This window comes from Impatiens glandulifera, chromosome 9, assembly GCF_907164915.1.
Source record: "Impatiens glandulifera chromosome 9, dImpGla2.1, whole genome shotgun sequence".
Lineage (NCBI taxonomy): Eukaryota > Viridiplantae > Streptophyta > Magnoliopsida > Ericales > Balsaminaceae > Impatiens > Impatiens glandulifera.
Window position 1 is genome coordinate 35576969 of NC_061870.1, and position 282863 is coordinate 35859831.

Here is a 282863-nt window from a genome sequence, read left to right on the forward strand (position 1 = left end):
AACGGCGTTAAGTTTTTATCCACGTGGATATTTATTTTTTTATATTTTTTTAACCTATTTTTTACATTTCAAACAGACCTTCTTTTTCTATTTAATATATAAAATTAAATAAATAAAATTTTCCTTTTACCTACCATCATCTTCATCCCCTCTCTTCACTAGCAGGCAGCCCACCATCATCTTCATCCTCTCTCTCTTTCACAGCCTCCGCAACCAATCTATTCACATTCAAGAACTCAACAAATCGAATCTCAATCTCCAAAGGATGTCGCAAGCTGTTTTTGCTATTCCTTTTTTAACTAGATCATTCATAGACTTTGATATTACTGTTAGGCCTGATAATACAGACTTGTTTCGCGATCTAATCATCGAATGGACCAGTTTCGATCAAACAATATAATATCTGTAATAAACCTTGTTTATTTGCGATTGAACTCTGTGATTGAGGATCTAACTAAATGAGTTTAAAAACCCTAGCTGAAGCGATCTTGGAACTAGTTTTTCCTTCACGAAAAACAATCAGAAACAATGACAAACAAGTGACATATCACATTTAACTTATCAAAATCTCAATTTTATTTTTCAAAATTCTAACCATCCGCCAAAAACTTATTGTTCTAATCCCCAGTTGCAGGCAAATTATTCAAATGAAATCCAGGATTTCTAGTTTCATGTTTCGCATTAAATATATATAACCTATTACTTTAACATCAATTGAGAAGAACATAGGGTGAAATTAGGAGAGAGAAGACAAAGTGGATTTTAGAAATGGTGGATGAGATTTTGGAGATTAAGATTTAAATGAGAAGAATATGAATCGGGTGAAGGATGAGAGAGAATGAAATTATTATTTATTTATTTATTAAATGTAATGAAAAAGTCTATTTGAAATAAAAAAAAATAAGTTAAAACAAAATATAAAATAAATATGCACATGGATAAAAAATTAACTCCGTTTGAAACATTCCGTTATGTCAAATAATTTTGACACATTTTGACAAATTTGTATACATAAATAGAATTTTACAACTTTTTAAATAAATTTGACACCTCCCTCCAATTTTATAAATAAAATTGACATTCTTTCCATAATTTAATCTAATTTGTCTGGAATGAATAAATATATATACTTTTTTAAACTTAATTTTTTCTCCGTCACTTTACAGTTAATTTTTTTTCTCTCTCTCTATTTGATAGATTATTTTAAATTAACATTAAAATACAAATCTTAAATAAAAATATATAAGTTTTATTATAGTTATATATAATTATTAAAATTTTATTTTAATTTACTAAATATATTGAAATTGGGATTGAGTATATTAAAGAATGTATTGAATTTTAAGAAATGTACACATATATAGATAAGATATTTTTATTGATAATTTAAATTATATTATTGCTGAATTATTTATTATTTAATAAAAAAATATTAAAAAATTGTAATGGTCAATATTTTTAAATTCTATAAATATATTATTAAGCATATCTCTATATATAATAATGATATTTAATTTTTAAAGTGTCCGGATTGTCGGATCGAGAGCTGTGGTTAATTTGGATATATGTGAGAGTAAATAGATATTTGGGTCGGATTGTGGGTTGACGCGCCCATAAAATTTTTATGGTAATATTTTTTTTACGATTTTTTATATTATTGGAGATACATACTAGTTAAACTAAGTTCACTAATATCAAAAACATTCACAAATGTTTACTTTATTTCTCTTTATATATTTATTTTTTATTTATAATTTAATATATATATATATATATATTGAATATAAATTATTTTATTTTTTTAATAATAATTCATATATTAAAAATGGTAAAAATTATTTAAGCACAACAACTAAACATGACATGAAAAAAAAAGAAAAAAAAATTAATTATTCATAGTTTAGCGAACTCGTACGTTATAAAAAAGGACGAGTAAATTCCCGAACGACTCTAAAGTCTTTTCAGAATGAATTTCAAAAATAATAAATGATAAACATAGAACGACTAAATAATTAAAAATTAGATGATTTATTTATAGCCAAATAATACAAATTAAAAATAATCATGTGATAACTCAAGTATATATGTGTCCTATTATTATATTATGTACATCAAATTCAAATTTCTCAATAATTATAAACAACAATTATAAACAATTCATAGGAAATATTAATATACTCCACAAAAAGACACTCATAAATAATATAAAAAAAATTTGTTACGATTCAACTTTCTATATTATATATTATTTGTCGTTAATTAATTATGTTTAGATTTTTCTTGAAAGAAAAATGTCGTCAGTCAACCCCGCGAGTCAACCGATACATCAGCATCAGCCAGCCAGCAGGACGAAAAAGAAAAGTGATGGTCCTGAATTTGAGAACTAAAAATGATGACCATGCTTTCAGAAAGAAATTCAGACGGTAACAAATAGGACTTCGATTATCGAAGTGTGAAAAAATATATATGAAAGTGAATAGAAAATTTGAGAATGAAAAACAAACTGAAATGATAATCTGTCTATTGAAATTGATGTAAATAAAAACACGATTACAATCCTTAAATAAAATAAAGCATAACTAAGACATTAAACAAAAGACATGAAGAGTCTCGTTACTAGATAAGATCGAGAGTTTTGGACAATCCAAGAGTCTCTCTTTAATAACTAAAGACTCCTTAATTATTATTATTATTATTACTTTAATTTTAACACAGACTTCCTACGAAAAGAGTAGTAAGAAGAATTTGGTTGGCTTTTGAAATTTCAAAGTTCAAACGGAGAAAATCCAAAATTCGCACCCAATTCTTTATTTATAGTTTTAGGATAAGAATGAGCAGTGACAGCCATTTTAGAGAATGAAACTAGCGAGCTATTTTAAGCTTAGTGGACACTCAATATATAAAGAAGAATTAGCTGGCAACACAACAACATGAAGAAAATATGCAGCAGTCTCATGATCACGATCACCTCTCTGATGGCGGCAGTGATTCTCCACCACCTCATTATAATTTCTTCATTTTCTAATTCTATTTCTATGGCCGCAGCAGCAGCCGCCATACCCAATTTTAATAATAATAATAATAATAATATTGGCGCCGACCAGTCCGCTCTCCTCGCCCTGAAATCCCACGTCACTTCCGACCCCTTTCACATCCTCGAAAATAACTGGACGGGTGGCACTACTCATGACGTGGTCTGCAGTTGGGTCGGAGTTACCTGCGGCCTCCGCCATCGACGAGTCACCTCCCTGGACCTCAATAGCATGGGTCTCGTCGGCACCATCCCCCCGCAAATGGGTAATCTGACGTTCCTCCTACGCCTCGATCTCTCCAACAATAGCTTCCACGGGACCCTGCCCGAGGAGATGGCCCGGCTCCGGCGACTGAAGTATGTCAGCGTCGCCTATAATGGTTTTGCCGAGAAAGTACCGCTGTGGCTGGGAAACTGTACGGATATTGAACAAGTCTTATTTCAGAATAATAGCTTCTCAGGTAAATAAAAGGAAATTTCATATTTCCGATCGATCGATCGATCGATCTTCAAGAATGATAAGAAGAATAATTATAAATATTTTGACTTGAGTTGAACTTGTGGTGAAAGTTAATAGCAAAATAAAAATTGCAATGAGTTTTTAATTAAATTAAATGAAGTAATTAAAAGTTGTATACTTACTTACTTACTTACTGGGTACTAATTGTGGTCTGCTCGTGAACAGGATTAATTCCGCAAGAGATTGGGAAATTGCAGAAGCTGAAGGTGTTGAATATAGGGCATAATCAACTGACGGGTTCAATTCCGTTGTCTCTCTTCAACGTCTCGACCTTACAAGCTATTATACTGAATGATAATGACCTGTCTGGCGAGCTTCCTGCAGATTTCTGCCACTATCTTCCCGACCTGGAAAACCTCTTCTTGTCTTTGAACCAGTTAGAGGGACCAATCCCGTCCTCCATAGGCAGTTGCTCCAAGCTTTTGCTACTTCGTCTCTCGCGCAATTTATTCGTCGGCCAGATTCCCGACACAATAGGAAACTTGACCAACCTTCAGGTTATCAGTATTAGCTCTAATAGTTTGACAGGTACTACTCATCTTACTGTTTCTTCTTTTTCATCCTAATAATTATTATTATTTAAATTAATTATCTTAAATAATTTCCATAGGTCCAATTCCACATGAGATGAGACAACTTGTCAATTTGGAACAACTGAATCTTTGGCGCAATGGTCTCACTGGACCTATTCCAAATGATATTTGGAATTCTTACTCTCTCTATTATGTAGATCTTAGTGAGAATAACTTGACCGGTACAAACAAATTATATCCCCCATTTAGTTTTGTTATTTTTACTTTCAAGTCTTAACAAACAAACAAACACTGCAGGTGCTATCCCGGAGGAACTTGGCAGGCTTCATAATTTAGAGACATTGCAAATGGATACTAATAAACTAACTGGTTCTATTCCTCAATCAATATTCAACTCCTCCAAATTGCTTACACTTTCATTTGCCAGCAACCAACTTTCTGGTGGCAATCTGCCACCAAATTTAGGCCTTTCTGCCCCCAATCTTGAAGAGATATATTTGGGCGGAAATCAGTTCAATGGTGTCATCCCAAACTCCATCTCCAATGCTTCAAATCTGATGATTCTAGATCTATCTGAAAATCAGTTCAGCGGTCCAATTCCTAGCTCACTTGGAGATTTGAGGCTACTTCAACTTTTACTCTTGCATGATAACAACTTTACTGGAGACCCTTCTTCTCCCGGGTTAAAATTCCTAGTGTCTTTGACAAACTGTAGGAATTTAATTACTCTATCGATAGGCATAAATCCTCTCAATGGAATCCTCCCATCTTCCATTGGCAACCTCTCCACGTCTCTCAAAACCTTTTATTTCTATGATTCGGGAATTATGGGCAAGATCCCTCCAGAAATTGGTAACTTAACCAGATTAGAGTCTTTATCTTTTTCCAACAACAAGCTTACAGGTTCACTTCCGGAGACTCTACAGGAACTAAGAAACCTCCAAGGCTTGAGAGCCGATAAAAACAGGTTACAAGGATCCATCCCCAATTGGATTTGTGATTTATGGCAGTTAAGTTTACTACAGTTAGCTGACAACGACTTTTCTGGCCCGTTGCCGGCTTGTTTGGCAAATATTAGCTCTCTTAGGCAATTCTATGTATATTCAAATAGACTAGTTTCCGACATTCCTTCAGACATTTTTAGTCTTGCCGACCTTTTGGTGCTTGATCTCTCAAACAATTCATTTAATGGGCATCTGTCCCCTGATATTGGGAACCTAAAAGCTGCTATAACTATAGACTTATCCTATAACAAACTTTCGGGCGAATTGCCGGACACAATTGAAGGCCTAACGAACTTGATTAATCTTTATTTATCATATAACAAATTCCAAGGACTTATTCCGGAGTCACTTGGTAAGATGCTGAGTTTGGAAAACCTAGATCTATCCGAAAACGAACTTTCAGGTGCTATTCCCAAATCTGTGGAGGCGCTTGTTTATCTCAAGTCCTTTAATGTTTCTTTCAATCACTTGAGAGGAGAAATTCCTTCAAAAGGGCCTTTCCTAAACTTCAGTAATGCGTCGTTTATGGGAAATGAAGCATTATGCGGATCTTCCATCCTGCAACTTCAATACCCTCCATGCCCGACCAGTTCTCCTCGGAAGAAAAAACACACACATCTTATTATTCTATACATTCTATTGCCAATTGGGGTGGTGGTGGTGTTGTTTATCGTTTTCTTAGTAGTGCTTAGAACACGGTCTCAATGGTCAAAGAAAAAGACTGATCAGCAAGGTGGTCTCCCATCACCTCTAAAGCCTTTCGAAAGGATATCGTACGATAACCTGTTTCGTGCCACCGAAGGATTCAGTCACAGCAACTTGATCGGAGTTGGCGGGTATTCTTCTGTGTATAAAGGGCTGCACAGGGACGGAACCACTATAGCTGTAAAGGTATTCGACCTGAAGGTGGAAGGGGGTTTTAAGAGCTTTGATACCGAATGCGAGGTGTTGAAAAGCATTCAACACCGAAATATTGTGGGAGTGTTGACTAGTTGTTCTAGACCCGATTTCAAGGCACTTGTGTTGGAATACATGCCTAATGGGAGTCTTGATAAGTGGCTGTACTCTCACAACTATTTCTTGGATACGTTGAAGAGACTTGATATAATGATCGATGTGGCTTGTGCTTTGGAATATCTGCATTACGGGTTTATAAGTCCTTTGGCACACTGTGATTTGAAGCCGGGGAATGTTCTTCTCGACCAAGACATGGTTGGTCATGTGAGCGACTTTGGCATTTCTAAGCTTTTAAGTGGGGATGATAGTATTGCTCAAACCAGGACACTGGCTACAATCGGATATATTGCTCCAGGTAGGTAATATGACTAATCTTTTGGTAATGTGATTTGAATGTTTTAGCTTATTATATTTGGTTTGATTGTGTGTAGAATATGGGAGGGAAGGTTTGGTTTCCATAAAATGCGATGTGTACAGCTATGGAATCATGCTAATGGAAACATTCACAAGAACCAGGCCAACAGATGAGAGGTTTGATGAGGATGAAAGGGAGGGAGGGTTAAGTTTGAAGAAGTGGGTGAAGGATTCTTCGGTAGAGGAGATAATAGATGCCAATTTGGTGAGGATGGAGGAAAAGAACATAAATGGTAATCTCAAATGTGTATCAGCCATCATGGATTTGGCTTTGGCTTGCTCTGCTGAATCTCCCGGAGAGAGGGTCGACATCAAATTGGTCCTGACGACTCTGAGGAAGATCAGGCTGATGTTTCTTGGCTAAATCTGAACATTAAACTTTGATGAGAGATTGATGGATGTGTGAGTTCAATTAATAACACTATTTAAGTCATGTTTCAATATTTCCTTCTTTTTTTTCGTGTAAAATGTCTTCTAAGATTTATTATGAATATTGTATTGTATGTTTTTATTAAAAATCGTAATTATACAAAATTACTATCAACTTGAAAACAAAGACACGGAATATATATTCGGCCTAATATAACCTATGCACAATTCATAAACCAAAATTCCTATATTACAAGGCCATCTCCAAATGGACACAAATGCAAATTCTGTTGCCATTTTAAAAAAATGACCTTTAAACTTATTTTTTTTAACAACTTTTAATTTCTATTTATATAAATTAATTCTTAAACTTATATTTTTTATTTTTAAGATAGAAAATTATAATATTTTTTAAATGTATAATTAAATTATTAAATTTATTATACTTGAAATTTTATCTAATTTATTTTATATTTTTATGTTATATTTGATAACTTAAATTTTATAAATTATAAATTTCTAATTATGAATGATACAAATAAACATAGAAAATACTTAATATGTTTGTTTTAATATAATATTTTGTTTATTTAAATGTATTATCGAATTATTTTGTTGTTTATGAATTATTGATATATATACTTAATTTTATTTTAATATTTTTAAATGAATTGAAAAGATTGAGATTAAATATATAAAATTGATAAATATATATATATATATATATATATAATATTAATAAGGTTAAAAAGTTAGTTTAAGAAATGAATATTCTAATAATATTCTTTTGGGCTTGAAAATGAATTTTTAGGTTGGAGATAAATTATTATTTAATATGACGTTTACTGCATTTTGGGTTTAAAAATGAGTTTGTATTCTTCTGTAAAATATAAGTACTTATTATTTGAGCCTATTACCAAGTTCAGTTTTTATTAATCCTCTCAAATAAATATTAGCCTCATTTGAAAATTGGTATTTTATCAAGTATATGATTTAATTGAACAATTACCTTTATAAAATTAAAGCAGTGTTTTCTTATTATATGAGGTTATTTTTTGAATAATATTTTAGATTAATTTAATAGGTAAAAATAATGATATAAGTGATAAAAAAATTACACTTAAACAATAACAAAAATCTTTTAATTCAATTAACTTAAATAATAAATCCACTTAATTCAAATAAGGGAATGAGAATAGGAATGAGATTCATACGTATAATTGATTGAAGTGTGACTATTTAGTGTTTGATTAGGAGTATTAATAATTTTTACAATAACCGTGCCCGTATGATTAGCGGTAGGAGACAGTCTCGAAGACAAGACGACATTTTACAAACCAATAGTATCATTTTGACCAGGTTTATTGAGCGTGAGACATTTTTCGAATTTGACAAATTATTTGATTATTTTGTCAAATTTCCCAATATAAATGGTAACAAGTGAGGTCAAATTAAATTATTTTGTAAATTAAATTTTTCTACAACATAATAATTAAAAATGCCGGAGGTATTTGAAAGAAGATGGAAAAACAGATGACCGGTGGTAGGAGACAAAGATTTATGATAACCATTACAAGAATCTTGATTAGCTACGGCCGGCGTCTGCGTTCTCGTCTCACAAAAATGGCGATTCATGATTTTCATTTTCTGGGTTGTGTTAAATCATCGCGGGTTTCTCAGTTTCCTTTCTCTAAAACCAGAATAAGGAATTCCCAGAGATGAACGAATTCGTTCGGTCGGGGGAGCAGTTGTTGGGATGGTGATCTTTCTCCAGCATCAAACATATATTTAGGTAGTCAGCTTTAATTTGGAACCCTATTCTTTATTAGCTGCTGTTGATAAGATAAATTTATATACATATTTTCTAACTTGTGTTTCACTCATTTTATCATATATATAGTTTCCTGCATAATTCGCATATATATATCACTGTCTGTCACTGTCTTTGGTTTCTTTATCTTCGCTTCCAATCCAGTGTTAAGATGTTTACATTCCATCTTATTTGGAGAAACTAACTAACTAACAGGGTAGAGTAGTTCAGAATATATATATATATATATTCTGGTGATGTTTGCCTATCAACTTTAGGAAACTCACCAATTAAACCTACTACTCAATTTTAACATATTAAGGTTTCAAACATTAAATTGAGAGCTGTAGAATTTTACTTCCATGGGAAAGCAAGGCTCCACTAGAAGTCCACATGCTACTTCTAACGAAGATCGTCAGTATAGATCTGTTTTCGAAACACAAACACAACAAAGTGGGGATCCTAATTCTTCCTTACTAGGAAGGAGATCACTGTCTGCAGGTGGAGGAGACAAGCAATGGATTATACCTCCTCCTCATGATCATCATCATCATGGAATATTGAAGAATTATGATTCTTCTGCAAAGTTTAGTTCTTGCAAAGGATTTTTTTATGTGGGCAAGAGGCAATTATGGTTTGGGAAACATGTCAGATCAATTCTTTACACATTTGCCTTAATGGCTTTTCTTTTTCTCTTGGATTCTTTTATGTTCTCCTTTCTTGATTCTTCTTCACCAAAGAAACCAATCAGTAGCAGTAATCTAGAGGTATGATTTTGTTCTTCATATATACAAATTGTAGGTCCATTTAATTTGATGATGCCTGATCTTGAAAATTAAACAAAAGGCAGCTAGAACACCTTATGCTGTTAACCAAGGTGCACCGGTGAAAATGTACAACCGCCTTCATGGTCTAGCTTCCATCGCTTTAGAAGAGGTTTTGTTCCACTTTGCTCAATCTGTCAAAAGTTAAAAAAAGGTTTCTTTTAGTAATTTCAGTGTTTTTTTTACTGCAGAAAGAGTTAGCTGGTGATCCATTAGATTTGTGGGAAGAGCCATATCCCCAGGCTTCTAGATGGAAACCTTGTGTAGATATGACAACTTCAAAAGATACAAGTAATTGTCCTAAATCTGCATTGTTTTGTGAACTCAGTTGAAATATATATATTTAAGTCCATTTTGCTTAATTTCCATAGGGAAACCGAAGGAAAGCAGCAATGGCTTCATTTTAGTGAGTGCAAATGGAGGTCTAAATCAACAAAGAGTTGCAGTATGTATAAAATAATAATACTTCATCAATTCATAACAAAAAAAATTCTTTTAAACATTTATCCCCTTTATAGGTTTGCAATGCAGTTGCTGTAACAGCTTTACTCAATGCGACTTTAGTGATTCCGAAATTTCTTTTCAGCAATGTATGGAAGGATCCCAGGTGCGAAAACAATATAACCATTGTGTTTGGAATAAAATCAAACTTAATTATTTGCTGGTATTAATATGGGATGGATGATGCATTACAGCCAGTTTGGTGACATTTATCAGGAGCAACATTTTATCAACATTCTCAAGAATGAAGTGAACATTGTAAAAGAACTCCCTCCACATCTAAAATCATTGGATTTTGAAGCAATTGGCAGTCTTGTATGTTCAATTTTCAATATCTTCATAATTTCAAAAAACTTGGTGAAGATTATGTCTGTTCACATTCCACCCATCGCCTCTTAAAGGTAACCGATGCAGATCTAGTGAAGGAAGCTAAACCTGGATTATATATCGATAGAGTTCTTCCTATACTAAAGCGAAACGGGGTTGTCCATTTACTTGGATTTGCAAACCGCCTCGGTTTTGATCCATTGCCATTTGAATTGCAGGTGATCCATTACCATTTGTGTTTTCTTGAAGTTGCTTTGATCCACTAACTTTTTTAAACTTTTTTTTGTGCGTAGAGATTGCGATGTAAATGTAATTTCCATTCGTTAAAGTTTGTACCGAAGATTCAACAACTTGGGACATTGTTGATCAGGAGAATACGAAAACATAATTCTGCAAGAAACGCGTTGGACAAGAAACTTCTAGGAAAGTTCATCTCAAATACTACTTCACAAGAAGAGGCAGCGGAAGATCCTTCAAAGTATCTTGCACTTCACTTGAGATTCGAGATCGATATGATATCCTACTCGATGTGTGAGTTTGGAGGTGGTGAAAAGGAGAGAAAGGAGCTTCAAGCTTACAGAAACAGCCATTTTCCTCTGCTCAACCAACGATTGAAGAAATCAAACTACGTTCCATCCTCTAAAGAACTAAGGAAGTTGGGGAAATGTCCATTGACACCCGAAGAAGCTGCACTTGTTCTTGCTGGTATTGGATTTAAGCGAAGAACATTCATCTATCTTGCAGGGTCTCGAATATACGGAGGAGAATCGAGGATGAATCCTTTGACTAGCCTTTATCCAAATATGGTGACAAAGGAAGATCTTTTAACACCAACTGAACTTGCACCTTTTAGAAACTTTTCTTCTCAGGTTTACTTTCACTAACAACTCTAATACTATTGTTTATATTTGAAAATGGACAGTTTGATGCAGATTTTTTGAAAATGTAGATGGCAGCATTGGACTTCATGGCATGTGCAACTGCTGATGTATTTGCAATAACTGATTCGGGTAGTCAATTATCATCTCTAGTTTCGGGTTTACGCAAATATTATGGCGGTGGTGGGCGTGCTCCCATTTTGAGACCTGACAAGAGGAGGCTTGCGGAGATTTTGGCAAAGAATGGAACGATTAGTTGGCGTGGTTTTGAAGATAGGATAAGGAAGATGATGACTGACGATGGAAGAAGAGAAAGGTTCTTTGGAGAAAGCATTTATCGCGAACCTAGATGCCAAGAATGCATGTGCAAGAAGAAATGAATGAAATGTAACAGAAATCAGATGTGAATCATTTGTTGTAAAAAAATCCAAAAATGAATGAATAAATGGATTAAACCTGAATAACCCCCCTATTCCAGAAGTCCAGACACAGATGAAGAACTAACTCCAAAAGAAAAAAATGCAATTCAACATATTATATATTATCTATCTCCACTTTATGATGATGATCACAGTAGTTCATCATGATGGTGGAAAGAAACGGTCTAGATTGAAGGGTAGATTGTAGAACTCTTCATTTCGGGTGTCGCCTTTAAAAGTCCTGAATTTCGCCCACCATGGCATTCCCCTGTCTTTTGCGCTGTTCTTGACCTCGAGTGTGTTGTCCAAGAAAACAGCTACCATCAACGCCACAGTTGGGGATGACAGGAATATCGTATTTAGCCAATCATTGAACTGCACCAACCCAAATTCCAGAAACAAAAATTGTTCATTGATCAATTATTATCAATCAGAAGTGTTCATGTATGAAAAATAAAACATACCCATCCAGCATGAGTATGAGAAGGACCATGAAGAGCTGCAGCTGTATATTCTCTAAAATACTGAGGAATCGATAATCCAAGAAACATAGACACCCCAGTAATGAAAAGGCTCCTCATTGAGTTCATGTTTGTAAATTGCAGAAAAGACAACCCCACCGAAGCTGAAACCCAGATAAAGAAAACATTAATATTCATCAAAGACAGCCAAAAACTAACCAACAAAACAAATCACCCACCAACAAGACCGAAGAAGACACAATACACGGCTGCAAATATAGTGAATGGTATCGAAGCAAACAGAGCTCCAAATTTCCCTGTCAAATTAGACCAATTCTTTCATTAACAACAACCAAACAAACTGTCTCTTTATTTCTCCTCCTCTTTCGAATTTACTCCTACCTAATATGGAGAAGAAAATCATAAATCCAGCTGAGATTTGGATAACTCTACGGCTTCCAACCCGGGTTGTTCCAAGCAATCCAATATTTTCTCTGTTCTTCCCCAAAAGATTAATATTTTTTAAGATCCATTTGTAGAAAACAAAACAATGGCAAACAAACAAACAAAAAACTTACACAGAAACAGTAGAGCCAGTGACAGTCCCAAACAAGCCACCAAGAAGAATACCAAGCCCCTGCATAACAACAAAAATTAAAAATCAAGCTTAATTAACGAATTCATTCATTCAACAACAATCTTAACTATAAATGGGGTCTTACCTGCCAACCAATTCCGCGGCTGAGAACATGAGCCGGCGGAGGAGTAGCACTGGCGAGACGAGATGCAGCCTTGAATGCTCCGGTTGACTGCACAACAAAAACAAAAAACAACTTATTAAACAAATCCAACTATGTTATGACCCAATTTAATTAACTTAAGAATGTTCTTATTAACCTCAATCATGGAGACAAAGACAGCAGCCATCATCCCAAAGGCATGACCAGCATTAAAAGTCGGAGCACCCCACATTAGAGGATATGGAATCTTTATCCATGGTGCAGAAGAAATTAAGTAAGCTTTATCAGTTCGGCAATTGAATTGGGTTAATTCCGGACGATGCTTGTAAGCTCCACTAGCTGTTAGAAGATGAGCGTATGCCCATATAACTGCTATCGATATCAGCAGAGCAAATCTCTCTATCAATGGAATATTTCTCGTTTGAAGATGCTTCAGATACTGCATATACATTCATATTATTATTATTCACCAATTCAATCAATCACCCAAACTCATTCAATAGACGAAAAGAAAACTACAAACAAACCTGGGAGAAACCAACAAACAGAATAAACATGGGAATGCCAATTTCCACGCATCTTCCCACCTGAAAAAACAAATCTAGTGAGAAATTATGAAGATGTCAGAAAAAGGTTTCAGCTTTATTTACATACCACTGGAAATCCTCTATCGAACAGACCGAATCCTACAAGGGATATCACTGGAACCATTCCAAGAGGACTGAAAAACCTGTAATTGAGAATAAACATTAATTTTAATTTCTTATGTTTTTTTTGTTAATTGAATAATGTTGTTGTCTTCTTACCTGGAACAAATTGCCCATAGTTGGCTGAATCCTAATATAATCTGCACACTTGATGCTACTATTAAAGCCCCTTGAATTGCTCTCATGGTGCTAAGAAATCTCTGTAAAAACACAAGTCAAAATTTACATTTTCTTCAAGAAATCCTAACAAAACATGAAATCATTGCTTGACAATATACCAAATGTGGGTCTTCAATCACCATCAGGGATGAATCATGAATGATAGAAAATATAGGAACTATGAAAGCCCATGATCCTCCAATTACAGTCGGTAATCGCGTTCCAAATAATGATTGCAGAAGTGTATTAATTCCTTGAATGAAAAGCAGAGTCTGAACTACTCTCACCTTATCATGCTGATGATCCATATCAATCCAAAACAAATTATGAAATTTATTCATTTCGATTCTTTTATTTTTTTAATGAAATTAATCAGACTTACGTTAGATCCCCCCATCAAAGGAACAAGAAATGTAGGAATCATCACTGCTGTACCCAGTGACAAGATATAATGCTGAAACCCAAGAGCTATTGCCTCTCCTGTTAATTTTTCAGATTAAACAAAAAAACAAATAAAAAACCAATCTTTACAAATGAACTAACAAATGGGTTCAAAGAAATAAAGAAAAAAGATCATACCCCATGATGGATTAGAATCAATACAGTATTCTAGACCTTGAAGCTGGTCCATAGGAGGATGACTTATCTCCTCTGGTTTAGTTTCCGCCATTACTCTGAAACCAAGTTCAGATCGATCACTTGAGAAAGATTCAGCTGTTCCTGGCTATGGCTGAGTTTGGACACGTTGAGTGAAACAAGGAGATATAAAGACAAAGGGCACGACTCAAGAAAATGGTGAGAAAAAAGCAGAAAAAAAGTCGGACTTGATGGACGAGAAAAAAGCAAAAGACAGTGACTTTATGAGTGATAGAGATTGCAAATTTATACAGACAGAGATATATATATAGAGAGAGAGAGAGAAAGAAGAACACGAGAGAAACGCAAATGGAACTGAACTGATAGAAAGAAAGAAAGAAATGCATTTGATACCCACAAACAAGTAGTTGAGAATTTTAGATTATTATTATTATTATTTTTTACCTGTCTTTCTTTATTTACTGTTTTTTTTTTTAACTTTGATTCCTCCAAAGTTTTCCGTTAGTTACCACTAATTCCCATTCTACCCTTCTCAATAGGGTAAATTCCAAAACAAAATGTTACCGTTGCTGCTCGATGTCTGAACACATGACACATCAAAAATTGAATATAAGTTAACGTTAACCTTCTTTTTGGTCATTAGATTTCTATTTCATTTAATGCTATTAAATACACCTCAAACAATATTAGTCCCTTATTAAACAAATTTATAAATAAAGTGTTTTTCCATCATATTTTATTGTTATTTTTAACCAAGGCTTAGAAGACTATAATTTATCACTTCTATCTCTAGCTTACAATTGATAACTAACGGTAACAAACTGTTTTATTTGAATTTATCTCTAATAATATATTTATTTTTTTATTAGTAACTTTAGAGATTATCATCTTATCCCTTTAAATTACATTTTTAAAATTCTTTTTTTTTTTAATTTCTTTATGATTATTTTGAATTTTAAAATTATTTTAAGATTGCATGAATTATGTTCTAGATTATGTAAATATGAAAGTTCTGGAATTTAAGAAATCAAACCAAATTTATCTAATAGGCTTTTTATGTGGAGTTATTTACATTTTTTTTTTATAAAATGGCATAATGTCATTAAATAAATAAAAAATGTAAAAGTTTACCATTTGTCAAAAATAATACCAACAAGATACAAAAATATTAAAAAAAAAAATAGGCTTTATTTTTTGAATAGTTTTTAGGCTAGCTAGGCTTGACTTATAATGGAAGTTGGAAATATAATTTCTATTTTTTGTATTAAACTGCTAAAGGTTCTTTATTTATTAAATTTGATGTCTTTAATATAGTACTACAACAATAACCAGTTAAATGTCTTCTTCTTATTTAAACTATTATTTTTTTAAATATAGAATCTAATACTATAATTTATTTCAAATCTTTACTACTATTTCTTTCTTTTATTAGTTTAGTGAGTAAAAATATTAAAAATTCAACTTTTTATAACAGATATCAAAAAAAGAAAACTTTCCAAATAGATAATTAGATCTTATTACTTTTTGTTGATGATAAATAGTAAAAAAAAAAAATCTGTATTTCCTTTTCTATCAATTAACAAAATCTTTAATGAATTCGGTCAAACAAATTAAAAAATTTATGGTTTGAATAATTTTTTTTTAATTCAATTTATTTTCAAAATGACTAACATAACCCTACACTCATAACTCCTCTTTAAACCAGAATATTTTTAATAAGAATCAAACTGAGTCGGTGATGATTTTTCTCTTTTATTTATGTCTGCTAAAATATTGATTTGTGAGCCATATATCTATTTCAATGTTAGTATGATTAAGTCATTTTGTTTTTTCAAGATTGATATAACCCAAAAGATCTCTAAAGATCACGTGTTATTTTGCCAATATTTTTTAATAAAAACTCTATAACCCAGTTACAATATTAATTTATAATTTGTATATACTAACCTAAAGAAGAATAATTTAAATCTAAATGTATATTTTGTTAAAATAAATAAATTTATTGAATTGGATATAAACTGATTTGTAATTCAAATTTTTTTATGAATTTGAATTGTAAGTTATGTGATGGGTATTGTAATTATTTGAATTTGAATTTTGATCAGAAAAATTACCTGATCTAATAGGTTACGTAAATCTGGAGCTGAGGTTATGTATTACGAGGGTATTTGTAGAAACAAAAATTCAATATATTACATTTATAACTAATATAAACAAAATCATTCTAATTTTAGGTTGTTTGATATGGAGTTTTTTGGAAACATGTATTTCAAAATAATATTGGTTGATTTTTTAATTGATGATAACTTTATTTTGTTAATTTTAAGTTTTCAAAATAAAACATAGAAAACCAAAATAAAAATATGTTTTCATTGGAAGGTCTATATTTGGATTAAGTAAGTTGATTGATCCGATATAAGGTATATTTTTTTGTGTGGAATATAGTTTTTTAAATGTTTATTACAATACTATCATTTTAGTTATGAGATTACTTAATATTCATCCACTAAAATATCAAAAAAACTAGCTTGTTTGATGTTAGTTATTATAATATATTTTTTTAAATCAAATAATTCATATTTTAAAATAAAACAATCTCCAAATTACTTTTAACTTGATATTTTAAAATTTTACCATTTGTATTTTATTTATCTTTTGAGATTATTTAATAGTGTGAATTACCACTGGCTACTTTGTTGGGATAAAAAAAAAACTAATTAACTTGTGCATTATTAATTAAATAAACTAATTATTTGAGGAAACAAATCAGACAGCCTAGTCTTCACCTTCATATAGAAATACTCTATTTGAAAATTTTCTAAATACACCATTAATGTGTGCTATTTAGTTATAGTTAATATTATGTTTTTTAAATAAGATTTTAAATATGATTGGTTGAGATTTGTAATTAATTAGTAGGAGGTGAAATGATATATGATAGGTACGAAAGAAGGAAAAGAGGACGTTGAATTTGATATACGGTTGGGATGGTAAGAAGAAGGGTACGGATAAAAAATAATTAAAAAATACAAAAATAGAAAATCTGACTAGGATCCAGACGTGTGCATGCTGGAAACAGCGTACGGATGATTGTCTTCTTCTTCTTCCTCTCAGTCAATCAACCAACGACTCTATTTTCATGCTTCAGTTAATATGAATATTATTATTATTATTATTAGATTCTTTTGCTTTATTAGATTTTAAATCAATAATTGCTATAGATTCTGCTTTACTAGTTCTTTCGCTTTCCATGCTCTCTCTCAGGTTCAGGTGCCAGCGAAATTCATGCTTCTATCTTATTAATTATTATCTTGTGCGATTCTACTCTTTACCAATTCAAATTTATATATTAATGCAGATGAACTTTATTTGATTTGGAACTCCAATTAATTAAGTACTCACCATCCAAACAACAATTATCAGTACTAGATCACTTGTTGTAATTAATAAAAAAGGAACTCATAATAACAAAGTATCTACAAATAATCAGTAGATGAATGAAAGCCTTGTATCTTTCTATGCTTTTGAGTACCATACAACCCACCCATAAGTAAGGAAGGAAGGAGGCTAGAACCCTACGATTTTGTGATGATTTTGGAAAAATTGGGCGCCATGAAAACAAGATTTCGTGATAATATAAAACAAAACAAATTTGAGGGTATGGAATTGTGCTATTCATCTAGCAGCTACAAGAAGAAGGGAGGTGGTTTGGTCACTCAATCATCACTAGTTGCTAAAGAAAGATCATCATCATCATGAGGCTGCTGCTGCTGCTGCTTGTATTGAATCAAAACCTGGATCTATCTAATCTTAGGTTCTTCTCTCCCTCCTATCACTGGATCTTTTCTCCTCTGCCTCTTTTCTTCTTTGTTGCCTGCATCATCATCATCAAAATCTTAAGTTATATTTATTTATTTATTTATTCCTAATCGATAAAAGGGATACTTACGCAAATGCAGTATATCCAGATCCAGCATTAGCATTAGCATTAGCTGAAGACAAAAATGTAGCAGCATGTGCACCAGCTCCTGCAGCAAAGGGATCTCCTCCTCCTCCTCCAGGTGGCAATGGATTTCTTTTCTCACTGTCAACCTTAAAATACCACATTTTTATTACATGCAGCACCTCTATATATTAAACAATCAAACACAAGTGTTATTACCCACCTTGTCCCACTTTGACTTCTTGCTTTGTCTTCCTCCTTCCCGTCCCCCCACAGCAGCATCAGTACTGGAAGCAGGAACCGTAGGCAACCCACTGCCAGCCCCAACTGGAATGGAAAACAAAAATAGGTCAGGCCCCCCTTCAATGTGTGGGTGAAGAAGTAGACAATTCTAATATTATTATTCTAGCCTAGGGGAGGAGAGTCTGGTTTATTTATGGACCTGCAATTGTCAATTTGGGAGATGGCATCACTATTACAGGTTGCTGCACTCCACCAGAAACATATTCAATCTTCTGACTCTTCTTTCTTTCTTGTTCTTTCCTCTCCATTTCACGTTTCATATCCGCTTCTGCTTTTCCAAAAACAAAATTCAGCCCACAACTAGTTTATACATATATAATAAATGCATTCTCAAGTACCTATTTCATCATAGAAGTCACTTTTATCATATCCATGAGGGTCAAATACATCTTTACTGAAGCAAGAACCAATTTGATCAATGTCTTGATATGTCACAGCATGCACCAAGAAGTCCGGATTCCTGTATTCCTTCTTGTTTCGAACTTCTGCATTGTAGCTTTTTCCACCTCTCTTAAGATCTAGGAATTTGTTGATTCTCTTCTGCATTAACAAGATTCAAGTGGAAGATTTCTGAATTTGTAGATGGACTTTATGATTCATTATGCATAGGATGCTATAAACCAGCACTACCTTTTCGATAACAATCATAATACAAAAGGCACAGAGTTATAAAAATAGTTCTACATATCAAGCAACAAACAGAAGTAGCAACGTAATGATAAAGTTAACAAACAGTTATACTCATAATCGAATGCAGTATACAGTAAATAATAAATCACTTGCCGTCAGATAAAAATACTATGGACTCCAAATAAGGCCCCACTTATGTTGTACAACTTTCGGCTACATGTGGAGAATTAAAGCATGAGAAAATTCAGTAACAGAAATAACATCATAATTTTAAAAGTGACTTACTTGCAGTTCCTCAGAACATTTTGTTGGCGGTGGGGGAGGTAGAAATGTGTTCAAGGGATCAACTTCAGCTTGATCTTCTTCAACTATAGTAACTACTTCCACATGAACACTAAATTCTGCTTCACATACAGCATTGCTCAAATTGTCAGAAAGTGATGGATTGAGTTGGGCGGATAATTGACCATTTTCATGAGTGCTAACTGTGAGGACCTGAGAAGTCTCTGAAACAAAGCTTCCTTGGATTTCACCTACAAATGTGAAATACCTTAAGACAATTGTATACAATGTTGAATGTTCTTCATAAATTGTTTCCAACAAATTGATTACAATTCATCATTATAAAATATAACAAATTTTGTGCTGTGACTCATTTTAGAAGAAAATGCAGACAAAATATATTTCAAGAATATGAGAAAATATCAAGCAGCAAAAAAACATGAATAAAGAATATGAAATCTAGAATACTGCTTAAAAAGTAGTTCAAAAAATCAAAACTGTAAACCATTTATTCAACATCATTTTTCATGAAACACGATCTATTAGTATACTCCTCTTAAAGGGGCCCAGAAGAGGAACAGTACCTCTGGAGCAGTTCATTGTAATGAAACATCACATAGTTCCAAGCACACGCGATTGACTAAGAATATCATGTTTTACATATCAGGAGAAGTAATTGAATAAACAGAATAATATTTAACCATGAATCTCTCTTCTGCAGGAGCAAATTTAGCAAATACAAAATAACAGTAGTAACATTATTCAGTCATCCTTCAATGGGATAGCAAATTAACTATCCATTTAAACATCTAGTAATTACATCAGAGCCTGTTACCTAGCAGTAAATATCGCTTGGTTTACACTATTTGAGGCAGTGAGTAAGCCATGACAAAAGTACTAGATTGAAATTGGTTAATTTGTATCCAGTTAAAGTGTTCAAAGGTTAATATTTCTGGTTGAATTTCCAATCAACGTGAATTGATGATTGAGTATACGTTGTTTGTATTGTAGAACACACTTAACGGTTGAGTGTCCATTGTTAGTATTGTAAGGCACAACATTAACATTTCAAACAATAATATATATTAACTGTTGAATTGTACGTTGCTAAATTTGCTTTGATTGGAAAAGTTCATTGATAAATAAGGTCTTTCTTACTTGAATAAATTGGCGTCGACCTAACTTCTGAGTTCAATTTCAGTCCTTACAAGATCCCATGTCCAAACTCATAGATATAGAATACATTCTAGATTGATCCACTAACAAAACATTATAGAATGAGTATGTATATCAACAAACAGACATAGATGGAAAACATGTAACATTCGTAAGAATAAGTATGAAAACTAGCATTTGTCAGACTAAATGATCCTAAACTTACTGTTTTCCGTTTGAAGCTCTTCACTACCAACCACACCAGCAGTCACCATGATCTCACCGTCCTACAATCAATGAGGACCAAAAAGGCATAGTTCAGTGGGGATTCTAATAGTTACAAGCTATAATTAACAATGAATAACCAATCCATTTTCACACAATACCAGGAATCTAAAGATTAACAGGAATACCTCGGCTTCAGGAGACATAGCAACTTCATCCTGTCCGTATTCGACGATCGCTAGCCTTGCCTTCTTACTCCGATAATCTACTGGAACAGCTTCTTCTTGAGAAGGAGAAAGAGTCTGCTGAGGTGTCAATCGCTGTGACTTGGATTGCGTTACAGGAATCGCAGCGCTACTGGCTAACGGCGTCGCATCGCGTTCCCTACCTGAATCGACCATCTCTTCATCATTTAACATTGTTAAATCTTCTTTTGCGGTAGGCAGCGGCTCCGTATATTTGTCGGCTTCCTCGAGTGATGTTGACGGATCCGGAACGTCTTCCATTTCGTCATCTTCGTCGTCTGAGTACATGGAAGAAATCAAGGTCATACCGGTGGATTCTCTCTCTCTGGATGCCATTTCTAGGGCTTGTGAACAACAGCCAACGTCGTTAGTCAATTATCAACTTCAGGTTATAGCAAGAACTAAAGAAGTTATCCACCAGTTGTGAAAGAAAAGTATAGCTGAGAGAGTAACAAATTCAAGTTTTTGGAAGAAATTCCGTGGAGGGAGATCAGAAGCGAAAGCTGATTTCTCAAGGCATAGTCGGAGGAGAGAGAAGAGGATGATTACTTCTAGACCCAATCTTTTAGGCCCATATCATATGTTGATAAAGCCCACATATATTTTTTCGTACTTAAGCCTTCATTTGAAAAAAAAAATATATGACTAGCCTTGTTCTAATTTGGATTATTTTATATAATCTAAATATTTTCATTAAAAATTGAATTATTTGAGTATATGAAAAATATAAATATATAAAACATAATGATAATTTTAAAATATATATATTTTAATTGATAATTTAAATTAAATAACTGTGAGTTAATTAATTATTGTGAAATAATTAGAAAAGGGAACAGGGAAGTGAATAATGTGACGCAACCGAAAAAATAACAATTTTTTTCTCTTTTTTCTCTCCTCACTCTTTATCGTTTTTCCAATTAGTGATATGCTGACAAATTATTTTCTCCCAAACTCCATCTTAATCATTGAATGTGATGCTAAACGCAATTAGCTAAAATATAACAAAATCTTAATCTATTCTTTTTAAGTTTTATTAAATAAAAAATAAAAAATATAGTTTAAGTATAACTACATATCATTTCATGAAAAGAAAAAAAATAAAAAATAAAATAAAAAATATTACTCAATTAGTTATCGAACTCGTAAATTCTAAAAAAACGATTAACTTTATGACAAACTCTACTGACTTTCCTAAACGAATTTTAGAAAGCGTCATAATAATAGTATTATGAATGATATGCATCAGACGACTACGATCATTGAAAGTTTGACAAATTTTCTTTAACCAGATAGTCCTCACAAAATAATGGGATGTAATCTAAATTTGTAGGTCATATCAGACACATCAATCTAAATTTCTCAGCAACTATTCAAAGATTCAGGTATCACCCAATGATTCTCATTAATACTCTACAAAAGACTTCAAATACTAGTCACCTCTCGACAATACAAAAGTAAGTGAGTTATCGATTAAATCTATTCGTGACACATACGATTAGTCATAATACAACTTTTTGTATGCACATATTATATATTAGAATTTTACCATGAATAACGCTTCATCTAAAAAAACTAAATCTGAATGAATTTTTGACACAAGACATTGGCAAGCCATCAACCATTGACAAATCATGAGTTCAACTAAAATAAATTATGTTTATATACTGTAGTAACTAGGAAGAAAAGAAAATTACTTAATTTTGATACTAAAAGAGACCATATATATATATACACTGTAAAAACTTTTAAAATACATAAATGTTGATGATAAAGTAGGGTAAAATCTTCCAAAGAGAATAAAGCAAAAAAAATAATAATAATAAATAAAGAAAAAGAAAATTCAACTAAACTAAAGAAGAAGATTCCATTCGTAAAGAAAGAAATACTACTACTAATTCATTAAACTTTTTAAGAAGACTCCCTTTTTTTTCTCATTGCTATAGATTGTTCAACCAAACACACACTAATCATCAGTCCCCAATTCCCACCAAGTCTCTGACCGTGTCAAACTCATCCAAACCACTGAGTTGAGTTAACTCAGTCCTGGTCCACACACACGTGACTGAAATTATGGATACTGTATGTCGTTTAGCATACCAACCACTTGTTGCATTGTCGGTCTCTTCTCCGCCGTCTCCGCCGTACACAAATACCCAACCCTAAGAAACTCAACCATCTTACTAACCGAATTCTCTCCTCTTCTCATCAGCCTCGGGTCAACCGCTTTCTCTCCAACTCCTTCCTTCACCATCCTCCTAACCAACCCCACTCTCTCATCCGAACCTGGTTTACCAGTCACCAACTCAACCAACACCGCCCCAAAGCTATACACGTCAGCCTCGGTGGAACCCACATCGTTGAACCCAAAATCCGATATTCGAGGCTCGGAGTTGTCTGCCAGCAGGATGTTCGAAGGAATCAAGTGACCATGGATGACGGGTCGTGACCCGGCATGGTGGAGAAAAGCGAGCCCACGGGCAACTCCGACGGCTATACGGTGGCGCGTCAGCCAGTCCATCTTTTCAGGGGAGTGGAAGTCTGGACCGGCTTTATCCCATGTGTCCATACTCCAATCCTCGACGTCGGGTGGAGGTCCGGCCGGGAGATCGTGAAGCCACCGGCGAAGGTCGCCGTTCGGCATGAACTCGTATAACACTAGCTTCTCCTTTCCTGCATGCATGTTTCAAACAAGGACTCGTTTGGTTAACTACTTTAATTACCCACAGTAAATTAACTAAATGTTTCATGTAGACCCACGATTATACAGTTTATACTACCAACAAACAAACATGCAGTCAGTCAAGTAGATTTCATGTTTTTTGAATTTAAAATCTTAGTGGGAAATGAGTGGCAGAGGACAAAACACGAGATCTGACCACATAAAAACCATAAATGCTGGTTCTGCAATCTCGTATTTAAAAACAATTAACTAATCTCGTAAGATGGCGGGGGCAGTAAGATCCAAATTATCACGAAAACCAATCTCATGCGAGCATTAAAACCTGAATAATAGGACAGTATATCAGAAATCAGAAACTCAGGTCTATCACGTGAAGGCCATTTAATCAAATCATCAACACTCGCCCCTACCCCACTTTCTTTTGTTGCCTAGGATTTATTTGTATTCATCAAGAAATTAAACAAACTATTATCTTAATTACCTTCTTTAATCTGTTTTAGTTATTTTTAAAAGTGGTTTGGCAATTTGGAAAAGAAGATTAGAGTAGACCGCACCTGCAATGCAGTAGCCAGAGATGGGCAGGAGATTGGGGTGTCTGAGCTTTGTGAGCCGTTCAAACATTGCCATGGTCTGGTCTGAATCAACGGCTCTCTTTTGTTCCAGGACCTTGATCGCTACATGGAGATCGCCTGGCAGTACTGCTCTGTACACGGGTCCACATCTTCCCTCCGCCAGCAACGATTCCCTGCTGAATCCCGCCGTTGCAGAGATCAAGTCTCTGAAAGTCAAACTCATCAATGGCTTCTCGAACATCACCACCGCAGCTGAGGACGGTTCTTTGATTTCCGCCACCCAGGAATTTCCCGATTCTGTCTCGAATGAGAACGGCCCTGACTTATCGAACTTGAAAGGAATTTGAATCGGCTGAGAGATCGACCATTTGTTCCTTCTAGCTTTCTCCCGTTTGTACATGCAACATCCGCAGGAAAGTATACCAATGGCGGCGAAGCCAGATGATGCAATTATGATCGCGAGGATTAAAGTCTTCTTCTTTGATCTGGGTTTTTGTTTTCTGGCGCTACTGTGAATGGGTTTTTGAAAATGAGGGGTTTTGTGAGGCGGGAGAGTACTGGAATTACTCTTTAATTGAGGTTTTTGTTTTTCTTGGTTTAAAACTACCGTTCTATTCGGCGGGTTTAAGAGATTTCCAGCAAGACTAAACGAAGAGTTACCGAATTTTCTTTCAAAATCGGGACTTAAGATTCCTGAGAAATTATTGAATGAGATGTTCAAATATTTCAAGGTGGAAATTGGAGGGAAATCATTTGGAAAAGAGCCATTCATTTTGTTATTGGATAAATCCAAGTGTTGGAGCAATTGAAGACCAGAAATGGGTTTAGGGCTCCCTGAAATATTACAATTGGAGACGTCAAGATATTGAAGCTTGGTCAAATTAGAAACCCCAGAAGGCAATTGCCTAAGATCATTATGAGAGAGGTCAATCACTGTCAAGTTAGAAAACATAGAGAATGATGCCAAATTGGTGAACCTGTTGGAGGAAATGTTGATAGTCTGAATTGATGATAAAAATGGAAACTTTTTAGAAATGGGTTGAATACCGATGGTCCCTCCGAACCTATTTTTAGAGAGATTAACATGGAGTAATGTCTGAAGAGACCAGAACCAACCTGGAACAGAGCCTTGAAGAGAATTGTTAGAGATGTCAATGGTTTGAAGATGTGATATGTTTCTGAGGAACCTCCATGAGATAAGTCCGGTGAGGTTTCTGGAGGAGAGATTGAGGGATGTGATTGGAGGATTTGGGCAGCTGAGGTTAACAGTCGACGAAGGAGATGAGGGTGGTCGGAGCCAGGAAGAGTTGAAACCGGAAACAGAGCTGAATGCCTTGGAGAGAAATGCATGGTCGGTGCTGGTGTTACAGGTAAGGGAAGAAGACTGTACTACTAATACTACTGGTGCGAAAAGTAGTGAAATGATGATAATGAAGATCTCCATCATTCTATGAGGTTTTTCAACTTTAACTTCTTCTTCTGGTTGTGCCTGCTAATTCCATGCTATAGTTTGAAAGAGAAAAGAGAGAGAGAGATGCTTTTTAAGTTGAGGGCACTTTTTAAGATTTGTCTGCAATGATGTAGTGGGAAAGAACCTGTTGTGTGTGAGTGCGTGAGAGAGAAAGAAAGAGGAATTTAACTAAGGCTAGTTTGATGCAACTTATTTGTTATTTTTTATATCAAAATTGATTATTATTATTATTATTTTAATACTCTGGTTCCGTTCTTTTTGTAGTGCGCTAATCTCCGCGGGTTAAACATATAGTCCGCCAAATATTTAATCATTTAGTTAGGCACAAAACTTGTAGTCATACGAGTTCGAACCTAAGATTTCAAGAAGTTCGGGTTAGGCCAGAAGAGATGATAAAATTGAGAAAACTCATTATTAGATATTTGTAAAGCTTTATTCTCATACTCATTATTATTATTTTTAAATATTAATATATAAAATGAAAAAATAACAATTAAAGAATCTAACCAGTTAAAAAGCAAAAGTTTACTGAATTTAAAACTATATATAAATTATTTCAATATAAAATTCTAAGTAACCTAATTATTTAAATGTTAGTTAAGTCACAAGAGTTTGATGTTTAAAAATAAAAGGTTATAAGTTCGGTTTTCACTCTTTAACGCCTTAAGTTTTATTGTTGAGGTTTGTGATAACCTTTTTTATTAAAAAGAATACTAAATCGGATAAATGTAAAAACTTATGTAAAATCATAAATTGCAATATTTTGAATGTTAAATTTATTTATTATTAAATTAAGATAAAATGTTATAAGACTTAAGTGAAACATTCATTTTAAGCTGAAGTGTTTTAAGTAAGAAACTATTCATTTATGTCAGGTTGAGTTTCACTTTGATTTTGGTCTGAATAATATATATTAGTGAACCGCTTAATCCTCTCCCAAGTTAAGAGGATTCTAAAAGTTAACCAATCAATTTGTACAATAATTTATTATAAAAATCTTAAATTTAAATTATAATAAGATTAAAAAGTGAATGAAGACTGGCAATATAGACAACAATAAAATTAAAATAAAGTAGAAAGTGACTAGTCTCTGAACAACATGGGGATAAATAGAATTTTATAGACTATAACCAATCCTTCAATTTCATAACAAAACAAAAACATTTAAAAAGTCTGAAAATTAAATTAACAATTTTGAAACTTAATTTCTCCATGATATTTTATATTCTTGCGCCTGGATATATGAATAAATGATTTGTTACATATTTATTGAATTTAAATAATGTTTAAAAATTGGAATGAAAATGTGGACACGAGAAATTGGGGGAATAATCACTTGGGTGGAGTCTAAAGAAATAGTTGACAATTATTTACACCATTTGTCGCCATAGACTGATCTTGAGTGTTGACTAGCCCCATCTCATTATAATTTATATACACAATATAAATAAATAAATTCAAATATTGACATTATTAAAACTTAATATTAAATAAAATATAATAAGTAGTGGGTAGAAATGCTTGCATTCATTTATTTAAAAGAAAAGGAAATAGTTACTTTAATACTATAAATAGGAAAAAGAAAAGGATAAAAAGAGTTATTCAACTTTGACTAAAGTGTAAATTAGAAAACTCTGTGAACATTGGAAATGTATAATAAATATTAAATACACCTTGAGAAACAAGTAGTTCATTAAATAACGTTACCGCAAGTCTCAACTAAAAAACATACATAAGGAATGAAAACATTGAATGTTAAAATTAAAAATGAAAATGATAGAGATTGTTAAATTAAATATGACGATCATTATTCTCACGGACTCTTCTTCACTCTCACATACATACACACACAGAGACATGACATAACATATTTTGTTAAGGAGTTTTGTTCACCTGCCCCTCACGTGTGCCTTTTTTTTTCCTTTTCTTTTTGTGGGTTTTCTTTTATTTTCTATAATAATAATAAAACTTTTGCAAAAGTGTATAAAAAAAAATATATATTAATGTTTAACGGCTTGGAGAAGAGATGCATGTGAAATAATGGAATAGGTTGAATTGGATTGGATTGGGCAGTGATCAGCTTATACCTAATTCCCACAATAGTCCAAACACCAAAATTCCAATGGGAATGACAACTAACATTGCAACCAATTCCATACCTACTACCACTTTCCATTATTCTACTCTATTTATTCTTTTATCTTTAATTCAATTTAAAAGGGATAATGTTATTCATGGTGAAAATAAACTCTGATAAAAAAGAGTTAGAAGGGAATAATATTTGAGTTCACACAAGTGGTCCAATACAATTCCATTTGAATTTGTGTTTAAACAACTAGTAAGAAAATGTTGTTGAATGTATCTACAATTTTAAATAAACTATATATATATATATATATATACTAAGCCAGTTAGACTCATTTACTAATTAAATTGAGTTGAAGTGGGCTTGAAAAATATTATGGTGACTTAAGAGAATAATAGGAAAATTATAAATAAAAATAATAGATAAAAGTAGGTTTTGTCCCATTTTATATAAATTAAATAAAAAATATTGAATTAAATTTTAAAAATTAAGAAGTTATATTACATTTTTAAGGTAAAATAAAAATTAAGGTAAACTTCATCTCATCGAGCCCATGTACTATCCTTCATTTTAGGCCACTTTAGTTACTAAATAATAAAAATATTTAGCAGTAAATGTCAAGACGGTTAAAATCTTGGGTTGACTCTTATAATTTTAAGATTTTATGAAATGTTAACGAGTCTGATTTTAAGTAACTCTTAAATATGTAAACTCTTACGATTTTAAATTTATAATAATAAGATTTTACGAGTTTATAAATAATTTAGATTTTACGATTTTACAAGTTTACTAGTTTATAAATTATTTTGATTTTACGTTTAAAAAATAATTTTATATTTAAAAATTAATACTAAATTTATTATTTATTCAAATAAATTAATTAATATAATTAATTTTGTAAGCATAATTTTTTTTATAGTGTTATTTATTTATTATTAATTTTATATTTAAATATATAAAATTTTAAAATTAGCTAAGTATAAAATACTTAACTATATATATAAATAATAATAATAATATAACTATTATTTTTTCAAATTAAACTTTTACGATTTCAAATAAACTCTAGATTTTACGAGTTTACAAACTCTCAACGATTTTACGTAAATTTTCGATTTTCACCGCTTGATCAATGTTCACTTGGTTTAAATTATTGAACTCAAATAATTTGCATCTAATTAATTAATTAATTAATTAATTAATTAATTAGCAAATGGGTGGAGTATTGGGCCATCACCAAAAGCAAAAAGCTATAACCTTTAAAAGATCTAATTGTTAGCTTGATTAATTTGTTCTCCAATTAGAACAGATTAAGAGCTAGATGGGCTATCACTTACTCTTATGAATTGGTATGGTCATTCGCTTTAGAGGGCCATCATAAGAGAAAAAATATTAAAATAAATCATTAAAATCACTAACTAACCAACTAAGTTAAATTATTTTGCATAGCCCATATCTAACTTTTGGCCCAGACATAACATCCAAATAGGATACAACTACATCATAAGTTGCATCACCCTAAGATAGCATGCATGTTCTTCTGTTTCTTTACAACATTAGTGTTATAAAGCTAGTTTTGAATTAGATTCCCATTGCATATGAGAAAGGACTCTCTATACTCACTATTATGGAATATAATTAAGTATGTCATTAGCCAATATATATAATATAATTTGTCTATTTAAAGCTAATTTTATATATAGGGAGCAAAACTTTTTGGCACACACACATTGAGGAGAAAAAATATATACTTTATTTAGATGCTCCTAACTAAGGCCCTACATATAGTATAAGATTTCATTCTTGAACAATAAAAACATTGTTTTGGCCACTGAAAACTTACATAAAGATTCTAATATCAAGAATTATAATTATACAAGATTGACATTTAATGACGTGTAAATCTTACCATTCATGTAGCTCAAGTCATAAGTCTAATATTCAATTATCACTTAGAACATATTAAGTTAAAAGTAATTTCATTATTTTGAGTATTATTAACTTTATAAATTCAATATATATATAATTAAATTATTAATTACAAATTAAACAAACAAAATTATAGTTACAACTTTTTTTTTTTGTAAGAAATTATTTATTGAATTAAATAATCAATAAAAAAATATAACTGATCATTACTTTAACCATAGAGGATAAAGCAGAGCTATACCTTAATTTAAAAGACCCTTCCAAGTATTGTAAATTTGTAATACATCTATAAATGTTCAATGTTGTTTTCTTAGCCGAACTAAGATTATTATTTATATTTATTTTTCCATATATATGGATAAGATTAGATGACATGTCCTAATTTTCTTAGATTGAATAAAAACAGTATACGTGGCTGCCCATTTCTCATTTAATTGTATTAAACAATTTCATATAATATTAGGTTTATCATTTTATTAGATATAATTCCCTATCTATCCATTATAATTAATTATTATATATAAATTAATTATTGTTTGACATTTTGTGCAGCTGGCCCTGTCGCCTATATGAAGACGTGAAAAATGAATAAACCCCATTGATATCATTCCCCATTCTTCATATCATTAGTACTCATAATTATCTATTTTTAAATTTTCCAATTAAATAATTCAAAAGCACGCTTACATTAAAAAAAATTAAATAAACTATTGTTCAAAGGAGGCTATTTATAATTTCTATTACTAACTTAATCTACCTCTTGAATCCAAATCTACAATGTGCTTACATGATATATCCACTAATTAATGTAGATATATATATGTATTATTGTATAATATTTTATTTGTACATTCACTTCTTTAAAAATTATTTTTATTATTACTACAAAAAAAAATTGATTTTTAAAAATAAATCTTAATATTATTTTTAAGTATATTAAGCTAATCAACATGATTTATCGAATGTTAATATAATTTCATTTTATTGTCAGACTTACGTGTCATCTAATAAGCAGCGAACCGGTCCAATTAACATATAAAGAAAACCGCGTCCTAACTAATTTGAATGGTATTCTTTATTTTTTCAAGTAAATATTTTATTGGGAAAATTTTGCCTTATAAATCTCGCCCACATTACTCCCAATTCCATCTGATCTTAATTACAGGTACCGGAAAATGGCGAACGTCAACTTAGCGACGGCGACGGCAATTAAGACGAAGGAATCGTCAAAAAGCTTGCTTCTTGGCAGATACGAACTGGGCAAACTCCTCGGACATGGAACCTTTGCTAAGGTTTACTATGCCCGCAACGTTAACACGAATGAGAGTGTTGCCATTAAGATAATCGACAAAGACAAGATTTTGAAAGGCGGTCTCACCGCCCATATCAAACGCGAGATCTCAATCCTACGGAAAGTCCGACATCCCAACATCGTCCAATTGTACGAAGTAATGGCGACCAAGACTAAGATTTTCTTCGTTATGGAATACGTTAAAGGCGGCGAGCTTCTAGACAAGATTGCCAAGGGACGATTATCCGGCGATGAAGCTCGCAAATATTTCCAGCAGCTAATCTCCGCCGTCGCCTTCTGCCATAATCGCGGTGTTTACCACCGCGATTTGAAACCAGAGAATATACTTCTGGACGAAAATGGCGATCTTAAAGTCTCAGACTTTGGATTAGGCTGTGTGGCTGACGAGACTCGAAATGATTGTTTGTTTCATACATTTTGTGGGACGCCGGCGTACATTGCGCCGGAGGTTCTCGCCAGAAAAGGGTATGATCCTGCTAAGGCAGATATATGGTCTTGTGGGGTTATTCTCTTCATACTCATGGCTGGCTATTTACCATTTCGTGATGATAATATCATGGGGATGTATAAGAAAATCTTCAAAGGTGATTTTCGATGTCCGAAATGGTTTTCGCCTCGATTGACTCGATTGCTTTCTAGATTTCTAGATACAAACCCACAAACTAGAATCACAATCCCTGAAATTATGACAAGAAAGTGGTTTATCAAGGGTTTCAATCACATTCAATTTTACATTGAGGACGATAAACTGTGTAGTCTGAAAGACGAATCAATTGATGTTGGACTTGGATCAGATTCTGATCAGTCATTATCTGAAAATGAACCAGATTCATTTGAGAGATCAGGGGTTGGAAGCTTTGTAAAGCCGCAGAGCTTGAATGCTTTCGATATTATATCGTTCTCACGTGGATTCGATCTGTCTGGTTTGTTTGAGGAAGGAGGGGAAGAGGGCGATGGATTTAGGTTCTTGACAGGAGCTTCAGTGACAATGATCATAACAAAATTGGAGGAAATTGCTAAAATGGTGAGCCTTAATGTGAGGAAGAAGGAATGCAGAGTTAGTTTGGAAGGATGTAGGCATGGGGCAAAAGGGTCATTGACTATTGTTGCAGAGATATTCGAGTTAACATCTGAATTGAGAGTAGTGGAAGTGAAGAAGAAGGGAGGGGATATGAGAGAATACGAGGATTTGTGTAAAAGACAACTCAAGCCTGTTTTACAGACCCTTGTTTGAGAAGAATATGAATAAATAACCAGATTTATATTGGCAACAATGCCAAGTCAGCGACACCTCAGCGACACCTCAGCGCCATAAAAGCGGACCAATGATACACATCAGGCTTCATATGGAAGCAATTTTTGTGAATGATGAGAAACCACAACAATATTTTTGAATCTTTGTCTTATTGAGTTCAATTTTCAAATGTGATTGAGAAAGATTCAAATATGTAACGAGATATACTATTATTATTATTATTATTGAATGAAACGCGTGGGTTGGTTGAATTGCTTATAGTTCTAATTTTCTTAGATTCCACTTTGATTACACCTCATCATGTTTGGACATGATTATGTGAAATTTTGTCTAGTCTTTTTATTATGAGAAACCAATATTAAACTAGTGACATGTTTTAGAATTGTAATTGGGAGAGTTCTAATTCCAATTCCAATTTATTGTTTATTTGATTAAACTAAGTAATTAGAATTGGTACACTGGAATTAAGTTATATATGATTCATTGATTCCAATTTTCAGTTCATATTTTGATTTGTACATCGATGACAATCTCAAGTTGCGGGTTCACCAATGTACTTGTAAAGAAAATGCACTATAAGAATTTCAAATGAAATTAGCAAACTTTGGTTTAGGTTCGCCAGTTAATTTGGTCTCGATAAATAAGAAAAATACATACAAATTAATATTAGAGTTTATTTTTTAATAAGTTCTGTATTTTGTGACATTATAAAGAATCAGAATATTTTATCTTTTGTGTCTATTTTTAAACTGCCTATTAATACGTCTGAATTATGTCAAGAAATGAACATTTTCAAATAGTTCCAAGTAACTCAAGATCATTATAGATATAGACTCTTCCATGTATGAAGATGTTTGGGTTGTTATCTCTTCATAGATAAAAGAATAACATTAGTTTTAGAGTCTATAAATTTAAATAGCATCTAAAACTTTTAATAGTTCTAATTTTATTTTTTAAAGTAAGGAAGAATTAACCTAACGTTATATCGTCATTAACTCTAATCTTATCTAATGCATTTTTGTAATAAGATGTCTAAACTTAACAGAAGTAATAAGTCAATTGAATTCAATTCTTTTTAACTAGTTTTATTGATTTTTTTTTTTTTTTTTTGTTTTTTCAAATATTATTATTATTATTATTTTATCTTTTTGTTGATTCTTAAAAACAATAGGCTGAACTTAAATTGGGCTTGAGCCCAGCTTAAGATGGATTTCGCCATATTTTACTGATGGTTTGAAGTTTTATTAATTATTACAGGAATTCTTAATAACAAATTCTAAAACAAGTTAGAATCAATTAAAACCCTAATCATAAATCACACACAGCCTTAGTAATTTATAACCGCAATGCATAGTTTATTTTATTTTCTGACATTTTAAATAAAAAATTGATTTAATTGATCGATACAATGTAAATGACAACTTAACTATTAATTTATAATCTCATGTAATATGTAATGAGTACGTATACAAAATATTTAATATTTAATAATTAATTTTATTAGTTCATACTTCATAATTAAAAAAAAGTATAAACAAAGGATTAAAATAAGTGTATTCAAATTTTATTTATTTATTTATTTACCTCACGGTTATAAGTTAAATCATAATTTCAATATTATTGCAGCGGCTGGTTAGGGAACTATATGTTTTTGGTAGCCAAAAGCTAATACTTAGAAAGTAAAAAAATAAAAAAATAAAAAAAAAATTGTATGGTTTTGAAAGATGTAGGCTACACTTTAAATGAGAAGGTATTAGTAAATAAGGGTTTGTTAAGTAATTAATTTTATAATATGTTTGTCATTACTTTAACATTTATTTATTGTGTGTCTCATCTATTTTGTTATGTTTATTATAGATATCAATGCAATGATGAAAAATGAAAACATATTACAGAAATAACAATATACATGTCATGTTTCATAACATTTTTATATTAGATATAAATCAACATTAGAATGAAATATCTAAAAAAAAAAAGTTGTTTTTAAATACGTTTACTCATATAGATCCAGTTTCAAATTGATATATATTATAAAAAAAAATATACATTTAAAAAAATAATCTTGTATTTAACTAGATGTATTATAAATTGTACACAAATTATAAATGCTGAATATATATGTATATTTTTATTAAAAATTCAATCTTGCCGATAAAGAACATTAAAGACAATTATATATAATTGTTAATGACTTTTATTTATCATAAAAGAGCAATGACACTGCATTTAACCACGACTAACTAACGACATGATCCATGTGGTTGTGTGCTTGAAAGTTGTTTATGTTTATAGTTACGACGGCGACAACAGATGTGTGGAAAAAACTTTAAGTCCGAATGACTTCTCTATCTTTTTTTAACAAATTGAAAAAAATTCTTAATAATTATATTAACAATAAAAAATAAATAAAATCTAGTAATTTTAAATGAAATATTGATCAGAATAGTTAAAAATATATATATATTTTTTTTCTGGGTCAAATTAATGAATTGAGTTCTAGCCACAAGATTGCAGACGTCCGAAAATTAATTTTCATAGTTATGTGATGGACAATTTAAAAAGAAACAAATAGAAGAGTTTTTGAAAATAAAAGTTATGAATACGAACGTCTTAAAAAATTTATGTTACACGTGTTCGTCTCCATCAAAAAAAAGTGGGGCTTATACGAGATAAAAAAAATTCGATCTTATTGACATTTAAAATCATTACGTTATTTTCTTATTTCTTATTTGTCTTTTCCCTTGTTTTTTAAGGTTTGAACGCATATTACGTTTTTTTAATAAAGTTAATATTTTATAAAAAAATTTATCACAATTCACTATTACACCAATATCAAAATAATGTAATCAGTAACTACATGTTTAATAGATAATTTTATTATAATTCGATAAGCATTATTTGTATAACATTCAGTTAGTGAAGTTGTTCAAACTTGTTTGAACACTCGTTTATAATAAATACACTTGAATGATTTATTTTCGAGTTTTTTTAAGTAAGTGTTTAATATTTTTGTTCTTGCCTTATAGTATTTATGTTGTTTTAAGAAGTTAGGTAGTTTTAATACAAATAAATTATTTTAAAAAATACAAACAAATTAATTCAATATAAGATTAATATTATTATATTTGATTCTTGTCAATGTATATGGATAAGATTATAAATATATGACTTATCCTACTTGGATAAAATGTACAACAAGTATATGTTGGTGCCCATTTCCTCATTTAATTCAATTAAAAAATATCATATGATATTGTATTTATTGGCTATAATTCCCTACCTTAATATTGCATATATAAATAATCTGGGTTGACATTTTAGCCAGCCTGTAACCTACGCCTATATCAAATTAAGACGTGAAAATGCATAAACCCAAACGAACGAAAACTCATTCTTCATATCATTCCTAATTATCTATTATTAATATTATTTTAATTCTAATATGGATAGATCCCACGCGTACTAAAAATATTAATTATGAGTATTTTCAAATAAATAAAACAAGTGCTGTCTGTCACACAGTCAAAATGACGGTTGTCAACTTGCCTTTTGGATGCTCATTAGTTAAGTGAATCAACCTGATCATATATTAATAATACAATGTGCTTACATGATCATTCAGATTTATAATGTGGCTATTATTTTTTATATTACAATAAATCTGATATTAATACTATTCTAAGATGAAATACAGATAACTGAATGTATCTTATAAAAATAAACATTAATACGAATATATATATATATATATATATATATATATATATATATATATATATATATATATATATATATAATTAAAAAAAAATGAAAATCAGTCTGATTGATATTAAGCTAAAAATAAACATTATCATTAATTAAATATGAAATTATCTGATTGTTATTGATTTTCATTAAAATATTGTCAGATTTACGTGTAATCTAATAAGCAGCGAACGTATCCAACAAACAGGTACAGGTAGGATATGAACCCGGTCCATTCAATGAAACTATTTTTTATTTTGTTTAGACCTCCTAACTAATTTGGATAAATGTCAAATATTTTAGATTAATTAATTGATTTAATTATTTTAATTTTAAGAAGATATATATAACTTAGAAAGTGTTATTTATCTGTAAAGTAAAATTGATTTAACATATGAATGTGATTGAAATAAATATAATTTTTTAAGATAAAAAAGTGGACAAAAAATAGATAAAGTTAATGAGAAAGTGTTTTTTTTAAACTAAATATCAAATTATAAGGTCTTAATTAATAAATAAAATGAAATTAATTAATTAGAAATAGAAATAGAAAGGTCGGCCATTATAACTTAAAAGAGAGTTAAAGGGAGAAAGAAAGTAATATTAAAATGATTTAAAACCCGAGATCCACGTTTCCGTTTGAATTCTGTTCAAACCCGCCGCTACCTTTATTATTATAAATTTACCTTCATTATTCTCTTCTCATTCTCCTCCTCTTCCCCTTCTCCTTTACTTCATTCTTCTAGCGGCCGGAAAAATTCTGCACCGCCGCACCGCCGCCGTCTGTATTTGTTCTCAGCCATGACGTCGACGAAGAGGAAGGAATCGTCAAAAAGCTTGCTTCTTGGCAGATACGAACTGGGTAAGCTCCTCGGACATGGAACCTTTGCTAAGGTCTACTATGCCCGCAATGTCAACACCAATCAGAGCGTTGCTATTAAGATTATCGACAAAGCAATGATCTTGAAGGGCGGCCTTAACGCTCATATCAAACGCGAGATCGCGATGCTCCGCAAAGTTCGCCATCCCAACATCGTTCAGTTGTACGAGGTCATGGCGACCAGGACTAAGATCTTTTTCGTAATGGAATACGTTACAGGCGGTGAACTTCAAAATAAGCTTTCCAATGGCCGACTGCCCAGCGATCTCGCTCGCAAGTATTTCCAGCAGCTAATCTCCGCCGTCGCTTTCTGCCACAGTCGCGGTGTCTATCACCGCGATCTTAAGCCAGAGAATATACTTATCGACGAGAATGGCGATCTTAAAATCTCAGATTTTGGACTCGGTTGCCTCGCCGACGAGAATCGGAAGGACAGTTTGTTCCACACTTTTTGTGGGACGCCGGCGTACATCGCGCCGGAGGTTCTTACCAGAAAAGGGTATGACCCAGCTAAGGCAGATATATGGTCTTGTGGGGTTATCCTCTTCGTACTCATGGCTGGTTACTTACCATTCCACGATGACAACATCATGGAGATGTATAAGAAAATTTATAGAGGTGTATTTCAATGTCCAGAATGGTTCTCGCCTAGATTGACGCGATTACTTGCTGGATTACTTGATAGAAACCCGGAAACAAGAATGAAAATCCCTGAAATTATGACCAAAAAGTGGTTTCAGAAGGATTTCAATCGTGTAGAATTCTACATTGAGGACGATAAACTTTGCAGTGTAAAAGACGAATTAGTTGAATTTGAATCAAATTCAGAAACAAAACTTGAGAATAAGTGGATTGGAAGCTTGGGAAAGCCTCTAATCTTGAACGCCTTCGATATCATATCATTCTCAAGTGGATTTGATCTGTCTGGTTTGTTTGAGGAAGGACGAGAAGAGGGTGATGGATTTAGGTTCGTGACAGGCGCTCCAGTCCCAAAGATCATATCCAAATTAGAAGAAATTGCTAAAGTGGTGAGCTTTACAGTGAGGAAAAAGGATTACAGACTTAGTTTGGAGGGATCTAGGAATGGGCCAAAAGAGCCATTAACGATTGGCGCAGAGATATTCGAGCTAACCCCCAAATTGAGAGTGGTGGAAGTGAAGAAGAAGGGAGGGGATAAGATTGAATACGAGGAGTTCTGTAACAGACAACTCAAGCCTGCTTTACAGATCCTTATTGCAGAAGAAGACTCTGTCTGTTGAATCATGTTCTAGATTAGATTTTTTGTATTTTTTTGTTCGGATCATGATCCAGATTAAGTTTGACATATATATATTTTTTTCTGGATCATTTTCAAATGCATATATATTACATACCATATAATATATAATACTACAAGGCAAAATTGAATGATATATTTTTATTATAGATGAAAAATAGATTGTGTAAGAAATCCAAATAGAATGAAATGAATGAATAAAACAGAGGAGAGGCAGCACTGATCGTGCCATGGGTTGTTGTTAAATTTCTTAGTTTTGCAATGAAACTGAAAGAGAGAACCTCAAGTTGATTCTGCGGATAATATCTCGAGTTCAGCCCACCAGAGCGGTGAAGTCCTAGGAGTGGCCTGCTCCGGCGTTATGGGAATAACTTCACTCAGTTTGAGGGTGATCTCCTTCATAGTCGGCCTCTTCTTTGGTTCCTGCTGCAGACATTCTCTGATAACCTCCCCTATCACTTCCGCTTCCTTGTCCTTAAACGACTTCAACTCCGTGTCAATCACAGTGCTCGTGCTTTGATTCCCGCCACCAAATTCCATAGCCTGTTTTTTTTTTCAAAAAAACAGGTCAGGCATGATGATTCAAGCTATTAAAAATACTGCTCTTAAAAGGACTTACCCAGTTCGAAATTGAATTCTGTCCCTCGGAATAAGGAACTTTTCCAGAGATGATCTCGAGCAAAGTCAATCCAAAGCTGAGAACGTTCGCCTCTGGATCAACACTGCCTGATTGCAGATCATGATGGCTGGAGTCATCTTCGTTACCTGAATTGGGTGAAGCTTGATGGAAACATCTTTCTAAAATCTGATAACAACCAAAAAAGATGTTGAAAACCGCATACATACAAACAACAACAAAAAAACAGAACAGAACAAGCTCACTTTAGCGGCATAGTCATCCGTTAACAGTATAGATTTTGTGCTAAGATAGGAGAGAGTCACGGGAGGTTTCAAATCATGCATATGTTGTAGACAATACGACATTCCCATTATGACCCTTATCCTCGCATTCCAGTCGAGTTGTTCTACTTCCTTGACTGAAGAACAATAAGTCATCGAAAAGTTTATAATTGATCTAGCCAAACACAGACAGTCTAATCATTAAATAAATGAATTACCATGCAGATGTTCGTATAAGTGCCCGTTTGGTGCATACTCAAACACCATCATTCTAGTAAAAGGTTCTTCTTCTTCACAGTAGCCGATCAGATTCACAAAATTCTTGTGATTAACTCGAGTTAGCACCTCGATCTGGACAAAATACATAAGAAAAATAAATTAGGCTCAAGTAAGAGCACCATAGGAAATGAGGGGTTGGTTAAAATATGGTCAACCTTTTTCCTGTAGGCACGTTGAGAGCGTCTTGACCATTCTTTGACGGAGATTATTGTAGTTGAAATTACAGCAATTTCAACCCCACTAGACAACGTTCCTTTATATACATTGAAAGTTTCGTTAGTTGAGACAACATTGCTAAAATCCTCGCATGCATCTACAAGCTCTCCCCTATTGAGTTTTGGCACTCCTGCATTTGTTACAATTCAGATTTTTTCATCTTCAAAACCGGGACACATGTAAAAGTAATTATTACCCGTAACAAAAGCTTTCTGTAATTGTCCACTCAATCCATTTTTCCATGGAACTAAAGCAGGCACTGCCTTGTTCCTACACAAGCAGAATATCACCAATGCAATGAGAAGCAGTATGCCAACGGCTGAACCTGCAATGATGAATCTCCATCCGATGTATTCAGTGAATCTCTCCATAGTCGAATTATTGTCTTCTGGTGCATCAGCAGGAGAAGGAGCAAGATCAAGAACTGGAGAAGAAAGTCCACCCTTTGCACTTGGTACAGAATAATAGGATCCACTGCTGTGGCTGATTGGAACAGTTAAGATCTGCTTAGGTAAACCGCCATTGACTGGTGCAGCCGCAATGTTAGACAGCTCCGAAAGTCGTCTACGAAGTGCAACACTACTAACTTGTATATTTTGATTTATTACCAAACCAACAATGTTATTGTCACAGCAATTGTATTCTAGCATGTCAGAGGCATATCTACCAATCCTGAACAAATATAATAATTTTTGTAATAAGAACTATTTAAATATTTCATCTTTTCAAATAAAGATGAAAAAGCTTGTGGCATCTTACGCTCGAAGCAAATTGGAGTAATTTATAAGTGTGTGTTTGAGGGGAATTATGAAAGATCCAACTTTCTTCAGTTGTTTCAAGCTGCTCTGCCAGATGCTGCATAAAATAGTGTATAAAGTAGATGCCTGGCATGTTATTAAGGAATATTATAAAGAGAAATAATATCTTACCAATGGCGAAGCTTTCTGTGTGTACAAGATGTAAGGTTTTTAGGGAATTCTAAATCGGAAATCGAGTTGAGTTCTTGAATCTCCCTCAGAACATCTTCTTCAAATTTATTGTCACGGATCAACCTTGACCAAAAGGAATGAGAAAAACTCATAGCCAACTATTTAAATCAGTTATTACCAACAAAGGCAGCCCAACTTACAAGTGTTTCAAAGACATCAAGTTTCTTAATTCTGTAGGAATAGTTCCAGTCAAGTTGTTCTCTCTTAAATCCAACATTTCCAACATTGTCAATTTTCCAATTTCTCTTGGAATGGTCCCATAAAATTGGTTTTTGCGGAGAATCCTGTAAACAAAATGAAAACAAAGTTTACAACCTAGATCATAGCCCACTATTTCAATTATCACCCACCCTATGGAGGCTAATGTAGATCATGTAATCCTGAGATTTACAGAAGAAGTGTATGTACACACATTGAATAGCCAAGAAACAGACCCATCTTTACAAAGTAATGCAGAATTCTAGTCAATTTTTAAGATGGCTATTACATAGAAAGTTGTCTGGTTATGAATTTGAATAGTAAAACTACTCACAAAGATCTAAGGTGGGGGAGTTCACCAAGATGCGAAGATATTATGCCTTTGAAAGAGCATTCTCGAAGATCCCTGCCCATAAATTGAAGAACAATTGTTGTTTGAATAATCTACTAAAACAACAATTTGTTAATGTCTGTATTTTGAATGAAAAGAAAAAGGGGATGCCTACAGCTTTTCCACTCTAGTATTGAAACATTGAACTCCTGACCACTTGCATGGTTCATCATCAGTAGCATCCCAATTCGTGAAAACACCAAGAGGATCATACTCAACTCCAGCTCGGAATCCTAATAATGCCAATCCTGAATTCAGAATGACAATGCCAGCCAGGCAGCCAGCCAGCCTCAGGATATAAAAAAAAATAAAAAATAAAATGTGTTAACTGGGGTGGGGGTTTGAAGAGAGAAATATACCTTCGGAATTGAGAGAGAAGCATCCTTGAATTTCTAAGAGAAGAATCAGTATAGTACAATACGATGAACGGAGTCCTCCTCTACCGTCCCATCTGACCTCCATTTCTCCATAAACCATATGTAGAAGAAAAAACGCAACGCAACGAAGGATAAGAAGCGATAAAAATTACCTAAATCGAACGTGTGTGGAGGAAGGAAAGCACCTGAAGATGATAATTAAATGATGATGATGATGATCAGGAGGAAGAAGAAGAACAAGAGGGATAAGGACGACGATGGGCATTACGTAGATTCGTCGCCTAGGCTGATAATCAATTGAAAAAACGACAGAGAATTAAACGAAGAACAAGAACAACAACGTAATCCCAAAAACAAAGAAAAAAAAATTGTAGTTTTGTGAATTACCCGTTTTCAGGGGTCTGTCTCTGTTATTTTTCTTCTTTCTTATTCTCTATCTACATACCATTTGTATTTTCTATATAATTATATGTTCTTATATATATATTAATTTCAATTCTAAAATTAAGTAAAATTTATTGTCAAGAGCAAAAAATATCACGTTTTTCACAATTAAGAATTATGCATCTAAACAAATTTATGTATTTTTTTAAATGCAACATTCTTATTATGACTAGAGACAAATTGAAATAATTTTTTTTTTTGTTTTTTTTTTCTTAGGATTTTTTTGGGAGTGAGTTATTTAAAAATCAAGAAAGAAAAAATATAATATTGAGTGATGATTTTGAAAAAGTAATGATGTTTTTGATAAAAATATTGATATATATAAATAAAATATAATAATTTAAAATATAGAGTATTTTAATATTTTGATTAATGAATTAAGTAATGTGATCGATGAAAGATGAGTGAAATAGTGTTCGATTTGGTTCGCGTTGTTTTAATAACCCGAACCGAACAAGTCCTTATTGTCTTTTTTTCCCTAAAAAACAAATTTGAGAGAAATTGATATGTCAATTTTTTTTAATGATTTTTTTAGTATCGGAGTGTGCCTTGTTTTTCTTTTCATCACTCGAATTTGAGTTAATGTTGCGTTTTGTTTGGTACGACATCCTATCTAGTCAGATCGGTTTTTTTGTTTCGGATTTTTTTAGTCTGAATAATACTCTCAATCGTTGATAGGTTATTTGTTATTCATATACTCCGATTGTAATTGTAATAATTTTTCGAGTCTGTGTTCATTCTCTTTCTTAGTAGCAAAGGAGACAAAACAATAGATCTAGAGTTATTTTTATTTTTCAAATAAAAATTACTCGATTTGATTTTCCCCTCAGTTAAAAATAATTTTAACTACAGTTTAAAATGTTTGATATATATTTTTCGACACCGTTTCATGATTTGTTCGATTTGTTCGACTTACTCTATTAGAATAATCATCATGGACGAATCCTAAAATAAATTGTTGGATAATTTTGAATGAAAATTTTATTTTTATAAATTATTTATGCAATTTAATATATAGATATTTTTAATTTAATAAGAATCAATCTTTTATAAAATAAATAATAATAATAATAAGAGATTATTAAGGCAAACTTATCAAATTAAAGTATTCAAAAATTATATTATTATTTGTAGTTTTTTTTTTCTGTATTTTAATTATCTATTTATTTTCATTAGGCAAATTTATCAAATTTAATAACCTGGAAACGAGGGTGTGATATTCTTCCTCCGGTTCGTTCTTCTTCTGCGCGTGGCTCTTCTTCTTCTTCTTCTTCTTCTCTTGTTAGGTGAATCGGATTTACGCAGTGGTGAGAGTGACCGATTCCTCGTGAAAGTAGCTGTTTATCGACTCATTTACCTAAGCTAAAGGTTCTCCAGAGAAATAGTGTGTTATTTTGCCCTAATTGTCTCCCAAACGGAAGTTAGTATCGCACTCTCTCTCTGATTCTAAACATGCTTATGCTTAATTCCACGATTCAGAATACCTTAATGTTTGAGTTGTGGCAATGACATAAACCTTTTCTTTGAAAACCCTAGCTAAGTTAATTACCCTGCATTGGCGCTAGCCTGTGTTAGTTTCAATCAAGAGGTGATATAATCTTTACTTTCTTCTTGTGTGTGTTGCTTGTTTTGATACTCAATTCCAGGTAACCTAGCAAAGTTGTTTCATTTGTACCAATCTTTGTCAGCAGATGAAGGTTTATTTGTCTCTTGTATTGCTTGTTTTGATATATTAAGGATCCTTTGGATGATGATGATTACTTTTCTTACTGCGTCTGCATTCATCGTTACACGCAAACTTAATGAATTTCATTTCAAAGACTATTTATCTCCTTAAATGAAAGGTGGATGTTGAAATAAGGAGGTTTGTCTCAAGAATGTCACAATTTTTACTATGATCTCTACTTTGTTCAAATGTCACTCAATCCTTTTATCTGTATTATGTGCATAGCTTGATTGATTTGGAACTGGGCAATATTATGTTTGATTAACCCACAACTGCTATAATCTGCTGACAAAGATTGGTACAAATGAATCTGAAACAGCCTTTGTTTTCTTAATTGGTTGCACAGGAGGCTCAAAACTGCTACTTTGAAATGACGACATCTGAAAATGCTTACGGCGTATTTCTGGAAAAGGTCAAACGAACTGTTTACATTGACAACCTTTCGCCCCAAGTGACTGAAGCTGTCCTGAAAGCTTCTCTAAATCAATTTGGAGATGTCGAAAATGTTGAGTTCATCCCCAACTACACATTCCCAAGCGAACTACCTCGATGTGCATTGGTAGAGATGAAAACCTCAAGGCAGGCTCAGAAAATCATGGGAGATCTCTCCGATTTCCCTTTCTTGATATCTGGGATGCCAAGGCCAGTTCGTGTACGCAAGGCTGAGGTAGAGATGTTCGATGATCGTCCGGAGAAGCCAGGAAGTAAGGTAGAATGTAGTTGGTTAACTCCAGAAGACCCCAATTTTCAAGTGGCTATAAAGCTCAAGAAGCTTTCAAAACAACATGTCGCCGAGACAGCTTTCTTACTAAAGGTAGTAAGTAAACCAAAGATGCTATGTTTTCGCCCTTACTTTGTTAAAAACAAAACAATAAATTGACGTTTCTTCCAAAAATGTATTTTTCAGCATCAACTTGAAGAGGAGAAGAAGCTGGCAAGCCAGCAATGGGAGACACTGAAGGCAAACTATAAGAAGTTTGAGATGATTGACAGCGTGATAAATGACGGAACTTCACGCCTGCTATCAGAAAGATACAATATCCAGCCTTTTGGATGTTAAGATATCGAGCCTATCGGATGTTAAGGGCAATCGCTAGTATTTTTTTAATGCATAGATATTTTTAAGATTGATGGCATCCCATATCTGAATTATGGTTTGTCATTTGCATGTGCTTGTAAAGATAACAAAACTATAATGTTTTTGAAACGGAATCGAGAGTTTATTCTATTCTCTCGAGTAAACAAACACGACCCCCAGTTAGGCCGTCATAATTATTCAACATGAACAAATTCTAATATATTTTGGACATCATCAAAGTTAGATAATGAGTGACAAAATACACACACTTACAAAAGTACCTATAAGAATCAAAATGAAGAAAATTTAATTTCTAAAAGAATCTCTGTTGCTTCTTCCTCTAAGTTCTAAGCTTTGGAGTGTTGAGAAATGCGAGGAATCAACTCCTGTAATCAGTCAATATGAAACAACTATTAATAACAGCTATAGACAAATAATTTTTTTAAGTTAAATTGAGAAAACAAATGATCAACTTTACCTCGGAATAGCGGACATGATCACGGTGTTTGTTGGAGGTTTTGACAATGGTTTCCCAATTGGGACTGCTGGTTGACAATCTACCGTTCTGTTTTTTTGTATGGTGCTGAAAGGGGCTCTTCAATGAAATGGAAGGAATCGCCCGCCAAAGCCAAGATTCAGATGGCGATTTTGGTAATGGAGGTGTCAATGGCGAACAATTCATTATAGTCTCGTCTTGCAAAACTTCTTTTGACGACGATTTCCGACCTTCATCATGATCAACTTTCCCACCCGAAGAACCTAATTGGTTCTGGCTTTTCCCATTATCGTCGTTTCCAACTGCAACTGCAACTGAATCTTTAATGTTTATGTTATAATCTTGACCAAACATTTCTTCTTCAATTTCATCTGTGGGGTAACACACATTGCTCTTTTTCTTCTTCTCCAATTCATGCGATGAGCGCATCATCGAGAGAGAGTGGTGGTCTAAGCCATACATTTTCTCAAACGAGGAGGGAGTTGTTGTTGATGTTTTACGAACAATCTTAGGCACGCCACGAAACATTGATTGATTTCTCAACAATTCACCAGAGAAACTCATTCTATTTCCAGATGCTGGCAGTTTAGAACCAAGAGGATTATTCAACCGAGGCAAAGGTCCACTGTATGAGCTTCTAGACATCCTGCTAACAACTTCTTTAGCGGGAGCTGGAGAAGAAGAAGTAGGTACATGTTTCTTCTTCGATTTCATGCCCGAGGATGGATTCAACAGGCATAGAGAATTCCTCAAACAAAACTTAGCGAATAAGCCGCGAATTTTGGCTGGCTTCTTGATGGCATCAACACAATCATCCCCATCCTCATCCTCATCATCCTCATCCTCTTCAACAGTTTCTGAATCTTTCACTTGTTGATTTTGTTTGATTAGAGATATTCTTTCTTCATCAATCTTGTTCTGTTGGTCGAGTGAATGCTTTTGAGAAACGTATTGAGGGGGAGCATCGATAACCATAGCCTTTGCAGCCGGTAAGAATCTTCTCATCATGAAATCCCGAGTTTGTGAATCAGTTAAAGAAGTCTTGGTTGATCGAACAAATCTACAATCAAACGAAAGAGACTCTGTTTGTGACAATGTCTCGAGTGCATCACAGTAAATATCTTGAATCGATTCATTCTCCATCTCCAACGCAGATAAATCATATGAAAGAGACGCCGATACTTGAGATTTCAATAATCTCCTTTCTTCGAACAATTCTCCCGATCTTCTAATTCTCCCCGGCGGTAGTCTTGGCGGCGTACACCTCCAAGACTCAACAGGACATTCAGATTTGGCATATGGTTCTTCTTTAGGCCTTCCCGGAATCTGCTCCCATAGAAATGGAACTGCGGCTGGTTTGGAAAATTGCGTTAAATCACTTTCAGGTGTGTACAAATTCGATAGAGAACTTTGCCCTGTACTGCTCCGAGGATTTGAAGATGATTTCCGTTCATCTGATGATGATGACGATGACAGCTTCGAAGGTAACCGCCTTACTGATAACAATGGCATATCTAAATTCAATTGTTTTTTCGCCATTGCCAATCGCGCTGAACTGCCGCATAACAAAAGAACAAGATCAAGAAAACGAAATATTGTTTAAAAAACGACAAACACAAGAACTAGAAACAACGTAACAATCGAAAGAATCCAAACAATTATGCAATGTAATTAGAAACAAACAAACAATATGAGAATTCACTAACCTAAGTGAAGAAAAAGCTTCCGTTTATGAAAATGGCGGAAACAGAGAAGAAGATGGCGATGGGCGCTTGTTGTACTTTCTTGAAGAGAGACTTTTTGTCTTAAATAATATAAATATCCAGTTCGTTTTTTATTTCATAAATTTATTATAAATTATTTAATCTGAAAGTCAATTTTGGTTCACATGTTTTCAAAAAAATTGTGTAAATCATATTCATTAATAAATTTTTAATATGGAAAGATTTTTTTCTTATTTCGATTTGAGTATTAATGTTACAAAATTAATATAATTACCAAACATAGGTCAACTGGTTTTGGGAATTATTAATTTTGAAATTTAAATAATTTAATGTTTTATTAACCGTTGTTATGTCTTAAAATACAAATATTATAAAAGTGTTTTAATAATTTAATTCAAATAAAATTAATTTAAATAACTTTAAGTCAAACCAACCCTTGTTTTTCAATTTAATTTAAATTAAGTCAACTAAGATAAACATAATGTTTATTTTAATTACACTTAAAAAAATGATTTCAAACATATTTTACACTAATAATTGAATATAAATAATATTTAAATTTAAAGGACTGCAATTTTTTATGTTATCAAACAAATCTCTAATTAATTATATTTTTCATTGACTCCGGTCCGGCCCATAAAATACGTTAAATAATTTAATCACATTATTTTTTATTTTATTTAAAATAAACAAAAGTTAAACATGCTGAAGATGAGAGAGAGCGGACGGGTCACGGATATACCGTTGGAAAATGACGGTTAATATCAACCGTCATAAATTCGTTTTGGCCCCACATAACCGCCTAATTATTCAATTGGACATTTACAGTTTTTACACGACAAAATAATTACCGGTGGTTAAGCGTGAAAACTAACAGCTTCTTTGTTGTAGATTATTTGTAATTATTTGTATAATATTGTTAAATAGGGTCCGGTTAGGTATAGTTTTTTTTAAAAAAAACTGGACCACTTTCAAATTATTTATTCTCTTAATTATATAATTAATTCACTCAATTAATTAACTAAAATATTTTTTATTTTTATTTTTTAAAATATTAATACCTAAATTCTTTTATCCAACAAAAACACTTTAAAAAAAATCCTAGGTGTGTGCCTTTATATTCTTATTATATTTAAATTATTTATCTAAATATACCATATTTAATAGTTGCATTTGTTTTGAGAATTCTCTAGTCAATTAATATTGAAAAGAGATAATTGATAAATTTATTAGGTGGAGACCGGTAGAAGTTAATTAACCAATTAGAAAGAAAAAAACATTTATGTTAGCTACTTGGAATCAGTCAACAAAAAGTGAGTAAAGATTAAGTTAGTTATGATTTTTTGATTTATGATTATGTTCCTGATGGTTTGGTTTGGTTTGGTTTATGATTGAGTTTTTTTTAAGTTTTTTTATTTTATTTTTTAATAAATGTTTATTTATTACTTTTTTTTAATATAATGTTTTTAATGAGGATTATTAAACTTGATATTTTTTGGTTTTTAAATAAGAATTTTAAATTATTATAGCATACTTATACATTTGAGCTTGAATTCTTCAATTATTTCAAAATTTATTATTTAGTAACTCAATAAGTAAACAAAAGAATCAACTGATTTAGGGTTTTTGAATATATAAAGAAAAGGAACCTGACAAATGATGTCATGTTCATGTTAAATTTGTATAAGGTGATGAGTACTGATAATGCATGATATCTTGTCCTATATTTGTATTACCCATCATCATTATATGGGCCGGGCCTAAATATTTAGTATGGAAGCCATGAGGTGGATTTCCCATAGAAAATATACTACTCAAGGTTACCCAATCTATAAGAAGTTTGTGGGCTACAAAGTTAAATATTGATACTTAGGCCCAATAGCTTTTGTCAAACGGAATGTATTTGAATAGTATATGATTAGCAGAGAAAATTTAAAAGAGAATTATGTGGTGGCGTATAAAAATTAATAAAAAAAAAAATTCTCATATTATTTTCCAGTTAGTCCTAAATTCTCTTCCAGTCACCTCTCATGTTTTAATATTATATTTATTAGGTTTTACTATTACATAAGATTTCTGATTGAGGTTATTCTAATTATTAAAAAAAAAAAAAACCATTTTATTCCACTCTTACTCAATTATAATTCATTAAAATATTTATTATTTTAAATTATTATTTTTTATTTTATTTATATATATCAATACCTTTAAAAAAATTAATTTTGTTGATTGAAAGTTTAATTAAAATATTTATTTTGTTGTTTAAATGTAAGAGAAAAAAAAATCTCACAATTATATCATTATTTTTATATATTAAATTAATCTAAATTATTATTCAAAAAATAACAACATACAATAATTATATTAATAAAAAAACACTACTTTAATTTTATAAAGGTAATTGTTCAATTAAATCGTATGCTTGATAAAATACCAATTTTCAAATGAGGCTAATATTTATTTTAGAGGATTAATAAAAACTGAACTTTTGGCAATAGGCTCAAATAATATAATGTAAGAAATTTTGGTTTGGATTATGAATTGTGCGTAGGTTATATTAGGGTGATGTCAATCAATGTAGGCCGAATGTATATTCCGTATCTTTGTTTTTAAGTTGATAGTAATTGTATAAATACGATTTTTAATAAAAAAAAAAAGAAACATACAATACAATATTCATAATAAATCTTAGAACACATTTCCACGGAGAAAAAAGAGAAGGAAATATTGAAACATGACTTAAATAGTTATTAATTGAACTCACACATCCATCAATCTTTTATCAAAGTTTCATGTGCACAATCTTGGTTAAGATTTAGCCAAGAAACATCAGCCTGATCTTCCTCAGAGTTGTCAGGACCAGTTTGATGTCGACCCTCTCTCCGGGAGATTCAGCAGAGCAAGCCAAAGCCAAATCCATGATGGCTGATACACATTCCAGATTACCATTTATGTTCTTTTCCTCCATCCTCACCAAATTGGCATCTATTATCTCCTCTACTGAAGAAGAATCCTTCACCCATTTCTTCAAACTTAATCCTCCCCCTTCCTCCTCATCAAACCTCTCATCTGTTGGCCTGGTTCTCGTAAATATTTCCATTAGCATGATTCCATAGCTGTACACATCACATTTTATGGAAACCAAACCTTCCCTCCCATATTCTACACACAATCAAACCAAATATAATAAGCTAAACCATTCAAATCACATTACCAAAAGATGAGTCATTACCTACCTGGGGCAATATATCCAATTGTAGCAAGTGTCCTGGTTTGAGCAATACTATCATCCACACTTAAAAGCTTAGAAATGCCAAAGTCACTTAGATGACCTACCATGTCTTGGTGGAGAAGAACATTCCCCGGCTTCAAATCACAGTGTACCAACGGACTTATAAACCCGTAATGCAGATATTCCAAAGCACAAGCCACGTCGATCATTATATCAAGTCTCTTCAACAAGTCCAAGAAATAGTTGTGCGAGTACAACCACTTATCAAGACTCCCATTAGGCATGTATTCCATCACAAGTGCCTTGAAATCCGGTCTAGAACAACTAGTCAACACTCCCGCAATATTACGGTATTGAATGCTTTTCAACACCTCACATTCGGTATCAAAGCTCTTAAAACCTCCTTCCACCTTTAGGTCGAATACCTTTACTGCTATGGTGGTTCCGTCTCTGTGCAGCCCTTTATACACAGAAGAATACCCGCCAACTCCGATCAAGTTGCTGTGACTGAATCCTTCGGTGGCACGAAACAGGTTATCGTAAGATATCCTTTCAAGAGGCTTTAAAGGTGAGGGGAGACCGCCTTGCTGATCAATCATTTTCTTTGACCGTGTTCTAAGCATTACTAAGAAAACGATAAACAACAACAACACCACCACGCCAATTGGTGTCCACTAAGCTTAAAATAGCTAGCTTGTTTCACTCTCTAAAATTGCTGTCCCTGCTCTTATCCTATAACTAACTATAAATAAAGAATTTTGCAATTCCTAAGGGAGGAGTTTTACGTTTGAACTTTGAAATTTCAAAAGCCAACCAAATTCTTCCTACTACTCTTTTCGTAGAAAGTCTGAATTTCTTTCTGAAAGCATGGCATAGTATCCCATTTTTTGGGTTTTGAATTTTTAGTTCTCAAAATCAGGAATTACCATAACTTTTTTTTTTTTCATCTTGGAGCTGGCTGTTGACTCGCGGGTTGACCGACTACGTTTTTTCAGGTTTTATTTTCAACTAAACCTAAACATAATTAATTAATAAGAAATAACATAGCAAATGAATCGGCAACTCACATCATTTATATTGTCTGAGTGACTAGTATTTTAAATCTTTTGTGAACTACACTGTTGACATTCACTTAGTGATCTGAATTATTGATAAATTTGGTTTGGAATGATGTACTATTTAATTAAAGAGAATTGTGGAACTTTTTTAATTATCGTTTGATGCGTATTATTTATAATAATATTATTATTATTATTTCTAAATTCGTTCTAAAAATTCTTTAGAGTCGTTCGGGGAGTTAATTGTCCTTCTCGATGACGTACCAGCTCGATAAACTATGACTAATTAGTTTTTTCCTGTTTTATTTTTATGTCATTAGTCGTTTTGCTTAAACAATTTTTATTATTTTTAATATAAGTGAAGTATTTAAAAAAAAATAAAAAAATTATATTATATTAAATAATTTGTTTTATATATATATATATTAATTAAGGTAGCGTTTGGTATGTGGTACAAATTATATATGGTATAAGTTGTATAGAGGTATAAATTGTAATGAGGTATAAATAATATAGGGTAGTATGAATTGTATAGGTTATTGATGTTTGGTAGAATTATAAGAAATTGTATAAGTTATATATGGTTTATAATTTTTTGTTTGGTATATATTATAAGAATGTAGTATAAGTTGTATAAATATTAATTTAAAATTTTAATTATTATTATTATTATTATTTTATATTTATTTATATTATAAATAATATTGTTTATTATTATAAATTATTGTATTATTATTTAATAATTAATATAAATTTAATTAATATATAAAACATTAATTATAATATAAACAATAAATTATATTTAATTAATTTAAATACTATTAATAATTATAATAAAATAAAATTATTATTTATAATACAAGTAAATATATAAATTAATAATTAATAAAATTATCATTATAAAATAAATAAATATTTTTTAATTAAAATTTTGAATTATTTAAATATATATATATATATATATATTTAAAATAATTAATTATAATAATAATATTAAAACTAAATAAAATATATTTAATATATTATATAATAATAAGTTATATATAATACTAATAAAGATTATAATGATAAATTAAAAATTAAGTGATATAAAAAAATGTTGTACCTAGGAGTAGGGGGGACTAGTTACAATTTTATACCGAATATGAGGTATAAATTATATGAGAAATGATTAGGTGAAGGAATTTGGTAAGGGAATTTGGTGAGAGAATGACGTGGCATAATTTTATTCGCTGAAAAAATCAAATAATTTCTCTTTTTTCTCTCTTTCCTCCCACTTTTACCTTTTCCAATGAAAGTGATGCCACGTCATTCTCTCACCAAATTCCCTCACTAAATTCTCTCCCTCTATCACTCCTCAAATTATATATAGGTATAACTTATACCAATAGTAAAATCCTAACAAAACACCATATTAAAACACTATTGTATAGTTTATACTATACCAATAGTGTTATACCCTTTAATACATGCAACCAAACGGGTCCTAAATATATATATATATAAAGAGAAATAAAATAAAATTTTATGACTGTTTTTGATATTAGTGAGCTTAGTTTAATAAGCTTAATTGTGTAATGTATTTTAATTTTAATTATAATAATATTTAATAATTAATATTATATATATATATATATATATGATGGTATATATAAATATTAATATATTTATAATATTTAAAATATATGTGAAAGAGAAAAAAATTAACTTTAAAGCGACAGAAAAAAATAAGTTTATATATATATATAGCACTTTATAGAGCACCTTTCTATAGCATCATCATCAGATGGGGCAGTTTAGTTGGCAAAATTTTCTCTCTCTTGTATTTATTTCAAGATATTTTTTTTTTCTTTTATTTATTTTAAGATATATTTTTTCTCTCTTTTATCTTTTTTAATATATAATTTTAGGGTCTTCTTTATTTTATTTAGGTTGTGATAATATTTAAGATTCTCTAATATTTTTTCTCCTTTTTAGGTTATGATAATATATTTTTTTAAGTTATGTGATATAAAAGAGATAAAATATATATCTCAAAATATAATAGGTTGTTTAGAGTTTAGAGTTCAGGGTTTAAGGTTTATTACAAATTATTGAACAAAAAGGCCTACATTTCACATTTAGTGAGTTTAAACTTTATTTCTCATGTCTTGCAGATATGAAGATTGAGGTGTCAATGTATTTATTGTGGAACAATCTTAAACTTTATTTCTCATGTCTTGCAGATATGAAAATTGAGGTGTCAATGTATTTATTGTGGAACAATCGTGAAAGACAATAATGATTTTTTATAAGGTTGTAAGGCATTCATATAACTTGTATTAGAGATTTAAACTATAATTTTTTGATTGGTTAATTATGCAATGCTAGTTGTTGTCAACAAATTTAGTTGTTTTGACATTAATTTGTTTTTATGGTAGTGAATTAATATAAGGAGATTATAAATTAATATATAGAGAAGCTACATGACTGTTTAGATATTAATTTAATTTTTTTATGACGTGCATAACCACGTAACCTTCCACCTCATGGTGCTGTATAAGGTTATCCACGTAAACTTCTACCTCAGTGTGCTATATATAAGGGTGCTGTATCTATAGGCTCTCATATATATATATACATATATATTTAATACAAATTAGATTAAATTATCAACCAATTTTTGTAATCTAAACTCAGTTAAAAAATCTCAAACAAATAAAATGAAACAAATTTCAAATGTAGGGTCTATTTTATTTTTTTTTGTAAGTACATGATGCAGTTTTCTTTCTTCCTTCCCCGGTCAACACTCCAAAGTCATTAAAATTCTTTCGTTTATTTGATGTCCCACTCAATCTCTAATAGTTCATATAATGGCCACATATGTTTAATGTTTTTTTTTTTCCATAAATTATGTCAAAACTTAATTGAAAATGTTTTTTTTATGAATTTTAACCATTTTGTTGCAACTTCAGATACAAAATAAATCAATAAAATAAGTTTTATCTTAAAAAAAAATTAACATCAAACCAACTTTAAGTGAATTATATATATCCATTAGATGTTAGATGTAATATCATAAATTTGTAAGAGTTTAAGTTAGATTTGAAGTCAAATGATTAACAATACTTAACAATATAGAATTAAAGAAGTAATTAATTAGTCGAGGTTGAAACCATTACTTATTGCATTTAGAATAATTGAATAGACACTAATTTTTTATACCAAAAAATTAAATAAATATTACAAATAAATAAGGCAAGGTAGGCATTAATAATAAAATAAAGTATTACTAAATAAATAATAATAATAATAATAATAATAATAATTTCTAATAATAAAATATTCTGTTTAGTTTTAATAATTTGTTTAATTAAATGAATCATGAAAACTCAAGGAAAACAAACAAGGCCTTAAGTTCATTTGCTAGTAATCTAATGTGGCACAAGCGCGCAATATTAAAAGGGTTGCAGCATACACGAGGATCATTGAATCAGCATCGTCCAGATAATCCGAGAACTAAATTGAAATTTGTTTGAAGCTATTCAAGTTCATAACTATTTTAATTCACCATCATTTTGCTTCTCGTTTTCGTTTGATGATCAAGAATAGTCCTAATTAAGATGATTTAAAAACTATTTGTTGAGTTGAAATCTAACGAATCAACATAATACAGATCTTTCTAATTTTGAATTTGTGTAAATAATTAATTATTACTAATAAATAATTTAAATAATAACGCAAGGAGAATAAGTAATTATAATTTGTACTAATTTAAGCGGCCGGTTATGGGATGCCCTTTCCAAACGTAACCAAGTATCGAACATTTTACTTTGGGTCAATGATGGTAATTGTAGTCGACCAAACCAAAGCTATTTTAAATTTCTACATTTCTATTTTATTAATATATCTTTGGGTTCAAGGAGGTGACTCGTCGATGGCGGATGCCGCAGACGACGTCATGAGTAGTGCCCCCGTCCAGTTATTTTTGAGGATGTGAAATGGGTCGGAAGTAACGTGGGATTTCAGGGATAGATAGGAGAACGGACTGGACGTCGGCGCTAATATTATTATTAAAATTGGGTAAATCTGCCGCCATAGCCATATAGGATTAGAAGAAGAAGAAGAAAATACTATTAGTTGTTAAGTTTATTTATTTAATATATTATATTAGACTTAGCTAGTCAATTTATTTAATTTTTTATTAGTTGTTAATTGGCTACGGTATAAAACCCAAGTTTCATTCTATTATAAAATTATTTAAGTTTTTAGATATTTTGTGTTCACCCCCTACACGAAGCGATCGATAACTTCAAGATTTGAGAGAAACGAAGTCAAAACTTCGAAGAGACGTTGAATATAGCAAATGAGACCGTTAACAATTTCATTACACTAGACATTCTCAAACTCGATGGGCATTATCACATTAGTGTATTGTTGTAACGGAATGCGATAGATGACGTAAGCAATAAAGAATGACATCGATTTTAACGTGGTTCACCAAGATAAAACTTGACTACGTCCACCAGAAATAGAGAGAATATTATTAGGAGATCAGAACAGAAATTACAACAGTACAGAGTAGGGTTATGACACGAGTTTATATAACACTTAGTCCACCAAAATTCTAACAGATACATAATTGAAACTGGAAACGATGCTCTCAAGGCAAAGACTTCAACTTTCTGAAATGCCCGACTACACCTTTAAATAGGCTTCAACTAGGTCAACAAAATATTTTGACAAATAATATTCAAAATATTATCACAATACTTTCCTATTTATATTACCATAACAAAAGATCACATTTTTTTGTGTTAATCTTATTTCCTTAAATCAATATTACACTCCAAAAAGATATACTTTCTTTTTGTTCAATATTATATTTCCTTGCATCATCAATTCAAGACATTTCAACATGTATGCTCATGGAGACCTGTAATCGAGGGAGTACTAGACTCTGGTGGAGGATGAATTTCCCGTATATAATATATTTGTAAGATATTATAACAACTAGCATTTAGCCCGTGCATTTGCACGAGTAATAATATAAAAAAACGTGAAAAAAATTACGGATAACATTTTTAATTTTATTTTTAACCGTTTTAAATTTATGGGTGGGTCAACACATAATCCGACCCAAGTATCCATTTACTCAACATTATTATATATTAGTTAGTTAAAAAGTTGAACTTATATTAATATTAAAACGTCCCGCATTTATCAAATTTGGTGTTTGAATTTAATATATAAAGTCTTTGTACCCTAGTTGGTTAAAGAGTTGTACTTGTTTTGTTAGGTTGCAAGTTCGAAACATACCTCTAGCATTTTTAATTTTATTTTTAACCGTTTTAAATTTAAAAACGGGTAACCCACAATCGACCCAAGTATCCAAATTAACCACAGCTCTCGACCCGGCAATCCGGACACTTTAAAAATTAAGCATCATTATATATATAGATATGATCATTATGATAATATCAATATTATTATATTATATTAGTTTTTTTACAAGTCTAATTTAATGTCTATATAAGAGACATACTTTATGTAATTCAGACATCATTCAAGACAATCTCATACTATATTCTTACAGAAAGAAGTCACTTTGATCTAGGATTAGATGAAGAAGATAAACGAGAAAAAAAACGAAACAATTCCCTAACTAATCTTGTTTGTCGTTCAACTTCTCAAACATACTTTTTTTTCATTTATTCCCAAATTAACCTAAATTATTCAAACTCAATTTTTATAATTTATTTTATTATATTTAAATTCATTATTATTATATATATATATTATATATATATTTCAATTATTATTTTTATTGAAATATTAAAATTATTATTTTTATAAATTAGATTATTTATATTTTGATATATATATTATTAATTTACTTATTATTATATTTTGATATATATATTATTATAGTTACATTATTATTTATATTTGATATATATTTTAATTAATATTTTATAAATTTAATAATTTTAATTTTAATATATAGATATAGATATATTTACATTTTAATTATTATTTATATAATATAATAAATATTTATTTTACCATCCCATCAATAATTAATAAATACTAATAATTTAAAGTATTTTAACCATATATAATAAATTTACATAATACATCTTTTTTACTACATCTCGTATAACTTTTTGACTACACTTTCTACAAATTAATAAATTATAATTTTTTATTAGTTATCCATCTCAATTCCAGATTATTCCTTAGTTATGTGACGATTGAATAAATTATTTGACAAGATGGAAGAAAATGAATTAGTTAATTATTATTATTATTAAGTTTAAATACATGAACCACAAATAAATAAAGACAGTAGTAAATTAATCAATCACATCAACAACCGAAAGAAGGAAAGGAAGAAAGCGATCTTTTTCCCACACCCCAAAAGGACTAATATTGGTTATCCATCATCATCATCATCATCATCCATGTGCAGTTCTGTCATGTATCTGGCTCATGATCAAAGGCTCTGTCTGTCTGCAGGCTATTTAATTTCCAGAAAGAAATATATATATATATAGTCCATCCAAATAATTTCCAAAGAAAACCCACATGATGATCTTGCTTGGGGCTGAACTCGAAATTCACCAATATTTAGGCTACACAATTAGCCTCTACTCAATCAGATTCCACCACGTATACACTCTCTCCCACTGGCTGACAAGTGTTAACAATCTGTGGGTGTTAAACTTCCCTATTAAAAACATTTCAATTTCTAATAAATTATTAATAAATGGTAACAAATCACACCGACATCTATCTAGGTTATAATCCCCAGGACATCTTAAATCTAAATCTAGCTTGTTCAATATCCTAGTTAAGAATTATACATACATTTAAATCTAAATATGTATGCTACACTTGACATTAATTAATCCAAATGGTGATTGATTCCAAAATTAAAATGCCTAATCATTAAATTACAAGTCTAAAAAAAAGGGGTCAAATTAAGACATGTGAATGAAATTTAGAAGTAGACATATGCATGCATGATGATATATAAGTCACCTAGTACCATAAATTAAATTGTTTACTTAATCAATTTAAGTAAACCCCTATCTCCGTATCTAGGACTGATTTGTCTTGATTCCAAACAAGCACTTAAAGCTTGTTTGAATTTTTTTTTTCCAAATATTATTTTGATAAAATAAAAGTAAGTTAAATGAGATTTTTTATGAGAACGATTAAAATGTGTTTTGTATATATTTAAATTATTAACTAAATTATTTGATATTAAAATGATAGAGACCAAGTCATAGATTTCTCAATTCCCTAATTTAAAAAAAACTTAAATTAAATGGAATATAACTTTGTATAATATAGTGCCATCTTTATCAATAAAATAAAATATATATCAAATAAACAATTATCCTATTAAAACAGGTTGAGTGGAATTGGAGCTGATAAATTAAACGAACAACTTTTTAAATGTGTATATATATACATAATTAAAATATATTTTAGAATATAATTTAATCTAAATTAACACCTTAATAAAATAACTAAAATAATTATTTTTAAGTAAATTTAAAAATATAGCCAAAATCCAGCTACAGCTTCGGAGCTAGACGATTCGAAAGAGGCAATATTTTTTAAAATCATAAAACAAAAAAATCAAAGGATCTCTTGTAAGGCTGGCTACTGGCTATGGCGCCATAGAGGGGTCCTAACTCCTAAGATGATACATCCAAAAGGTAAAGTACATGAGACTTTGAGAGGGATCAGTATTATTTAACTTCTTGCACTAAACAAAATAAATCACAATTTGTTTAATACTTAGGAAAATTGGTTTTAAAATTTGAAAATTAATTTATATTTTGACTTTAAGAATAGAGTGTAGGTGAAATAATAGTGGTTTTAAAGTTCATTTATGAAGGATTTTAGTGATAAACTTAATTTTTATCTTAAAATTTAAACATCTTATCAATCATCAAATTAAATAATTTTATCATTTAATACCAAACTACCATATAATTTTATTCTCTATCTTTAAACCATCATTCTCTAACCTACACCATATCCTCTAAAAGTCAAAGGTTAAATTAGTTGTCAAATTTTAAAAACCAATTTTTTCTTAATTTTACCAAACAATGATTTTTAGGATAAAACCAACAAAAACTCTTTCCTCATCCAAGTCATTATGATAATTAATTTGAATAAAATTTAATTCTCAAAATACTCTCACTTTCCTCTTATAAATCACCTAAATCCAATTTATTATTTAAAATATTAAAATAACATCTATTTTAAATTATTATTCTTTAAGTTATAATTATATATTAATAATTTTTAATTTTTAATTTTTAATTTTTTTTTATAAAAAAATCATCACTTTCTCATTACCAGTCATTATTTTTTAAAATAATCATCATTTTTAAAAAATAAACCACAGTTCAAACAATACCCAAGTTTACATGATATTAGTAAGTTCCTCGTATTTCCTTGAGAAAAGAAAATAAAAAAGAAGGAAACTGAATACATATTAAAATAAAGCAAGCTTTTTACATATCATCATCATCTTCTTCTTCCTGATTATGAGAGTTTCTCACTCTACTGTAATTCCTCCTCCCATCAAATCAAAGAGAAAATGAAGAACAGCATAAGATGCTGCATCTCTTGCATTCTCCCATGCGGATCCCTCGATGTCATCCGTATAGTCCACGCCAACGGCCGGGTTCAGGAAATTAACCGGACGTCGGTCCAAGCTGCCGATATCATCAACGCCTATCCAAACCATGTCCTAAAATACTACGTCCCTTCTTCCAAGATCATCCTTATCCTACCGCCTCAAGCTCATCTCCAGCGTGGAAAGATTTACTTTCTCATGCCGGCTACACCACCATTGCTCACCAGAAAGAAGAAGAAAAAGATTAATAAATCAGACAGAGTCGACTACAGTACCGCCGGCCCCGGCGCCGGTAGAAGTGATAATATTATAAATTCTATGTTGTCGTCGTCGTCGGATCGGTACCTAACCGAGATTCTCTCGACGGAGAAGATTCTAATATCCACGGGCCCGGGGAAGGAATATCGCCGCCGTGGCCGGACCGGAGTTTGGAGGCCTCATCTTGAGAGCATATTGGAATAACTTTAAACACAAAAACTCATTTTAATTTCATAAACTCTAGCAAAATTATAAATTGTTGGAAATTTTTAGCGCCAATGTAATTTTATCTTTTCCCAAAGTGTTGGTAATGACTGAAACTTTTTTTTATAAAATGATTAGGAACAGAAGATCCTATCCACATATGAACAATATTAATGTGAGATAGGATATTACAAAACGGCTGCCTCCTTAATCCTTTGGATCGAAATTATTATTATTTTTTAATAAAATAAAAAATAAATATAATATTATATAAGATTAAAAATTTTCAAATGATAGGACTAATACTGACAAACCTACATATTTGAGTTATAATTATTTTTTTTAACTATGATTTAAGAGAAATCGTCGAATTTATTTGTTAAGATTAACCAATATAATTAATTGTTACCTAACAAAATTGATATATAATAATTTTAATGTTTGCTTTATTTGTAAAGTGAAATTGAAATCGAGAGAATTAGAGCATCAACAACACACAAGACCTTTGCCCTCTTATTTTGTCAAATCAATATTCCACCTCATCAGAAAGTGGACACATGTTGTACTTGGGCAAAACACTCCAATGCTTTCGCCGAGCCCTCTTATCTAAATAATTTAAATTTGAATTTTATTTATACTATTTTAATAAATAACTATTTATAACTATTCAATAACTAATATTTCTATATTATAGTAAATTTGAAAATTTAAACCCTTAAAAAGATAAAAAAGGTGTTAATATAATTAATAGAAAAAATATATTTAAATAAATTAAAATATAAAATATTTTATATTTAAATTATTATAATATTAAAAACATTACAAAAATAAATTTGAGAATATATAACTAATATTCCTATATTACGAAGAAGTATTAACTAATATTTGTATATTATAATAAAATATAAAATTTTTATAATTTAAAATATATTAAAATAGTTTTATAATTAAATATATAATTAATATTTCTATATTATAGTAAAATTTCAGATATATATTTATTTAATGGTATTATAACGTTATTATATGTTATTAATATAGTAGAAAAAATATTATAATTAAATATATACTAATTTTAGTATAATATAAAAATATTAATTATATAATAATGAAATGTCAGAGTTGGGCATGACCGGCATAGAGGGCACCTGCCCTTCTTTTGCTTTCACCTACAGTGCAAAAAATGAAAAAAAAAAAGCAATGACCTGCCCTTTTTCCACGCTGATGCGGGCATAGGTCATCGGTGGAGATGCTCTAGATCAGATTTTTTAAAACGAGAAATGATTAGGTGAGAGAATTTGGTGGGAAATGACTTGACATAATTTAAAAAAAAATCAAATAATTTCTCTTTTTTCTCTTTTTCCTTCCACACTTTTACATTTTCCAAATTCCCTTTCTCTATCACCTCCTCTTTAAAAAATCTAGAGAAAGAAAATAATAATGATTGTGATAATTTTTGAAGAGTTAATAATTATTTTTGATAAAAATACTTAAAATTAAAATGTATTATATATATAAATAAAATAAAAAATAATAATTTAAAATAAAATATATTTAATATTTTGTTAATAAATGAGTGAGGGTAATGGTTAAGAAGTTATTTATTTAAAAATTAATTTTAATTAATTGTTTTTTTAAATCCAAAGACAACCATGTTATATAGAAAATGACCGCATTCAAGTAGTCCAGGAAATGTTGGCATAATGATGGGAATCTAATTCAACAGATAGACCGATATTCAGACAGACCATGGCATGAGATCATCGTCCTCTCTATACAATTTGATTTTATTTGTTTCAATAACTCAAAATTAAATAATATATAATTTCACTTCTCTATTATTTCAATCAATTTATTAATAAATATTAAAATATATTTTATTTTAAACTATTATTCTTATATATTAATATCTTTCAAATTTTTATTAAAAATATTCACTAATATTATTTTTCAAATAATCAGATTTTTTAAAAACCCCTTAAGGTATCATTCTATATTTTCTACATTATATCATTCAATTCATTAATATAAATATTAAAATATCTCTATTCTAAATTATATTTTTATTTATAATTATATATTAATACCTTGAAGTATTTTTTTATTAGAAAAAAATTATTATTTTCTCAAAATTATCACAAAATAATTATTTTCTAAACAACCCAAACTAATGTTTATAAATATAGACCTCTATTTAAAAACCTTTCTTATATTATAAATTCATTTCCGAATTGATCTTTATCTGAATTACAAATTATATAAAATATTTTTGAATAGGTCAATTATAACCATAAAAGATGAGTAATATTAATTTTTTTTCCCAAATATTAACATATTTTTAATAAATGATTTAATTTAATTTAATTTAATTTTAGAGAAGAGGAGGCATTGGGGTTTTGATCGGTTTGTTGAGAAATAAAAATAAAAAATTCCGATAAACATCAAGCAACAAACAAACAACAGCGACGTAAGGAAGGGAAACTGGGTCCAAGTCGACGCTAGCCAGCCAGCCAGCATCAATCCGGACAATCCACCCCCACACACGCGTGATCGTCGGTACAACCGCGCCCATCGTCGGCGGCCAGTTCTTCTCTCTCTGTCTGTCTGACCGTACTTTACACGCATCATGCCTCTCACCGCAATCTCTCGACAACGGCGCTCATCGCGCTCTTTTCTCTTTCCTCCTCTATACACGCATATCATCATCATCAATCTTCTCCGTCATTCACCACAAACCCTCCCCACCTTTCCTTTTCCCATGGCCGCCGACGATTCCTCGTTCCCAAATCTAGATACCGCCTTCTCGCACAGTCCCTTTCCGGGAAGATTGCTGGAGCGATGAAGCTACATCGACCCTCGTCGACACATGGGGCCGTCGTTTCATGGAACTCAACAGGGGAAATCTCAGGCAAAAGGATTGGCAGAGGTAGCCGATGCCGTCAATGCTCTTCATGGTCATACAAAGAAAACTCACAGGACAGATGTTCAGTGTAAGAACGGATAGATACCTCTCAAGAAGAAGTACAAGATTGAGAAAGCTAGGTGTCTTACGGCCCCGTAACAACAAGTTCCTGGCTTTTCTATTCAAGACTCGATTATTTGATCGGATCGGCAGTCGCCCATAAGACAGGCCCTCCTTCCAAATCGCCGGCGTCGCCTCCCATGGCTTGTTCCTTTGGCTCACCGGAAGCCGATCGCAGCGATTGTTCAGCCCTTGTCGATTCTGCCATCAGAAGAGATCATCGCCGGCCGTGAATGATTCTTACTTCCGGAGAAATTACTCCGACCGTGGCTGCTGCTGCTGCTGCGGTTGCGGTGGAGGATGAGGAAGAAGAAGAATCAGAGGAGGAGGAGGAGATTAATGCATCGCATGGTTGGATTGGAGAGAGCAGAGTGGGGAAGGAGATAGGGGGGAAGGAGACGGCATAAGGCTTCTAGCTAGAGCTATAGTGAGGATGGGGGAGATGTATGAGAGGGTCGAGAGAGAGAAGCAGAAGCAGATTATGATTTAGAACAAACAGAGAATGCAATTCTCCAAGGACGTAGAGGTTCAAAGGATGCAACTTTTCATGAATATGCAGGTTCAGGTTGAGAAGTTGAAGCAACCAACAAACAGTCGGGCTCAAATGGTGAGAACTTTTAATTGATATGAACTTTTTCACAAGTTGTAAATCTGGTGGGTTCATTTGCTGTTGTTAATCTAGCTAGCCCACATTCTATTTATTGAATATGCATATTGCTTCATCGCAAGAGGATTGAAATAGTTCTTGATTTCCTATATATACACTCTGAACCTTTCTTTTCATTAGTATTGTTGGATCTTTAATTTAATCTGCAACCTTTTTGGATCATAAGAATGGAGATTAATCAATTTTATTCTTCTGGGTCGCAGATAATAAAGTTAGAAGGGCTATCGGGAAGGATAGGATGCCTCAAAGTAGTAGAGATCAATATAGACGGAAGGGACAATGCTTTAGTGGATGGATGATGAAGATGGTGTTCTGTTTTGGGTATTCAATAGGGGATTAATCTTCTTCTCTCTTCTTCTTCTTAATCTTCATCTACCTTTTGTTTACACTTTGAACTGCTTTAATTTGCTTGCAAAACAAATACATATTGCTGATATTGATTAGTTGAAATGATCTATTCTCAATTTTCCTGTCTTGATCTCTTCTTTCTTCAAATTCTATACAAGTTTCGTAGGGAACAAACACTTGGAAGAAAATCAAGATATGTCTTCTTCTGTTTTACATGTTGTAGGAAGGTATCTTCTTCCTCTTTTTGACTCCACCTTCTAAAATGGAATGGAAAATCTAGAAGGCCATATATGAATTCTTCAATAACAAAAAAATATAACATTTTTTTCTTGTTTGAGCAAAGAAGATCTGAATATGGAGTGAGCAATGATAGATGATTTACCATAATTTATAGTGAAAATGATGTCTTAGGTGGATGATTAACTATATATAGATATATATATATGATGCTACTACACAAACATACATATAATGTATTAAGCTTGCTTATATTTTGTGGATCTTCCTTCTTAACCAACACAAGAGATCTTGTTATGTGCTCCTCCTGCAATAATATCAAACACTAGGAGGCTATTAATATACCCTATTTCTACAATCTTCACCCAAGCTAAGGAAACAAAAACTAAGATAATCAACTAAAATATTAAATAAAAATATAAATTATATTATAATAACTTAAACCAATTAAGAACTCACATAACTTGCTTTTTTTTAAAAAAAAAAAAAAAAAAAACTCTCAACAAAAATCTTAATAACTCACATTAAACCACTCTAAGAGACTCAATAATATATTGTATAGATATATTGGGTAATATATACCACTTACATATTAACTAATTATATCACAAGTAATTTCCTTATGTCCCTAGAATGAATTAGAAATGGAATATGTATGGGTCTGTCTAACACTGAGAAATGTCAGACATCATTGTTTGTTTAAGGTCCAACTCTCATGACTATTGCATGAAACCAAAAATCAAATAATACAAAACAATCATCAAATCTGGTTATAAATCAATGATAAAAATAGTCTCACCAAATTATAGCCCAAATCAATAAAATGTTCCTAGAAATAGGATATCAGAATGAGACCAAAGAACATTTCATTGAAAAATAGAATAAAAAAAATCATAGAACGAAGCTCACATAATCTGTAGGGAAATAAAGATACAAATGAGTTAATTATGAAGTCATGCCATGAATGGCTAGAATTAATCCGGACAAAAAATATAAATCGGAAGAATATACTGCAGGAATATTTCATGCTACTGAAAGAAAGGTATTTTTTTTGTTTTGTATTGAAAGGACATATCATATTTCCTTAAGTCATACTTTTACAAGAGAGATTAGGATTAAGAATATACTATTTCTTATATTATTTTATTTAATACTATTACAATGAACGAGGTACTAAGGTTACATTCTTCTTTATCTCATACTCCTAGTTTTCTAGAACTTATTTAAAGTTTCATATCCAATTATAATATTTAGAAATTTGTAGAATTATATGAAATCTTCTAAAGTGTTCTAGATAAGAATTTTCTAAAATTTCTAGAAACTATATATTAGGATATTAGATTATATAATACTAATGAGCCAAAAACTATATTAACTCAAACATCAAAATCCAAATTAAGTTATATTTCAACACGCATAAGTATGGAAATTTACACTTGTTTAGAGATCTATTGCATTGCAGGATGAGACCCTCCCTAGAGACAATTGAATACTATGTTTTTTTCCCTATCATGAGTCAGCTACTGAATGGTGCATGTCAAAATTCACTAGCTCTTCCTTGAATGGTGCGGATCATTCAAAATGAAATCCAACTCTTCGAATCTTCAAGAAAGTGCATGATTTGAAAGGGATAATTCATACAATGAACCGAAATATAGAGGAAGCTTTGAGTCGCTATAGAAGAAACTCTTCGGCTATAATTTGAGTCGAAGAAATTGCAATTAACAAAATCGATAACTCTATGGAGCAAGATCACAACACCTTTAGATTCAAGAAATTAAGGCAACTAACTCATAACTAGATAGGTGAATTAAAACGGATAGTTGTGAGTGACAAATGTCCGGCCTACAACGACTTCCTTTCATCTAATGTGAAGGCATAATCAATATGAGGTTAGGATATATAGAAGTAGACAAAATTTGGGCATGTTTATATTTCGGTATATGGTAGAAGAATATTGTGGGAATAGAAAAACAATTCCCAGAGTAAATTATAATGGTTGGTTAATCTAAAGTTGTTCCCATTTGATATTTCCCATCTGGTACAATTTATAACCGAGGCAGAAGATGAGAGTTTTTTTTCAAGAAGCCTCCAAAATCGGTACTAAAGGTGCAACTAGACATATATATACTGATGATGTATCATCGATGCTGCATATTTAAGTTGGACTAGGGAGGGAGAGCATGATATTATTGTTTTTGATGATGTTTCTCTTCAATTCAGTAGGTTCCATTTAAAGGTAAGAGCATAATGATAAAACAATGGAGAGACGATTGAATAAAGATACCAATGATTAGCAAAACGTGTCGTATATTGAGTGAAGAAGAGACTTATGCACAGTTTAACAAGCTAGTTTTAGTTAGAAGTTTGGTTCTTAAACACAAGAATGGTGAGAAAATCATAAGAATAGTTGAAAATACTCTATTTGAGTATTATCAAAGAGGTCAAAAGAAGGATTTGAAGATCTATTAGCAATGTTTTATCATATTGGTGTTCACATTTATTTTTGAAAATGTGCATGCATGAAATTCATACTGACGACTTTGCATGGTAATGTCTATCATAACAGAAAAATATAAAACGATTCAACTTGTTAGTGATCATGACAACACCGCCATTGTTGAGGAAATATGTCTTCAAGAAAATTTCAAGAAGAGAACCTTAAGTTGCACCATTAAGCAATCAAGAAGAAAATTTGGCATTAATTTTGGAACATTTGGGAAGATAGGATGATTGGGGTTTTTGGAACATATATATGGCATTATTTTCCTTTCTAGAACTTATTGTAGGATGTAGCAACTAGTGACATATATGATATATAGACATTGTTTGTGATGTTTGTCATGTCAATTTTTGTTTGAACTGTTTTGATTTCTCATACTGCCAAATTAGTGAGTGTTCATCTTAGATTACATACTATATGCATGCATGTCTCAACCAAACCTACCATGAATGCATCACATGTGAATGCTATAACATTATTAAGAAGAAAAAAAAGTTCATAAAACTAAAATGCTCATGTTTTTTGTGTGTGTGTGTGTTTGAAATACCCATAATGCCTTTGGGCGAGCTAGCTAGGTAGGTAACTTAATGTCACATGCAGAAATGCGGTCACCGAATAACTCCTTCGTTCTCCGAAAAAATAACACTTTAAGAGCGAAAGAGCATAAAAAAATATGAAGTTGTATATGCTTGGTATTACAAGTGTGAGATCGTAGGTGTGAGGTGTAGTGTACTTGTTTATGGACCAGACGTGTTTATATACAAGGAGATGGATCTTTCTAGATCTTCCTTAACTTAGAATTTTTTTAAATAGTTCTATTATCTTGCTTAAACTTTAAGAATTATAGTGAGTTCAACCAAAGGAAAAAAATACAAAAAACCTAGGAACTTTCGAAAGAATCGGGGCATCTTGGGCTTGACATCTATACAAGTGTGGAGACATTAAGTATGGCCTCCAAATGAGAATAAAAGTCTTATAGTGAGTTAGTTCAAATTTGAAACATTGATTTGACCCAAGTTAATAATAATAATTGAGTGAGTTGAGTTAGTACATTTAAAGTGTAGTATTATGAATAGTGTATGAAACCTTACCATGGACCGGGGGCAGGGCAAAGAAATCCTTCTATAGCTCCCAAGGGGCCAGTAAAAAAAGGGCACCTATTGTAAGCAACAGAATATTAAAAATCCGTTAATAAACAGTATTTTTTTGTTGTTGTTTGCATATTGATTTGAGAAGACACCTGATTGAAAGAGCAGTACTACATGGATCCCTATATAACCACTAGCGGGTTTCTCAAGAGAATAAAGTTCTAGGGATGTGATTTTAAAGGTATGCAGATTAGGGTTTCGATCTGAAGCATCAAATCATTATTAGGGTTTAGTGTTTTCTTTAGATCGATGATCATTGATTGATCTATTTAGAGCTAGCTAGGGCTAGCTATATATCTCATTATATATATAGCTAGAAATTAGACATTATTAATTGAATGTATATTTATGTTGCTTTTAATATTAAAAATTAAAGTAATTATTACCATATATGTTTTGATGCATATTTTTAGGTACCCAATTTGAAGGGTTGCACTGCTTCTGCATGATCCTTGAACTTGGTGATCGGATTGTTGTTGTTCTTCTTCTTCTTTTTCTTCTTGTAAGGAATTCCCCTTGCCTTTGCTTGACACTCTTTGACCTCCCTCAAGTAAACCCGGATCGCCCCGTTTCCAAAAGGGTTCAAGTCGGGGGATCCACCGTTCTCCTCGTAAGCTGCCCGGAGACGTCCGATCAAGGCATCGAGGCTTCCCCAAGCCTGACGGAGAGGGCAGGTGCAAGGTGCAGGCGGGTCGGGTTGCCCGAAGAAGACACAAACAGGGTGGTGAACCTTAGTCTTTCCAAACTGATCTAAGTATCGGAGAAATTCAAGGACATGGTTGAAGCTGAAATGGGATAGGGAAACAGGAGGACGTTGGTTCTTGAGGTACTGACAGAAGGTGTTCCAATCACGGCGTTTCTGAGATTCGTAACGGCTTGGATGCGATGGAGGGGCGGTGGAGGAGGAGGATCTAGACTGTTCGATCGCGGTCAACGACTCAGTTGTTGTTGGTCTTTGGCTTGTCATGGACATGATGGGTAACCTTAGCTAGGAAGAAGCTATAGTATGTCTGTGGTTTGGGGGAAAAGAAAGAGAGTGAAAAAGGAAAATGGTAATGGGGTTTCTTCAATATATATATTAACAATATATAGTATTATTCATGAAAAGAGAGAAATTCAGATCAATTCTTCTAGTCTATACAGAGGGAGACAATGGTAGATATGGGCCCAATATTATGCAAGTGCTATTGTTCATCCTCTTCCAATATATATGCAACTTGATTTTGCCTCCTCTCTATATAATTTATATATGTAGTTAAGAATCTTGTTCTTTGGTTATAATTTTTTTTTGACAGAGGAAGTGATAGTAATTTATGTGACAAAAGTCGGTGCTTGATCGAACAAATACCCTAAATTCGATTCTCTAAATTGAAGTAAAATTATGATGGTGGGGATCATGTTAACTTATTAAATAAAAAAAATGCAATATCTAACATTTATGTAAAAAATAGTAAAAGTAATATGTAAATTAACCTGACATCCATTTTTATTTAGCTAGTCAAAAGAAGATTCATTAATCTGACTTTTGTGCCACAATATATATATTATTGAAACTTTTGTCACCAACTTATTTCATGTTATTAATTTGAATATATTTATATTATTTATTAGAAGAGGGAGTAATTACAAGATAAGTGTGTCAATCATGCACAAATTGTATGTTGGCATAACAAAAAATATTTAAGTAGACATGTTTTTAATAATTAAAATTTATTTTTTTCTTTGTCAAAGAAAATGTTTTATTGTATTATTTTATAAGTATTGAGTTTGAAATTTTTATTTGATAGAAAAAATATAGTGATATTTTTATATTTTTTGTGGCCATGTTATGAGGTGGAATTATATACAAGGCAACGGTATCAATACCATAGCTTAAAAAAAAATTATCTTCTAAAATAGAAAGATCTAACATTAAACTGAGAAAATTAATTAGATCACCTATATATATATACACTACTTAGGCCTTGTTTTATCTTGAGACCTTTTTTTTTATTTTTTTAAAGGAGTTGTTTGGTCTTTGAGTGAATTGTTTAGATGTAAAAAAGAATTAATTATTTGAATAAATTTGTCAAAATATTTAAATATGTATAAACAATAAATAAAGTCAAACAACCACTTCCAAGTCATACATTATATGGTTTGGAAGTTATTTTAATTAAAGAACATATAGTACTGTTAGGATCTAGGTCGCAGCTGGAGGACCGGGGTTGGGCCAGTTAGCGCGTCTCACTCAAAGGGTAGTGATTAATCCGGTTAGAGATTAATACCGGGGTTTCAATACTACACAAACTGTCACAAACCCTTGAACCAGGTTCAAGCGCGGAAGAGGTTTGTTTCAGGTTGAAGCAGAACACTCACGAGATAGGCATAACCGGTTTTGGATAAGACAGTTTTGGAAGTTGCTGGGTCGGTTTTGGATCTTAGTGATTCGGTTTAGGCAATGTAGAGTCGGTCAAAGCGGTGTAAGTAGGTTAGTACAGATCGGTTAGAATGTAGAGCCGGCAGAAAGTAAATAACAAGACAGGTTTTTATGGATGTTCGGAGATGAAACTCCTACGTCACCCCTTCCTCTCGAAACCGCGAGAAGGATATTCACTAAGGAATACAAACACAATCCGATCGAGACTTATTTGTTGCTCGATAACACGCGTACAATTTTAACCGAAATTGTAAATACACACTTCAACTTAGCACTTAAGCTTTCTAGAGATAGAACACAATCTTATCACTTGTAAATTAATTGTCCACTGTGTCCCACATTTACTCCTCTTCGCTCCTCCTTTTATAGGTGAAATGTGCCAACGGTGACATTTCATTTCCTTAAATTGATTGTTGAGCAGAGGTTCAGTGATTCAGACCTGACGGTCAACTTTTCAGACTGGCGGTCTGTTCTTCCAGTATGTAGGTCAAACCGGCTAGGTTTGTCTTTTACTCAATGTGGCAATTGTCGGTTAGACAGTTGTCTGTACCTGGGAGATTGTCTTTCTGATTTATCCTTAAGTAGAAAGATCTTGTAGGACTGTCTTCTGCAGGCCTACAGACTGTCCTCAGACTTGTATGGATATGGCAATGTTCAGTCTGTTCCTTTGGTATCATTCTCAACAATACCTGAAGTATCTTCTTATGCGTGGTCGGTTATTGTGTTAACCGCGATGGCTTCCGGTTATTCCTTTGACTTCTATATGACGCGAGCTGCTGGTGTTTCCGGCCTTCAGTTTTGACCGATCCTGTCTTCTTTGTGCGGTCATGTTTCTGGTTGGTTTTGATAACTTGACCGGTGGAGCTTCTTAATCCGGTTGAGTACTTTGACCCGGTTGCGGTTCTTTGTCTGTTCTTGCATAGGAGATTTGTTTGTGTTAAGTTCTATTAACCGGTCTAATTTTATCTAACAAGTACTGCAAGTTTTTTTTATTGAGGTTAAGTTTTTATTTTTATTTTTCGTTTTGTGATATTTTATATCACGAAATATGCTATATGTTGTTGGAATTTTACTATGATAGTTGTGTAAAAATGAAATCATAAACGAGTGATGAGATGCCGCCCTCTTCAAAAGTAAACAAGAGTATAAATTAAAAAGAAATGATTTTCTTTTGTCTGTCCATCTCTAACATGTTGATTTGTGTCCACCACCAAGTGTATCATTTTGATGACATTCCTTACTATATTTCCGAGTAGGTTTTTTTTTTAAGATTTATATATGTATTTGTGAAAACAAATTACTAGATATGGTGGAAATGAAATGATATACACTTTGTTAATGAAATATGTTAACTTAATTTACGAAATGGGTACGGTGCAAAGAATGAATGAAAATAAAATTCTAATAAAATATTATACACAGCCCATATAAATAATAGTGTGGCTAATTAAGCTAGCTATATTGTATACTTTTGTATTCAATTGATTAAGTTTATAATATATTTTTATTTTAAAAAATGAGAACTGACTTGTTAAAAATTATGTAATTTTTTTCTTTATTATCATAAAGAATTTTCTTTCTCCTCAATGAATGGAGAAGACAAAGAGGCCGTACAACAACTTGCTTAAAGATTCCACTCATTCCTATCTTTTCAAAGAAATTAATTGATTAATTTATATTCTAAGTATGAAAATTACACAAAAACATTAAAAAAAATAAAAAAAAATTGTATAATGGATAGATTTGAACTAGGAACTACAAATCTAGAAAGAAATAGTTGAAGTGATTAAAAAGATATGGGAAGAATGTCAATTTTATCCACCAAATTGTAAAAGGTGTTAAATTTACTTATTAAGTATCAAAATTCTATTTATATGTATAAACTTGTCAATATGTTTAAAATAACAGAAATATTAAACGGCGTTAAAAATTTGGCCACATTTAATATTAACCTATTTTATTTTTAAATTGACATTATTTTTAATTATTTTTCCATTCAAACAAAACTTATTTTTACTTTCTCTCTCATCCCTCCATAACTCTTTATTTTTTTCTAACTTTTCTCTCTTTGATTAACCCAAGTTCTTTCGAATTTTTACATTTTTCTAACTTCCAAGTGCTGTCTAACTGAACTTTAAACAGTTATCGTCGTTGGTGGAAGTTTTTGTTGGCCGATTCCTAAATCATAGACGTTGTGGCCAAAATCTTCATTAGTCGAACCCTAAATCATTGTCGCCATTAGCGGACAATACCGAATCAAGGTAAAATCTCCCTTAACCGACTTGTTTTAATTTTAGTTTTTATAATACTCACTCTGTTAAACTTTATCAGCTCCCAGACGTAACCCCCAAATCCAAGTCTTTCTCAGTTAAACCTTACACTATCATCGTCATTGGTTGAAACATTCATTGATCGAATCCTAAATTGTCAATGTTGTGGTGAAATCTTTGTTGACCGAATCCTAATTGTCAGCGCTGTGGCGAAGTCCTAATAACTCGTTACTTTTTAGAACAATTTTTATAATTAATCAATTAAATATTATTATTAATAATAAATTACTCATAGATGGAGAAATGAAGAGAGAATATTTAAAGAAAATGGTAAGATGTGAGAGTAAAGAGAGAGAGAAAAAATAAATAAGAAAAGATTTTAATGTTTTGTTTGAAATAAAAATAATTAAAGTAATGTCAATTTAAGAAAATAAAAAATATGTGGATATTACATGTGGCAAAAATTTTAATGCTGTTTAACATTTCTGTTATTTTAAATATATTTGACACTTTTTGACAACTTCATACATATAAAGAATTTTGATACTTAATAAGTAAATTTGACACTTTCTTACAACTTGGAGTGTAAAATTGACATTTTTCCCAAAAATATATCTATAAGATAAAAAAAAAAAAAAAAAATCAAGAGTTTGATTTCATTTGTAAATAATTTAAATTGACTCTTTAAATTAAAAGACAAAATCATAGACAATTACACCAAGAAAAAAAAAGATTTTGTAGCATAATAAAGCACTTCAATTTCTTTTTATATGAGATACAAAGTGGACTTAAAATTTATTATAATACAAATTGAAAATTATTCTTATATTATATATTATTAAAAATAAAATTAAATTAAATTTTTACGCGTTTGTTAGAATTGCAATATAAGTGGGGGAAGCGCAAAATTCAAGTGAAGTGACGAGAGGAGGGCCCAAATATCATTTCCTAAAAAATGGACATATTCGTTTATATAATATAATAAAATCAATACATTAAATGCACACCTAATTATATACTGCTAACTACTTTCTTTCTTTTATTTTATTTTGTCTGCTTCTAATTTCTTTTTATTGTGACGGTGTTATTATATACTTTGCCAATGAAAATTATATACTGATGTAACCTTTTCTTATCAAACAGTTTTTATTTTGTTTTTGATAAAACTCATTAATTATACATTAAAAAAAAAACAATAGCTATGAAATATATATGAAGTAAAAAACAGTTATAATATGATTTAACAAAGATATGAAATAAAATACAACTCAAATATAAATGATGTGAATGGATCTAAATCTTCAACTCATAAATTCTCATAAGAACTCCTAGTCTAGCTACTTAATCTGAATCGTCTTAAAATGTAATAAGCTAATGTTCATGCTCGGTAATCTCCTTTTTATTTTATTTTTTTGTTTTAGAACACATCAATTTTTTCCCCTTAATTCTTCTTATATTCATCAAAATTTTCTTCTAATAATTCATTTTGTCGGTCATTTCCAGTTCTTCTTGTTAAAAATTAAAGTAATAATAATAATAATAATTAAGGAGTTTTTAGTTGTTAGTTGTTAGAAAGAGCCTCTTTGATTGTCCAAGACTCTTGATCTTATCTAGTAATGAGACTCTTCATGTCTTTTATTTAATGTCTTAGTTATGCTTTATTTTATTTTTAAGGATTATAATCGTGTTCTTATTTACATCAAGTTCAATAAACAGAATCTCATTTCAGTTTGTTTTCATTATCTAGAGTTTCTATTCACTTTCCAATATAATTCTTCACTTTTCGATCATCAAGGTCCTGGTCGTGACTTCGTTACCCTTCTCCCTCTCTAATTCATATATGTATATCATTATGAGCTTGTTTGATCTGGATTATTTGAAAAGCACCGGGTATTGTAGAAGAAAAAGATCAGTTGATACACTTTCTCCAATATTCAGCGTGTTGTTTGTAAAGATTTTTTATTTAAATTGTTTGATTAAAAACATATTTGAGTTTTTAATTATTGAATTATTATAATACTTTTTATCCTTAAAATTTTAATTTTATAAAAATAAAATAAATATTTTGGTTGATAAAGTAAATTATTAAATATATGCACAGAAAGATAAATATTCCAAAAAAATAACTTATATGTTAAAGGTGTTTAGGGAAATGGGGAATGTCCGTACACATGTTAACTATTTGATCGATCAATTAATTAATATGTAGTAATTTGGTGGGTTTGTTGCAGTAAATGATGATACCTTGAGTATGACTATGATTGATTGCTTTTTTCGAGACCCCATTTCATTGACATTATCGAATTATATATGATATAGATGATAGATATATAATAATTATATATTAATTTCTTCAAGTTATCTTAATTAATTTCGACCAATTCCAATTCTTGGTTGTTTTTAGTTACTTCAGTTTAAGCACAAAGTTAAATCGGTGGAGCCTTGGAGGTAACCGATAAGGTTGATAAATTTAACTCACACAAAATTAAATAGGGGTGATCTATATATAGATTCATATAATTTATTTCAGCGTAAGGTTTATTTCAAAAAATCATTCAGTTACTATGTTCAATTAGTCAATTATTTATAAATATGTGCTCTACAAAATAAAATGAAAAATAGTTTTAAGAAATCATAATAATTTTTCTTTATTAATTTGCTATGTTTTTGTATACTTTTGTATCTTTATTTGATTATTTTCTTTGAAAATGTATGTCAAAAGTTTTGAATAGTTATATGATTTTTCATATTAGTTAGGTTGAAAATTTATTTCATTCATGAATGAAAAAAAAAATATAAGTAATAAAATTCAAAGAGGGAATTAAAAGAAGAGTTAGAAGTGTTATGAGTAAATTTGAATTAATTTAAATCTGTTAATTGTGTAATCAACACTTAATGACTTAAAATTGTCATTGTATATATATAATTACGAGTTTAGAAAAAATGTAAAGGATGAAGAGGTAAAGAATGTTAAATGTTGAATCAAATAATAGTTTTATTACACCTCTTTTAATACATTTTACACCCTATATAATTTATATATCATTCTCTCTAAAATTTTAAAATTTTAAGAGATTATTTTTTCTAACTCTTTATTATTTAAGTCGGTGATCGATTCAGGTACTTTATTAAGTTCGTTGTATAGTGATTTCAATGCTGAATAAAAAAAATGAAAGATTTTCATAAAAATCCTCAGTAGAACTGAGAATGAAGTTTTATTATGCCTAATAGACAATTATCTGCGATAAGCTCCAATACAAGGGTATACGATGAAATCGTTTTAAAGGAAATAGGTGTAAAAATGCCTCGAATCAAATTCTAATTTCGGAGATTTCGTTCTTCATATGTATTCTATTTTATTTAATTTATTTGTATCATTGTATATGTTTTCTATTATTTAAAGATGAGATACTTAACAAAAAAAATATTTATAAGAGAGACAAATAATGTTATATAAGAGAATCTAAATACATAAATTAACTATGTTAATCGTTCTTGAATCGAAATGTGTTCAAAATGCTTTTTGATAATGAAAAGCAGAAATAGCCCCTTTTAAGTTTTAATGTTTGGTATAAGTTCACCCTTTTTTCATTTCCCTTCTCTCTCACTCTGGTGGAAAAAAATTAGTATTCTTTAGTGTGAGCAAGATATATACATTTAGAAATTAATTTTATTCAGAGATATATTACAAAATATTTATATAAGATTAATTAACACCAATATTTTTTTTATTTAGCTCAAGAAAACGAGAAGGTAGTCTCCAAATCACATTCAGACCAAACAAAAAATTAATATTATTAATAGAATACATGCTTTTTTCGAAAATTATATTTTATCTCAAAGTCTCATCATCATTATCATAATATAACATATTATCTATCAAAATCAATATAATTTTATAATAATAATAATTTTTTATTTTGTTTTGAACAAAGGAAGTTAGCATAACTCTTACCCTTTCCACTTCAACTTAATACTATCTAATTTTTCATAATTTTTTTTTTAAATATAAATATTTAAATAACTATTATCATATTTAAGGGTAAACAATTATATAACTATAGTGCACAAATAAAACCAAACTAAGGAATAATAGAAAGAGAGGGAGGACCCTTATTATTGATGTAACCAATCAAAACACGTGGGTTGTGGGACCAAATGTTTTCTTTAATAGTGTCAAAAAGGCAATAATACGAGTGCCCTAATTTTAGCCCAAAAAATATTCAAAGAAAAATGGAATTTCCAAATTTTGTTGTTGCTTTGTTTAATTTTTCCTATTACTATTATTGAACCGACAACAATTTAATTTGATTTGAAAAGGTAGTATCGATATGCTGGAAGGGTTTTGTGTTTAAGACCTGACACTAACATACTCTTTTAATTCAAAATATTTGATATTTTAAGTTAAATTTTATTTTTTAGATAAATTTTTTTATTTTTTTATAGTACAAATGAAATTTAAGCATACAAAATTTTGTGAAGCATATATTTAAATGATTTTTATTTTATTAAGATTCATATTATAAAAACACCATTTAAATACATAAAATTTATGTTTTATAATTACAAAGAGTTTCAAATATATAAATAATGAATAGTTCGGATTGAGATTATTTGAATAACCTGCAAAAAGACAAAATAACCGATAATTTTGTTTAATATAAAACTTAAAAAATATTATTATATAAATAAAATAATTTAAAATTTAAAATATTTTAATATTTTAATTAATGAATGAAATGATCAAATGGATACAAAAAAGAACAAATGATTTGAATTATTTAAATAATCTAAATCGAAAAATAACAAATGAGTTTATGTTAATATCCTTCCTTTGTGTGTGTGTTAAGTTTGGATTTTATTTGAGATGATTTGTTATAAATTTAACATTACAAAATACTGAGTGTTTTATTTATCATTATTATATTGAAAACTTTCTTTCATGAAACTTCATAATTCTCATAAATTCTTATAATAATGAAATAAGGGATGTAGTTTTTTTTTGTGCTTGGGACCTAGGGCTCTACTTTATTTGTTTGCTAACTGGACAAGAGCCCCACCTTTCTCTTAGGTTTAGGTTTGTCCTAATTGGGTGACTGTGATTGAGACCCATCAGTTCTTTCTCACTTTTCAAGCTCGTGATTCGTGACACCTGAAATTATTATCTAAAAAAAATATTACAAAAAAAACTAATACCCGTCAATTATAAATGAAAAAAATGTGAGAATTAAAAATTAAATGTCATTTACAATCCAATTGCAGATGCTCTTTTAAAGAAAAATTACTATAAATTTTAAGATTGGGCTAGTTGAATGAATTTATTATAGTTAATCTTTTAGCTATATTTAAATATATTTATCTTTTCCAGAAGACAGACTCTAGCTTAGAGCTTGTTTTACAATATTATTTAGAACTTTTATTGAGTTTTTTGAAAAACAATTAATTGATTATAAATTATATTGTTTGTATTTTTAATTAATTAAATTACTATAATTTCTTTTTCTATTTAAAATTTATGAAAATAAAATAAGGATATTTTGATGGATAAATTGAATGAATGCAAAAGAATGTGAGAATGACTTTTGTTAAATAATTAGTTAGATTAAAATTGTTAATTGGTTTTAATATTTGTTAATTAGTTTGTTAATTGTAATTACTTAATTAGTAATGAATTTCTATATAAATGAGACGTAATTGTTTGTAGTAAATAATTTGAATAATTCAATTTTAATTTATATTTATTATTTTTCAATTTTAACAATTTTTGATAAAAGAAAAATAATACAACATCATACAAGCCCTTATTGTTAGAGCATCTCCAATAGAGCTGCAAACGCATACCCAAAATGGGTTTTCTCCTCCAACCGAACTGCAAAACCAAACTCAAAATGAGATTTCTCATTTTCCCTCTTCAAAAAACGCAAATATGCGTTGCTACTGTTCACAAACGCATATATATTTTTTTCTTTTCATTTTAGCCTTTAACTTTTACTTAATTAATTATAATATTAAACTTACTTATATAATTTATTTATATTTTAATTTATTTATATTTTAATTTGTTTATATGTTTTATTTATTTATATTTTATTTTTATCTTATATTTTATATTAAGTTTATTTATATAATTATTAATTTAATTTATATAATTTTTTTATATAACATAAATTTATAATATAATTAAAAAAATTATAATAATATTAAAAAAATTATTTTAATATATATATTTATATATTATTTTAATAAATTTTTATAATTAATTTATATTTAAGTTTAAAATATTTTGATGATATTATAATATTGTGGTGTAATTTATAAGTTTGTAAAAGATATGGATGATATTAAAAAGTTATAAAAGTTGATGTAAAAAAGAATATTATAAGAATATTCTTTTGGGTTTGAGAATGAGTTTTTCGGTTGGAGTAGAATTACTGTTTGATGTGATATTTACACCAAAATGAGTAAAAATGAGTTTTTCGGTTGAAGATGGTCTTAGTATTTTTTAGGGAAAATAAATAAGAAAAAAAAAAGAAACAAAATGATTAGGTCTGTTTGAATCAGCTTATTTTTTCAAATTAGTACAACAATTTATTGGCAGTATCAAGTGTATAGTCAATTTTGATGTGTTTATAGTTTATCACTTGATTTATTTATTATTTATTTTTCTTTTTTCAATGTTCCTAATCTTTTTTTTTGTTATTGTCAAAAAAAAAATGTAATGTTATCACGTGAATCCCCATTACCTTCTAAATGGTCTCCAATATCTCTAGCTATTAGCTAACCTAGCCTAAGCTTCACTAATCAATATTAAATTAATTTAATTGATCACCTCTAAATCAATGATGATTACACTCTAGAATTAATTACTTAAAGTGATACTTTTTCTCCTAATTAATTAATTTTACTCATGAATAGTGTTATTTGATTTTCCATAAAATTTGAACTATGAAACATATGCCTTCTCAATAATATTATTAAAACTTTATTTAACTCAACACAACAACACATTATTTAGTTTGTCATAGATAGTTTATATTTATATTTAAAAACGAAGACAATTCTTGAAATTGAAACATAAATAATAAGATCGAAATCAACTTCATTCGGCTTGCTTGATGTAGGCAACATGAGCCGAGTTGGAGACTTGAACCAAGGTGCCCAAGTCGGGAACCAACAAACATTTGGATGAATCTTCTCGGTAGAAAAATCCCAAACACTTGCAGTCTCGACTACACTTGTCTCTACAATCGGCTAACTTAACCGGCCCAGCTCCATCCTTGTACGCACTCGTGAAATGCTCCACACCCACCACCTTGTAGTACCCAACCTTGGCACCTCCTTGCACGACGGTGCCGTGGGAGGGCTGCAAGCCTTGTTCCAGCCCAACGGGCCTGACGGGCTTGGGCAAGCACGCATTGGCTTTCTTCACACACACCAATAGCCCCACATCGTCTTGGCAATTGACACTCGCTTGTAGATATCCCCCACCTCTCGTCCTTATCGAATAGTTGAAACGTGACCTCCCATGCCCCCCAGGATACGTCGGGCTCGAACGTGTATATCCTCAGATTGCCATCTATGTCAACTCTCAACATCGAGTAAGTTGTGTTGTACTTGGGCCTTGATAGTATCAGGGTCATATTAGCTCGCGGAAATGTCCGTGCTCACGCCGAACTGAAGCTTGTGAGCGTTGGACTCTCCCCTCTCGGGCTCGGACTGGAAATCCAGGATGGCCAGTGAGTCCTTTATGACGGCCCCAAAAGGTCGAACTTGTAATAGGTTAATGGTTTATTTTTTGTATTTGTAGTTTGATAGAGCATGGTTAAGAATCTCCCTTCCGTACCAAAGCTAGAAGGTCCATCAGAAGGGTCATTGGCTGACATCGGCTTACTAGTTTACTTGGGCCGGTGGTGGGTCGTATGGACTGGCCCACTAAAAGTGTATCTGTTGGGTGATCAAAACTTTGCCATACAAATTCTCCTTTGCATTAAACAGAACCAAATTCCCATTCGGAAGCAAATCAAGCCCAACACCACCTTTGTTAGCCGTATCGGTATGCCATGCCAGCATGCCATCCACGTCAGCAAGAACGAGATTCCCGTCACTTGAAAACGTAAGGGATGCATTTCGCGTACGGGCTTAGCCCGATTAGCGTCCCAACCCCATCTCATGAGGGACTCGGAATGGCGGTTGCCCATTCGTAGGCCCAATATGAAGGCATCGGGGGTTGTATTGTAGAAACAAAGAAGGAAAGGAAAAATTTCCGATATTAAGGGTACGATAATCGGAGAGTACTCGACAATATATCAAATATTTGACATTATGGTTTCTCCTAGTGACTTTTTATTGAATAATGTGACATTATGGTTTGAGCCGCAACAAAGAGTGCGACGATGAACAAGGGAAGTATTGAATTATGAACAAACATCATGGGCTTAATTTGGTTAGTTATAGACGAGCTCACTTGTAACTCTTCTTCCTCCAATGAAATGAAAGATTACTAGATTTTGCTGCAATTTATAAGCAGTGTATGTAATGGGGGATATAAAAAACATTAGCTTTTAATTTTATCGAACATATAAAACCAGTGACTTTTTATCAAATATTTGACATTATGGTTTCTCCTAGTGACTTTTATTGAATAATGTGACATTATGGTTTTCTCCTATCTCTATTTATTTATTTAATACTGTCTGGCGCGGCCTATTTTTGTTTTTCTGCATAATATATTTTGAAGGTAAATTGATAGTTTTTTAAACAAAAAAGCGCGAGATTCCAAGTGGCAATGGATAATTTTAATCCAACAATAATGAGGTGAGGTTAGATGAGAGGTTTAATTTAATTATGAGAATAAATGATACATATCTCTACTCTGAAATCGCGATTTGCACAACGAAATATCTCTACTCTGAAATCGCGACTTGCACAACGAAAGAGAACTCGTTGTTATACAAAATGGATCTGATTGTTATACAAAAGGGACCTGACTGTTATACAAGAGAGACCCTGAGTCGGCGAAGTCCCTTTTTCTATAACTGTAAGGTCCCTTTTGTATAAGAGCGAGGTATCTTCAGTGTGCGAGCCACGAATTACTCTTTCTTAAAGTTGTAAATGTTGCAGGGCCGGGCATGTGGACACATGCACTAATATACATAAAGGCAGATGATAGGTGGGTTTAATTATTCTTTTTAGATCTATTTTATTTAAAAGAAAAAAAGGGTTAAAATTTTTATTTATAAAATATTCTTGAATTGCAACACGTTTCAAATTCCAAGGTATTAGTTTGATGAGGATCAAATTAACATGTTCCATTTTTATTTAATGCAACCAATGAGCAACACTTTGTAGTTTTGGCACAAGAAATATACGACTTCTTCTTATACTATACAAGAGATAAATTAAGGGTGAAAGTTATTACAGCGATTACTCAGTAGTCAGTACTGAGAATAAAAGACACTAGAGAATAAAAAGACACTAGATGAGAAATTTGACGAAATCTATATATATATATATATATATATATAATGATGTTTAATTTTTAAAGTGTCCGGATTGCCGGGTCGAGAGCTGTGGTTAATTTGGATACTTGGGTCGGATTGTGGGTTGACCTGTTTTTAAATTAAAACGGTTAAAAATAAAATGTAAAAATGTTAGAGGTATGTTTCGAACTTGCAACCTAACAAAACAAGTACAACTCTTAACAAACTAGGCTACAAAGACTTTATATTTTAAATTCAACATCAAATTTGATAACGCGGGACGTTTTAATATTAATATAAGTTCAACTTTTTTAACTAACTAAATCTATATATAATATAATGATGCTTATTTTTAAAGTGTCCGGATGCCGGGTCGAGAGCTGTGGTTAATTTGGATACTTGGGTCGGATTGTGGGTTGACCCGTTTTAAATTTAAAACTGTTAAAAATAAATTAAAAATGCTAGATGTATGTTTCGAACTGCAACCTAACAAACAAGTATAACTTTTTAACCAACTAAGTTATAAGACTTTATCTTTAAATTCAACACCAAATTTGATAAACGCGGGACGTTTTAATATTAATATAAGTTCAACTTTTTAACTAACTAATATATATAATGTTGAGTAAATGGATAATTGGGTCGGATTGTGGGTTGACTCACCCATAAACTTAAAACGGTTAAAAATAAAATAAAAAATGTTATCCGTAATTTTTTTTCACTGTTTTTATATTATTTTTCGTGCAAATTGCACGGGCTAAATGCTAGTAACCCTTAATATGATTATTTCCAAATTTATCATAGGCCAAATAATAGTTTCAAATCTAACATTTTGTCTATGGAAAAAGACCATTTTGTCCTTAAATTAAAAAAATAAAAAAATTCAGTTTCTTCTCCCTCTCCTCTTTCATATTTCCTAAACGGCCAAACCCCACTCTTCTTCCCCCGAAACCACACTCTTCTTCTCCTCTCACTCGACGACGATCCAAGCCCGCGACTATTCGAGCCAGCCAATAATTCTGCTAACAGACTCACTTACAGACCCACCACCGCTTCAAACATCATTTCTCTTACCTCACCCAGTTCTTCTTCGTCTCTTACTTCCTTCAATATCCCGATTTTTGCTACTTCAACCTTACCCAACTGGCCTGCTTCTCCAACTTACAGTGATGACTTCGATTGAGAGTATATTGATGTAATTGAAGACGAAAGAGCACGTGGGTATTTTGATGATTCAATTCTTGCTTCTGTTCCAACAAGAGATGAAGTTCAACTTGCAATATCTTCACATCACCAGTAAATTTCTTAATTTTATCTTCAATTGATTCTATATTAGTCCCAGATGCATCGTCGCCTGCAACGCCTTCGACAGATGCATTTAAAACCCAAAACGATTCAGTCAGTCCATAAACCTAAACACTAAAACACTAATTCATTCTTCCTAAACCTAAACGATTCACATGCATGGAAGATAAACGACAGAGAAAACGGGAAAAACTCACATATTTGTCTGCTTTTTTTCCGTCTTCGGGGGCTTGGATCGTCGTCGGGGGAAGATGAAGAGGCAGTTTTGGAAAGGGACCGGTTGAAAATATGAAAAAGAAGAGGAGAGGGAGGGAAGAAACGAATTTTTTTATTTTTTAATTTGAGGACAAAAATAGTATATTTCCAAAGTCAAAATGTTAAATTAAAAAAAAAAGTATTTACATATGCTAAGTGTGGAAATAACCCTTTCCTCTTCGTCAAATTGCCTAATAGATTGACACTAAAGTAATGACTACAAACTACTGTGGCTGAGTGTTTCCTATTATGCTAAATGATTTTGGTTTATTGTATATATGGTTTTAATTTTTAAAAATGACAACCCTATAAAATTAGAGATGCCTCTTGGGTCAGAGTGTTTTAAGGGTTTTAATAATATTATAAGCAAAAACTACCTATCAAACCTTTTAATTAAACAATTAGAATGTTTATATTATTTAATTTATTTGATGGATCAGCTTGATCATGTGAACAATTTCAAGTGGAATAAAATATTTCCAAAAAATGTGAAATAAAGAAAAAATCACCCGCATCAAGTACCCAACTTTACACCTTATATAAACTAACAACCATTAAAGTCAATACCAAAACATAGAAACGCACTAAGTCCTTGTTTGGTGTGAGATTATATATATATATATATATATATATATAGTATATATATATATATAGATATATATATATATATATATATATATATAATAAATATAAGATGATATATAATATCAATATTATATTATATTAATTTCTTAGAAATCTAATATATGTTTAGAAGTATCGTTTTGAGTTACAAAATTTAGTCTAACGATAGTTATTTTAGTCATTGATGAGGGCTCAAATAAAAACTCTATTAATTATTATTATATTTTTTAATAATATTTTTTTTTCTTTCAAATAATTATGTTAATATTTTTATTTTTTCGAAAATCATATTTTCTGAGTTTTGTTTTAAATGTTGTTTTATTTTAACCGTCAATGCCTATATTTTTGTAGGTTTTAATTTAATCATATGTGATGCTTTACTGGTTATCTAGTCAATAACTGTCATTGTTTCTTTAGGATTAGCTTTTTAGAAGTTGTTTCACCCATCATTTTATGTCCATGGGATTCTACCTTATTCGTTTTTTTTATGTAACACACTGTCATTCAATCGTTAGATGAATTTCGAGACTCACGAGTAACTTTAGAGTTCATTTGGTTCTTGTTTCACCACAAACATTCAATGCGTATGCGGTTATACCTCTTCATTGGTTTATCAGTTAACACAATGTCATCCTGTAAACTTGATGGACCTCAGAGTTTCTGAAACTTAAAAAATACATCATCTACATTTTAACATTCCGTTTGCAACCTTAAATTGTTCAAATCCTTTTCATCTAAAGTGTGATAATAGAGTTGATAATGGATGTTATATATAAAGATATTATATCTGTAAAATATTATCACAATATGATAAATTGTGATAATATTATTATTATATTAATTTTCTTTAAAATCTAATATAATGTCTATATATTAAATATAACTTATATAACTCTAAATATAATTATTCAATACATTTTTTCTTTATTCTAATAAATATGATCCTTAACTTTTTAAGCACTCTTAAATAGAATTCATGAGTTAACTTTCGAAACTTTAAAAACTGTTATTTTGTAAAAAAAAAATTAAAAATAAAATAAGAATAAAATAAATGAAGGTGTTACTTTCTAGGAGCCATAGGCCCACAAAAGAAATTAAGTGGACTACAGACGAGGGGTGATATGCTGAAAGTTTGGGTCAGGTATGAGCTCACAAACCGAATCATGGCCGTTTGCATGAACCCGACAAGGTAGGGCTAGAATGTCATAAATGTATGGCCCAAATCCACTCTATTTCTTTTAAAGATTCCAATTTCATTGTCCATTATGCAAATGACAAATCATATATTTATTTGAAAAATGATACATATCTGTACTAGGCTAGCTATCGTGTATGTGGCAAACAGGGTGAAATTAAAAAAATAAATTAATTTATCTCTCTTTCTCTCTCATTTCTCTCTCATTTTGATTAATTAATTTATCTCTCTTATCTCTAACTAATTAATTTATTTAAACACTAAATTTTAAACCCTAAACCCTAAATCTTAAACATAACTAGTTATGGTTTAGGATTTAGAGTTATGTTTTATTTAAACATATTATTAAAATATTTAATGTGAGAGTTTTATTAAAATATTTAATGTGAGAGTTTGTTGTAAATTATTGAGTTATTTTACCCGTTAGATGAGAGATAATAAATATCAAAGAAAGAAATGAGTAAAATAATAATTGTGAGAATAGGGATAAATGAGATAAATTAATTTATAGAGATATAAGAGAAATTATTTAATAAGAAGAGAGAGAAATTAATTAATAAATAAAAATATAATAATAATTAGACACATGTAGAAATTATTTAATAAGAAGAGAGAGAAATTAATTAATAAGAGGAAAAAGAATATTATTTATTTATTTATCTACTTGTTCGCCACTTATAATCGCTCTCTCCAGTGGGGGTCTACGAGTAGAGATATGTATTAGAGGAAGTGATAGAGAGAGGGAATTTGATGGGGAATGATGACATCACCTTCATTGGTTGGAAAAGGTAAAAGTGGGAGGAAAGAGAGAAATTATTTTGATTTTTTCATCGAATAAGATTATGCAAGTCATTCCCTTACCAAATTTCTTCACCTAATCATTTCTCTATGTATATTCCTCTATTTATTTTTACTCAGACTTACTTAAGACCGTACCACGTTTTTTTTTTATTTTCATACAAACAAAAATTACAACATACATGCAGATGAATTATGATAATGACTCATTTCAGTTTATTAGTGAAATTTTAAAGATACTCAAAAATTTTTTTTATTAGTGAAATTTTAAAGATACTCAAATTTTTTATACTTAATTCATGATATGAGTTATACCTAGAGAATGATATGAGTTGCTTGCATATACTTAATTCATGATATGAGTTTATACCTAATTTCATTTATATTGCAAAACATCAGAATATCGACATTTAAGTCGATTTTTAGTTAAAAACATATTAAAATAAAAAATATTCAAAATAAGAAATCATAAAGAAATTATGTATCAATTAAATTTTTATCTTATCTACCTATAACCTCTTTTTATTACAATCATAAATATATATAAAAAAATCCTTTCACAATGATTAAATGTGTACGTACTCATCACTGTATCAACAATTCTTGTCAACTAAACTTTATAACTCATTTTTTCAATAATACTCATCTTTTTTCATTCACTTTTCAAAATATCCACCACTGGACTCTTTAAACTTCTTAATTACCTTACTAATAACTGTTTCTCTTTCTCTAATCTTATAATTATACCTTTCTATTTAAATCTATTAATTACTCTATTTTATAAATATAAAAATATATAATTAAAATAAATAATAATTAATTAAATAAAATAAAATATATTAAAATAATACACATATTTTACTTTTACTTTTACTTAATCGTTATTAATACAATATATATAATTAAAACTAATTATATTAAATTAAATAATTCAACTAAATATTATAAATTAAAATAAAATATTATACACTAAAATAACAATAAATGACATATCTATAAAATAAAATATATTAAAATAAAATTAACAAAATACTTATTTAAAAAATAATATATGTAATAAATATAAATAAAAATATATAAAATTAAAACAAAATATTATATAAGAAAATAAAAATATAAGAGAGAAGATTTTTGTTTGATATTTTTACATAAATTAGAACAATATATTGAATCATGCCAAATTTATCAAATAATTTGTGAAATACGAGTTAACCCGATTTTTAAACATATTGATGTTTTAAACTCGGAACTAATTGAGAAGTGAATGGTGATTAAGAAAGGAAAAAAAAATATGATAAAAAAGGGAAAAGTTTGTGTATTTAAGAATGTAAGAATTTGTAACAAATAATACATTTTATTTTATATAATATTATATCATATATATTTATTTTCTATATAACATATTTGTTTTAATGTTTATGTAATATATTTTATTTTAATGTTTATGTAATTTATTTTTAGGTTATCTTATTTTATTTTAGTTTATAATATTTATTTGAATAATAATTGAGTATGTGTAAGTTTAATTATACATATTATGATAAATTAAGTAAATATGTATATTATTTTAATATATTTATTTTAATATTTATATAATGTATTTATTTAAATATTTAAATTTTATTTTATTTAATTGTATTTTTAAAATTTAGTAATTAATTGGTTAAAATGAGAGAGAAGGAAGTATAATTAATAAGATTAGAGAAAAATAAGTGTAATTAGTTGGTTATTAATAAGTTTAGAGCAAAGGTGAGTATTTTGGATTAATTCAATGTTACCTATATCAGTAGTATATGTATCTACTAAGATCATCTCCAACCCTCAACACCATTTTCAACTCCAAAATGCAGTAAACATCACTTCAAACAGTAATCCATCTCAACTCAAAAACCCATTTCCAAACTCAAAAGAATATTCTCATAATATTTTTTTTATATCAACTTTTTAACTTTACTTATTATCTATATATTTATTAACTTTATAAATTTAATCCCAATTTTTCTTATTTAATTATAATTAACAATTCATACACATAAATATAATTTAAATAAATAAATTATTAAATAATTAAATAAATTATATATAAATATAAAAAAATTATATATTAAAGATTATAAATATAAAACTTAGAGAAATATTTAATATAAAAATAAATAAAGAAATCCTTAATTAAAAGAAACACAAAAATTGGAGTACATGATTACATTTTATGCCTAATTGCAGTGATGAATAGTAGTACGCCAAATTTGTCGGCTTCTCTCCATATCTGCCGGATCTGCAAAATGCCGCTGGAAATGCAGTAGGGTTGGAGCAAAATGGGCTACTGCAAACCCATTTTGCAATAGGGTTGGAGATGCCCTAAGGCAGCTATTGGTATAAAGAGAAAAAATCAATAAATGAGATAATGAGGTAGTGATGTTTTAAGTACTTTTATGTATACAGGTAGAGTAATATATCTATTAACCTAAGCCTTCACTAATCATATTAAATTAATTTAATTGACCCACTTCTAAATCAATGATGAGATACACTATTGAATTAATTACTTAAAGTGGTACTTTTTCTCCTAATTAATAAGTGTGCTTTGATCAAATTTTGAACTACTAAACATATGACCTTCTACAATAATATTATTAAAACTTTATGTTAATTAAACACAACCACACATTATTTAGTTTGTGTCATAGATAGTTTATACTTAGAAGGCGAAGACATGAATTGAAACATAAATAGTAAAATCCAATCAACTTCATTCGCGCTTGCTTGCATGTAGGCAACATGAAGCCGAGTTGGTGACTTGAACCAAGGGTGCCCAAGTCGGGAACCAACAAACATTTGGATGAATCTTCTCGGTATAGAAAAATCCCCAAACACTTGCAGTCCTCGACTACACTTGTGCTCTACAATCGGCTATACTTAACCGGCCCCAGCTCCATCCTTGATACGCACTCGTGAAATGCTCCACACCCACCACCTTGTAGTACCCAACCTTGGCACCTCCTTTGCACGACGGTGCCGTGGGAGGGCTGCAAGCCTTGTTCCAGCCCAACGGGCCTGACGGACTTGGGCAAGCCACGCATTGCTTTCTTCACACACACCAAGAGCCCCACATCGTCTTGGCAACTGACACTCGCTTGTAGATATGGCCCACCTCTCGTCCTTATCGAATAGTTGAAACGTGACCTCCCATGCCCCCCAGAACACGTTGGGCTCGTACGTGTATATCCTCAGATTGCCATCTATGTCAACTCTCAGCATCGAGTAAGTTGTGTTGTACTTGGGCCTTGATAGTATCAGGGTCCCTGAGCTCTCGGAAATGTCCATGCTCACGCCGAACCGAAGCTCGTGAGCGTTGGACTCTCCCCACTCGGTCGGACTGGAATCCAGGATGGCCAGTGAGCCCTTTGTGGCGGGCCCAAAGACGTCGAACTTGTAATAGGTTAATGGTTTATTTTTTGTAGTTGTAGTTTGAATAGACCATGGTTAAGAATCTCCTCTCCGTACCAAAGCTATAAGGTCCATCAGAAGGGTCATTGGCTGACAATCGACTTACTAGTTTACTTGGGCCGGTGGCTGGGTCGTATGGACTGGCCCACTAAAAGTGTATCTGTTGGGTGATCAAAACTTTGCCATACAAATTCTCCTTTTGCATTTAAATAGAACCAAATTCCCATTCGGAAGCCAAATCAGCCCGACAACACCTTTGTTAGCCGCTATCGGTATGCCATGCCAGCCGTGCCAATCCACGGTCAGCAAGAACTAGATTCCCGTCACTTGAAACGTAAGGGACGCATTTTCGCGTACGGGCTTAGCCCCGATTAGCGTCCCAAACCCATCTCTGAGGGACTCGGAATGGCGATTGCCCATTCGTAGGCCCAATATGAAGGCATCGGGGGTTGTATTGTAGAAACAAAGAAGGAAAGCGAAATTGTTCCAATATCAAGGGTACGATAGTTCGGCCGAGTACTCGACAATGTATTCGCCGAACGAGCCTTCGTTTATGTATTGAAGGTGGCATTGGGCGGAACTATGGCTTGAGCAGCAACAAAGAGTGCGACGATGAACAAGGGAAGTATTGAATTAGGAACAAACATCTGGCTTAATTTGGTTTAGCTATAGACGAGCTCACTTATAACTCCTCTTCCACCAATGAAATGAAAGATTACTAGATTATGCTTCCATTTATAAGCAATTAAGTATGTAATACAAATGGGATATAAAAACCATTGGCCTATAATTTTATTGAATATATGAAACGTGGCTTTTTATTGAATAATGTGACATTATGGTTTCTATCTAAAAAATAAATAAATAAATATTCTGTCTGGCGCCGCCTGCTTTTTGTTTTTCTGGATAATATTTATGAGAGGGGAATTGTTAGTTTTTTAAACAAAAAAGGCAAGATTCCAAGTGGCAATGACCTGGCAATGGATAATTTATATTCAAGATTGAGGTCAGATTAAATTAGAGGATTAATTTAATTATATTTCCCACTCGTAAGGTTAAAGTTTTAAGTGTTGCGGGGGCAAGTGGACACATGCACTTAATATACAAGAAGCCAGATGGTGGGTGGGTTTAATTATTTTTTTCAGATCTATTTTATTTTTTATTTAAAAGAAAAGAAGGTTAAAATTATGTTTATAAAGTATTCTTGAATTACAACATGTTTCAAATTATATAATAGATAGGTACCTGTAAAGATAGTTTGATCAAGATCAATAATTGGGTTTTATTTAGCAAACGATCTCTTTTGTTTTAATGAATGTTTTTTTTTCTTCAAAAAGTACTTACATGCCTTGTTTAAGTTTTAATTCCCTACAATCAAGCAAATTTGTTTTTTTTTTATTAAAATTTTATTTTTCCAAATAATTCCTTGCTGCATAGATACTTTTTATTTGTATAACTAAACCATTATTATGTTTAAATATTTAATTGTAATTGTTTATTATATATATAAATAATATTTTGTTAAACAATTTGTAATTTTAATGTATTTTTTTAAGTGAATTTTGATTATATTTGACAATGAAAATAGGACCAAAACAATTACATAAAAATTTATGCAAATAGAGAAATAAAAAAAATTACTAAAATAAAAATTAAAAATTGTCATGTTTGAGATATTTTTATTTTATTTAAAAAAATGTCATATATGTTAAAAATGATGAATAATGCGTTTATATTCTGGACCTATTAACCGAGTGACCCATTCCCCCTCCCAAAAAAATTAATTATTATTTTTTTCTTTCTTCCCAACATTGTCATTTTTTCGGAAAATAAAATTAATATTTTTTTTTTATCCTACACAAAAATCTCCCCGAACATTATTATTATTAATCGTCGGAATTCGTAGTCTGGTTTTCTTATAACTTCGTTGCACAAATATTTTTTTAATTATTAATATGTTTGATTATATTGATTTAATTATTATCCGAAAAAAAAAATTTATCAACCTTTTATTTAAACAATTAGAAAGTTTCTATTATTTAATCTATTTGTATAGGTTAACTTGATCATTAAACCGTAAGTGAACAATTTAAGATTGAATAAAAATTGTTGTAAATAAATTTATTTTTTTCAAGAAATGTCAATATTTATTCTTTTATTTATTTATAAAAAAATCATCCGCATGATTTTTTATTTGGAGAAAAACCATCAAACCCAAGTACCCAACTTAGACCTAAATATAAACTGACAACCATTAAAGTCAAGGAAACGCCTCAAGTCCTTGTTTGGTGTAAGGTTATCTGAGATTATTTGGATGATTAAAATGTGGGTTATTTATTTTGGTAAATTATAAAATGATCAAAATATTATAAAAAATAAATTAATATAGTTTAACTTAACCAGTCCTGGTTCGGTTTGAGGTTATTCAAATAACTATAACTCAAAAATATTATCACTCTCTCCTCTATTATATTACTTAATTCATTATTTAAAATACAAAATTATTATTTTTATTTTATCATTAACTATTTTAAAAAAATAATAATGATAATAATAATAAAATAAAAATAAAATCATTATCCATGTTATTTTCCAAATATTCAGAATATCTGAACCACCCATAATGCTTACAATTTAACTTTTGAAACTTTAATATTTTGATTTTGTAAAATAATAAAATTTAAAAAGATAATAATAAATTAAGGAGTCTTACTTTCTAGGAGCCATAGGCCCACAAAAGAAATTTAAGTGGGCTACAAACGAGGGGTGATATGCTGAAAATCTTGGGTCAGGTATGAGCCCACAAACCGAATCATGGCCGTTTGCATGAACCCGACAAGGTAGGGCTAGAATGTCAAAAATGTATGGCCCAAATCCACTCTATTTCTTTTAAAGATTCCAATTTCATCGTCCATAATGCAAATGACAAATCATATATTTATTTTTACTCAGACTTGACTTAAGACCATACCACGAATGGTCCCTTTCTCTTGCTTTAATTCATACCAAACAAAAATTACCAGATGCATATGAATTATGATAATGACTCATTTCATTTATTATTTAAATAAAAAAGTACTCAATTTTTTTACCCTTGCTTACATATACTTAATTCATGAATAATCATGATATGAGTTATACCTAATTTTATCTTATTGCAAAACATATGACTATCCACTTATAAAATCAAGATTTAAGTCAATTTTTACTTTAAAAACATCTAAAATTAAAATAAAACTATGATAATCATGTTTCAATTAAAATTTTATCTCATTTATATATAATTTTTTTTTATTACAATCATAAATATTTAAACAAATAAAATACTTTCCAAATGATTAAATGTGTACTCATCATCACTGCGATATATGAGTAGGCACACATGCATCAGACTGCTATACTGATACTTTCTCTCTCTAGGCAGTTAAGCTGCTTCCTATCCTCTCTCACCTATTTCTCTCTCTACAAACAAACGCCATTATCTCTTACTACGTTTCTTCATTTTGCTATGTACATTTCTTCCGTTATTAATCTGCCCTACCATCTCTCATCTTGGGTGCTGTTTTTCCGAATCTAGAGAGAGAGAAGTGAGAGCCGATTGAGAAGGACGTGGACGGTGGACGGTGGACGGTGGACAGTGAGCTTGGCGACAGAGATGCCTCTGGTTCGTTTCCAGGTGAGGAATGAGTACGGCTTGGGGAAGCAGGAGCTGTACAAGGATGTAGATAGAGACGATCCAAAATATGTGCTCGAAGGCGTTACGGTGGCTGGACTTGTGGGGATCTTGCGCCAATTAGGCGATCTTGCTAAGTACTCTTTCATTTCCTTCTGTTAATATAGATTATTATTGAGTATTCAATCTTCCAATTTTTGCTGCTGTGTTTTCTTAATCAAGTTTAGTTGTATGTTAAATTCATTTGGCGCAATAGTGTAATTAGGAAGATGGAGTAATATAGACTATGATAATCTATGTAATTAGGAACGGAATTTATTTTGCTTTACATCAGCGTAGTTAAGGAACAGTGTAGGCTAAGAAATTATAAATTTCTCAACAATAAGCATTGACGTGAAGTAGCAAGAATGAGAACAGTGTGAAGATTGTTTAGAGTTTTGTCTATCTACGAAGAATTTTTAGGTCTAGAAGAGAAGTCAAGATATGACAATATAAAAGTGAAAAGGATGTGTAACCTTCTAGAAGTAGATAAGTTTCCAAATTGTAGAATAGACTAAGAACTTTTCTCAATCTTGCTATCGAAGAGCGCAAGGTGCATAAGTTTCTCCGTAAGTAGATTGCAAAAGGATATTTGAGTTGGAGTATTGAGAGAAAGTTCCGTTGAATCCAATTGGACTCTTGTAGATGCTATAGAAACTAGTTATGCCAGGATAACATACAGTTGCATTTTACTGAACATAGAGAATCTTGTTTGTGATTTTCAAGCAAGTGCCGCGAAGGAATTTACTGGTGTTCTTTTCAGACACTTATGTCTAATGCACTCTAATTATTCAATACTTAACTTCTGTCTTGGTGACATAATCTATCTTTCCTAGTTGGCAATATGCATATTTCACTATCAGTATCATACTCATTGGCTGGAGATGATAAAATTGTAGGTATTTTTTTATAGAACATCAGCACAGCTGAGTTTTGTAACCAAGCTTAACAAATTTGAAAATTTTCTGAACTGAGTTACTAGGAACTTTCTTCTGGAAGAGAAATTGACTAAGAGTGAAGAGAGGTAAATCTAATACACAAATAAGTTGAGCATCCAAGATAGAGGCAAGATTCTGAATTACATTATTTTGGATGCTGAGTTTTATGGATCTGGCTCATTTTGATTCACAAATAAACTTTAGACAGTTCCTTATTTGAATTCCATCAAGCAAAATATTACTTGTTTTCCATAGCAAGTTAACTCACGTGTAGTTTGGAATCTAAACTTTGTTGCATTTTCTAATATTTTTATGGCACCTGAAAATTCATATTTAGTCTCTATTAGTTTGTGTTATGTATGTTTAATAGTGGCTTTTATAATTTTGAGGCAGCTATCAATGTTCTGTTAATTAATTAAGTATTGAGGAATTTATTATAGTAGTGAAGTCTGACAATTAACTCCATTTTACCATGCATCCTAACATTTTAGTCAACTAAAAGTTGCAACTTTTTCCATTTTAGATTTGCTGCAGAAGTCTTTCATGGACTACAAGAACAGGTGATGGTCACTGCCTCTAGGAACAAGCAGTTAATGACTCGTGCACAGCGCGTTGAAGCTGCACTTTCTCCACCTGAGAAGGCAATATGGTCCCAAAAGAAACACTTGCATTTTGCTTACACCTCTGGTATGGCTCATACTTGGGGATGTGTTATCTGTTTTGTATTCAGTCGGTATTATTAAGGTCTGATGTTTATGCGTCTAGAAGCATATATTGAGAGTAGATGCTTAAGTTCTAAATTTCTCTGCCAGCTTACTCGTGTTACCGATAGCATTTGTCCGTTGAATGAGTTGTAAAGTTGTACCTTTGTGTTCCGTTGAATTAGTAATAAGGCAACATAGCTCTGCAGTAATGAACCAGATGAGTTTTCAAAACCTGACTCTTGAATTTTACCAATAGAATCCTTAGGAACAATAATAGGAAGTTATACAGTCCCTCACTTCTCATTTTGACTTGTTTTGCTGCAAACAGAAGCCAGAATATTAAGATGAAAATAACTGTGCTATAGTCTAAAAGGTGAATACCATTTTAGAATTGAACACTATACATGTGGCATGACTTGGTATACTTTTGCTTTTGTCCATAACTGCTTGTTGAAGATTATGAATAACTAATCCTGCATATTTACAGTACTAATTCTATGCTGAGAGAAGTGCAATGTATTCTTTTCATTCCTTGTGTTAGAGATTCTTTATAGGTGTATATATAGATGATTTTCTCCAAAATATGTGACAAATGAGAAAATTGCGAGACTGATAGTACTCAGCTTTTGACTTCCTTTGCATTTTACTTATGCTTTTAAATATGATGCTTATTCCTCAACATATTTATTTGGAGTAAATGTTCAATCTAACAAAATAAATAATAATGAGGCTGCTAAATGTTGTCCTAATATGCAAAGTGTTTTTTCCTTTGTGTTACTTGTGCTTTTTCCAAGTCTTTCATGTAAAGCAGTTATTCTGCAGGTTCTCAATGGCATACTCGTGTAAAAAATGAGCAAAATCTCTTAATATATGATGACTTGCCGCAATTCGTCACCGATTCTTATGAAGAATGTCGTGAGCCTCCATGCCTGCAGTTGCTTGATAGGTGAATTTCAAAATTGAGGTTATTCTCCTGTAAAATAAATGATGTATTCGTAATAGCACATCTTCACTCCCAGATTTGATCCTGGAGGCACAGGGTCTTGCTTAAAGAGGTATTCAGATCCTACCTTCTTTCAGAGAGCATCGGGTATTTCTTTTGAAACAAGTGTCGGGAAAGCTTCAAAGGATAGGAAAGCCCGAAGGAGGAAGGTATTTCCCATTTAAATATTGAACCTTGTTTTCTCATATTTACCAGTCCAAATACAATTTGATGACCTGTTGCTTCATAATCAAATAAAATTGTCCTGCTCTTTCTTGCTGTTAACATCAAACTGGCTATAAAAAACAAAATTAGTATTGTAATGTTTCCCTTACTGACATTATCAATAATGATTTCTGTTTGATAAACTCGATTATTTATGTCCTTTATTTTGGTGTTATAGTGTAAGGAGTCCATATTAAACCTACAGAAAGAGAGGGCATGTCAGAATAATGGGGAAGCCTCTAACAGCTGCCCATCAATACCTGATCAATATCCCAGGTGCTTTCATCACTTCCTATCTTGTAGGCTAATGTATGATCTGATATTTTAGTTTCTTGTTTTCCTTCCCTTTTCTTAGTTGTTTCCTTATGGTGCAGAAGTAAATTTGCTTCCCTAGATGTTGATGATCAAGATATCTCTACATTTAGTTTAGTGAAGAGCTCCGAGTTGGAAGACCGGTCCAATTCTTTTGATTCAGGACTTGGGTCGGGATACATTGAATGTGATCTTCATCCAACCTTCACCATTAACCCCCAAGAACATGGTCCTGTTGAGCTCTCTATATCCGGTGTAGAAATGCAACATAATGACATGTTTGATTCAAATTCTCTCGATGAACAAACCTTGGCTGCAGATGGTGATTTTGCAGAACATAACTCGTCTGCGGGAAGTTCTGGTCTCCGATCATCATGTGTTACTTGGGATGAAAAAACAGAAATAACAGCGCACAAAGCAGAAACTCAGGATTCAGAACCTTCACATTTGAGGAGTAAATATAATACCGACTTTCAGTTTCATAATGGAGAAGATAGAAAGGGGCTAACCTTCGCTCATGTCAACGAACCTCGCGACATTGAAATTCAACTAGATAACAACGTGGATGCGCTTAACACTGTTGAATGCGAGTCTGAATCTGATTTAGATTGTCAATCAAAAAGAGAATTGGAACATTCTTCTACTCAGTGTCTTCATGACAAAGTAGCAGGTGAAATGCATGAAGTATCAGCACCTAATCGGTTGAACTCTGAATCTGGTTCCACATCCTATCAACCAAAATCTAATTCACCTGACACTGACATTTTCGAGTTGCCTCGCGTAAAAGAGTCGCCTCAAGTGGATGAACAATCTCAGATAATAGATTTGAGCAAAAATAGTATCCTCCATGATCGAGATGTCGAAGTTCATGACAAGGACAAATCATTTGTTGAATGTAAAGAGAAAAGTGTCCATATATTGGAAAGCTCCTGTGAGATTGTCAATCCTCAAGGTGATTATTCCAGTGTTCAATTTAGATCTGGTAGCTTGGATTTATCATGCTCTAACACTAGAGATGATCTGCTAACCCCGATAAACGATAAGATCTTGAGCACTTCTAACGAGCCTCAGCAAGTTCCGGCAAGAGTTTCTAGCTCACAGTCTGTTCAGTTTTGGACAAATGGGGGCTTGCTGGGACTGGAACCATCTAAACCTCCAGTTTTCAGTAAGGATAATTCACTTGGTCAAGATGTTGTTGGTCCATTAAACCAGGATATAATCTGTATGAATGATGGAGATATGGCAAAGTCTCAGAGATTCGCACCAACTGCTTTGGACATTAATAGGAGAATTTCCAGATTCTCGACCGAGGAACATGGACATGAAAATAACAATGGGCATGAACAGATCGGGAGTAAACTGTTGAATACTACTGATGCTGGAGCTTTACCTACTGATTCCAGTCAGGGGAATGGTGAAAATGCTCAGCAGGTGGTTGGACTTGCTAATATATTGCTTTCAAATAGTTTCCAGCAGAAAGTATTAGCTTTGCATCATGAGAAGTCTAAAACCTCAACTACCGCTAATATTGGACTTCCAGTGTTCGCCGAACACTGTACGAAGAAGATCTCTGGTCAAAATATCAATGACTTATTTGGAGACGGGTCACAAGAAAATAATTCACCTCCCTCTTCCCCTCCAATTCAACATATGAAGAAGATATCTTTTCAGACTTCAATTGGTTCTGAGATTTCAAAGCTAAAACTGAAACTTCCTGATGGGAATCAGTTTCATGACAATGGAAGTGGTGATATGTTGTTGCCTATTTTTCAGTTGGTCCCAGAGCCTGGAACTTCTCATAATGACAACAGTTTGGACTCTGATGATGACACATTCTGTAGATCATCTCCTAACGATTCAGATGATTGCAACAATCATCGCTATGAGTCAAATTCTGAGCAGTGGGGATCTGACACTGCTAGTCAAAACAAGGACAATGAGTTATATGATGTTTTAGGAAGAATCTCCTTAACAGAAGAATCCATATCAATTTCTCTGGATTCTGATCAAAATCCAAATATTGAAATTTGTGAGGAACATTTGGGGTTCATGCATTCACTCGATCTTCCACGCTTCAACACATTGAATCCTTTATTTGAGCAAGATACAGAGTCTAGTAAAGAGCCTACGCCAATACATCCCCTCGTGGTAGCTGCATGCGATGAAACCTAACATGAGCATCGAAAAAGAAGATGATGTATGTATCCGAAGCCATCCATTGTGAACATCAAAAGGTACAATCTGTCTCCAAACTTAACAGAATTCCTATTTCAACAAAACCTAGATGATCCCACTATGAAGAATTCATGGTGAATACAAATGAAAAGGATGACAGTTTCTGTACTGTATTATATTTCATAAGTAACAGTTTTGTTCTGCAGGATATTGGATTTATTTATAGTTTAAATATGGTTGTAGAGAATGTATCTGAATTATGTTTAGACTACTTACTACTTGTGATCTTGGTGGTTAGAATGAAGCAATCAGTTTCCTTGTCAGTAGTTTGTTGAACTGGACAAAGGTTGAATTAATAAGATGGATTTGGTCTTCCTTGACCCTGAGTGACTTTTAGAGTCTTTACTGAAATAAATATTCAAATTCCAAAGCATACACTTTGTTTCTTTGCAATTCACAGGACTTTCTGAAGTTGGTGTTATTAATCTGTGACCTCTTTTTGGTGAGAAGAAAGACATTTGAACATAAATTTGTTTCTAAGTCGTCTCTTCTTTCTTTATTTAACAAAACTTTGAAAAGTAGTATTGGACTAACTTATTTCAAGTTAAGACTACTAGTTTACTAATTAATTAATTATACATATTGTACTAATTTCAATATGTAATTTTAAAAGTTTATACTACTAACTTTAAACACACTGAATAACAGTGTGCGTTTCAATAATTCATCTTACACGGGTTTGCTTTAATCCGAAAAAAGAGATTTTTATGGGATGAAAAATTTTCGATCTTATTAACCTTTAAAATTCTTATTTATTGTTTTGTTTTTAATAAAAATTAACAATTTGATCATTTAATTATTCCAAAGCTTTTAGCAAAAGGAGGTATTAATTATATAGATAGCAAGACATCAACCTATATAGACCAAAGTTAATAACCTCAAATATGAATGATATATCAGTTAGGTTATCTTATAATTTTATTGTATCACATATACAATCTGTAGAATTTGACCATGCAAATAGAGGCATTTTAAGGCAATACATATCTGCCACATGAGTGGCATAAACAAATATAGTTATTTGTTTGGTTAAGGAAAGGTTACAAAGGCACGTCCAAATATGCAGTGATTTTACTTACATTTCTGGACATCTATTGGATACTGTTATTTTTTGTTGTCAAAGAATATATATATTTTATATTTATGTCTGAACTATTTTATAATACATTGTATTTGTTACTTATAATTTGTTTTAGGTATTGATTTATGTAATGATGAAACAAAATTGGTTGAATATTGTTGTGACTATAGAATTATGGAAAAATAAATTATTTAAACATCTACAATATGACTTGGAGAAAGTTTCGGAGATGATATACATTAAAAAAAAAAAAAAAAAAAAAAAACTCTTGATGACACCTAGACAATAAACAAGCATAAATAATATCATGTGGCGAAAACCCACGAAATTGAATAATAATTACAAAATATGTACGACACAACGTATATGAATAATAATGAAAGACTAATAATATATATATATATATATATATATATATATATATATATATATATATATATTATTATAGTCATCCTCATTATCATAACAAAGAATCACAATCAATCACAAAATAGACCAGACGGCCATTGCCTCTCTCTAATATATCATCATTGCTGTCTATTATTATTATTATTATTATTATTATTATTATTATTATTATTATTATTATTATTATTTGTTTTCATTTATCAAAATTAAATGTAACTACAACCTATATTTATATATAATAAATTAGATGAATCGTACCATTTTGGTGTGAAATGTAATACAAGGAGTGAAGGAATGAGTAGCATAGTTTAGTTGAAAAAAAAATAAAAAATACGAGAAAAAAGAGAATAAATAACTTATTTTAATTTTTTAGTCAGATTGCATAATTAATTTTTTAGTCAGATTGCATAACTATTTTTTTAGTCAATTAAATTTTATTCTATTATTTTTTTATCTAAATTTTCTCTTTCAATTATTTCTCTTTAATAATATATATTAAAATAAATTATTAAAAGTTAACAAGGTGTGAATGTATATTACCACACTGCCCACTAGTAAATTGCTAAGTTGTTTATAAAAATGTATATAAATTGATTCCAATAAGAATTTTTAAAAGTAAAATACAATTATAATGTAAAAGTAAACAAAACAAACAAAAAAAAATAAAGAAAAGTTATGGGGCTAATTTTTTTATTCAATTTATAAGGGAAGATAAAGTCTCATTTTAGTTAATATCAAATCCATAACGAATAAGCTAATCTAATTTGACATTGTGGTCCAATTTAGAAACGTTTCTTTATTTTATTTTATTAATTTATTTTATTATTAAAAAGTGAAACGTGCAAAGTAAAGTCGAAGTCTCGACAATAAAAGACTCTAAACCTACACTATATTAGCAAATCTGAATATAAAAACACAAACATTTGAAAATGAATCCAATAAGGTCACTAATACATACTTTTTTGCTTTTGTATTATTTTAAAGTTGAATGGATGAAAAAAACAACTTGAATTGGAGCCACAAAGAAGAAGCAATGTACCTAACTAATTGGAGCCCCAAAGAAGAAGCAACCTAATTGGCTAGACCCATTTTAGTACTTTTTTTCCAGATCCATCTAATCTATTTCTTAATTCATACTTATCTCCTTTAATCCATTCCATTATCAGTACAAGGTATTAATTCTTTTTTGGGTAAAAGACCATATTACCCCTCCATAAAAAAAAAATCATAACTTATACATACCACCAATTCACCTTAAACAACTTCAATGCTCTAATTTGTTCCATTTTTGTAATTCCCATTATCAATCAAGAGAATTGTATATTTTTTTTTCTTAAAGGACATTTTGGTACAAAATCATTTCATATAGTCCCAAAAGAAAAAGGTTTTGATGGATTTAAAAGTAGAAAAAAAAAAAAGTTCACAACTTTCCAACTAAAGAGAAGAAAAAAAAAGACTTGGCTGTCAAGATCATACATACTGTTTATAAAGGTGGTGGAAATGAGGGTGCTTTAGAGCATATATATTATATATATACATTTATGAAAATTATTCCTTTATTAAAGTAAACCCCACTTTTAGCCATTGAAATTACAAGCCAAACATGACCTAAGCCAAAAGCTAAAACTGATCCCCAAAATTAAAGAAAAAGTCACATCATATCCAAAAGGTACCTAAAATATAAAAGGGAAAAAAGCATTACCAAAACAGGCATCCAGATTTTGAGATAATGCTACCCATATCACTAATTAATTATTCTTCCTTTTTACTTTTTTTAAAAATCTTTATTTTATTTTCTCTTGTTTCTATATTTATTATTAAACTTAAATTTAACACTCTGTTATATATTTATTTACCACTCCTTGACTAAAAGCATTAATTCCATATCTTTTTTTTATTATTTCAGGTAGATTATGTCAGATTTTTTTCTTATTTAAACATTATTATTTTTACTTTAACGGCTGATTTCATTGATTTACTGTTACAGGTCTAGTCAAGGATTTTATAAATTTCTAGTTTACTTTTATAAAAGTATATATATATATATATAATATAATATAATTAATTAGATTAAATTAAACACAAGAAAATATCTTCATAATCTTTGAAGCATATAAAAAAATAAATAAATGCCACTTGATTAGCTTTCTCACTTTATGCTTCCCATTTTCCTATCTCCTTTTTAAGCAATCCACCTGGACTGGGCCCCACACCCTCCCTCTTATTTAATGACGTGGCAAGATGATGATGTGGACTGGAAAAGCTCTGCACCAACTTTTTTTTTTTTTTTAATCAATCTCACCTGTCTGTCTCTCGGCTCGGCGGCTTCAATACTTTTATTTTTATATATATATTTAAAGTCACGATCTTTTAATTATTTAATTATTGGCTTTATAAAGTAATTTAATATTTAATCTTATTTCCAATTGCGTTAGATAATTGGTCTATTTTAATATATCATTTTTATAGAATAGTATAAATTAGATTTGGATTTTTTACCAAAATAATTATGGATTTAAATGTTATTTGAGGATAATGAGAATATTTTTATAGAATATTATTAAAAAAAAAAAAAGTGTTTTAAGGGAATAAAATAAATTAAAATTTTATCCCCAACCATATTTTATATGAATGCATAGTTGAATAATATAATAGATTATATAAGAGTACACGCTATCATGACATTTTTTCATATACCAAGCATCATCAACAATTTCTCTCTCTAAAATTTTCTTTGCCAGTTTGTGAATTTGGATCGATCGATCTCTGACAATGATGAAGATGGATTGCCATGAATCCCAAGGAATCAAGCTATTTGGTGCAACTATTGCCATCCAAATAGTCGAGAAACAAGAGCAAAAACAAGAAATGATCAAATCTTCATCCTCCTCCGATGATCATGAATCGCCGGCGGCGGCGGCGGCGGTTGCGGTGGATGAAAAGAACAGCCGGCCAGAGAAAGTGATAGCTTGTCCTAGATGCAAAAGTATGGAGACTAAATTCTGTTACTTCAACAATTACAACGTTAATCAACCAAGACACTTTTGCAAAGGATGCCAACGTTATTGGACTGCCGGCGGTGCACTTCGTAACGTACCCATCGGAGCCGGTCGTCGGAAATTGAAACCCAACCCACCTGATTCCGCCGCCGGATTCTCCGAAAACTGTCTTTACGTGGATGCTTCCAAAATACAAGCTCTCGACTTTAATCAAGGGATGGCGTTGCAAGACCAGTGGCGGTCCATGGCGGCGACGCATGGCGGTTTTCAGCATGGTTTTCCGGCCAAGAGGCGGAGGAACACTTTGGATGGTCAAAATTGCTGATCTTTTTTTCCTTATTTTGGGTTTTGGGGTAGAAGAGTAAATATATTATTATTATTATTATTATAAAAAATTGGCTGATCATGGCTAAGTGCTGACTGCCGTTCGATCACAGCCATCTGTTTTAATTAATTTAGTACTTTAATTAAATAGTTATTATCCTAAAAGTGTTGGTTGAATCCCAATTTATCATAAAATGACATAAACATACTTTTTATTTTAGCTTTTAATTAATTATTATTATTTATATTCTAGTAATTATATTATTTCCTTATTTAATAAAATCAGTTCATTAATGCTGATTTTCTAAATTATATGACTTTTTTTAACTTTCAATTAAAATAATAAAATAGTATAATACCTTTATTTTTAGCATTTACTGTGGATAATTAATCTTTTTCATTTGACAAGAAATTAATGTAAAGAAAAAATGACGGATGGTGATGAGATTGATAATTACCAACCACTCTTGATTAAATTCAATCACTTTCCTTACTTTTATATTTATAATATATATTATGTATATAGCATGGATGGTTAATTCCTCATATTTGTCCACATTTTATTTATTTATTTATTAAATAATAGGATTTTGAATTTCAGTCCAAAATTTATATTCAATCTAAGTTACAGTCAATATACTATTTCTTAAAACTAATTTTCAAATATGCTACTTGGTGTGGCCTTTTGGTGCCAAGACTTGAAAGTTGAGAAGACTTGGAGAGTGTGGTATTATATTGAATAAATACTTGGTCAAGAAGGAAATAAATAATTAACTATTATTCCTCAGTAAATTTAACTTATTACTGGGTTTTCATCTTAGTAATAAATCATATATAGGGTCCATTACACTTTTAACCAAATTTATAGAAAAACCAAGATGAAATAAAACTTAGCTAACAAGGTACAACAATTAATTGAATGCTTAAAATCACACGATAGATGTAAGTCATAATAAAACGTCCCGATCTTGGGATACTTTACAAATAAGTGTAATTTTCAGCGGTTCTAACTATGATCAAGGTAACAAAGATATAGTTAAAAAAACAATTGATCCGGCCAAGCCTTCTAAGCAAAGTAACAAATCTTAAAGAACATAACTGACACACTTTCAGGTGAAAAATCATTGGAATGGATCTGCAGACTATTTCCTTTAGGTTTATTATATATATATATATATATATATATATATATATATATATATATATATATATATATATATATATATATATATATATATATATATATATATATATATATATATATATATTGTATAATCGAAAAGAGAACAAGTACTTAATTCAAAAGAGAAAAAAAGCATAAAGCTAACATAATACAGGAGGAAAGAAAAAAGGTTTTCCTTTATACATGCAAAGGCTCTTTATTTATTATATAAAATTATTTATATAAGAAACAAGTCAGCCTCATATATTTATTTATTTAAAAAATTAAAAATGGGATTAAATATATTTATTTAAAAAATTATTAAACTTGTAACCCACTATCACACTTAATCATTTATTAAACTTTAAAAAATTTGAAAAATAATAATAATAGATATTTATAATTTTGTTATTAGTGAAATTTCAGATTTCCATATGTTAACTTTAAGAGATTAATTGAGATAAATAGAAATAATATAATCATAATTTTATAAGAAACAAACAGTTATTAAAAGATTATGTAGTCTTTACACAACAAGGCACACAAAAGAAACCCCTCGAATATCAGTTCAAACCTAAAAGTTGAGCTTTATTAGCCTCTAATTAAATTAAAGGAAACACAAATGATGGGGAATGTTAAACATAAATCATAATATTGTATTTGGCCAATATCAAGGTCCGAGATAAATGTCACAGTGACCGTGATTAAAATAGTTTGATCGAAATGGAAAACAAATTTTACACGAATTGGAAGTTCCTCCTCAGAATAAGGAAAAGACAGACCTGCAGGCGTTTGCTTTCATCACTGTAAAAATTTTGAACAAGTCAATGAATGTTTCATTGGATAAGCTGCTGCAAAGGGTGGTAATTAATAAGCACCTTCTATTAATCTTCTTCATCTGGTTTAGAGTTGCCATTACCCTTGTGCCCTTCTTCTGCAGTAAGAAAGTGAGGAATATTAATCGATATACATGGAATGAAGGAATTACAATACTGATCACCAACATATATTCATTATTTGTACCTGGAGAAGTCTTGAAAGGTTTATCTCTAACACTAACATTTTCATTATGTGAAAGTGTAAAGCAGAAAACAAGAAGAGGAAGTTTTGAATAATAGAAACATGCACTAGATTCATGACTGGTAAAAAAGAACTTTGTGAATGATAGAAAACACGGTTATATGAAATAATAGAGAAATCTGCATTTATTTACCATATGACTTGGTCAAATCGCAAACCAAATTCTTAAATACTCAAAGATTTGTCCTGTTAGTAAGTAAGCACATCTAGAAACAGAACACAAAGAAGATTTGTACTAAACTAGTTAAAAATAAATACAATGCACCTACCTCCATCCTCTGTGATGTCGGAGTTCCATAGCGTAAGATTATCTCGCAAGAGTTGCATGATTAGTGTACTATCTTTGTAAGATTCCTCGCTCAGAGTATCCAATTCAGCAATAGCTTCATCAAAAGCTTGTTTTGCCAGGTGACAGGCTCTGCAAAATGAAAACAAAAACCCATTCTTCATTTAGAATATGTATAACTAAGATAATTTTTTGTTTTTACTCCATTTGCTGAACTAAATAAAATGCATACCTTTCAGGAGAATTCATGATCTCATAGTAGAAAACAGAGAAATTCAAAGCCAAACCCAATCGTATAGGATGAGTAGGAGACAGATCAGACTCGGCTGCTGTGGTAGCAGACTGCAAACAAGTTACAACGAACAAATTAAAACGTTGAACAACACAAAACGTTATGAAGAAGAAATCAAGTCATTAAGAAGCTCATATACAGAGCATCCAAACTTCTAATTTGAATTTGAATAGCATCCAAATTTTCTATCTAAAACATCACTCAAGTATCCTTATGTAAAAATAGTCAGTCCCAAACTGCAGAAATCTGTAAGAAATCCAGAAAACATTTCTAAGAATGTACAAAATGTAGATAGATAACCAGATACAGAAAGATCAATGTCTTCTTGCTATAAGAACCAATTAAGAGCTAATCAGACCTGATATGCCTGGAGTGACTTATCACCAGCCTCTTTCTTATCCTCGCCAACCTTAAACTCGGCCAAATAGCGGTAGTAGTCGCCTTTCCTATAAAGCATAATAAATATAATCAGAAACAAATACGAATCAATCTGGAGCATAGTTAATTAAACTCACATCTTATAGAAGAAGACTGATGATTCACCAGTGCTACAGGAAGGAATCAGATGCTCATCGATGACAATCATGATATCACTGCAAATGTTGGAAAGTTCTGATTCTACTTTGTGCCTGTATTCCTTGATCCGTTTGGCATTGATCTCGTTGCCTTTTGCTTCCTCCTTCTGCTCGATCGAAGAAAGAATACGCCAGGAAGCTCTCCGAGATCCAACCACGTTCTTGTATCCTACGGATAGCAAATTTCTCTCCTCAATAGTTAATTCCAAATCTAGCTTGGCAATGTTCTTCATTGCATCCACCATTTCTGCACAATATCAGAATTATAAGTAAATTTTAGTTAGAGCATATTATCTATCGGTGTTTCAGTTGCAGATCTGGAGGAAGGAGGTTACCATCGTAGCGCTCGGCTTGTTCAGCAAGCTTGGCTATGTAGACGAGGTTATCACGTTCTTTTGAGGAAGCCATGGCCGATCTATGATGCTTCTTCTCTCTCAAGTCACAAGTCTCAAGTATCGTTGGTTGGTTGGCAATAGAACTGAGATCGTGGTGTGTGTTTGGTAGATGAATCTGATCACAGTGATGGGAGAAAGAGAAAGAGAAAGAGAAAGAGAAAGAGAATTACGCGGGGACAGGACTGGACGGCTGAAATTACTGAATCATGATCATCACGCTCGCCGACCATAACGTGCTTTCTACTTTCCATTGGATGCCATCTTTTACTGACCGTTGTGCGCACCACGCGCGCGGTGCTCACAGAGAAATTGGACTTTCCCACAAATCTCACTGGATTTAGGGAATTCAAAGTTAGATTTGGATCTAGGCCCATCAGAGAAGCTAAGCCCACATTTTTAATTGCTGATATTTTGCTTTTTTTTATATTAAAAGTTATTAGTATATTAAATATAATAATAATAATAATAAACAATCACTTAAATATATATATATATATATATATATATATATTTAAATATAGTTGGTTGTAGCTTACACAATTGTGTGAAAAGTGGAGATGACGATAGCATAAACCAAAACCATTACTTTGGCTTGGCAACGAGACATAGATTATTTTATTATTTTATTATTCAATTATAATTAAATATTATATTTTTAATTAAACAAATAAAAACATTTTTTAAATATAAATAATATAAAAGTAATATATCCATATCAACTAAACTTATAAATTAAAAACAATTTTATAAGTACAATTTTATTTTCGATACGAGACTTAAAAGATCAGAGATATTTTATTTCTAAACTAATTTATATATATATATATATAAATAATAATGCTTAATTTTTAAAGTGTTTGGATTGTCGGATCGAGAGTTGTGGTTAATTTGGATATATATGTGAAAGTAAATAAATACTTGAGTCGAATTATAGATTAACTCAGCTCATAAATTTAAAATAACTAAAAATTTATATAAACAGTTTAGTTAGGTAGTCTAAAAATAAAATATGATAACAGATTAGATTAATAAGAAATTAATTAGCCCATACCCAAGCTAACATATTAAACCCATTATCATCCAATCACCTGTCCAGCCCTTTAATATATAAAATATTATTTAAGAGGGTCTTAACCTTAGCTGCTAACTAAAATAAAGTTGCAATAAAACAGACGTAACATAGCATAAATGTCAAAGTGTCCGTGATAGTGAAATGAGAAGCAAATTTTACACTAATATTGAAAGTTCTCAAACATAGTTTTTACCTCTCTTTTTTTAACAAGAAAATTAACTTTTATTTATCTCCATCTGGTTTAGAGTTGTCAGTAGCCTTTTGTGCTCTTCTTCTGCTGTGAAACATATTAAACGAGATTATTCCAATAATAAAAAAGACAATAAGGTGAATTACAGAGAACCCACTATGCATTTAAAGTGACATCTTATAGCACCATATCCATCTTAAGAAATTAGATGCATCTAATTAAAATACTTGCATGTTATTTCTCCTCATAAGTCATAACCTACCTCCATCCTCTTTGACTTCAGGGGTCCATATCTTAAGATTATTTCTCAAGAGTTTCATGATTAATCTACTATTTTTGTAAGATTCCTCAGACAGCGTATCCACCTCCAAAATAGCATCATCATACGCTTTCTTTGCCAGGAAGTATGCTCTGCAAAATGGAAAAATAAATTAATAACCAATACCGTTTAAGAACAACGATAAAAACATGACGGACTGAAATGCTTACCTTTCGGGAGATTTCATGACGCTAAAACAGAAAACAGAGAAACTCAAGGCCAGCCTCAATCGTATAGGATTAATAGGAGATAGATCAGACTCTGCTGCTGTGGTAGCAGACTGCAAACAAGTTACAATGATGAATTAAAATGTTGAAAGTTGTAGATCGAGTTACAATGATCTAATTAACATGTTGTTTCAATGATCTGTTATGGCTGGCTGGCTGTTTTCCTATATGAACAAATTAGATCATCTTTCAAAGCAATGGAACGCTAATTCCAGAAATAGTAAAAGTACTTGATCAGACCTGAAATGCATGGAGCGACTTAGCAATCGCCTCATTCATATCCTGCTTCCCAATCTTAAAATCAATCAAATGGCGGTAATAATCACCTTTCCTACAAACAAAGCATAAATTTAATCAGGTACAAATCGAGATTCCAACCATTCAATTAACCTACACTTGCAGCCTTGCATACATCTTATTGAAGAACACAAATGATTCGCCAGCGGTAGAGGAATGGATCATATAATCATCGATGAACGTTATAAGATCACTGCAAATGTTCAAGAGTTCTGATTCTACTTTGTGCTTGTATTCCTTGATCCGTATGATGCTGAGCTCGTTGCCTTTTGCTTCCTCCTTCTGTTCCTTCAATGAAAGAATACGCAAGGAAGCCTTTCGAGATCCAACCAGATACTTGTAGCCAGAGGCTAGCAAAGTCCTCTCCACAATAGTTAATTCTAAACCTAGCTTCCCGACGTTCTTAATTGCATCCACCATGTCTGTACAAGATCAGAATTAGAAGTATAATTTGAAAATATTGATAGAATCCGAGAGGGAAGCTGAGGGAGCTGACCATCGTAGCGCTGGCATTGTTCAGCAAGCTTGGCTTTGAAGACGAGGTTATCGCGTTCTATTGAGAAAGCCATGGCTGGCTTGCTGGCTGTCTGGTCTATCAATGATATTGCTTCGCTTCTATCTTCCCGCTAATGTGAACAAAATGAAATTAAAGGTGACGATGACGTGTCATTCTGTTATTTTTTGTTTGTTTGTTTGTTAAATCTGTTATATAAGTTGGTAATTATGTATTAATCAAAGTGATGAGTGAATTTGAAAGAATTACGGGGATTAGAAAAGGTGATTTAATATTTACTCAATCCACATTAATAAATAAATAAAATAAATTTGAATATGGATCTAAAGAATGGGTGATTTAATATTTACTCAATTCACTTTGTACTCCTATCAGATAATTGAAAATTCTGTTTTGGTCTGGCTCATGGAAATTCGACGGAATGACCCTTACAATGGCTCAAATTCGAAAAATGACCCACTCTCGGCCTGCAAAATATTCGTCTTGCACCGTTATTATCGTCTATAATACGCGTACATAGGCGATAATGACAATCATGGGGCAAGACAAACATTTCGCAGGCTAAAAGTATCATTTTACAAACTTTATCGAGTGTAAGTTATTTTTCGAATTTGACCCATCATTATGTCATTTCATCAAATTTTTTATTAGAAGTCTGTCCTAAGCCCACACTTTTTTTAATTTGCAATATAAGTTTTTTACAAACTTTTTTTTTTTTTTTTGTTAGTATTATGTATTTGATTAACTGATCTTATACTTAATGCAACTAATTCATAGATGAGTCTCCAATCTGGAATATATACGGTTGCACTTTGGGCCACTTGTTTTTGTAAACTAACCTCTTGCATTTTAACAAAAAAAATCTAAATAAACTATTCAGAAAAAATTATAATGATTTTTAAAATATATTTATATATATTTTATAATTTTCTTTTTCTTTTAATTTTTCATTATATATGAATTATTAAAATAAAAAACTATTCCGGATAATACATAAGGCGAGACAAATTTAAGAATGAAAAAATGAGAAGAAGCCAAATTAAAGACTTCTCTCTCCTATCTATCAGTCCACCCATTCAAGTTTAACGTTATAACATGTATCCAAACAAAACTAAATTAGATAACTTTATTTAATTTATAATGCAAAATTATTTTATTTTTCGAATTTAAATAAATAAATTTATTTTTTATGGGTATCGTAAGCCCTCTTAGCAAGCATCCACGAATCATCATATGCAATTTGTCATATCTTTCTTTCTTTCTTTGTTAGTTAGCTGAAGATGATATCTTTGTTTAGGTATACCTAGATTATTGAATTAGCTTGTGATTCACTTTCCATGAAAGTGGGGAGGAGAAATGCAGTAACTTGAAATAAAGAATAAAATTGCGTATTCTTCTTCTTCTTCTTCCAAGGGATGGGCTTCGAATGAATGGAAGTGGCTGTGATTCTGACTGCTGGCATAGCAGCAGCGACAAACGGACGCCATTCTTGTCTCTAAATTTGGGATTTTACTATATTTATATTCCTGCTGCATAGAACCCAACGTTTTTATTATGGCCTCATCCGTGCCTTTTCTACACTATTCTTCTCCCAGATTGAACCTCAGGATTAACGATCAATTACCCTCATCCTCTCATCCCTCATCTTCATCACTCACCTTCTCCTCCCCTTCATCAAATTCTCCTTCATCTTCATCGGCTAACAGAGAAAAGAATTCCAGGTGGAGCTTCAACATCTTCAATTTTGCTGGTAATTTTGTCCTTTTTTCTGTATTCAGTACAATTCTTTTGGTTTTACCCTATTCGGATTGATCGTCTGCTTTAGGAGGCATGCATCGATCAATTAGGGATGAAGAAACTAGAGAATAAGCATGATTGAATTTCAGGCTGCAGTGCCCTAAAACTAGGATTGAACATATGATTTCTTGTCTTCTTAAATGAGATTGCATCGCCTGTATTCATGATGGTACTAGGATTGAACATGTGATTTCTTGTCTTCATATGATCATGAATTGGTGGTTTATATGTAGGATAGTTTTATCCACTTGGTCTGAGCTTCTTGGTGTGGAAACTTGACAGGGTTTAACAATATCTTGAAATCTCAACCTCTCAGAGCTGAAGCTATGAGTTCCACTCAAGCAATTGTTTCATCACCACGGGGCATTGTTGATATCAAAGATGAACCTGATCATCTTCTTGTCCTTGTTCATGGTATATTGGCCAGGTATCAAAATAAAACCTAGATTGAGAAAGAATCATAAGCATAAATTAGCAGGAAGAAGGAATTGTATACCAGTTAGTTAAATTTTCATTTTGTTATTTTTCCTATTGATTTTCACTGTTATCAATCTTTTCATCTTCATGTAGTCCAAGTGACTGGATTTATTTTGAAGCAGAATTGAAGAGGCGTCTTGGAAAAAGATTTTTGATATATGGTATCTTATTCTTTTCCATCTCTCAATGTAAAGAAAATTTCACTAAAACCATGATAAGCAAGAACTGGGGATTGAGTTCTTTGTTTTTCTTGTTTAATTACTGACTTATTCTTGATCATAATGATGATTAGTGCTTTCTTCTTATGCAGCAAGTTCATCAAACACATTCACAAAAACTTTTACAGGCATTGATGGAGCTGGAAAACGACTAGCAAATGAAGTGAGTCTTCAATAGACCATTTATTCACTGCTCATGTGTAATACACACAAAAAAATGATGTTTCTGAAGCTAGTGCTGAAACAAATGCATCTATACAATCAAGCATAAAAACAATTTAATTTTGTTTTGAGAAATAGGTTATGGAAGTAGTGAAAAAGAAGGGGAGCTTAAAAAGAATATCATTTTTGGCTCATTCTCTTGGCGGATTGTTTGCAAGATATGCCATTGGTGTGCTTTACTCACCAAGCACCACCAGTAGCACGGATACTGAACCAGATTTGGAGGGGGCACTTCCATCCAGAAAAGGTATGATTGCTGGATTGGAGCCGATCAATTTTATTACCTTGGCAACTCCTCATCTAGGGGTGAGGGGGAAGAAGCAGGTTCGTTTTCTTCAATAACAACTTTAATTTAAAGAAAACAATGATAATAATAGAGTCTGAGATCTGTACAGTTTATTCATCTTCTTAATTCAGCTTCCATTTCTTCTTGGAGTACCTATCCTAGAGAAGCTGGCTCCATTAATAGCTTCCTTCATTGTTGGCCGGACTGGTAGTCAACTGTATCTAACCGATGGTAAACCTGACAAACCACCTCTACTGTTGAGGATGACTTCTGATAGTGAGGATGGAGACTTTATGTATGTTTGTTTCTTATCTCTTGAGGGTTGTCTCTATTCTTCTCTGTTGGTTGTGTTTAACTTTACCCTCTTGTTTTTTTTGTAGATCTGCTCTTGCCTCATTCAGAAGCCGTGTTCTTTATGCTAACGTTTCATATGATCGTATCTTTTTCTATATGCCTGCACCATGTCTCCCTTTTTTTCAATGATTATCATTATATATAGTTCCTTAATATGATGAAAATTAGATATGGTTGGGTGGAGGACATCCTCTGTAAGGAGGGAAACAGAGCTTGTTAAAGTGAGTAACTTTTTCCATGATTATTCCATCCTTACTTAGATTGATGGATCCTTTGATAATGTTGATAATAATTGGGCAGCCTCCACTTCGATCTTTGGATGGTTACAAGCACGTTGTAGATGTTGAATACTGTCCCCCAATTCCTTCAGAAGGCCCTCAATTTTCTCCTGAAGCAGTTAAGGCGAAAGCAGCGGCACAAAAGACACCAACTGTGGAGGAGAATACAGTTGAATACCATGACATCATGGAAGGTGATCATAATAACATAATGAATTAGTTACCGGTTGGGGGTTAAATGGTAAAATTACATTTTTTATGGAACAGAGGAAATGATACATGGACTACAACAATTAGGATGGAAGAAGGTTGATATAAGCTTTCACTCATCGTTCTGGCCCTTCTTTGCTCATAACAACATCCATGTAAATAATAGATTTCAATTTCCCGATTTTTGTTTTGTTTTGTTAGTCCTATAAAAGGGATATTCGTGTCGATTCAGGTGAAAAATGAATGGCTTCACAATGCCGGAGCAGGAGTGGTTGCGCATGTAGCCGATGGAATTAAGCAGCAAGAAAAAAAACAGGATTCTTCTTCTTCTCCACTAATCACAGCAAACTTATAGCATCTTCTTTAGTTTCTGTAATATGTTGAACTGTAACTTTGCAACTTCTGCTTCAACCACCATATCTACCCTCCAAAGTGATGTCATAGTGATTTTAAAAATGAAATTAATAGTTCTAAACTCAATTTGACAGTTTAAAAACAATAAATATTTAATACTATTATAAAATCAATATTGAACAATTCTTAATGAAACTCCTTAATTCCTTCTTGTTGACTTTTGATCGAGTAGTTAAATGTGGGCTATAACAATAAAATAGTGCTGTTATCTAAGAAGGTTTGAATCTAGACAAATAATTTATATAAAAAATAAAAATAAAAATTTATTAATAATGTCAACTTCTTGTTTTTGTCAGATAAATATATTATCATATTAATTAAAGAATTAAACTTGCAATCCCATTCCCATATAATTGTTTTAACCTATTTTTTTGTTTTATCAAATGAAAGTTGAATTTGTAGGACAGTCATAAAATTTGCATATTTCTCTTAGGTCATCTTTATTTTGCTTAAAGTTATTTTAAGATTAATATAATAGTAATGGGAGCCTTTGGAGGTAACTTGTGGTAAAAGTTGGCTCAAAAAATTAAAATGTCACGGGTTCGATCTGAAAGCGCTTTGAGTTGAAGCGGGGTTATAGTAGTTGTATAATGTTATGATAGTTAAAAAAAAAATTGATAGGTGAGGTGGGATTAGTATTTTTTTTGGTTGTATTGTCTAAATTAACAGTATTTTAGTGGCAACTTTGTATTTGCTTTCTATATAAATTGCCATGAGGTCATTCAGCCATCATAATTTGGTTCCGACCGACAAAAAGGTTATCTAATGAAACACAAACCAAATACAGAGTAATTTAAATTTAAATTATGTATTTTGTTCACTAATTAAATAACTATATGTCTATGTCATGAGAAAGCCAATTCAAGTGTAATGATCTAAATTATCCATCATTTTCCACCTTATAAAAAAAGTATTAATTTATACCTTATAATTAAGGTTGAATTTAAGCTGTTTCCAAAATTCATTTTAATATTTGATTTTAAAAAGCATCACGTCATTTAAGAAACAATAATAGACAAGTATAAACAGCAACTATCTACTTACTATGATTTAATAGTTTTTAATTATTATTAAAAAACATATTTTATTTTAAAGTAAGATTTTTCTTCTTCTTTACGTTGGTATTGGGAAGATCACACAGCAAAGCAGAAAATTAAACCAAATACTATTTCTCATAAGTTTGTTACCAAATTTAATATTTTTTAATATAGAAAGTTAGCATTATTCCTATAATTATTATTTCAATTATATAAAAAATTAATAATAATATAAAATGAAATATGACTAATTGAGCTTATTTGATGAAATTCATAATATTCAATGCGTGAATTGATTATTTGGAACATACATTGATTTATTTGCTTAAACATTTGATCAGAAGATTATCAATTAAGAGATTATTAACTTAAGAGTATAAGAAATATTGACCATTTGATCATATATGATTTCACAAAATAATAATAATAATAATTCTCTTTAATTTGATTTTGTTATTTAATCATTGAATTGTCATTGAACTTAGAAGATTATCTAGTTAGGCTAAAATAAATGCATAGGGGTAAATCAAGTTATTTTGTATGTTGGAGGGATAAAACAAAATAAATAAGTTTAAGCCATTAATCAAAACTGAAAATTAAACAATAATATATATATATATATATTTGTAATAACCATCAGTTTTATTAGAGGTCTTATAGTATTAACAAATGAAACAATAAAAGAGTTTTAAAAAATATTAAAATTAAATACATCATAATCAATGCAATTTAATGTCGGCCAGAAGACCAAGACTATTGTTAAAAGTGACTAAGAACACATACAAAAGAAAAATACCTCACTGACTAAATAAATACCACAAACATGAAACAAAAAATAATAATTCATTAACTACATTAAAATATTCTATTGGGTGTATTTAGAAAACAATTTTATTTTTATCTATATATTGTTGTTTCTTGAGATATGATTGTGTGAATTATTTCAACGAAGTTTGGGTTGTTTCTATATTAGGATTAGTAACGAGTGACAGACTAATAAAATTGAAAACCAATAATTTTCAAATAGATTATTATTATCAAAAGGACTTGTCCAAGTTAGGTGAGAAACAATTTTCAAATAGGTTTTGAATTGTTTTATAATTTGACAAATTTAGACACCCTCGTGTTAAAAAAAAATGGGGATATGGCAGACCATTATTTAGTTATTGTAATCATATTCATTTCACTGTTTTATTAACCATTTTTGGATGACTAATGTTTTTTTTTAATAATCTCATAAAAATGGAACCAAATTGGTAATAAAAAGGAAATTATAAAAAATAGTCTCACTCTTACACTGTCATGTTTGTGTACATTTACAAAAAAAAATTATTTGTTTTGGACATGTGCGGTCAATTTGTTTGGGTTTGGGATACAAATTGTAAGTTACTTGATTTTTCAGAACCTAAATTTGTAAATAATTTATATTATAAATTTATAACCACCACACAAAAAAAGGGTCACTTATCTTGTAGCTATAACAACGTCTCAGGGCCGGGGTTATTTTGTGTCCTCTAATGATGTGTCTTTTTGACTCTACATAAACCCATAAAATATTTGTTTTTTTAAGCCATTTTTAAATATGAATCCATTTTAAACGAGATGATGACCATTTTTACTAATTTAATATATATACTTTAATTATTTATTGCTTTAACAATAAATAAGTATTTAGAGTTTAAATGAAAACAAAGAGTAGGAAATTGAATTCGATTAAAATTACTTTAAGAAGGTTATTACATGTTAACTCAATATTCTAAAAAAAAAAAAAATTACTTAACAGAATATATATATATATATATATATATATATATATATATATATATATATATATATATATATATATATATATAAAAGATAACAGTATGCCCACTTTAACTCAACATCATTTAACTTAAAACGTTTTAGGTAAGAATCGAATCCATGACATTTGATCTCTTATTAACTACTCTGGTGCGCGGTCAGTTCACTCCGAAAAAAATAAAATTATATTAATTTAATTTATGGCTAATCTATGTTAGAGTTCGGGTGACTGATTTATGTTGAGGTAGAAATATGATAAACTCTTTAATTTTTTAATTTTTTTAATTTAATTTATTGTTTTCTCCTATTATTCATAAAAAAAAAAATAGACAAAATATACATTCGTTTTATTTATAATTTTTTTATTCACACGTGTTTTTTTAAGCCCATTCAAACTCTATTTAAATAGAGAATTTATAAAAACAAAAACTTAAAATGTAATTTAAAAATTGAGAAATATTTGAAGGGCTTATTTATAGATATTGTGTTTTAAAATAGTAATTTCAATGGCCTGCAAAATAATTGATTAAAGGTAAGTGGAGCCCATTTATAGTGATTAGTCAAACTTGCAACAGATATATATTAAGAAGGCAGCAGCAGCCCCCAGCTGGGTACAGAGCCAGAAACCAAAATCGTCAAACCGACCTCTATCCCCACCAAAGTTTGTCCGTTTCTCCATTCTCAACATGTTTTAGGGTTCCGATTGGATTCTATTTTTGTATATTCATCGATTCTCCCAGGCCCCAGCTCCGTTTACCGTAATCAAAACCCTGCACACACAACGATTCTCGACATTGAAATGCACGAATTCAAACCCATAAAGAGGAAAATGTGGATGTTCTCTAATTGACATCTTTGAAAAACCTAATTAAACACTTTCTCCCCCAATATTCGAAGGTATGACCAAAACCATAAACACAGCAGAAGCAGCAGCAACAGCAGACGTCCCATCTTCCTTTACTTCAGCCAAGCCTCTCTTCCGTCTTAGAAAGCTTTCCTTTTGGTTCGCCCCCACCACTCGCCCACCTGGTGCCGATCCATAGATTTCAAGATTGATCGTTTTTGTTTTTCTGTTGAGTATTGACCGCCCTTTTTTGAAGAAGCATGATGAACATGACTGGATCTTTAGTTGGACGTGGACATGGACCGAATTATTCTCCTGATTTAGGTGGTGGGTCGATGTCGGTTTCGCAGTCTTTGGTGTTGGATGCTGAAAAATGTGAGCTTGTGAAGTCTAACGTCGTTAATAGAGACGGAAAGAAAGATGGGTTATCTGAGGAGAAGATCATGGCCGCTCTCAAGAGTCACAGCGAGGCTGAACGGAGAAGGAGGGAAAGAATCAATGCTCATCTCTCAACACTTCGTGGTCTTGTTCCTTCCAATGAAAAGGTCAACTTTTTTTTTGTTTTTGTTTTTTGTTTATACATGGAATGGTTTTGTCTAATGTTCTGTCCTGATTTGGGTTCATCTGAAATTAATTAATTAATTGCAGATGGATAAAGCTGCATTACTTGCTGAAGTTATAAGCCAAGTGAAACAAATGAAGGAAACAGCAAATGAAGCAAGCAAGGGTTTACTTATTCCTCTTGATTCAGATGAAGTAAAGATCACACCTTTAAAGGCTAAAGGAGGATCATTAATTAACTCTTTCACAGCCACACTTTGCTGCAATTACAGACCTCATCTTTTATCAGAAGTTAGACAAGCACTTAATGCACTTCATCTGACCGTGGTCAAGGCTGAAATCTCAACCTTAGGTACCCGAGTTAAGCACTTGTTTGTCTTCACAAGCAGGAATGAGATGATGATGATTGATAGCCAAAGTTTGGCAAATTCTGTGCACCAGGCTCTCACCATGATCGTGGATAAAGGTTCTTCTGTCTCTACTGGTTACTCGCCTAGAACAACAACAACAAATATGGATAAGAAGAGGCAAAGAATCTCCTACATTGAATCTTCCAGCTCGTCCTCTTGAAGATTTTGAACTCATATAATATATGTTTGTAGTTGTTGGTTTACATGTGATATCATTGAGTGTTGGTTTGTTGATAATGCTTATATTATCTCTGCCTACTACTTTAACTTCTATGTTCATGTTATGTAGTCATTGTTTTTCTATGATTTCTTTTTGTTCATATTTGTTGTTGTCTGTGTTTGAGCCTGTTTCAAAGCTATATTTGAGTCTGTAGTCCCTTTCATGTTATATAAATAAATTGCATTATCTTAGCAAAAACAAAATTGATTTAAACCATTAAACTTTTATTTATAATATCTTTATAGGACTAAGAAGTTGTGAGGGATTTTATTTATTTTCATAACACAATTCAAGAATCTCATATTCAAGAGACTTTTATACTAAACACTTTTCAAATTCAAATTTATTTTCAATCAAAAAAAGAAATGTTCTTATGTAAAATGAATAACTTTAATAAGATTTTACTACATTTAAGTGCTAAGAATCTTATCTAAAAAAATATATATTACATAATAAGTTAGAAGTCAAGGGTTCAATTCCCTTAATTTGAAATTGGGGTCTTGATTAAGAATCACAATACACAATTCCAATGGTAGTAAACACATTTAAATATATTTATTTATTTTTTATAAAATTATACTATATATATATATATATCATATAAAAAATTTACTTTATTATTAATTTTCTTTTAAAGAATATATATTTATTGAATTACATATACAAAATTTAAATGAGAAGGTGGAATAATACAACTAATTTTATTACAACTAATATAGTTTTGTGACTTAACGACTACTATAAGCTTTGCAGCAATATCTTATTTTTAAACTTATACAATAATCTTAAATAGAGAGAAGTAAACTTTCTAAAAAAAAAAAAAAACTTGCAGGTGTGAGAATAGAGGCAATGGCGTACAAATAGATGAAAAGCAAGTAAGAAATTGTTTAGTTTGCGCGCAAGAAATTGTCTAGTTTGGATCTTCTACGCATCCCTAACAACTTCACAGGAATTGTTGATTCCAGAATCGTAGGTACAATTTTGCTCTGATCTTCATGCAATTCAGATTCTCTCTATGGCTTTTCCGATTAGATTCTTTCTTGATTTTCTTGATCTTCATTTATTTGATTCCTTCTCCGATGAAGTTCTAATGTGGTTCGGTTAGGTATAGTAGGAGTGATTTCTGAAAACACAGAAGAAACTTTGGTCTTCAAGCATGACAGATCAGCCAAGTGTGCCCCTTCTGCAATTTGCCCCATTCCATAGTACTGTCAACGAGGGCTTCTGGCATAGATTATCTTCGTTGAAGCTCAACGAGTTAGGAATTGATGAATCTCCCATTCCGATTACTGGTATGTCATCTCAAAAGAAATAAACTTATTTTTGTGTTTGTTTGTTCTTCTTTGATCTATAAGTTTAAGATTGTCATGAAAATTTGTCAGTCCTCAATCTTACTTAAACTCAATATGCCCCAATTTGTTTGTGTGACAGGTTTTTATGCACCGTGTTCACAAACTAAAGTATCAAATAACCTAACTCTGGATGCTGAATCTTTGCCTCCTGAACCAAGTGAGCAATCAGTACCATTGACTAGTCGCAGCAACAGAAACAAATGTTCAGTCCCTGGTGTTATTTACAATACAAATACAATAGAGAGTTTCCGTAATCTTGACAGACAGAGTTTACTAAAAGCAGAAGCAAAAAAGGTTTCTATGATATTATCTTCATTTCTGTTTTATCAAGGATTTGTATAAATTCAATGGCACTTGTTAGGTTAAAGGAGCTTTAGGGGTTACGGGATGATGCAATTCTTTGGTGAACAAAATAACAATGTTCTAACATCAAACTATTATTGCTTTCATATGTTAGATATGGGAAGACATTCATTCAGGGAAAGCAGAAGAAGATGCTGCATTACTTTCGAGGTTCCTGCTAATCTCGTTTGCAGACCTTAAGAAATGGAGGTTTCATTACTGGTTTGCATTTCCTGCACTGATGCTTGATCCTCCTGCAACATTGGTCAAATTGAAGCCAGCCTCCCAGTGGTTCAGCATACAAGAGGTACCACAGACATCTATGAAAGTTGTACAATTTGCTCATTTAATTACTGAAGCTGCAATTTTCTGGTGTATATAGGCGGAATCACTGAGAGTAGCCTGTAATGAGTGGCGCAGCTCAAGTTCAACAGCAGGTGGAGATGGCATTTCCTTATTTCACTACTATTTTGCATGCTAATGTCAATGAGTATCTAAAGCATATTAGTTGCTGCAGATGTTCCGTTTTTTCTTGTTTGTTTTGATTCAAGCTCTAATGTTACCATCAAGAACCTAAACCATTGGGAAGCTTGCCAAGAGGATGCTGATAAGGTCTGTTTATATTTCTCTTTTTTCCAATATGCAAAGCATTGGATTTGTTTATAATTTGAAAGATTAAAGATTAATGAATGGATATTTGCCATTGTAAATTTCATGGAACTTGCAGATAATTTTTGGCTTCTATGACCCTTATCACCTTCCAAATAATCCTGGATGGCCTCTTCGCAACTTCCTTGCACTTATTTGTTCAAGATGGAATATTGAAAGGGTTCGTTTCTTCTGCTATCGTGAAAACCAGGGTTTGGCGGATTTGAATTTATCCCTTGTGGGTGAAGCACTGCTTTCAGCAAAAATTGGTAACTTCTTCAAGAATTTATTTACTAGTTTATATTAGTTTAAAAAAATGAAAACTCCATTAGGTTCTAATTGCAAGGAAAAACATGTGCAGTCATGAATTCGAGATAGAAAAACATAAAACAAAACAGTGCTGCTCATTCTGTTTACTAGATTTTTACAGTGCAATTACACTACTTTCCCTGATAATGTCAGTAATGTGTTATTAGGATGGAAGGATCCTAATAACATGCCCAAGTGTGTCGGATGGGAGCTAAATAGGGAAAAGGCATTACCTAGGTTCATCAGTCTTGCTAAATCCATGGACCCGGCAAGGTATTTGTGTCGCCATAGTCGTAATTCCTATACTAATTGTTGAACTTGTATATGTATAAGAACTAAACTTCTACAGGTTAGCGGAATCGGCTGCAGATCTAAATTTAAAGCTAATGAGATGGCGTGCTTTGCCATCCTTGGATATGAATACCTTGGCTGCCACAAAGTGCCTTCTTCTAGGTGCAGGGGCACTTGGGTGTCAGGTTGCTCGCACGCTTATGGTGAGAGTCTATTATCATTAAAGAACTATCATTAAAGAATGGTGATGGAAAACCTGAGATAATTTCAGGCTTGGGGTGTCAAAAAAATCACGTTAGTTGACAGTGGTAAGGTGGCTATGTCGAATCCCCTAAGACAATCCCTATACACATTAAATGACTGCCTCAATGGTGGTGATTTTAAAGTTGTAGCAGCTGTTAAGAGTCTGAAGAGAATCTTCCCATCTGTGGTAACTAGCTTTATTTCCAGTTTGCTGCAACTATTTTATAAGACTTAGAATTTTCTCTTTGAGCGTTCCTCCTTTCTTGTTAGGATGCAGAAGGTGTTGTAATGGCTATTCCGATGCCCGGCCACCCTATATCTATCCAAGAAGAGGAGAATATTATAGAAGATTGTAGGCACTTACATGATTTAATTGATTCTCATGATGTGATTTTCTTGTTGACCGATACAAGGGAAAGCAGGTGGCTCCCTACTCTCCTTTCCACTGCAGCTAACAAGGTTAGTTTGCCCCTTTCCCTCTTTGCTTTCTTCTTCCACCAAGAAGATTGTTAATTTTTTGCTCTGTGTTTTTATTAACAGATTACTATCACCGCGGATATAGGTTTCGATAGCTATTTGGTTATGCGTCATGGACCTGGTCCTCAAAGCAATAGTAACGAGCAAAGACTTGGATGTTACTTTTGTAGTGACGTTGTTGCTCCAATTGATGTAATTTTCTAACCCTGAACCAGATTGTTGTTGTTGTTATAGTTTCAGAGGTTGAGTAAGGTATTGCACTCTATTATTGATATACTAAATATCGTTCAATGAATGCAGTCAACTGCAAAACGAACTTTGGACCAGAAATGTACGTTTACACGGCCAGGAGCTGCGCCTATTGCTTCTGCTGTTGCTGTTGAACTTTTAATTGGGATCCTACATCATCCGCAAAGGTGAGTATCTAAGAACGAATTTCTGGGTGCGTTATAGAATTTTTCAAACCCACTTCAAATTAACTGGTCGTGTACAGGATATTTGCGAAAGCCGAGTTTTCTGACTCATCCTGTAATGGAGGAGCTCTTGGAATTCTACCCCATCAAATCCGAGGGTCGCTCCACCAGTATTCTCAGACGACGCTAGTGGGTCATGCATCAAAAAGTTGTACGGCATGTAATTGCCATGTACGTGGTATTTGCTTTTTGTAGGACATTCTTAATTGCAGAGAATGGGTAGGTATAAAAGGGGGTTATGTGGGATAACGTTTGATGGTGGTGGTTTCAGGTGGTGTCAGAATACGAGAAGAGAGGAATGAAATTTGTGCTTGAAGCGATAAATCATCCAACTTACTTGGAGGATCTAAATTTAAAGCAAACGAGATCTAATGAAATTATTCCATCCTTGGATATGAATACCTTGGCTTCCGCCAAGTGCCTTCTTCTAGGTGCAGGCACACTTGGTTGCCAGGTTGCTCGCAGTCTTATGGTGAGAATCTATTATCACACTTACCATTTATTCTCGTGTTTTGAATGATGATGAAAAATCTGATACATTTACAGGCTTGGGGTGTAAAAAAAATAACGTTAGTTGACAGTGGTAAGGTGGCTATGTCGAATCCCCTAAGACAATCCCTATACACATTTGATGATTGCCTCAACGGTGGTGATTTTAAAGTTGTAGCAGCTGTTAAGAGTCTGAAGAGAATATTCCCAGATGTGGTAACTATCTTTAATTATTTGCCAGTTTGCTGTAATATTCCTTACAAGAGACTGAGAATTATCTCTTTAGGATGCTGAAGGTGTTGTAATGGGTATTCCGATGCCTGGGCACGCTATATCTGTCGAAGAGGAGGAGAAGATTATGGAAGATTGTAGGAAACTACATGATTTAATTGATTGTCACGATGTTATTTTCTTGTTGACTGATACTAGAGAAAGCAGATGGCTCCCCACTCTTCTTTCTGCTTCAGCTAACAAGGTTGGTTGGTGGTTTGTCTCTTTCCTTTGCTTTCTTCATACCCACCAAGAAAAAGACTATTAATGTTTTTTTGGTCAACGTTGTTTTATTTAACAGATTACTGTGACCGCGGCTTTAGGTTTTGATAGCTATTTGGTTATGCGTCATGGAGCTGGTCCTCAAATCAATATTAGTAACGAGCAAAGACTTGGATGTTACTTTTGTAGCGACGTTGTTGCTCCAATTGATGTATTTTTCTATTTTCTAACCCCAATTAAAGGTATTGCACTCTATTAATATCTAAAAATATGGTTCATTGAATGAATGCAGTCAACTGCAAACCGGACCTTGGACCAGCAATGCACGGTTACACGGCCAGGAGCTGCACCTATTGCATCGGCTTTCGCTGTTGAACTTTTAGTCCGGATCCTACATCATCCACAAAGGTGAGTATTTTGGAATGAGTGAATTAATTAATTGGTGTTTTGTTGATTTTTTTTCCAAGACTTGAGAGATTTAACTGGTTATGTACAGGATATCTGCGAAAGCCGAGTTTTCTGACTCGTCCAGTAATGGAGGAGGTCTTGGAATTCTGCCCCATCAAATCCGAGGGTCGCTCTCCCAGGGTTCTATTATGGCGCTTTTAGGTCATGCATCAAACAGTTGTACGGCATGTAGTTGGCATGTAAGTAGTTGAATTTATGTTTTTTTACGCATAAAAGTTGTTAGTATAAAAGGGGTATCAGAAAGATTAATGTCGGATTGCAGGTGGTATCGGAATACAAGAAGAGAGGAATGGAGTTTGTGCTTGAAGCAATAAATCATCCAACATACTTGGAGGATCTTACAGGAATGACTGAACTTATCAAGTCTACAAGCTCTTTAAATGTGGATTGGGACATTGACGAAGATGATGATGATTGTGTTGAAATCTGAAATATTGTATTTCTTTCTAATTTCATTTTAATCTCTTGTTACAATATTAGGTTAATAGTTTTAGGTGGATTTACCTCGGGTTACTTTCAATTTAGACTGATATAATGTTGTTATAATAGTAGCTGATTTGTTAACTTCTCTTTAGAGGTTGATGTCAAAACAGCACTTAAAAATTTCGATTAAAGAAAAATATTAAGGCCTTGTTCGTATTCAAGTTTTTTAAATAACTCAACAAAATTAATTAAAATATAACTTTTTCTCTCCTCCATCAAATTAATTAACCAAAATACTAAAATATATTTTATTTTAAATTATTATTATTTATTTTATTTATATATATGAATATACTTTAGTCTTTTTATAAAAAAAACATTATCATATTCTTAAAATTATCACCTATAATCATGTCTTAAATATATTTGTGTGTAAACTATTATTTGATTATCAAAATGAAATAGATAATAACAAAAGCACCAGTGGTCTAGTGGTAGAATAGTACCCTGCCACGGTACAGACCCGGGTTCAATTCCCGGCTGGTGCAGTTTGATTTTTTTGATTAATATAAAATAATAATATCCATTGCAATATATGTATGATTACATAGATGTTTGGTAATTAAATATTTAAAAAAGGGATGCCATGTCATGTGGGGGCAGAGTTAGAAGAAATAAAAGGTTGGGCAGCCTAATAACCACCACCACCACCTTTAAGCAATAATAATAATAATATATAAGAAAATTTTCACATAATAATTGTTTGACTATATATGTATATATATGAGATTTGTAAAGTCAATAATGATGCACATATTGAGTATTGACCGCCATTTTCTATCGGATTGGGTACTTCTTCACATACATATATAGATAGATAGACTAAGACTATTTTGATGATGAGGAGAAGAGAAAGGTCTAAAAGTTTTTCTTCACAAGTTATGTGAAAAAACATTATTATTATTATTATTATTATTATTACTACTTGAACCAAAATTGAACTCTTCTTTCAGATAGATAGTGCTTGGGTCAAGACTCAAGCCAAACGTTATTGCCAATTGCTTTACAAAGAAAACTCATAAACTATTACTACTTTATAAGGTGATTAATTAGATCAATAATAATATATCATTATCCTTGATTATTTTCCTTTTATTGGAGACCACCATCTCTGAAAGATATAACAATCAGCGCTGAATCTTAATTAATATTTAGATCAATGCAAAAAAAAATATTAAAATTCTTTTTTTTTTCTATGTATATTGGTAGGTAGGTCCTCAATTATTAATTAATATTTGCCAAATGGCTTCACTCTTTATCACATGCTCCAAGGCTAGGCTAGGCTAGGCTAGCTAACTGCCTTATTAATTATCAATATCATCCCACGTTCTAATCCATTGATTTTTTTGACAATAAAAATAAAAATCATCCCATGTTCTATCAAAATGACTTTTCCATTGCCCATATTTTGTTATTATATTAATAATATTTGCAAAATTAACCCGGATTCTTCAGTATCAAATAGAACAATTCGGGTCGGATAAGATATGTACTTTTCTACCGCTAGATCATTTTAGTATGAACAGTAGACCTTACCAAACGAGCCTGAATTCCGGCTTTCTATTTTCTTTCTAAAGAATGTGTTTATTTTCTTGTGTGTATTTTGGCCTACATTTTTAAGTCTCTTTCTCTCTCCTGCTCTGTCTTTTAAGAAAGAGTGAAAGACTTTCTTAATTATTTCAATATATAGAAAGTGTCCCAAAAGTTTGAAACTCATCATCTCTCTAATACCTTATAAATTAAATGTCCCCCACAGCCACAGCAGAAGCATTAACCATGTCCAATTCTTCCTCTACTTGGCTCCGACTCTTTTCCAGAATCCGATGTTTCCTCTTCTTTAAGACATCCTCCTCCTCCTCGGCCAAAACACAATCATCTGATCATTATCCCTTCGATAAGTCAAGTGACATCATGAAGAACAACAACAATTACGATCAAAAAGAAAAAGAAGAAGATAGTTTGATTATAACTTTGCATAGGTCCGTCAAGAATCTCCATTTCGGTAACTCGGAAGAGAAGGAATCCGCCGCCAAGGAAATGAAGATATTGGCTCGACACAACCCAAAAATGCGGCGATCAATGGTGGAGCTCGGAGTTATTCCGCCGCTGGTGGCCATGCTGGGATCGGAGCAGGTGCTTTCCCGGCGGAAACTAGCAGTCCAAGTGTTGCTTGAACTCGCCAATGGAATTTACACGTAAGTCAATTATACTTTTTGATCATTATTAACACCTAAAAATAGTAATTAAAATCTGTTACTTTTTATTTCGGATATACATTTATAAGCTTATAATTATAAATAATCTTCATTTAATACAATTAATAATATTTTTCAAAATATTAGTATAAGCTACTAGCTAACTAGTTTAGTGGGGTGTTCAATGAGTGTCACGAGTGACGTGGCATCGAGATTTTTAATGTTAAATTTGAGTTGAAAATAATAGATGGAATCTTATCTAACTCTGACCAAACAAGAAAATAGATGTCCATTGCTGACTTTTAAAGTTGGCCTTGCCCACATAATAATAATAATTACTCCATTTATTAACAATATTCAAATTAAGTTTGGCTTACTTATTCAATTTAAATATAAAAATTTGTCATAAACAAGAGTTTAATATAAACAATACAATTTTGATTATACTAAAAACGTCTAAACTTAAATGGAAATCATAACTATTGGATATTGGATGGTACATAATAATTTAATAAAAGTAAAATTGAAAACTTATGCCCTGGTGGTGGGTTGACTGGACACTATATTCCAAACATGCAAATTAAGACAAACAAGAAAATTACCATTTGACAGTTGACAGTTGATTCAATTGAACCATAAATGTCAACCTTATTTGACTTTGCTTCCCATAATTCATAAACCCTAAAAACAGGGGTCCCATTTAGAAAATCAAATCATCCTGTTTTTTTTATTGTTTTTTTTCAGGAACAAGGCACAAATGGTGGAAGCAGGAATTCTGTCGAAAATACCCGAAAGCGTCGAAGAATTGGACTTAACAACAAGTAACGAATTCGCAGAACTTCTCCTATCAATCTCATCACTTGCCCACTGCCAATTCCCAAACCTAACAGCATCAAGAACCATCCCCTTCCTTGTTTCAATTCTCAAGTCCAATTCAATACCAATCGAGACTAAAGAACTCTGCTTAGCCGCACTATACAACCTCTCAACCCTCTTAAAAAACGCAAGGGATTTAATCACCGACGGTGTTGCCAACGTTCTTGTCCAATTCTCATTCGTAAAAGAAACCTCAGAGAAAGCACTAGCCATATTAGGAAACTTGGTGGCCACGGTATCAGGAAACAAGGCAATGGAGAATAATCCAACTGTGCCAGAGAGTTTCATCGAGATCTTAACGTGGGAAGATCAGCCAAAATGCCAAGAGCTAGCCGTTTACATTCTGATGATCTTGGCCCATCAAAGCCCTATCCATAGGCTTAAAATGGTTAAGGCTGGGATTGTGCCGGTTCTATTGGGAGTGGCGTTGCTTGGGAGTCCTTTAGCTCAGAAGAGAGCTTCGAAAATGCTTCAATGGTTTAAGGACGAGAGACAGGTAAGAATGGGTCCTCATTCTGGGCCGCAGATGGGTGGGAGTTGTATAGCCATTGGTTCGCCGATGAATCCAAGGGAGGCGAGTGAGGGAAAGAAGATGATGAGAATGTTGGTGAAACAGAGTCTTTGTAAGAATATGGAGACGATTGTCAGACGAGCGGGTGAGGCACAGGTTTCTTCGTCTTATAAGACCATGAATGTTTACTCGAGCTCTAAGAGTTTCCCTTATTGATCAATAGAAGGAATTATGTTCAATCAATATTCATCTTCTTCTTTCAATTGATTGAAAATGCAGTGTAAATCTTGGCAGAAATAAGATAGCACGTTTTGTTTTGTTTAGGGTATAATAAATCGATTTATTATAACACAATGCTAATAATAATGCCAATCAAGATCACAAGGAAGAAGACTATCTTGATCCCCATGTTTGTTCTTTCATAGAGTACTTGAATTGATATACTTCAATTTTGTTTTATAGAACTCGATTTTTTATATGAGTAAATATCCTCACTTCTAGCTTAGCGACAACAAGAGGGTGAATATTCACCATAAGGTCCTGGGTTCGAGCTTGTCAGACGCAGAACTTGCATGGTTAAACGATGAAGTGTATTTGCGGGCTACATACGTAATTCGTTATCCCATTTATCCTCTCTTCTTGGGTTCGAGCCCGTCATGCGACAAGTTCTGCGCATGGTTAAGTGTGTTTGCGGGTTATATGCCGTTGTCCAATTTTTATTTATTTATTTATTTTATGGGTAAATATTGGAAGTCACTTTCCAGTTTAAGGGTATGAACATGATTGATTTTCAATTTTAAAGTAATATGAAAATTGAAAGAAAATTCTGATAAAATGTTCTGTAATTTGGGCATAAACCATTGTAAGAAGAAGCAAAAAGAACATCCTTGTTCTCATTTATTATATATTGATTAATTAAACTCTCTTAAGTTAAGCAATGTTAATAAAATCAATTCCAACCCAAACATACGAAACAAGGAGTTTGATCTTTTTACAGAATGCTCACAAAAGAGTCTTCAGCCCTCAGGGACGTTGGGCCCGTTTGGATTCATACAACCCAAACCTAGCTAGCGACTCATTATTGTTTTTCTTTCTTTATTTGGGTTTTAGTTGGAAGAGGCCCGTTTGATAAAAATGGGCTAGAACAATCGTTACCTTATTGGGCAATGTAGCAAAATTATTGGCTTGTATTGATTTGCTTGTCAAAATAATTTATTTTTTTTCCTGAATTCGTTATTTCGTTCCAATTAAGTAAATTGGATTTTTTTTATTATTATTTCTGTTTAGTAGAGAAAGTTAGCATTATATCTAAGGTCATGACCTCTACTTTAACTTAAAAAAATTAGGATTATTAAAAATGAAATAGAGAGTCCAAAACAATAAACTTATTACTGCTTAAATCCATATGTCACAATTATTTGGACTACTCTAATTTGATGTAAGTATCTTGCAGATGAATCGAGATAGTTCCTCAGAGATTTAATAGTCCAACATATTTGTGTTACAAATTTTTTTTTTTGTTCTCAGTCCAAATTTGTGGTTGGGTATAAGTTATCATTTAGACTGAAAGAATATTCAGTACGGTGAATCTAGTTTGGCTCGTCAATTTTTTCAAATTTCATTTGTGAGGAAGCTATGTTTGAGAAAATGTTTAATCAAACAAGGTTTTTGTTTATAGATGTACATAAAATTTTCTCATTAGAAAATTCACCACCTTCTAAGTTGTTTGACCGACGTTATTAAAAGATAAATTAATCCATTCTCAATAATCTTTTAGACAGGAAGATAAAAATTACTATTATCCCCGAATCTAATGAATATTTGATGATTTGTTAAAGTTTACCGGGGGCAAGAAAGTACGTACAAATAACAATAAGAAAAAACATGTAAATTGAATCAATCAAATTCTGGTATAGGATTCCTTCTTTCTTACTTAATAATGTAAACAACTTCTTGACATACATGAATTAGTTATGATCATTTATATTCATCTAATATGGAAACATTTAAATATGTCAATTGATACTGACAATATAACTTAACTAAAAGTAAAAAAAAAAAAGAAAAGAAAAGAGTCAAATATTGGCATCCCCGTGAACTCCAAATCACATGCCTCAAACTATTATAAAATGTTGAGAAATGCAAAAATCAAAAATCAAAAGATCAATAATCCCATCCATAGTGTTTTGTTTTGTTGGCTCATTAACTTAGACAAAATTCTCGAACTTTTAACAATGATAATAATACCTATTAATTTCATGCATTGCACAATTCTATGTTAGCATAAATTTGTACAAAACAATTAGTTGACTAAATGAACGACTAGATTCTTATAATGGAAAGTAAGGATTTTGTTTTGTAAATATTTCTTAATTATAATAAATTAAACAACTTAATTTTCCTAATAACTTGAATTAATTAACATTAAGTAGCTTGTGTTTCGAAATTGGTAAATCCCATAACTTCTGGACACATGATTATTATCCCCACAAAAAAGATAAAGGTCCCCCCCGCCCACTCTACCAACCTTCCATAAATAACACTCATTATTCAATTTACAACTTCCATTTCCTACCTTAATGCCTTGTTTGTTTCTCCTATGTCTTTTTTTTTTTATATTAAAACATATACATATTTCTAATAAATAATCCCTTTTTCTTTTTTGTACCCACAGAATTAATAAATGTATAAATTAAATAGATAGGGGCCCACTATCACCGATGGATCCAACCAATTTCAATTTTTAAACATTTTACTTTTTTTATCAATGCAAATATATTAATTAATTAATTAATTAATTAATTAATTAATTAATTCTTTGTGGGACTCACCAAAACTTCTTCTTTTTCTAATAAGCCCAAACACCCGCAGTAGCATGCTGCTCAGATTGCTTTTAAAAGCACACCGAATTCTTCAAACTTCATGCTCTATTTAGAATTATTTTTTTCTTTCCCTTTTCAAAATAGAAGCCTACACATTTTTTTTTTAAAATTATATTAATTTGTATAAAATCAATCACATTATTTAAAACCAAGAAACAGATATCTCAAGAAGAAGCCCATCATTCATCCTCTTTCTTTGATTATGGTTGAATATTCTCTCCATCCATGTGTTTATGTTAATCATTATATAATAATATTTGGTTTGTTTGATTGTAGAGGTTTTGCCCAATACTAGTATGTTATGTATGGTAATGAGTATTTGAAAATATATAATGTTCTATTTCCACTCTATTAGTTTAACTTTAATTAAAGATACGATTCTATTCCCACTAAAAATGATTTATTATAAAATAATTTTTTTTTTCATAACGGAATAAAACGTCAAATCTCACCGTACAATCCTGTATTTATATACATTTTAATCCAAAATTTAAAACACTGTTCACAACTCCTAATGAATAAGACTAATTTAATCAAATGTGCATTTTAACCCTAATGGATCCAACTCAAGGTGGCTAGGTATATCCATTTATTTTATTTCTAGAAGAGGGGATCAAAGTTTTAGTGTTTAATTCTAACTAAAAAGTATTAATTTTTCAAAAATTAAATTTTGATTTGCAATATATAGAATTTGAATTGGGATTATGAAAAGTTTTGTTAATGGATGAAAATATTAATATATATAAAATTTTAATTGATATACAAATAACTAACTTGGGAGTTACAGTTTAGGAAGAAATTAGGGGAGTGAATGTGAGAAGGAATGATTTTTGTGATTATTTACTTTTTCGAATCTCTTCCTGCAATCATTTATCCTAACTAAATTATTTAATATTATTTCTATATTAATAAAATAACTGTAATAGCAGAATATTATTTAAAAATACAACAATCCCTCGCGGGGATCACATGACATTAATTTCAAACAAAATGGGAGGTGAATAAAGAAAGAAAGAAAACTTTAGTGATTAAAAATTAGGGTTTATCCCCAAAAGATTAAGAAAAGAAAAAGAAAAAAAGGAAAAGAAATACTATAGAGACAGAGCAGACAAAATCTCAGTGTGTGAGTGTGTCTGTGAAGTAGCATTATTATATATAAAGGTGTCTCTCTCCCAAGTCCCAACTGACTGCAGGAGGGAGGAGGAAGAAGGAGGAGAAGGAAAGAGCTTGGAGAGATGGGGGGCCATAATACACCTTCCAAACTGTCAGTATTTACTCCATTGCTGGTCTTTCTCCTGCTGCTGCTTCTGGATCAAAATCAAAAGGGAATTACAACAGAGGCGGGAGTCCTTTTAATCAATAATGTCGGCAGTAGCGCCAAAGTGGGGAGGAGAGATAAATCACCAACAACAAAACCAGCACCGCCAAAACCAAAACCAAAACCAGCACCGCCGGCGGCAGGGTGCAATTTGTTTGAGGGACAATGGGTAGTGGAGAACACATCCTCATCATCATCCCAATCCTTCTCTTATGAATCTTCAAAATGCCCATTCATAGACCCAGAGTTTGATTGCCAGAAATTCGGTCGCCCAGATCGATACTATCTCAAGTATTCCTGGCACCCTGATTCTTGTAACAATTTCCCCAGGTACTGCTAGTACTAGTAATTTATTTCCTTTTTTAATATATAGATATTAGAGGTTTTGAAAAGAAATGTGTGCTAGGTTTGATGGGTTGGAGTTTTTGAGGAAGATGAAGGGGAAGAAGATAATGTTTGTGGGTGACTCACTGAGTCTGAATCAGTGGGAATCATTGTCCTGTATGATCCATGCCTCTCTCCCATTCAATTCCAACACCTCCTTTGCCAGAACTCAGCTCATCTCCTATGTCACTTTCCTGGTTCGTATCATTTTCTTTTTATATCTAATTTAAACATCATAAATACCTTACATTCATTTTGGTCTATAATTATTGTCTTAATAAAAAGGATTATACTATAATTAAAACCTAAAACTAGACCAAATGAAAATGAAAACACACCCCTTTTTTAAAAAGAAGGGGGGTAGCTCAATAATATGCAATTATACATACCTGATAGGGTATCAACATCAAACAGCAAAGCACAACCTACTTTTCCACCTCCATCATTTTTGCTTCTTTATTCTCAATTAATGGGAAACTAACTAAATTTCATTTATTGCATATATATATATATATATATATATATATATATATATATATATATATATATATATATATATTTTTATAAGTAACTAATTCACAAAGTCATGTGAATTCATTATACGTCTACCTCTACTCATCAATGCCACCACATGAATTCAAATTGGTTCTTTTTCCAACTTGTCTGATGTAACAATCATATTTTATTACAAATTGTTGTTACAGATTAACATCTGAATTCCATTTAATGTATTAGTAGCCTACCCACATGATGAATAGTGGGTTTTTGTTTGTTTGTTTTGAAAATATGGTAGTGTAATTTGTAGGATTATGAAGTGACATTGTATCTATACCATAGCACATATTTGGTGGACATTGTGAGAGAGAAGATTGGGAGGGTTTTGAAGCTCAACTCCATCCAAGGTGGCAATGTCTGGAAGGATATGGACATGTTGATTTTCAACACCTGGCATTGGTGGACCCACGTTGGCAAATCCCAACCGTACGATTCCTTCCTCTCCTAATTACCATTATTACTATTATTTTGGTTCTTAATCCTACTTGTTATTACTCTCTCATGTGTTGCTAACTGTGAGTAACAACACATCATCTCCAGATGGGATTATATCCAGGATGGCTCCACTGTGAGTAAGGACATGGACCGTCTGATGGCGTTCTATAAAGGACTCACAACTTGGGGTAGATGGGTTGACCAATACGTTGATCCCACAAAGACCAAAGTCTTCTTCCAAGGGATCTCCCCGACTCACTATGAAGGAAGGGACTGGAACTCAAGATCTAAAGATTGCTATGGAGAACAAGAACCCCTCTTGGGAGAGACTTATCCTGCTGGCCCTCCTAGGGCAGCCATTGTGGTCAACAAAGTGCTGACCAGAATCAAGAAACCAGTCTTCTTGCTCGATATAACAAGATTGTCGCAGTTGAGGAAAGATGCTCATCCATCCAATTATGGAGGAGAGCATGCTGGCACCGATTGCAGCCATTGGTGCCTTCCTGGTCTGCCCGACACATGGAATCAGCTTCTTTATGCAGCTGCCATGACCATGACTGATCATGACTAAGCTAGCTAGAGCCTAGAAGCAACCAATTTATGGTTTCTGTTTTCTATTTCTACATCACCATCAACTTCCCCCATCAGTTAGTGTTGTCCAACTTATTTGTTGAATCAGAATAAGCAACAAATGCATAATTGTAAAGTCAAATCATTTAATCTTCTGTTTTAGTTGATGATGAAACTATAACTTGAAATATGATTTATCACCTGTTGAAGAAGATGTCTAGCTATAGCCAACATAAACGGCTGCATTGACAATGTAACAGTCTTCATTTTTGTCTCCCAATTCTTCGACTTGAGTTCCACTTGAACATATAAGCCCACCGTCGACAACTTCAATATTCTCAATCTGCCCACTACCAAAATATGGTTCATGCATGGTTAACATAAATGGTGTCAAATTCAAATGAAAGAAGAACAACAAGAAGAGATACTCAAGTAGGTACTTACTATGGGAATACAGACTTGACCTTGTCAATATCTAGGAATTGTTGAAGAGTTTGAGGAACTCCCAACTTTATCTGTAGATTCATCTGCTCAGATGAGACTCCTGGTATGGAACCTGCATGAATAAACATTGGAGATCAACACTACTGTCTTTAGATATGATAGTATCAAGACAAATGTGGAACAAATGGAATTGACATATTTTACAACAAAGAAATCAAGCCGCTAGCACAAATCAATAATCAGTTTCCCAATAAGGAGACTTTTAATACCTCTTCTAAAGGCTGGGATCGAATTGGAAGAAATTGCATCCCTGCAGGCCCGCATTGCTGCCTTGGTAATATCTTGCCTGCATAAACATTTGTGGAAAGGGGGCTTTTCTAAATAAGCGGATAATTTGATTGATGAACACATAAAAAAGTCGAGACATATATACCCGTGTTGATCGTAGCCAACACCCATCTCAACAAATAGGAGTTTCATTGAAGCGGTGGGAACGCCGGCCATGACCCTAAGAGATGGCGATTTTCCAAAGAAAATACGCGAGATGTGAATAATCGATGTTCGTGGAGATCAATTTGCAGATTAGACTGAATCCGCACAGAAAAGTAGGAGCCTAACTGAAGAAGACGAACTAAGCGAGTTTTTACTTTCTCTGCGCCTAGTCTTGACTCGTTGGGTAGTCGTAGATTCCTAACAGTATGTCTTTTGTTTTTGTTTTTTTTTACATTACCCATTCATTCATCTACATTAAGGGCTTGGATTATTTGAAAAATAATTGCTGGATATAAAATCTTTCTTAATATTTTGAAATGTTATAAAAAATGATACTTTTAAAATCCGGCCAGGCCCATTGGACCGACAAATGCAGTGAATGGTCGTCAAATTGAGCTGGGTCGATGAATGAAAAAATCGAAAATGTAGTTAACCCAGTTAAATCAGATCAACTCGTCAGTTGAATCGAAATCCGACAACCCAGGTCAACCAGCGAGTTTATCATATTTTTTATCACTCTTTCATTTTTCTATCCAACCGTTTGAAAAAAAAAACCCAAAAACCCAGTTCTTTCACCGGGTTGAGTTTCAAAAGTATGAAAAAAGAATAATAATAATAATAATAATATTTTAATTAATTATTTGAATTAAAATAAAAGAAAATTGATTAATAGATTTAATTCAACTAAGCCCTACTGTAATTTATTTGCTAAAATTAGTGTACCAACTTATTAGACAATGAGACTTATTTGAGATTATAAAATGAATCAAAATAAACCAACATCAAACTAAGCTCTCAAAAACATAGTAATTACACAACAAAAATTATAGTTGCAAATGAGACACAAACTAACTATTCTAAAAGCTATTCCAAATAATCGCGTATACGAAGCTGAATCAAGCGAAAATCGCCTCTAAGAACTTTTTCTTTTGTGAAAGATTATACAATACGGAAAATATCAAAATGCCATTCCATTAGATTAACAGATGATGGGATTTGTTTGAAGCTTAATAGAAAATTTGTTGTTGGAAAATGCCACTTTACAATCTTTACAATAAAACATTGATACCCGCAAGAAGTTTTGCTAACACGTAGTGGTCCGGCACAAGTATCTCTGATTTTGCTGATTTTGTCGTTGGACATGACACGATCTTGCCTTGTCTCTCAACTCCTGGAATGCTCTCATTGTCTCCGCATCAAATCCACCCGCAAACTGCCATTGACACAAGGTCTCTAATCTGTTTAGTACAATTTCATTTAACGCGTCTAACAAAACAACATCACATTATTACCTGATGTACCCGGAAGGCAAACCGAACGCCTTGAACTATCAGCTCCTCCTCTTCAACACATGAGCCGCTAATACTACTATTACTCTCCAGTTCTGCAGATACTCTCTTCATGTATTTCATCGCTAACTTAACAGATGCCAGCTTAATCTGCACTCAAGGGTAACATAATCAATCTTTTTTAGAATTTTTAAAACATGGGTAATTTAAATAATTGACAATCATTATTATATTTTTCTAGAGAAATAAGTCTTGGAAGAAATCAATCCTCCTTGGAGCAAGCAAAGCAGCAATAACTATCATAGAGATTTCCAACAAATAAATATTGGAAAGTGAAAAAGGTTAAAAAAAAGGAGAATCAGATTCCTTTTAAATTCAAATCGGACAAACAAAATAGAGATAAAAAAGGATCTAGCAGATGAGCGCATGCGGGTGGTATTGGATTTGGTGAGTAACTCTTGTCTGCCATCTCTTTGTCAGCTAGCAAATAGTAAACTGTGTAGGCGACAACATCTACCCATTGCCTAATAAACTATATTTTAAATTTCATACTTGTTTGGATTTTCTTTTCAAAAAAGATTGAAATTTTACCTGAACAACGAATCCAGTATCAAGCATCCAGTTAGTTGGAATATGAAGTAGATTGTAACGCTTTGTAGCAGATTCTCTCATACGCGAAAGGTTATAAACACCATGCTCAAGCCTGCATGTATGTATGCTCCACGAATTAAGCTAAATTATGAATGTAAAAAAGAGTTTCAGTAACTAGTAAGTACTTCTCCAACAGTGACTGCATTTTCTTGAGGGCAGATGAACAAGGTTGACGAGGATTGTCACGAAACGATGAAGCTTCTGATTCGAGCTTCTTCAGATCAGAATACCCAAATGCAGCTTCCCTCAATGCATCCGCTTTCTGCTCTGGCCAGTTGAAGTGTTTGAGAACTGCCCTCTCATCAATCTGAAATTACAAGAATAAGAAAAATACATATATGGTTGGATGGGAATTGAATGGTGTAAAGTTACCAGATAAGAGAGTTCATCATCTAGCCATTTGACAAAAGGAACCACATCTTGAATGTCTGTAAATGAGGCATCCTCAACTTCCTTTATCAGAAACCTAATGAAATCGCCCTGGGTTTCTACATCTGTCTTAATCTGTTATCACAATATACAATAGAGAAATCATCATTCATTGGGCTTTCTATTTAGAAACTGCATTTATGACATTATCTAAAATCAAACTAATCACAATTTGATAACAAAATACAGCCAAAAATAATATAAAATAGTGTAAGGTTGACCTGGGACTAATTGAATTCTCATAAAAAAAAAAAATATTTTGTCTAATTTACAGATCCAAAATTTGTCTTATTTTGGATTGAAGGTAACATCTTTGTAGGACCATGAATAAAGACACCCAAAGAATAGTCGATTGTCAATGAATTGACAAGACTGTCGTGTCAAGACAGTGGCAAAAGCGTAATTTAATGATCGGGAAAACAACACTTACGGCGAGCAAATGAGTAGACCGATTCTCGATTTCCCCGATCATGTCACGAGCGCTGGACGCCGCCGCTTCCGGTGCTCCGCCGGCGCCGGATTCTCTCCTCGTGTCCCTCCGCATTAGAGAGTGATAGAGCTCGACAACCTCAGGCATTCTCCTCACCTTTTCGCATCCTGGCTTAACTACCATATGCGGCGGCGGAGGAGGAGGAGGAGCTGCTCTCGTCGGAGGAGTAACTCTTGGCGGTGGAGGAGGAGGGGGTGGTTGAGTTGAAGCTTTATGTTCTGTTGACGACTTCTCTGCATCTATGATGATAGAACACGACGAAGATGGAGTAGATAATGGTCTTGGGGGAGGCTTTGGAACCCTAGGCAATCGAGGTCTCCTAACCAAGGGTTCAGAAGTCTCTGCAATTTCATTACAGGGTTGTTGCCTTTCAACAGCGATAATAGATTTCTTCTCATCGATTTGGTCATGAAGTTTAAGCCCTTTTTTCAAATTTCGAATCAGATTCGATTTCACAGATACGTCAATTAGCCCTTGGAATCTCTGTGAATCATCGTTGTTTTGTAACCTCTTCGATGATTCAAGTCTACTCAATTCCACAACCGCCTTCTTCAAAACCATAATCTCCGCCTGCATTACCTTCGCTTTCTGCTCATTCGCCTGTTTCTCCTCCATTGCCTTGATATGCAGAACCTCCAAGTCCTGCCTCAACCTCTCGTTCTCCGTTTCCAAGCAATCGATCTTCTTCGCATTCCGCTCGATTTCCGCGTCCTTCCAAGAGATCTCGTTTTCCAGTACAGGGACGATGGAGACAGATTCTCTGAGTAGTTTATGTTCGAGCAATTCGGTTTTGAGACGTGATTCCCTTTCCCGCAATTCCTCAACTTGACGGATGAGCTCGACGACGTCAGGTGGTCGGGGTTGAACTTGAGCAGAAGAGCGCGGGAAATAAACTCCAAAGGAACGGGAGAAGACGGCGCCTGCGCCTTTCTGCGTGACTTTGCCGGAGCTAGGAGACGGCAATGTCGACTTAGGAGAGGCGTCTGTCTTTGTATTGGCAGCTGACCTTTGAAGACCCACGGTTACTTTAACCTTCCCAGCCACCATTGTTTGGTTAGTGCGTGTATTCTGCAGCGATGGGTATTGAGAGAGAAGAAGCTAAAAGGGAAAGGGTGGAGATAGAGAAAGAGATAGAGAGAGAGAAATGTCTCTTTCTGTCCGACTGGTTAACAGTGAGCACTCTACAACTGCTATTTGGGAGCTTATGAGAGGTGATTGCTTTTTTCTTTCATATATTTCAAATAAAACTTTATTAGATTAACTCTCCTAATTTTTTTATATATTTTCAAATCGAATTATTGAAATTTATTTATTTATTTTTAAAAGTAGGAGGCTAACATTAGGATTACTAATTTTGAACCCGACACGAAAGTACGACTCAAACTGAATACGAAAAAAAATCAAGTTAATGTTATATATTTTTTTTTTGGTCAAAATTAGGTTGGCCTGATTAATAAATATGTCAAATTCGAGTTGACCTGAAATGACCGAAATTAAAACCGAAAATTAAGTTTTTTTTTTATTATTGAGTTTTGTGTTTTTCTTTTCTACTTACTCATTTGCGGATTTATGGTTTAGCTTATTTTTGTTTTATACTGATGTTATTTTATATTCAAACAGAGAGATGTGAATTAATTATAACGGATTTAGTTTGATTTGAGTTAGGTCAATCAGGTCGAGTTCGAGTCTATCAAAATTAAACATGTCAGGTTCAGATTAGAGATTTTGACACGAATTACTAAACATATTAAGTTCATATTAGTATTACTTAACCCGTTAACTTATCAATCTAAACTCGTAAACTTAAAACTAACTTGAATTGTCACATCATCCATTCATTCGATTGTGGTAGATTAGAAAATAATTTTAGGTGGGCTTAAAATAATAAAAAAAAAATATGAATAAAACAAGTGGATAAATGTAGATTTTTCCCTAATTTATATAAATTAGAGAAACAAATAATAAATTAAATTTAAATAATAATAATAATAATAATAATAAATTAGAGAGTTATGTCACATCTCTACCATCTCTACCTTAAAAACACCGTAAAAACAAATAAAATTGTTCAACTCACCGAGCACTAACATAGATCCGTCTCGTCTCTTCTAACGTGAATTTCATAATTATGATATTCATTTCTATTCTAATTTGGTATTTTAAGAACTATCGTTCATGCCAGTTGGGATAGGATTAAAAACAATTAATGAATTGTTGAAAATGATATACATTTATTGAGAGTTTTGCACTTTTGCTTAACAAAGAGTTTAATTATTAGATATTGCAGCAAAAATATATAAAAGGGACAACTCTTGAAGCTCATTTATTATTAACCAGCCACTTTACCATTTCCATTGGCATTTTATTGTCATTATTCCCATAGAGTATAGACCAAACCTGGTCATGACTTCCTTTTTGCCTTATAACAGCAACTCTTGCTCCACAATATTGTACTTTTACAACATAATAGAATACAAAATAAATATTAAAATTGGACCGGTTTTGTTTTTGTTGTTATAGGGGCCAACTCGTACGAACCAAATTAGAATTAGAAGTTGTCACGTTTCCAAACTTTATTCTTTTGGTACAAGACAACTGGCATATTAGCTATGTACACAAATAATTGTTTTGGGTCTATGTAACGAAATACACGGAGATGAGAATTGAGATGATGACGAGGAGAGTCCACATGTTGAGGATAAGAGAAGTATAGTATTAATTGTGGGTCGAGGTTTTTAGTAACACAGCAAAGAAACAACAAATGTGTAACCCCCGACTCCAATTAATGCTACAGCAGAATATGACCAACCTTTAGTAATAGGTCCCTCCCATGTCATGGGGCCATGTTGCCAAATGAAACAAATAAAGAAGAAGAGAAATGGTTGAATATGTATAGATTTTTGTTTAGGTGTTTATATTATTATATGTCATCAAGGGAACAGAATAATCTGTTGTTAGATATGTTTAGCTTTCCCTTGCTTTTTCATTAATTATCTCTCTCTTCAAAGACAAGAAAAAAATAAAAAGCATTAAAGTTTTACCAGAATTATTTAGTAATCATTGGTTTCACCACTTTTACCCTTTTTCAAAATCATTTTTCTATTTTTGAATTTCAAATCCCTGGCGTGTATGTTTTACAAAAATCATGAACCCTAAGGATACCTGGAACATGCTTATAATTTGTTAAACTCAAATTAGTCCTTGTTTGCATAACTTAATTTCTAGATAGTTCCCAATTCAATATTTTGTCATTTTATTATTTTTAAACATCCTAATTGTAGCTTGTTTTATGTTAGGTTTAGTAGTTATTTTATTTTATTGTTTTTTTTTCAATTAAAAAAAAAGTAATTTAAAATTTTAATTTATTGATTACTATAATATTTTTATGCTTTTAAAATTTAATTTAATTCTTTTTTGTCCAAGTTTATTTATAACATAACTCTCTCTACATCGATGTAATGAAATTCGAACATAAAATATTTGATTTTTTAGACAAAAGTTTGTAACTTAAGTTATATTTTATTATTATTATGTTATGCTTTGGTGTTGTTCTTTTGCGTCGATTCATATCATTTTTAATATGTATAAAAAAAAAGTTATTTCAAATTTTAATTTATTATAATATTTATTATATTTAAAATTTATAAAAATAAAATAAGATTGTTTGTTTGTTATGGCCTCGTTTGATCTTTGGGTTATTGGGATAAAACCCAGGTTTTATCCCAAAACCCAACCATCACATCCCAAATCAAATCAATCTTTTTATAAATTAAAATACCAAAATTACCCTTTAATTAAATATTTTATTTTATATTATTAAAAAATAATATTAATATATACATATATATTATATTTATTTTATTACATTATAAAATTTATTTTTATATAATTTAAATTAATAAATTATTTCATTTAAAAAAATTATATTAATTATATTAAATAAAAATAAATTCAAAATATAAATAAAATTCTAACCAACTATATTATCTAATATACCATTTAAAATTTAAATTTATTTTAATAAATAATTATACTAGAAAATAAAGTTAAATATATTTAAATAAAAAATATTATTTAATTTATAAATATATCTCATTTAAATTAAATATTTATAAAAAAATTTATTATTATTATTTTTTTTTTGGTATAAACTAACTTTAAATTATTTTTCTAAATAAATACTATAATAGATTTATTTGATTTTTGGTTATTATATTATAAAATTTATTTCATTTAAAATTTTATGTTATTATATTAAATAAAAATAAATACACAATATAAATAAAATTATAATATACTATATTATCTTATATAATATTTAAATTATAATTATAAAATTAGTATTTATTTTAATTTTAATTGATGTATTAATAAAAGTTAATATTATTATTTATAATTTTTAATATTTATTTTATTATATTATATTTTAAATTTTATTTAAATATAAATTAAATTAATATATTTTTAAAATGTATTGAGAGAGAGAGAGGAGAAAAGAAGTAGGGGTATTTTTGGAAATAAAAAATAAAAAACTGGTTTTTTCTTAATTTCATCAAACAAGGTTATTTGGGATAAAACCCGGATAAAACCCCAATAACCCAAAGATCAAACAAGGCCTATATTAGTTAATGAATTAATTGATTGAATAGTTAAGAAAAAAAAAGACGTAATAAATAAGTTTTTAATAAAAAATAATACAATTTATTTTTGAAAAAATAGGTTATTTAAATTTTTAATTGATTAATTATTATAATATCTTTTATATTTTATTTTGAAAAATAAAATAGATGTATTTTGATATTTTATTTAATAAATGAACTAATATTTGAATGGCGAGAATAAAAATAGAGTTAAAAAATAATGTTTTAATAATAATAATAAAAAACATCATAAAAGGACTTAATATTAGACAACAAATGTGCTTCTCTTTGTAATCTAACAACCCATCCTAACTTAAATTTATACTTTTTGCAGTCCTTATTTATAATAATTGAACAATTTGAAATAGAAAAAAGGATTTATATGATTTAACAAAAATAAGTAATTAATGATCAATTTTATAAGTTTATTTATTTAATGCAATTAATTCAAGTGAATAGAACTAATACACAAAGAATCAAAATTTACGATTTTAATTTCATTTAAAACATTTTAATGTCATCGTTTAAAGTCATTATAGTTTCTTATATATAAAATAAATAATTCACATAATCATTGTAAAATTGTTTACATGCTAGAATAGCCTTGAATACTAACCAGCCAGTGTTTATATACCAGGGTTTTTGATTCTTTGTGTTTTGGTATTCTTGGGTGAGTTTGACCGGTCCCCAAAATTAAGCCCACTGAAAAATTGTGGCCCACAATATTTATAGAATCTTTCCTTTTAGGCCCTTACACTTTGTGAGCCCATAATAATCAATTAATCATACATGTGAATATCTTCTGAAATACAAAACCTTCTTATAAGATGTCATTATTTTTTCTTAACCTTGATATGTTGAGAAATACATAGATTATTGTTTGTATTAGATCAATCAAGGCCTTACTTGCTTCTCCATTACAAAAAAATATCATGAATTGGTTGCAATATGAAATTGGTTATTCCATATTTATAAGTTTATTATATTTAGCGTTACAAAATAAAGATAGAAGACAATATAAGTTCGATACTTATTAAGAACACCTTAAATAGAAGTGAACACGACTACATGAGAACATCGTTATACAAACTCACATTGGTAAATGTTTTGTATTTAGTTTAATTTTTATAAATTAAATTGTTGGGAGGAAGTATCTCTTTTCCCATTTGGTTGAATTTTCTAATTAGCAGGATGCTATATATAGGACCCCCTTTCCCATCTTCTAGCTAGGAAGAAATTTAAATGGTAAATTTATGAAGAAAAAACAAACCAAAGAAAATTCTCAACTAAACATTCCACAAGTTGTCTTTTTATGAGTGAGTATTATTAATAATTATATAGTACTAGTTGGAGTGATTCCAATTTGACCATTCATTATAATATATATGTGTGAAATATATTCACCACTCATAAAATTAACACCATGGTCCTCAAAACGTGTTTAAGCAATTTGTTACTTTGTATTATTAAAATAAATAAAAGAAAATCTCTTGGTTCCCATTAAAAAGTCATCATTTTATATTAAGATTTTTTTATTTGGAAAGTTTGGGTTTAAACCATCATTTTGAATTATAAAAATGTGTAATTTTTTGTTACTAATTGTTGAAAATTCGTGTAATAATTTGTTATAAATTTAGTGTTAGATTTTTATTTACTATAGTCAATGCAACTTTTATATCAAATTATGAATATCATGTTAATGATAAATGATTTAAAAATAATAAATTCTTTAAACGAGATCAAATTATTATTATTATTACACTTCATTAAGATTACTACTTGGTTTAGACAAGGTCAAATTCTAATAAATGACCATTTTGTAAGCTGGTTATGTTGGTATTGAGATATTTATTTATTTATTTATTTATTTTTTATTTTAAATAAAAGAGAACTAGCATTACACTTCTACCGTCATGGTCCGTTAAACTCAAAACGCTTCCAAAATTGGTATTGAGATATTCATACTGTTATATTTACTCTACTGTAATTTTGTACTATTTTTTTTTTTTAAAAATCATCATATAAAATGATGACTTTTTAACCATGATGTTTTATGAGGGGGTGATATTTCATATATATATATATAAAGTAAGAATTAATTTGAAAAGTTTTAAATAAAGTCTGGTCAAATTATGAATCCTCCAACTAGCTAGAAGTAATATACATTCCCCCCTAAAGACAACTTATGTAATGTTTTGTTGAGAAATTTTCTGGTTTAATTTGTTTTATTTCTCCAAAATTCCACCCTTTAATTTTCTTCCTTCTCCTAGCTGCTAGAAGATCGATCAATGCTATTGACTTCCTCCATGAATATTTGAAGTCAATTAATTAGAGCCGATGTATATCTTATTAGTCATGATTTGAAAAGTAAAAATATATATATTAATAATATTTTAATATAGGAATAAGGAGTTAGAATGACATTTCATATCCATGAGTTCCACTCTTTAAGAACCATTCAATATATGATTTTTCAATTATGGCTAGTAACTTTATTTTTATTTTTTGGATTCTACATGGTGATTTGTAAATCACTAGAATTTATTTGAATGAAAAGTAGTTGAATTTTATATATAAAAAAAATGCAATAGAAAAAACACAATGGTCAAATTGGAGCATATATTTTTATTTTATTTTATTTTATTTGACATTTAGATAATGATTGCCATGTGTGACGTGGTATGTTGTTATTGTGGAGACCAAGTACTCCAAAGTTATTTATTGGCTTGATACATTCAGCGTTATTTGCCTTGTTGAATGAATACTAGCTATCTTTTAATGTAATAAGACAATTCAACCCCAAAATACTTGGAAAAATTAAATTAAATTAAATTATTCATAGTCTAATTAGACTACAAAGCTGTTCCTTGGCTTGATTCATTCAGCGTTATTTGCCTTGTTGAATACTCTTTCTTTCTTTCTTAAGATTATCTATAGATCTAGTCACACCAACTTAATTAAGCCAAGCTAGTTAATCTCATACCACAAAATGTAATATATTAATTAATTAATTATGTCCTAATTACATCAACAACTAATATTTATTTGCTTACCAACTTATTTTTTATTTTGGAAAGCAGGGAACCACAATAATTTTATTATGTTTTAATTATTAATTATTAATTCATTACTATAATTTATAAAAACAAAATCCATTATCTTACCTAGCTACTTAGCATATAAATTAATTAAGTGATTTTAACTTTAAAGGAAATAGATTATATTAGTTTTCTTAATTGGATCCCTTAATTAATACATACCAAAAATCATCTCCATAACTAAGAGAATATTTCAACGCCCAATACTCGGAAAAATAAAAACTCATTCAATTATTATGAAAATCTTATTTTCTTAGAAATAACTATTACTCACGTCCTTTCTTTGCACATATTAATGATAGCAACGTAAGTGAAGCCACCAAGAAATTGTACTATATAAATTGTATTTGAATAATCAAATGTATAAATTAAAATGTAACCCCTAATCATGAAAATATTTTTTAAAATGTTGCTAAAAAATATTTATAAACTAATTTCATAAATATTTAGCTTGTAAAAAAATATATCCAAAATTAGGAATGAGTCGGCACGGTATACCTTAGTTTTTTGTCCATATCTTATATCTTACCGAAAGTTTCAGGATAAAAACTTTCATTATTTTATCTTACCTTATTTTCGGTATACCTTAATTTTAATACGGTGTAAATATTATACTTTGATAATTCAAATTTATATTATCTAATAAAAAAACAAATCTAAATGGTCAATACATCAATGTTACACAAAACTAAAAATTAAAAATATTTATCATAAAATAACTTATTCTTTTTAAAATCTAACATTCTTAGAAACTAACAAATATTAAGAATTAAATTTAGTTAAAAAATTGTTATTAATAAAAATAAAAATAAACATAAAGTTATACTAAAGTGTATGCGAGCGAATGTTTTTTTTATTTAAGATAAACTTGGTAAAATATTCGACTCAATTAGGTTCATTTTTAAAAAACAAACAAACACTTTATACTAATAATATTAAAGTATAATTATATTTTGATTTAATTTTAAAAACTAATATTTTTATAATTAAATTAATATCATATATATTTATTTCCTTATAAGTAAATATATATATATATATATATATTATATATATATTTATAATTTATAAATATTATATATATAATTTATAAATATTATTTCGGTATTTTGGTATATATCCATATATGTTGAAAATCTTATATCTTTATCTTACAAATAATTTCATTATCAGTATCACAAATTACATTTTTTTTGGTATACCCAAAAATCGATATTTTTGATATATATAAAGAGTGGTACAATATTTTTAATATATCTATAATATCGGTAAAATTTTCAACTCTTATCTAAAATAGTTTTTATATAAAAAAATAAAACAAGTTAATATAAAATAAATAATAGATATTGAAAATGTACATTCCTTGAATCCTTGGCTGCTTTAATTTTCTTGTTGCATACTCTCTCTTATGACTTATCTAATCGTACCAAATTAAGGACACCTAATCTAATATTGTAACACTAAATGTAATTAGACAATTCAACAATTAAACTCCCAAGTATTGGAAAATGTTTTTTATTAAATTATTTTGAAATCCTAGTTTCTCTATGAATAATATAAATTTTTAAATATTAATAAACAGAAAAAAAATTTAGTCAAATTGGAAGAATATTATTATTTTATTTGTGTGTGTGTGTGTTAGAATAGAATAAATATTGTATTTAATATAGAAATTACATTGTTATTATTAGGAAATATGTATAATAATAATATTATTACAATATTTAATATTCTTAATAATATTGAGATAATTTCTATATATATTAAGAAATTGGATATTCCTTAAATTTTCTCTATATAAACAAACTTGGGTTTCATTCTAATTTCATTAACCAGCTTATAATTTCAAGATCAATCATATTATAATCAATTATCACTTCTCAAAACCATCTTATTTTTAGAAGTTATTTTTTTTGAGAAAATTCAGGGAGAAATCATGCCTAACTGGAGAGCTATGAGTGGCGAGAAGAATTGGGAGGGTTTATTGAGTCCATTGGACGAAGGCCTTCGAAACTACATAATTCACTACGGAGAAATGGCTCAGGCGACTTACGATGCCTATGACTCCGATGAAAGCTCCAAGACCGGCGGAAACAGCAAGTACCCCATGGATAAACTCTTCTCCGACGTTGGTTTAGCCAAAGGCCGTGCAAATAAGAAATACACCATCACAAAGTTCTTGTACGCAACTGCCTCAGTCCCACTCTTCGACAAGGACACCAATTGGATGGGATACGTCGCTGTTTCCACCGATGATGGCAAACGCGAACTAGGTCGGAGGGACATCGTGATCGCTTGGAGAGGAACATCCGAGGAGATCGAATGGGTTACCGATGCTAGCTTTTTCCTTCAACCGGCCCCTATCATATTTGGAGATGTTCATGATGATAAACCCGAGGTTCATCGCGGGTTTTATTTAATTTACACATCAAACAATCCCGAATCAACGTTCAACAAGACGAGTGCTAGAGATCAAGTTCTTGAAGAGGTAACCCGCCTCTTGGAGATATATAAGAACGAGGAAGTTAGCATAACCGTCACAGGTCATAGCCTTGGAGCGGCTCTAGCGACCATAAGTGCGATCGACATAGCGAAGAACATGACTTCGAGGTCTCCCGTGACAGCGTTTGCGTTCGCCAGTCCCCGTGTTGGGAATTCGGAGGTTAGGGATTCGGCTTTATCTATTAACAACCTTAGAATCCTAAGAATAGAGAATAAACCGGACGTGGTCCCAGATGTTCCTAACTTGGGTTATGCTAACGTGGGTCAAGTGCTGATTATGGACACTAGAAAGTCTATGTTTTTGAAACATAACTTGTTTGACTTTTTCTCATCGGTTGGAATGGCTCATAACTTAGAGGTTTATTTGCATGGAGTTTCTGGAACAGTCGACGGAGGAGAAGGGTTTAAGAAAAAGGTAGACCGGGATTTGTCGCTAATTAACAAATACGATGATTATTTGAAAACTGAATATGGCATACCGGGTTCTTGGTGGAACAAGACTGACAAGGCCGGTATGGTTCAACAGGCTGATGGGTCGTGGAAGCTCATTAAGATCAACGATAAGACAATAATCATTAGTCGCCTCTAATTTCAACAATTAATGATGCAACTAGGTATATTCTTTTATTTCTAAATAAATCTATAGATAATTTGATAGTATATACTTGTTTAGATTGTTTTAGGTGTTAATTTACCAATAAGTTCATTCTTTATTCTTTATTTATTTTTATTTTTTTATGTTTTAACATTGTAAAGTAGAAAATTCAATGTAATTATCTTTTTATATTATTTTTCGGTTTCTTTAATCTTGTAAAAATAGAATATTGAATGTTTATATTATATTTATTTTTATATATAATTTGTTTCCATAATTGAAATATGTCCTTATATAAATATTGTGACGATAGCTTTAAAATTATTTAGAAGAAATATGTAAAAAACAATCAAGTACCGGGCCGCCGGAGCCAAGGCAGTCCAATTCCCTCTTTTAAAAAAATAACAAATCTGAAAGAGGTTCATGAAATATAATTGTTTGTTGAAAAAAAAAAAAAAAATCTGAAAGAGGTTTATTTTTTGTGAATTTTTTCCTCAAAAGAATTTGAGAACTTTCAAGGTTGTATTGAGTGTTCTAAAAGATATCTCAATCATTAATATCATTGAAAATATTAAAAAAATTAGTTAATTCGACCAAATGTCTACGATTATTGTATATAATTAAGTGGTCAAATTAATATATATAATTGGGTACTATCCAAATTTAATTTTTTTTATAACATTTTTTTCAAGAAAAATTATAGTGATATATAATATTTTAACATTAAAATTAACTAAAAACTGATATAAAATAGTTATTTAGCTATCTTCTTTGTAAATTTAGTGGACAATAATTCTAAGTGATTAATATTGTTATTTTTTTTTTAAAAGTCAATCTATATTAAAATGAAAAAAATCGTTTAAGCACAACGACAAAGAAATGACGTAAAAAAAAACGATACTTAATAAGTTATTGACCTCGTAAATTATCAAAAAAAAAAAACCGATTAACTTCTCGACAGACTCTACTAGCTTTTAATAACATTATGATTGATACGCATCGAACGACTACGATCATTGAAAGATCGACGATTTCTTTTCAACCAGAATTCTACCGTGAATAACGCTTCATCCAAATAACTAGCTTTATATTCTAGTCATCTTTCGACAATGTAAAAGTAAGTGAGTTGACGATTCAACCTCTTCGTGACACATACGACAACAACTAGCTAGCCATAATACAATTTTTTTCATGCACACGTCATTCGTTAGAATTCCACCGTGAATAACGCTTCATCCAAATAACGAGATCTTGGATTAAATCTTTAACTCCCCAAATTTTTTTCCCAAAAATATTATATGGAATCATATTAGCGGACAATTTGTAGTAATGCTCCACATTGAAACTATCATATTTGGTCAACGCATAATATCTTGTTCAGACGAAAACATTTGTTTGTATACTATCAAAACTCTATTATTATATTATTGGACGAAATCTCCATAATGTTCAATCATTTTGTATATCTAATTCAGCTACCGAAATCACTAACCAATTATCAAACATTAACTGTGACCTTTCTACCTAAAACAATTGAAACAAACTCAAACAACATATATATTTGAAAGTGTGAACTGGCCAAACTGGCATGGTTTGACTTGAGAGAGTTTCCCCATTGAACTAATTTTCTTAATTATCTACCACTTTGAATACCACTTTGAATGTAATTAGTTCATTATACTTAAATGTTTAGACAAGGTCAAATTATTATTATTACTTAAATTTTTAAACAAGGTTAAATTATTGTTACTATTACTATTTTAAGAAAGAGTAATGATAAGGGGAGCGAAAGATTTGCCTTTCCGTGTCATTAATAATTTCTCTCTCTTCTCTTTATTAATAATTTATTTTTTTATCCTCTTCTTCAATCCTTATTAATAATTTATTTTTATAGTTAATTTGTAAATATATATTTATATATTTTATTATTTAACTTATTTATTTATAAAAAAATTAAAATAATAATAATAGGGACAATAACAAACTAAATAAAAATATATATATTATATTTGATAAATTAAGATAATAAAAAATTAAATATAAATATTCTTAATTTTTTAAAATTAATTATTTATCTCCTCTCCCTATATATAATTTATATATTTATTTATTTTTAAAACGAATTATAATATGAAAAATATATAAATTAAATATATAAATATATAATTTTTAAAATTATATATTTTTTTTTACTTAAACTCTTTAATAGTTGTTTTTCCTTTTTTTTCTCTTTAATTTTTTTTATATTTTATTTTCTTGTAAATTATATTATAAACTTAATTAATTAACTCAAAATGTTATATATTCTCTCTTCTTATATTATGGGTTAACTCTTATAAAAAAAATATTTACAATTGAATATTAATATATCATAGTTTGAGTTATATTTAATTTGAATATTAGTATATTTGATTTGAGTTAGTTCATCTTGACAAATCTTTAATTTTCATTATAACTCATTTTAAAAACTAATAAATAAATTATTAACATATATATGTATATATATTAATAGAGGAGAGAAATAATTAATTAAAAAATTAAGAATTTTTATATTTAATTTTTTATTCTTTTAAATATATATTTATCAAATATAATATATATTTAAAAATATATATTTTGTTATTTTTTATTTAATTTATTACTGTCTCTATTATTATTTTAAATTTTATAAATAAATAAGTTAAATAATAAAATATATAAATATATATTTACAAATTAACTATAAAAATAAATTATTAATAAAGATTAAAGAAGAGATAAAAAAATAAATGATTAATAAAAAGAAGAGAGAGAAATTATTAATGACCTGGCTGGAGAGAGAGAGGTAAATAAAATTGGAAATGTTGAGTCATCATATCTAGTCAGCCTTCCACATAGATTCGCTACACATTCTCTGCAAATCTTTCGCTCCCCCTATCATTACTCTTTAAGAAATTAATACGATAAATTTTATATTAATAATACAATAAAAATATGAATAATTGGAACTTGTCATGTACAAGATTATTTGGATGAATCCAATTGTTTGAAAAACGCGGTTACCAGGACCACGTTGCAGTGTATTTATGAAGCGCAATGTACGTATAGTATAAATCAATTATTTGAAAAAATAAAATTACACGATTTATTTGAAGAAAGCAACATTGAAAGAGAGTTTAAAAAGAACAGTCAAGGTTGGGGGATATAAAGACAATTTAATGTAATGTTTGGTTGATAATTTTCCTTGTCTCCCGATTGTTTGTTTCGTTAGTCACAGAATTTCACCATGTTAAATAGATACCTAATTAAGCCAATTAAACGAAAATTAATAGTCAATATCAACCAAACTCCATTATTTTTATTTTGATACAAGGTTTTAAGTTTATCCAAATAATTAAATACAATATTCATATTCCACATTTAATAAACATTCTATGGTACGTATTTTACTAAATTTGTTATTTTTTATATAATTATCATGAAATAATTGTTAATAAATTTAGTTATAAACCTCAAACAATCATGTTTCTTACTTTAATCTAGGACTTTCTTAGTAGAAATTGAAATTAAAACCTTATTCTCCTAAATAATACTTTTTTTAGAAACAAATATTACTCTTTTTAGAAATTAGAAAGATCCCCGTACGATGCACATGGATAAAAATATATTGTTACAATGTCCTGCGTTCATCAAATTTGGTATTGAATTTAAAATATAAAGTGTTATTGGTTAAATAATTGTACTTTTTTTTGTTAGACTGCGAGTTCAAAACATACCTATAACATTTTTAATTTTATTTTTAACCGTTTTAAGTTTATGGGCGGGTCAACCCAGAATCCGATCCAACTATTCATTTACTCTCACATATATATCCAAATTAACTATCGCTCTCAACCCAACAATCCGGACACTCTCAAAAATCATTATATATATATATATATATATATATATATATATATATATATATATATATATATATATATATATATATATATATATATATATATATATATATATATAAGTGAAAGTAGTAATAAGAGAAACATTAGGAATGAAAGTTTGGAATGGTGCTAGTTTGCGAACTCTCCCTATTAAAAGCATAGTTATAACACACATTTAGGCTAATTCAGATGAGGCTATGAAAACAACTCACCATCATGACCACAGGTCCACACTTCAAAGTTCAATCATGTTTTTTCAATTGTTATCAAACTTAGAGACCTCAAAATGGTAAATAAATAAGCCCCTTAACCTAGAAAAGTGTATTCTCTAAGGAATATAAAGAAACCAACCCACAAAAGGGAAAATGACAATATGAACATAACATCCATTAATACACAATCCACTACATCCCATCATTTTAGTGAATCATTAAGCACAAAATCTAGGCATGCATTTAGGAGAGTGCAATATATATAAAAGATGATGATAATCCAACAAACGAATAAAAAATGACAAGTACAAGGAATTTTATAGTGCATAACCTGTAAGGCCTTCCCTAAGGAAGTATATATCTGACTTATGCACCTCATTTATGGCTTGAGTTCATTTGTCTAAAGCATTTTCAACAGAGAAGAAGAATGAGTAACAGATTTGAGCAATATTAAAGAATTCTTCCTGTCAAGACAAGGAATCCTTTGTCAGGTCCTCTATAGGTCTCATTTGAATGTTATTCAACACCATAAAAAAAACGAAAAAATTAACGCCGTTGCCGGGGATCGAACCCGGGTCACCCGCGTGACAGGCGGGAATACTTACCACTATACTACAACGACTTGGTGTTAAATGAAAATTATAATAGATTAATCATATTTAATATATCTTGAGTTATGGCTATTGGTGGTGATACATTTACGTAGTTTTCTAAGACATATAATATATAATATATATATATATATATATGAACATAAATATATTTGTTAGAATATTTACAAAGACAAATATAGAAGTTGAAATAATGATAAATAATTGAAAGACTGACTTTTATTTGGGGATTAAGTTACAACATCTACTTACACAACATCTATTTAGACCATATTACATATGGCCATAAATATGAATTGGAACTTGCTACCATTTATTTGAAAATCACGGTGTTTTTATGATTTATGAAGGGTTGATATTTCATAGGAAGTGATAGATTAATAAGGAAACTAATAATATAATAACGATATTATTTTATATGTCTAATATAAAATTATTTTTATAATTTATTCACATATATTATTTTATATTCATAATATAAAGATTATTTCCATAATCTATCAGAAAGCAGAAAACAACGAATAATTTAATAATATTAACTTTGTTTAAGAGAACTAAAATAATATTAAAAAATGAATTGATTAAGGAAGGAAATTTGAAAAAAAAAATGGGTGAAAGAGTAACATGATACAATTTGATTAGTTGAAAAAAATTTTCTCATTCTCTCCTCTCTTCTCACACTTTTTTTTTTCATACTTTTTCATTTTTACAACCAAATGTTAATACGTCATTCTTTAGGTAGACCCATAAAACAATTAGGTCATGTTTGGTTGAGAATTTGATTCCTTGTACTGCAAAAAACACCATTTAATTTTCTTCCAAGCTACTAGAAGATATATATAGACTTCCTCCACGAATATTTGAGGTAGTCAACTAATTCGAGCCAATTCAACTAAACGACTTTAATAATTAATTTATACAAACTACACCAGGAAAGTCCAGTAAATATGGCAACTAGCTTGTTCTTTTATGAATGAATAAAATTATTTAATTCATTTATATTTTTTTAGAGCATTTATTAGGAATCGTACAAAAATCACAACACTTCTGATTATACAAATATAAAAGAACTTAATTAATTTTGAACTCATCATTTCCAAACGACAAACTTAAAAAACCCGGTTATTCGACTTTAAAATATTGGAGAGCTTTATTCATTATACAACTTTTATGTAACTTCATTTACTTAGCTTTTTTTTTTCTTATTTTCTTTCGTTTATCAAAATGATGTCACTTAACTTTGTGCCTTATTTTTTTTAAAATATTTCCATATATCATAGTTATTATTACTCGGGTGGTTGATGAAAAGTTATTTTTTGTCACTGAAATTTTATTTCAGAGTCTACCATCGATAATAATGAGAAAAAAAGAACATTATGTATTCAACGTATTTAAAAAAAAAAAAAAGTTGATTTTCAATGAAAGAGTTAAATCAAACAAGTTATCAAAAAAAATAGTGTTTTAATTTGCTTTACACGTAACATAAAATATTATTTATCTTTTCCTAGGTTTATATTATTGTCTTATTTTAACATAGGAGAGCGTGACTATGATTATGATGCGATAATTAATTAATTTAATAAATAATAAGATTGAAGTAACCTTCTGCCAAGAGTGGAATTATACAACATATTACCATTTACTATTCTATGGTCCTTTACTAAATTTGATTTTATTTTCTCTGATCAGCCTTAATTATTAATTGTTCAACTTGGTTTTAACTTATAAGAACTTTCAAACTTTTCTTTGTTTGTAGACATGTAAAGCTAGGTTTGACGTTTTCACCGTTCATAATTTCTTGGATATATGTGTGAAAATAAAGACTACATGTTTTCTTACATAGTATAAATACCCCTTCCTTCCTATGAAATATCACTCCTCAATTATCAAAGCTTACGTTTAATAAAACACACACAAATTAAGTCTAGAGATGGATCCTAATTGGAGAGTTTTGAGCGGTGAGAATAAGTGGAAGGGCTTGTTGGTTGATCCAATTGGCGATGACTTTCGTCGTTACATAATCCACTACGGAGAAATGGCTCAGGCGACTTACGATGCATATGATTCCGATGAAACCTCAATCACTGGCGGAAATAGCAAGTTCCCCATGGAAAAACTCTTCTCCCAGGTCGGCCTGGGAAAAGGACGTGCCAAGAAGAATTACACCATAACAAAGTATTTCTACGCGACTTCTTCTTTTGCACCTTTTAACAAGGACACTAACTGGATGGGCTATGTCGCGGTTTCGACGGACCAAGGGACAAAGGAGGCCGGGAGGAGGGACATCGTGGTTGCTTGGAGAGGAACAAACGAGGATTCTGAGTGGTTGAACAATGTTGGAATTTTGCAACAACCTGCCTCCCTGATATTTGGAGACCTAGAAGAGGACGACATCCCCTGGGTTCATGGAGGTTTCTACCTAATGTACACCTCAAACAATCCCGATTCAACATTTTCTAATATCAGTGTTAGAGATCAGGTAAAATAAATCAAATTCTCTTTTTGAAGAAATTTCCACATAAGTTGTTTTAATAAAAATAAAAAATCCTAGAAGACAATTAAGATATATATATATATATATATATATATATATATATATATATATATATATATATATATATATTTAGTTTAATACATTGGATGATGATAAGTTTATAACATTTTTTCATGATTTATATTAATTATAGGTTCTTCAAGAAGTTTCACGTTTAGTGTCCATGTACAAGAACGAGAAGATTAGTGTGGTTGTGACAGGCCATAGTCTTGGTGGAGCGCTTACAACTCTAAACGCAATCGATATAGCAAGAAATGTTTTTAAGAATCAAGACGACCATTCCATAACTAATTTAGTGACTGCCTTTGCATTTGCAAGCCCTCGCATTGGAGGATCAATGCTTAGGGATTCAACTGCCTCCCTCAAGAATCTTCATATACTCCGTATAGAGAACAAACCTGATGCGGTGCCTGACTTCCCAAACATCGGTTATAGGGACGTGGGACAAGTTCTATTCATGGACACGGAAGAGTCCGAGTTCCTAAAAAGAAAAGGTTTTATAAGTTCGAAAGGTATGGCTCATAACATGGAGATATATCTGCATGGAGTCTCAGGAACTCAAGGAATAAAAACCGAGTTTAAGAAGGTGGTGGAAAGGGACATTTCGTTGGTTAACAAACATGGTGAAAATCTCGTTGACATATATGGTGTGCCGGTTGCATGGTGGGATCAGGTCGACAAGGCCGGGATGGTTCAATTAGAAGATGGGTTGTGGAAATTGATCATCAATAAGAAAAATCTTGTTAGCAAATTGTAAAAGTTTGTATTTACATTTTAAATAAATTTTATTATTATTGTTTATTTATTGTTGAGGGTATTTTGATCATTCATTTAAAATAGGTGTTACATTATTAATTTTAATTTTCAAAATTATATATGATGAAACTTTTCACTACAATAATACTATAATCAAAATGAGCTTTGAAAATCACAAAATTAAATGGAGAGTAGAATAACCATATTTAACAATCTATATATATATATAAAATGATGTTTAATTTTCAAAAGATAATTTAGATATATATATATATATATGAGAGTAAATTGATATTTGGGTCGGATTGTGGGTTGACCCGACTAAAAACTTAAAACGGTTAAAAATAAAATAAAAAATGTTATAAGTATGTTTTGAATTTGCAACCTAACAAAATAAGTATAACTTTTTAACCAACTAAGCTAATAAGACTTTATATTTTAAATTCAATACCAAATTTGATAAACTCGGAACGTTTTAACAATATAAGTTCAACTTTTTAACTAACTAATATATATATATATATATATATATATATATATATATATATAATGATGCTTAATTTTCAAAGTGTCCGGATTGCCGGGTCGAGAACTTTGGTTAATTTGAATATATATGTGAGAGAAAATTAAAAATGTTATCACATTTTAACTGTAATTTTTTTCTTAGTTTTTATATCATTTCTCGTGCAGACTACATGTTATATTTTTTAAAAACAGTAATGAATTCATGTGAAAACTCGTAACATTTTAGTCTTTTAAGTTAATTATTTATCATGAATCACTTTATCGAATTGAACCGATGTAGTAGAACTGTATTATGTATAGTATAGAGATTCGAAATTTTATGATAGATTGAATGGAAATATACAATAAAAATATAAATGTAAGGAAAAGAATGTTCTAATCATGGATAAGACTTGATGTCACCACAAATGTTTGTAAAAATAGAAAATTTATGTAAAATAAATAAACTGTTCTAAATTTATCTATTAAAATCAAATTATAAACTAGTGAAAGTTTATTTTACAAATAAAATAAATCAATTATCAAACTAATTTTAAAACAAAGTATTTTAAATATTTATAAAAATAAATAATATTTTTTATAAGTTTATTTATAAACTCATCTCTAGTTGTTATTTTTTTATAATATTTAATATTATTAAGATATGATATGATTAGTCACCTAACCCTAATCCTAACTAAGTATCTCTTCAATTGTTCCAATATCTTGATTTCTTTATAACATCGTGCAATAACTTTTGAAGATCAAATGAACATCTATTTTATTTTCAATGAGCTACTGACTTTGGCAATTTTAGAGAGTTAATCGAGTAAATTCACTCGCGAGTCAACACCAATATCACTTTAACGAGTTTTTGTGATTGACTTGTGACTCAATTTCTACGAGTTGAATCTTGAATTTTCCTAGTTCAAAAGTTAACATGTAATTTTAACCGCGTTCATCATCATTGTCAATTTATATATCTAATTTTCGGCAACAACAACTATTAAGAAAGTATTTGAAATAGGTTTATTCATAGCATAACTAACTATATATATAGGATCCCTCTTCCCATCTTCTAGTAGCTAGCTAGGAAGAAATTTAAATGATAAATTTATGAAGAAGAAAACAACCCAAAGAAAATTATCAACTAAACATTACACAAGCTGTCTTTTATGAGTGAGTATTATTAATAATTATATAGTACTAGTTGGAGTGATTCCAATTTGACCATTCATTATAATATATATGTGTGAAATATAATCACCACACCACTCACCACTCATAAAATTAACACCTTGGTCCTAAAAACGTGTTTAAGCAATTTGTTACTTTGTATTATTAAAATAAATAAAAGAAAATCTCTTGGTTCCCATTAACAAGTCATCATTTTATATTAAGATTTTTTTTATTTGGAAAGTTTGGCTTTAAACCATCATTTTGAATTATAAAAATGTATAATTTTTTGTTACTAGTTGAAAATTAATTCGTGTAATAATTTGTTATAAATTTAGCGTTAGATTTTTATTTACTATATAGTCAATGCAACTTTTACATAAAACTATGAATATCATGTTAATGATAAATGATTTAAAAATAACAAATTAATAAATTTTTAAACGAGATCAAATTATTATTATTATTACACTTCATTAAGATTACTACTTGGTTTAGACAAGGTCAAATTCTAATAAATGACCATTTTGTAAGCTTGTTAGGTTGGTATTGAGATATTTATTTATTAATTTTTTTTTATTTTAAATAAAGAGAACTAGCATGACACTCCCACCTATTTAACTTCTGATTTGTTTTTATTCGAAAGTTCGGCCTCAATGGAAAAAAAAATGGAAGCCCCGTTTAAACTTAAAGCGATTTCAAAGTTGGGTATAGAGATATTCATAATGTTATATTTACTCACCGTAATTTTGTACTAAATTTTAAAAAAACAAATCATCATATAAAATGATGACTTTTTAAACATGATGTTTTATGAGGGGGTGATATTTCATATATATATATATATATATATAAAAAGTAAGAATTAATTTAAAAAGTTTTAAATAAAGTCTAGTCAAATTATGAATCCTCCAACTAGCGACAAGTAATATACATTCCCCCTAAAGACAACTTATGTAATGTTTAGTTGAGATTTTTTCTGGTTTAATTTGTTTTATTTCTCCAAAATTCCACCATTTAATTTTCTTCCTTCTTCTAGCTGCTAGAAGATCAATGCTATTGACTTCCTCCATTAATATTTGAAGTGAATTAATTAGAGCCAATGTATAACTTATTAGTCATGATTTGAAAAGTAAAAATATATATATTAATAATATTTTAATATAAAAATAGGAAATTAGAATGACATCTCACCTCCATAACTTTCACTCATTATCTTTATTCTTTTAACTTTATGCTTTTAACAACCATTTAATATATGATTTTTCAATTATTGCTAGTAACTATATGTTCATTTTTCGGATTCTACATGGTGATTTGTTTGGGGGTTTTGTTTATTCTTTTATATTTGTAAATCACTAGAATTTATTTGAATGAAAAATAGTTAGAATTTTATATATATGAAAAAAATGCAATAGAAAAAACACAATGGTCAAATTGGAGTATATATTTTTATTTTATTTTATTTGACATTTAGATAAACATTGTCAATTGATGATTATATATGGACACAAGAAAATCTATGTTTTTGAAACATAACTTGTTTGATTTTTTCTCTTCGGTTGGAATGGCTCATAACTTAGAGGTTTATTTGCATGGAGTTTCTGGAACAGTCGACGGAGGAGCAGGATTTAAGAAAAAGGTAGACCGGGATTTGTCGCTAATTAACAAATACGATGATTATTTGAAAACTGAATATGGCATACCGGGTTCTTGGTGGAACAAGACTGATAAAGTCGGTATGATTCAACATGTTGATGGGTCGTGGAAGCTTTTATTAAGATCAACGATAAGACAATAATAATCATTAGTAGCCTTTAATTTCTACAATTAATTATGCAATTAGGTATATTCTTTTATTTCAAAATATATAATAAGAACTAAATAAATAAATCTATAGATAATTTGATAATATATATGTACTTGTTTAGATTGTTTTAGGTGTTAATTTACCAATAATTTCATTCTTTATTCTTTATTTTTTTTATGTTTTAACATTGTAAAGTAGAAAATTCAATGTAATTATCTTTTAATATTATTATTTGGTTTCTTTAATCTTGTAAAAATAGAATATTGAATGTTGATATTTTATTTATATATATATATATATATATATATATATATATATATATATATATATATATATATATATATATATAATTTGTTTCCATAACTGAAGTATGTCCTTAAATATTGTGACGCGGGCCGGGGCCAAGGCAATCCAATTCCCTCTCTTTAAAAATAAAAAAATTTGAAAGAGGATCAATTCAATTTTCAATGAAATATAATTGAGGTTGAAAAAAAAATATCTGAATTCGAATTGACTATAACTATATGGAAAAGGCATATGTTCTTTTGTGAAATTTTTCCTCAAAAATATTTGAGAACTATTCAGGGGTGGAGCCAAGTACAAGTCGGTCCAGACATGTATTTATCAATAACGACGGTGTATTATGAGCGTTATTGATTATTTCTTATCGCTAAAAGTCATTAGTGACAATAAACTTAATTTATTTTGTTTATTTATTTGATATTATTATAAAACTAGTCCGGATATATTTTTTTAATAAAAAATTAACGTGGGTAAATTTTAAATCCTGGCTCGTCTCTGGTTGTATTAAGTGTTCTAAAAGATATATCAATCATTATCATTGAAAAGTACCATGCATATTTCAAAAATTAGACCTTTAGATAGTTAATTCAACCAAATGTCTAGATTAATTATTGTATATAATTAAGTGGTCAAATTAATATATATAATTGGGCATTATCTAAATTTAAATTTTTCTATAACATTTTTTTTCAAGAAAACATTAAAATTAACTTGAGAGAGTTTCCCCCATTGAACTAATTTTCTTAATTATCTACCACTTTGTATGTAATTAGTTCATTAGACTTAAATGTTTAGACAAGATCAAATTATTATTATTATTATTAATAATATTATTATTATTATTACTTAAATTTTAAAACAAGGTCAAATAATTGTTATTATTATTATTTTAAGAAGTTAATACAATAAAATTTATATTAATAATATGATAAATATGAATAATTGGGACTGACATGTCAGGTACGAGATTATTTGAATGAATCCAATTGATTGAAAAACGCGATTACCAGGACCACGTTGCAGTGTATTTATGAAGCCCAGTGTATAGTACTACTATAAATCAATTATTTGAAAAAAATAAAATTAAACGAATTTTTTGAAGAAAGCAACATTGAAAGAATAGTCAGAGGTTGGGGATATAAAGACAATTTGATGTAATGTTTGGTTGATAATTTTTCATGTCTAGCCGCCTACCCGTTGTTTGTTTCATTAGTCACAAAATTTCACATCTTTGGCCATCTCTTGGGTTATTTAAAAATCTTAACCTAAATCAATTTTTTAATTAATCAATTCTTAACTATCATATCACTCCTTTTATTAATCAAAATACTAAAATACCCTCTAATTTAAATTATTATTTTATATTTTATTTATATATATATATCAATACTCTTTAAATATTTTTACCAAAAATAATCATTACCTGCTCAAAATCATCATTCATCAATCAATTTTTCTCTCTGTTGCTTTTTAAAAAAACTCATAACCGAACAAAGCCTTTAATAGATGCCTAAGCCAATTAAGAGCTTGTTCGATTTGAGATTATTTTAAAAATCTACAAGGAGAAAATAAATAATGATTGGTGATTATTTTGAAGAGGTAATGATTATTTTTGGTAAAAACTTAAATGATATTGATATATATAAATAAAATATAAAATAATAATTTAAAATAAAGGGTATTTTAGTATTTTGGTTAAAGATTTGAGTGATGTGATAGATAAAAATGAGTGATGTGATAGATAAAAATGAATGAGGTAATATTTGATTTTGTATGAGTTTTAAAAAAAATCTATACCGAACAAGGCCTAAAATACCATAAATGAGTAACACTATTCAATTTAAAGTATATTTTTATGTTGTATTAAACAAATATTATAATTTTATTATATAATTAACATAGTTAATAAAATATTATGATTTGTTATTGTGTTTAAACCATTTTTATGTTTAATATACATGAACATTAAAAAAAAAAAAAATTGAATATTACAGTTTTTTCTTTATTAATTTTAATTTATATATTTTTTGAAGTGCGAAGATATGGCCTAGACAGTCTAGCTGGCTGGACCACCACTAGCTACTAACATGTATGTCCACATATGGCAACTAGTTAGTGAGAATAATCAACCCAAAGAAATAGGAACATTTCCGTACATCCCCGTTATTTAAATTAACTCATTAATTATAGAAATTAATATCTGAAGTCTACAAAATAAACATTTTATAACATTTGTTTTTATAAATATTTAAACAAATTAATAACATATTTTTATGAAACATGTTATTCAGTTGTTCATCCATCACAGTCTACGAGGTAGCATGTAGCAATTAATTGTGGTCTAACTGTGTTTAATATTGCAACCAGATTAAGTAAACTCAACTCACCTAAACACGAAATTAATACTCAATATCAACCAAAATCCATTATTTTTATTTTGATACAAGGTTATAATTAAATACAATATTCACACATATATATAAATATATATTATTATTACCGTGTTTAATATTTTATGGTCTTTTATTAAATTTGTTGTTTTTTTTTATCTGATTATCATGAATTAATTGTTAATAAACTTGGTTATAATAATTCCAAACTTTTATTTGTTTGTAGACATAGAAAACTAATTAAGTTGTACGTTTTCATGTGTGAAAGTAATTAATTAACTACATGCTCTCATATATCTATTTAATTAACCCTTCCTGTCTTCCTTAATTTGGATTAATCAATCACTATCTCTCCTCATTTTTCAAAGCTTAATTAATTGCATATATTTTATAATAAGTTCATAAATATACATAAACACACAAAGTCTAGAGATGTATAAAAGCTTGTTAGGTAGGTACTGAATTATTTGGATTATTAATCCAATTGTTTGAAAAGCTCGTTTCCAGGACCACAATATATATATAGTAGAAATCAATAATTATTTAACAAAATAAAACACATATTTTTGGTTAGAGAAAGCAACATTGAAAGAGAGTTAAAAAGGAATATGTTTGGTTGAAATTGAAAATTTTCCTTATCTTGCTGCAGCCTACCCGTAGGTTGTTTGTTTATATAGTCACAAAATTTCAAATAAAATAGATGTTGATTCCTCCATCAATAATTAATTAATTCCAGCCAAGCCAAAGAGTTTTAATTTCTACATTCAACGCAAAGAAATGGGAAAATTACCGTACATTCCTTTTTTTTATTATTATTAATTCACTAAATAAAAATTAATAAACACTTTATAACATTTGTTTTTATAAATTTTACACTTATAATTTCTACAAGAAAAAAAAATTAAACAAGATAATAGTTTTGTTGGGATAACTTTTCAGTTTCTATATAACTTTCTACTTCACTCATGATCAACTTTTAGCTTTCTTATTAAATAATCATTTCAAATAATTACTGATCTTTTATTAATTTACTTTGGATTCTCAATTTTGTTATATCTAAAAAGAAGAATTTATTTGATCTCATCAATTTTTATTAAACAAGTGAGTCACTTGTTCATCCATTACACTCTATCAAAATTTTAGTTTTGAACTACACAGCAATTAATATATATATAGTCAATATCCACCAAACCCCATTATTTTTATTTTGGTAAAAGGTTTAAGTTTAACCAAATAATTAATATTATTCAATATTCAAGTGACCTTCTGCCACGGTGGAATTGTACAATATTTATGCTCTTTTACCAAATTTGTTATTTTTCTCTGATTACCATTAAATAATTAACTACATGCTCTCTTATATATAACCCTTCTTATTTTCCTTTCGATTAATCAATCACTCAATTTTCAAAGCTTAATTGCATACAATTTATAATAAGTTCATACACAAACACACACAAAGTTTAGAGATGGATAATTGGAGAGTTTTGAGCGGTGAGAACAAGTGGGAGGGCTTTTTGGTTGATCCAATTGGTGACAATATTCGCCGTCACATAATCCACTACGGAGAGATGGCTCAGGCGACCTACGATGCCTTTGATTCAAGCGAAAACTCTGTCACAAGCGGAAATAGTAAGTACCCCATGAACGAACTCTTCTCCCATGTCGGACTGGGAAAAGGGCGTGCCAAGAAGAATTACACCATAACTAAGTATTTCTATGCAACCGCTGCTTTTGCGCCTTTTAACAAGGACACCAACTGGATGGGCTATGTTGCGGTCTCGACAGACGAATGGACAAAGGAGATCGGGAGGAGGGACATCGTGGTTGCTTGGAGAGGAACAAACGAGGAGTCAGAGTGGTTGAACAATGTTGGGATTTTGCAACAAGCTGCTTCCAAGATATTTGGAGACCAAAAACAGGATGACATACCTTGGGTTCATGGAGGTTTCTATCTAATATACACCTCAAATAATCCCGATTCAACCTATTGTAAGACCAGTGCTAGGGATCAGGTATGAATATTAAGGTTTTATTTTCAAGTACATTTTATCAAATTATTACTTAAAAGTCATGGTTTTGGTTGATACAGTGAAAATTGAAAATGTCATAAAAAAAATAATTATCACCGGTTAATAAAAGTCAATAAGCAAATAATGATAGACACCTTCAGATAAAATTCAACATAAGATGGGACTTATCATTTTGCTTCGGGCATAATATAATATTATGACATAAAAGCGACAAAAAAAAATCTAAGTTCATTGATTTTGTGGTTGAGTTTAAAATATTTTTATTATTGGTTAATATTACATCATGGACCATTTTTTAAAATAAAAAAATTTCAAGTTCAATGCTCCTTTAAATACCTAAATTCACCTCATTTTGGTTCGATTGGAGACTTTATATGTAGTACTGATTTTCTTGTTTATTTATGTATATGGTATTATTCACATTTTCTTTGTAATAAATATTTTGTTTTTTTTAATAATTAAATGATTATCAAATGTGTCATCAATAGAAAAAACTTATGAACAAATTTTTTAGCTAGTTAGAAAACTCATTATATCTCACATTATAAGAAATAATTAAAATATGTACAAGTTGATCAACTCTTCGTTTTTTTTTCTATGGTTTAGATCTTTCGAGAAGTTTCATGTCTAGTGTCCATATATAAGAACGAGAAAATTAGCGTGACTGTAACAGGCCATAGCCTTGGAGGAGCTTTAACCACTCTAAACGCAATTGATATAGCAATAAATGTTTTCAAGAATCAAGATGATCATTCCAACTCTAATTTGGTGACAGCATTTGCATTTGCAAGTCCACGCGTTGGAGGATCAACTCTTAGGGACACAGCTGCCTCTATCAAGAATCTCAATATCCTCCGTATAGAGAACAAACCCGACGTGGTGCCTGACTTCCCCAACATCGGTTATAGGAATGTGGGACAAGTTCTAATCATGGACACTGAAGAGTCTGAGTTCCTAAAGAGAAAATGTTTCTTTAATTCAAAAATTATGGCTCATAACATGGAAATCTATCTGCATGGAGTATCGGGAACACAATGAGTAAGAAAAAAGTTTATAAAAGTGGTGGAAAGAGACATTTCTCTGGTTAACAAACATGGTGACAATCTCGTCAACACATATGGGGTACCGGTCTCTTGGTGGGATCAAGACAACAAGGCCGGGATGGTTCAAATGGAAGATGGGTCATGGAAGTTGATCAATAAATAAGAATAAACTTGTTAGTCAATTGTAGTAGTTTCTATTAGTATTTTTATTATTTAAATTGCATACTATTTGTATTAGCATTTTAAAAGTTATAATAATTATTGTTTATTTGCTTTTAAACCAAAATATATGCTGCCTTGTTAATTTTGTGGTGAAAAGTTAATTTTATTATTCATAGATAATTGTCAAATGATTAAATAGTAACGGATTTTTTTCACTTTTAGTAACGGACTTTAGCCCTTATTTATGTCTTTTTTTTCTACTAATTATGCGTTAACACTCTGTAAAAATGTTCAATTTGTTAGACCGATTGACCTCTCTTCCACTTGTGTTGTAGAAGCTTCTAAAGTATAAACTAAAGACATTTTCTTATTTATATGGACTTGTAAAAATGTTTCATATTTATGCAGAAATTTTTTTCATAGCAGTGTTAAATTTGATAGTATTTATCATATTTATCTATCAAAAATCAAATTAAAAAAAAGTGTTAATTTTTGAAATTTGTGTTTGCATAATTGTATTAGGTTATATTTATCCAACTAAAATAAATTAATATCAGCATTAATTATTATAATGTGTAATTGAACATTTATATATCCTATAATCATTTTTAATTTATTTCTATAGTCACACTCAAAAATATAAAAATCTAAATTGAAATAAATTTTGGTTTTTGTACTCAGGAATGGGAAATGGAATAAAATGAAGTGTTTGGTTGATGGGTTTCATTCCAGAACATTGATTTGATTCCCGGATACTCAGGAATCATCCATTCCTCTCTAAATTGGGAGGAATGAATCCCATTCCCTTGTAATGTATTTTCTCTCCCATGATGTCCACTCTCCCTCATTCTCTCTCATAATTATAATTATAATATTATATATATTTTTTCTTTTATAATTATATTAGACGTTCTTTTATAATTAAAATAATAATTTATTTTAATTTATTTATTGACATAAATTATTTCAATTATTTATATAATATTGAGAAATTATTTTAAATAATATAAAATTAATAAAATAAAATAATTATTTTAAAATAATTATAATAACTAATAATAAAAAAATATTTTTATATAATCAATTTATATATTATATATTAATAATAAAATTATAATAAATTAATTAAAATTTAAAAATTTAAAAATAAAATAACAATTTTATATAAAATAAATATTGAAAAAATATTAAAAAAGTTAGATATAAAATATTTTAATAAAAATTTTTATTAAAAATATTATGCAATGTTATAGTATATATTATTAAATAAAATATTATATTTTATTTGATTAATTATTAATATATAATATTTTAAAAAATTTATTTTTATTAATAGATAATTTTTATTTATAAATAAAAAAATTTGAATCATTCAATTATTTTTTTTATATGTATTTAAAATATATATATATATATAATTAATATAATAAAATATTAGATGTTTATATTTTATTAAATTAGAACACACTTCAATATTTTATATATTTTAAACAATTATAATATAAAAATAAAAATATTTTGTATTTTTAATTAAATAAAATATAATAAAAAAAATAAAAATATTAATTTAATTCAATTACAAAATAATATTAATAATCTCTCTAATAAATCTAAACATTATCAATGAAATAGAAATATCGGAATGAAAATATCCAAACACTATCAATGGTATTGAGAATGATTAATACTCATAACCAAACACTACACTTCTATCAATCATACCCATTCCCATTCCACCCATCTATCAATCCCATTCCTATTCCGATTCCCTTATTTGAACCAAGCGCCCCCTTAAACTATTTTGACAAAATTGTTGATTCTCTATTAAGTTTGATATGACATCTTTGTGAGGAGAAATATATTTGGTATAGATTTAAATTTATTTGTAAATCACAATCTTTTTCAACTAATTCTGTTTATTCTTTCATCGCAAGTTATAAAAATTTCTTTGAAAAATTAAATTATTTTGTTATTAGCAAACAAATTTTATTTAAGAAAAATATTTAATAAAAAAATATTGTTTAAACACACAGAAAAAACATAAAATGAAAAAAACTATTTAAAAGCTTGTTATAATGGAATTACTATTCTTAAAAATCATCAAAAAGAGGCAAGTAAAGTATTTTGGTCAATTTTGGATCATAATTGACTAGTTTATGCATCTTTCTATTAGTGTGTTGTGTATGTGGGATCTTTTTTCAAACCAATTTTGAAGGGTGAGTATCGCAAACTTAAAATGACAAAATTTTGGTAAGATAAATTAAAAAATGGCCCTAAAAACGTAGGAAGTCTATTTCAATCCGTTTCTTCAGAACTTCGTCTTATCACATAAAGTGACTAACTGGAAAATAACTATTTTCAAGTGTTGAATTAAAATTAATAAATATTTTTTAATTTTCTCCCAAATAATTAATTTTATTATGTTTTAAGTGCGTTTGGTGACAAAAATGAACACGGATGTATTTTATTATTTTGGTCGTTACGATTATTATTTATATATAATATATATAAATTGTAAATGAGTGGATTGGTCTCTGATTCTATGCAAAACTCACTATATATAAGCTATAATTGCTTAGACACGATCTTCTTCTTTTTCTTTGCTATATAGCTGAACACACATTTAGACAAAGTCAATTTATAACTATTATCATTTTAAGGATAATTAAGTTACAACATCTACTTACACAAATGTTGCGTCAGACCATTTACTATATTACATATATATGGCCATAAATATATGAATTGGGTCTTAAAAAACACGGTGTTTTATGAGTCGTCGATGTTTCATAGAAAGCAGCGACTAATTTGAAAAAAAATAACTTTGTTTGAGAGAAATTAAAGTAACATTGAAAATAGTTAAAATTAGGGATGAGTAAACGAGTAAACCTAACCCGTATTATTTAACACATATTCAACCCAAATTAAATTTACCTTATTAATATAGGTTGAGTATAAGTTGGGTTGGGTAACCCAATTTTTTTTTTTTTAATTTTTTCATTTAACATGTATTTGACTAATTTAACACATTTTTATCCGTTTAACACGTTTTTGACATGTTTAACATGTTTTCCACATTTTTCATGTTTTAACACGTTTAACACGTTTCTGACACATTTAACATGTTTTTCACGTTTTTGGCACGTTTTAACACGTTTAACACGTTTTTGGCACGTTTAACATAGTTTTGACATGTTGAACACGTTTTTCATTTTTTGGCATGTTTAACACATTTTTAACACGTTTAACATGTTTTGACATGTTTGACACATTTTTTACGATTATGACACATTTAACACATTTTGACATGTTTTTCACGTTTTTGACACGTTTAACACGTTTTGACACGTTTAACATGTTTTTCACGTTTTTTACATTCTTGACACGTTTAATATGTTTTTAGCATGTTTAACACAATTTCACACGTTTTTGGCATGTTTAACATGTTTAATACGTTTTCACATGTTTTTCACGTTTTGGGCACATTTAACACGTTTTCCACGTTTTTGGCATGTTTTGACACGTTTAGCACGTTTTTGACATGTTTAATATTTTTCTCACATTTTTGACACGTTTAATACGTTTTTCACATGTTTAACGTGCCAAAACGTGAAAAACATGCTAAACGTGCCAAAAACATGTTAAAACGTGTCAAAACGTGTTAACGTGCAAAAAACATGTTAAACATGTCAAAAATATGTTAAATGTGCAAAAACGTGTTAAACGTGTTAAAATGTCAACAATGTGTTAAACGTGCCAAAAACGTGAAAAATGTGTCAAAAACGTATAAACGTGTTAATTGTACAAAAACGTGTTAAACATGCTAAAAATGTGTTCAATGAGCCAAAAACGTGTTAAGCGTACCAAAAATGTGAAAAATGTGTTAACGTGTCAGATATGTCAAAAAAATGTTAAACATTCCAAAACGTGAAAAAAATGTTAAATGTGTGAAAAACGTTGTTAAACATGTGAAAAACGTGTTAATTAAACATATCAAAAACGTGTTGAACGTGTTAAAATGTAAAAAATGTGGAAAAAAAACGTGTTAAAAATATTAAAAAGTGTTAAACGTGTTAAAATATTAAAAACGTGTTCGACTTAAAATTGGAAGATGATTAGTTTATAATTTATATTAGATTAATAATAAAAAATTAAATTAAATTTATATAATATAGGTAACCCTAACCTACCCAGATTAAACACAACTCATACTCAGTCCAACCCAATCCAAATTAATATTTTGGGTTTGGGTTGGATTTAAGTAAACCCAAATTATACCAACGTAGTTAAAATACAATGGTCAGAAGTTGGATAATCATAATAATATAAATAGTATAATACCAGGTCATGTTTAGTTGAGAATTTAATTCCTTGTACTGCAAAATTTCACCATTTCATTTAATTTCTTGAAAGCTACTAGAAGATATATATATATATATATATATATATATATATATATATATATATATATATATATATACGAAAATAATTTGACTTAGTCAAATAATTCGAGCCAATTCAACTAAACGACTTTAATAATTAATTTATACAAACTGGACAAAGGAAAGTCCAGTAAATAATGAAAGAATACAATTATTTAATTCATTTATATTTCTTACAATATTTATTTGGAACAGACAAAATCATAACACTTTTAATTATACAAAATAACTTGTTCAATAACTTTGAATCCATCGTTTGAAGACAAACTATATCGTGATTCAACTTTAGAATACTGGGGAGCCTAGATTTATTATCATCTTCTCTAACTCCATCTACATAGCACTTTTTTTTCTTCAAAATGATGTCACTTAAGTTTGTGTACCTACTTTTTTTAACACCAAAAGATTAACCTGCCAAATTTTTTCAAAAAGTGTGATGAACTCCTCCATAAATTTTTTAGAAGTGTCATAATAATAATGTTATATATATATATATATAACATATATATATAATGATGCTTAATTTTTAAAGTGTCCGGATTATCGGGTCGAGAGCTGAATTTGGATATATATGTGAGAATAAATGGATACTTGAGTCGGATTGTGGGTTGACCCGCTCATAAACTTAAAACGGTTAAAAATAAAATTAAAAATGCTATAGGTATGGTTCGAACTTGCAACTACATAAGTTCAACTTTTTATGAACTCGGGACATTTTAACGATATAAGTTCAACTTTTTAACTAACTAATATATATATATATATATATATATATATATATATATATATATATAAATAATTAATGATGCTTAATTTTTAAAGTGTCCGGATTTAGGGTCGAGAGTTGTGGTTAATTTGGATATATATGTGAGAGTAAATGATAACTTGGGTTAGATTGTAAGTTGACCCGCTCATAAACATTTTTACGGTAATATTTTTTCCACTGTTTTTTATATTATTAGTCTTCCATTTGCACGAGATACATGCTAATTAACTTAATATAATAAATAAACTGAAAGTATGACTATACATTTCTAGCCACATAATACACATCAACAAAAAAAAATTAAAAACAAGAAGTTAATCTTTCTCTCTATAATGATTTTAAAAAACATTGATAACATTAAAAATATATTTTGAATCTAGTTTTCAAACTTAGATAAAATTAATACGTATATACATAAAAGCAATTTTATTTTTAGAGTCTACAATTTATAATAGATTACGTTAGAATCAATCGTTAGCTATTGAGAAGTGTGGATAGAGACAATGAGCTCGGTTGGTCTGAGCCGTTGAGCCATATCCCGCTCATCTTCTGGTGAAACATTTGACTTGAAAGGAACTATCATTGTAGAACCATTTAGTGATCGTCGTAGACCGATGCTTTTAGTATATAATTTTATTATTATGATAATCGGGGAGGTTTCATTGAATAAATCGATTGAGGCGATCGGGAAATTTATTAATCTTTTTGAGAACCTTTGTGCTCGTTAAGTTTGTTCTTTTTGTTATTTGTTCGTTGAACATTGGTGAATTTTTGTGTGTTAAGTTTTTTTTAAAGAAAATCAATTTTATAATATTTTTGTCGTTGAACTTAAACGACTTTTATTTATATTATTTTGTATTAATCATTTTCAAAAAAAAAATTACAACAATTGATAATATTTAGAAAAATAAATAAATAAAAACAGTCATAACAGTTAATAACAAGAGTTTTAAAAAAATGGAATTTGATTTTCAAAGAAATAAATAGTTAAATCTCTCACGATATTGAAGAATAGTATTTTAATTTGTTTTGCAATGTAGTGGAAACGAAAGAAATGTCACTAATCTAAGGTAACCTAAATAAAAATATATATTATACTAAAAATAATAATAAATTAAAAAAATAAACATATTCAAGACATTAAGGTTAAATATTTCTTTTTATTAGTTCCAATTTATTTTGCCCTTATTTTATTAGGTGAGAGGAGAGCTTGACTATGATGTCATAATTACTTGTATTAAGTATTTGAATAAATAGTAAGATTTAACCTTCTACCATAGTGGAATGATACAATATAATATATTACCGTTTACTATTCTATGGTCCTTTACCGAATTTGATTTTATTTTCATTGATCAGCCTTTTTTTAATTGTTTTAACTTATAAGAACTTTCAAACTCTTCTTTGTTTGGACGTTTTCTCATAATTTCTTGGATATATGTGTGAAAATAAAGACTACATGTTTTCTTACATAGTATAAATACCCCCCTTCCTTCTTATGAAATATCACTCCTCAATTATCAAAACTTACGGTTTAATTAAACACACACAAATTAAGTCTAGAGATGGATCCTAATTGGAGAGTTTTGAGTGGTGAGAATAAGTGGGAGGGGTTGTTGGTTGATCCAATTGGTGACGACTTCCGTCGTTACATAATCCACTACGGAGAAATGGCCCAGGCGACTTACGATGCATATGATTCCGATGAAAACTCCATCACTGGTGGAAATAGTAAGTACGCCATGGACGAACTCTTCTCCCAAGTCGGTCTGGGAAAAGGACGTGCCAAGAAGAATTACACCATAACCAAGTATTTATATACTACCGCTGCTTTTGCACCTTTTAACAAGGACACTAACTGGATGGGCTATGTCGCGGTTTCGACGGACCAAGAAACAAAGGAGGCCGGGAGGAGGGACATCGTGGTTGCTTGGAGAGGAACAAACGAGGAATCGGAGTGGTTGAACAACGTTGGGATCTTGCAACAACCTGCTTCCGAGATATTTGGAGACATAGGAGAGGACGACATACCTTCGGTTCATGGGGGTTTCTACCTGATATACACCTCAAACAACTCCGATTCTACATTTTCTAAGATCAGTGTTAGGGATCAGGTAAAATAAATCAAAATCTCTTTTGAAGAAATCTTCCTCAAATTACTGCTAATTAAAGTAAAGTAATTAAAAAGTCTTCATATATATAAACTCTCTTAATATAAAAAAATCCTAGAAGAGAATTAAGACGTGTACGTATTTAGTTTAATGCTTTGGAGGATATAAGTTTACATTTTTTCATGATTTATTTTAATTAGGTTCTTAAAGAAGTTTCACGCCTAGTGTCCATATACAAGAACGAGACGATTAGCGTGGTTGTGACAGGTCATAGCCTTGGAGGAGCACTTACAACTTTAAACGCAATTGATATTGCAAGAAATGTTTTCAAGAATCAAGATGAAGATTCCAACTCTAATTTAGTTACTGCCTTTGCCTTTGCAAGCCCACGTATAGGAGGACCAATGCTTAGGGACTCAGCCGCCTCCCTCAAGAATCTTCATATACTCCGTATAGAGAACAAACCTGACTCGGTGCCTGACTTCCCCAACATTGGTTATAGGGATGTGGGACAACTTCTATTCATGGACACAGAAGAGTCTGAATTCCTAAAAAGAAAAGGTTTTATTGGTTCGAAAGGTATGGCCCATAACATGGAGATATATCTGCATGGAGTCTCGGGAACACAAGGAGTGGAGAAAAAATTTAAAAAGGATGTGGAAAGGGACATTTCGTTGGTTAACAAACATGGGGAAAATCTCGTGGACATATATGGGGTGCCGATCGCTTGGTGGGATGAGGTCGACAAGGCCGGGATGGTTCAAATGGAAGATGGGTCGTGGAAGACGAAGTTGATCATCAATAAGAAAAAACTTGTTACTAAATGGTGGAAGTTTTTCTTATTGTTTATTTGTTATTAAGAGTATTTTGATCCTTCATTTAAAATACATGTTGCTTTATTACTTTTATAATTTTCATAATTATTGTTTTGGAACTTTTCACCACAATAATATAATCAAATTATTTTGTCTCACTTTTCTCTATTCAAAGTTCCAGCTAATTTTCTTTCAAGGTTAACCGTTTGCATGATCTATAGTTGCATTGTATAGTATAGCTAGGGATTCAAAATTTCATGAACAAATAAAGTTTCATTCATATTTGTATACTTTTAATTCTCATTATGAATATTCCAATTGACATAATAATTTTTTTATATTATTTTTTTCCAAAGTGAATCATGTATTAATATAATGGTAAAATGAGAAATTTATAGAAATATAATTGAGTTGATGAAAATTATATGTCAACAAGCCAAAACGAGTCCAATATTAAAATATATATATAATAAGACTACAATCTAAAATAATAGTACATCACACATGTTTCCCTACTATAAAAAGCCTACACGCATGGATTGGGAAATTTGACGAATGACATTATTTTCAGAAAGGTCCGATAAAGTTTACAAAAATAATATTTCGAACAAAAATACTCCTTCGCATTACGCGACGCATGCAAAAAAATGGCCTGATAATGTTTGCAAAAATAACATCGTGACGCGATAATGTTTGCAAACATTTATTAGGCTATCTCTTCGCGTCACACGATAAATGCGTGCATAACACATAGATAGAGGTATTTTCGTCTTTAGATAGGCCGAAAAAGTTATTTTTACAAAGTTTCTCAGGCCTTGATTATTTTTCAAAAAAAACAAAATTCCAAAATTAGGTAATTATTATAGTCATTTCATCAAATTTTCCATCAATTAGGGAGCTTTTCTTTATGTTGTGTTTTATTTTTTATTTTATCTAAAATTTAATATTTTTTTCTTATTTCACTTCATTCAAAAATTCAATATCTAATACTTAATATTCACTTATTTTATTCAATTTTTTTTAACCAAAATATCATTTATTTAATATTTTATCTCTCGTATTTTTATTTCATCTATTTAAAAGAAAAAAAATCTTTAAAAAAAATTAAGTTAAGTTTGACTTATAACCGAGATCAAATAAATAAAAAAAACTCAAGATGAAACAAGCATTAGATGGGTTCATTTCCTTATTTGAAATGGGCTAATTTGCTCTTTTCTAGATTGTGGGCTTACTTGTTTTAAATGGGTCAAATTTATTTTGAACTCCTTGTTTAGATTTATCAAACCAAATGGTTAAAGATTTGACTAATATAATGATATCATGAAAGTGAGTTGTCTTTATTAGGTTATGTACACATTTAACTAATTTCAAAAGTTTAATTCTGATTTATCGGATAAATTAGTTGCAGAGGAAATTTGAAAAAGAAACGTCTGATAATTAATAATTAATGTGCGTAATTTAATTAGCTGAAAAAATAATAAAATTTTCTTTTTTAATCTTTTCCTTATACTGACCTATGGGAAGAGTTCGGAATTTAAGTGACGGAAAGAAATGCGTATTTGAGACCTTACGCGGTACGCCCTCCTCACCTCGGGCTTTTTTTCTTTTTCTTTTTAACTAAATTGATGTTATATCATTTATTCTCTCATTATATTTCAATTTCTCCTTGGGTTTTCTAATCTCATATTAGAAATTTTACTATATTAAAATTATATAGTTTTACATGTTGACATATTGATTAAATTTTACTATTTATATATAAATAAAATAAATTTATATTAAAAAGTTCAAAATAATCTCCAATTGGCAAAAAAAAAATTTCTACTTAAATCAATCACCAAACTAATTCATAAGCTTTTATAGATCTTATCAAAGGAAAAAATATATCAATATGTACGGTATGTTCTTGCCGGCATGTATAAAATCTAGATAAATGACAAATTAATACATTAAGTAAATGACAAAAAAGAAACTTCATTTTATTGTAAGACTAGAAAAAGAAATAAAATAATAATAAATTTATATTTTCTGTCAAGTGTTTACTTTGGATTTTGGAACAGGTCAATTCCACCGTTAGAGAATTTGAGGACTGTTTATTAATATTCTATATTCCCACATCCACCTATTCACAATGAATCATTTTTAATAAGTTATTAGTATACACATTGTACAGTTAGAGTTTCAAATCATTATCGATATTCGTTACAACATTATTAATATTATAAACTCTAACTTTTATTTTTTTTTTAAATATATTAATTTGATAAGTATTTACATCTTAAGAAAAATAAATAAATGTTTGTGTGTAGAAACTTAACTTAACAAGTTATAAAAATAAATAAAATCTTACAAAGTTATTATTATTATTATTAATTTGATCTCACATGTATTACTATTGTTTTTAATATTCCCGTGCAGATCTCCAATCATTGATATTTTCCTTGGTTGAAATCTTATTATTTATTTGATCATACGCGTTCTTCCCCTCAATTCTGACCATCCGTTGACTAATAATAAAAATACATTATTATTATTATTATTATTATATATATATTTCATATATTAAATTTAAAAACAATTCAAACATTAAAAATTATTAAAATTTGAAATTAAAAATAAAAAGGGTCATGGAATCTATATATATATATATAAAAAATCAAATAAAAGATCGAAGACATCCAAATTCAATAAAAACAATTTATCCATAAAATCCTTACAAACTAAAATTTGATATATACATAGTAAAATTTGCATGTGCTTAAGGGGATATGTCAACTTGTCTTATAAATGATTGATTAATATATATAGTCTTATAATTTGGAATCTTAAAGGGTTATTGTGAAGCTTGAAGAAGCGATATATGAGATATTATATATCCCAATCACTTTTAATGGTTAAATGATGTATTCTTCCCCTATAATCTTTTTTTTTAAAGAATGAAATTGCTTTTTAGGCGTAAAAATTAATAATGGCTCCTAAATTTTATCATATTATTAACTCATTAGGGTAACTCAAGTAATAAAAATGTTCGGTATATAAAAAGTCTTCTATTTTTACTTAGATTTTGATTAAAGAAAAGGTTATGACAATGAAAGTCATACTAACATTTTACCATATAAAAAATATTGTTTGATTGAAACTAAATTAAAATTAATCAAAAGAATTTATTAAAACGTCATGACGTCAATTATATACAATACTTTCCTTTTGGAGGCTCGATGAGAATTCCCATATATTCCAAATTAAATGTTTGATGCTTGACCTATTCTTCCTATAATATAAACTTTTAATTAATTATGGTGGCGGTAGTTTTTATCTGTTAAGGTCGTGTGACGGTTTTAATCAAATTCATTAAAATAAACAAATAAGTTGCTGCTTTTGAATGGATTGCTAATGACTTTCAAGTTATAAGTGACATATTCATCACATTCAATGAGGTAATAAAAATTATTATAACATTTAATCAACTAAACTAATTTTTTTTATGTTAATTATAATAAACAATTATTAATATTTTCAATATATATAACATAAAATATAACAAATTAAATAAAATATAAGAACAATTTTTTTCCGCTTAGGAACCTCAAACTTCAAGGCCGGGCCTAGAGCATAGCTTTATTTTTGGAACGATACAAGCAATATATATTTTACTTATAAATAAAAGTCGATTTGTTGTATGAACATTGAATTTTTTCTTTTAAAGATGTTTTTATTTAGTTGAATAGTATTATGTGCTATTAACGCTTATGAAAAAAAAAATGGAGATGTTTTTCGTGAGGAATTAATTAACTTACTCTTATTATTTTTTATTTGATATTTTGTCGATAAATAGAAGTTCATTGGTTCCATTCTTTCATATAAATTAAAGAAGAAGAAAATAATTATTTCTCATATGTTTGTGTCTTATTTAAATGATTTTTATCATTTTTCATTATATACCAAAGAAATGTGGGTACAAGCTAGTGTCCTCAAAGACTTCAATGTGCAAGGTTATGGCAGATTCATTTGTATTTGTTTTCCTTTTTTATTAGGGTTTACTTTTTAAGAGTAATTAACATTATTTTGAGTATAATCACTATTTTAGTGTGTATGACATATCTGGACTTTAGCGTTCTTAAGGAAAACTCGTTTGTATGTTTTGAATTAGCTAATTCAGTTAATAAAATTTTCTCTTATTATGATATGTGACATGGAACAAATTATAAAAAAACATATCTAAGAGCATTTTTTATAATAATCTACTAACAAAGGAATCAATATATTATATTATTAAGGAATGATTGAGGACATTTTAAATAGTTTGAACGTTTTGTCATTGTTTTAGTTATTTCCTTTATGTCTTTATTTTGTTTTTTTAGGTACTTTGGACTATGATTGGAAGTTGTTGTTTTTTTGTTTTTGTTTTTTTGAACGAGACTCAAACAAAAAAACTATTGACTAAGTCAATGTCAACATAATGATCACGTATACTACTATTACATGGTCAAAATTTTGATTGATATGCAGAAAAATCTAGCAAATTAATTAATGAAATGTTTTTATATTTTCAAAAAAAAAATCATACACCCATTGTGTGCCCCTTTCAATATTAAAATCATTTTCTCCTTTCAAAACAATGTTAAAAATTGGTCAAAATTTTAGCACAAAATTAAAAAAAAAAAAAACAAATTGTCAACTATATAGAGCAATAATGTCCATTAAATTTTATTTTATTTTTAAAATTTTGTATTATTACATTATTATTATTATCTTCATTGAAAATGGCTATAAATAGCCTTCCTCTATTCTCGCTTAATGCCACCCAAAAAGCTAATTAAGCTAAGCTAATATACACTTGAATTCATAGCTAGCATCCCAACCCCCAAAACCTACCATGGAAAAGTGTGAAAAGGTTGAAAGGTTCACAAGCTGTAGAGGCGTGGCCTTTGAAATCAAATCTCACTCGAACCTATTTGCAATCACCACTCCTCCCATACAAAGTGATGATCAAACCCGACATATCTTGATGAAATCATCATGGTTCCCTTGGCGCACCTCTTCCAGGGTTCTTCCCACCGTCTCCAACAGTTTAAGAAGGTCTGTCAGCAGGCCTAGCAGCCATTTCTGCGATCTTGATCATGATGAAGACGAGTACGATGATGAAGAAGAAGAGTTGGACCACGATCATCATGTCATGAATACTGTCTTGGAAGATGGCCTTATTAAAGATCATCAACTCGAAACAAAACTCTCGAGAAGCAAGCGCGAAAAGCCTAAGAACTCGAGACTTTCCATTATTTTGCTAGACCAAGGTCTTTTCACCGTTTATAAACGTCTCTTCCTCGTCTCCTTGATCATCAACATCGTTGGTCTAGTCCTCGCAGCCACCGGCCACTTTCCCTACGCTAGACAACGAGCTACTTTGTTCTCCATAGGAAACATTCTCGCGCTAACTCTATGTAGAAGCGAGGTCTTCCTTCGAGTCGTCTTCTGGCTCGCGGTGAAACTCTTTGGGCATTCGTGGGTGCCACTTAGAATCAAAACCGCCATAACCTCGCTTCTACAATCTATCGGTGGTATTCACAGCGGATGCGGAGTCTCATCTATAGCATGGCTCGTCTACTCTTTGATTCTCACGTTGAACGATAGACAAAACACGTCCAGTGGAATTATCGTGGTGGCCTCCATCATTCTTTCACTTCTATGCCTGTCGTCTTTAGCCGCATTCCCTCTAGTTCGTCACCTTCACCATAACGTGTTCGAGAGAACGCACCGCTTTGCAGGATGGACTGCTCTGTTTCTCCTCTGGCTCTTCATCGTCCTCACTACTTCTTACGACCAACAAACCAAATCCTACGCGAATCATATAGGTTCCAGGTTGTTAAAGAAACAGGAGTTCTGGCTAACGACGGTTATTTCCGTTCTGATAATAACTCCCTGGATTACGGTAAGACGTGTTCCTGTACAAGTCTCGTCCGCCTCCGGGCACGCTTCCATCATAAAGTTTGAAGGAGGCGTGAAGGCGGGGATTCTCGGCAGGATCAGCCCATCCCCGCTTTCCGAATGGCACGCATTCGGAATAATCTCGGATGGGAAGACCGGCCACATGATGCTGGCAGGGGCGGTCGGGGATTTCACCAAGTCCTTAGTCGCGGACCTTCCTACGCACCTGTGGGTTAGGAAAGTGCATTTCGCGGGGCTGCCGTATCTAACGAACATGTACGATCGCGTTCTGTTGGTGGCGACGGGATCTGGGATTTGCGTGTTCTTATCGTTCCTGTTGCAGGAAAGTAAGGCGGAGGTGTGTTTACTGTGGGTGACGAAAGGAGTGGAGGAGAACTTCGGGAGGGAGGTGAAGGAGATGGTGAGTGGGTGGCCGGAAGGGAAGGTGATAGTGCATGATACGGCGGCGATGGGGCGGCCGGATGTGTCGAAGATGAGCGTGGAGGCGGCGAGGAAGTGGGGGGCGGAGGTGGTTTTAGTTACAAGCAATCCTCAAGGGAGTAGGGATGTTGTCAATGCTTGCAAGGCATCCGGAATACCTGCCTTTGGTCCAGTCTGGGACTCATAAATTAATTAATTAAAATGCATTAACAAATAATGTATAAATTATTCTTCTATTTTCATCTTGTAATATTCTTTCCATACTCAATTCTATTTTTATTTTTTTTTCAGTAAGTTTTTTCCGGCACCTAAAATAATCCAAGGTAATAATAAAAAATTGTTCCATCAAATTATATAAATAAAATAATATTAAAGAAATTAAACAATATTTTATTGATCTTTTAATTGTTATTTTTTTTAGTTTATGATTGTATGGTATTGTATTGTATATTTTGTTATAGCAAGATGAAGCTCATGATTTCCATTAACTAGATAGTAAGAAAAAGAAAATTGAAACTTATTTTCTTATAGAAAGATTGAACTGGAAATATAAAATGAGATATCAAAGTAAAAAAGTAACATATTCTTTCAATCATGGACGTCAAGATCTTGATTTCACCACAAATGCTATAAAAAATTAAAATTTATGTTAAATAGTTAAACGGTTCTAAATTTATATATTAAAATAGAATTGTAAACTCCTAAAAGCTTATTTTACAAATAAAATAAGTTATATAATTATTATTAATTTTCTATATTTGGATTAATTAATATCTCAATTATATTTTGGTGGACTATCTGGTATATCATCGTACTTTCAATAATAATAGTCGTTTGAAAAGTCGGTAAATTCTGTCGGGGAGTTAATCGTTTTACTCGAAAATTTGAGAGCTTAATATGAGTGACGTTATTTTTTCTTTATGTCATTCTATGTCGTTGGTTAAACGATTTTTATCATTTATATCATGCCTAGACCTTTTTAAAATAAAATAAAATAATAGTTATTAATTACTTTATATAAAACTAATTAGAATAAACATTAATTATTAAAATAATTAAAAAATGTATTTTAAATATTAATTAAACAAATTAAAATATATATATATATAATAATTTTATAAATATATTAATAAAAAACAAAATCATTACAGCAGGCTATTTTCTGGTCGTCATTATTATTATATATTTATTAAGATCCTAATATGATATGCAGTCACCCTAACCCTAATCCCATCTAACTAACTCTCTAAATCCAATATCTTGATCTTCTTTAGAACACAGTTGAAAAATGATAGGGAGCGCGACTTGAGACAGCGACTGGGAGCGCGATGCCTACGTGGTGTGCCTACGTGGGTTGACAGGTAGAATATTCTCTCTCCTTTTATTAATTATTTTCTCTCTCCTATTATTAATAATTAGTTACTGGAGAGAAAATAATTAATCGTGAAAATAGAAATATTAGATAAACATTTATTTATAATATTTATAAGTAATAAAACTAAAAAAATATTAATAAGTCAATATAAAAAAAATAATAAAAAAAAGAAAAAAGAGGCCATAAAAAATATTTGATAAATAAAGGAATTGAAAAGTCATAAAAATAAAATAAAAATAAAAGAGATAAATTCATAATTCAACTAATCATTGATATTAATTAGGGTTTAGGGTTTAGAATTTAGTATTTAGGTTTTAGAGTTTAGGATTTAGAGTTTAGGGTTTAAGGTTTAGGGTTTAGAATTTATTTAAACATATTATTAAAATATTTAATGTGAGAATTTGTTGTAAATTATTGATTTATTTTAACCTTTAAACGAGAGATAATAAATATCAAATAAATTAGTAAAATAATAATCGTGGGAATATGGATAAATGAGATAAATTAATTTGCAGAGAGAGATAGAGAGAAAAATTATTTAATAAGAGGAGAGAGAAATTAATTAATAAGAAGAGAGATAAAATAATTAATAAAAAGAGAATATTCTACCTGTCAACCCACGTAGCACACCACGTAGGCATCGCGCTCCCAGTCGCTGTCTCAGAGTCGCGCTCTCTATCATTCCTCTTTTATAAATATATTAATAAAAAACAAAATCATTACAGCAGGCTATTTTCTGGTCGTCATTATTATTATATATTTATTAAGATCCTAATATGATATGCAGTCACCCTAACCCTAATCCCATCTAACTAACTCTCTAAATCCAATATCTTGATCTTCTTTAGAACACAGTTGAAGAACTTTTGAAGATAGAAGAATATAGGAGAATAATAAAAAATAATATGATGAATGGTTTATTGATTATCATCAAATGTACAACTTTCCTAATTTTGGTAATTTTAGCTAACGACTTAATCGAGCCAGCACCAATTTCACTATTTAGCGAGTTTGTGTGACTATCTTTGATTTGATTTTTTCGAGTTGAATCTTGAACTCGTACTAGTTCTCGAGTTAACTCGTTATCTTAACAACATTGATCATTATCATTGTCGAGCTATATATTTTACTTTCAAAGGAACGGGAATTATTTAAAAAGTATTGAGTCACATTGAAAGAAAATGAATTGGCTAGTTTGTTGAGGTATATAGAAGATTTGTCACATTTGTTATAATGTTTCCTTATTTCTTTCCACAAAATTCATTACATTTCAATAGTGGCTTATAATGTTTCCTTTTTTTTCCCTCACTATTGGTACAATCTCTGCTCTTTGACTGTGTTTTTATTTGAAAAGTCATGTGTATGCTTGATTAAATAATAGTGATATTGTTTCACTTAAAAGAATGCTGCCTCAGATAATAATTCTAGATTGAACAAATCTTAGTGTGAATGATAATATTTTAAGGGTATGCTTTATATAGGAATTTAATTGGTTTGTGTGCTTTATATAGTTTATACTCATTTTATTTTTCTACTTCTTTTCTTTTGGTAACTAAGTCTTATTCATTTGATGAGCTTTATTGCCTAATTGCAGTTTTTATTTGTGTAATTTCTTAGTTAAGGGTGAAGGTATTTAATAATGTATATATTCTCCTCTTGATCTCAATTCTCATGACTAGCTAGGCTTGTTCTATTTGTAACACTTGTAATTTATATGTTATTATTGTTTGTATTAATAATATTTGTGTTTTTAGTAGTTTTTTATAATAAAAAATTATTTCTTTAAAATGATTTGGGCTAAGCATATTTGCATGAAAAAAAGTTCTGGCTGACCGTTGGTTGTCTTGTTTACATAAAAGCTGTCCTTAAATTTTTTACTAACTGAGGCCCATATATACAGCCTAAACTTCTGCAACCATTAAGTCCATAACCAATATGATTTGGGCCAGGAAATCCATCAAAACACTTATGGCTGAGTTAAAACATTTGAAATAGGGATGAGCCGAATCGGTGGGAAATGGGTATACAATTCGTTTCTCATTTTATTTTGGAAATTTTTTTACTATTATACTTGTCTAGATATTATACTTGTCTAGATGGTTTTGAGAATTCCCACACATTTATACAATATTCTCTAAATATATATATATATAGTGTAACATATTGAAAATTTATATATTTAATTGTGTTGATTGGTATTCATATTTAATTGTGTTGATTGCTATTCAGGATCGGATTAAAACATTGGGACAGTGTTGGGAACGGGATACACAAATATTATTCCTGTCTCATTCTCGTTCAACTATCGAGAATTCGAATTGAAAACCGCAATACGAAATCTAATTGTCATCACTAACATTAAAATTTTTAAAAAAAATTAAATAAATTTGTAAGAGAACTTATCACGAGAATAAAAGGATCGTGTATATATATATATATATAATGTAATCATTTCCATGATAAGAGACATAACTTTGCAATTCTTTTCCCTTTCTTTTTTTTAAATAAATATATATTGAAAATAGTGTTTTTAAAATAATAATATTGTTACACACTCAACCAAGAACATTCCTAACTTTTGTGGATCTAATTGTTAAACCATTACAAGCAAACACATCGTGGAGTTTAAATATTCTATAAATTTTTTTAATAAAGATAAAGATAAAGAAGTCAATGATGAAAATGGCTTCTACTATTTGCTTTAGACTATTTCACAATTGACCATTCAAATTTCCTTTTTTTTCATAATATTTATAGTTGGCACATATTTAAAAATAGATTTATGCTACATGGACAAGAACAAAAAGACAATCATTGTAAGAATTGCATAATGCTCTTCACATGCATTATGTTGGTAATGAATATTTAATTGTATAGTAACAGTTACATTGAGTCTAAAGTAAAAAAAATGAAAATTGGTCAATTTATATAAATATAATTAACTAAAAATTCTTATGATTGTCACGTATGTTTAAAACTTTTAAATTTAAAGTCCGGTTTAATTTTGGATTATTTAAATAACTCAAAAAAATCAAACATTAATTCACACCCTCTCTCATCTATCAAATCACTACATTTATTAATAAAAAGAACTAAAATATAATATATTTAAAATTATTATTTTTTATTTTATTTATATATATATATATATTCCTCTTACAAAAAAAATCACATATCCTTACAATTATCACTGATCATAATTCTTTTTTCTCAAAATTATTCAAATAACATATCCCCTGAACAAACACTAAGTATTAAAGTAAGCATTATATTCTCAATAAACTAAATATTAGTTAACCATTATCTTTTCAAATAAATTTTTAATGACCAAAGATGATAAATTAAGATGGAGTGACAAATTGAATTTTGAATAATCCATAATTGAATTTTAGTTCAATCTTCTTGCTATTACTTTTTATATATGGACCATTTAATCAATTGTTGTCTTCTAATTATAGTAATTAAACATTTAACAAATAAATTAAATATCACAAAAAAAATCAAAAAATATTAATATATAAATAATTATTATGCATTTAATCATCTTAAAATCTCTAATATTAATTAAATTCATAAAATTATTTAAAATTTTATAAAAATTTAAAAGGAATAACATCAATATGTTTTTACCACATCAACACAAAAAAAACATTTGTAATTATATTTATTAAAAAGTAAAAAAAAAATGCAACCGAAAGTTAATTAAATTGCAATTAATTATAACTTTTGTTTTCAAAAATCATGATAGTGTTTTGTTTGCATAATTGATAATATGGATTTCCCAACTCTATAATTGTTAGTAGAATTATTTAATTATGTATTTATTTATTGTTGAAATAAACTTAGAATTAAATTCACCTAAGTCTTAATTTGATTAAAGTGGTGTATCGTGTTAAATTTTATAAAAACAAATATAATTTTCTAAAATTAAGTAAATTCTACAATTTTTAAGCTTAAAACTTAAAATTTATTTTGCAAAAATTATAATATGAAACATAATCTATAGATTTGACAAAGAAAACATTTTTTTATCTACTTTTATTTTTTATTCATTTTCACCTAGTTTTTATTTTAATAATATATTTTTACAAAATCAAATAAAAACACTTTACTTTATCAATTATCAAAATTATAATAATAATTAAAATAAAATACTACTTTTTCAAAAAGTCTCCTTTGATTACTTATCAGAAAAAACAACCTATATTTATAAAATTTAATAATATTTATAATGCATTTACTTATCTTCTAATATTTGTGAAAAAAAATAATAATCTAAAACTTTTTTTATAATATTATCTACATATTTAATAAAAATAACTTTTTCATCACTTCTATACTTTTTTTATTTTTACTTTTCACCTTTTTTTTTTCAAATATTTAAATTACATTTCTACTAAATACAAATAAAATAACTTTTTTTTCTACTTTATCAATTATAAAATTATAATAATAATAATAATAAAAATAAAATACTAATTTTTAAAAAGTGTCCTTTTATTACTTATAAAAAAAAAATCTATATTATAAATTTTAATAATATATATAATGCATTTACTTATCTTCTAATATTTATCAAAAAAAATAATAATAATCTAAAACTTTTTTTTGTAATATTATCTACAAATTTAATAAAAATAACTTTTTCATCACCTTTATACTTTTTTTTATATTTACTTTTCACCTTATTTTTCAAATATTTAAATTAAATTTCTACTAAATACAAATAAAATTAATTTTCTTTTCTACATTATCAATTATAAATTGATAATTATGATAAATTACCCATTATTTAAAAAGATTCATTATGCTATACCTATATAAAAAAAAGACTTTTATCCATACAGATATATATTTTTATTAAATTAATAACTTTGGTGATATATTTGTTATGCACTTAGTCTTATTTTAATATTAATTAACAACTTAAAATAAATAAATAAATCTATATAAAAGAAAAGTAAACTTAGTTATAATATTTTATGATAATTTTAAAATGAATAATAAATGACTTTGTCCTAAATTTTATAAAAAATAATTATAAAATGCATTTATCCTTGTATTTTTGGAGAGAGACTACTTATAGGTAAATGTGCATTTTGTCTTTATAATATAAATAGAGTACGAGTCTAGCTGTCTGAAGATATTTGTATGAAAGAATTGAAAATGAGGCCAAAAATTTATCTCTTTGGAGACTCCATCACCGAAGAATCCTTCAGCATCGGTGGCTGGGGGGCCATTCTTGCCAATCATTTCTGCCGCGCGGTATGTTTTTATTACTTTCTCATTCTCATTCATGTTCATCATCATAAACTAGTTCTTCTCTTAGATCGATCTTGAAGTCTTCTAATTGTAGATGGAGAGACAGAGATTTGATCGATCTAGGCGCTTAAGATGTCATTTTTATGATTCAATTGTTGTTAGGTGGATATTGTTTTAAGGGGATACAGCGGGTATAATACAAGGTGGGCCCTACATGTTTTGGAGAAGATTTTTCCTGAAGAAACCATTAATGGAGATCCACTAGCAGTTACCTTATTCTTCGGGGCCAATGATGCCAGCCTTCAGGGTCGATACTGTGAGTTTCAACATGTTCCAGTTGATGAGTTCAAGAGTAACCTCAAAGCCATTTCATCTTTTTTCAAGGTATTATTATTCTAAACAAATTTAGCACATCTTTTTTATGTGAAATTAATACTATGGTTGTTGATCTTTGTGTTCAATCTTAATTAACCGATATGTCTTGTCCATGTTTGTTATGAAATATTAAGCTTTACATAATTAGTATACATTCATGTTAACTCAACTCAACTCAACTGGTATTTGGTTATAGTTTTGAGATTAAAATGAAGTGGGGATGTTTATAACTATAAGATATAGAAAGAAAAAAAAAATTTGATGATTTAAGTTGTTAATGTTTTCAGAAGAAATGGCCAAACACTACAGTGATTTTCATCACGCCTCCCCCTGTTGATGAAGATGGTCGCCTCTTGTAAGTGTGTTTTGCAAGAAATAAGTGAAATCAATTAAGTGAAACAAGTAATAATTATGTTAATTAATTAATGTGTTGTTGGTTTAGGTTTCCTTTTTCTGAGAATCCCCTAGGATTGGTGGAAAGAACAAATGAAGCAGCTGGTGAGTATGCCAAGGCATGTATTTCTGTTGCTGAAGAATGTGGAGCTCCTGTAATTGATCTCTGGACCAAAATGCAACAGGTTCCTGGATGGCAAAATTCTTACTTAAGGTACGTATGATTGAAAATTGATTCTATCATGCTTTAATTTGATGGGTTAATTAATTAACTAACTTAAACTTGTTTCTGTTTTGAAACTGAAATGCAGAGACGGGTTGCACCTAACCGAGGCTGGGAACAAAGTAGTGTTTGAGGAACTGATAGAGAAGCTGAGCCAAGTGGGTGTGAGCCTAGAAACACAGCAAATTGATCTTCCTCTTATCACTGAGATAGATCACCATAATCCCCTAAAATCTTTCCACAATTGAATTTGTGGAAACTATGTCTTAAAATAAAATAAAATAAAAAGTACTCTCTCTTTTTATCTAATATTTGGTTCTTATATACTTATGTTGTTAACTTGCTTTTAAATATTTATTTTATTTTGTGTTAGTTTGCTGGGATCTATTTTCTTGTGATATTATCATGAATTGTGTGTTATTATTCTGTTCCAATAGAAAAATTGGCCTAAAATCAATGCAGGGAAATTTATTTGCCTGGTAAGGTTGATTTGGGTCTAAAAGTTGCATTTATCTCATTTATTAAGATATTAATCTTAGTTTGTTAATGAAGAAGCTTACCATTAAAGTATTTAATATTTGTTCTGAACTGATCGAATTTAAATTTATTTAATTCTACAAAATTGAATTCGAATTATATTTTCGGTTTTCGAATCGAATTCTAAACCGATTCGAATTTAAATACGGTTTTTGGTTTAGTTTTTGAGTTTAGGTTTCAATTTAAAAACCAAACCGAAAACAAATTTATTATATATTAAATTATCATCTGCCTACTGGTATACTAGTAGATCTGAGTAATTCAGTAAATTCATAATCCCTTATTCTTTTTCTTCTTTCTTTAATTGTTCACCTTCTTGACCTTTGTAGCCTTTCAGTTGTCCACCTCATCTCAAACTTTAAAAATATATAATTTTTTTTAACCTATCTAGCTAATTCACTAGTAATATCGACACTGACATCGACACTTCTCAACCGCCATATATTATCGTCGTAAACACTATTTTATTTTCGTCGTTCAATTGCCGAATATTGACGGTGAGTCACTAAGCTTAGTTTACGTAATTTATACTTTATTTTTATAATTTAAATAGATAAGATCTCTAACAACTTATTTATTTTGTTAACTTTTTTAAGAAAATTTCTTTCATCTTAATTACGTGTATATAATGTTTAATATTTAGTTTGAACCAAATATCCGATCAAATTCAAATTTATCGAATTTAAATTTATTTAAATCGATTAAATTTTCGAATTCGCTTAAAAAAAATAAAAAATTGAAAATTTTGAACCGAAAACTCGAATAATTTGAAAACCGAAACGATGAATACTCTACGTACAGAAGAAGATTGCACTAATGAGGAATTTAATACAAATGTAGCATATTAAATGAGTAATATTATGATTATCTAACCCCAATTACCCTCCAATTTAGATAATTTAAATAGATTTTGTGAAGGGTGTGGAATATCTCTGTGAGAAATTTTCAATATCCATAAAAATGAAATATAAACAGTGGGTGATTTATTTTTTGCTCTAGAGAATAAAAAAGTCTTTTTTTTTTCTTTTTTTTTTTTGACTTCTGACCACTAGCTAGTAAACAGTAATAAACTCTGCTCTCTCATTTTTTATTGTAAATGATATATTTAACTTCTAAATAAATAATTAAATAAAACATCTCTATTAAAATATGAGTTTTTGTTTGGTGATTTAATTTACCTTACTATTTTGTTTAGAGTTTAGACATTAACAAAACTTTGTACTAGTCTTGAGTACTAATTTGAAAAGAAATTTCATTAAAGTTCACTATTAACTAAAACGTCTTTACACATCATTTCAATAAAATGCACTTGAGATCCCAATTACCTTCCTATCTTGGTCGAATATTCATGCATCCTTGATCAATTAAAATGTAATTTTTTTTATTGATCAAATAAATATTGCAACACAATTGGATGTTCTGGTTGCATCCACATATAAAGAAGTGAAGACCATTAGTACATTAAATGAAATAATATTCCCCTTAAATAGAAATAGACCACATTTGGTATGAATAGAGGAATATGAACAAGCAGGCCTTTGCAAGAATTGTTTTTCACTTTAGGTTGGTATTGATAATGACTATTTGAGGCTTAGTTGTTTATTAGAATAATTTATATATTATTTAAAAAATATTATATTTTTCTAATAAAAGTATTTGGAGGTTATTAATGTACAGAGATATTATTTTTAAATAAATAAAAGTATTTTAATATTTTTATTTACAAAAACTAGTTTGATATACTTTGGACTTTTATCTAGAACATTTATATTATAATTTTATTTTTCAATTTATCAATCAAAATAATTTTATTATTTTTAATAAAATTTAAATATAAAAATATTATAATAATACAAATAATTAAAAAATCAATTAACATAATTTTTTATTTTTTAACGTTAAAATTGAAAATGTAAACTAAAATTATAATAAATCAAATATTATTGTGATCTAGTAAGTTTAGTAAATTAAATATTAAAGTAAACTAAAATTATAATAATTGAATAGTAAGTAGACATGAACATGAAATCAATTTTTTATATTCTGATTATATTAATTAAACATTCTTACAAAATAAATTCAAAAACATTCTCTAATTGCTAAAATTTTGACACCCCAATTTATAATATATTAAATAATTATTTTGAATAAATAAATTCAAAATAATCAAAATCAAATTCAATATAAATAAAATAATTTAAAATAAAATATTATATTCATTTTATCAAATTAATTTTAAAGAAGCTCAAACAAACTAAATAAATAATTTAATATCAATATTGTATCCATTTAAATCTTAAATTAATTATTTAAAAAATTCCAAAATATAAAAAAAATATTATTTAATATTTATGTTTATTAAAATATTTTATAGGTCGAAAATAAAGCCAAAATAATAAAGAAAAATCAATTTCAAAAAAACTCCAATAAAAAAAAGTCGCAATCAAGTGTAGCCGGAAATAGATTAAACAGTTGTAATAGACCACGCAAGAATCGGATGAGCACCCATGCTTCATCCAACGAACTACGACAAACCACGTCACCCGCTGCAACAAAGTTAGCGCTTCCCGCGAGGCACAATATCAACTAACGCGCGCGCTAACGTTGTTAGTCCAAACGCAGGTGAAATGCTAACCACTGAAAGAAGGAAGACGGAACGATGCACCGTGTTTGTGATTTTGGTTCGAAACAACGATGTTTCAACTCGAGTTTGTCTTCCTCCTCGTGACGAACTAGATGAATATTGATTGAAGCTTTAGATATTTCAAAAGTAAAACTCGATCGATACTCAACCAAATCAAGTGATTCAAAGGCTGAAATGATCACCTTAACATAGTGATCATTTCTCTTACGACCATATGCGCAATCAAGGCTTAATTGGATAAGAACGATCAAATACAGGCAAAATGCATTAATGATTTTTTGTCTCTATTCGATTCACTTGATCATCCAACCGACTTGGTTGGCTAAAAATAGGCATCCTTGCCTAAGACAAAGGCAATGATCAGAATCATAAGCTTTCAATCCAACTTTTACAAGATTTGCCATTAAAAAAATTTTAAGTTTTTGAAATTTTGTGTAAGGCTCTTAAGGCTCGTTTCTGAATCATCATAAGCTTCATAAAAAGTCTAGGAGTATTCTCAAATTTGTAATTCATGTTACGAATTTAAATTGAAATTTTTACATTTCAGTTAGACTAGTCTCAATATTACTTTATTATTCGTTTTCTTGATTTGAATTTGATTTTAAGATTATTTCAAAGATTTCTACTAAAATGAATTGAACTAATTAGTCTAAATAAAAAATACACAAATTCTAGCCTAATGACAACAAGAGGTGGATATTCTCAGCTTCCATGAGGTCCTGGTTCGAGCCCGTAAGGCGACGAGTTATGCGTTTGGTTAAATGGTTAAGTGTGTATGTGGGCTATGTGCTTAACTCGCGGTCCCTTTTATCTTTTATCCTCCTTGGAGGTCCTAGGTTTGAGCCCGTAAAGTGTCAGGTTCCGTTCACCTTGGTTAGTTGGTTAAGTGAGTTTACGGACTATGTGCTTAATCTGTGGAGATTAGTTGAACTTTTAAAAGAGAAGTGGAACTCAACGTTCTAAAAAACACTCAAATTCAATTTTGAAAATTCTTAAAATCGGGTTTTTATTCTAAGTTTAAAACGGTTTAAAAATCTTCCTAATATTTTTAAAAAAGTGTTAGGAATAGTTTGGATCAATTTCAATTGATTTAGGTATATTTACACAAAACTGAAAATTTCAAAAATCTGAACCAAATTCAGTTTTTGAATTGGTTAAAATTGATAGCGGGTATTCATGTTTTATTTCATTCGATCCAAATATGTATAAGAGAGCTATTAGTAAGCTCTTTAAGCTAGATTAAATCTTAAAAACCAAAATCCCATTCTTTTTACCCAAGAACTGTTCGGATCGAATTGAACAACTTTTCAATATAAAATTAATACATCAAGATGATGTTAAAATGATCCATGTAAATAGAGGAAACTTCTCATGTGGATGGAAGCTCTAATCAAAGTTACAAAACCTTTAATTAATGTTTTTAGCGTCCGACTAAGAAATTCAGGCGTTCGACCGATAGTTTTGCCTTGGTTTGGTTTTCGACCAAGAAAACCAGCCATCCCCTACATCCGAATGAGAAATCTCGTGTCCAACCGAAGAACCAACGCGCCGCGGCGAGAGCTCGGCCTTCACTTTGACCGTGCGCACATGCCCATTGACCCAGAGCCAAATCAGCCCAAACCCGCACGTCGTACCGGATTCGCGACCTAGACTGCCTAAGGACTTTTTTTTCAGGATTTTTATATTTTAATTGTTATTACTAATTAAAAGCCTTCAACTATTTTTAGAATTTTATAAAAAATAATACGAAACGATTTAAAAATACTTTAGAATATTTTCTAAAAATTATTTTAATAAAGGTCGGTTTTTGAATTTATTTTTGAATTAGAACACCCTAAACTGATATTTTTAGGTAATTTCTTTACCAATTCTTGACATGAGTCGCAAGTACTAATATTTAAATATTATTTATAATTATAAACGCAAGAAAAATCTATATATGTCTAGAATTTACAAAATATTTGATTAATAAAACATAATAAAACTAAGTTTTCAAATAAATAACCAAAATTTTATGAATTATAGACCGTTTTTTAATAGGTACAGAAAACATAGCGTAAAAACCTTTTCTCGAGTATTACCAAATATTGAACTCAAGAGAATTAAGTTTATACATGTATGCAAATATTTTTATTAATTTTAAATTAAAATTAATTGGGAACTCTTAACTCAAATAAATAATTTTTAAAATTAATTATTTTTAATTAATTTAAAATAGATGAGTGATTGAGAGATGGAATTTGAGAAAATTGTAAAAAAAAAAAAAAAAATAGAAAATTTGTTATTTTTTAAAGCTAATTGACATATCATTCCCTCTCAAATTTCTTCTTCTAATCGCCCCTCTTTAAAAATATATTTTTTTAATTAATTATAGTTTAATTATTTTAAATTGTTTAAATTTAATCAAAAAATTAATTATTATTTAATTAATTTTAAAATACTTAAATACATTTTTGTCTAAATCTTTTAAAATAAAAAAATCTCAACAAAAAAATCAAAAATAAACAAACTTGAAATAAAATTTTTTAAATGTCCAGACTACTAAGAATTAATTTCACTCTAAATTCAAAACATATCTATATTTTTTTATACTGAGTTATTGGGTTTTTATGTAGATATATGGAAGAAAAAAAATGATTTATAAAACAATTAATTTTTTGAAATTATTTAAATTAAATTAATTATTATATTTTATTTTTGTATCTCAACATGGGAAGACATGAGTGTTCTAAATTATTAAAAGATTATTTTATATTTAAATTATATAAATAAATTAAATTTATTTTAATTAATAAAAATTAAGATAAAAAGTATTATAAAAAACTCTTAAAAAATCATTATTCAAACCAATTCTAATCTATAAATATTTTTATATTATTCATAAATAATTAGAAATTTTATTCAAAATTAATAAAATTAATTAATTATTTCTGAAATTCATAAAAATAATTTTTAATTTAATAATATCCAAACTCATGTGGTCCATGTGGTCCATTCTTGCCCAGGACTTATGTATTTATTGCCATTTTAATTGTACATTTCTATCACATCGAAGAAAACAATAAAAATGGCGACCATTTCAAGAATTGCATAAGAGCTTGTTTGATCTTAGGATATTTTAAAATAATATATGTTATTAATTTAAAGTTTGATTTGATATAAAAAAATAGTTTAGATTAAATTATTAATTAATAATGAAAATAATTTAGATTAAAATCTTATAAAAATAATATATTAATATTTTAATTAATAATGAAATAATTAAATTCGATAAAAAAAAATTAAAACTTTATTATAAACTTCGGACCAATTTTTTTTAGTAATTTAAACATATCTATAAGTAATTTGTTCATATTTAACATTAATAAAATTTATTAAACAAATATTAAATAAATTTATAAGTTAAATACATAAGAAATTAATGAATAGATTGATTTAATGAAGAAAAGGGAAAACAATGTAATATTAATTTTGTTAGGTTATTTAAAAAACTCAAAATAGGAGGCCTAAATTTGAAAACACAGTGAACATAACTTACTTTATAAATAATTTTAATTTATAACTTTTTTTTTTCTTAACATAATCATTTTTTATAAATAACTAATAATTTAAATAAATGATCATTTTTTTAAAAATTTGTCATATTATATAATAATATATAATTTATTTTTCTTTCCATATTATATATAATAATAGACTAATTTTTTTCTCTATATTTTGCAATTTAATTTGTAAGCATTTTATTATTTTTATAGCATTTTTTTTATCTTTAATATTAAACTTATTTCTATTTGTTTCTATTATAACTCTTTTATATCAATAACTTTAATTATATTGTTCTATTTTTGCCCCCTTTCTATCTTTAATATTTTTATTTTTTATCATAAATCCAACCTTATTATAGAAATTAAAAATAATCTTTAAGTTTATAAAGATTGGGAAAATCATCTCAGGTTATATTTTAATGCTCTTAAATTTATTTACATCGCCTTAAATGTTAGTGAATAACAATTGTTTAAGGATTGTACTAATTAAATTTAAAAAATTCTTGAAACACAACCAACAAAGATGGTGATAAATTATTAAAAATTTTAGTAATTTGAAAACAATGTTTCGATAAAATAGAGAAAAGTTTTTCTAAGTTTATAAAAAGTAACTTATAATATATGTTTTTGTTTATTACTCATTATATAATAATTTAATATATATTTCAAAATATTTTTTAATACTAAGTAATATTGTTATATTTAATTATATGTTTTTGATAAAATGTATAATTATATATTTATTTTAATTTTGTAGGACATAAAATTTGAATTTTTGCATTTGTAGGCCCTGTATATATATTAAAAATGAAAAAAAAATCGTTTAAACATAACAAATCCTGACATGAAAATATTAGAATTTATGAGTTTATATAAGTTTTATTAAGAAAATTCTGTTTATAAAGAATGAGGTTCAATTTCTTTTTAGATAATTTATTAAATTATGTTTATATTTTTATATGTTAAATTTAAACATTTTAATTGAAAAACTAATTACTTTAATAGTAGAAGAATTATAGATCTATTTTTTTAAAGGTAAAAGGAAAATTCTAATTATTCTGTATAAATTTATGTTCTTAATTATTTGAAAATGAAATAATATTTAGTTATATTGAGATTTTAAAAACATAAAACAATGCCATAAGGTTGTTGTACAATACTCTATAAGGATATAAATTTAATTATTTAATTATTTAGTTATATATATGCATGAGAATGAGATAGCTAACACGTGTTTGTCAACAGTGAGTTTGACCTGTGAAGATTTATATCTATATAAAGTATCAAAGAGGAGGTTTTTTTTATTAGATAAGAAAATGAGGCCAAAAATTTATCTCTTTGGAGACTCTATCACTGAAGAATCCTTCGATATCGGTGATGGGGGAGCCATTCTTGCCCATCACTTCTCTAGATCAGTATGTAAACCTAATCTTTCCTTTTGATCCGTTAAAAATTCTTTGTCTTCTTTAGGATCTCAATTTATATTTACTATATAGAATTTGTTTGATGAGTTATGGCATAAGTTATCCCTCATGTTAAGTTACTAATTAGATAAGCAATATATTACATTTAACATGTTATGATTTAATTTGGCTATAAAATCAATGATATTTTTTGTTAGGCCGATATTGTATTAAGGGATACAGTGGGTATAATACAAGATGGGTGTTACGGGGTTTTGGAGAGGATTTTCCTTCTACTGATGAAACAAAAGAAGATCCGGTGGCTGTGACTATATTCTTCGGTGCAAACGATGCCACCCTTCCGGATCGTTACTGTAAGTTTCAACATGTTCCTCTTGATGAGTACAAGAATAACCTCAAAACCATTGCATCTTTCTTTAAGGTATTCTCTCTCCTCTGTCGGTTTTGTTTGATACTGTCAGTTTATTTGATATTTTTGGTGTATCCTGCATGTCACTAATACGTGTCAATTTTAAATGAGTGTTGACATGTGGATTAGTTGTAAATTTAATTTGTACATTACAAATATTTATTAGTTTATTTTTGCTCAAATTAATGATAAAATTAGAAGACAATACAAAAAAAAAATGAAAAAAAGTGTTAAATATAAAATTGAGGGAACAAGGATATAAATAGCCTCAAAGACAAGCAGACATACAGGGATTTTGATAAGTCATCACCTAAAGAGACACACACAAAAAAAAATGGGATGGGGAAAATGTTTTAATTAAAAAATGATAATTTGTAATACTTCATCACAATGTTTTACACCGTGTGTCCAATAGCCTGTTAATTGAAAAAAAATATAAAGTTCCAAGATAGACCATGTCAGATACCCAACGTCTCTAAGCTAGCATTAAAATGGGTTATGGATACATAATTGTTTATAATAATAATAATATTAATCAAATTTTGTAAATGAAATATTATTATTTTCTTTTGTTCAATCTTTAAAAATAATGTCTTGTGTTTCTTATAAAAGATTTCACTTTCCATACATGTAGTTTATAACATTCACATTAAAACAAATGTATTAAACTTTAGAAAAAACATATTATTTAAATTGTTAACATTTCAGGAAAAATGGCCAAAACACTAAGGTGATTTTCATCACGCCTCCCCCAATTGATGAAGAATGGTCGCCTCAAGTAGTTTATTTTTTAGTACACAAAAAGAATTTGTAACATTAAGTTTGGTATAAGTAATAATTATAAGGATACATTGTTGTGTAGGCATCCTTTTTTTGATAATACATAGGTTTGCTGGAAAGATCAAATGAATCGGCTGGTGCTTATGCCAAGGCATGCATTTCGGTTGCTGAAGAATGTGAAGCTCCTGTTAGTGATCTCTGGTCCAGGATGCAACTGTTTCCTGGATGGCAAAAAAACTTACTTAAGGTATGATTGAAAGTTCACAAACATTATTTAATAAAGACTAAGATAAGTGTTGTAAACTGAAATGCAGGGACGGGTTACACCTAACTAGGATTGGAAACATGACTGTGTTTGAGGAATTGATAGAAAAGCTGAGACAGGTGGGTGTAAGTATCGAAACACAACCAATTGATCTTCCTCTTCTCACTGGAGATTGATCATCAGAATCCCATTCAAGCTTTTAATAATTAATTTCTCGAAGCAGAAGCAGAAGCTGGGGAGTTTCGCCTTTTAATATTATCTATCTTGAATTATAAGTTCCTTGTGTTCTAGATACTATATTTGGTCCTTTCAGGTATTCTACATAATCACACTTTAATAACTTGGTTTTAAGTATGACAGTTTATATTTTATATGTTTTGTGAATTATGGTGGATCTGTTTTTTTATGCTATGGTAGAGAATTGTGTAATTCTCATTATATTCTAATTGAAAAGAGAGCATAAATTAAGAATAGTAAAATTTATTTGAATGGTAAAGTGGTAGTGATTCTTAAAATGTAAACATTTATCGAGAATTATTATGAATATTAATCATATTCCATTAAAGAATAAGATCTTGAACTAATATATATTTTAAAAACTGAGTTTAAGTTCGTTATTCTTTTAATAAAGATTCAAGTGTATTTAATACAAAGATTACACTTGAAGTTGAGTCATATTTTGAGAATCTAGTCGTCTGATCATTAACATTAAATTAAATATTTTGTAAAAAAATTATAATTTAATTTGTTTTAAATCATCGAATCTGGATAAATAATAATTCTTAATCAATTTTATTTGGTCTATATATACAATTTGTTTTGAACTTTTACTTGATTTGGTTTAGGCACATTGATTATTTATGTCTGTGCATTATTAATTGTTTTCTTACTTATTCGTACTAACTTAAATAATAATAATAAAAGTACTTCAAAATTATTACTTATAAATAAAAGTGACATAAAAAAAAATTATAATATTTTTGATAAATATTTTGTTTATTTATATTATATTTGAATTCATAAAAAGCAAATTTGTTTAGACTAGTTTTACAAATTTATTAAAATAAAAATAGTAGATGATAATATAAAATGTATCTTAATTAAATACTTACAATTTTTCTCAAGGGAAAGCAATAATGCATCAATAGTTACTATTCCTAACACTTTTAAAATTTGGTTTGGTTAGATAAATTTTAAACAAAATCTAAAATTCAAGATTTTTTTTTTTTGTCACAACTGAACTCTAAATAAAATCACATTAATTAATTATAAACTAATGAATAATACATCTCTAATATTGAAAATTTTAGAAGATAAATATCCAAAAACATGGAATTAGCAGATTTGTGCAATTTTAAATTCCTTTCAGACGTTCAAAAAAATGGTAAGTTTTTTTCAATTAAAATATTAAATCTACATATTCTCATAATTAATATAAATAATAATAGTAATACTATAATAATAATTATATAATCAAATAATTAAATTAATATTGTAATAATATTACATTTAATTGCCTACTATATATATATATATGACACATCCTAGTATTATAATACTGTGCAGTTGGTTGCCTAACTCTAAACCACACTGCATAATGCATATTAACGTTTCAATTAATACATCAAAATATCAAATACCAAAATGATTTTTTACAATTGAGTAAATAAACTAATTGTTGGGAAAAAAAACAAAAAGTGTTGACAAAATTAAATAGAACTAGATGTTATCATGATATACAAGACATGTTAGTTAAATTGGTCAATGCATATGTTTTTGAAATGTTTGATGAATACCAATAATAAACCTATGTCAAATGAGTATATATATTCATAGTTCCCATGGATTTAAATCTGAAAAAATAAAGACTATGATTTTTTTTTTTGGCATGATCGACATTAGGAAGAGAAGAACTTCTATGAAAAAATTAGTGATGATTTAATATATCTTTTGCTATTTTAATTAGACGATAACAAAAAAACGTACATGTCTTGGGTACTATTTTGTAAAGGAACTTCATTAAAATTCAATGTTGTTATAAGATTCCAATTATAAAAATCAAATATTCTTGATATGGACAGATACTTGTTCATATAAAAAGTAAATCATTTTTTATTGATGGATGAAGTAAAGATAGCAAGATAATGAGATGCACTTGATGCATCCACATAAAAAGAAATTAAGACTTACAACATGAAGAAAATTAAATAGAAATCCTTGTATCCATGCAAGCAAGAATATCGATTTTTATGAGCTAAACTGTGGAAGGAGGGTTGTCGTGGTGTTTAGGATCCGGTCCTCCGGGCGCAACTCTTTCTTGCTCGACCATTGTCCTCTTCTCTTGTCTCGTCTTTTTCTCATTATTATTATTATGAGAAGCCCGGGGTATGTCAAAACCTGTTATTTCGCGTAAAATACGTCTGCTATCTATCTTATGATGTTCATCACGGTTAAATGATTGGGTGTCGTGAGGACGATTATTTTCTGTAAGTTGGTCTATCTTGGCACTACATGAAGTGATGAACAAGTCATGAGTACACAAGATGATCAAGACGGAAAGAAGAAAAGCTTGAGGTTTAGCCATGTGCATGCAACTGTGGTAGTAGTAGTAATGTGATGATGGAGATGTATTGAGCAAATGTGGTAATTTATTTATAGGAAACCATGCATGCAATTAGCTAGGAATGAATATATGTTTTAATTAACTTTAATGCAGACATTTGATCATGGCCAAGGCGGCGACGTTTGTAAACAAATGAGTATATCCAACCTGGTTACGGGTCTTTGTCTAAAAAGTGCTAATGCTTTATTTATTCTTAAATTGGTTCCCGTTGAGAGATTCCATTACCTGAATAAACCAAAAGAAATATTAATAATTAGGGTTAAATCTATTGAAATAAAATAATTAAAGAAGCAAATTACTAATTGGTCCTGCTCCAATAAAAATATAGCTAGCTAGGTAGGCTAAACTATATATTATATATAGTTCTGATAATTGATACAATCCTCAAATGTTGGCTGACAGTTCCAAATAGATGGAAAATTAAAATTTCCGAAATTAATTATTAGGCCTAATTAAATAGCCACTCCAAAGAATGAGGGTAAGTTAGTCATTAGTGTGAGATTTGGTATAAAGAAAAATATATATATAAATACTATTTTGACGTGCACACCACCTTTAATGAAGACATTTTTACTGCTAAACCTATATATAGTCGAACATATAATTTTAGGTGATCACATATTTCCATATTAGTTTTTTTCTTCAAATTCTCAATTTTTATGTATCTGATTTTTAAAATCTCAATTAAAGAGAAAAAAGTTAGTACTTTTAATTCCAACAATTAACTAAACGTTTTAATTAAAAATCATATTAATTAAATGCTATAATAAATTTTGAGAAGGGAAACCACAACACCATCCAAAACCAAACACAGAATGCAGAATGCGGGATTGATAATTGGAAACGGGACATAGTTGTAAAGTATTGTTAATTTTTTCTAATTAAAAAAAGATAAATATATTACCAAAAAAAACATGAATGGATAGCCAAGATAACAAAGACTGAAAATTTGATTACTTTGAAACACTTGGGAAACGTACTCAATGCCTCAGAAACGTATTTTTACGAACAAGTTAGACGCTTTGAAATGAAAGAAGAAAATCGAATAGAGAAACGTACAGGCTTTCACTAAGTTGTTAATCACGTTTGAAGAAAGTCTGATCACAAACATTTATTGACTCTCATGGTTCACTGGAGTCCCTAATAGACAAGTGATGTTTTATTTTTCGTGATCACATATGTGGGTAATCCATTTTTATCAAATATTTGAGTAGGAACACAATAACTAATTGTGTCATATCTTGAACTTATAGTTTTTTTTTTTTAATTTATGAATTTTTATCATTTGTCATATATGATCAATGAAATGGAGTCTATCCTTTTAAAAAAACAATGGTAGACAAGAAGATCTGCCTATGAATATAATAAATTGTTAGGCATGGCAATATTGAATATGACATTAGCTTTTTGGCGGGAAGCATTAGTGTTGTTTGTGGGGTATGATTTAACTAATTATATATAATCGATCTTATATATATATACATTAAAGGAAATAATATATATATTTATTATAGCACCTACTTTAGCACTAACTTGTAACATGATACCCATTCCTCTTTAATCCATCTTTTCTGTATCATTAGCAAGTGCAAAATTCAATCTTTTGTTCTTCGTATATATATATATATATCTCAATTAATTAATTAATTAATCTCAATGGATATTAAAGGAACAAGTTATGAACATAGTCAAAAGAGACACGTGCATATATGACGAGTTAAAGACAGATATGACTTTAAGCCGTAAAAGAGAATGAAAAAAAATTATGAAATGATCGGATAACGCCAAAGAAGCTGCGTCATTGTTGCGTCTACAATATATTATTTAATAATTATAATTCCTTTCAGAAGGAAAATAAATTAATTACAGGTGGGTTGAATGTGATTATTTATATATTAAAATATTTCTATTTTATTTTTATTAAATTTAAAATAAAAAAATCAAATAAACTATTTTTTTTGTTTTATAATTTTGTAAACCCTAAAATACTCTTAAATAACCAACATCAAACAAGACCAAAGTGTGAATATTAATATATTTTAGATCTTTATCACTTTCATTCATAAAAAATAATTTTATCTAAAAATGTGAAGAAATGACAAATATTTTATTTTATAATTATTTTCAAATATAAAATTTTATAAACATTTCAAAATAAGAGTAAAATGTAGTCTTTTATTTTGTTTCATTAAATACATCAAAAGGTATTTTTTATATTATTAAAAAACATTTTTGAAAGGATGAAACAACTAAAGCCTAAAGTATATATATATAGGCCTCTTGTTAACAGAGGATTCCAACTGTTATCAACTTTCATAGTTACATTTATTTTTTGCAATAATTTTATTAATATTTAAAATTACAACATTCTTCATGTCAAGAATCCATTAATTATAACATAAATGTTAATTACTATATATATATATATATATATATATATATATATATATATATATATATATATATATATATATATATATATATATATATATATATATATATATATATATATATATATATATATATATATATATATAGTAATTAACATTTATGTTATAATTAATGGATTCTTGACATGAAGAATGTTGTAATTTTAAATATTAATAAATTATTGCAAAAAATAAGATTTTATGTGTGGTGGTATTGCAGGTTTTAATAAAGGAAAAGTATTAATTAAAGAAGGATTGCAGCGAATCGCCACGCCACTAATCATGGTCAATTCGTGCTACCTTTGACCAATATTTCATCATGGGAAGAAACCTTTATTCATAATCATTATCATATTCAAAACAAACATTAATCCTGTTTGAAGATTCAAATTCTGAATTATATGATCAAGTTTAAAATGTTAATCAATGTAAATCTAACTAAGAATGTTTTAAGTTAAATTAACCCACTATATAAAAATATTTAAAGTTGAGGTGAAATATCATAATTTTACAGGACTATGTTAGGTGTCTTATAAGAAATAAATTGTGATTAAAAAAAATATTGAAAACACTATTTAAAATTGTAGTCAATCATAAATTGTAACTCTTAATTTCTTACTTTCTAAATATTGTCTAGGAGATAAAAAAAAAAATTTGCCAATATATTTTTTTTAGTATTAGAGGGTGTCTAGTTTACTTTTTCACTATTTTGTTCGGTCTGACATATTGTTTAATCGGATCAAATTTTTTTTAATTCAAATAATACTCTCAACTTTTTGTGGGGAGTATAATTCATTTAGTTGGAATTCTTTGTTCATACCCGTCAATTATCTTCGTGATGCTTTCTCGCAGAGTGTGCGCAGCAAAAGAGATAAATGTTATTTATCTTCTATTCAATAAAAATATTAAAATTAATCTTTATTTGGAGACTATCTTACGAGTATCATCTCTTAAGTTGTACGAGTTTCTCATTATTTTGACTATATATGTTGATGATGATTTATCACTTGGCTGAACATTTTTCGACATTACTAATGACTTACGGGTAAGGACAAATTTCACTGCTACTCAAAATATTTGATAGAGATTCTCCTAACTTTAATTTTTATAAATTTATCATACTGTTTAATATGGAATTTTCTCTCGATTGTTTTTGACCTTTTAGATGTTATTTTATATTATTTATAAATTAATATTTCATATGTAATTCCTTATTTTAATTAGTGAGAATTAATTATTTATAAAATAATAATAATATGTAACTAATTAGTGGTGTTATTTAATTGCATGAAGAATTTACTTATTTTTAGTGTTTATTTATTATATTTGTAATTAAAATGAGAAATTAAATAAGTTTTATCCTTAAAAATGGTTTAGAGGTAATAGAGTTGAATGGTTGTCTCCATCAATATCCACTCCCCAAACAAGCTAATTAATAATTAATCTAGTATAGTAGTCAATAGTCACCATTCCATTTTCCATAACATAGGATAGAGTGGCATGCATGTGGGTCAGGTTTGGATTCCAAGGCGGGTACTATAAATTATTCACGAGATCGATCTCTTGAGATAAAATAAACTAATTAATCTAAAGTCATTATAAAATAATATCAAATTAATTTAACAAGATTCATTTTACATGATTTATTCATTCGGGTCTCCCTTATTTTATAATTAGTATTTCTCTATTAGTAATTAGAGTATGTATGTATATATAAAATCTGCAGAAAGACTAAAATATATATATTATTGATTGATAAATTAAACCCACTAAAAAGATAAGTTAAATGAGACATGAAAATGGTTAGCTAGCTAGAGAGTTTATTAAAGTATATATGTTAATTAGATTATTGTTTTATTGTGTTATATGGGAATCTGACGCAAGCTAATTTTATCTGGCATTAATTAATTAATTAATACTTATCTATCTATCTATATTGAGTGAGTTTGACCTTTACTTATTCTCAAGAGTTTATTTCATTACTAGGAGAAGGAACCCTTTCAGCAACACAGAAGCCACCAAGCAATTCTCAACGAAAACACAATAATAATAATAATAATATGTATAAACAAATCACAATATCTTTTTAAAAAGTAAATCTCATGATCCTTAATTATAATAAAATGAGATCACGGATGAACAAAAAAAGTTTTTTTTTAATGAAGATTCTCGCCAGCTTTATACAATACGGAATAATTACAAGTCACTTACTCATGAGTCATCAGGAATTCGCACCACTGCTTATTAATTAATTCATTTATTAAGAATCACCATATATTTATATATACTATATAAGTGATAAGCCAACCAAATTATATGTATCTTTTACGCATTATTGACTACTATTGTAGACCACATATTCCAATCGAATTAATCAAAGTTACCAAGAAAAGTCACAAAATTTCTAATTTTAGAGCATCAGCTATTCTCTAATTAAAATTTTAAATTTAGGCTGTATACTAGAGCTGAGAATTGAACTATATTTTGTCAATTTCAGTTTATCTCATAGGTTGTGGACATACTTTTATAAAACTTTACAAAAGTTAATTAGAGTTTATTGAGTTAGTGTTTGAGTTTGGTTTAGGCCTTATCAAGAGTTATTTAGATTTTATTAACTTCATTTTTACTCTATAAATATATTATTTTTAAGAGTTTATAAGAGTGACATAATTTTAAAGAGATAAACAGTATGAGACAAAACTATATATTAATCAGGTGACGGTTGAAGTAGACGTAGCTCATTTTGAGTAAATTACTATAAATCTGTATCTTCTTGTATTCTTATTTATAGTAGGTGACAGTTGAAGTAGACGTAACTCATTTTGAGTAAATTACTAGAAATCAGTTTCATAATTCTTTTGAGTGAGAAACTAGAGAAGATGGATGAAGTTAAATAAAAATTTATTGGTATACATATTTTAGGAGTTGTACGATTGACATTAGACAAGACTATTGCTCACAACGTAGGAAATGAGAAGTTCACAATGGGTCTAATTAAAACTCTTTTTGATATATATGAGAAAGCATCTGATAACAAAAATGTACATTTAATGAAAAGGCTCATCAATTTAAGATTGGTATTTTTCTTATCACTATTAATTAATTTGAATGAATTTAATACAATTGTGAAATAATTGCTATTCATTTAGATTGATTTTAAGAACGAAGTTAGTACCCTAATTTTGTTAGTATTTATATTAAATAACTGAGAACCTATGAGGGTAACAATTAATAATTCAGTTGAAAATGCTAAATTGAAATTTATTTAAATTAGAGATCGTATTTTATTAAAAATGTTCATAAAATTATTTTTAGTGAACGTTCAAAGTTATGCTCTAAAAGTTGAAAATAGTGACAGAGGTAATGATAAAAATTTCAACCAATGTAAGAGCATATTTATGTCGTGGAACAAGAGGAGTCAGTCTAAGTTTGGGCGAACATTTGATTGCTGAAATTGTGATAAGCAATGTCATTTAAAGAGAAACTGTAAAGCATTGAGGAGAAACGGTGATGATAAAATTGATGCACCCAACGTAGTTACATAAACTGATGCATTGTTTTTTCAGTTTATAATTCGATAGACTCATGAGTTTGGACTCGGGAGCGTCTTTCCACACCCTGCCTACAAAGAATTAATGAAGAAGTATATGGACGGAAACTATGGATAAGTTATCTCGCAGATGGTGAACCATTAGATATTGTAGTCTTATGAGATATCAAATTAGAGATGTTAAACAGTTTTTTTGAAAAATTAATAAGGTGAAACACATTCTAGATTTAATTCGCAATTTGATTTATGTTACACAGATGGATAATGAATGTCATCGTCTTAATTATGAAAACGGTGCATGTAAGGTGACTAAATGACCAATAGTTATTGCCCGAGGTTACAAAATAGATACATTAACAATAACGTCAACATTTAGAGACAATTGGTGATGTTGTTGATGACTTGAAAAACAGTGAGCTATGACATTGCAGGTTAGACATATGAGCGAAAAATGGATTCTTTTGAAAAATAATCAGATTCCAGAACTGAAATCTATTAAAGATAAGTTATGTGAAAACTATATTTTTGGAATATAAAAACGTGTGAGTTTGTTAAAGATTTAGAAGAAGATCAAGAAATAAATGCTAAAATTGGTACACATTGATGTTTGGGAACCTGCATCAGTTTCTTTTATTGGCAACGTGACATTTATAGTACAACGTGATATTTATAGATGATTTGATAAGAAATGTATGTGTTATTTTATGCACAAGTCTAAAATATTTGTTATTTTCAAAAAGTGAAAGATTTTGGTTGAAAATGAAACAAATTAAAAGGTTAAGTGTTTAAGATCCGACAATAGAGGTGAGTACGTCAATTCAGATTTAAAAAAGTGTTGTGTTGTGAATGAGATCGGTATGGTGTATATTGTTCCCTGAATTCTTCAGGAGAAAAAAATAGTTGAACGGATGAATCGAACATTGACATAATGAAATTGCACGTCGAGCTGCCTAAAACTTTATAGGCATAAACTATCAACATTGTTGCCTACTTGATAAACAGATGACTCTCTCTTCCTCTTGAATTCATAATTTCAGAAGAAAGTTGAAACAATAAAAAAAGTAAATATGTCTTATTTTAAAGTGTTTGTTTGTTTATCATATGTGCATATTAATGGATGTAATAAAAACAAGTTTGATCCAAAGTCTAATAAGTGTTTTTTAATTGGATATGGTGATATCGAATTTGGTTATTGTTTCTGGGCTAATCAAAATTGGAAGATCATTCGTAGCAGAATTGTCATTTTCAATAAATAGGTTTTTTACAAAGATTGTGTTGGGAAGTCAGATGGTGATTATTGAAAGAGACCGGTACGATCGATTTGAGAGATTTTTCAACTGTATATATACCGACTATCGAAGAAAAACAATGTATTCTTAAAGATGAAATCGTTGAGAATGTGGCCCAGAGGAAAATCATCAAACACCGGTTATACAGTTGAGAAGATCGTCAAAAATCGAAAAACAATCAAGAAGTGGTCCCCATCTCTGAACTACATTTTGTTAACAGATAGAAACGAACCCGAATGTTACAAGGAATCAATATAATTTGATGAATCAGTTAAGTGGGAGTTTGCGATAAAAGATGAGATGAACTATTTGATGTCGAATCAAACTTGGGAACTAACCAAGCTATCAAATGAAAAGAATGCACTTCAAAAAAAATGAATCTTCAGAATTAACAAAAAATAACATGATAAAACAATGAAGTATAATGCAATGTTGGTTGTGAAAGGAATTTAACAGAAGGAATGTATTGACTATAACGAGATCTTCTCTTTAGTGGTCAAATTGATAACAATCAGAATTATTTTGAACGATCAGAACAATGTTGGTCAGATCTTTTCTTCAACAAATGAATGTCAAAACTGTTTTTATTCACGGTGATTTATGATTTGTGATTTGAATGAAGAGATTAAATGCGATAATCACAAGTTTTGAGATAAAAGGAAAATATGAATTTATGTGTAATCTTTAGAAGAATCTATATGATTTGAAATAGTTACAAGGCATTGGTATAAAAAAAATTGATAACTTCATAAAATGTAATAATTTTATGAGGTGTGAAGTGGATCATTATTGTGATATCAAGATATTTTATAAATTATATATTATTTTGTTTTTTTGCATTTTTGTAGATCGTTTCAAGCTAGTGAGATTTAGGGATCCAAATCCTAAAAAAATTTAAGCGGTAAACTGAGCTAAGAATTAAACATATATTTTGCCAATTTCAATTTGCCTGAGAGGTTGGGGCTGCAACATTTACTTCAGATGAAACCGTTCCACCAAAAATAAAACAATAAGTGTTTCCATTGAGTATATTTATTTTACCATATAAATTAATCACAGAACTTCGTGAAGATGACTCATACTTGTTAAAACTGTCTAGTGAGTGTTGAATACATATATAAAGAATCTAATATTTCATCTTTTTTGTCCATAATCCAAAGAGTAAACTAGTTAATCCAAAATAATTTGTATGTTTGTTGAATGGAAATGACAGGCCAAATTTCCTATACAGCTGCAAATTTTCAACTATTCTATTTCTAATGATGACAGTAAAAGAGTAAGAAGCAATAAATGGCACTGAAATCTGAATCTTTATCTAATAAGAGCCCACAATACCATGTATATTTTCATTTTATCTCATAAGCAAAGTGGGTCTTAAAAGACAAGGTAAATTGGATTAGGAGTTGTATTATAGAACAATTTGTTGAAAAGCCTGAATATTCAGAATGATGTGTCAGGGTTTGGCCCAAATCTATCAAACAAGAAAGTGTTTCATAGTCCTTAAGTGATTACATTTCCTTTAAGTTTGGCCTTCCTAGCAATGGCTTAGTCAGGGGTTTTATGTACTACTCAATTAGCACAAGATGGTCAAATCTAGTCATCTTGTTACAAATGCCATCAAGAGATAGGAGAAACACGACTTTACTTATAAATTCAAATCATTGCACTAAATAATAATGAAAATACTTGCCAACATACAGAGATCATAAGCCTTTCAATCATTCACTCAACTTAGTGTTGATGCTGAGACTTAGTGACCTTATTCATAATCTGTGCAAGGTTAAATTGAGTAAATTTAGGGGAATAAATTCAATGACAAGATTATAAAATTGAGCATCTTAATGAGGATAAATGTTACTGCTTTCAAGTTAGATAAAACTTCTAGCAGTTCTAATGGGAAAAAATGCACTTCGAGTCAATGTAATAGTGAATCCTAGCTAAAGAGAACTCCACAAATAGAAATGATCAAACAATTGTGATCCGTATTAACCAATTAAATTGAAAATAATGCTTGACTACTGTTATAATGAAACTGATTCAATTTTTACTATAATTGATCAAAATTTCCTCGACATCAAAACTAAAACTGAAATTCAGATATGTTATTATGTAATCGATCAAGTGTGGTTTCCATCTATCAACCATTTAATCTATCAATAACTGATCATAGCAGAATTGAATGCGAATACAAAATACATAGAAAAGAAAGTGCAAAATCAGTAAGAAATACTTTAGATTTATTTGTATCAGTATCTAAATAGAATTCAATTATAAGCTGACAATCAATACAAGTAACGAATCTATCTAAAATCCTTTACTGAAAACACACGGCTGTTCTTGCATTTCCACCCTTGAGGCTTCCTCTCGTAGGAGATAGCGAGAGAAGGTAAAGAGAAGAGATTCATAAACCCATCAATGGACATCGATCTTGAACAGATTGGAGATGAAGGGTACATGAGATTTGTTATATCCTCCAATGGTTTTCTTGCTTTTTTCTTCATTTTGACCGACACTAACCCAATTGCATCTATTCTCTTAGATCGGGGAGGTGAAATGTTCTCCTTGTTACAACAGTCTTTGGAAACAACCATTCTTATTCTGAATACTCAATCAAATCTGTGAGTTTCTTTCAGGGTGTGTATAATTATATAGCTTTAGATGTAAGCAAATGAAGGAGATTTGGAAGAAGGGTATTCAAATTAGAAAGAGAATAGATATTGAAATTTCAAATAATTTTCATTTTAGCGGATGCTTTTTGTCAATTTTGTAAGTTGGAGGGAAGCGAAAATATCAAAATAAATTCATTAATAAAATTTTAAACGCGCCAAAAAAAATTATAACTTGCTCTCTTTCCATAATTTTAAAAGTGAAAAGATTACTTTAATTATTTCTTAACCAAAAATAATAATTCATTAATTTATTTCTAAACATATACCTAGCTATCCATATAACAATTTTTTTTTGTAATATGTTATTCAAACTAAAAATAGAATGATTTGTTAATTACATGTAGAAATTTTAACTTAAATTTAATGTTTTTCATTAATTTTTACAGGTAAGAAAAGAGAAAGATTCAAATTATCATAAATAATTATTTTTATTTTTTTTTATAAATTATCTAGAGGCTGAAATTAAATTTAATAATAAAAAGAATAATAAGGACCTATCACTAATTTTAAAACTCAGAAAATAATGAATTATTTTTTAACCAGTTTTAACTTATTATCAATTTAATTCATGGTTTTACAAAATTATTTCAAATAACAATAATTTTATAGTAAACCTCGTAATAACATAATTTCTATCATGTATAATATATATTTTAAATAATTATTTTGTCATAATATCACATTTTATTAAAAATTATTATTTTTCTTTAATATAAGATTAGATTAAAATCAAATAAAGATTATAATAAATATATCTTTTAAATCATATCTTGATTATGTTTTAATCTTTAATTAATATAATAAATATTATTTTCTAAATTATTATCTGATATTCAAAATTTTACCAAATATAATATAAAATCAATTATAAGATTATTATTGAAAAATATTAAATTAAGTAAAAAATTTCAATTATTTTTATCAACGCTTATTTTGTATTTACTCTATTGGATTATTGGTCTTACTAATGACAAAAAAAAAAAAAAATTATTTTAAATTGAATTTTCAAGTTGATTTTCATTTTAATGGGTGCTTATTATCAATTTTGGTTGTTCAGAAAAATATCCAAAATTTTATTAATAAAATTCTAAACCCACCAATAAAAAGGATTATGTGCTCTTTTCATAATTTTAAAAGTTATGATTATTTAATTTAATTTTAATTATTTTAAAGTATAAATATATACAAAAATATTTTTTATTTTAAAAATAATATTATATTTAAACAAATATTAATTTAAAATTTAATAGAATAAATCATTTATAATATTATTAATTAATTAACTTCTCATAATTTTACTTAATTAATTAATATCTCACCATTTTATTTATAAATAAATTAAATTTAAATTATATTAAAAATTAAATTATTTAAACAAAAAAATATAAACTTATTTATTTTTATTTAATTATTTGATTGTAAAGAATTATAAAATTAGAGACATTTTGATAAAAAAGTTTTAAAACAAAAATCTAATGACTAATGACTAATAACAATTTTAAAAAAAATAAAAAATAATAATAAATAATGATCACCTCTAAAAGTGTATATATTTGTGTCATTTATCATTACTATTTAAAAATAAAATTCACACTAAATATATTATTATATGTAATTAAAATAAATTATTTAATAACCCTAAAATAATATATGAAACCAACTTAATATATTTAAGTTTTTTAAAATAAATAAATAAATTTCTTAATTTTTACTTATAATCTAATTTAAATGTGTATAAAATTAAATATTACCATTCAAATATTTATGATAATTTAATAATCTTAAATAATTATAGAATCGTGAATTAATTTAAAATTTTATTTTTTAAATATTTTATTGAGATATTAATTTAAATAAAATATTTTTTTTAATATAATTTAATTATATATATTAACAAATTTAATAATATATTTAAATTTATCTTCACTCAAAATTGAGGTTTTTTTTCAAAAGTTCAATTTAAATACTTAGAAGAAGACTAAAATATCACTCACAATAATTTTATTCATTGAAACTCATTAAAACATTATTTTTCAGAGATTTTTCCATTATCTCTGACCTAAAGAGTTTTTAGAAATAATTATTTTGTCACAATTACACAGTCTTATTAAAAACCATTAAAATAAAAATAAGTGATGATTTTTTCCCTTTAGTTTCTAGATTATAATTTGTTATCCTACTTACTTTAGACAATATTATCTCTTACATCCTATTTCAGATTATGTTTAGACCTTTAATTAAACTTTTACAAATTGTATTTTAAATTATTGTCCAAATTTTGTTTATTTCTAGAATATAACATCAAGTAGATTTTTAGGATCGTCAACAAATACTAAACATTATTACTATTTTTCAAAAAAAAAAATAAGCAATCCAAAATTTAAATTGCTTATCTTAACAAATACTAAAATATAATTATTTAATTTTTATAAAATTAAAAAAAACTTATTAAAATCATTAAAAAAACAAATAACTTATTTTTCATCAATAACATATTGTTAAGAACCTTAAAATATCAAATAACTCAAACCTTAAACAAGTCATTTATTTATTTAGACACCAAAAATATATTTAGTGCTGGAAGCTGGAAATTTTTATCATAATTAATTATTAAACATTACAATTTTATACGTACTAATCTTTCCTTAAAAATATAATATTTTTTAATAATTAAATATTACAACTCAGATCTATTCATAAATTTATAAAATGTTATAGGTACATAAGCTTATAAATTCATATAATGTTTTAACTTAAGAAAAAAAAAGTTGTTAAACTTTTTATTTCAACGAAAACATTTTATTTTGAATACTCGTCAATGAATAAGTGCCACTTAAAGTCTAAAATTAAAAATGTTGTAATTTATTTTTATAAAAATAATGATTTAAAATATAATATTCAAAACATATAAATATTTTTTAATAATTTTATTGTCTTCAAATAATTCTTTAATCTATTAAACTCAGAAATAAATAATTTAATATAAAATATTGTAATATATTATTTTCTAATTTTTAATAAATTTATGTATATTATTTTGAAATTTAATAAGTCATTTCTCAAATAAACAATCTTTATAAACCTAAACAAATACTGAACATCAATACATGATATTTAAGAATATAGAATAAATAAATCAAACTACAGTAATTATTTTTAATATAATATATATATATAATTATTAAAAAAAATAACATATTAGAAATGTTTTATTTTATAAGTTAAAATTAATTACAGACATTTAAAGACATTTTGGTCCAAAAATAATTTTACACAAACCCAACTAAGATAACTCATCCAAATCCTTAATGAATCCCACATAATGGGACGATGAGAGTTTTTGTTCTGGGCTGCCCTAAACAATTATTGGAAAATGATCTTAGTTAGATTGGGGAAATCCATTTCTTGATTAAATTTGGATGTTTAGACAGCTTTATACTTTCTGTAGCATCTCCTCAGAAATCTCAAACAAGAGCAATTTGTATAGCACATTGTGAAAAACATTGAGAAAGAAAACTAATTTGATATGTTCAATCTGGCCAATGCCAAGTTGCCAACAAAGCTGGGGACATGACTGCATAGAGTGCATGAAGACACATTCGCACATAGGGGAGAGAGCAAGAGGATGTACCTTTGCAATATTAACTGTATTCGAGTTGAAGACTATCATGTTTGGGCTATATGCTTAGACATGAGCTGGGTGGCCAATTTCTGAGTCCTCCTGACGTTTCTGATAGTTAAGAAAAATCCATTCCTTTGTACAGAGCTTAATTGTCAATTAACATGTAAATTAAATAATACAGAATCAGAACATTAAGAAGGATATCTTATCATCATTCATTGGATGGTTGATCAGCAGCAGGTTGTTGTTGTTTACAATTGCCCGACAGAACAGTTCCTTTGCATCTTCAAGTTTCTTTTTCAATATATAGCAAATCTACAGACAAATGCATATCACCCACATAATGACCAGTGTTTATGATTTGAATAGGGGAATTTGTTAGAAGAATACAGATTTTAGTGGGGTCTGGATCATCACAATCATAATCAGACAAGTTCACCACCAGCGAATGAATGCTATAAAGTATGTATATGCATGAACATTTGGTTTTATCGTTTTCACTTTTCCCATAGAATTAACTGAGGTACATGCAACCTTTCTCAAAAGAAAATAATATGCATGAATGTTTGAATAACAACATGCTTCTGAAAAGATTTCATTTGATTAAATCATACTTACATCTTCAAGTGATTTTGCATATCCTCAGTCATTTCCACAGTGTCAACTTTCTCCAGTTCCGAGGGTATTTTCTGTCGTTTCAACATCCATATAATTTCAGGATATAGAGGTTGGCAGTCAACCACTCACCTTGCTGGCTCCCTCCACCACGCTCTTGATCTAGAAACCAAAAACAAATAAATCCATTTAACCAGCACTCTTGGTGCACAACAGTTAATCTCAAATATATTACTGTAAACGATCACCTCGAGTTCATTAACTTTAATACAAAGTTCACCCTCTTGTTAAAAAGAATAGTTGAAATAGTGAGACAAGAAAAAGAGGATACCTCTTGGTCACTAACTTTATTTGAAGGATCTTCATATTTACTGTCGGGTTCAACAAAGTGCTATTATGAATTTTCATATACAAGATGATTACACGATAAATATTTGATATAAAATATGACCTGTTTTCTTTTGGGGATGGTGAAAGGCGTGTGAATGGAATAAATTCCCTTGAATCTCCATCTGATGGCTGAAATAGGATTGTTACAGCTTACAGGAATACATCAGTGAAATACGGCTTTATATACTTGTTGTTATGGGCTATGTTTCTCTATAACAAGTATATCTCTAAGCATTATGGATATAAACTGTAACCGAATTGATTTTGAAAGAAGCAAAACCTGGAATTTCTTGCGTTTCAAGGACAAGGTAGGCTGTGCTTGCATGTCTGCATTGACAGGATGAATCATCTTGGGTGTTATATTTTCTGGTAGTTCTATGATTTGCTCTATCTCTCAATGATTTAGTTCCCTTTGGAAACACAAGAGATGGCAAAATTATGTTTTGATTCAGTAGATCTGTAATGGGAAGTAAGAAAACATCAGCAGTGAAATGTGGATATCCATAAACCATAAAGAGATCACATCAAGAATCATAATTATGAACTACCTTGAAATCTTCAAACCAGAGAGATCAGGTAAGGTTACCCTAGCTTTCGGAGGAGGATTTGTACTCCCGTCTCCACGTGTTAGAATTTGATTCTTTGCAAATGGCTTGTTCAAAGACAAAGGCACAGGATTAACATAAGTAGACTGATTTACATTCTTGCTTGAGGTGGGCCTGCAGAATAATAGACCTAGTTATTTAAACATAAGTACTTTTAATGTATAACTAATCAAAATCTGATAGTTATTGAAACACCTAGTTATTCCTTGAGTTTGCTCAAGCAACGAGTTCTTGCATTATAATAGCAAGACAAGTCACTTTGGCCATATTTCAGCCCAACAAAAACATACAAAGATAAATACAAACCTACAGTGTCACTTTAAGTTCAAAAGATAAACATAGCTAGATCACCATTTGTTTCATTTCTTGGTGAGGAATTCAAACTCAGTAAGATAGATCACCTGATAGTAGTAGAATCTGCATTGTTCTTTTCATCTTCCCGAGGAACATTACTTTTCATTGTTTCTTTGTCAGTAGGGTTTGAAGGACTGATCAACTTGCTCCATTTTCTGTACCATCAGGATTTTGCTCCCTGTCAAGTTCACATGGAATACACTTAACAAGAGATAGTACATAGTCCTAAATTTCTATAATTTATTGAAATCCCACGTGCATCAGAAAGATAGTGCTTCGGTGCAACAACCATAGCCTTACCCATTACTCTTAAGACCGTCTTTGCCTTTTCCACATGCTATTTGAGAAGTATCCAAATGTAATCTTGGGATGCTAGCTACAATCTTTCAGGATTGAAACTGTAGTTTCAACACCGACTCTGTTAAAGAATAAGGTTGATTCCACATTGGTAAAGATATTCCTCAAAGTCTCTAGAAAACACTTATGATTTGGCTTGTTAGTTTGGATTTACCTTCCCCATCTCCCAAACTAAGTTGCGTAAGCTCACCTCTCTTTAGGCTAATTGAAGAAGGTTTTGACTTAATTGAATCACCCTCTTGTTGGCCTTCAACCTCATCTGATTTCATGAAGAACTTTGATCGAACGATACCAGATCCTTTTTCCGATGTTTTCATCAATTTCCCAATGGTGACACCCCTGTTAGAGAACAGATTCATAGTCTAAATGTAGTGCAAAACTTTATATCATGTGAAGGAATTAATTCGGTAGGATAAATTAATATGGTTAAAAAACTCGTAAAATCCAATACTATGTATCCAATGTCGCAGAATTTCATTTCCAGCTTGACAAAGTAAACAAAATAATTGAAACAGATAAGCTACTCATACCTACTTGTTTGGGCTGAAATGGTTTTTGAACTTTGATGTTTGCTGCTGTAATGTCAGACTTACTGTTCTTCACTATAATCATCCTCCACGGACTCAGATGCACCAGATACTGATATGTCTCCAGAATCTGTTTCGCTGGAGCTTGTTGAGCACCATGTTCATCACTGAGTGAAACAGTACTATCGCTAGAAGGTACCGATATTTTTACAAGTGTTAGTAAATAGCTTTGACATGCATTCTGGAGGCAGATCTGATGTTTTCTCTTGATCATACATTGAGTAGCAGATGAGTCGTTAACTTTGTTTCTAATCCCAAGGTGTCCTTCCCCCCTTGGCTTGTAAATGGCTTCCTCTGCAACTTGAAGTCATACCTCCAGATAAGTCATTTTTGCATGAAGATTCAAATGTATTGTCCTTTGTTGATAATCTGAGCATTTTTTTCTCGTGTAGTTATCTTCCTTTGTAGCCCATATTCTATGCCTGTTTCTCCAGTGGAAGCTGTATTTGATTTCTCAGGAATCCTAGATTCTTCTTCCATTATTTTACTTTCCAATAGCTTCAGCTTTGAACAGCTCTTACCAGTTGCTGCAGTTATTGAAAGGTTCTCTCTGTCTACAAAATCAAGGTCTTTGCAACTGCTAACCAGAGCCTCCAACTTTGAAGAAACTACGGTACAAGGTGCTGGAAGCTTGAAACCAGCCTCATCTTCTGCTGCAACAACAATATCATTCTGGACAACTCCACGGTCTGGACTCTGACTTTCACATGAAACTCCTTTACCATCTGGGATAATAACAGACTTCTTGTCTCCTTTTCCAAAACTACTCTCAAAATTGAAATTATCCAGCCTATAACCAGGGGTGATATGAATCAGGACAAAATAGTGAAAGCTCATGTTTTAGTTGTGCATGTTCAAGACAGCAAGAAGCTACAAATCATGGTATTCTACTGAAAAATCAAAAGCACTTACTCACTAAAATCAAATGGGAAGGCAAATTGGTCTTTGACCTGGTTAGCTAAACCAGAAAATTCTTCTTTGGACTTCTGCTTGGATATCCCAGCCTTTTTGGGCGGGGAAGATATGTCAAGGTCGGATAAATCTACTTTGAATGTTGACATCTTATCAAGATCGCCATCTAGGTTGAAATCCATGTCCCTGACAATGGTTATGTTGAGTCGATATTGCAATATTCAAGCTTTGAAATAAGCCTACAAATCACTCATATCTTCACATTTTTAAAGGATAAAACCATTTCATTAGTGCATATTTTTGTGAATATTGCAAAATTATGTTGAAAAGCAGTCAAAAATAGTTAAGTACAACTTATGATCATAATAGTCATAAGTTACAATCAAATCAAACTCAACCAACTAAAAAAAAACATAAATCAAATATGACCTAAGAAAAATGAAACATAAATTCATCTCAAGGAGAGGATGTATTGAGATCAACACATATCCTAAAATTATAAATTTATTGAACTGCAATGATCTCATAGGGATAAAATTGGATTTTTGTTTTTTCCTCCCTTCCCTTCCAGGACAACTAAGTGTTCTGCAAGGGAAGTACGGACATGAGGAACAAAGGCCAGCAGTTGACAAATAGGCTACAGATGTAAGAGATCATTTTCAATATCTTATTGTAAGTTTGTAACTATAAATAGTAACTGAAGTTTGCGCCTCTTACTCTTGGTGCTTTGCTTTTTTCCTTTAGATTCTTTGTTCTTTTGTAATAATTGTTTAGCTTTGTTATTGTAATGAAATGAACTTTTGTTCAAAAAAAGAAGTTTGCGTCTCTTACAATTTGTCAAAATTGAATGCCTTGTTCTTGCCTTTGACAGAAGCTCCAAAATCAAAATCCATTGGATTGGTCCTCTACCGCCACTGATTCCCAGGAGCCAAGGAAGTCTTTCCCAAAGTCCATATCTGCTTCAGGTACAATGTAAATTCATCATAATTGAAGGCATGGATAGCTTGATTTGAGTGGCATTATCAAATTTTAGACTATATATCAGATATTCTCTAAGGTGATGTTTCTTTGCTGTCTTCATGTGGGTTCTATTTGCTTGATTGACTTGCAAGAACATGACACATAATTTCTTGAGAGAATAACAGTGAATAGAGAGAACCTCAAGTTAAGACTAATTATTCAATTAATCATGAGTACCATTCAGGAATTCAACATAAAGTAAAGGTTGCAAATACATGGTACCTAGTAGTGAAGTTTTCCCTTTTGAATTGTTTGGTGATGAATCTTTTTTCTGCGGTTCTGCCATCTTTTCCTTGATGTAACTGGACGTCTGGGAAGAATATGTTGGAATGACTTTGGTTTACAAAAATAATCCAATTGCAAATCTGAGTGAAGGTGACACTTAAATTGATCTGCATTGTGTAAAATCTACTAAGGAATTCCCTTTTAGGCAGAGAAAATCTACTTTAGTTCACGACTATAAAAGAATCAAAGACGGTAACAACTTTCTGAATATGAAAGAAAGAAACCAAAAAAATCTATATGTTCACATATCAGTATGTATTTCTAACAAAGATAAGGATACCTCCTAAACCAGAGAAGAAAATTAATAGAAATCTGCAACTCTGATTCTTCGCTTGTGAATTTAAAACAAAAAAAGTGACACATTTTCTTAAAAGGAATTCTAAAGCATAATGTATATGGAGATGAAACTCTACCACATGCAATGCATAAGATGAACAAAAAGCGGCCAACCAAAAGGAATGCACGACTGTCCAGATGTAAACATGGAACACAGAAATATAAATTTGAGAACAGTCTCACATTCTAAGAGGCTATCTATAGACATTTGCATATTAAGGTAGCATACTTATGGTGCTTATATTCAACGTAACAAAAAAGTTGGAGCATTATCTCCACATAAGGATAGAAGTATTATGTTTTACCTAAAACGTTATCAGAAGATAGAACAATATGATCAGCTTAATCTACAAGCCTTAATGTTATGTTTCCTCCAAGTAGATCACTGAAAAGCAAGAACTATCATGCCTGATGTTATAGATCTATTCCAAATCTAACTTCCTTAATCTCATACCAACCTTCATCAATAACCGTATAACTGAAATTTTTAATGCAAATTAAGGTTAATCTATTCAAGAAGAGCGATGAGATGGAAGAGATAAGATAATTCAACAGAATCATAAATATACGTCATAAACTCGTCTCATAATTTGAGAACCTTCATCTTACATTAATATCGCCTTTTTCTAAATATACGTCAAGAAATACTCTCATCGGATTAACATTGTCTATCAAGCAATGATAGTTAAAGAAACCTCAAAATCATGCGCAGGTATGCAAATAGCATTGCAACAACGAGTGTAAGAAGTAAAACATGGTCAAACAGCTACTTAAATTAATGAATCATGTTACGATGGAAAAAAATCCTAAACTTAGCTTTAGGTTATTTGCTGGATATCAATGGAAAAGGAGAAATGCAGATGCATATGGATGTAAATTTAGAGAGGGAAGAGCGATTCCTGGCTCCCTGGTTTGGAGTTTGGAGATAGAGATGGCTTCTGATCGATTGAAGATGACACGGCTAGCTTCGAGCAAATGGATTTGAGTCGCTGCCGAAGATCTCTACTACATTTGAGCAGGAAAACTCGCATGACAAACTGACAGATGACGTTTCTGCTTCCCGTCTTTGCAAAGATCAAATAGTTGATTAACCGTAAGACTTGCAAACCGGGGATTAATATCAAATATATTCACAGCTTCAGAAAATATTTAAATATACCCTCCAAATGAAAGCGTATATGAAAAAACTAAAAAATATAAGGTATCGTTTTACTCCGCTTTCAAAGTTTTTGGGTGTTTACATAATAAGCTGCTACAAACTTACAAACTCAACGTTTAAACTTATAATCTCATCGTTTTTTTTTTTCTAATCAGCTTTAATTATTTTTTTAAATTTATTTTCTCTTATCTATTTTATTCATTTATAATCAATTTTTTTATTCTCTTATTTATTTAATTTCTTTGTAATCATTTTATTCATTTTCTTGTCTAATCCAACTATTTCTAATATTTTATAATAATAAATCATACCATATATATATATATATATATATATATATATATATATATATATATATATATATATATATATATATATATATATATATATATATATATATATATATATATAATAATTAAGAAATATATGAAATATAAGTATAATTTTTTTAATTTATAATTATAATTTTAGAAATCAAATTATCATTAATTATTTATCTAAAAGTACTGATTACAATTGAAATGAATCATGACTCCGAAAATGAATTGACAATTTAAAATTTTGGATTGAAAAGAGGTGGAGAATATGAAAAGATAAAAAAAAAAATAAGTCAGTTGATTAAACTCAATCAAAAATGGTGATGGGAGGAATCGAAAAATTTAAACCATAGCCTAATAAAAAAAATCATCTTAAACCACTATCTTACACACTTTTATGTTTAACCAATTAATAAATTTAACTAAAACTCTTATTTGTTTTTATTAAATGTGTTAGGGTAAAAGCACAATTCATAATTATAATATTCATTTGAATTTAAGACGTTTTAAGTGAGAATAAAACATTTAAGTCTCTTAATAAAAACTCAGATTATTTGAACTATCTTAATGGTTTCGTATAAATAATTTTAATAATTGCATTTTGTGATAATAAAAAATTCATATAAATTTTTAACATTCTTATTAATACTAGGAAGATCTCCGTGCGATGCAAACGGATAGAAATATATTGTTACAACGTCCCGCGCTAATTAAATTTGGTGTTGAATTAAAAATATAAAGTGTTATTAGCCTAGTTGGTTATAGAGTTGTACTTCTTTTGTTAACTTGCGAGTTCGAAACATACCTATAACATTTTTAATTTTATTTTTAACCGTTTTAAATTTATGAACGGGTCAACCCAAAATCCCGACTCAAGTATTCATTTATTCTCACATATATATCTCAATTAATCACACATCTCGACACTTTCAAAATTAAACATCATATATATATATATATATTATACACCTCTATCTATTTATAATGGTAAAAAAAAATATAAAAAAATTTCAAAATAAGAATAAACATAGAATTAAAATATATTAACATTTAAATACTTAATTTATTAAAATGTACCACTTAATTTATGTGTAGTGGAATTTGATAACCTAACTTATCCATATATATCTAAATAAATTATAATTACATATATAAAAGATAATAATAATTTTTATTTGGATCAGTTTTATTTCATGAAAAGGAGGATTAAGCAATTTTTAATTACCGTAGAGCGGAGCACAGGAGATTGAATCTCCGGAAGGTGAAGCAGTGACGAAGCAAAGTATTTTAGAAATGAGGATGAGAAGCCTGATATCGAAACCTTATCTATACGCATTTACGCACCATTTGAGGCTGATTGGTCATGTCAAGTTGGGAAGGAACCTCAGAGCTCGTAGCAGGACTGTAAGAGGAATAGCGGCCAGCCAAAACCAACTTCCGGTCGAATGGCCAGTGTTCTGGGTACCTCGTCCGCATCACTCTTCGCCTGCCGACACCCTTCATCTTCCAACCCCGCTTCTCGTCTTACAGGTCTGACTCCCACTCTTTCCGACTTCGTATTTCGACAAAACATTACTTGCTTTCATTGAAATGTTTATCCAACACCCTTTTCCATAATAATTGCTATGTCATTCACATAATCGATGTAACTGAGGAATTGGGAATTCGCAAATGTTGAGACTTTAGATCAATTCATGTTTCAGGTTTTGGAAATGGGAGAAAGTTCTATGGAGGGATTGCAATTCCCGTGAAGAAAGGAAAGTCTTCCTTCCGCGTTTCAATTAGCAATGTCGCCACTGTTCAAGAGCAGGTATTTATAGTTCTTGTTCTGATTCAGTCTTCTTTCTGATTCAGAGTTGTATTGATTGAACTTGATCAATTTCAGGAAAAAAAAGTTGTATCAACCGAAAATCAAAGACCTGTATATCCATTTGCAGCCATTGTAGGTCAAGATGAGATGAAATTATGCCTGTTGCTAAATGTAATTGATCCCAAAATCGGTGGAGTGATGATTATGGGTGATAGGGGAACTGGAAAGTCAACCACAGTTAGGTCTTTGGTCGACTTGCTCCCGGAGATTCAAGTTGTAGCGGGAGATGCATACAATTCTGACCCAGAAGATCCAGAATCAATGGGAGTAGAAGTCCGAGAGAAAGTCATGAAAGGAGACAAACTCCAGGTTGTCTTTACTAAAATCAATATGGTTGATTTGCCATTGGGTGCCACAGAAGATAGAGTCTGCGGAACAATTGACATAGAGAAGGCCCTGACAGAAGGCGTCAAGGCATTCGAGCCTGGACTCCTTGCTAAGGCCAATAGAGGGATTCTTTATGTGGATGAAGTTAACCTTTTGGATGACCACTTAGTTGATGTGCTCTTGGATTCTGCTGCCTCGGGTTGGAATACTGTCGAGAGGGAGGGGATATCTATTTCGCATCCTGCTAGGTTCATACTGATAGGCTCGGGAAACCCAGAAGAAGGAGAGCTCAGGCCTCAGCTTCTAGACAGGTTTGGAATGCATGCCCAAGTTGGTACTGTTAGAGATGCGGAGTTGAGAGTGAAGATCGTGGAGGAGAGAGCAAGATTTGATAAAAACCCTAAAGAGTTCAGAGAAACTTACAAGGAGGAGCAGGGGAAACTACAGAATCAAATTGATTCGGCTAGAAGCTTTTTACCGACAGTTGGGATCGATCATGATCTGCGTGTTAAGATCTCTAGGGTGTGTGCGGAACTGAATGTGGATGGGCTGAGGGGCGACATAGTGACAAACAGAGCCGCTAAAGCTCTGGCTGCATTGAAAGGAAGAGATAAGGTAACGGCTGAGGATATCGCAACTGTCATTCCTAACTGCTTGAGACACCGACTTAGAAAGGATCCTTTGGAATCGATTGATTCAGGCGTGCTTGTCATTGAGAAATTCTACGAGGTATTTGCCTGATGAGGTGAGTCTTTTTTTGTTGTTGTTGTTGTTGGAATCCTTGTATTTTAATTTGAACTATTTATATTTGTTACCCGGCATTTGGGTAGGTCAAAATGTGTGGGCTAGTGTACTAAATTCTTATATAAATAAAACTGTTTTAGTCATTTTTGCTTTATTCGTCATTTTACTGCATACAAACATGAACATTACATAGAAAGGCTACATAGATAAAGCAGAACGGAACAAATACACTGAAAGCACATAGTGATAATGGAGAACGGAATAAATACACTGAAAGCACATAGTCTAAATCGCTTTCTTATCCTCTTGATTGCGTATTTCCTCCTGTTCAGGTTCCCATGTCTTGAATACAGTGTTTATGAAAAAGAAGAAACCAAAATTGAGAGCACTGAGAAATGCTAGCATCCAGTAATAATAGTCAAGTCGACTTTCGTTCAATGTATCCTGGAACCAACCTTTCTTACCTATCCTCTTGCTAATCACATCAACTGCAAAGGTGCAAAGAGAACTTCCCATGGTCCCAATTCCAGAAACGGCACTAACAATATGGCCCAAGTATTCGTCCTTCATCGGGGAAGAAACAATACCAGCTAAGAGCTGAGAACTGCCTCTCTTATGGTTTCTATCAAGATATCCTAAAAGAACAAATTGGGGAAGTATCCATAGAATACTCATCTGGCTTGTCTGTTAACCCATTCCTCTGAACCACCCCTAGCCTGCAAAACTCAACAATTGCAGCAGTAGTACAACATATTATGCTAACTCCCATGGCGACTAAAAATCTAGCGAACCCAACTCCTTTAAGATCTCCAAACTTCTCTTTGTCCTTTGGCCCATCCTTACCCTGCCATCCTTTATAAGTTTTTTTGAAGAAGTTGATAGGAATTGTCAACAGCCAGAACTTTGGATTCATAGTTTTGGCCTGTTGTAAGAAGTAAGTGTCACCTACGGCAGATACAATCCCACATACAGCAAAACATAAGCATGTTGGTACAATACGACTCATCCTTGGTCTCCATTTCTTCTTTTCTTGTTCAATCTCTTTCTTCGCACTTTGATATTTTCCCTTATATTCACAAGTCCCGGATGCAAAATTAGGGTCGCTATCACGGAAAATACTGCTGGAATGCCAAATTGAAGGAACCATGGCTTTAAATATGAAATAGTCAAAATCAGTATTGGAGGAATAACATATGTTGTAATGCAAGCAGACCAGTAGCAAAATCCCAACTTAGGTGGTGGCTTAGTTTGCTCTGCCTCCACTTGTATGTCATGGAACTTTCTTGCAGACACATTGAAACCGGACATTCCCATGGCTATAAGGGCTAAGGCTGCGAAAAACATTCTCCTCTGTTCTTAGCCAATGCATTCGGGCCTATACTGGCTGCAAGTGCCTGTAACAGGCGGCGTTGACATTGTCAACAAGCATAGTCCCTGAGTGAATTCAAAGATTTTTCAGTAGTTTGTGTTTGTTTAATAGGTAAAAAGAGTCTGTATAAAGATTAAAGAGCAGCAACTTACAGTGGTATATGAGATGGTGGTAAGTAGAAGCATAAAAAAGTGACCTGTATAAGCATCTATAAGGAATTGTATGACAAAGGGCAACAGCTGAATTGAACCTTTAAAGAGGTTCACAATTGCAACTGCGTAAGTTAAGTTGAGCTTCCACACACTTGAAAGGTAGGTATATCATAAGTTGCTAGTGTGTCAGCCGGGAAGAGGACTTCATTAAAGGAAGACAAAGAAGGGGGCATTATTATAATAAATAGAATAACACACCTTATAACTTACAAACAAAGATAACTACTTACTAGTAGTTTTGATAAGTAGAGGGATCATTATTTTGCCCTTAAAGCTTAAACTTCTTCCTTCCTTCCCTGTTTGTGAGTTGGAGAAGCTACAATATCATTTAAATATCAACTAAAATATAAAAGTATTTTCTATTTTCTAAAATATATCTATACTTTTGATCTTGAGTTTTTTTTATAATACTTCAGATTTAGATTTTAAAAAAAATAACACATTTTTTTTTTTTATCAATTTACTATCATTTTAACAATTATTTTACTTGTTTTCATCAGCTAAAATATAAAACATTTACCTTATTTTTATTAAATTTTAACTTTAAATATAAAAATATATTTTAATAATTAATCCTTTTTTTTCAATAAAAAACTAGCAGGACCAATATCATACCATCTTTAAATAACTTTTTTTTAATTAAATAAGATTTTTAAAACAAAAAAATGGAATTCTAAAAACTCTAATAAAAAATTTATTCAAATAACCTTAATAATATCATTCTAAAAAGTGGGTTATTAAGTTATTTTTTAAAAAAATAAAAACTTCTCACTTTTATTATTATTTTTTAAATGTTGATGTATATTAAAAATAGAAAAAAAAAAGATTAAGCACAACAAAGCATGAAGTTATGAGCTTATAAATATTCGATAGGAACGATTAACTCCCCAATAGACTCTACTAGTTTTTTTAAACGAATCGCAGAAAACATCATAGTAATAGTATTATGAATGATACACATCCATACGACTACGATAATTGAAAGTTTGACGATTTTTCTCAAACCAGATAGTCCACCAAAAAATAATTTGGATGATAACCAAATATGTAGGTTTGTCATATCAGTTGCATCTAGAAATAACAATGGGTACTCGTATGCCCGATACTCGTGGATACCTTATAATCGGTTCGGGTATTTTAAATCGGGTTCGGGTCAAAATCGGGTATGGGAAAGGAAAGAAGGTACCCGGTCGGGGATGGGGAGTGTGCAAAACTCAAACCCGATACCCGACTATATTAATATGAAAGATAAAATGTTTTTTTTTTATTAAAAATTAATGTAACTTTTCAAATACTTCTTCATTACAAATGTCATCACAAAAACATCATGTAACTTCCTTTTATCCACACTTCACCCTAACTTTAAAATTTTTATATTTCCAAACAACTATTTCTCTACATTAATTTTCACTTTCAACTTTATTTTTACAACAAAATATTATTTCTCACTCATTATTTTTATATTCAATATTTAATTCTATTTCAAACTCTATTCAAATTTTTCTTCACTTTATAACAACATAATCCTCTTCAAAATTTATTTTAACTTGTTTTTCTAACATTTTGATATTACAAATTTTAAAATAATTATGTTTCTTTTTCTTCCACATCTACAATCTTATAAGTTCTTAATGGGGTACCCATCGGGAATTGGATACCCGACAAATCGGGATGGGGATTAAAATATAGATACCCGTGGAGTTCAGAGTTGGGTAGTACAATGCAAATCGGGTTCGGGGATGGGTACTTCATTATCCGTCGGGTAGGGTACCCGTTGTCATCTCTAGCTGCATCAATTCAAACTTCTCAACAGCTATCTAAATACTCGGGCATCACCCAATAAATCTCAGTAATACTCTAAAAAAACTCTAAATACTAATCATTTATCGACGATGCAAAAATAAGTGAATCGTCGATTCAAGACTATATATATATATTTTATGTACATACCATATGATAGAATACCTACATAAATAACTTCTCGCACTTTTAAAAAAAAAATCCATTTTTCTTTAAAAACAGTACTAGTAGGGATGGCAATGGGGCGGTTCGGGGCGGGGAATTAATATCATCCCCGCCTCGTTCGGTTTTTTTCGGTTTCGAGGAATCCCGCGGGACACCGTTAATAATTATTTTTATTTAAAATAAAATAAAAAATATACAATAAAATTATATAAACAAGTTTTTTAATATAATATATATTATAATATATTAAAATTTATATTATTATAAAAAAATAACATTACTACTCTTATAAAATATAGTGAATAAATAAATATATTGATAATTTAATATATTTAATTATGTTTATGGTGTTCGGGGCAGATTCGGGGTGAAATCGGGACGGGTCGGGGCGGAGGACACAAATACCATCCCCGCCCCATTCCCATTCGGTTTCGGGGAAAAACCATCCCAAACAGAGCAATTCGGTTCGGTTTTCGCGAGACGGTTTCAAATTGCCATCCCTATAAGCTCTACTAATTCAATAACCATATTCTGAAGAAGCCCAAAGATTTTCATATCTGTGAGTTTCCACAGGACCACAATTATGCGTGTTCAAGGTTTATTTGGATATATTATCCTTATTGTATTACCGATGATTTAATAAGATAACTAGAGATCTAATTATAATTAAAATTAAAATTTGAAATAGATCTAATAAGCTACCAATGGCAGTTCTGTAACACAAAACCTAAACTTTCTCAATTTTTAGGGCAATTTGTTCACTTAAACCACTTTGTCTCTCCCAAATCATTTCTTTTTCTTCAATTTTTTCTTTTCTCAAGGTTTGTATTTCATTATTTTATTAGAAAAAAAGAATGTATTAAATTGAGGTTTGTAGGTGAGGGTTGAAACCTTAGTAACTTTGCCGTGTCTTAACAGAAGAAGAAGGAAGACCTGTATTTTATTTATTTATTTATTTCAGTTTGTTTACTCGTCGTAGAAATAAAATACAATTCTCCGAAAGTGATTGGACTTCGGATTCTCCTCCGACGACCACAACCCATCTGAATCTTGAATACTGACTGATTCTTATTTAAACTGGTTAGATCGATTCTAAAGTCATAGAGAAGACTGGGAAATCAAAATCATACCTGTTGTATTCTCTAGTCATGTTTCTCGTAGCAGAGAAAATAACTAGTCTTGACTCAGACCCACCATAAACCAGTTCATCATTTGTCTATTATATATAAATTGCAATGTAAGATCTCTGATGGGTACTGTAAAGACCCAGATCATGGTGAACATTATCCTTGTTCTAGTCACTCTTCTTTTGTGTGCTGTTACCCCATTAATGGCCAAATCTAACATAGTATGGGAAATGCCTACTAAGGATAGACCTCTTATTGTTGGAGTACCGGGTGAAGGGTCTTTTGATAACTTTGTCAAGATAACGCATGATAACATTTCGTCAGAGACGTTTTTTAATGGTTTCTGTATTGAAGTCTTCCGGGAGGTGTTAAAGACACTTTATCACAGGAAATCGTATCATCTTCCTGTGGAATTCAGGAAATTTGATGGCTCTTATAATGATCTAGTTGATCATCTTGCTAATGGGGTAAACTTATTGTTTTTGGCTTTCTTCACAAATTAAAATTAATGTTATGTTGATTGATTAAGAAAGAGCAATATTTATTTGTTTGTTTGTTTGGTTGCAGACATTCGACGCGATTGTGGGTGATTTGACTATAAATGCTGAACGATGGGATAAGGTGGAATTCACTGAGCCATTTACTGAATCGGGCTTAGTAACTGTAGTTCCAGTAAGGTCTGCAGATAAAGGTTGGATCTTTTTCAAGCCATTCAAATTGGACATGTGGTTAGCCACCGGAGGCTTACTGTTGTACACTATGTTCATGGTTTGGTTCATGGAACATCGATCAAACCCCGACTTTTCTGGTTCATGGAAAGACCAGGTGGCTCATTCACTCTGGTTTGCCTTCACGTCTCTCTTCTTGGCTCACAGTAAGTGTTAAGAGTCTATAATTACAAGTTAAGGCGGCTTAGATTCATAATTAAGTTATGGCAGGGGAGAAGATAACAAGCAATTATACAAGAGTAGTGGTCGTGGTATGGCTGTTTGTTGCATTAGTCTTGACTCAGAGCTTCACTGCCAGTCTCACTTCAATGCTCACTATCCCACGGCTGAGCTCGATAGACATAAACTCACTTGGAAGGAGTAACAAGAGAGTTGGATGCGATGAAAATGAGTTTATGAACAACTTCTTGAAAGAAACTCTTGGCTACAAAGCTGAGAATGTTGTGAGCTTGTCCACTGAGGCTGAGTACATTGATGCTTTCGAGAATGGCAGAATTTCAGCAGCAATTCTCGAAATACCATACGCTAAAGTTTTCGTCAATAAAAACTGCAACAAATATACAATCACCGGATCTACCTACAGATTTGGAGGATTTGGATTTGTAAGTTGTAACTTGTAATATATAAAAGTGAGTTTTCTTTTATTTTCATTCAAATTTAAATGTTGTTATTGTTTCACAGGCTTTCCAGAAGGGTTCTCAGTTAGCTAGGAATGTATCAAAAGCAATTCTAGTAATATCTGAAAAAGGGACATTGAAAAGGCTAGAAGAGGAATTCTTAACAGTACCCTCGTCTCAATGTTCCTTAGACTTGACAAATGCGAAAGATGTAGACGGGTTGAGCCTACAAAACTTCTGGGGTTTGTTCGTGTTCAGCCTTGCCATTTCGACCACAAGCTTTCTACTGTTCGTTGCTTGCTTGTTGAAGAATTACTGGAGCCAAATATCATTGGAAAGGAACCTGAACCGGAGTGTTTGGGGCAGGACAATTAAGCTTGCCCGATACTTGAGCAATGCTGAAGTCAGTCCTAGAGCTCCAGATCCTGGTCAAGAACTCGGGTTGCAGCGAATGCCCATTCATGTTGTATGAATGAGTGCCCATTAATCTCTAAAACTTGACTAATTCTTCACTATTTACAAACGTGACTGTAGATTTTTAAATGTATATTAATTAACTCGGTTTAGAATAAGCTAGGCTAAGGCTATACTCATGCTCAATGACTTGTGTTGGGTTACAAATGTTAAATTTAGATATAGCATATGCCAGCCTTGAAAAAGCTAGAACTAGATTATTTATATAAAAAAAGTTCCATACTTTTTTCTTTAATTGATAAGTTGAAGTAGTAAGTAATGGACACCCACCCACTTCAAAGTTAACTTCTAGTCAATTTATAATTTTGTTCCATGAGTAATATATTAGTATGTACCAAAAAGTGAAGTTCATAATGGAACCACAACAGAAAGAGAGATCGATGATGATAATGTAAAAACTGAGGTATCATTATAATTGAAGGCTTGTTTGATGTGGGGGTTATATAAATAAATAGTGAAAAGTTATATAAGTTGTACTAGTAACCTACTCCAATAATAAATAAATAAATAAAGTATGGCTAAAAGAAAATCTAAAAGGATCGTGAGCTTTTGGAATGTAGAGGAGACAAGGGGGAAAAAGGCCAAAGGGCCTGCAGTCAGGTAGATGCTGGTTCAGAGAAGAAGAACAGCCAACATGAAGTAATTTAGCTAAAACCCAAATAATTTTTTTAAGTGAAAATGATTAATATATGTTATTGTAATCTCATAGATGTAAAGTTAAATAATGTGATTAGTAAACTAAAGGGACCAATTATATAGTTAGAGTAACATATAACAAGTGCAACTAAAGAAATGTCTTGTAATATGTTTATTATTATTGTTTGATGAGGTTGACAGAGTTGTCTTCTTCCACGGAAGTTGTTTCTATCTATCTCTCTCTGTCATGCAAATGAAAATGCAACATTTATTGCTTTGAGTGGGGAGGGGGGATTCACGGGCGTTTTGATTCTTTTTCTCTTCTGCTTTTTTTTATTACGTGGACACCACAAAACAGAGGCTCACACATGCTCATCGATCATTCCTACTTTGTCCTATTACTACCACTTTCATCCTCCTCCTCCTCCCTCCTCAGTCTCTAACCACCCAAAACGACCATGTCTTCATCTTCAACTATTTTCCACTTCTTCTTCTTCCTCCTTATCCTTCGAACCATTGACTCCGCCAATTCCACCCGGAGACCCCGGCAGCTGTCTGTCGGATACTACGCCAAATCATGTCCCCAGCTCGACCAGCTAGTGGGTTCCGTCACCTCACAGCAGTTCAAGGAAGCTCCCGTCTCCGCCCCAGCCACAATTCGCTTATTCTTCCATGATTGCTTCGTAGAGGTCACTCACTCTCCTAAACCCAACTCCATTATCAATTCATTCATTCATTCATTGTTAACAATAAGTTTTATATATATATATATATATATATAGGGATGCGACGGGTCGATTCTGATATCATCAACAAAGGCGGCGGCGGGGGGTAGTAAATTAGAAGAGGAAACAACAGCAGTAGAGAGGGATGCCCAGGATAACAAAGATCTAGCGGAGGAGGCATTTCAGACCATAAACAAGGCCAAGGTGCTGGTCGAGACCAACTGTCCTGGCATTGTTTCTTGCGCCGACATTCTAGCTCTTGCAGCCAGAGACTTTGTCCATTTAGTAACTCCCTATCTTTTTCTTCTTTTTTTTTTTTTCTCAGAAAAATAAACAGCTACCTTAAAATACCACCACCACCACCACCACCAAATGTAAACAGTCACTGTTTTGTTGGTACTAATTAGAATCTTATTGCCTCTACGACCGCACCCCGAGCCAAACCCAAACTACTTCAATTGAATTGACACACATCATCCAACTGTCCGGAATAATAATGAATGAATGACATAACAATCTTACTTTCTGCAGTACTACTACCCTATAATAGATCACATGTCTTACATTTCTGTCCTATTGGGTTTTGTTTGATTCGTGTGTTGTGGATTATATCAAAATAATCCAAACACCTCGTCAATCAAATTATTCTATTCTCAAATCAATACTTAAAAGACCAACACACATAATATTTGTTGTCATTCTCACCCAAGGGTATTTCAGTCATCCTACCAAATAATAATATAAACTATCACCATACCATATTTTTCTAATAACCTTAATAATAGAGAACTTGGAAACAGTGATATATATATATATATATGTCATTTAGCAATAGAGTCAATGGCACAATTCACTAAGTAGCATAAAACAGTGTATGAATGTAATTGCATTTGGGAAAAGCAAATGCAATTACTAATAATGATCGATAATCTAGTATTTTATTTTTTGTCATTATAAGCAGGTATATATGATTCAGGTATCCCAGCATGTGTCCAACTCAAGTCAAATATCACATGTTAAAATGTTAAATAAAGACATTGCTCCCCTTTTTCTACATCTTAACAATATATTTTTGTTTATGTTTTTCTGTGTGTAGGCTGGTGGCCCTTATTATCAAGTGAAAAAAGGCAGGTGGGACGGTAGAATATCGATGGCATCGCGGGTCCATGAAAATCTTCCGCGATCAAACTCCACCATCGATGGCCTTCTCAAGCTCTTTGCCTCGAAGGGGCTAACCCTAGAAGACATGGTTGTCCTATCTGGGGCCCACACTATTGGGTTTGCCCATTGTCAGCACTTTGTGAACCGACTCTATGATTACCAAGGCTCCAAACAACCCGACCCTATTATGGACCCTAGGCTTCTTAAGGCCTTGAAGATGTCATGCCCACATTATGGTGGCAATACTGATATTGTCGCACCATTTGATGTCACCACAACTTTCTCCTTCGACAACACTTATTATTCTAACTTGGAGACTAAATTGGGCTTGCTGTCCACTGATCAAGCCCTATTTTTAGACCCCAGAACCCGACCTTTGGTTCAAGATTTGGGAAAAGACAAGCAGAAGTTCTTTCAGGCGTTTGCACAGGCTATGGAGAAAATGGGCTCCATTGGTGTAAAAAGAGGAAGAAAACATGGAGAAAGAAGAAAAGTCTGCAGTATGCATAGTTCATAATGGATAATTATCCCACATGTGATGATTGTCTTTTCTTTCTTTACTTCCACATTTGTTTCTCTCATTGAGAATTTGTTCATGTTCATGTTCATTCTTGGAAAAGTCCTAGGTTGGTTTTCTTTCATTTTTTTTTCTCTTTGGAGTCTTTGTGAATGTGCCTATGACAGTTTAGAGGTTTTCTCCTACACACATTTCAGAGTATAGCATTTCATTTTTATATTTTTTTTCTCATCATCAAGTTATTCTTCAACTCGATCAGTCATAGCAGTAAATGTTACACTACACTAACATTAACAAGAGCTTCATTCAGTGTTGGTCTAAGTCAAATATAGTAAGTTAATAAATACAATCCGGTACCTGACCTACTATGGCTTTGTCTCGTCTTCCAAAGTTCGGTCGAAAGATGAACAAGCTAGTTACAGGATAAAAAAAAAATACATACATCAATTGAAGAATTGGCTAGTATTCTGTTCCGTCCATCATTTTGTTGAAAGAATGCATGTAGCTGTAAAAAGAGCTTCTTTTGCAAATGGCAAAATCTCCATGCACCTGCATCCACCCAACACTAGGCTAAAGCTTTATGGGAAAGTAAACAAGACAAAAGGCAATATATAATAAGCAATGCAATATTGAGGGAATCCAAGCAGACATTGAAACATATCGAATAAGCATGCAATATTGAGGAATTTTGTAGAATATGAATATATGATTAGCCAAGTTCTCAAAATCAATTGGGTTTTGACAAGTGTCAATTGGAGAATTTTGGAATCACTGGATTGGTTGGCCGAAAATAGTCAAACTTAGAAAAGATTGAAGAATGATTCAGATTGCCCTATGATGGATCATATCATACGGGGAGAAAGAAATAGGAGAACGTTTGAAGGAAAGGTGCTTAGTCACAATAGAATAAAATGTTTTCACTTTTTTTTTAAATGCCAACTTGTATTAATTAAATGGAGTTATGATGGTGCGAACATTTTTACATGAATGAAATAAATGTAAAGACAATAACAGAGATAATGTGTGTTAGATTCGTAACAGAGATAAGAACATTATAGATACTATGTGATGATCTTACCCGTCTCTTCTCAGATTTGTAAACGCAGATATAAAATTTTTGCATGTTTCTGCAACAGAATTCTTGTAGGCTTCTTTAGAGTTGTGGTTGCCATCAAAAGATTCAGCTGGCAATGATAAATAAGCCTGAAACGAACCAATGGTAGTTTATTACTTGAAAGGAAAAAAATGCTGGAAAACAGTCATGAGATGAATCAAATCTTAACAAATACTTAAGCTTGATTTCACCTATAGTAATTAGTAAGCAAGCAAATATTTTAGTAAAACTTGGGTATAAGATAACATCAAGAACAATATTTCAACCTTGTAGCATGAAAACACTCGTTGATCATATTTTATCACAATTGAATAGAATGTGTTCTCTATGTCTTATTGGTGGCAGCTATAAGATATTGGAATTTTCACCTACTTCAATTTATTTGCAAAAAGAAAATATAAGTCAACAATTCCAGAAACTTTTATAATTTTGTAAGGTAACAGGAGCAAAACAACAGACTTTCCCTAGATATGAATGCATAAAAATAAATCAGGTTATTATGAAGTAGAAAAATGTGAAACAGAAGGTAGAGCCACCACCTGAAAGGCGTGTGCTAAAAGCAACTGAATTACTTCCGGGTGGATTTTCTTTCTTATATTCTTTGTAATGCTTCCATTACAAAAACAATTGAGAATTCCAGGGAAAGTTGCTTCTCCGGCTGGATTTAGGTTATTTGACCTTCGAGTTCGAACAGAAGGCTGGAACCAAAAAAAATGACAAATTAGGATTAATTTCTCACATTCTATAAACAGCAAGGATACTTCAACAAAACGTATATGGACTATCAACCAAAGAAATGCAGCATGTATCACAATCATCAAGAAATTCATCCAAACTATGTTTAGAATAATAATTACTTGATTTTGAAAATATTTTTTCTTAATTCATATGAATATATAATATATATGTCACTGACACAATTACTCATGGAGAACATTCACATTCGATCAGCATAACCAGAAGGATCTCTTGTTAAAGATCCCTGACATATCAAACAGATAGCCTGAGACAAAGAGGGAACTCACTTTAGCCATATACTTCTGAAAATATTGTACGATAATATCCAGCTTACATTTAGGCTCTGTAAATACCTGCAAGCAGACAATAACTATTATTTAAAGAATTTTTTATAAAGAAGATCACATCCAAGAGCCAAACCATGCTTTCAAAAACTGAGCATTCAATAAAAAATTTTATTGTAATGCTTTTTTTTAAAAGGTAATAATTTTATTTACAAAGAAAAATAATTTGAAAATGAGAGCACAACTAATTTAATGTTTTTCAAGGGGGCATTACAGCATGATGCAATGCAAATAATATTAAAGATAGTGAAAAAGAATAAACGTCCAACTGAAGAGGTAGTCGTGGCTGAATAACTAATTGACGTCAATGCAATAGGAAAATGAGAATGGGAGGAGAGAAAAAAGCTAGAAGTCGTCTAAATTAGGATTAGGATGCACCTCAAAAAAGGGGGAAACTGCAGCTTCATTGTAAGCTAAATGATCTTGAATTATCTCCACCAAGGGGGTTCTACAAAATGTAACATCAGAATTAACTTACTTTAGGCTGGTGACATCAAAATAGCCACATATACTCGCAGAAGAAGATACCTCACACCATCCGCTCTGGTGGTAAGACCTTGCACATCAGCATTTTTCTTTGCCTTGTCCAGCTCCATGATCTATCAAAGTAAATAAGTTTAAGAACTACTCCTTGCATTATCTATAACAATAAGATATTTATACCATCACTATAAGTTTCTGCATGCTGCTGCCTGTACACTTCCTTAACTCTGGTAAAGCAACAGTGGAAGCAATATCACAATTTTCAGGCAGATGAGCCTCTGAAGTTACCGGTAATCTCCCATCAGCATGACTCGATTGAACAGGGGACATGTCGCACATAATGGATAATATATCTTGGACTAAATCCTTGTACCTTACCCTTCTTGAACCCTGTAGACAATAACAAATTCATTTTGCAGGTTGGAAAAATGGCAAATCATCATTAGATTGATGAAACACTTATTTGTCCAACTCAGGATGAATCCGAATCCTTAATTGAATTTGAATTTTAGTATCAGACTATTGGACTTGAAAATTCACAGTCACAGATATGCCTTTTTACACCATATTATCTATTTTTTTTGTAAATAAGGTTCAATGAAATGTTAATTTTAGGATATTATAGAATCCTTCAGAAAAGAAATTGCTGATCCGGCATAACTGAACTAGCATGAGCTATAAAGGTTATAAACAAATTGAGCTCAAACATACTCCATAAACAAGCTCTAATCTAATTCAACTCAAACTATAATACTGACATATTATAATTAAACAAATACAAATTTCAAGATATTGAGTTCAACAAGATGAAGATATAAACAAATTTATATTAATTTACAATCCAACATAACAAAGATGTACCAGAATCGTGTTCAGCAATGAATCCCTGAGAATACTCCAGTTCGTGGTATCTGATATAGACGACATTATTTTAAAACCATAGGTCAAAACAGCTAACAAATTCAGGTACATTTATGACATTTAACATCTCAAGTGGCTTACATTGGTAGACAGTATTTCGAGGAATGAAATCTCCTTCAAGAACACTTATGAGATACTGCAGAAGCATCATATCCTTTAAGGCCTAAAAGAAAAAGGATTTGATTATGTTTACATGTTATCACAGTTAATTGGAGATATAGATGCAGGAAATATATATTTATCAGGTGTGTATACAATACATTCATTCCACAAGTGCACAGATAATATTATTTCTAACAATCTTCTATCTCAAAACAACTAGATGATTCATGACATTCTTCATTTTTATATTCTAATGTGAGAAAAGACTATAAGGAAGCCAACCTTGATCTGTGAAATTCCAGAGTTAGTTTGGCCAGCCATCACAATTTCTTCAACTAAAAGATGAAAACCCTGAAATTTAAGTTTTATACTATAACGCCACAAACGATAACTTGATGAGCACACTGATTACATATTCATACAGAAACAAGAACTTTGAAGTTTGAAGGGTAGCAAGAATATATAGCTCCTCTTAAACATGAATGCAAAACACATAACCCATCCAACTCACTGTAATATCAATTGGTCCATGACGGTTCTTACTAGTATCTGCCCTCTCATTATCAGAGCCAAAGATAAAAGGTGACCAGGCCTGACAACCAAACAGAGGAGCAACATAAGTACAAACTACATATTAGGGCTGCAACACATGATAGGACACATGATACCTCTTCCAGCACAACTAATTCAATCTGATTATCACAATTTGAAGGTGGCTTTAAGTTTGACTCGTCACCTCTGGACATACTTACCCTAGGAAATCGCTGCAATAAGAAAATAAATGACCTAACATAAGAACCAAACATGAGGCAATGGTTCTTTGAAAACAGCAATCAATATACCTTATCCAACTGGTTCAAAAGCTGAAAACTTTCCACTAATAATTCAAGTGAACTCTCTTCCCTCAGGATCTGGAAAATTGCCTCACACATTTTCCTAGTCCACCAATTTGCATGAGATAATTATGGGTTTGCATTAATATATCACGATATTAAGAAAATGTGCAGAAATCGGAGGTACTTAGTTGGGGAAATTGAAGCTTCTGGGACAATAGAAGCAGCACGAACAGCCTCAAGAAACGCAATCCCTAAATGAGAAAGTATTTGCATTGATATATCAGAAAAGGTGCAAAGATAGGTAATTCATACGAGTTGACTAGAGTAAGTATGAGTGTGTACGCACTATCGTCGGTGGTGTGACGACTGTCTGTTTTGAAGCCAGCGGAGTCGAGGATGGCCATGGTGTTCTCCTCCAACCGTGTATTCGTTTGATTGCGAGTTTCCATGTTGTTGTCTCTTGTAAAATTTGAAACGGAAGAAGAACCCTAGCTTAAGCCTTCATTAGTCTGATGCAATTAGAAGGAAAGGGATTCAAAGTATTATGATGAGCGGGGGGTTAGGAAATCAGGACAAATAAATACTGCGCCGTCGCCGATTCGCCATAGACAGTATCTTCTTCCCGCCAAAACCTATCTTCACGTATTGGAAAGGAGCAAGAAAATATTCCAAGTAATCGTTTAAAATAAAATTTAAAAGTAGTTTTATTTTTTAAATAAATATTTAATACCAATTTTAATTTTTCTTTAAAGTCATTTTTTCATCACTATTTCTCAGTTTTTTCATTAGTTATTTTCTAAAATAAACTAGTTATATCTCAATTAATTGAGAATTTTCCCAATCATATCGCTACTCATGTAAGATAATTATATTATTATTTTCTTAATATGTAACAAATAAAAATAATAACCCTTAACAAATTAAATAAGAGTAGTTACACTATTATATAAAATATTGGTTGAATTATAAGTTTATATTTTGAACCATTAATTCATAATATTTTATGTTTAAAAAATTATAAATTTGTTTAAATATTTTATTAAATAGACTGCACTAGGAGTGAGTTGCTCTAGCCCAGAGCTTACCCAAAACCGACATATTATTCAGATTCGGACGATACAGGATCTCATGGATTCAGCAGTTTGAAAGGTTAACATATTTTAGAATGTCCAGATCTATGCTTATTTTCAACTCCCAAAGCATTTCATAGTTTACTACGTTCTCTTTCACCAAAATGGTTTTCATGCCCTCTCACATAGGAGATTGATGTTATAATTTTTAGTCACATCAATTTCTTTGTGAGAGGGCATATGTAAAAATTTATATGACTGAGGATCCAATCTGGTAATAAAGATTTAAGACAAAGGTTGAATAGCCTTTAAATAATTAAAAGAAGTTTGAAGAATGATTCAGATTGACTTATGATGATGGATCATATCATATGGAGAGGCAAATGAAATAGAAGAACATTTGAAAGAAAAGTGATTAGTCAAGATAGAATCAAAGCATTGTTTTTCTTCTTTCATAGAAGAAGGGAACTTCTTAATAATGAGAGGACTTCAACATTCTACACAAGATGATCGACAACTAGCTAGGTTTTTTTATTTTTGTTTCTTTTGGATAGATCATGATACGATAATTTGTATTTGTTTCTTTGACACATTGTTTGTTTATGGGCATGAGAAAAAAACATATTTGTTGCTCTCATTCATCATGCATGAAAGTAGCTTTTTTGTGTTCTCATTTATTTTGCAAGTAATTTAAAAAATTGAAAGACCTATGAATAAAGTATTCCATGAAAGAGGATGCTTGTTCTTGTATCTGAAGATTGATATATACTATGGGCCATTTTGAAATAGTTTATGGTTTTGAGTTTGGGTCTGAATTTGGATAAAAAAAAAACTAAAAACATTATGAATTGTAAACGTTATCTCATCCAGGGGCATCCACATCCACATCCTAAAGAGATAATTGGAAAAAAAAAAAAAAAAGTGTTTTCAAAAAGTTCCAAATGAACGTCCTATTCTCATATTTAAAGGCAGATGACACTTTTTTACATGTTTGTGCAACAGAATTCTTATAAAGGCACCTTAAGAGGGTTAGTTCGATGCTACCTATACAGGCCGTGCCTGAATCTAATCAATAATTGACACATGTCAATCTATAAATTTCTCTCTTTCACCATTAACTCATAAACTTAGCTAAACTTAACTCTAGTTGAGAATTTAAAAGAGGAAATAATATATTAAATAATTTTATATTCTTTTTTAGGTAAAAATAACATAATTTAAAAGAGGAAATAATATATTAAATTATTTTATATTCTTTTTTAAATAAAAATAACATAATAATTTTAAATCACCTTTATAAATATATATGTATTAAATTATTATATATATTTTGTTACGAGGAATAAAACAATAATTTAAAAAATTATTATTAATTAAATATATATCAAATTATTATTATTTGTTAATAACAAATTAATGTTATATATGTTTTTGTATCGTATGCATTAAATCATTATATATATTATTTTATAAGGAACAATATAATAATTTTAAAATATATTATTAATTAAATATATATCATATTAATATTATTTAGTAGTGACATAAAAATTATAACATAATAATTTAAAATTACTATTAATTAAATATATATATTACATTAATATTATTATATGTGGGGTGAGTATTTAAAGGAAAAAATTATGCATTAAATTATTATATATATTTTTTAGGAGAAATAATATTATAATTTTAAATAATTATATTATTTTTTATTAAAACAAAATATATAATAATTTAATATATTAGTTTTTCCTTTAAATTCTCAGCTATCTTTAAATTTTTAACTATAGTTAAGTTTATGTGATAATGGTGAGAGAGTTAAGTTTATGAGTTAACGGTGAGAGAAACCTATTTTATGATTGACATGTGTCATTTAGTGAATGGATTCAGGCAGTGCCTGTAAAGGTAGCATCGAACGAACCCCTTAAGAGTCTTCTGGTAATGACAAATAAGCCTGAACTCAGTTTATTTTATTTATTTATATTTCTTAGCAAAACACGGAGAAATTAAAATAAATATATATAAAACAAAATAATCAAAAGAATGCATCAAAATTACTACAAGTCTTATTGCATAACATTTTAAACCAGTTTATTGCCATAGTTCCGACTTAAAATATCTTTAAATTTGTTAAGTACGTAGGAAATGAGAATCACAATAAAATCGAGTACATTGGCAAAGTATCATTAAATTTGAACAACTTAAAAGTACGTATATAGTTGATGACGTACATTCAATAGTAAATCAGAACATTTAATAATATTATTTTATTTATTGTCCATGTCTAATGTATTTTATATATCTCTTGTCTCACACAATTTACAATATTGTTGTTTTTCTTACTTTTGATAATAAATTTAGAAATAACCCTTAAAAAAAAAAGAAGTAAAAATAGATACATTATTATTATGATGATGATATAAAATTCAGTCCTTGAGAAGGTAATCGACGGCAGGTTGAACAGCTTTAAACATTAAATAGTAAGCCTTCTCGGTCGGATGAATTGAATCCCAAAACATGAATTTAGATGCATCCGGACACACATACGACCCTTGGTTACACAACAAAGATGTCTCCAACAACCCAGTCCCGCAACATCCAAGGTTTACATCCGTGAAATCTGTAAATTTACACTAGTTTAATAATAATGTTTAATTAAACCAACAATAAAAAAAATTAACTTACTGTATTCTTGACCGTTGTTGATAATATGAAGAAATGGGTTAAACACATCCATGTAAACAATCTTAGGATGAATGTCGCTCAATCTAATCATTTGCAGTTCATTCAACTTCATTTGAAGCTTTTGGTTGTATTGAATGGCGACCGATGAGAAAAAATCAATGCAGCCTCGATGGGAGATGGGTATTACGGAATTCAAGGTGATGACCGCAGGTAAACATCCCATTGGAGGCAAACCGAGAAATCCAATCTTTCTAGCCCCTTGCTCCATCAAACCCTAATTAGTACAAGTATAAATACCGGGGTACATTATTAGATAAATTAATTAGAAAACATCATTGTATATAGTAGTATTAATTAGTATTAATTACCTGTATGAATTGGTGAACTTGAAACAATATAAAGTCCATGTAAGCTGGGATTGTATATTTGTGTTTGCGAATTGGAATCGAGAAATAGTTAAGAACAAAATCGTTAGTGCCGGCGCTAACAATGTAGACTGCATTCTCCACTATTTCCTTCGTTTTCTCCTTCCCAATCGCATACTCAATTCTCTTTTGGTACTCATTGAAGTATTCTAACTGTTTCCCCACTCCTATCAAATTCTGTCATCATGAACATTTTCAATATTTTTTCAAAAAATTCATTACAAAAAAAATAAAGGAAAAAATATATTGAGACTGACTGACCCCTAGATGCGACGTGAGCGGGTCAAAACCGGTGCCGGCCGAGGCGAAACTAACTCCTGTCATTAGCTCATCTATACTCAATGATGGGTCTAAATATGGTGGCACAAATTCCTTAATCCCCACGTAGCTAGCTGGAAATTAATCATACATATGATATTTAAATTATTACATATTCAATTTATTTGCGTTACGTTTCAAATTTTACAAATAAATAAATTACCTAAGAAGTCGGTAGACATTTTTCCATTAGTGAACCTCCCGGTGGGAACATGGTTGGGAAAATCTATGCCATAAGGAATAAAGTTGGCCCTAAAAATGGTGGGAATGAAGTTATTATTTCCTGGATCTACAGTTGAGTCTCCGAAGATAAAAATCGCCGACGCTTTCTCCGCCGCCGACGACTCCGGTAACAAAGAGAAAGAGAGAAGAACTAGGATTATAGATATGGAACAGAACTGCTTCTTGGGAGAGAAGACAGACACCATGTTTGATCTGTTTGATCGATCGATCGATCTTAGGATTGTGTGTTAAAAGAAAAAGAAAGTTGATATGTATTTATAGGGGGCCCTATTTGGACGACGGACTATATATGGAATTGGATTGCAAAATAAGAAATAAATTGAAGTAACCTTAATCCTGATTTTCTCAACGTGTTCTCATTCGATCGATACTTGGTTTGTGGGGATACAATTTAGAGGAGATGGTAAGATATTTTATTAATGATATATAAAATTAAGTATATATGTTATTTTCATAATATAATAATTATAATAATAATGTTATATAATATATAAAATTTTAATAATAATGTTAATAATTATTACTGTAAGCCAAATAAATTGTTTAGTCCATAAATTCATCAAAATTAAGAAACAATGATAGATTTTTTTTATTAATAAATTGTGAGGTAGTTACAGATCTTTTGATGTTCGCATAACTATAATGTTAGAAAAATACATATATATAAAAAAATATATAAAAAAGATATTGTACTATGATTAATCGTAGTCGTATGTATTACGAGAAAATTGAATCGTCAACTCACTTATTTTGCATTATCGATCGAGGAGAGACTATTATCTGGAGTTTTTTTGTGAAATATTACTAGAATTTACTGGGTGATGCATAAGTCTTTGGGTAATTGTTAAAAAGTTTGAATTGTTGCTGCTAATATGAAAGAACTACCAATTTGGGTTACCAATTCAATTATTTTTTGTGTAATATGTAGTTTGAGAAAAATCGTCGAATTTTCAATGATCGTATTCGTCTAATACATATCATTTATAATGTTATTATTATGACGTTTTCTTATAATTTATCGGAAAGTTAATCGGTTTTCTCGAGAACTTACAAGCTCGATAACCTATTGCATAACATATATTTTTTTTTAATATACATAAACTTTTTCAAATATATATATATATATATATATATATATATATATAATTATATTCACCCAATAATGTAAAGTTAAAAATCAAATGATAACGTTAACTTATCCAGTAATGACCGATTGCAACTATAAGACTATGATTAAGGAAAGAGAATATAAAGAGTATAAAAAAAAAAAAAAAAAATACGATAATTTGTGATATTTTGTCTGCAAGATTTTTGTTATTTGAACTAGAGTAATTAATTTTATATATAAAAACATAAATTTTGTTAATAATATTTTGAAACAAAAATAATATATTAAAAACATTATCACAATATTTAAATTTTTTAATAGTACTATATAATACTATATTTATATTATAATTGAAAAAACAATCCAAACCATAGACAAGTTAGTGGACTCAATGGTGTAATTTAAAAATTATCTAAAGTTTTGTATAATAAAAATAGAGAAAGGAAATGGGAGGGAAATTAACATAAAAGCATGGAAAACATAGGCTTGTCAAGAGGATTTGGATTCTCTGCTTCCGTTTCTCTCTTAGTAATATATATATATATTAAGGACGGTTTTGCCCTTCCTTATCAGAAACAGGGAGAAATCGGAACAGAGGATCCTGTCTCTGTCAAGAGTGGTTTCAAATTATTGTCGTGTACTAATGTATAATTCGATTAAGAGAAAAATATAAGGATTTTGAGAATAAATGTTATTATATCAACGGATTATTTGATAACTTTAATAGAAGTGGTGAAAGTTAATGATTTGGTGATTAAAATTGATGGTTATTCTTGGAACTATATCATAGCTATTTTTGTTTTGTTTTACTTTGTTCATTCTCTCGAATTTAGTTGGTTATTTTGTGTTTTTTCTTGCCACTTCGTTTAGATTGTATTTATGTCTTTTGTTCTCCCTCCAAACTTTTTTTCTTTCTAATATATATGATAGGTGTATATAACAGTATACCATTTTTAGGTAATATTATTAATGATTATATTTATTTGATCTAATCTACAAGTTAAACTAATTAATTACACAAGATCCTTAATTAATTTTGTTAATGATGGTCCCAAGCCAGCGGACTTCCACAGCAAGTTTATCAAAACTGAAAGATCAAGATAAGATTCCAAATGATAAATATCCTTCATTTATGAGTCTATAATTAGGAAATGATTAATTATATTCAATACAATAATAACAATAAATCAAATGAGTGGTTTATTTTCTATATATGTACTTCAATTATATTTTAATCTGTCATATTATTCTATATTTGGTTTCTAAAGAAAAACTCTTAAATCAAAAGATTTAAAGCGTTTTGTTCGAACCCAAAAATAATCATTTGAATTTCACCATATCTTATAATCTTAGTATTTTTAATTGAAATTAAAGTATTTTTCTATTTTTATTTCCAGCATAGGTTTTGTGAATGGATATGATAATGTACAAATGTTTTATTCGTTGTACAAAATCGAATAAATCTAAGCATGTAGTCAGATTTTACTCTGAAAAATATAAATAGCTAGGATAATGATTATGAAGAAAAGAGAAGTCTTTTGACCAAATGTGTGACAATATATATGTATAGAAATAGCATATTGTGGTACATGTTTATGTCACACCTTTTAAAGTTAGCATACAGAACCTCTTATATTAGATCGGGTATGTCTGTCTCCAAGGACCATGGATGATGACTTTGGAGAAAATCAGGCTAAGAAGAGCATAAACGGTGGGGATGCTCGATTTGAAGATGGATAATTAATAAGCTTTTTCAGCGGGGTGCATTGCGTCCCAAAATACCATTTATCATTTTTTCAACTCATTCATTTCCTCATTTTCTCTCCCAAATTTTTCCTCCAATCACTCCTCGACATCTTTGCGTTGCAAAGACAAGATGACTCAATAAGACCTGTCCCGCAACAACCTCTACTCACCACTTCAATTCCTAAACTCTCATATAAACAAAAAATTGTCAGCAATATCGTGATAATATTTGTTATAATTAATATAAATTAACAAAGATTAAAGGGACTTGCCTATATAATTATCTTGAGTGTGTTTATACATAGATGTAAATCAACGTGCGCCCGTTAGAGTTTTGCATATCTTTCAATTTAATTTGTTCTCGAGCAACAAATTGTAATCACGAGTAAGGGACAAATAAGAGTCTACACAACCAACCACGCCGAATTCCTTCAATTTGTGACTAGCAATGACGAATTGGTAAACAGCTCAAAGGGGGTAATCCAACGAAGCCAATTTTCATAGCTCCTTCTGCCCATAAATCCTGAAAATAAAAATAGTCATATGATTATTATTTTTATTTTTATTTTTAATGGTCGGATAATTAATATTTTAAAATTTACTTTTGTAACTAGGGTTTCCCAAATCCCAATGCATGGGTCAGCTTTTTTTGCATTTCAACTAAGCTTTGTACTAGGTTATGACAATAGTTCATCGTAGTCAAAATTATTGATAATGACAATTGTCCTTTTACTCTAATATAATATTTATCAATAATTTTGAGTAATGATAAAATACAATAAAAGCCTGAAATAAGATCATATGTCATTATCATAACATAACTGAACTAACATTGTTCCATTAATGATCTCAACTACTTAAAAAGAAGACCCATTTAGTAGTTGATTCCATGGTTCATGTTTGCCAGTTGGATTGGAAGATTTAAAATTTAAATACTAGCCTATATATATATATATATTTATATATAAAATCAAAAGAAAAATGTTATTTTTCAATTTTATCGACAACTTTGCTTGTGTAGGTGAGCATATAGACACATTTAAGTTAAGCTTTTATTATTACAAAGGATTGGCCTGGCCGGTCACATCTATTATTATGCGATCTCTAGTTTGTTATTAGGGTTATCATGTTTTAAATAAATAAGTATTTTTTTTTATTATTATTATTATATAAAATAGATAGATTATTTAGGTCTGGTTTGAATAGAAGGAAGAGAGGAAATCTGAAGAAAATGCTGAACTTGGAAGAGTAGAATTGATGGTATGTTTTTGTTGGTTAGTTTGATGTTACTAGTACAGATATTGTATATATCCACTGTATAAAGAAAAAAACTAACAAATGAAATAAAGACAGGGATAACATCAAAATACAACCGTTTTTGTTGGGTTTCTGGAATTAAATAGGAAACCATTGGTGCCGCATCTAACAAAGAAGAGACCATTAGGGTTTCACTTCTCTTCTTCCCAATAGTTTCTTCTATTCTTCCTCTGTATTCTCTAAATTAGTAATCCAACTGTCATGACATCGATATCACATCCTGAATATATAGCTATATACTAATAATTTTAATATATTTTTGTTCATATTTTTTTTTTGTAAATGTAATAGTATATAATGTACACTTAATTGTGACTTGAGGGGATTGAAACCAGTTCCTGCGGTGGCCAAAGAAACGCCGGTCAAGAGTTCTTCCAGGCTAAGCGTTGGGATGTCCAAGTACGTCGGCGGCCGAGCTCCTTCAGCCCCATATACGAAGCTGGAATATATTTTCGAGCTTTAAAATGGTTAGAATAGAAAATATTGTATTGAATGTTATATTAAATTAAATAAGTCAATTATATCTAATGACTAATTAATATAAAGATATCATATCATATAAATTAATATAATAATAAATAAATTGGGTGAGGAGTATAATACGTGACTAGTTTTCCGTCGGTAATCCTTCCCGTGGGAATTTGGTGAGCGAAATCTGTTCCGTAAGGCAGAAAGTTACACTTGACAATAGTGGGTATGAAGTTGTTATTACCGGAATCAACTGTTGATCAAAGACGGCGGAAGGTTTCTTCTGGTTTTGGTCGGCGCCGGTCATTTTGGAGGTCATGACAAGAGCCAGTAATAGGGTGAAAGCATGAAGATACATAGTAGATGAAAACCAAAAAAGTAAAAAACGCTACTTATTTCATTTCCCTTTTTTATATATTACATTTATTACTTTGTGAGTTGTTGGTAACTAGTCAAAACACGGTTTGATATGATTTAGAAAAAAATGGTTTTTTAACATCGAGAATTATATGTTCCCATCCTTTTTATGAACTACCGTAATCAAAGTCGGTCCCGAGTTTTGGATTATCCCATTCACACGTAGAAAAAAGTTTTGTTACCCTAAGTCTAGTCAAAGAAATATATAAGAAAAATTTGGTGAAATTTGAAACTATAATCAAATAAAAAATCTCAATTTTTATCTCAAATAATCACTATATTACAAAATTTTATGTTTCTAGAAATAATATATTTTAATTGAATATCTTATTTGTTTAGTAAATGGCTGGCTTACTTATAGTTAGTCATGTCTCGTTAGAAGATTTTTTTTTTTTTTTTTTCTTTTTTTGCTTTAGGTTTAGTTTAAAAAATATATTTTTATGAGATTTAAAATAGTATATTCTTTTCATAAACCACTAAATTAGTAGAATGCTTTACGTTTAAAATTACAACAAATTTAATAAAATATCTCACTATGTTTTAGTAAATGGGCTGTCTTGTGAAGTGAGCTGCCTTAGCCCGAGGGTTTGTCGGACTTACCTAGGGCCAATCCTATATATAATAATGAACTTTAAAAAAATTATAAAAATATCTAAATAATGAGATTTGATATTTTGTTTAATAATTTGATTGATGAAAAAAAAACTAAATTATTGAGTTTTTATATAAAATTCCCAAATAACCCATATGAACAACTCAAAGTGTACTCCAAATTCATTCAAAAGTTATGAAAAATAATTAAGTCATTACTTTCCAATTCATTATAAAGTACCAACCATCATCAGTCCATAATTTAAATATTTAATTATTTAATTTCACATTAAAACTAACCAATTATAAACATTACGGTAACAATATAATTAACCATGCATAATATTGTTCAAAAGACATAGTAATTAAGATAACAGTTAACAATAACAATCATAACCCAACTGATCATCATTTATTTAAGGAACATATGATGATGAGCTAGTTGGTACTTTGAAGGATAGCATCAATGGTGGGGATAAGAGACTGAAAAATGAGGTAATAAGATCTATCAGTGGGATGTATTCCATCCCAAAATGCATACTTTGTGGCATCAGGGCAAGTGGGTGTTTTCGAATTGCATAAAACCGAAGCTTCTATTAGACCCGTCCCACAACAACCTCTGTCGGCAACTTCAATACCTGTTACCTCACCCACCAAAACAATATATTTAATTAAATTATCTATGTTGGAATCCATCTATATAATATATATATACTTACCAAATTTGTTATGTGATTGAATGATGTTGTTGAGCGGTGTATAGATGTCCACATAACTTACAATTCGCCCATCATGATTTTGCAAGTTCGAAGCTTTCAACATCTTTTGAAGTAAGAAATTGTAACTTTGTGCCGCACTTGAATACATGTCGATGCATTCGCGATGTTCGCTGAAAGGGTCGATTGAATGGAGAGAAATTACACTTGGTAAGCAGCCCATGGGTGGTAACCCGACCACCACAATTTTCTTTGCTCCCGCAAGCCATAATTCCTGAAATTAAAATCGCAAACAATCAAATGTGTCCACTTACATTTTGTTGAAAAATATTAAATATTGTTGCAGTTACCTACAAAGTCATGCATCTCATAAATAACACATTTATTTATAGAACATATCTCTTTAAATTAATGATAAGCATGGGGCAATTCTGTAAGAAATTTGGACCACACTAAATTAATATTATATAAGAAATTTGGTAAAGAATGATCATTGTATGAGAAGAAATATAGATACATACAAAAATAAACCAAATTTAATATACAAGTAAATTTTTGTTATATATAAGACTGGGCATCTCTACAAATACTACATTAAACTTATTATATGTAATATATATATATATATATATATATATATATATATATATATATATATATATATATATATATATATAATATGTAGTAATACATCGTCTAACAAACTCAATCCAGGACCTATCAAGAGGTAGAGGTGGGGAATATTCATTTCTTAGTAGTATATATTAGAGAAATATTAATAGAGAGTAAATGACTTGAAATCAATTCATTGGTTAAAAAAATGTAAGAGAGAAAAAAAAAATTACTCCACATCTTCTCTTTCCATTTTCCTATCATATCTCTGTATATTATTTCAGAAGAAAAAATTAATGAAAAAATGCACATGTTCAACTGTTGAATGACATAAAAAAAAAAAAATGAAATTTGATATATAGGTAAAGTATTTTATATTTTACAATATTGGACCACCAACAAAATTTGCGGTGGGATGGATGGAATATGGATCATCGATAGGATGGATACCTAATATTGAGTAAAGATATTTCATTTTCATGTTCATTTTATATTTATGATATATTTTGTTTTGCCTTTCTTTTAATACCTTTTTAATGAACGTTGTATTCTCTATAATTTATTAATAGCTCCTTTTTTCTTTTTTTCTATAATATAAATGGTTTGTTTTTTTAAATTGTAGGAGCAGTATTACTATCTAAAAAATTGTAGAAGAAAATAAATAGCCATGCATAGTTTTTAAAAAACAGCTAGAATAAAACCAAACTATAACATGATACAATCATGACCTAGCTAGCTAAGATTGCCGAACATATCAAAACTTCGCCCACCATACATGTTTTTTTTTAAGATAAATGATATATATATATACATATGAAGTACTATTAGTACCTCTATTTATTGAATGACAACAAAAATATTTAAATTTTTTAGGAATCTTTGATATTTATAATAAAACATGGGTTAGTAATTAAGACTAGTTCGCTAAACATAAGTTATTTTTCACGTGCGCGAAGATAATTACACATGAACAGTTAGACGTTGATCAGATTCTTAATTATTGTACAAACAAGAAACAGTTTCTTCAAGTGTCTGTGTGTGACAGTGTGAGAGAGAGAGAGTAAGGGAGAGAGAGAGAGAGAGAGAGAGAGACCTTAAGGAAGAGATGGAGTTGTTGGATCAAGAATTGTTGATAAGAGTCGAGAGAGAAGTATTTTTGTCGAATTGGGAATCCAAAGTAATTTACAACGAAATCGTTGGTGCCGCAGCTTATAACAAATATTGCGTTACCAATCAGATCTTGCGTTTCCTTCTTCCCAATCACCTTTTCTATTCTTCCTTTGTATTCCCTCAAGTATTCCAATTGTTTTTCCATCGATATAACACTCTGTTATTATTATAAGTTAATTAATAATCAAACTTTATTTAATAAGTAGTACGTACGTAGTTGCTTAATTACATCAAGTTGTGCTGTGAGGGGATCGTATCCGGTCCCAGCCGACGCAAAACAGACGCCGGTGAGCAGGTCTTCCAGGCTAAGCATTGGGTCTAAATAAGGCGGGACCAGCTCTTTTATTCCAACGTATGAAGCTGCCAACCAAACCAAAATTTATTAATTAATAATAAAACTTATAATTTGTTTGCATGGGAATTAATTAATTAATTAATTAATTAGCTAACCAATATGATCGGTGACGAGCTTTCCATTTGTGAACCTTCCGGTGGGGAGATGAAAATCAAAGTCGCGACCATAAGGCGGGAAATTGCTCTTGAATAAGGTCGGAATGAAATTGTTGTTGCCGGCGTCAACGGTGGAGTCTCCGAAAACAAAAATAGCCGACGGCTTTCGATTAATATTCTCTAAGGAAGCTGCAGCTGCTTCAGTAGTACTCATCATCATCTGCATGGGATGATCAACAGCTAGGGCAATAATCAATATTAAGGTAAACTTCTTCCATAGGAAAATAATTCTAGAGTGAGAAGAAACAATATTATTATTATTATTATTAGTCATTTCGATTCTAATCCACTCAACTACTACGTACTTGTATTATTTATAGACCTATACACAAAAAATATCACAGATAAGTTGGAATGCAGAATTTAATGCACCGAGTTATGGAAAATAATAATAATAATAATAAACAAATTTATAAAAATATATTTACAATTTAAGTAAGATTTATTTTGTCTCGCTCAGTAGTATAACTACAAGGACCACAACCTAAAAAATCTTAAACATATTTTTTACCCTTTGACTATAATAAGGACCACAATTTAAAAAATCTTAAGACATATTTTTTACCCTTTGAAAAAATAAATTGAATTTTGTTAAATTCAAACATTTTTTAAAACTATGATAAACCATAATATATATATATATAGCAATTAAAGACCAACATTGAGATCTATAACAGCAGGACATCCCAACTACATTGTATATTAATAATGCTAATTACAGATAGCAATTAACTCTAAAGTTTGTTCTACCATTGATTTATGGGGAAATTTGAGGAGATGACCCTAAAAAATGGGTGAAATGCGGAAAGTGCAGAAGATAAAAAAAAAAAAACGCTGGTGACCCCTTTTACTGTTTTTGGACGAAAATACCCACGCAACCGCGTGACGCAATTTTTTATTTTTTTATTTTTCAAAACACTTTAATTATGAAATTTTTTTGGACGAAAATGCCCCAGTTGCGTCACGCAATCGCAAGGCGAAAAAAAAAATATCTGGTTGCGTCACGCAACTGGAGTTGCATTACGCAAGGGTACAATTGTCATTAAAAAAAAAGGGTCACCAGCGCTTTTTAAATTATCCCGCACAATTGATTATTCACCCTATCAGTGGGGTCATTTGCTCAATTAATTTCCCAATTTATGCCTAGTATTTTTACTCCTTTTCTTTTATTTATTTTACAAAACTAGTACGACTCATAGTAATGACCCTTAACTTTAAATTTAAGTAAAATCGATTTTGATTCACCCGGTCTAACAAAGGCCCAAACCTTTGGGGCTCTACACTAAACTAAAACAAATTGTTCTTATTTTTTTATTTAACTTGTTGTCTTTTTTATATTATAAAGATTAATAATATTGTATTATATTTAGCCTAAGTATTTTAGTTTATTTTGTTAAATGATATAATACTTTATAAGAGGTCTTATGTTCAAATCTTACTCAGGTATATTTTTTATATATTTTTTTTAGAGTCCTTAAATTGAGAGCCCTAGACAGCTGCATTAGTTGTCTTACCCTAAGGATCCGCCCATGAATGTAACTATATAGCAAACCTACGAATCTTAAAACATATATAGCTTTTACCTTTTGAAAAAATATATCAAATATTGTTAAATTCAAACATTTTGAAAACTATAATAAACACTAATTAATTAATAAATAAATATATATATATATATATATAGCAATTAAATAACAATATTGAGATCTATAACAGCACGACATATCCCAACTATATTGTATATAAATAATGCTAATTTCAGATAGCAACTCTAAAGTTTGCCATTGATCTATGCCTAGTCATTTTCCTTCTTTTAATTTTTATTTTTATTTTAGAAATCTAACGGAACTATAATAATGACCCTCAACTCTAATTTAGTGTTTTTAATAAGATTCAAACATATGAGATCCTCGAAAACTAAATTACTCTTAGTTTATTTAGGCTTTTAATAATATTGCTATGAATAAAGCAGGGGCTATATTTTTAGAGAAAATAAATCATTATTTAAAAAAAATAAACTTATTAGTTAAAATAGTATATTTGATTTATATATACTTAATTTTGTTTTACATCATATTTTTTTTTATAGAGAAATAATAGAAAGTTGAACAAAATATTGACAAGAAAAGTGAAGAAAAATGATGTAGAATGAATTAAAAATATAAAAAATTTCTCCATTAAATTTTCAATCTATTTAAAGTTCATTTCATATTTCATGTCACATCATTTCCGAGCTACCTATATTTCTCTTTTTTATAATACATCAATATTTGATAAATATCTCTAATTAGATTTTTTTTTTTTCTCTCTTTTCAATTTCCTAATTATCTTATATTGAAAGCATTTGAAGGTAAATGGATACTTATTTCATAAAACTGTAATATTTTATCAAAATTTATTAAGAGGCCATTACCACTTCTCCTAGTAAAGCTGATGTATACAAATGGATTTAAGATATGTTTCAAAATAAACCAGCTCTAATTCTGAACGTCCCGGCCCAGTATATATCTTTGGCCCATTATCTGTTAACCAACAATTGAAATGAACTACAGCAACTAGTATCTTTTTATTTAATAATCTTTATTTACATATATTGAAAACTTTTATCCTAAATACTATTTTTGTATGCTTGGAATTGATGTGTTATGGGGCATTATAAATATATCAAAAATTAAATTTTCAATATTTTATAAATAATTAAAATTGTATTAATTAGTTATTATATAAAATATAATTTCTTTTTATTTTTTTAATTTAAAAAAATTAACATAATCTCATGGTTATAACCTCCACTTAAATTAAATTTAAGGTTTTTTAAATGAATATATACTCCACTTAAATTAGTCTAGTGACTTTATTTTATATAATATAATTCTATATATATACATATTACAAAAGAAACTTATATATACTTTTATTTTCTTTAGAATAATTATAAAGTAAAATTTAATATTAAATTAGTTGTACTCATCAGTTTTCATAATTCATAAGTAGTCAAATGACTCAAATTAAGCATAATAAAAAAACAACTTTGAATTAAAATACATGTAAAAAATTGTTGAAGATTTTATATAGTTTTAATATTAATCACTTTCATTTCTTTTTATAAATTATCAATAATGTTGTTCCTGATCTATCTTAGTATTAATTGTCATTCTAGTCATAATAACTAATAAGTCGTTGCTGGAGATAAATCACAATTTATCACATCTTGCCAGTTTTCAATTGATGACTTAAACTTAATATTTTTTATTTAAAAATAATTTGAATATTTTATTAACTTAATTTTATATATTAATAAATTACTTAAATTAAAAAATTAATTTATTTTAAAATAAATTATATTAATATTTAGTTTCTATACATTTGTATATTATTTTTGTTAGTATATTATTTTTTTATTGTCTAATTGTTAACTTTTGTTTAATTTATTTCTTATAAAAACTTTAAAAATTAATTTATTAATATTTTTAACTATTATAAAACTAATAAAATATATAATATTATTAAAATATAGTTTAAATTTATACTTTATTATTATAATAATTATATAAAAAATAAAAGAATAATAAAAAGTATAAAATATTAGAAAAAATGAATAAAAAATAATTGAAAAGTGAGAGAGAGTAAAAGATGCTTTATATTATATAGTTAAAAGTAAAAAAGAATGAAAAAGTGAGAAAATTGAGTTTAAACATAAAATTAATTTTGTGTATTATTTTATTTATTAAAATTAATATAATAAACCGTTTAAACGCGGATTATAAATTGAAAATGAAAGATGCCCAATATTAATATGTAGTTGGAGATCATTATTTATACTCTTGATTTATATTTCATTATTGGATAAAAAGAAGAGTAAAGAGAGAAGAAAAGAGATTAAATATGGTAAATAAATTGAGTTCTATCTATCTAGCACACGTCATGGAAATCTAGTCAAACAAGAAACTTCAACCTGTTTGGTTTTAAATTTTTTTAAGAGAAAATTTTATTATCAATTTGGTTCTATTTAGTGAAGGCACATTATTTGTTTTCTTAATTTACTTATGTATAATCAAGGGAATTAATTAATTACAATAAAATGTATTAATATATCCTCGAGTCAATCCAATTAATCTTTACCCCCAAAGAAATTTAATTAACACATTAATGTAATTACTCAAATCATAATTAAATGGCCAGTACCGCAATTTCCAATCAATTAATCTTGCATGCAAATATTTTTTTTTTCAAACAAAGTCCTAACCCCCCTATTTATTCACCTTCCACCAACCCTTTTTACCCAATTAAAATAATCCTGATGATACATATATAATAATAATATATTTGGTTTGTTATAATTCATCTACTATACTTTAATTAATTTCACAACTCTTTCTCTCTCTCTCCTCTTCAATCTTCATCTATCAATAAATAACCCTGCAAGCTATACATAATAATATTAATGTTAGAAAACAAAGAGACAGATTGACCAGAAACATCACCCCTCTTCCCAAGAAGTTTATATCTCTCTATGTTAAAGAACCCTAGATGTATGTATAGCTAGGTAAGCATTTAGAGCTCCTTCTGACTTAAGATATTGGATCGATCCCAATATATATAAGCCCTAACAACATGTGCTCCTTGTTTTTTTTGTTTCTCTTTAGATTATTGATCCTAATTCTCACGCCCACACTTTAATGCAAAACCTGTTTAAGGACAACCGGATGTATGCATGATCTCTCTCTCTCTCTCTCTCTCTGTATCTGTCAAGTGTCTTGTTAATGGCTTCCACAGGGAAATCCTGTTGTGGGTTTTTGTTTTAATACATTTTCTTGTCTTTTTAGATTAATAATTGTAACTGAAAATACAGGACAATGGTAGGTGAGAACTGAAAGAGGCAAGGGGAGTGATCGAGAAATCATTTATAAGAAGTTCAGTTTCAGGGCTTTTCATATACCATCATCATCAATATCAAAATCAAAAGAAAGCAATCATGGCTTCATCAAATAAACACTGGCCCAGCATGTTCAAGTCCAAGCCCAGTAGCAATCATCAAAACCAGTACCAATTGCAAAACCACCATGACCAAACGGTTTCTTCAACTGGTACACTATTACCACCACCATCTCTCTTTCTCTCTCATGCAGATATTAATTCTTGCTACTTTCTTCTATTTTAAGTTGAATACTTTCATTTGATCAAGGTTACATGCATGCATCTAATTGACAAATAATTTGTTGTCCATGATGAAAGCATGTTAATTTGTTGTTTATGGTCAAACCTTAAACTAGCTAGCTAGCTAGGTTTCTAACAACCTGATGAGTTATAAATTGATATTATGTGAATTAATAATAGAGAGATGCCCAGAGCCAAAGGCAAGATGGAATCCAAAAGCGGAACAGATTCGAATCCTTGAAGGTATATTCAACTCAGGAATGTTTAACCCGCCACGTGACGAGATTCGAAAGATCCGAATCCAACTCCAAGAATACGGTGAGGTAGGCGACGCCAATGTCTTCTATTGGTTTCAGAACCGGAAATCAAGGTCCAAACACAAACTACGCCACCACAACAACCCTAACCCCTCCACCAAAATCACTTCCCCAGCTTCTATTACCACCACCGCAGCAGCAGCAGCAGCCGCCGCCACCTCTTCACCTACATCTGCCGGACCCATTGGAAATGCTGGGTGGGTTTTTCAGGCATCGCCGAACTATCAACATCCAATAATGGCGCCGTCGCCGGTGCCGGCGTTGGCGCCAGATTTGTATTTTCCGGTACATGAGCAGTTATCATCTACTACTACTGGTTCAAATAATGTTTTGGGGGAGTTTCCTGAGGTAAGCAGTGGCGGTGGTGATATGGTTCAGGTGGCGGTAGGTCATGAGACGGTTAATGTATCTAATTCTTCTCAAAGTTGGTCTGTGATTAATCATGAGAATATTTTAGGTAATATATATTTATTTATAGTATAATTAATATAGATATTGTATTTGATCAATTTGACATGTGTGATATATTTTGCAGATAATAATAATATAGAAGATGAATTATTATTATTATATGGTGGTGGGGGCGGGGATTTAACGTCGGAAGGGAGTAGTTATAACAAGATAATAGTGTTTATTAACGATGTGGTATTTGAGTTAGCGGCGGTTCCTATAAATGTGAAGGAGGTTTTTGGAGAGGATGCGGTTCTATATCTTTCTACGGGTCAGCCTGTTCTAACGGATCAATGGGGACTCACCACTTTGCAACATGGTTCTTTCTACTATTTGATCCGCAAATTATCATCTTCCTCTTCTTCTGATCCTCCACAGTTTCAGTTTTATAATATGGTAATTAATAATTAATATGTTTAATTTATGTTTTTGTAATGTAATATTTGAGATTTGATTTTGGTTATTCTAATTGTGAATTAATTAATTGCAGATGTAAGGATGGATTGGAAATTTGGAAGAGATATATTACGTACCTACTCAAGTGCGTGTCCGTTCAAATCTCTGAAACTATTATTTATTATTATTATTATTATTATTAATTATGAATATGGATTAAGAAGAATAAAGAATATTATTCAACTTTATGTCAAATATATATATCTATGTATAAGAATGATGCAACCTAATTTGCTTGATTATGCTTTAACTACATTGTAATTTTAATATGGCCTTTCAAATTCAGAGTTATCTCCTTTGATTTTGTAAAAGTTAAAGTTAATGAGTATAATGTAAAATTTAAACTTATTATAATATATATATATATATATATATATATATATATATATATATATATATATATATATATATATATATGACTTAGAATATTAAATGAAAGATGTTATACGATAATAGAATATAAAAGAAAAGAAAAAAAAGTCATACATAATTACATCCATGTATTATTGTATTTATAATAAAACTATTATATTATTATGATTTTAAATTTATAATAAAACTATTAAAATATTATTATAATTTTAAATTTACAATAATGATAGTACAATGTTAATTAATAATCATAAAAAAATATTTTTCAATAGGTTAAAGTAAGTGAGTTGCTGATTTAACTTTCTTGTGACACATACGAAAGAGACTAACCATAATACGATTTTTTTCATGCACGCATCATTTATAAGAATTCTACTGACACATACGAAAGAGACTAACCATAATATGATTTTTTTCATGCACGCATCATCTATAAGAATTCTACCATGAATAACGTTTTATCCAAAGAACGAGATCTTAGATGAAATATATGACTCTCAAAGTTTTTCTAACAAAAATTATATTATTTTATCTTAACGAACAATTTGTAGTAATGCCCCATATGAAAAATATGAATGTATTGTCAACGCATAACACGTTGTTCAGACAAGTATATATATTTGTTTGTGTCCTACCAAAAGTAAAATTTTATTATGAGACAAACTCTCCATAATGCTTATAACTGTCACATTTATACATATAGCATTGGAAGCATGAGTAACTCATGATATGTCGCAGCTAGACTTTTGACTTGTCGTCCCAAAACTAATTGAAAATCAACTCTATAATGCATCTAGATTGATTTCCTGCCTGCTAGATAATATATATATATATATATATATTCTTAAATCCAAAATTTGCATTCTAAGTCATGCATTAGTTAAAAGAAAAATCAAAGAAAACAAAGCTAACAGACTACAGGCTTCACTAAAAAAAATTATGACCTACATATATACGTCACAGTAATAAAATTGATGTGTTCTTGAAAGAAGATTTTGCATTTAATGTTCTATTAATTATTTTGATTTTGTTTAGAGGGGATGCTTGAAATCTTGAACATGAAAATTGCTGGACTTTATATATACACACACAAATCATACTATATATTATATATGCTGGTTTGTATTCTATTTTTTTTTTTAAATAAATTATTGACGAAGGAATCAAATAATATCCAGCGTGTCCTAGGTGTCCTAAACATAGAATACGGTGTGAAATCCTGACCCCAAATATAGAGAAGATGTAAAATTCTCTAGTTTACCATTTTCTCTCTTATGTGATTTTGTGGATAAGGAAGGAATGCATATATTCCCGACATTTTTAAAACAGGAATCTAATATCTAATCAATCTGGCCAGCCAGCCCTCTCCCATTTCAATTCAGGAAGAGGGAGGAGGAAGAAGGGATAGACTATTTTATATTATACATAAGGTATAATATATGGCAAAATACAAAGGGGAAGACGATTATGATTATCTATATAAGGTAGTCCTAATTGGAGATTCTGGCGTAGGAAAATCAAACCTCCTCACCAGATTTACCCGCAATGAATTCAGCATGGACTCTAAATCCACCATTGGTGTCGAATTCGCCACTCGTTGCATTCAAGTCGACGATAAAGTCGTCAAAGCCCAGATTTGGGACACGGCCGGACAAGAAAGGTACTAACTAATTCATCATTTTCTATTTTTCTTATGTTAATTATATATATATATACCTACATGCAGGTATCGAGCAATCACAAGCGCATACTATCGAGGTGCGGTGGGGGCTCTGCTGGTTTACGACGTGACTCGCCACGTGACATTCGAGAACATAGAGAGATGGTTGAAGGAGCTTCGCGACTATACGGAGAGCAGTGCCGTGGTGATGCTCCTTGGGAACAAAGCAGACCTTCGCCATCTGAGGGCGGTCTCCATTGATGAGGGCAAATGCTTTGCAGAAAAAGAGGGCATATATTTTATGGAGACGTCGGCCCTAGAATCCCTTAATGTGGAAACTGCATACAGTCAAGTCATCACCCAGATCCACCAAGTCATGAGCCGCAAGGCACTCGAAGCAGCGGCCACTGCCCGTAAAGACCTTCCTAAAGGACAAACAATCAACATGGGAGGCAAGGATGACGTCTCGGACGTCAAGAAAGGCGCTTGTTGCACCTCTTGAACTTGTATACAAAAAAAATAAGAGCATCTATTTTGATAGCAATTTCTAGAAAATCCAGAAATTAGTTTGTTTCAAATAAGATCAGCCAAAGGTTCTAAACATTATTGTCTTACATGAACAATATGACTTCAATTACAGTCAGTTACTTTCTACCTTCAGTTTTCTTCTGTTCTTTAGCTGCAAAGTAAAACCACAAAAATATCAGATTCATTCCCATGAGATTCCACAAACAATCAAACAAACAAAAAGGGAAATCTTCAAGAATTACCAGCTTTTTCCTCGTCACGTTTTTTAGCAGCTTCAGCTCTTTCTTGCCGTATAAGAGCAAGACGTTCTGAGAGAATCATTGAGAAAACAAAATCAGTTGGTATTGTTTGTTCGTGCAAAAGTAACATGGAATCGAAACACATTGGTTGGTCTCATGAATTTATAGAAGCCCTTATTAATTTTTCTAAAAGAATCATCTAAAACCATGGATTGTACATATTGAATCAAATGTGACTTTGTTCACTAACCACTATCTTTCCAAATCAAACACACCAAGCCCTTGTTTGATGGACAACCCTTTATCCCATCATCATTCAAACCAAATAACTTTTTTTTACAACATTTTAAAATGTTATATACATAAATTATTTTAGTCATTTAAACTAAATACTTAACTTTTTCATCAAACAAGGTTTAAAAACTAAATCAAATCAGCTCAAACTCAGACAATGAAGGTTATTTGTCTAAAACTATCCAAAATACATAATTTAGTTTGAACACTAGAAAGATGGTAAGCAAGAGCATAATAATTAAAACTTCATACCAAGATCTTTTTTTGCTTGATCTGTTTTTCCTTGTTCTTGCAGCTTCATGTATCTTTCATGAGCTTTATGTTTCTCAATCTCCTCTCTGTTCAAGCAAATACAATGAGTATCAAGGTTACCTAATAAAAAAGTATATTCTTGTTCTTTCTTTTATAGACCAGGGTTTTTTTCATGCCACCTGATTAAGGTGCTTTAAATGGGAATTCAACTTAACCTTATAAGTTCAAGACTCTTCACACTTGAGCTACATTGAGCGGGTGTAAAAAGTATATATCCTTAACAGTGTTTAGTTGATGGTTCCATTATTTCCAAACATTAATAATTTTATTTCATTACAAGAACTGTAGAAAAAACAAGTATCCTGCTGATATTCAATAAGAAGCATATATATCACTTGATTCAGTTTAATAATGTATTGCCTATCAATCAGGTAGAGGACAAGAAAAGCTTGATTACCTCTCCCGCCTTGAAAGTTCAGTAGTCTTCTCAATCTAGAAAAGAAAACAAATATTAAGCACTTTAAATGAAGATAATAATTATCACAACAAAAGGTCAACATGAGATAAGACTTACATCAACATCACGCGCCTTAACTGACTTCGGTTTTACAAGGTTTGGATTCTCAATCTGAATAATACCTTGGGTACCCTTTCGTTTCTTTTCACATTAATAATATTAGAGATGCAGATGAATACGACAATTTTGAGGTTGACAAAAAAGAGAGATTCCATAAAAAAAAAACACTTGCAAAATAAAGGAGCAATATGGAGTATAGAGAAGAAACAATTAATGTTGCTACTTACATCAGTTTCTTCATCAGATTCCTCCTCAGATTCATCTTCAAATCTCTCTTCTTCTTCCTCCTCTTTAGCCTCTTCCTAAAATTTACCCAAAAAATCAGTATAGAACAATATAATACATGCAACACAAACTACAAGATAGTTCAGTTCAGTTCTGTAGTTTGTATTGAATTTGCAGGTTTTTGCTATGCATAAGTTTGCCCATTCCCAATCATTTGAATAGAATGGTATAGCAAAATTGGGAAGCTGTATATTAATAATTGGTAGGAGTTAGAAATGAGTACCTTCTTAAATGTGGAAGGACGGGTTGAGGTACCGGACTCTGTGAACAAAAACATTTACAGGGTAAGAAAAAGAATGACAGACCATAACTGACTTGTTTTATTGTACATAGGTTTTATAGATTGGATGGATGAATCGCTAAAAGGACATATATCTATATACAATTGAAACACATAACTGTATTAGCAAAAAGAAAAAAGAATAGAATTAGAAATAGATGATAAGAAGGTTTCTAGAGAAGAGAAGAGACATACGCATCTCTTCTGGTGTAGAGAATTGACGCCTGCCAGTCGGCTTGCCCTTGAATTTGCCCCTTCCCATCGTCTATCACTGTTCTTGATCTCCCCCTCCCCCTCCCCCGCCAATAGATTATCTATCTAAGGCTTAACAAGAAGAAGAAGAAGAAGAAGAAGAAAAGTAAAAAGGCGGCTGACTGAGACCAATTAAATCTCTGCAACTTGTTTCCTCATTTCTAAAATAAAACCCTACCCTACCTGACAAGAACAAAGAATTTCCCTAATATTTAATTATTGTTACTTGTTTTGGTTAAAATATATGTTTCATCATTTTCTTAAACTAAACTCATTTATATTTTCTTTCTTCATTTTTCTTCTTCTTTTTTTCTTCTAAATCATTATATAAAATTAGACAGTCAATGGTTACAAAGTATTAATGACGAGGAATTAAAAATAATATTCGAATTCACATTATCTAAATTTTCACGACAAACCATTTATACTATTAGATTTGTCGTTTACTAATTGAACAAGTTACAAGTAACCAATTAACTTCTACACAAAATTGTTTAATAATTCAACACTTCTTTCTCTTTTTCAATACAAACACATTGTAACACATTTTCAATGTATGTTTCAATAATGAAATTAATTAAATTTTATATTTTTACCTTTTTAATTGTCCATTTAATCGCAAATGTTCACCACAAGTGGGTTCTGATTCCCCACAAATACTTCCATTTATAAAACAAAGTTATAATCATTTATGTGGAAAATGTTTGTATTTCAAATGTCACTTTTGTATTTATTTTGATGAAATTCTAAGGAAGAAACAAAATTTCTGCGAATATCGGAATTTTTTTCGTATAAGATTGGATTCTCAATGACCTAAAATGAGATTTTGTCGCTTTCTTGTCATACAAATTTTCCTTCCTAATTTAGACATATTATTTGGACAAACTATAATCAAACTTATGATATATCTTTAGATTCTTTTGAGCTATTATATTGGTTAATAAAATATTTGTAAATATAAAAAATCAAAGAATCTAAATTTTTTTCCTCATAGGTGAAATTTTTTTATACAAAAAAAATGAATAACATTTGAATAAAATGCTCTGAAAATATTGTTCTTAATTGTGATTCTACATCAAATGATATGGAAGATGAAGTTCATAGCATAAGGAACTGAAGATCATGATGATGATGATGGGTCCTGATCAAAATCAAAACAAAAAATCCCAGCAAGCTGATATATATCTTGATGTAGATAGTCCACAAGGAGATCATGGTTTCATTCAAATCAAAAGAACTTTCATGAAACATGTTACAAATATAACAAAGCAAATTCAATAATAAAAAAGATTTCAATTATACTGCCATCAGAAAAACATTTCCCCCCAATAAAGCATCATAAACATGCGTTTTAATAATGATGCAAAGAGCTCCTCCAAATGACAATTTACATATTAACATAATCTCCGCTTGAAGAATATGAAAAGGAGAAAATCTGTATGCAGCCAACAGGTTCAGCTGCTTAGATATAGTCTAATATTGGTGGGGATTTACATGACAATGTTAATAAGATTGTATTACCCTTATTCCTTGGTGTAGTAATCTCCTCGTCTCATTTCATTATATATAATAACCATTTAAATTATCAACAAGAGAGTTATTATTATTATTATTATATGGTGGTGGACCTGTTCCTGTTGTTCTTGTTGTTGTTGCATACTCAAATCCTTCATCCGCTGGCATCACTCTTCTGCTTGGTGTTGTGGTATTATAAATATTTCCAGCACCAACCACCTTCTTCAAGTTTGTCTTCATCTTTCCCCCACCCTTACGGTTCGGAAATTCAGCAGTAAGCCTTCCCAATTGTTTCTGCAGGTCAACAACTGAATCGGTTGTTGTTACCTTTGATTTAGTAGTCTTCTTCCCATCAACTTGCTTAAATTCCAGTCTATACAAAGCACAAACATCACATTTATTGATCTCGTACTCGTAAAGATGCCATTCAAAATCTTTCCTTGGCTGTGGATCCATATAGTAGGATCTCTTAAGTCCCCCGTATTCATTCATTATTTGCTTTCTCGACTCATGCCAACCACGACCATTATAATCTGGTAATGACCTCTGCTTTCTGTTCCCACTCTCAAATGCTCTCCTAGGTTTGTCGAAAAATAGCCATTCTCTAATTGTTTCGCCTTCCAGAACAGTAAGATCAAAGAGCTCTGCAAAATCAAACACAGGTAGACTACTAAGGGTGTGTTTCACAAACTCAAAATTAGGTGTTTGAATACTGAATTTTATTTTAAGTGTTTGATATGTATTTTTTTTATGTGAGATTCTTTTTATGGGAAAAATCAAATCATTACAAAATATGAAATTGAAATGTAAGTTGATTTGATCAAATGTGGAATTAATGTTGAAAAAGTACTATTCTATCCTTACAGTAATAGCATAATTTGATTAATTGATAGTACTGTTGTCTTTGTATGTTCTTAATAGTGATTCATATTTTTTTTACCAAATTAAACTAGATTTAACTTAGTCCTTGTTTGATGTGGGCAAGTTGAGATTAATTTCACAACCCAATATCCAATCAACAATATAATTATGAATCATGTCATCCAAATCATCAACCAAAATATCATCTATTCAAAAAAATTACAAAATATTTCATTCTATATTTATACCATAATGTCTTTCTGCCCGAATAAATTAATTTTCAATGACCTAAATCTAATAAGAATAGAAATATCTTAGGCCTTGATTGATCTTGGGGTATTTAAATAATCTTTGGGTTATTAGAAATAACTTTGTTTGATGTAGGTTATTGAAAATAGGTGTATAATATATAAATGGAAAAATATTATTTTCTTTGAAAAAAAGAGAGTATGTTAGTTACATGATTTGAATGATGTGATTGATGAGTACATAGTTCATTGCATAGTGAATGATTTGAAATTCATCTCAAATAACCCATATGAAACAACCTAAGATCAAACTAGCCTAAGTTTGTTTAGCTTAATTTGTGTTGAACCTACATGATTAAGTGATTAAGATAATTGTTATCAAATAAACTTAGTTCAAATGAACGCTAAATTATTTAGATTAAGTAATGAGCTGTGGTATCCAAATACCAACAGTGCCTAAATATTAGTAATTATTGTGTAACTGTGTTTACCTTTTTTTTCCAATTAGGACATTTATTTAGTATGTTTAGACCTAAAAAATCTTACCAGGAGCATTCCACGGGGACTTAGTAGTTGCTGCTCCCTCACATTCTGGAACGCCTACATCTTTTCCCTGTGCTTTTGCAGTGAGGGCAGCAAACAGTAAACCGTCTTTCAGACCAATTCCACCCGGTCGCAGGACAGGAGTCATACCAGGTGGACCCTCATTTAGTGCTAGTGCAGCATGAAAGGTACTGCAATATACTTGACATTCTTGAGCAGGCCTTGGACAATCCCAAAGAGCACATTTAGGACCCAAGAAAGCTGAAGGTGGAAGACAAATGTTTTGGAAGAAACCAGGAATGTGACATGCAGGAGTATCTTCTCGATATAGAGCCATGTCATCAAAACTAAAATACTTGGGATTATCATCTTGGTGCAACTCATATGTTTGATAGTCCAATTGAGCTGCAAAATCCAAATTATTCACCCCTATATTTTGAACTCCTGAAGGGAAGCTTTTGCATTGAGGTCCCAACTGAAACTCTTGTTGCCGTGATCCATGATTCATAGGGAACCCCACCTGCAGTAGGTCATTGAGAATTATCACCAACCATTATAGTGAAAAAGAATGATATCAATGGATAGAAGAAACATGGAATAAATAATTATTAAAAAAATGAACATGGAATATGAACCGCGTGGTTGGATTGAAAGCATATTCAGATAAACACAATTGTCCTCAACCTACAAAAGAGGATTTCTTGTATAATGCACAGAAAGTAATCCTTTCATTTTCATTTCGAAACAAATTGGAAGTGTGGTGAGTTACAGACAGGATATAGACATATAGTTCATACTGCATACATGCATTTGTACAAAAACAAACTATGCAGGTCCATGTGACCTAACAATTTTCACGGGAGTTCAGTTTTGAGTAATAATCAAGATCATCAAAACATTAAACAGTTAAAATGAACTGAACATTTTGCAATTCTTGGTCACGCCAACAAGAAGAAAGAAAACAAAAATATATTAATCCATGGTACCTCTTGAAACATAGAGCCATTGCCAAACCCAACTTTGTGATTATCTGGTTCAGGCTTTGGAGCAGCTAGAGCACTAGTAGCATCATCTTCTTCCTCACAGAGGTGGAGGAGCCTATAAATGTCAGTGGAAAAGGAACCCAGACTTCCTTCCTGCAAAGATAAAGCATGCACATAAATCCAAATAACATACAGAATCAAATCAAATAAATACCCTGAAACTAAGCATCCGCTCAACAATTAACAACATACAACAAGCAAGTGAACCCAAAGAGAAGCATGACAAACCTGCTGCTGCAATGAACAAGCTGGAGATGGCTCGTTGAGTTCAGCCTTCCACTCGCGGAGCATCTGATGAACCTGCTCTTCCAGTACGGCCACATCAATCGTGCGGCTCTCTTTCCTTGCAGATTGTAGATCCGTGAACATACCATGAAGATCTTCCACTCGATTCTTCGCCCTGTCCTTGTACAGATGATGCGACGAGGACTTACATCCGCCATTCTTCGAATTTTTACCCATGGACAAATGATAGTTTAATTCCTCCGGACAAAACTGTCAAAAAAAAATTCAACCCAAGTTATATCTAAGACCAAAGAACAAATTAGAACAAGGGAATCCAATATATCAAAATTTACAACCAACCCACCTTCGGGAAAGGAAATCAAACTAAGAAACCCTAATTCATTTCGGATCACATCCACGAGGTCAAGAAAAGCTTCAGAATTACATATGGAGTCGGAGAAAAAGAGTAAGTAAATGGAAATTACTGAGAAGAAAAAGCTAGAACTGAAGAAATAGAATCGACGCCCAGATAGAGAGAGCCCTTTGAATACCTGTTGAAGATGAGACGATTTGAGTATGTGCTTAAGAGAGGAGAATTCGCGGAGACTCTGGTTGACTGCCTTTACTACAGGTGGCCGCTTCACTCTCTCTCTCTCTATTTCCCTCCGGCGAAGGGGCTATATCTACGTGCCGGCAAACCTCTACGCGGCAAAAGCTTGTGAGAAGAATCACGTATGCTATTTTTTTTCTTTTTTTTCCCAAGTTACCTTTCATATCTCAATACTATCTCGATTTCCATTAAAACTATCTTACTATTATTATTATTATGGAATATTAATTTTTAAATAATACAAAATAATTAAAAACAACTAGATGAGAATCTAGTTATTAAATAATATAATTTTTTTAAAAAAAATAAAAATAATCTCCAATGAAAATATTTAATAATTTTGAGATTTCTTATTGGTGTCAGTTGATCTCAGTTTGAGTTTTATAGTTATGAGTAAAAAAGTAGGGCAAATTGAACAAAAATAGCAATTCCCCATCAGAAAAATCTCTACAAAAAACACTTAGGGTAGTAATTTGTCGTTGTCCGTTCGACAACGTCGAAAAATGTTATGTTATGTAATAACTGACAATCTATATATATTATGTTCAAATTAATCATATAAAACTCGCACAAATTAATTTTCAAAATAAAAAGATTAGCTTAAAAAACTCTTTAAAAAAAACTTTAAATCTGACAATTTTATCTCGTTTGTTACTAAGGGGATATACACAAACTCGATAAAAACATCACCAAGACAATTCAAATTGGCGAGTATAAGCAACAAACGACTCATCAAAATTGTAATTATTATTCGGATTATAAAACATAGGACAAAAAATTCGATCAAACTAAATAAGATATCGGACCAAACAAAATACAGCATTAACTCAAATTTCAGTTGTGTAATGAAAAACGAGAAATACTTCGATAATGATAAAAAAAATGAAAATGTAAATAACAAAATGATTTTTGACTTTCTCTTTATTTAGAAAGAAAAAATAATAAACATAGATAGATGATGATAAAAAAAAAATGGAAATGTAAATAATAAAATGACTTTTGACTTTCTCTTTATTTAGAAATAAAAAATAATAAACATATGTAATGTAATGAAAGGTACTTGTGATCAATAATTTGATTATTTTTTTTTAAATATAAAACAAACCAAATAAGGGTTGGAATATGTAAATTGTGATCTTTCACTTAAAATTATATATCCTAACTAACTATAGGCATCATCGAGTGGATGTGATTTAAGACCATAAACTATAATATAATTAATAACCCTTATAAAATAAAAATTAATAAAGCATCAAATGAAACCAAAGGTATCAGAGCAAGAATAAAAAAGAGTATGGGTCGTCATTTCACATATGGTAGGATCATTTTAATACAAAATATCATCTGCTTTACATACAACTTGTGACCAGATTATAATTCAACTATATTTTTATATTTTAAAAAAAAAATTGACATGATAAAAATTAAAGTGGAATAAATAAAAATAAAATTTAAAATCATCTGGGATAGCTCAAATCAAAATAATAAATTAAAATGGAGGTTTTGACTATAACGAATAAATTAACTTTCTAAATTTAAATTAATAAAATATAAAACTTGAATGATTAAGAAAGGAATAAAGAAAAATTCCCATATCCCACTAGCCATCATTAATTCCATATGTTCATGAAAAAGGTGCTTTCAATTTTATTTAAACAAAAATATACGTCTAAACATTTACTTTCACAGGAAAAAAGGAAGATGATAATTATAAAATATTCTTATTCTCACTTGTTTTTTTTCTTTCTATGGATTATTAAATTCCAGTGTAAAAAACAAATATATATATACGAGAGAAAAGAAACAAAACAAATATATATAAGGCTAGATGGTTTAAGGTGGCAATTATAATATGACTAGAGGTTTTCAATTCGAATTATCACGTTAGGGCCTGAGTTTGTTTTAGGTATGATCGGTAGTTAACCGGAAATGGAATTTGTGTCTCCGTCCCGATCTCACTTCAATTCTTTTTTTTAGATGATTCATGCAATTTTATTATGAAATGAATAGTCGTTTAAGCACAACGACAAAATCATAACATTTGTGGGAAAAAATTCACACAAATAATACAAAAATTAAGGTGTGCGGAGATCTTTCAAAAGAGAATGAACTCTCCGACTGAATTTGTTGGCTTCCCACTTCGGACCTCTTATAATGTTAGAACTTAGAAGGATAGCATTATGAAGGATACGCAATGGTCGTTTGAGATTGTTGAAAATTTTACAACCCCGATTTTGCCTCAACTACGGTAAACACAATTAAATATATAAAATCACTAATAAATTTATTTATTATTTATATTTTATAAGAATTTTATGTTTATTTCTTAATAATAATATGAATTTTTAATATATTAAAATAAATATATATATATATTAAAAAATAATTTATATAATTTTATTCTTTTTGAAAATGATTCATTTAATAAAAAATGATTTAAAAAATGGTTTAAGCACACAACTATAAAAACATGATAGGAAAAAAAGTTATGTACAAATTGATTACATTAGAATAATTAATTGACTCAAAGATCTTCAAGAAGGACAATAAGATCTCCACACGAATTCACAGGTTTTTTGGATCTAATCTCCGACATCGTTATGATAATGACATTGTGAATAATCCTTAACGGCCTACTTTCGTTGTTAAAAGTTTTCCGATTTTTTTTCAACCAGATAATCCACCAATATAATTTATAGGATTATAGATCAATCTTCTAAGTCTCGCATTTTTAGTCGTCCCAATTCATGCCTTCCAATAGCCACTAACAGTTTCCGGCATAACTCATTGTATTTCAGTCAAATTCCACAAAAGACTCCATATACTTGCAACAACGTGACAATGTAAAAGTAGATGAGAAGCTGTCCCAACCTCTTTATAATACATAAGACAACGACTCACAATAATCATACATTTTTTTATACATTCCGCCGTGAATAACACTCTAACCAAAAAAGGAGATCTTAGTAGGCATCTTAGACTCCCATAATTTTTCCCAACAAAGATCAGTCGGGCTAACCTTACTAAACAAAGTGTAACAATATCTCAAATGAAAGTTATTTAAATCACGCACCACATAGAATCTCGAGAAGATGAGTTTAACCCTTTATTTCTAACCATTAACAAAAGTCTATCATTAGACATGCTTTCCTCACTATTCAATGTTCTTCTATACAAGGGCGGAACCAGGATTTCAAGTCTACCCGGGCTAAAATTATTTTCACAAAAACTAATATAACACGATATTGTTTTTTAATATTCCATTATATATTAAAAAAATATGAATCGTTTAAGCACAACGAAACAAAACATGACATTAGAAAAATAAAAAATACTGAAAAGAGAAAAATAAATATCTTAGACTAAAAATACAAAAAAAAAAACAATAATGACATTACTATTGAAGTTGGGATTTACGATTTTTTGAAATATAATAGTCATCGATAATTGAATTTGTGTCTATACTTGAAACAAATTCCTTCTCAATATAGATGATCATGGAATCGGTGAGAAAATCTTCTCCCATTTTATTACGATAAACTTTTTTAATATGTTTCATAACAGAAAATGTTCGTTCAGTAGTCGTCGTTGAAACGGGTAGAGTTAAAACTAAACGGATCAACCTATCAATCAAATGATACTGTTCCAATTTTTTTGTTTCAAATAAAACTCGACACAATTCTGAGATAGTGGACATATTTTGGAAATTTTCATGACAAACTATATCAATCTCAAAATGTTGTAGTTGACTCCTCAAATGATGCATTTCTTGTTTGGTGAAATTCTCGGGATAATACTTCTTGGCGATAGTCAAAATTTTGTCGATGTTGAAGTTTTTAAATTTATCATTTGGGTCCAAAGTAGAACTAAGCGAAAGAAGTTCGACTATCTCATCACTGAATCTGAAGTTTAACTCTTCCAACTGAAAATCTATTGCAGCATTGAATATATCATAATGAAAGTGATGCTCAACTATGATGGTATCCTTTTGTCCACATGAACGACTATATTTCTTATAACGAGCACTCATCTTATCAACATTTAATCTTGTGCAAAATGATATGACATTCGAAAGAACAATATCAAACCAGCATTTCTTAATTTCAAGAGAAGTGCTTTAGTAAAAGATACCAAATTCATTGCATTTAATATATCAATAGACTTTCTTTGTAAGTCACGAATTAAGCAAATTTGTGATCCCCATAATTTTATGCATTAAGTGCAAAATAAAAATGAAATCAAAAGATTTCATCACTATTAAAGATCCACCAGCTTCCCCACGCATCGAAATAGAGGAACCATCTTTGATAATATTTTCAAGCACATTAACAGTTGCATCATACATAACTATCAAGCTGCAAATAGAATCAAAATGGAAACTCCAACGAGTAGTTCCTGGTCGTTATAAATTACCAATCTGGTTAGCTCCTCGTCCAATCTCACGTTCACCATCAGCAATAGAACGAGCAATTTCATTAGCTTGAGCTGACTGTAACTCGGTATTACGTTTTGAAGAAGATGTAATAAGATTGATAATAGTCGCTAGATTCGAAAAGAAAAGCCATATATAAATCTCCTTTTCAGCAGCAGTAACTAATGCTAGTTGTAGTCGATGGGCAAAGCAATGCACATAATACGTATAAGGGCAATCTTTAAGAAATAGAGCTTACAAACCATTAAAAATACCACTCATATTGCTAGCACCATCATATCCCTGACCTCGCATATTATTAATTTCTAGATTATATCTAGTGAGGACATTACATATTTATTTCTTGAGTGTTGTAGTTGTTGTATCATTAACATGCACAATTTGGAAAAAAATGTTCCCGCAAAACACCATTGACATCTACAAATCTAAAAATTATAGTAATTTGTTCCTTGTTAGATATATCTTTCGCTTCATCCAGATTGTTGGGATTTACCTGATTCAAAGAGATAAAATGGAAAACAAAATACAGCATCCTTCGAATGATAGTACTCCAACCATGTGAACTTTTTAAACCAAGAGTATTGAAATCGACGTTGTTGCTTTCCAAATTCAGATCTCGGATACTCTCACAACATAGGTTGGTATGGTCTCATTTTAATGTAAATTCGTCTAATTTCATCGTGATGATTTACAAGATGTCGCCACATAGAAATACGCAATCCAGGATCTCGTTCAAGAGTAGTTTTATCAAACTCAACTCTTTGAGATTTAGAAGGAGATTCTAAATTCTCATCAGAAATTACTGTATTTGGTTTGATTGACTCAGATAATGAAGGATTATCAATTTTTGGCTTAAAAAAAGATAAAATATTGCTTTTTCTCTTTCTCTCTGAATTTGACATTAAAAATTGTTGAATTTTGATATTCTCAACCTTTAAAATTATTAAATACTAAGAAAATTATCATTGAAACATGAATAGTATAAAAATGATATACATAGACACAAATTACTATAAAATTGAAATTATACCAACATGGTAAAAGAATGAATTTCAATATAAACCGACAAAATGCACTCCTCCGTTTTGACCTAATGAGTAATAAGAAAGAATTCAAATTTTAAAATATGATCGTGTCTATTATTGTTAGGGACATATTGTTTTAGTTAGGTTGAATAAATTATATAAATTATATATATATATATAGTTTATCGGTAGATAATTAGATTTAATTAGAAATAAATAAGTTAGAGACTTTTAATTAGAAAGTAATAAATTATATATTATTGTGTTAATTATTTATTTAGGTATTAATAAATTAAGATATTTTTTAATTATGAATAAATATAATTTTGAGTACTAATTTTTTTTTTTATTCTCTTGATAAGTTAAATTTAAGTAGTTAAAATAGAATAAATATATTATAGAATATATTAGTTAGCATTATATGTTAGATTAATAAATATATTATAAAATATATTAATGAAATAAAATAAATATAATATAATATATAATATAAAATTAGTTTGGTTGTGGGGGTACTCCGAAATATAATATATAATTTAGTCAATTAGATAGCTATATAATTTTATATTATATAATATTATACTATAACAGATTAAATCTATCTGGGTTACAGCCTAGGTCAAGTTGGGAGTGGCTCCGTCCCGGCTTCTATACCTGATACAGTTTATATAATTTTATTCTATAATATGCTTTCATAGAAAATATAGTATAAACGGTGTCCCGTGAAAATTCACCAAAATCGAACGAGATGGTGATATGTAGTAAAATAAATTCCGAAGTAAAACGAGATGCACCTCTGGACGGATCCAAGAATTCAAGTTGAGTAGGTTGAAAAAAAATAATATAAAATTATGAATAAAACGAGTTGATAAAAAATAGATTTTGTTCATATTTTTTATGAATTAGATAAAAAGAATAGTAATTAAATTAATGAGTTATGTGACATTTTTGGGGATGGGCTGGGATTCAAATCTGTTACAGATTTTTTTTATTTCACTACTATTACTATGTACCACTCTCACAAAATTTAGTCATTTTATATAATAAATCAAAATAATAATAAAATATAACGAAAAGAACCTATTTTTAATAAGGGTGGTACATATTTAACACAAAATTTAGAACTACGCATAACTTCTCCTTGTCAAAGAGAAGATTCGATCCTGGTGGGCTGAGCCCATACATAAATCAGCCTCACCCAAATTGTCATCCCTATAGTCAAGGCAAGTTTAATTTAGTTGAATTAATTCCATAAATCTAGTTATTTACAAATTAGATAAGGTAATTAATATTTGTATAATAAGTGTAAAATTGAATTTGAAATATATATATATATAGTTGCGGAAATGCAGGAAGTATCCAAAAAGAAAAGAAAAGAAAAGAAAAGAAAAGAAAAGAAAACGGTTGGAACAGTTGGGCCTAAAAAGAAGGAAAGAAATACGAGGAATCACAAATTTGGTGTTTCTTGCAATCCTTTACTCATCCCGACTTTCATCTTTCCAAAAGTCGTCACCTTTCTCTTGCCTGGTGATCCTAAGTAATTTCTCTCTGTGAGACACAACCAATCCACGTTTCCTCTCTCTCTTCTTCATATCGCCGCCCGCCCGACCGACCCTCCGACCGACCAACCGACCACATTTTCTTACAGCTCTTCTAATCCCTTCACACGCTAGCTAGTACATAAATTCTCTAACAAAAAAACACAAATCAAAACAAAAGTATGGTGACCACAGTATTCTTGAAAACGGACAAATTCGAAGTTCAGCTAGAAGGAATTACCTTCAAGGCTAAAGATTTCCAACCCTTTTGCGCAACCGATTTTCTATTTCCAAAAGGCAAGACCTGGAATCGCCCTCCCGTCGTCGGAGTTGACGTTGTTCAGCATCCTCGCCGTCCCGACACGGCTCTCCTGCTCATGAACTTCGGCGTCGGCTGCGTCATCCTCAGGTTCCCAATCGGGGAGAGTCTTCCCAATTCAGTTATCGACTTTCTAATGGATGAAAGGATCATCTTCGCAGGATTCGGAATCCCCGAGAAAAACGACTTATTCCCATTTGACAAATTGGGTTTGATGGAGAACAAGATTGACGTCGGTTACTTAGCGGCAGAGTACTATAACGATCCGTCGCTCCAGAAATGCGGTTTAGCCACTCTTGCTCGAAGGGTCATCGGAGTTAGGAAAATGACAGGGCTGACACAAACTGATCCTCAAGGTGGGAGGAATGAAGATATTAAATGTGCAATGTGCGAGGTTTTCATTTCTGCACTTATCGGGTCGGCTTTGGAGAAGAAAAAGAGTCGCGGCCGTGGAGAATCCGGTGAGGATTCTCCAATAAAGGGCTTGCCTTCTTTCATGAAGCTTTTGAATTGCGGATCAATGCCGGGAGATAGCTGGTCTAAGATTATTAACAAGAAAAGAGGTGAAGAAGTCACCTTTGATGGAGAAAATCCCAAATCAAAACGTGCCAATAATAATTTTGAAGATTGCATATCGTCTCCTTCTTCATCTTCTAGGAGGAGGAGGCCATTGAAGAGCATATTGAAATCTCCATCTTTTAAGTCTTTGGTGCTTACATCGCAAGAATCAGATGAAAAACATGAAGCCCTAAGAAGGGCTAACTCAAAAGGGCACAATGTATCATTCAAATAGGTTGGTTGGTTGGTTGGTTTGTAACAAAACTCTCCAATAAAAATATTAAAAAAAAAAAAGTGTGTAAATTCATAAATCCAAACCATTTCAAATTTGAGACCCGGATGTTGGGGGTGTAAAATATTATTTTCGTGGGATATGAGAGAAAGATTAGAATAGTGTGGATATTTATCTATCAATCTAGGTGGTGGTGGCTATGAAGTATGAACAAATGAAACTTGTGAAGAATATTAATTTATACCAATTTATATAGGTAGTCTTGCAGTCTTGTCTTGATGATATTTAATTAGTTTTATGTTCTGTCTTTAATTTGTTGAGTTCAGCCGGAGATGTAAATATTATTATGCAATAATAATAATATTCATCAATAATTTAAATTGTCACATTACTTATAAAAGTTATGGGTCACAAGAAATACCCAAATAGATTAAGTTGGCACTTACTTTAACCTAGCTAGGACACTTGTTTTTATATGGGCTAGCTAGACCAATACGTTAGGAGCATTGTCATGTTTATTTATGATGAGATGACCCGTTTATATTCGGGTCAAAGTCTTGAAATTGGTTGATCGGGTCATATAGTATATTCTCTTATTGGAAATAGTAAGCCAGGGTCGGTTTTCATGGCCTGCCATGAGGCCTGGGTACATGTTCCTTTGTCATTTTGGTCAATCCATTAATTTTAATTTTATGAATGAATGAATATGATTAGAGTACAATTAATAATGTATCAGAGTTATCATTGTAATGTGATTGTGAGATATGATATATCAGGATTTCGGTAGTAAAATGTTACCTAGGCTTGTTTGATCTTTAGTTAATTGGTGTTTTTTTTATGATTTTTTTTATGATTAAAAGTCAAAAAATACCTTTTATTTTTATCTTTTCTATATTAAAAGATAAATTAATTTTATATAGCTAAATAAAATATAATTTTGATATTTAAATAAATAAAAGAGTAATTAGATGGTTGTAATGATAGTTGAGTTTAAGAATAAAAATAAAAAATCATAGGCCTAGGGATGAATGTATTTAGGTTGGGCTTATTTTTTTCTCTATAGATTTTTTTTTTAACATAGAAAATTATAGTGACATACCAAAGTCATGAATAAGACACCTTCAATTAAACTGTTTTAATTGAGAATCAACTTATAATTTTTGGTCTCTTAAATATTTTTTTTTTTTGTCATCTTAGTTTGTTCTACCAAACTTTTATTTATTATTATTTTTAAAAAACAATAATAACTATATATATTAGTGGTATAATTATTTGTACAATTTAAATTAAAAATATATATATATATATATATATATAATACAACCATGTTAATTAATAAGTTATCTCGTATGTTGATAAAACAATTAACTACCGAATAGATTCTACCGACTTTCTAGAACGAATCTCAAAAATTAACGTAATAATATCATTATGAATAATACGCATCGGACGACTACGGTCAATGAAGATTAACGATTTCTCTTTAATTATATAGTCTAACAACAAATAATTGGGATGTTAACTTAAATACGTAGGTATGTCATTTTATTCGTATCAATTTTTACTTTTCAGCAACTACTCATAACTCGGGCTTACCTAGTGAATTTAGTAAAACTCTGTAGAATACTATATAGGAAAAAAGCTCACTTAGACGTATGTACTTGTACAACTAGCTCACTTAAACGTATGTACTAATAAAAGATCATTTAAACGTACGTACAAAAATTGGCTCATTTAGCCTTTTTATAACCATGGTTAACTTTTATTTTTAAATTTATGTATTTATTAATTAAATACTAATATATTTTCTCTCTCTCCTTTTCATTTATTATTTCATTTATTACTAATAAATGTACCTTCTATTTTTATTTTTTTTATAATTTTTTATTATTTCTATATGAGTATTTATGATTAATTATTTTAATTTATATATATATATATATATATATATATATATATATATATATATATATATATATATATATATTCATCATTAATTATTTTAATTCTATATTTCTTCTTTTTTTTATATATTTTTTTTATATGAGCATTCATCATTAATTATTTTAATTCTATATTTCTTCTTTTTTTATATATTTTTTTTATATTCACATTAATTATTAATTATTTTAAAATTGTTTGAACCCAATAATTGAATATAACAATGGAAATTCTTTCAACAATAAAAATCCTTCAACACAAAATAAATTAATTAATAATTAGATAATAATAAACACTCATTAATCAAACATTAAAAGAGTAATAATCAAATATTAGACAAAACAATTTCTTTACTACTAATATAAGTCGTGAATAAAAATTAAATAAAAAATTACTAATTTCATTTTTATTTATATTAAACTAAATAAGAAAAAACCCTTTTTTATTTTTATTATATTAAATTAAATAAGAAAAAATCCTTTATAAAAATATTACAGTAAAACATAAAATTCATAAATAAGTTGTTAATTTTTTTAAAAAAAATGAGAATTTAAGAAATATGAGAAATAAAAACTAATAAAAAAGAAGATGAAATATAAAAAAGAAATTAATATTAAAATAATAAAAAATTTAAGAATAAAATAAATTATCTAATTTAATTAATGAAAAAGAAGGAGAGAGAAAATATATTAATATTTAATTAATAAATATATAAATTTAAAAATAAAAGTTAACCATGGTTATTAAAAAAAGGCTAAATGAGCCAATTTTTGATAGTACATATGTTTAAATGACTTTTTATTAGTACATACGTCTAAGTGAGCTAGTTGTACAAGTACATACGTCTAAGTGAGCTTCCTACTATATATATACTAGTCACTTATCCACAATAAAAATAAAAATAAGTGAGTTACTGATTCAACTTTCTCGTGAATAATTTATAATGACTTAACATAATACAATCCTTTTTTATACACATATAATTTGTAAGAAATTTACTGTTAATAACGTTCAATCCAATTAACGAGATCTTTGATCAAATATTTTACTCTAAAAATTTCTTTGAACAAAAAATATATGGAATAATCTTAATAAAAAAGTTGTAGCAATGTCTCATATATAAATTAGTTATCAATGTTTTGTCACGCATAACGTCTTGTTTAGAGAAAAACACTCTTTAATGTTTAATCCATTTATATATATAATTTATTAACGTAATCACTAAATTGATAATCAAACATGTCATAAACTTTGACATTTCTATATATAACAATAAAAGCAAGCTAATGATAAGCTAATGATAGTCAAAACTATATTTTTGATACTACACCAAAAGTGTCATAAAAATTGATCAAAGATTCATCCCTACAATGAATTTGGATCTAACTAGATAATTAGACATTTTGGTGAACCAACTAGATCAAGACTATATTTACATCTGATAATTGATGTCCAAATAATTCGTCTCATTACAAATCTACTACATTATTTCGATAGAAAAAAACATGTAAAAAAATAATATTTTGAATGTCTAAACCTTATAAAATTTTTAAACGTTTAACTTTATCTCAATTAACTAAATATAAAATAATAAATAAATAGATCTTCGTATATATATTTATCCGTTATTCCCCTAAGAGCGAGAGCTGCAAAATGATACCCAACATGGGATTAATAGCTTCAATGGTACGCCAAACCCAAACCTAATTTGGGATATCCCAAATTCTCTCTCCAAAGCACCTATATTTGCGTTGCTATTGTAACAAAGGCCTAATTTTATTTTATTTTTATATTTTAACCCTTCAATTTTATTTTATCAATTTTATATATTAAATTTATTTATATAAGTTATTTATATTTTAATTTATTTGTATGTTTTATTTGTTTATATTTATATTTTTATCCTATATTTTATATTAAACTTATTTATATAATTATTAATTTAATTATTTTATATAATATTTTTTATATAACATAAATTTATAATGATATTTAAAAAAAATTATAATAATATTAAAAAATCAAATTACTTTAATATATATATATAATATTTTTAATAAATTTTTATAATTAATTTATATTTAAGTTTAAAATATTTGAATGATATTATAATATTGTGGTGTAATTTATAAGTTTGTAAAATATATAGGTGATATTAAAAAGTTATAAAAGTTGATGTAAGAAATAATATTTTTTTGGGTTTAAGAATGAGTTTTTCAGTTGAAAAAGAATTACTGTTTGATGTGACATTTACACCAAAATAAGTATGAAAATGAATTTTTTTTATTGAAAATTGTCTAAATACAAATATATATATACAGAGAGTTTCATTTAATTTTAAATTTAAAATATATTAATATATTCTTCGTGACATTAAATTGGCGGCTTTGTTTTTCTTAATTATCAACAATTTAATTATCAATTTAAATAGCAAGGGTTTGTTTGATTCAGCATTTATAAGCATATGAGTGTTTGCGTGATAAACTGCTATAGTAATTTTGCGTAATAAACTCGTGCAAAAAATTATAATCAAACACACTTTTACGTTTAAACTCAATTTTCTCTCTATCTCTTTCTTCATCAATTAAGAATATAATCTCATTGATTTTCTAATAATTATTTTTAAACATTTTTTTATTCATTATCTCTAATCTATTTCATTCATTTATAATCATTTTATTTTATCTCTCTCATTTATTTAATCTCTTTCTAATAATTTTATTTATTCTTTCTCATCTATTCTATATATTTATAATATATTTATATATTTATATAAAATTATTATAATAAAAAAACATACATTTAAATAAATTTTTATTTATTATTTATAATATATATATTTTAATATATAAAATAATTAAATAAAATATGAAATATAAATACACCATGACATTTTTTTATTTATAATTATAATTTTAAAAATCAAACTAGCCTTAATTAATTATCTAAAAGTACCAATTAAAATCGAGATTAATCAAATGTGACAGAAATGAATGATAATATTAAAAGGGTGAGAGCTTATATCATATTTATATTAAATATATTTAAAATTATATTTATAAAAATTAATATATTCGTATCATTTATTTTAAAATATATTGTTTTTTAATTTAAGTCATTTATAATATTTAAAATTATATATTAATAAAAAAATATTTAAAAAATAATATATTAATATAAAATATACTATTTTTTAATTTAAATCATTTATTAATATTTAAAATTAAATTAATAAATATATAACATTATATATATATAATATTAATTATTAAATAATATTATAAATATAAAAATTAAATAAAATGTACGAATAAGTTGAATCAAATATATCCAAGCTTAACAATTAAACAAGTTAAGATCATATTAAACGTACATGAAATAAGCAGATAAGCTAGATAAGCTGGAGTCAATAATCTGAATCAAACTAGCCCAAAAATTATTCATTTCTATGTCACATTATTCTCTTTAATCCATCGTTCTCTCACATTCTCAGTACTCTTTCAATCCAAGGGTAGCTTAGTTTTAAATTTTTAAAAATGAATTTTTTTTAAATTTTTATAAAACAAATTTTTTTAATAAAAAACTTAAATAAAACTCAAAAATCCATTTCCTCCAAAATAAATAAATAAATCCCACCATGTTTGTATTTTGGTTATTTAAATAAATTTAGAAAAGCCTGTAAAGTTGTTCTAGATGAGAGAGGGCTGAGGGTAGGGATAAGAGATCAGAGTTTCTGAGATGGTTTTAATAAATTAATTATTTAATTGCAGCTTTGGCCGTTTATGACCGTACGATCCCATCAAAGCTTCCCTCTCTCCCACGCTCTTTTAATTAATTAATTAATAATAATAATAATAATAATAA

At 30.1% G+C, this 282863-nt stretch overlaps 40 protein-coding genes, 2 non-coding genes and 4 pseudogenes across 55 annotated transcripts; 26 read left to right on the forward strand and 20 right to left on the reverse strand.

Annotated features, from left to right (window-relative positions):
• The first annotated feature begins 2793 nt into the window (after positions 1-2793).
• On the forward strand, positions 2794-6997 carry LOC124913803 (probable LRR receptor-like serine/threonine-protein kinase At3g47570). Its single transcript, XM_047454218.1, has 5 exons — positions 2794-3492; positions 3717-4079; positions 4162-4305; positions 4382-6400; positions 6477-6997. Exons 1-5 carry the CDS (start codon positions 2931-2933, stop codon positions 6821-6823), a joined length of 3435 nt encoding a protein of 1144 aa, XP_047310174.1. The 5' UTR covers positions 2794-2930; the 3' UTR covers positions 6824-6997.
• A 1343-nt stretch (positions 6998-8340) lies between these two features.
• Positions 8341-11548, forward strand: LOC124914162 (O-fucosyltransferase 8). Of its 3 annotated transcripts, none has more exons than XM_047454654.1 (9): positions 8341-9405; positions 9485-9574; positions 9654-9753; positions 9834-9907; positions 9981-10069; positions 10158-10278; positions 10365-10508; positions 10584-11159; positions 11240-11548. In XM_047454654.1, the coding sequence occupies exons 1-9, from the start codon at positions 9001-9003 to the stop codon at positions 11546-11548; spliced, it is 1908 nt and encodes a 635-aa protein (XP_047310610.1). In that variant the 5' UTR covers positions 8341-9000. The 3 variants fall into 3 exon arrangements, with proteins under 3 accessions (XP_047310610.1, XP_047310611.1, XP_047310612.1); XM_047454655.1 differs by having other exon boundaries at positions 8346-8620; positions 9440-9574; XM_047454656.1 differs by having other exon boundaries at positions 9279-9405; positions 9489-9574.
• Positions 11549-11593: 45 nt separating this feature from the next.
• On the reverse strand, positions 11594-14606 carry LOC124914163 (nucleobase-ascorbate transporter 2). Its single transcript, XM_047454657.1, has 13 exons — positions 14234-14606; positions 14037-14134; positions 13774-13950; positions 13595-13695; positions 13443-13518; positions 13316-13375; positions 12946-13227; positions 12771-12857; positions 12627-12685; positions 12451-12542; positions 12288-12365; positions 12052-12212; positions 11594-11962 (listed from the first exon to the last, which is right to left on the reverse strand). Exons 1-13 carry the CDS (start codon positions 14322-14324, stop codon positions 11750-11752), a joined length of 1575 nt encoding a protein of 524 aa, XP_047310613.1. The 5' UTR covers positions 14325-14606; the 3' UTR covers positions 11594-11749.
• A 3079-nt stretch (positions 14607-17685) lies between these two features.
• On the reverse strand, positions 17686-21532 carry LOC124916435. Its single transcript, XM_047457150.1, has 8 exons — positions 20978-21532; positions 20791-20851; positions 19413-19660; positions 18836-19037; positions 18637-18765; positions 18418-18521; positions 18201-18343; positions 17686-18125 (listed from the first exon to the last, which is right to left on the reverse strand). Exons 1-8 carry the CDS (start codon positions 21368-21370, stop codon positions 18062-18064), a joined length of 1344 nt encoding a protein of 447 aa, XP_047313106.1. The 5' UTR covers positions 21371-21532; the 3' UTR covers positions 17686-18061.
• A 1331-nt stretch (positions 21533-22863) lies between these two features.
• Positions 22864-25924, reverse strand: LOC124915586 (calmodulin-binding receptor kinase CaMRLK). Its single transcript, XM_047456337.1, has 2 exons — positions 24272-25924; positions 22864-23707 (listed from the first exon to the last, which is right to left on the reverse strand). Exons 1-2 carry the CDS (start codon positions 25734-25736, stop codon positions 23106-23108), a joined length of 2067 nt encoding a protein of 688 aa, XP_047312293.1. The 5' UTR covers positions 25737-25924; the 3' UTR covers positions 22864-23105.
• A 5026-nt stretch (positions 25925-30950) lies between these two features.
• LOC124915226 (CBL-interacting serine/threonine-protein kinase 12-like) lies at positions 30951-32344 on the forward strand. Its single transcript, XM_047455904.1, has one exon. The coding sequence runs from the start codon at positions 30951-30953 to the stop codon at positions 32319-32321; it is 1371 nt and encodes a 456-aa protein (XP_047311860.1). The 3' UTR covers positions 32322-32344.
• Positions 32345-36825: 4481 nt separating this feature from the next.
• On the forward strand, positions 36826-38306 carry LOC124916637 (CBL-interacting serine/threonine-protein kinase 12-like). The gene has a single exon (XM_047457380.1). It carries the CDS (start codon positions 36891-36893, stop codon positions 38226-38228), a length of 1338 nt encoding a protein of 445 aa, XP_047313336.1. The 5' UTR covers positions 36826-36890; the 3' UTR covers positions 38229-38306.
• A 55-nt stretch (positions 38307-38361) lies between these two features.
• LOC124916636 (protein MALE DISCOVERER 2-like) lies at positions 38362-42037 on the reverse strand. The gene is made up of 13 exons (XM_047457378.1): positions 41983-42037; positions 41578-41881; positions 41334-41466; positions 41162-41233; positions 40770-40913; positions 40570-40692; positions 40400-40495; positions 39837-40312; positions 39580-39770; positions 39364-39496; positions 39128-39282; positions 38865-39050; positions 38362-38788 (listed from the first exon to the last, which is right to left on the reverse strand). The coding sequence occupies exons 2-13, from the start codon at positions 41693-41695 to the stop codon at positions 38528-38530; spliced, it is 2088 nt and encodes a 695-aa protein (XP_047313334.1). The 5' UTR covers positions 41696-41881; positions 41983-42037; the 3' UTR covers positions 38362-38527.
• A 1202-nt stretch (positions 42038-43239) lies between these two features.
• On the forward strand, positions 43240-45086 carry LOC124916752. 3 transcript variants are annotated; one of them, XM_047457511.1, is made up of 3 exons: positions 43240-43459; positions 44112-44579; positions 44673-45086. In XM_047457511.1, exons 2-3 carry the CDS (start codon positions 44136-44138, stop codon positions 44823-44825), a joined length of 597 nt encoding a protein of 198 aa, XP_047313467.1. In that variant the 5' UTR covers positions 43240-43459; positions 44112-44135; the 3' UTR covers positions 44826-45086. The 3 variants fall into 3 exon arrangements, with proteins under 3 accessions (XP_047313467.1, XP_047313468.1, XP_047313469.1); XM_047457512.1 differs by having other exon boundaries at positions 43240-43407; XM_047457513.1 differs by lacking the exon at positions 43240-43459 and adding an exon at positions 43503-43627.
• On the reverse strand, positions 45033-47118 carry LOC124916751. Of its 2 annotated transcripts, none has more exons than XM_047457508.1 (3): positions 47046-47118; positions 45322-46894; positions 45033-45229 (listed from the first exon to the last, which is right to left on the reverse strand). In XM_047457508.1, the coding sequence occupies exons 2-3, from the start codon at positions 46876-46878 to the stop codon at positions 45191-45193; spliced, it is 1596 nt and encodes a 531-aa protein (XP_047313464.1). In that variant the 5' UTR covers positions 46879-46894; positions 47046-47118; the 3' UTR covers positions 45033-45190. The 2 variants fall into 2 exon arrangements, with proteins under 2 accessions (XP_047313464.1, XP_047313465.1); XM_047457509.1 differs by having other exon boundaries at positions 45322-46889; positions 47046-47083.
• Positions 47119-49773: 2655 nt separating this feature from the next.
• LOC124916689 (probable LRR receptor-like serine/threonine-protein kinase At3g47570) lies at positions 49774-50957 on the reverse strand. Its single transcript, XM_047457440.1, has one exon. It carries the CDS (start codon positions 50916-50918, stop codon positions 50292-50294), a length of 627 nt encoding a protein of 208 aa, XP_047313396.1. The 5' UTR covers positions 50919-50957; the 3' UTR covers positions 49774-50291.
• Positions 50958-59955: 8998 nt separating this feature from the next.
• Positions 59956-64620, forward strand: LOC124916345 (annotated as a pseudogene).
• Positions 64621-64772: 152 nt separating this feature from the next.
• LOC124916592 (protein LIGHT-DEPENDENT SHORT HYPOCOTYLS 10-like) lies at positions 64773-69452 on the reverse strand. Of its 2 annotated transcripts, none has more exons than XM_047457325.1 (2): positions 68768-69452; positions 64773-65055 (listed from the first exon to the last, which is right to left on the reverse strand). In XM_047457325.1, the coding sequence occupies exon 1, from the start codon at positions 69352-69354 to the stop codon at positions 68791-68793; it is 564 nt and encodes a 187-aa protein (XP_047313281.1). In that variant the 5' UTR covers positions 69355-69452; the 3' UTR covers positions 64773-65055; positions 68768-68790. The 2 variants fall into 2 exon arrangements, with proteins under 2 accessions (XP_047313281.1, XP_047313280.1); XM_047457324.1 differs by having other exon boundaries at positions 64773-65037; positions 68768-69451.
• A 10717-nt stretch (positions 69453-80169) lies between these two features.
• LOC124916346 lies at positions 80170-85339 on the reverse strand (annotated as a pseudogene).
• A 3600-nt stretch (positions 85340-88939) lies between these two features.
• On the reverse strand, positions 88940-90820 carry LOC124916347 (annotated as a pseudogene).
• Positions 90821-93569: 2749 nt separating this feature from the next.
• LOC124914722 (protein SCAR1-like) lies at positions 93570-99586 on the forward strand. 2 transcript variants are annotated; one of them, XM_047455322.1, is made up of 6 exons: positions 93570-93983; positions 95347-95510; positions 96350-96473; positions 96547-96679; positions 96913-97010; positions 97109-99586. In XM_047455322.1, exons 1-6 carry the CDS (start codon positions 93829-93831, stop codon positions 99216-99218), a joined length of 2784 nt encoding a protein of 927 aa, XP_047311278.1. In that variant the 5' UTR covers positions 93570-93828; the 3' UTR covers positions 99219-99586. The 2 variants fall into 2 exon arrangements, with proteins under 2 accessions (XP_047311278.1, XP_047311279.1); XM_047455323.1 differs by having other exon boundaries at positions 93844-93983; positions 96339-96473.
• A 3897-nt stretch (positions 99587-103483) lies between these two features.
• Positions 103484-104313, forward strand: LOC124914725 (dof zinc finger protein DOF1.5). Its single transcript, XM_047455325.1, has one exon. It carries the CDS (start codon positions 103543-103545, stop codon positions 104092-104094), a length of 552 nt encoding a protein of 183 aa, XP_047311281.1. The 5' UTR covers positions 103484-103542; the 3' UTR covers positions 104095-104313.
• Positions 104314-105722: 1409 nt separating this feature from the next.
• Positions 105723-108034, reverse strand: LOC124914724 (14-3-3-like protein B). The gene is made up of 7 exons (XM_047455324.1): positions 107824-108034; positions 107429-107735; positions 107272-107359; positions 106854-106963; positions 106605-106753; positions 106134-106189; positions 105723-106059 (listed from the first exon to the last, which is right to left on the reverse strand). Exons 1-6 carry the CDS (start codon positions 107894-107896, stop codon positions 106140-106142), a joined length of 777 nt encoding a protein of 258 aa, XP_047311280.1. The 5' UTR covers positions 107897-108034; the 3' UTR covers positions 105723-106059; positions 106134-106139.
• A 1129-nt stretch (positions 108035-109163) lies between these two features.
• On the reverse strand, positions 109164-110557 carry LOC124916560 (14-3-3-like protein C). Its single transcript, XM_047457292.1, has 6 exons — positions 110485-110557; positions 110104-110410; positions 109932-110022; positions 109635-109744; positions 109408-109556; positions 109164-109229 (listed from the first exon to the last, which is right to left on the reverse strand). The coding sequence occupies exons 1-6, from the start codon at positions 110555-110557 to the stop codon at positions 109171-109173; spliced, it is 789 nt and encodes a 262-aa protein (XP_047313248.1). The 3' UTR covers positions 109164-109170.
• Positions 110558-111742: 1185 nt separating this feature from the next.
• Positions 111743-114824, forward strand: LOC124915420. Of its 2 annotated transcripts, none has more exons than XM_047456132.1 (11): positions 111743-112252; positions 112582-112726; positions 112870-112937; positions 113087-113157; positions 113295-113540; positions 113634-113797; positions 113883-113938; positions 114025-114077; positions 114157-114328; positions 114402-114499; positions 114577-114824. In XM_047456132.1, exons 1-11 carry the CDS (start codon positions 112057-112059, stop codon positions 114697-114699), a joined length of 1392 nt encoding a protein of 463 aa, XP_047312088.1. In that variant the 5' UTR covers positions 111743-112056; the 3' UTR covers positions 114700-114824. The 2 variants fall into 2 exon arrangements, with proteins under 2 accessions (XP_047312088.1, XP_047312089.1); XM_047456133.1 differs by having other exon boundaries at positions 112110-112252; positions 112899-112937.
• Positions 114825-118199: 3375 nt separating this feature from the next.
• On the forward strand, positions 118200-119719 carry LOC124914866 (transcription factor bHLH30-like). Its single transcript, XM_047455485.1, has 2 exons — positions 118200-118987; positions 119091-119719. The coding sequence occupies exons 1-2, from the start codon at positions 118703-118705 to the stop codon at positions 119571-119573; spliced, it is 768 nt and encodes a 255-aa protein (XP_047311441.1). The 5' UTR covers positions 118200-118702; the 3' UTR covers positions 119574-119719.
• Positions 119720-120444: 725 nt separating this feature from the next.
• On the forward strand, positions 120445-125801 carry LOC124914502 (ubiquitin-like modifier-activating enzyme atg7). Of its 4 annotated transcripts, none has more exons than XM_047455065.1 (21): positions 120445-120606; positions 120719-120925; positions 121065-121279; positions 121443-121634; positions 121710-121764; positions 121845-121939; positions 122055-122244; positions 122452-122557; positions 122634-122778; positions 122847-123005; positions 123089-123277; positions 123359-123487; positions 123596-123711; positions 123789-123939; positions 124040-124240; positions 124315-124473; positions 124544-124732; positions 124829-124960; positions 125042-125157; positions 125246-125396; positions 125480-125801. In XM_047455065.1, the coding sequence occupies exons 2-21, from the start codon at positions 120790-120792 to the stop codon at positions 125645-125647; spliced, it is 2994 nt and encodes a 997-aa protein (XP_047311021.1). In that variant the 5' UTR covers positions 120445-120606; positions 120719-120789; the 3' UTR covers positions 125648-125801. The 4 variants fall into 4 exon arrangements, with proteins under 4 accessions (XP_047311021.1, XP_047311019.1, XP_047311022.1 ...); XM_047455063.1 differs by having other exon boundaries at positions 120739-120925; XM_047455066.1 differs by having other exon boundaries at positions 120745-120925.
• Positions 125802-126117: 316 nt separating this feature from the next.
• Positions 126118-126188, forward strand: TRNAG-GCC. Its single transcript has one exon. It is a non-coding gene; the product is annotated as a tRNA-Gly (tRNA).
• Positions 126189-127476: 1288 nt separating this feature from the next.
• LOC124916348 (U-box domain-containing protein 7) lies at positions 127477-129498 on the forward strand. The gene is made up of 2 exons (XM_047457067.1): positions 127477-127895; positions 128640-129498. The coding sequence occupies exons 1-2, from the start codon at positions 127477-127479 to the stop codon at positions 129496-129498; spliced, it is 1278 nt and encodes a 425-aa protein (XP_047313023.1).
• Positions 129499-133321: 3823 nt separating this feature from the next.
• LOC124914215 (protein trichome birefringence-like 38) lies at positions 133322-135640 on the forward strand. The gene is made up of 4 exons (XM_047454718.1): positions 133322-133812; positions 133889-134063; positions 134672-134847; positions 134962-135640. Exons 1-4 carry the CDS (start codon positions 133400-133402, stop codon positions 135425-135427), a joined length of 1230 nt encoding a protein of 409 aa, XP_047310674.1. The 5' UTR covers positions 133322-133399; the 3' UTR covers positions 135428-135640.
• Positions 135448-136551, reverse strand: LOC124914216. Its single transcript, XM_047454719.1, has 4 exons — positions 136304-136551; positions 136140-136216; positions 135871-135982; positions 135448-135776 (listed from the first exon to the last, which is right to left on the reverse strand). The coding sequence occupies exons 1-4, from the start codon at positions 136372-136374 to the stop codon at positions 135644-135646; spliced, it is 393 nt and encodes a 130-aa protein (XP_047310675.1). The 5' UTR covers positions 136375-136551; the 3' UTR covers positions 135448-135643.
• Positions 136552-137254: 703 nt separating this feature from the next.
• LOC124916495 (protein CHUP1, chloroplastic-like) lies at positions 137255-140430 on the reverse strand. The gene is made up of 6 exons (XM_047457216.1): positions 139162-140430; positions 138675-138806; positions 138428-138609; positions 138243-138354; positions 137655-137801; positions 137255-137575 (listed from the first exon to the last, which is right to left on the reverse strand). Exons 1-6 carry the CDS (start codon positions 140266-140268, stop codon positions 137447-137449), a joined length of 1809 nt encoding a protein of 602 aa, XP_047313172.1. The 5' UTR covers positions 140269-140430; the 3' UTR covers positions 137255-137446.
• Positions 140431-148843: 8413 nt separating this feature from the next.
• On the forward strand, positions 148844-150182 carry LOC124916516 (phospholipase A1-IIgamma-like). The gene has a single exon (XM_047457246.1). The coding sequence runs from the start codon at positions 148896-148898 to the stop codon at positions 150048-150050; it is 1155 nt and encodes a 384-aa protein (XP_047313202.1). The 5' UTR covers positions 148844-148895; the 3' UTR covers positions 150051-150182.
• A 4556-nt stretch (positions 150183-154738) lies between these two features.
• On the reverse strand, positions 154739-154810 carry TRNAD-GUC. The gene has a single exon. It is a non-coding gene; the product is annotated as a tRNA-Asp (tRNA).
• Positions 154811-156729: 1919 nt separating this feature from the next.
• LOC124916350 (phospholipase A1-IIbeta-like) lies at positions 156730-158110 on the forward strand. Its single transcript, XM_047457068.1, has 2 exons — positions 156730-157278; positions 157487-158110. Exons 1-2 carry the CDS (start codon positions 156730-156732, stop codon positions 158108-158110), a joined length of 1173 nt encoding a protein of 390 aa, XP_047313024.1.
• Positions 158111-165683: 7573 nt separating this feature from the next.
• On the forward strand, positions 165684-167576 carry LOC124916351 (annotated as a pseudogene).
• Positions 167577-174288: 6712 nt separating this feature from the next.
• On the forward strand, positions 174289-175798 carry LOC124916352 (phospholipase A1-IIbeta-like). The gene is made up of 2 exons (XM_047457069.1): positions 174289-174852; positions 175050-175798. Exons 1-2 carry the CDS (start codon positions 174304-174306, stop codon positions 175707-175709), a joined length of 1209 nt encoding a protein of 402 aa, XP_047313025.1. The 5' UTR covers positions 174289-174303; the 3' UTR covers positions 175710-175798.
• A 4738-nt stretch (positions 175799-180536) lies between these two features.
• On the forward strand, positions 180537-182219 carry LOC124916491 (adenylate-forming reductase 06235). The gene has a single exon (XM_047457213.1). The coding sequence runs from the start codon at positions 180541-180543 to the stop codon at positions 182215-182217; it is 1677 nt and encodes a 558-aa protein (XP_047313169.1). The 5' UTR covers positions 180537-180540; the 3' UTR covers positions 182218-182219.
• Positions 182220-188532: 6313 nt separating this feature from the next.
• LOC124915461 (GDSL esterase/lipase At5g45920-like) lies at positions 188533-190041 on the forward strand. Its single transcript, XM_047456175.1, has 5 exons — positions 188533-188670; positions 188830-189051; positions 189330-189397; positions 189485-189649; positions 189747-190041. The coding sequence occupies exons 1-5, from the start codon at positions 188557-188559 to the stop codon at positions 189904-189906; spliced, it is 729 nt and encodes a 242-aa protein (XP_047312131.1). The 5' UTR covers positions 188533-188556; the 3' UTR covers positions 189907-190041.
• A 7659-nt stretch (positions 190042-197700) lies between these two features.
• Positions 197701-199438, forward strand: LOC124916353 (GDSL esterase/lipase At5g45920-like). Its single transcript, XM_047457070.1, has 4 exons — positions 197701-197803; positions 198006-198161; positions 199105-199225; positions 199312-199438. Exons 1-4 carry the CDS (start codon positions 197701-197703, stop codon positions 199436-199438), a joined length of 507 nt encoding a protein of 168 aa, XP_047313026.1.
• A 24263-nt stretch (positions 199439-223701) lies between these two features.
• LOC124913972 (magnesium-chelatase subunit ChlI, chloroplastic-like) lies at positions 223702-225476 on the forward strand. The gene is made up of 3 exons (XM_047454423.1): positions 223702-223911; positions 224085-224191; positions 224267-225476. Exons 1-3 carry the CDS (start codon positions 223827-223829, stop codon positions 225317-225319), a joined length of 1245 nt encoding a protein of 414 aa, XP_047310379.1. The 5' UTR covers positions 223702-223826; the 3' UTR covers positions 225320-225476.
• Positions 225477-225607: 131 nt separating this feature from the next.
• On the reverse strand, positions 225608-226636 carry LOC124916354 (protein NRT1/ PTR FAMILY 5.12-like). The gene is made up of 3 exons (XM_047457071.1): positions 226536-226636; positions 225994-226443; positions 225608-225944 (listed from the first exon to the last, which is right to left on the reverse strand). The coding sequence occupies exons 1-3, from the start codon at positions 226634-226636 to the stop codon at positions 225608-225610; spliced, it is 888 nt and encodes a 295-aa protein (XP_047313027.1).
• A 3481-nt stretch (positions 226637-230117) lies between these two features.
• LOC124916355 (glutamate receptor 2.8-like) lies at positions 230118-231831 on the forward strand. Its single transcript, XM_047457072.1, has 4 exons — positions 230118-230473; positions 230529-230869; positions 230934-231325; positions 231405-231831. The coding sequence occupies exons 1-4, from the start codon at positions 230118-230120 to the stop codon at positions 231810-231812; spliced, it is 1497 nt and encodes a 498-aa protein (XP_047313028.1). The 3' UTR covers positions 231813-231831.
• Positions 231832-232773: 942 nt separating this feature from the next.
• Positions 232774-235087, forward strand: LOC124914805 (peroxidase 19). The gene is made up of 3 exons (XM_047455414.1): positions 232774-233139; positions 233233-233460; positions 234272-235087. The coding sequence occupies exons 1-3, from the start codon at positions 232909-232911 to the stop codon at positions 234851-234853; spliced, it is 1041 nt and encodes a 346-aa protein (XP_047311370.1). The 5' UTR covers positions 232774-232908; the 3' UTR covers positions 234854-235087.
• A 30-nt stretch (positions 235088-235117) lies between these two features.
• On the reverse strand, positions 235118-240028 carry LOC124914804 (negative regulator of systemic acquired resistance SNI1). The gene is made up of 15 exons (XM_047455413.1): positions 239738-240028; positions 239576-239642; positions 239398-239491; positions 239224-239319; positions 239067-239147; positions 238838-238906; positions 238535-238616; positions 238394-238443; positions 237713-237922; positions 237578-237648; positions 237428-237497; positions 236993-237058; positions 236507-236665; positions 235932-236056; positions 235118-235402 (listed from the first exon to the last, which is right to left on the reverse strand). Exons 1-15 carry the CDS (start codon positions 239838-239840, stop codon positions 235333-235335), a joined length of 1413 nt encoding a protein of 470 aa, XP_047311369.1. The 5' UTR covers positions 239841-240028; the 3' UTR covers positions 235118-235332.
• Positions 240029-242890: 2862 nt separating this feature from the next.
• Positions 242891-244320, reverse strand: LOC124916356 (GDSL esterase/lipase At5g45960-like). Its single transcript, XM_047457073.1, has 5 exons — positions 244056-244320; positions 243836-243966; positions 243518-243751; positions 243150-243423; positions 242891-243084 (listed from the first exon to the last, which is right to left on the reverse strand). The coding sequence occupies exons 1-5, from the start codon at positions 244318-244320 to the stop codon at positions 242891-242893; spliced, it is 1098 nt and encodes a 365-aa protein (XP_047313029.1).
• A 5770-nt stretch (positions 244321-250090) lies between these two features.
• LOC124915479 (GDSL esterase/lipase At5g45960-like) lies at positions 250091-253065 on the reverse strand. Its single transcript, XM_047456200.1, has 5 exons — positions 252731-253065; positions 252510-252640; positions 252204-252437; positions 250502-250772; positions 250091-250420 (listed from the first exon to the last, which is right to left on the reverse strand). The coding sequence occupies exons 1-5, from the start codon at positions 253062-253064 to the stop codon at positions 250221-250223; spliced, it is 1170 nt and encodes a 389-aa protein (XP_047312156.1). The 5' UTR covers position 253065; the 3' UTR covers positions 250091-250220.
• A 4542-nt stretch (positions 253066-257607) lies between these two features.
• Positions 257608-259210, forward strand: LOC124916358 (WUSCHEL-related homeobox 8-like). The gene is made up of 4 exons (XM_047457074.1): positions 257608-257877; positions 258128-258688; positions 258800-259110; positions 259205-259210. The coding sequence occupies exons 1-4, from the start codon at positions 257766-257768 to the stop codon at positions 259208-259210; spliced, it is 990 nt and encodes a 329-aa protein (XP_047313030.1). The 5' UTR covers positions 257608-257765.
• A 1576-nt stretch (positions 259211-260786) lies between these two features.
• LOC124916628 (ras-related protein RABA1g-like) lies at positions 260787-261858 on the forward strand. Its single transcript, XM_047457372.1, has 2 exons — positions 260787-261202; positions 261269-261858. The coding sequence occupies exons 1-2, from the start codon at positions 260982-260984 to the stop codon at positions 261702-261704; spliced, it is 657 nt and encodes a 218-aa protein (XP_047313328.1). The 5' UTR covers positions 260787-260981; the 3' UTR covers positions 261705-261858.
• On the reverse strand, positions 261717-263994 carry LOC124916629 (28 kDa heat- and acid-stable phosphoprotein-like). Its single transcript, XM_047457373.1, has 8 exons — positions 263853-263994; positions 263601-263638; positions 263320-263394; positions 263090-263173; positions 262973-263007; positions 262516-262601; positions 261973-262038; positions 261717-261881 (listed from the first exon to the last, which is right to left on the reverse strand). Exons 1-8 carry the CDS (start codon positions 263917-263919, stop codon positions 261847-261849), a joined length of 486 nt encoding a protein of 161 aa, XP_047313329.1. The 5' UTR covers positions 263920-263994; the 3' UTR covers positions 261717-261846.
• Positions 263995-265187: 1193 nt separating this feature from the next.
• On the reverse strand, positions 265188-269091 carry LOC124914818 (transcription factor VOZ1-like). Of its 3 annotated transcripts, none has more exons than XM_047455430.1 (6): positions 268896-269091; positions 268709-268777; positions 268351-268614; positions 268063-268212; positions 267080-267596; positions 265188-266068 (listed from the first exon to the last, which is right to left on the reverse strand). In XM_047455430.1, the coding sequence occupies exons 3-6, from the start codon at positions 268579-268581 to the stop codon at positions 265470-265472; spliced, it is 1497 nt and encodes a 498-aa protein (XP_047311386.1). In that variant the 5' UTR covers positions 268582-268614; positions 268709-268777; positions 268896-269091; the 3' UTR covers positions 265188-265469. The 3 variants fall into 3 exon arrangements, with proteins under 3 accessions (XP_047311386.1, XP_047311384.1, XP_047311385.1); XM_047455428.1 differs by having other exon boundaries at positions 268348-268614; positions 268896-269090; XM_047455429.1 differs by lacking the exon at positions 268709-268777 and having other exon boundaries at positions 268348-268614; positions 268896-269090.
• Positions 269092-282863: the final 13772 nt, after the last annotated feature.

What these genes read in the sequence shown, in the direction of transcription:
- LOC124914162 (XM_047454654.1), top strand. Translation starts at nt 9,001, where the DNA reads ATGGGAAAGCAAGGCTCCACTAGAAGTCCACATGCTACTTCTAACGAA. An exon ending in AATGTATGGAAGGATCCCAG is followed by an intron (nt 10,070 to 10,157) that starts GTGCGAAAACAA and finishes GATGCATTACAG; the next exon opens with CCAGTTTGGTGACATTTATC. An exon ending in TTGAAGCAATTGGCAGTCTT is followed by an intron (nt 10,279 to 10,364) that starts GTATGTTCAATT and finishes CGCCTCTTAAAG; the next exon opens with GTAACCGATGCAGATCTAGT.
- LOC124913972 (XM_047454423.1), top strand. Translation starts at nt 223,827, where the DNA reads ATGGCCAGTGTTCTGGGTACCTCGTCCGCATCACTCTTCGCCTGCCGA. An exon ending in CCCCGCTTCTCGTCTTACAG is followed by an intron (nt 223,912 to 224,084) that starts GTCTGACTCCCA and finishes TTCATGTTTCAG; the next exon opens with GTTTTGGAAATGGGAGAAAG. An exon ending in TCGCCACTGTTCAAGAGCAG is followed by an intron (nt 224,192 to 224,266) that starts GTATTTATAGTT and finishes GATCAATTTCAG; the next exon opens with GAAAAAAAAGTTGTATCAAC.
- LOC124914725 (XM_047455325.1), top strand. Translation starts at nt 103,543, where the DNA reads ATGATGAAGATGGATTGCCATGAATCCCAAGGAATCAAGCTATTTGGT.
- LOC124916435 (XM_047457150.1), bottom strand. Translation starts at nt 21,370, where the DNA reads ATGGCATCCAGAGAGAGAGAATCCACCGGTATGACCTTGATTTCTTCC. An exon ending in AATGTTCTGAGGAACTGCAA is followed by an intron (nt 19,038 to 19,412) that starts GTAAGTCACTTT and finishes TTGTTAATGCAG; the next exon opens with AAGAGAATCAACAAATTCCT. An exon ending in AGAAGTCAAAGTGGGACAAG is followed by an intron (nt 18,344 to 18,417) that starts GTGGGTAATAAC and finishes TGGTATTTTAAG; the next exon opens with GTTGACAGTGAGAAAAGAAA.
- LOC124915420 (XM_047456132.1), top strand. Translation starts at nt 112,057, where the DNA reads ATGGCCTCATCCGTGCCTTTTCTACACTATTCTTCTCCCAGATTGAAC. An exon ending in TGCTAACGTTTCATATGATC is followed by an intron (nt 113,939 to 114,024) that starts GTATCTTTTTCT and finishes GATGAAAATTAG; the next exon opens with ATATGGTTGGGTGGAGGACA. An exon ending in GGGAAACAGAGCTTGTTAAA is followed by an intron (nt 114,078 to 114,156) that starts GTGAGTAACTTT and finishes ATAATTGGGCAG; the next exon opens with CCTCCACTTCGATCTTTGGA.
- LOC124916352 (XM_047457069.1), top strand. Translation starts at nt 174,304, where the DNA reads ATGGATCCTAATTGGAGAGTTTTGAGTGGTGAGAATAAGTGGGAGGGG. An exon ending in AGATCAGTGTTAGGGATCAG is followed by an intron (nt 174,853 to 175,049) that starts GTAAAATAAATC and finishes TATTTTAATTAG; the next exon opens with GTTCTTAAAGAAGTTTCACG.
- LOC124914818 (XM_047455429.1), bottom strand. Translation starts at nt 268,581, where the DNA reads ATGGGTAAAAATTCGAAGAATGGCGGATGTAAGTCCTCGTCGCATCAT. An exon ending in CTTGTTCATTGCAGCAGCAG is followed by an intron (nt 268,213 to 268,347) that starts GTTTGTCATGCT and finishes TTATCTTTGCAG; the next exon opens with GAAGGAAGTCTGGGTTCCTT. An exon ending in GTCCCCGTGGAATGCTCCTG is followed by an intron (nt 266,069 to 267,079) that starts GTAAGATTTTTT and finishes TTGATTTTGCAG; the next exon opens with AGCTCTTTGATCTTACTGTT.
- LOC124915479 (XM_047456200.1), bottom strand. Translation starts at nt 253,064, where the DNA reads ATGACTAATAATAATAATAATAATATTGTTTCTTCTCACTCTAGAATT. An exon ending in GCTCGTCACCGATCATATTG is followed by an intron (nt 252,641 to 252,730) that starts GTTAGCTAATTA and finishes TTTGGTTGGCAG; the next exon opens with CTTCATACGTTGGAATAAAA. An exon ending in TCAATCACATAACAAATTTG is followed by an intron (nt 250,421 to 250,501) that starts GTAAGTATATAT and finishes GTGAGGTAACAG; the next exon opens with GTATTGAAGTTGCCGACAGA.
- LOC124914502 (XM_047455065.1), top strand. Translation starts at nt 120,790, where the DNA reads ATGACAGATCAGCCAAGTGTGCCCCTTCTGCAATTTGCCCCATTCCAT. An exon ending in AGGTTGCTCGCAGTCTTATG is followed by an intron (nt 124,241 to 124,314) that starts GTGAGAATCTAT and finishes ATACATTTACAG; the next exon opens with GCTTGGGGTGTAAAAAAAAT. An exon ending in GTACGGCATGTAGTTGGCAT is followed by an intron (nt 125,397 to 125,479) that starts GTAAGTAGTTGA and finishes GTCGGATTGCAG; the next exon opens with GTGGTATCGGAATACAAGAA.
- LOC124916495 (XM_047457216.1), bottom strand. Translation starts at nt 140,268, where the DNA reads ATGGTGGCTGGGAAGGTTAAAGTAACCGTGGGTCTTCAAAGGTCAGCT. An exon ending in ATGATGAACTCTCTTATCTG is followed by an intron (nt 138,610 to 138,674) that starts GTAACTTTACAC and finishes TTGTAATTTCAG; the next exon opens with ATTGATGAGAGGGCAGTTCT. An exon ending in ATGCAGTCACTGTTGGAGAA is followed by an intron (nt 138,355 to 138,427) that starts GTACTTACTAGT and finishes ACATACATGCAG; the next exon opens with GCTTGAGCATGGTGTTTATA.
- LOC124916491 (XM_047457213.1), top strand. Translation starts at nt 180,541, where the DNA reads ATGGAAAAGTGTGAAAAGGTTGAAAGGTTCACAAGCTGTAGAGGCGTG.
- LOC124916355 (XM_047457072.1), top strand. Translation starts at nt 230,118, where the DNA reads ATGGGTACTGTAAAGACCCAGATCATGGTGAACATTATCCTTGTTCTA. An exon ending in GTCTCTCTTCTTGGCTCACA is followed by an intron (nt 230,870 to 230,933) that starts GTAAGTGTTAAG and finishes AAGTTATGGCAG; the next exon opens with GGGAGAAGATAACAAGCAAT. An exon ending in GATTTGGAGGATTTGGATTT is followed by an intron (nt 231,326 to 231,404) that starts GTAAGTTGTAAC and finishes ATTGTTTCACAG; the next exon opens with GCTTTCCAGAAGGGTTCTCA.
- LOC124916752 (XM_047457511.1), top strand. Translation starts at nt 44,136, where the DNA reads ATGACGACATCTGAAAATGCTTACGGCGTATTTCTGGAAAAGGTCAAA. An exon ending in AGACAGCTTTCTTACTAAAG is followed by an intron (nt 44,580 to 44,672) that starts GTAGTAAGTAAA and finishes TGTATTTTTCAG; the next exon opens with CATCAACTTGAAGAGGAGAA.
- LOC124916636 (XM_047457378.1), bottom strand. Translation starts at nt 41,695, where the DNA reads ATGGTTTATGGAGAAATGGAGGTCAGATGGGACGGTAGAGGAGGACTC. An exon ending in AATACTAGAGTGGAAAAGCT is followed by an intron (nt 41,234 to 41,333) that starts GTAGGCATCCCC and finishes ATTTATGGGCAG; the next exon opens with GGATCTTCGAGAATGCTCTT. An exon ending in TACTCCAATTTGCTTCGAGC is followed by an intron (nt 40,313 to 40,399) that starts GTAAGATGCCAC and finishes ATATTTGTTCAG; the next exon opens with GATTGGTAGATATGCCTCTG.
- LOC124913803 (XM_047454218.1), top strand. Translation starts at nt 2,931, where the DNA reads ATGAAGAAAATATGCAGCAGTCTCATGATCACGATCACCTCTCTGATG. An exon ending in TCAGAATAATAGCTTCTCAG is followed by an intron (nt 3,493 to 3,716) that starts GTAAATAAAAGG and finishes GCTCGTGAACAG; the next exon opens with GATTAATTCCGCAAGAGATT. An exon ending in TAGCTCTAATAGTTTGACAG is followed by an intron (nt 4,080 to 4,161) that starts GTACTACTCATC and finishes TAATTTCCATAG; the next exon opens with GTCCAATTCCACATGAGATG.
- LOC124914804 (XM_047455413.1), bottom strand. Translation starts at nt 239,840, where the DNA reads ATGGAAACTCGCAATCAAACGAATACACGGTTGGAGGAGAACACCATG. An exon ending in TCGAAATACTGTCTACCAAT is followed by an intron (nt 238,444 to 238,534) that starts GTAAGCCACTTG and finishes CGTCTATATCAG; the next exon opens with ATACCACGAACTGGAGTATT. An exon ending in ACCAGAGCGGATGGTGTGAG is followed by an intron (nt 237,498 to 237,577) that starts GTATCTTCTTCT and finishes TACATTTTGTAG; the next exon opens with AACCCCCTTGGTGGAGATAA.
- LOC124916350 (XM_047457068.1), top strand. Translation starts at nt 156,730, where the DNA reads ATGGATCCTAATTGGAGAGTTTTGAGCGGTGAGAATAAGTGGAAGGGC. An exon ending in ATATCAGTGTTAGAGATCAG is followed by an intron (nt 157,279 to 157,486) that starts GTAAAATAAATC and finishes TATTAATTATAG; the next exon opens with GTTCTTCAAGAAGTTTCACG.
- LOC124916592 (XM_047457325.1), bottom strand. Translation starts at nt 69,354, where the DNA reads ATGTCCATGACAAGCCAAAGACCAACAACAACTGAGTCGTTGACCGCG.
- LOC124916354 (XM_047457071.1), bottom strand. Translation starts at nt 226,636, where the DNA reads ATGGGAATGTCCGGTTTCAATGTGTCTGCAAGAAAGTTCCATGACATA. An exon ending in AAGTTGGGATTTTGCTACTG is followed by an intron (nt 226,444 to 226,535) that starts GTCTGCTTGCAT and finishes TTGGCATTCCAG; the next exon opens with CAGTATTTTCCGTGATAGCG. An exon ending in TTAACAGACAAGCCAGATGA is followed by an intron (nt 225,945 to 225,993) that starts GTATTCTATGGA and finishes ATATCTTGATAG; the next exon opens with AAACCATAAGAGAGGCAGTT.
- LOC124916689 (XM_047457440.1), bottom strand. Translation starts at nt 50,918, where the DNA reads ATGCTTAGAACACGGTCAAAGAAAATGATTGATCAGCAAGGCGGTCTC.
- LOC124914215 (XM_047454718.1), top strand. Translation starts at nt 133,400, where the DNA reads ATGGGGGGCCATAATACACCTTCCAAACTGTCAGTATTTACTCCATTG. An exon ending in TCTTGTAACAATTTCCCCAG is followed by an intron (nt 133,813 to 133,888) that starts GTACTGCTAGTA and finishes AATGTGTGCTAG; the next exon opens with GTTTGATGGGTTGGAGTTTT. An exon ending in CACGTTGGCAAATCCCAACC is followed by an intron (nt 134,848 to 134,961) that starts GTACGATTCCTT and finishes CATCATCTCCAG; the next exon opens with ATGGGATTATATCCAGGATG.
- LOC124916628 (XM_047457372.1), top strand. Translation starts at nt 260,982, where the DNA reads ATGGCAAAATACAAAGGGGAAGACGATTATGATTATCTATATAAGGTA. An exon ending in GACACGGCCGGACAAGAAAG is followed by an intron (nt 261,203 to 261,268) that starts GTACTAACTAAT and finishes ACCTACATGCAG; the next exon opens with GTATCGAGCAATCACAAGCG.
- LOC124916348 (XM_047457067.1), top strand. Translation starts at nt 127,477, where the DNA reads ATGTCCAATTCTTCCTCTACTTGGCTCCGACTCTTTTCCAGAATCCGA. An exon ending in CTCGCCAATGGAATTTACAC is followed by an intron (nt 127,896 to 128,639) that starts GTAAGTCAATTA and finishes GTTTTTTTTCAG; the next exon opens with GAACAAGGCACAAATGGTGG.
- LOC124914163 (XM_047454657.1), bottom strand. Translation starts at nt 14,324, where the DNA reads ATGGCGGAAACTAAACCAGAGGAGATAAGTCATCCTCCTATGGACCAG. An exon ending in TCGATAGAGGATTTCCAGTG is followed by an intron (nt 13,376 to 13,442) that starts GTATGTAAATAA and finishes TTGTTTTTTCAG; the next exon opens with GTGGGAAGATGCGTGGAAAT. An exon ending in ACTGGCTCTACTGTTTCTGT is followed by an intron (nt 12,543 to 12,626) that starts GTAAGTTTTTTG and finishes GGGGAAGAACAG; the next exon opens with AGAAAATATTGGATTGCTTG.
- LOC124915586 (XM_047456337.1), bottom strand. Translation starts at nt 25,736, where the DNA reads ATGATGGAGATCTTCATTATCATCATTTCACTACTTTTCGCACCAGTA. An exon ending in CTCTGGCTACTGCATTGCAG is followed by an intron (nt 23,708 to 24,271) that starts GTGCGGTCTACT and finishes ACATGCATGCAG; the next exon opens with GAAAGGAGAAGCTAGTGTTA.
- LOC124916751 (XM_047457508.1), bottom strand. Translation starts at nt 46,878, where the DNA reads ATGGCGAAAAAACAATTGAATTTAGATATGCCATTGTTATCAGTAAGG. An exon ending in ATCATGTCCGCTATTCCGAG is followed by an intron (nt 45,230 to 45,321) that starts GTAAAGTTGATC and finishes GACTGATTACAG; the next exon opens with GAGTTGATTCCTCGCATTTC.
- LOC124916353 (XM_047457070.1), top strand. Translation starts at nt 197,701, where the DNA reads ATGAGGCCAAAAATTTATCTCTTTGGAGACTCTATCACTGAAGAATCC. An exon ending in TCACTTCTCTAGATCAGTAT is followed by an intron (nt 197,804 to 198,005) that starts GTAAACCTAATC and finishes ATTTTTTGTTAG; the next exon opens with GCCGATATTGTATTAAGGGA. An exon ending in CACCCTTCCGGATCGTTACT is followed by an intron (nt 198,162 to 199,104) that starts GTAAGTTTCAAC and finishes GATAATACATAG; the next exon opens with GTTTGCTGGAAAGATCAAAT.
- LOC124914724 (XM_047455324.1), bottom strand. Translation starts at nt 107,896, where the DNA reads ATGGCTTCCTCAAAAGAACGTGATAACCTCGTCTACATAGCCAAGCTT. An exon ending in TCAGTCTTCTTCTATAAGAT is followed by an intron (nt 107,360 to 107,428) that starts GTGAGTTTAATT and finishes TATGCTTTATAG; the next exon opens with GAAAGGCGACTACTACCGCT. An exon ending in CGACATCACAGAGGATGGAG is followed by an intron (nt 106,190 to 106,604) that starts GTAGGTGCATTG and finishes TTCTTACTGCAG; the next exon opens with AAGAAGGGCACAAGGGTAAT.
- LOC124916629 (XM_047457373.1), bottom strand. Translation starts at nt 263,919, where the DNA reads ATGGGAAGGGGCAAATTCAAGGGCAAGCCGACTGGCAGGCGTCAATTC. An exon ending in TTAAGGCGCGTGATGTTGAT is followed by an intron (nt 263,008 to 263,089) that starts GTAAGTCTTATC and finishes TTTCTTTTCTAG; the next exon opens with ATTGAGAAGACTACTGAACT. An exon ending in ACGTGACGAGGAAAAAGCTG is followed by an intron (nt 261,882 to 261,972) that starts GTAATTCTTGAA and finishes TTTACTTTGCAG; the next exon opens with CTAAAGAACAGAAGAAAACT.
- LOC124914866 (XM_047455485.1), top strand. Translation starts at nt 118,703, where the DNA reads ATGATGAACATGACTGGATCTTTAGTTGGACGTGGACATGGACCGAAT. An exon ending in TTGTTCCTTCCAATGAAAAG is followed by an intron (nt 118,988 to 119,090) that starts GTCAACTTTTTT and finishes AATTAATTGCAG; the next exon opens with ATGGATAAAGCTGCATTACT.
- LOC124916516 (XM_047457246.1), top strand. Translation starts at nt 148,896, where the DNA reads ATGCCTAACTGGAGAGCTATGAGTGGCGAGAAGAATTGGGAGGGTTTA.
- LOC124914216 (XM_047454719.1), bottom strand. Translation starts at nt 136,374, where the DNA reads ATGGCCGGCGTTCCCACCGCTTCAATGAAACTCCTATTTGTTGAGATG. An exon ending in GATCCCAGCCTTTAGAAGAG is followed by an intron (nt 135,983 to 136,139) that starts GTATTAAAAGTC and finishes TTATTCATGCAG; the next exon opens with GTTCCATACCAGGAGTCTCA. An exon ending in GTCAAGTCTGTATTCCCATA is followed by an intron (nt 135,777 to 135,870) that starts GTAAGTACCTAC and finishes ATATTTTGGTAG; the next exon opens with TGGGCAGATTGAGAATATTG.
- LOC124914722 (XM_047455322.1), top strand. Translation starts at nt 93,829, where the DNA reads ATGCCTCTGGTTCGTTTCCAGGTGAGGAATGAGTACGGCTTGGGGAAG. An exon ending in TGCCTGCAGTTGCTTGATAG is followed by an intron (nt 96,474 to 96,546) that starts GTGAATTTCAAA and finishes CTTCACTCCCAG; the next exon opens with ATTTGATCCTGGAGGCACAG. An exon ending in GGAAAGCCCGAAGGAGGAAG is followed by an intron (nt 96,680 to 96,912) that starts GTATTTCCCATT and finishes TTGGTGTTATAG; the next exon opens with TGTAAGGAGTCCATATTAAA.
- LOC124916560 (XM_047457292.1), bottom strand. Translation starts at nt 110,557, where the DNA reads ATGGCTTTCTCAATAGAACGCGATAACCTCGTCTTCAAAGCCAAGCTT. An exon ending in TTTGTGTTCTTCAATAAGAT is followed by an intron (nt 110,023 to 110,103) that starts GTATGCAAGGCT and finishes CTTTGTTTGTAG; the next exon opens with GAAAGGTGATTATTACCGCC. An exon ending in GTCATGAAATCTCCCGAAAG is followed by an intron (nt 109,557 to 109,634) that starts GTAAGCATTTCA and finishes TCCATTTTGCAG; the next exon opens with AGCATACTTCCTGGCAAAGA.
- LOC124914805 (XM_047455414.1), top strand. Translation starts at nt 232,909, where the DNA reads ATGTCTTCATCTTCAACTATTTTCCACTTCTTCTTCTTCCTCCTTATC. An exon ending in TCCATGATTGCTTCGTAGAG is followed by an intron (nt 233,140 to 233,232) that starts GTCACTCACTCT and finishes ATATATATATAG; the next exon opens with GGATGCGACGGGTCGATTCT. An exon ending in CCAGAGACTTTGTCCATTTA is followed by an intron (nt 233,461 to 234,271) that starts GTAACTCCCTAT and finishes TTCTGTGTGTAG; the next exon opens with GCTGGTGGCCCTTATTATCA.
- LOC124916637 (XM_047457380.1), top strand. Translation starts at nt 36,891, where the DNA reads ATGACGTCGACGAAGAGGAAGGAATCGTCAAAAAGCTTGCTTCTTGGC.
- LOC124915461 (XM_047456175.1), top strand. Translation starts at nt 188,557, where the DNA reads ATGAAAGAATTGAAAATGAGGCCAAAAATTTATCTCTTTGGAGACTCC. An exon ending in GATGAAGATGGTCGCCTCTT is followed by an intron (nt 189,398 to 189,484) that starts GTAAGTGTGTTT and finishes TTGTTGGTTTAG; the next exon opens with GTTTCCTTTTTCTGAGAATC. An exon ending in TGGCAAAATTCTTACTTAAG is followed by an intron (nt 189,650 to 189,746) that starts GTACGTATGATT and finishes ACTGAAATGCAG; the next exon opens with AGACGGGTTGCACCTAACCG.
- LOC124916358 (XM_047457074.1), top strand. Translation starts at nt 257,766, where the DNA reads ATGGCTTCATCAAATAAACACTGGCCCAGCATGTTCAAGTCCAAGCCC. An exon ending in CCAAACGGTTTCTTCAACTG is followed by an intron (nt 257,878 to 258,127) that starts GTACACTATTAC and finishes AATTAATAATAG; the next exon opens with AGAGATGCCCAGAGCCAAAG. An exon ending in TGTATCTAATTCTTCTCAAA is followed by an intron (nt 258,689 to 258,799) that starts GTTGGTCTGTGA and finishes TATATTTTGCAG; the next exon opens with ATAATAATAATATAGAAGAT.
- LOC124916356 (XM_047457073.1), bottom strand. Translation starts at nt 244,320, where the DNA reads ATGGTGTCTGTCTTCTCTCCCAAGAAGCAGTTCTGTTCCATATCTATA. An exon ending in AAGTTCACCAATTCATACAG is followed by an intron (nt 243,424 to 243,517) that starts GTAATTAATACT and finishes TGTACTAATTAG; the next exon opens with GGTTTGATGGAGCAAGGGGC. An exon ending in CAACAACGGTCAAGAATACA is followed by an intron (nt 243,085 to 243,149) that starts GTAAGTTAATTT and finishes GTAAATTTACAG; the next exon opens with ATTTCACGGATGTAAACCTT.
- LOC124915226 (XM_047455904.1), top strand. Translation starts at nt 30,951, where the DNA reads ATGGCGAACGTCAACTTAGCGACGGCGACGGCAATTAAGACGAAGGAA.